Here is a 260,667-nt window from a genome sequence, read left to right on the forward strand (position 1 = left end):
AAAAAAAAATAGCTAAAATCATAAGATCTCACTGATTCATCTTTCTGTGTCATTTCTTGGCTTCAACTCTCACTTTGGGAAAAATATGCTTTTGACTTAAATTGAACACAGTTATTTAAAGAGTATTGGTTGGAAGGAACTTCTGGAAGTCATTTCATTCAACCTGCTTGCTAAAGCAGGCTCAGCCAGTGCAGGACAATGTCCATGCCCAGAAACATGCCTAACTGGGCTTTGAATTTCTCTAAGGATGAAGACCAGCAACCCCTCTGAGCAACCTGTTCCAAATTCTATCATTCTTAGAGATGAAAAGGAAGGAAGGAAGGAAGGAAGGAAGGAAGGAAGGAAGGAAGGAAGGAAGGAAGGAAGGAAGGAAGGAAGGAAGGAAGGAAGGAAGGAAGGAAGGAAGGAAGGAAGGAAGGAAGGAAGGAAGGAAGGAAGGAAGGAAGGAAGGAAGGAAGGAAGGAAGGAAGGAAGGAAGGAAGGAAGGAAGGGAAAGAGAGAAAGAGAGAGAGAAAGAAAGAGAGAAAGAGAGAAAGAGAGAAAGAGAGAAAGAGAGAAAGAGAGAAAGAGAGAAAGAGAGAAGGAGTGTGGTGTGGTCATCCAAAGAAGTTTTTGGCTGGCCCTGTCTAAGCCTTGGGGCTATATGTTGTATATGCAGCAGAATGTGTATAAGATGCACAGAGTGTGCACTGGATGTCTGCAGGAAAAATGAATTTAACACCATCAATGCTCATGGCCAGCTTAAGCATAAAAAGAGTGTAAAATGTAAGTGCTGGATGAGGAGGAAAGTTTTTCTGTGGGGAGACTGAGTTTCAAGTGGTTTTGAGTTTCAAGTGGTTTTCTGTGGCTGTCTGTGAATAACCACGTGCCCCTAGAGGACAAGTGGCAAGGAGCCAGGAGTGGAGAACTGTGCCAGTGGTGTGTCACCACGAGGACCACCTACATGCGCTTGGTGCCAAGTGCTGTTTGGCAAACAGGATGGATGCCATGTGTAAATAAATGAGTTACATAAAACACAGAAAGTTCATGCACCAAAAATTGATGGTTAGAATTCTGGTGATGCTGAATGCCAGCTGCCTCACAACCAATGGGGCTGCAGTGTTTGTTGTCTCTGGTAGGACTCAGTCATGCTTTGTGGGGCACCTGTAACCTCATTTAAACCACCCTGACCCCAAGAACACAATGAAGAGCACAGCTGGACAAGTTTAGATGAAGACACTTTGTGCTTCATGGCCACTTGCTCTGTTACAGAGACTCTTCTGGTGCCCTTCTGACCACAAGGCTCATGGGTGAGTCTGCGGCACCCAAGCATCTGAGCAACCATGCGCCTCGATGAGAACAAAAATCGCAGCTGTTGGGCCATTAGCAATAGGGTTGCTGCCATCTGTTGGTTAAAATCACATGGGGAACAGGAAGAGTTCTTAAGGGATGATGCCATCTAAGGTGCAGATCTAATGAAAAAAGCTACTTTGAAATGCAAGTCTGATGTGATCATGTTTTGCAAATGAAGAGGGGGTCACAACATGATAAGCCTGCATTATTACATTGCATTGTTGCTATCCTGCATACCAGCTTAAGCTGTTTGCTGGAGTGCTAGATAAAGTTCTATGCTTTCAGAAAATGTGAATTTAAAGCTCTAGAATAATGTTTGTAAATCTTTGAATGTAACTGTTAGATAAAAAGTGCCAATGTACTTCAGAGATTGCTTTACTGCACAGAAAACAAGGACATGCTTACAGAAAACATGTAAATGAGATGTGGCATAGTATCTAGACCTCAAAAAACCTATTGCAGACTATGTCTGTGGGTGTTCCCACCTACAGACTTCTTCACTCTGTAGCCATTGCTTCTTTAAATGTGATGCTTTAACATAACACTTTTCAGCACACATCTCCGAATCCATATTTATCTGTTTTTAAATATACATTTTCCCCCATAGGAGATGGTCTCGTGGTGTGCTGACCTGATCTGAGCTCTGCAGAATGATACCCCTGGGGACCTCTCTGTGGCCTCCAAGAACCTCACCAGCCATTCACCCGGGCTCTTGCCAGCCACCTTTAGGGTACCAAAGCTCTGGCTGTGGGTCTACAAATATTTCCCTTTCTGCAGGCCATCTCCATCAGTTTGTGGTGCTAAATCCTCCCGCATGTGCCATCAGGACTGTCAGTGTTGCCACTGCTCAAACTTGTACAAGATTTGGAGCAGCCTAACAGCTGTTCCACAGGTCACTTTAAAGGCCATAAGTAGCAGTGTTTCTTCCTCCCTGCCCTGTAAGCCTAGATGAGCTCAGCATTCCTGTTTACTACCTGAAGCTCTGCCCTATTTTCTGTCTGAGAGTCACAGCTACAAATTAACTAAATCCTATAGACTGAGCAGTCCCGAGAGTAATCTCTTCCTTCAGCTTCCTCCACAGGTTGTTTAAGCAAAAATACACACACCAAACATTTTGAGAGAGTGAAAGGCTTCCATAGTAAGTAAAATAGAACCTTACATCACCTGTGTCCAAAATGATTTAGGTATTAAGTGTTAAACATTAAAGAACCACAGCATTAAACATCTGAGATGTACATTAATGCACTCTTGTCCACTCCGTGTTCATGTTCCTTCACCCTGTGCTCTGCCAAATTCCATTTTTGGAGCACAGTTTCATGCAGCCTGACCGATTGCTTACCCTCAGTAAAATGTCTTACAAGGTTCAGAAATAGCTTCTGAGCATACTGAAAAGGTGTGGGAAGTACCTTGGGATGTTTCTGGGCCCTCTCACTGGAGGTGCACACGGGCAGAAAAGCACTAAAATTTGCAATTAAAAACATGTCTTAGGTAGGGTTTCTGAAGTCTGGATTTGGTCAAGAGACTGGGGCACTGAGGTTTCCCAATTTCTTTCCATATGGGCTGTATGGAAAATGATTTCCCCAAACCTCTCCACATGGCTCCCATTGACATAGGTTGAAGAAATTCAGACCCATATGTAACCTGACAGTCATTGCTCCTCACAGTACTCCAATCCCACTGCAGCTGAGGGTCAAATTCCTTCTGCAATACAGCCGTGTTGCCTGGTTATTGCAGAAGTCCTTCCACTGTGGCTGCACATTTTGCAAATTTAGGAAATGCTTTTCAGTTTTGGTGGGATCTTTGCAGAATGGGTGAAAACCAGGTGGAGAAGAGCTAGTTACCACCAGCAGTCTTTAGCTCCAGATGAATTCTTGTTCTCCTCAGTAGGAAATACTGAAGAAAGGCTCACGTGCTGGAAGCCTGCCTGTGGCTTTCACCAAAGATTTAACAGAAAATTAGTTGGCTAGATTAAACACTGGCTTACTCATTCTTGTAAATCACAGCTCGTCATACTTAATTCTTATTTTACTTTTTGTGCAATAATTATAGGTTGGGGATGTGTTCTTATAATAAGCTAAGTAGATGCGTTCTTACAAGACTTACTGCACAATTGTTGATGAATATAGACTAGAGACATACACGACAGATATGACGACAGTGATATGCAAAAGAGGAGATATTTGACCCTGTCCATTCTCTACTGCCCCACTGCTTCATTTCTGGGCCATGCCTTCATTCAGGCATTTTTGCACTTGGTCCAGTGTGTATTGGGATTTGTAGGTGGAGCATCCCTGTGTGTTTCATTTAGCATATGCTGTGGACCTGCTTCCCATAAGAGTGTCTTATCTTCTTTTTCCTCCTGTCCTCTTTCCTTCACAACTTTCTTGTTTAAACAAATTGTATAGGTTCACTACCCTGCTGTGTGAAGAGGCCCTTTTATCTACCTTAACCCAATCTGCTATTACTTCCATCACTCTCTACCTAGTTCTAATATGTGGGATATGATGAATAACAGTTCTGCATTCACCTCATCCACTGCCTTTATGATTTTGCAAATGTTGGTCATAACCTTCTCTCCACTTCTCATCTTCAAAGCATTTTTAGCTTTTCCTTACCTTAAAATGTTTTACCATTTTAGTTGTCCCTTTCTGCCCTTTCTCCAACTCCATCACATCCTGAAGAGAGCGTGGCTTAGCAATGAATTCCATGTAGATTATACAGTGAAAATCCCTAATTTCAGACCCAGTAGCCCTGTGTGAGGTGTGCTCCAGTGTCTCAGTCCCACAGTTTGCCTCATCAGAGAAGAGGTTGTCTGCTCTCACCATGCTGCTCCAACAATGTCTGACTGCACGGACCCCAGGCAGAAAGTTCTAACTAACCATGTGAAAAATATGACAAACATAGGTCAGTATTATCCCTATAATTTCCATTTACATACAGAGGGAAATTGACCCACAGGGACAATTAATGATAAAAAGAGTATTTCGACTTTTTTATTAGGGTAGCATGAACGTGCCATTTCAAGAGGAAAAACAAGTACAAGGGAGATGACTGTGGTGTCTGGGTGCTCTCTGAGCAATGCTATGCCAGGATTGGGTTGAGGAAGTGGGGAAAAAAAGAAAAAAAGAAAAAAAAGAAAAAGAAAAAAAAAAAAAGGAGTTTGGGACAGAAGGTTCTTCTGCTAAAGGCAGTAGTTTTCTGGGGCTTTTCACAAGGTAATAGCAAAAAATAAAACACAACACATCAAGGAAATAAAAACACCCCTTGAAGCTGTAAGAGCACTTGGTGGTTACTGAAGGTTTTTCTGAGAAGTGCAATGACTAACACATTTTCTCAAACAATCCTATCCCCTGTTTAGCAGCTGGCCACCTACTGCTGCCCTGCTGTGGCTGTTGGGGAGCAGACGGCTCACCACTGCTCTCTGGCAAAAGAGAAAGGTGAAGATACCTCCAGAAAAACATAGCATTGAATGGGAGTTTTGAAAAGTCCTTGGGGGATCTCTTCAGCCCTTCCACTTTTGGTGGTGTTCATGCAGAATTGCTGCTTGTGGGTTTGTTACATTCCCATGGCTCCTGTTGCAAGGTCTGGACCCAGTGGGGAAAAGAAGAATGTGGTTCTGAGAGAATAAATTCCTACAGATTGCTGTTGTTTGCAGTTCATGTTAATATTGCAGCTCCCCTGAGCCTCCCATACCCTCTCTCTAATAAATCTCCCTTCATCTGATGCAAGATGATGTGCTCATCTCTTCCCTGTGCTGAGAATCCCTGTTCTTTCATAAATCTAACCTGATATGTACTCACCCGTCCTTGACTTTAAGTGGTTGGGCAGCTGCTTTTGTGCATACAAAGGGTAGATGCATTAAAAATGCTCAAGGCATACCTGATAGGAGTAGATCCCGTGAGAGCTCAGTGCTGCAATACCTTTCTCTGCTTTTTTTAATCTTCCTCTCCTTACAAGAACCTCCTGAGGATATTTCAAGACATTATCCAACAGTTCCTCTGCACAGTTCCAGGCTGTTGCCAGGAGCCACTGCTGTTCCCTCACAGTGCTCCTTCAGTGGGACAATGTGGCTGCCTCTGCCACACCTCCAGCAAAGCTCAGCATTCATGTGGAGATCAGGTTTAATGCAGGATGGCCCCACCATTTCATAGTGGGTTTCTGCCTTGTGCTCACCCTCTGTAACGGTGTTGGTGTGCTTCTGTATGCGAACCAACCTCAGTATATATCACTACAGACACTGATGTACACCTGTACACACAGAGCAGATGTATTCCTGATGGAAGACAGTCCTGATAATTACATGAATAAAATATTATGGATAATGGAAATAAAATCAATGCACCCAGGCAGGAAGTAAGCAAGTCACCAGTATGAAATGCATGTTATACTGCTGACAGGTGTTTTAATATATCTTGTGAATAAGGGATTTATTTATAAGAAAAAAAGCTCAGACAAAGCCTCAGAGTCTAATTATTTATCCAGCTTTGTAATTATTAGTTATAAATCTCTAAAATGGCTGAGAAAGTGGGGAGATGCCAAGTCTGGCTGTGTGTAATGCTATTGCTGGAAGCGGCGTTATTCCTGACAATATATTATGACCAAAGACACAGGAGAATTTCCATTTTCTGGGAGCACTGCCTTTTTGCAGCAAGAAATGTGCTTTCAGTGACGGCTTTAATATCAAGTTACAGGCTCCGGCCACACAGGGGAGGAGGAATAGAGGTAGCTGAACTTTTCTGGATTAAATGTCTATTATATGGTTGCCAGGGACAACAGGGGACGGAGTTTAATGACCCAGGTGGTCCCTTCATATTCTGCACTCATATCCTCCACTATCAAAATGGTTCCTCGGGGATCTGCCTGATCAAATACCAACAGCACTAAATCCTGAGACCTGTTGGAAAAGCATTGGCCTAAGTGATATAAGATGTGCTGAGGCAGAAAAGAAGTGTGTAAGGCAGCCAGTCACAGCTTATCCTGTCTCAGCCCCAAGGCTGGTGTATTTGAGGCAGCCACTGTACCTGGTGAAGCAGTAACACCCATAGTGTAACCAGTAGGATCTCCTGGTATAGTGATCAATTCCCATTTCAGTTTTAACTGCACTGAAGGTGAATACCAAGAACAAGTGGCATACCCTTGCATGGTTTTTTACAGGTCTGTTCCATAACTGGACACTTACAGTAGGAGTATGTTAAGTGTACCTCCCACAAATGTCTACTGGTACTTATAATGACAGCCCAAGAACTGGACCACCAATGAACTTTAGTGCCCTTGTTAGTATTAAAAATAATAAAAATAAAAATGGTACAGTAATCAAGCATAGAAAAAAGCCAGCTAACATTTGCCATCTGGGTTAGAAAGGCCCAGACAGCAATGATAAACAATGCTGCCATGATGGAAACAAAACTTAGACAGAATCTTGAGCACTTGACACTTGCCAAAGATGCTGAGCAGTGGAGATGGGACCTCTGGATGGGGAAGTTCATGAGCACCTGTGTGGGATCCACTTTCTGTGGTGTGGAGGATGCAGCAATGAGAGGACAATGCTGGGATATGGTGACCTCTGTTTACAGCCTGAATTTTGAGGTGTATGCGTGGTAGCTTGTAAAGGGAGCAAGCAAGCCCAGCCCAGCTACAGTGTAGAGGGACTGCAGATATTTCATGCATTTTCAGTGTGAAATTTCCCATACAATACTGACAAAACTTATTTGTAGTCACTTGCGAATCATTTGACAAAAGAACAGATTTGCACAGAATTACTCTACCAGTTTGAACTCCCAACAATGTAGCTTACCAGACACCATCCACGTGTACTGCCTGCCTCAGTACAGGTTAGTGGCTGACCTGCTGGAAAGGAGCTCTGAAGAGTAAGATGGATGTTCTAATGGACAGCAGGTTAGCCATGAACCAGCAGTGTGCCCCTATAGCCAAGAAGGCCAATGGTATAAATAGGTGTTAAAAATAGCATGGTCAGCAGATCGAGGAAGGTCTCCTCTGCCGTGGTGAGACCACATCTAGAGTACTGTGTCCAGTTTTGGGCTTCCCAGTTCAAGCAAGATGGGGAATTCCTAGAAAGAGTCTAGTCGAGGGCTACAAAGATGATGAGGGACCTGGAGCATGTCCCTTATGAGGAAAAGCTGAGAGATCTGGGGAGGAGAAGGCTGAGAGGGGATCTTATCAATGCTTATAAATATCTAAGTGGCAGGAAACAAGTGGATAGGGCCAGGCTCCTTTTGGTGGTGTCCAGTGACACGACAATGGACACAAACTGGAACACAGAAAATTCCATCCAAACATGAGAAGGAACTTTTTTACTGTAAGGGTGTCAGAGCACTGGAACAGGCTGCCCAGAGAGGTGGTGGAGTCTCCTTCCCTGAGATGTTCAAAACTCACCTGGATGCTTTCCTGCTCAACCTACAGTAGAAATCTGCTTTAGCAGGGCGCTGGACTGAGTGATCTCCAGAGGTCCCTTCCAATCCCTGAAACTCTGTGATCTGTGATTCTGCAAGAAGCCCAACACAATTCCCAAACACAGGAGAAGATACACTGCAATTCATTGTGCAACAGCACTGGTCCCTGTCAGACTCTCCCTGAGGGTTGCTGCAACCCACAGAAATAGGCAGTCTTCTGCCAATTTGAGGGAGGGTCCAAACCTGGTTCCCCAGTCCAAGGGAGACATGGAGTTATTGGAGAGCCCAGTGAAGGGCCACCAAGATGGTGAAGGGCCTGGAGCATCTATTCTGTGAGGACAGGCTGAGAAAGCTGGGACTGCTCAGCATGGAGGAGGCTCAGGGGATCTCAGCATCAATAAATACCCTATGGAAGGGGGCAGAGAGGTCAGAATCAGGCTCTGCTCAGTGGTATCCAGTACAGGTCTCACAGCCTCCTCTGGCATACCCCAGGGCCACTGACGCATTGTGTAGTGACAGTGGGTAAAGACTGCCCACAGCTGTGTGGGTGAGCATCTTCATGTCCTGCCTTTTGCCCAGTGCCTGGTAAATGCCAGGAATGCAGCCTAGGCGAGTTCATGCTGTTTGCAATTAGGACACTGGCTGGCTGGCAGGTTGCTTGCTAGACCACACATGTCTTAGGGAAACCAGGAACTGCTGATTGGGGTTTCGGAGGCAAGCGGCAGTCTGGCCCGCAAGAGGAACCCCCAAAACCCCAAAGGATAGGGCAGTCTCTTGTAAAGAGGTTTTACAGGGAAATACTGGCACTGAGTACCCTAGGGTACAATTGTGGTAAGGCCAGGAAAGGCCAGGTTCAGGAAAGTCCCATAGGGAAGTGGGAGCTCCTGTGGGACAAGCACTTTGGTGGCACCTCATGAGAAGAAGAGGTGAAGATAAGGGTTTGGCGGACGTGTGAAATACTGATCTTACTTAGGGTGTTTCCCCACCACTGGGAGCCCTTTCTGCTAACAAGGCATCACTGTTTATCTACCTTCCTGCTTTTCACTTCTCCCTTTCAATGAAACACTGTTTTCAAGGCAGTGTGACGTGGTGGGGACAGGAAAAGCTCAGCTATTTGCCAAGGATCTGATGTTTCATTAGCAACCTCTGCAAACTGGAACTCAGACTTTGCCATTGCCAGCTAAGCCCCATCAGAAGGGCTACATCCTGCTACCATGGAAAAAAAAAAATTAATAATCACAAAGTTGAGACCCTGCTTGGGAAATAAAAGTACTTTTCTGCAATACAGCAGTCCAGGAGCCATTAAACTGTCAGTGGGTGGGGTAAGCAATGATTCACAGGGTTCTGGTGCCTGTAGCGTGCCCAGACAGTTTCCTGCTGCTATTTTCCACTTGTTAGCCTTGTCGCTTGTATGCCTTGTGTAGGCTTGGTGCTGTCAGAGGTCTCATACAGCAGCAGGAAAAGGTTGGCAGAAACCAGGCACAAACTTATTTTCTGTGATGGATGGGATGCTATGTGAATGCTATGGACTAGGTGAGGTGCGAGAAGTGGGATGTGGTGACTTCTCAAGTGAGTTAGGGAGAGGAAACCTCACACATGCAGGAGTGTCTGAAGGCAAAAAAAAATGTAAGATGGCATTTACAGTGGATGAGTATTCTGTAGGGTCCCTAGCTCCCCAGTCGGTGTGACATCTTGGTTGTACCACCATAGCTGTGAAAGACTGGGGAGCTGAGCAGGATTAAAAATAACCCAATAAAGGGTAAAATAAGTAAAAAGGTGGTTTTCAGCTAGATCAGCTCCTATGTTTTTTCATCAGGCCGATCCACCAGCAGGCATACTTACTGGCTATTTACTCACAAATAACTCACAAGTTAGTTATTTCTCCTCTAAAGGGAAAAAGCAGCTTCTTGTGCAGGGAGCTTGTCTCCTGGTGTCCTGCATCTCACTAGTGATTCTTGGGACAGAAACCTTCAAAAGATCAGCGAAGCTCCCCAAGTTCCCCCAATGAATGTCATAGCTTCCCTCTTGCAGGTGTCAGAGTGCTACCTGCAGGGCCTCTGCCATGCTCTGCAGGATCTGCAGCTTCTCCATGGGAGTGCTCATCCCATTCACTCTGGCTGAAGTGACTTGACCCTCAGAAATGTGTTCAGAAATTTGGCACAGACACAGACTAAATGGGTAATTTTGGGGAAGTTGAGAATTTGCTAAATGTTGGAAATTCTTCTGGGTGGCATGTAGAGATTTCTTCTCCTACCTGGATTTTATCTGCTTCTCTGTATTCAACACTGAACACTTTGTGACAGATAGGATGGGTCATGCTTCAGGATCGGACTCTGATGTGGCAGAATAATAAAAAATTGCTTTCAGTAGTAGAAAGGCATCTGTTGAGAGCTGTGAGTGCTATTACATCACTGTCAGGCTCCAAGAAGCAGCTCATCTGGCATCAGAAGCGACCTGCATGTCAAAAGGACCAAGTTTCCACTAGAGGGTTGTAGTGCTGTATGGAAGATGTGCTGCTGTGGTAAGAATAGTGTGTGCGCTCTGGAGCTTTGTCAGCAGCTGAAATGCATCCTGCCACAGCCCAGCTTCCAGCAATCTCCATATCTCTGATGTACACAGCCTGCAAGCTGGAAGAGGGCTGGTGCCCAAGTGACCCGCATCCCTGCCTTCCTGAAAACCTAGCAGTCATATGAATCAGCAGCTAACATATATTTATATATAGATACAGTAAGAAAACACTGTGCTTGTGTATATAGACACATACACAGTCCATTTATGTGTTTATCTGGGATATAGATGGTCAGGCAGTGTGGTTGTGGCATTCCATCACAAGAAGCTGGGGAAAGTTAGAGGAACAGCACAGTTAGCAGGATGAGAAAGCAATAGATGTTTGCACAGAGCCCTGGCTTCATCTCTGGTCCAGTACCAAGCACAGGTGCAGGCCCTGGCAGCTTGCAGGCTAGCCCTGAACAGGAGCCATCACGAGGCTCTGCCACCAACCTTGCCTCCATGTCCAGTGCAACTCAACAGGTCCTTTCAGGTTCATGTGTATACGATCCTAGTATGCGTCTGCATGTCTTTTACAGCAGCATATGTATTTGTGCACAAGGATCTATGCTTGCAGCTTTCTGATGTGCAAAGTGGTGGTGACTGCGCTGCCCAGATCAGGGTAGTTTTGCATGCAGAAAACAAAAACTGGTGTTGTGTAACATAGCGAGGAAAGCCTAAATAACACTTGTGTTGCCTTTTCTTTTTCATAGACAGAGTAAAAAGGCAAATGTAACCACAAGCCATCCCTGCAGCCTGGAAAACAGAGTGTGACATTCATGGAAGATTTACATAGTGATCAGTTCATGCACCACCTGTTTGTCTGTCTGTGACTATCATCATTTCCACTTATAGGCAGATGGAAAATGGATTTTGCCTACATTTTCATTTCTTTTGTTATCAGAAAAGCTTTGAGGAAGTAAATTGGTGAAATTCTTGCAAAATACTCATAAATTAGTACAGCAGAAAATGGGCTAGACTCAGTTCCTTCTGAAGATGGCCAGGCCTGAGTGATCTCACCTACATACAGGCGTATAGACCAGCCTTTGAGTCATCAGAGAAGCCTGAGAGTGCTGGGATGAACCCCAAAGAGTCATTCAATCATTCTCTGCCCTTCAGTGCAGGTGAAGAGAATCAGAATTGCTTCCCATGCTGGCAGGAGCTGGCAGACAAAGCTCAAGTGGGCTCCTTGCTGCAGAGGACAAAAAGGAGAGCAGGGGATCTTCACACATCTGGTGATGTGCAGAGCAGGCACACAGTGTTGGGAGAGCTGCCTCCAACAGGTGACCATCTTCAGAGCCAAAAAGGCCAACTGTACACAGAGATGCTCCATGCCCAGCACTGTTAGCCATCTGTGTGGCTGTGTGCTCTGTGCTGTGTAGTCTCAACTCCAGCACTGGGCGCCGTTTGGGTGCCACAGTACAAAATGGACATAAAGTTATTAGAGAGTGTCCAAAGGAGGGCTACAAAGATGGAGAAGGCTCTGGAGGGCAAGGTGTGTGAGGAGCAGCCGGGGCCCCTGGTGTGCTCAGCCCAGAGCAGAGGAGCTGAGGGGAGGCCTGATGGCGGCTGCAGCTCCTCACAGGGAGCGGAGGGCAGCGCTGAGCTCTGCTCTGTGTGACAGCGACAGGCCCGAGGGAACGGCATGGAGCTGCGGCAGGGGAGGGCAGCTGGGGGTGAGGGAAAGGGTCTGCACCACAGGGCGGTGGGCATGGAACAGCCTGCACAGGGCTGTGGGCACGGCCATGAGTGCCAGAGCTCAGGGAGCATTTGGATAGTGCTCTCAGACATTGGGATTGGATTTGGGTGGTGCTGTGTGGAGACGGGTTGGACTCAATGATCCTTGTGGGTCCCTTCCACCTTGGGTTGTTCTGTGATTCTGTGACTCTGCGATTCTATGACCAAGCCTCAGAGCTCAAGGACACCAGACTGGCTGAAAAGCAGGGCCTTTGTGGTGCTGGTGGAGGCCCTGAGAGCATCTCCTCCTCTAGACTGTGTAACAGCTGTGGCATGTGAACGTTTGCTGCTCCCAGAGTGTGGATAGATTCTGTCACTCCAGGACGTGAGAAGCTGCCCCTCTCTTCCTGAGGAGCTGCCATCACTTGGTGGCCCCACGGTGGCCAGGAGGGATAGTGGGCCACCACCAAGGACTAGTGGTTGTGAGAGAGAAAAGGCAGCAGAGAAACGTGTCATGGAGCCACAGCACTGGGGCTCTTTTGACTGCAATTCTGCAAAGCCTCTGCTCATGTAGCTGTGACACCATCCTTCCAAAAGGCGTCATGGCATGCAGCTTTACCCATCCTGCATGTGGTAATCGGATAGGTTTAAGAGCTTAAGCACTCTTATGGTAGCAATGCTTACAAAGGTTGCGCTGGGCTGTCTGCCCATCACAGCTTTCTTCTCTCATCAGGCTGCTCTTTGGTATGAACGTGCTGGGGCGTGTTGTTAGTGATGAAGGCTGCTAATTGAGCTTGCTAATAGGGAGAGAGCTGTTAAAAACATGTCCCTCAGAGCAGCTCCCACAGGTGGTGGGGCTGTGCTACTCACCTGCATCACATCAACGGTGTACAAAGAAGATGGGAGCAAATGGATTTCATCCTTTGAGGCTATTTTATTAAGCAAAGCAAAACAAAACCAATCTTGCTGTCAATTTACCAGATCCTCATTGATGTAAGGCCCCTTTCCACAGCTCTGGGAGGATAGCCAGGCTGAGGTATGGATGAGATCAGTGCTGGGAGCATTACACACATGAATATTGATCAAGGAAAACCAGACAGGGGCCAGCCTGCTGTCCTGCTCTCAATCACCAACAAATGCAAGGGAAAGGGTGGGAGAAGAGGCTACCCTGTTCATTTGCATAGGCAGATGGGTGAAAGCCTGCTTCAGGACGTGGTTGTGGCTGCACATCCTTCAGGAATGAAGCTCAGAGGGTCCTGGCTTTCATCATGAGCATTAAGGAAAATAGTTACAATGAAAGCATAAAATGTCCCTTACAGTCTGCAACTGGCTTTCAAAATGCAGTTTAATGAAAAAACTCTGATGAATTAACTGGAAGTTGTTACCGTTCCTTGAGCATGCTGAGTGCTCACAATAAATCTTTTTCCTGAAGGAAAAAGCAAGGTTAAATCAAGCTACAAAGCCCACTGAGCATTAGATTTACAGCAATTTGAAAGGGTTGTAGGTTTATTTCTTAAACAGCTGAATTATAGCTGCTTCTGGATATTGATATGTGAAGCAGGCTGACCCCTGGGCACTGTGAGGAGCTAGGGAATGAGAAGCAGTGGTGAGATGGCACTGGTTATTGTCTTTATGTGAATTTCGAAGTCACTTCCAAAGAAGTAGATGAGATAGTAGTTGAGTATACCAGCCACAGACATGAGGAACAGGAACAAAATGATACGCTTCCCAAACAAGTACCCGGGTGTGCTGGGGAGACAGGAAGAGAGGAAAGCAGTTTGTTATCGGGACCACTTTACCTAAGGAGCCCTCAGCCTCCAGGCTCTGGCTGAGATCAGCAGGTGCATTCTCCAGGGGTTGTCACAGAGGAGGGAATTCCTGCTCTTCTGCTTGGCCCGCTGCAAGCTTGTAGATGTCATTGGAAATTTTCTGAACAGTTTGGGCTTGGATATCTCTTCACCTCAGTACAGGGCTTTTCTCACCAAAGTGACTATTCAGAGTGACATGTACGTCTTTACAGCCACCAGCAACTGTAGGATAGTTTTGCTCCTCACATGAATAATTAGCTTTATTAATATCAGAGGAGGATGTTGTGCAAATACTAGCACAAACACACACATGCATGTGTTGATGCAGGTAGTGAGGGATGGGAGCATCTCCTGTGAGGAGGGGCTGAGAGATCTGGGACTGTTCAGCCTGGAACAGAGGTGCCCAGTTTGAGGACCAGAGGTCATGGGCACAAACTGGCATACAGGAGGTTCCCTATAACACCAGGAGCACTTCTGTGTGGGTTATGGACCACTGGCACAGGCTGCCCAGAATCTGTGGAGTCTCCTCCTTGGAGATCCTCCAAAGCCACCTGGATGTTGCTCTGGGCACCCTGCTCTGGATGTCCCTGCTAGAGCAGGGGTCAGGCCAGGAGTCCTCCGGAGGTCCCATCCCACCCCAGCTGTTCTGTGGTTCTGAAACACCCCAGGTTTTATGAAAAGGTTCTGCAAAGCCTTACCTCTGGGTCCTCTCCCCCAAGTAGCCCACAAAGTACTTCTGCCTCACAAACAAGTACATCAGGCCAGCAAAGGCGGCAGGTGCTGCACAAAGGGTAGAAGAACACATTACAAACATCAGCTTGGGTCCCTCACATGTATTGTACCCACTCTCCCTTTTCCAAGGACTTTTTGAGTGTATTTCTTCCCTCAGTCATGCAAAACATGCACCTGGTCCCACTGAAACTCAGAAAGGAGTGTACCAGATTTCCCCACACCTCTTCATCTGGTGATGAAACTTCCTTTTCAGAAAGAAGAGTACACAAGCCCTAGGAAAGCAGCAGTTATGCTCCTGACCTATCTTTATCCAATTGTATTGCCAGAATCCATTGAGAGGAACGCATAAATGCTCAGTGTATGTCATCAGCTATAGGTGGGTGACAATACCACTTTCACATGCCTGCCTTCCCTAGCCCCATAGAATCAGAATCATTTGAGTTGGGACAGGAACATCTAAAGCTAGATCAGGTTGCTCAGAGCCTGGTCCAGCCTGACCTTGAATGTCTCCATTCAGTGAAATCTTGCCCATGACTCCTTTAGGGGAATCGTCTGAAGTACTAAAGTGCTCTCCATCCCTCAGTTAAAGTCATGAAGGGGAGTGAAAACAAGTGTTACCTTGACTGCAGAGAAGCCCAGCGCACCAAAGCACGGCGAGAAACGTAGGGTACGTGTGCCCACAGTTTTGGCTAGGAAGGAATTTATGAGAGAGAAATCAGAATACAAGGAATATTGAAAGAAAATTAGTTTCTTTCATCCATGAGCAACTGTGGGGTGGATTTGGCCTGTGCAGGCTCCACAGCAGCCACATGCAGCCACAGGGATGCTGCGTGGGCAGCAGCCAGGGAAGCAACTCCTCATGTGCCTGTGCCCCAACATGATTGCTGCCTCGCCCAGGATTTGCCTACCTGCTGCCTCATGCAGAGAATGGGCTCTTTGTTCTGCCCGCTCAGGGAAAGAAACCACAAGCGAGCCCAGCAGCTGGGAAGTGCATTTGCTTCCTCTAGCATGTATAACAGAGCTGCACGCTTTGTCGGCTTAGGAAATCCTTGTGCTTAAGTCATATTAATCAAGCGATGAGCATTGAGAGCTGTGTGAAGCCAACAAAAGGAGAACTGCACAGCAAAAAGGAGTGTCTGAAAAGGTTAACCTGTCTCCTTACACATGCACAGGAATCATTTCTGACTCCCTCCTTCAGCCTGGAATGCACTTCCAGAGGGAGATGTGCTCTTGCAGAGGTCACACACCTGTGAAGGGCAGCATTTTGCTGTTCTCTGCCTTTTTGAGCGTATTGCCAGTACTTCACGGGTAATAAAAAATATTTTATGTTCTTTTCTCTTCTGGGTTGGAATTAATTTTCCCCTCTGCTCCCTCTGAAGGAATGTTGAAGGCAAGATGCAGTGAATGTGGTGGGGAAGCAGAGAGCCAGGACTTGTTCAGAGCTCTGTCACTACCTCTCAAGTCAGTGTTGCTTCCCCCTGGAGCTGCAGTGCATATGGGACAATGGCTGTGCCCATGTCACACTTCCAGTTTTAGGTGTGATTTGGAGAGTTGGATCCCAGATAGAGGACATAGAGAACATCAGGTCTGCACGTCCTGTGCTCAGCAGCAAATGCACTGGAGAACTACAGGTCTAACCTCTGCCACAGCGCACACAGCAATGGGATTGCAGAGGAAAGCCCTGGATCCCAACTTTGGACCCCTTAGGAGTTTGGATTAAGCTGTAAGGAACAGGGTGGTGAGCCCAGGCTTGCCCCACTGGCTCTTCCTACTCACTTGGCAGTGTAGACACGTTCAAAGGCAGAGGAGCCTGGCCGCTGGATTCCTTTGCCATTGCAGTGTTTACTCTCATGCTCCAATTTGCTAGCAAAAAAAGCTGTAAAAAACAAACAAAAAGCAACACAAGCTGTTTGATCTGAAATGTAATCTAGAATATTTCAGAAGTGCAAGCGTCCTTGTGTATGCATGGGCAGCAGCAGAATATGCAGATGTGTGGAGATGCAGGGTCGCCAGCATGCTCACTCTGTCAACATGGTGTAACGCAACCCTCCATGCAAGGGCATGACATGGTGTCACCCTGACATCCCCACACATCTGCATGTTGCTGTCAGCATCTCTCACCTCTTAGCATGGTTAAATCTCCCCCCTGCTGCAGACGTACAACCCAGTGCTGCGTATTTGTTCTCCAGGGGGAAAAACCTGCTGGTGAGATCTGCCAGAACTCATCCTCACTCTCTGACAGAGTGGGGAGAAAAGAGAATTTCTGCTCTTTCAGTGATACCCTTTTGCCAAAACAAGGACATTCAACAGGTTGTATTCATTTCCCAGAAAGACTCATTGCAAACCTAGTACTTATGACTGATGCTGTGTATCTATGGTTTGTTTCCTACTTTTAAGCAGTGGTATCATGTCAGGATGTTAGCTGCTGCAAAAACACAGCACCGCAAGATAATTATCGTATGCTTGACAAACACTTCTTGTCTAATTACACTAAAACAGAGACCATCAATCGTATGTCTAAATGCATCTGGCAGAGTTCTGACAGCCGACAAACTACAGGCATTGTATCATCATGCGCCCAATCTCAGTGCACCCAAATCATCCTATGGTTTGGAATATTAGTCCAAAGAAAACACATCAGGAGAAAAAAAAAAAAAGAAAAAAAAAAAAAGAGAGAGAAAAGAAAAAAAAAAAACACACAAAAACCCCATACATTATTCTAGCAATATGATAACTTGATAAACTGCCAGGCTTCATCCCTGGAATCTGAAGGCCCATAGCTGCCACCATCCAGCAGCTCAGCCACCAAGAGCTCCCAGTGTCCTCACCCATGTGCTGACCCAACCTTTGGGTTGTTAACGGAGGACCAGGTTGGCCAGCATGATGTTTTTGTCCAGTATAAAGCTCCTGTGATGGTAAACCGCTTCCTGTAGACCTTGGACTGGATGAGCTTACTGGGATACATAGCACATCCTTTCCTTTTAGCGTGCACATGAGATCCCTAAAAGATGGCACAGCCTTTGGAGAAAGACAATGGTAAGCTTTAAACATCTCCCTCTTGGGCAAAAATTTCTCCTCAGAAAGAGTGGAGAGGCACTGGCACAAGCTGCCCAGGAGGTGGTAGAGTTACAATCCCTGCAGGTGTTCAAGAACCATGTGGATGTGGCAGTGAGGAGCATGGTGGGGATGGGCTGAGAGTTGGACTAGATGATCTTATGGGTCTTCTCCACCCTTGATGATTCTAATGATTCTCTCTGCTATTGTAGGTTCTGCTACTTCCCAGGCGCAGGTGAGCTGCAGCAGAGAGTTCCATGATGCCAGAGCCATTGGGTTAAACCCAGCTGTGTCCAACATGGTGCTGGCCACAGGACCTTGGAGGAGCAGATGGTGACACTCCTGGCATATAGCCTCCAGGGTCATGGCTGGGTAGGCCCCAGGGGTTTCTGGATCTCCTGGGCAAGGACCTGGCCAAGAAAATCCAGGCATGAGCCATGGAAGCACTCATCATCTCTGCCATGACCTGTTGGATCCTTGGTCAAAGGGCTGGGTATTAGGGCAAAGTCAAAGATGGGTTTATCACGAACACCTGCATCATGGGTGAGAGCAGGCTTTGTTTCATCTTGTTTTGGGGACACTGAGCAGCGTTGGGGAGATAGGTGTTTTACTTACCTTACAATGAGTTACAAAGACAAACAGAGGAAAAGCACCTGCAGATGTCAGGCTACCAGCATGAGAAGAGCCTTCTCAAAGGGCAGCCCAGAAGGTACGTCCCCTTGAGCTGAAGCTCTGTGAAAGAGCAGAGCAGAGCTGGCAGGTCCCATCCAGTGGTGGCCCCTGCCATAGGTTTGGGCAGGCAGCACAGCAGTGTTGAGCTCCCATTAGGCTGACGCTGGGGAAAGGAGAGACTACTGTGTTAAGTAGCTTGCAACACTGCGGTTATATTTCTCTCTTTTCCTCCAAGCCTTGAGTCAAGGATGTGGTTTCACAACCTGGTGCAGATGGGTGAACTGAACAGGGAGTGAAAAGGAGGGGAGAGGGCCAAGAGTGGGCTCAGCTGCACCTGGGATCAATGCCCCATGGCTCCAAGGTTTCTTCAGCTGCTGTGACCTTGATCCATTGTGGTCTGGCACTCAGGAGTATGCAGCAAGGGCCTTGGGGAAATGATCCAAATGGAGATAATGCACTTTTGGTTTCAGGTCTATTTTCAGTGGGCCATTCCCATGAACTGGCTCCAGGTGTGGCCATGTAAGGGGGGAAATCTTGTTGTTTCTCAAGTCCACACAAACTGAACAGCATGCTGATACTCCAGCTGAGTGTGTGCTGGCAGTAATGTAGGGCTGCCCCTTCCATCCGCTTCACGTCATTTCCTCTGTCCTGATCTGCTCAGTTTGCCCTGAAGGCTGCTTGGTTGCAACACTGCAGTGATGCAAGAATAACACCAAAGCTCTGTGTGTGACTCAGCAGTGCCTGGTTGCTCAGTCACTCTGCAGGATGTGGAGATTCCCAGTACAAGTGAGATGATGTCAAATGGACAGGCAGCAATGCAGCTTGCATGCAGCTTTGGAATAGCAGTATTCACCAGAACTGCTTTATAATCTTACATCAGGTGCAGACAAACATACAAACCCAAATTTACATCATTACTAGCTCCAAGTACTTAAAGACAGTCAGCAGATGCCTCACTGAGCCATAGAAGGAGTTTAGTACTACTGTTATCCTTTGACAAGCATTTCTACTGCTCTAATTACTGTATACGTGACATACAATATGCATAATGTACAGTATGTGTGTCATGGAGATCTTTCCAGACAGAAAGCTTGGGAGAAAGAAATCAAGTGCTACAAGCTTTGAAATCATAGCTCAGGGCTGTGTGCCACCCTTATTCGTCACACAGAGCCCTCTGCAACATGGCTGGCCCACAGCAGTAGGGTCTGTGATTTCACAGAGAGATTTCCATGAAAGCAAAGCGCATGTCAGGCTGGAAGGCAAGTGCTTGAGTTTCAGAGTGTATTGGGTTTACATGGCTAGGTTTGGTAGCAGAGGGGCTGCAAGATGAGGCCCTGGGATGGAGCTGCAACCTGTGGAGAGCAGCCAGCAGTGGAACAGGTCCTGAAAGGTGGACCCCATGGCATGGAGCCATGTTGAAGCTGTGGTCGGAGAGCTGCAGCCTGTGGGAAGCCCACATGGAATTAAATTGGGAAGGATGGCATCCATAGGAGACATCCCATATGGAGTGGGGGCAGAAAGTGACCATGAAAGAGCAGCAGGTACAGGCATTATGGACTGACCACAGCCTCATTCCCTGTGCTAGTCAGGGGAGAAGGTAGAGGAGGGTAGAAGGAGGAAGATGTTTGTGCTCTGATCCCAGCACACCTTATGCTGCTTTACTACATGCTGTGCATTTCCCATTACAGAGGACTACGCTGAATAGCGCAGGATTTCACCCATCTTCACACTTTGCTGCTCTGTAGCTGAGCCCCCACCACTTCCCCTCCCTGCAGCACAACCCATTTCCAGGCATGAACAACGAGGTCTGCACTCACTGGGATTTCAAGCATTTCTGTCAGTCACTCACCAAGCTTCTTGAGCCTGGGTAACCACAGTGCATCCGGAGCAAAACCCACTCCCTTGTCTGGATGATGAGCAACATTTTCTGCTAGAATGGTTAAGTATGGTTGAAGAAGGTTGATCAAGTTAAAAACAGATTTGGGCAGAAGAGAAGATTGCAGTTTTATTTTAAAAGTTCCAAGGAACAGTATTGAGGATAGGAGTCTGAATAAGAGCAAGAAATGAAACTTCCCCATTGCAGAAAATGCTCAGCATTCTTGGGGCTGCAGATAATGCAAACTAGTCACGCTAGAGGACCTGGACAGCTAGGTGATCCCACATCACCGAAACACACTTCTTGGTGGTAGTGCCATTTTGCTGCCTTCACCTGCAGAGCTCCAGGCCCTTGCTGCTGCTCTGCAGCCCACAGGGATTCAGCCAAAGAGCAGCACTGGGGCTTTAGCCATGGTCCCCATTATCGGATCTAAGTGCACATTGTCCCCAGCAGCTCCAACACATCACCCCTTTCATTAGCTGGCATACATATGACTGGCTCACAGCAGGGCTGAGAAGCCATAGAAACACCAGCATGTCAGGCAGTGTGCTGAGAGCATTGCTGAAGCCAAATGCCTGCCTGGGATGCCTGCACATGCACACACTCACAGCCAGAGGTTATCTAACAAACACCGGACTGTTCTCCCCTCCCATGTACACGGATTTCTGCCTTACCGTTCTGGATGACGCTGATCAAGGTGACAATGGCGAGCAGGACGACGCTCCCCAGGGTCTCCTGATCCATTTTGTGAGCGGGCAGTGGGCAGATAGTGCAGCCGCGGCGGCAGCTCAGCCCTGTGAGTGCAGAAGGAGGAAGTGAGGGTCTGAGTTATCTCAGATCGTGAAACACTTCCTACAGCCCTGTGGGAGCACAGCAGCACCCCATGCTTGGGTGCCTGCCAGTACAGTACAGCTGCAGCATACAGCGTTCCTCATTGCATCCTCTTAGTTACAGGTGAAGCCCAGAGAAATATGAGACAACACTTCCCTCTGGAATATGGTGGCAGCTGCCAACACTCAGCTTTACAAGCTCAGCCTTTCAAATTGCAGTTTCCCTAATCTGAGCCCAATACAGATGAAAAGAGTTATTGTGGCATCTCCTACCCCAGCTTTGATCCCAGGGAAGAGGTGACAGGGGAGCACAAGATGCAGGAGGCTCATGGTGTCTTCTGTAAGACAGTGAGGCTCAGGCTGCCCAGAAAAGCTGTGGGTGCCCCATCCCTGAAGGTGCTCAAAGCCAGGCTGCATGGAACGCCGTGCAGTCTGAGCTGGTGGGAGCTGTCCCTGCCCACAGTGTAAGGTTGGAATAGAATGGGCTTTAAGGTCCCTTCCAACCATTCTATGATCTATGAGACTATGATTCTATCAGACAGCTGGAAAGCATCCTCATCAAAGCGTGCATGTCCTTCCAGGAAAAACACATCTGCTCCTTTTTGAGATGGGAAATTTACCTACAGCTGTGGCTTTACCCAACCTCACTATCATGCAAATTGTTATCACCTGAAGTAATTGATAAGGAGATCTATCAGGTAACTTGGGTACCAGCAAATGTACAGAAGCATGTCAGTGATCAGGAGGTGATGACTGTGGCCTGTGAGCAGTCAGAGGCTGTTTTCTGATGGAAAGCACAGCACAGACACTGCTGTGTGAGCAGCAACATCTGGCATAATTTGGGGCTGTGATTTTTTCTGAGAGTTAACTCTTGGTAAGTTTGTGCTCAAGGATGGCATTTAACATGAAGTTTGACATTACCATAATGCAAAAAATAAAATAAAATAGCAGGAGCCACTGGCTTTCCAACCTATGCAGCCCAGGCCTACGGCAGTTGGCTGCTGATGCCTTCTCTTTCCTCCCATCCCCCTCCCCCCAGCCCATTTCTCCCTCAATTTCATTGCTTTTCTTTGCCATTCTGCTCTCCCCAGGCCCCATCCAGCCCTGTCTGCCCCTGGCACCACTTAGCACTTGGGAGCTTCCTCCTGCAGCTCTGTGCTGACCAACACGCAATCCTCATTTCCCCTTCTCACTGTGCTTTGGTATTCCCTTCCTTCTCCTTCCCCCAACAAAAAGAAATCTCATTACATCAGCTCCAGGACTTCCTAAGCTGATTTCTTCATGCAAGAAGGAAAAGGCTGTGCTAGTGAGAATGTTTTTGGTATGACTGTCTGACAATGAGAGTTGCAGGAAGTTGCCTGCACTCATTGCAGCCCCCAACCCCAGGCAGGGGTGATGCTGTTTTTCCCCCACTGCTTCTGGATCCCCTCTGCTTGCTGCATCACTGCTGGAAACCCTCATCTTGCTGTGTGAGGAACATAAACCTGACATGCAGAGCCACAGAGCCTATGGAAACATGCAAAGCCAGCAAGTTTCTCCCATTGTGCTATGAGACCTTCAGCACATTAATCTCCTTCTCTGAAAATCTTCTGTAGAAATGCTCTCAGACGGAACAGGAAAGGACTGTGAGTGCAGACCTATAAATATCTTGTGGGATGTGCTTCTCCACTTTTGATATCTGTTCAGCTCTATGGCACAAAGGCTCCAGTGGAAGTGTCCAAACTAAATTCAACATGGGAAGTCCTATATACGAGTGTCACAGGACACAGGTTTTTTGATTGCTTAACTTATTTGAAGTGTAGACTCGTATAGACCCTCCATAGAATCATTACAGTTGGAAAAGGCCTCTAAGATCATCAAGTCCAACTGTCAGCCTATCACCACCATGCCCAGTAGCCACGTCCCTCAATGCCACATTTACACAGCTCTTGAACACCTCCAGGGATGGTGCCATCACCACCTCCCTGGACAGCTGTGCCAATACCTCACCACCCTTTCTGAGAGGAAATTTTTCAGGTCCAGCCTTGGTGCAACTTGAGGCTGTTCCCTCTCATCCCATAGCTGTTTCCTGAGAGAAGAGGCCCACCCCCACCTCGCCGCACCCTCTTTTCAGGCAGTTACACAGAGCAATAAGGTCTTCCCTGAAGCCTAATGGCTTTGGCAGGCTTCTTAAACACGTGAGAATGAATTTTGGCTCCTGTTCCTCGAGTCTCTTGTCCCAATTAGCCTTTTCATAGTAGAACTATAGGACGTTTGGATGCTTCAGCCATGCACTCAGTGATTGGCACATGCTAACTTTTGTCTTCCTCTCTCTTGGAGTACACTCATTGGTCTTTGCTGGGTCTTATGACCCGGAGAGGCTACCAGACTTCCACCTGCAGCTCCCTGCCCCTAGGCACAGCTGTAGGCTGTATTTTCTTCTGCTTGTCTGCTGTTTCCCTCTCTGTGTGTAGAAGGTTACAGAAACAATGGAGATTAAAAAAAAAAGAGAGACGGAGAGAGAGAGAGAATGAATATTCCTAAATTCTTCAGATTAAAAAAGCAAACCGGTATCTTTAGATTAAAAAAAAACAACAACAACAAAACATGAAACGTTTAGTTTATCAGCCACCCAGGAATATGGACGCCACAGTAATCAGGAGGACCTCGTCGAGCGGAACTTTCAGCGAGTCTCTGTGGCGCAATCGGTTAGCGCGTTCGGCTGTTAACCGAAAGGTTGGTGGTTCGAGCCCACCCAGGGACGGTGCCGCTATTTTATGTTTCTGCGCTTCTTTTCTTCCTTATACCAACCAGCTGCTGCCTGCAATTTGTGGCGTGGAAGCTCCCTGCGTTCGCCCCTCTAGATTTTGAAGAGTTGATGGGGCCGAAAGGATAAAGAAGAAAAGGCCACCGCTCGGTGGAGCTACACTGAAGCTGAGCTCCCGGAAAGTGTTGAACACGGGAAGTTTCCGTAGTGTAGTGGTTATCACGTTCGCCTAACACGCGAAAGGTCCCCGGTTCGAAACCGGGCGGAAACACCACTGTTTTCTTCCCCGCCCCTCTGGTTTTGCAAACGCTAATTTTCCCATTCTATAAAACCGCTGCTGCGAAAGCAAGTGCGGCGTGGTTTGCTGCTACAAGTTGGTTCACTCGGCACAAAATAATCTTTCCCCTCTCTACGTGAAAGGACAGACTACAGGAGCCTCCATTGAAACAGCTTCAGGGAAGGTGGGACAGCTTTGTAAAGGGTGCGAGGTTCCACCTCACTACCACTGCTTGCACCCAATATACCGTAGTTGCAAGGGGTGTTTGCTGGTCTGAGCCTGAGGACGGATCAAGGTTGAGTTGAAACTGAGCTACAGGCAGTCGGCAAGAACGTTTATGGCAGCATAAAGCATTTAGAACTCTCTTCTTCCCACCGTCCGAAGGAGGAGGGGGAAAGGGGTGGATTCCCACTAAAGCAGTTTCAAATGCTATCTCTGAAAACCCAACTTGTCACAGCTTTCTGCATTGCTTGCAGATCCTGCTCTGCTACAACAGAGCCAGCCCACATGTTGGTATTGCAGGGCCGTGCTGAATCACGTAATCACGTTAGCCTTTCCCCATGTCTTACATCTATACTTAGACTGTGTAAGCTCCTCTGCTCCCAGCTGGATCCTGGGGGATGTTGCAGCAGAGCACATGCTCAGGAGCTGTGCACAGGAGGCAAGTGCTCCAACTTCAAGGGCAGATTCACTGATGTAAACCAGCTCTGCAAAAGAAAGAGACAAAGCACAAGCGCTCTCCATCGACACGCTGTTGGGGGGAATAATTGTTTAAGCCAAAAAGCAATGCTGGATGAAGAATTAATGACAATAGCCAATTAAAAACATCAAGACCAAAATCAGGTTTGTAACCAACCTTCCAGTTCAGTGTCTACAGCAGTGGTCCCACAGGTATTCTGCCTGGTTGGGTGGGGGGAGGAGGGCAGAGGCTAAAAATCTGACAGAAAACTAAGACTTCATGATTTTTATTAATGATGCAAAGCTGAATGTCCAGCCCGCATTTTAAATCTACACTCAAACAAGAAACAACCACTGAATTCCAAACTCTTTCTTTGGTCAAGGAGTTTTCTTTTAACTACAGATGAATTCTCACTTGCATGGAATCAGCTGCAGTAAAATATTTATGGAAATAAACCAACAAAGTGCACAGCAACATCTTTCACTTTCAGGAAAAAAAAAAGAAGAAAAAAAAAAGAGAGAAGCAAAAACTTGCACCAGTAACATAGTTCCATATTTCAATTTCAAGTGCTATTTATTTGCCCCTGGAGCTTTTACACGTGTGTATACCCACACTGTACCCCACACAGCTGCACACCAAGGACTCTATTCATCAGTTTGCAGATGCTGGCAGTGGTGACCATTTTCTTCTGCCTAGGCACACATGCACAGCAGATGTGCCCCATATCCTCTTCCCTTGCTATTAACCTCATCACACTCCTTACATCAGGGCCGTCTCATCTCCTTTCACAACCTCCACCTCCTATATCCCACTGAAGAGGGGTCTTTTCCTCGTGTAGGCCCATACGCTATGTATCATGCCAACCTCAAGAGAACAGTTTCACCCATCCCTGAGGCTGTTATGCAGTCAGCAGGGAGGGATTTCTCACATCACAGCTGCAAGGAGCTGCAGCCCAGTGCACTGCAGATGGTCTCTATGCTGGAAGCAGTTCCCCACTGCTTAGGGAAACCCCTGCAGCAAGCAATTAGTGGTAATGACACACTGCTCTTCTGTGGTTTGCACAACCACTGGTTGGAAAACTCCCCAGGAAAATCCTATTACCCCCTCAAGGCTTGTTGATTATTTACTGTTATGTCAAGCTCTAATTTTGGTCAACAATTTATTATTTTATTTTTATTTTTTAACAAAGTGAACAGACCAACAAACATTTCACCAGTAGAACAGTGGTACTTCACATTCAGAACCCACTGATTTTTTATTGCAATGTACCAGTTACAATATCTAAAACAAAGAGGAGCTCCACCTCTTTACAAAGACTCCAAGAATGAAACCAGTAATTGTCTGAAGTGCCAGTTCAATAAACACATATGTAATTACAACAGAAACAACTTGTCAAGGTGCATTCAGTGCCACTGACAGATTCTCAATCACTTACTGAACCTGGTTCAAGCTATCAAAGACCATTTACATCTGTAGCCATGCTTTGTAATGACAATTATGTTCAAAACACATCTATTTTAGAAGACAGAAGATTTGTGTTTTAAATTCAGGATCAAAAGGAAAAAATGTAGAGTACCTCCACAAGTGACTGAGACAAAGACTTGCTGATGAAATTCTCATTATCACAGGTACTAGAAAAACATACAGTTAATCCAATTCAGCATATAGAACCTCACCTCTCTCTCCGTGATTTTCAAAGACCCCCACCTAGCAAAATGACAGCCATACGCAGACCCAGAAGCACCACAATGTCAATGATCTTCTCTCTCTTCCTACTCAATGCTGTCTTGCCACGTTCTCCATAAGTTTTGTCCAATGGACTTTGCCTCTCCTTGCCATTTGCTTTATACAGATAGGGGTGTGCTGCCCTATGGACAACAGCAGTAAGTGCTAATTCACAGTTCCACTCTCAGAAATCTTTCTTTTATTAGTGAATTCACAGCAATGCATAAATAAAAGTTACATTTGGTATCCTTTCTTAGCACTGCAAACTCTGGCCCAGATCTTATTTAATCTACTTGAAGAAAATGATCTGGCTCTGAATAATGTTCAGCCAAATTATATTTTCAGTTGCCCAGGATGAAAACTCAGCAGGTTACCCAGGATGAAAACTCAACAGCCCTAAGTTCAAAGGGAAGTACTAACACTTTATATCAGTCCTTCTTTGGATCTAGGGAAGGGGAGCTTACAGAACAGTAATTCTCAAAAGTTCCAAACAAAGTATCACCATTGGAGTTGAGCTTTGCATACAATCTTTGTAGCAAAAGAGACAAAAATCCATTATTACAGAATGGTGGATTACTTTTCCCCTAAATACTGGACAAAGAGACCTCAGGAGTTGGGTGATCCTGAAAAACGGATCCGTGCTACCTGAAGTACTTCTCATGCCATTACAACATCTAGGATACTGAAGTCTGTTATTTTTCAAACCCAATAAAACATGGGTACATTTCCCATATTAAAAGCAGCAAAAATTAAGACTCATAGGAGCTATGTTTGAGTGCATCATTATATCTGCTAAAATAACGGTTCCTCAAAAAAACAAAATGCCTTAAAGCACTTTGTCTGCTACAATAAAATTTTTAAGAAAAACTGCAATGGAAACTGTTCAAGTACAGCCAGGGTGCAATTAAACTTGTTAGAAAATATAATTTAATAGTCGTTTGTTTCAAAATATACATAATGTTGGAAAAAAAACCCCAACCCTAATAAACCAAATATTCACCAAGTTTCGAACAGCGTCTCATCAAAATGAGGTACATCTATGTCACCTGCCATTGTGGTTGGTGCTGAAATGGAGAACAGGTCTTCAAGGATATCTTCCCTTGTGGGACTCTCAAAACCAATTTTTTTCACACTGGATTTGCTCATTATATGTTCATAATTACTGCCCTTTTCAGGACTGTAGTAACTGCGGTCCTCAGGTGTCATTGCTGCATGAGATACACTGGTCTTCTCAGCAGGCTCTGCTGGTGCAGCACTGCTGCTATTTACCATTTCCATATACATACATTCATCTTCGCTTTTTGGAACCTCTGAGGAAGCAACAGTTGAAGTAGGGGACAGTAATTCTGCCAGTATTTCATCATTACTATTATGGCTACTGCATCCCGAGTTCACACTGAATTCAGACGAATTATCTGCAGCATCAATGTGATACTGCAGTTCCCTTAAAAAGCTCTGCAGTAATTCACTATCATTATGAGATTCAGTCTGTGAAGGGGCATTTACATCCCTAGCAACAGGTTTTCCACATTTTGCCTGTTCCACTGCTAGCCTGTCCAGTGAAGCCAACTTCTTCTTTTTAGCATTAAGCTTTTTTAAAAGTTTCAGGCGAAGCTTTCTTGTTTTGTCACTATCTGACTCTTCTGCCTTCACAGAATTATAGCTAGGTGGATGGACCTGAGTTGTTTTACCAGAGCTACCCAGAGTACTGCCTGACTTATTCCAAGTTGGGCCTTCCATAGCACTATGATTTTGGGGAAGACAAGTACCTTGAGAAAATCCTTTGAACTTTGATAAATAATGAGCATTATTACTCCGAGGAAGCACTGACGTTAGGGGCTGAGATGTTTTGCGTTCACCTCTGCCTTGAAATCCACCAAAGTTACTTGCTCCTTTAACTGGCAACCATGTGTCATTTAACTTCTGCACTGAGGGAGTTTTGCAGCTTCTCTCATTCTTGGGCATCAAGGCACTTGAAGGCAGAAAAGAAGTATTCTTGCTTAACAGTTTTTTTACCCAGCTTCCTACAAATCCTCTTTTTTGGTCTTTGTCTGAAGGCTGTAAGGAGTTATTATCAGCAGAAGAACTTGTAACCTGAGAATGAACTGCAATTTTGCTCGCACCTTTCAGGTCAGGTGATTTTTCTACAATATTCTCTACTGGTGGCAATTTACAGTTTATCTGGTGTCCTGAACTTAAGCCACATTCTCCATTAAGTAAGTTACCTTTACCATCTGTGCTTTGAGCAAGTAACGAGTCAGATGGGTTGGGGTCGTGTTTTTTGGGTACAGGAGGAGTACTACTTGCTGGATTCAATTCTTGTAGAGACAAGCAAATGCTGGAATTTTCAGATAGCATGTTTTTGTCATTCATAGGTACATCAGTTCCAATGAGCTCCCCTGTATAGGGAGTGTTAAGTGAAAAAGCTGATTCTTGCTTTTCCCGTGAGCTCATTTCAACAACAAGGTTATTTTCCATCATCCTTCTGTTCAGCATTGATTTACCCTCTGAGTCAAGTGGAGTTTCTTCAAGAATCTGAGTTACAAGATCATCACGGGCAAGATTTTCTAAGCCACAATGTGCACTACTTTCACCCTCAGCGACCCGCTGCTGTTTCTCATCTGGAATTCTCACAGAATCTTCTTTGTGATCTTCTGCAAGTATATTGTCTACAGCATTATCAAAACCATGGTGCAACACTGTGGAATTTAACTGCACATTATTAATAGTAGAATCTTCAATATTTTTATTCTGATGCTGTGAATTCTGGTCTTCTTCTGGCAAACGGGGTGCTTTCTTTTCCCAGATGACAATATGAATCTCTGTCGGAGGAACTTCAAATCTTTTGTGTCTCCTGCAATACGGACCCTTTAAGTCATCACACTCAAGCCAAGTTCCTGAAAAATAAATAACAACCAGTGCAGCGACTAAGAGGCTTTTAAAATTGAAGTCTCTATCTTCTGACACTTGTCAAGCATTTTTATTAACCTGACAAGCAGCAATTAAATTTTCTTCTCCTTCATTCTTTATTATATCAGAGGAAAACTGGGAGGTTTCCACTGTAAAAAGATCACCCCAAGCAGAATTCACAGCAGTATTATTACAAGTCAGAGAAGGTCTTCTGAAAAACAAACCTAAGTTTTTTTTGTCTGAGCTAATAAGGCTGACATCTTGGCTGAAAATACCTGCACACATCTGAGCAAAGAGCACCTCTTAAATTAAGTTTCTCAGTAGAACTTTTCATTACTTAGATGGAAGGCATGGGGGTTTAAGAGAAACTGCTGCTCATTTTATGAATTTGCCTCGTCATCTGCAAATTGTTCATCAAGTATTTTACTGCTTGAAATTTTTTAAAATAGATATAGACCACATATACATGATGATCAGGATATTCTTTACTAGGTGCTTCCTTACCAGCTGCTTCCACTTTCTTTTTCTTCTTAAACTCAGGTAGTATGACTTATACAATTTTCATACTGTTAAAACAGTAAGTTTGGTAAGACTGCACTCCACTCCCTCTAGAGAAGCACAAAAATCAGAATACCATCTTTTTACCATCTGCAATTACAGAGTTCCACTCAGATGAAGCTCTGCTGCTGCCAATGCTACAACCATCATACCACTAGCAATGTTTCCATCATGCATGTGTGCCTCCCACCCCTCAGGTGCAGCTAAGTTCAGAAATGAATACAAACGCCATTAATGCTGTTTGTTCCACACGTCCCCCAATTTCCAGTCAAGAAAAGACCAACTGTTGGCTTCAAAATAACTGATGCTATTTGTCCAACAGCCATGCTTAGATTGTTTTTTTGTTTTGTTTTTTTTAATTATTAACTTTTACAAAGTTTTGAAAGGAAACTCTACCCAAGTAACTTCTGCCCATGAGGGCAGAACACTGCTGAAGAAGTCAGTTAAACCAAAACTAAACCTTCACTCCAAATAACAAAGTTCCTACAGTTTAGGATGCAGACAAAAATAATCCTTGTTACTGTCTATGGACTATCCAGTAGCCCATGAAACACTATTTGTTGTAGAACTCAAAGTACTGTTTGTACATAGACCTAATGTTTCTTACCATCAGGATTCAATGACCAGGTTATGAAGTGCTTCTTACGCATTTCATACTGAATAACAGATGTTATTTGGTAGATGTCTTCTTCAAGCTGAAATGAGTAACTCTTCAGGTTGTTATGCGGCAAGCCTTCTAGGAAATGGAACATTAATACTGAGGGTACTCTAATAAAGAGACAAAGAAACAGTTTGTTACAACAAAACAGTGACAAAAATTCCTTATGAAAAACTATGTGCAAGGCATTTCAAGAGTTCTGCCCTTACTATTCTGTTTCTACACGGGACTCTTACAATTGTACTGTACTCAAGAAAAAGACATCCCCAACTAGATGTTCCATTTTGTTAAAGACGAGGGGAGAAAAAAGAAGGAAAAACATGTACAGGATTTTGGGTGTGGGGAAAAGGTGAGAAAAGACAGAAGACAACTGCATCATAATCATAGTACAAAAAGACATTGTTCCCAAGGCAAACAAGTAAATAGGTGAAAATAGTTTTATTCACCCATACCAAAAGCTGCAGAAATGCTGAAATTGGCTATCAGTTTTGACATTTACTACTTAGTATAAAGTATGACCTAGCTCAAATGTATATGCTAGTCACTGTATTAAAAACTGTTCCTTCTATGCTTCATGTAAAAACCATCTGCAGTTTCAGCCTTTAAGAATTACCTAGTATCTAAAGAAGTACTTATCAGAATTTAAAGCTTTTCATCTGTAAACTCAAGACAACAGTTTGGTTTTGAAAGCGATGCTATGTTCAATACATGAAATCACAGAATTTTATCCATTTTATTTTCAAGTTCATACGTAAAACTTACTTTTCCAAAATCATCTGTCTTCTTTGAGATCTATCACTGCAGTTATTGCATGGAGCAACATGAACAGCATTAAGTGGATGCCAATCAGGGATTATATTTGTGAACGTTGTTAGTGTTTTCCTACATCTGGACACACACATACACGGAATAAGACAATTTGCTGATTAGAAAACAATAAATATTTGCAGCTTAGAAGGGGAAAAAGTTGCACGTTATGACAAAGCTAAATTCTACTCATATTCATGCCATTTGCATGTATTCCTCTGTGACTACACTATCCAAGACAGCACTGAATTCAGTTCTGCCACACGTTATCAGTCACCATTTGTTCTCAACAGCTCCGCAACCTTGAGCAGAGCACTATTTGTTCCTTCTCCTGTAGCATGTTATCTCTGCTTCCTTTTCAAGGAATGGTAGAGCTTCAACAAGGATCTGCATAATTCACTAGCTACTACAAAGTCTCAAGGAGAGAAGGAGGTGGTAACTATCTCACAGTGCACGTTACACAATGTCTTGTTTTAAAAAAAAAAAACAAACAACAAACCAACCAATAAAAAACCCAGTACACTCAGAACAAAGATTACAAAGAAGTTATAATGCATGAAAATACAATGTATGGGATATTAAATAATGTAGTTTCTTCCCTAGCCACAGAAAGGACTTCCTCTATATTCACTCTCACCTAGATTTTTTAACTTTTTAAAAAAACATAGTATGTAACTTGGACAAACCTTATTAAGCAGACCTACACATTTTACCTGGCTAACAGGTATAATTAATCTCTTCACCTGTGGATCAAGAAGCTTATTGTATGAAATTCAGATAGCGGAGAGAAACAGGCATTTTTCAAAGAAAATGAGCTGTCTCATAAAGGTGAGGTCCCTTTCCCTGGACTCTTAACAGCCTAACTGACCTGTGGCTACATGGATTACATCAACCCTCAAAAAATGACTTGCCTGTAATACTATTTTAAAACACATTAAAATCTCTGGTTCTTTTCAATCCAAATGAACATTACAGATATCCTTCAATAGTAAAAGCATGCTAGGCACATATTCTGAACAACAGCAACAACCTGTGTATTCTCAGCACAAGATCAGAGTGAGCATGCCCAGGCACTTGCTGTTGCCTATTATTTCTTTCTTAGTTAAGAGACAATGTGGTTTCCTAAGACACACTACACAGTAGTAAACTACTTGCAAATGCCAAACTGAAGAAGCAGTTCACATAAAACTTCACCCAGAAACTTAAGCTATACAAAACCTGGAGATGCAAAGAAAAGTCTTTTATTACGTGCAGATTCAAAGCTACAGTAGGACAGTTAAAGAGAAGGCACATTTATAAAAAATCTCACCTGTCCAGGTATTTGTAGCCACAGCACATGCATTCAAACTTCCATGAAAATGAATGCAAAAAGAGCTTCTCAGCTTGCTGATCCTGTTTCAAGAGGAGAGGGAGTGCGAACACTGGACTTTCCTCCTTACCTTCAAAGACAGGGAGAAAAAATAGCTGCTGAATTTGAAATCAGATTTCAGTACTTCAAAAGGGAAGATAAGCTCACTGCAACGATTGCAATTCAGGGCATCCCTCCAAAGCTCCCAGCAGAGGGATTGATCCGTGTTACTAGACTGTTCTCAGTGACAGTGTGAGGAATGCAGCATAGTTACAAAAACCCGCATACACTCTCAGAAACAGCAAGGGACAAAACAGCTAAAAACACAGTACATTGTGTGTATGTCACAAGCTATGACTTGCAGGGTGTCTTGCATGCATATAGACAGATGTATTTTTATGAACTGACACGCTAAAAGTCTTTCGATGTACAGTTTCCTGAAAATAAATACTGAGGTGCCACACTAATTACTTACCTAATTCACACCTAAGCTGTGGCTGAAGCTGTAAAAAAATCTGGTTTCTTATTTCATTGAGAAGCAATTCTGCTTTAGGAAGAACATCTGTAGAAAAAAAAATACACATGCTTTCATGTAGTTATGTGCAACACCTCCAACCCTTTCACACATATGTAACCCTAACATGAGCTCATTATTTGCAGGTATCCTTCACACTGATCTACAGTTGTCTAAAACTGTTAATGAAATAGTCACTGCTCAGTATTAATTCATCTGAAAATTACAGACTGGTTTATAGAACTTGAATGCTAACCCAAAATAACTTCATCTGACTTAAATTCTCACCAAGAATGTGTACCCATAGCTAGGGTTCTTTCCAACTTGGGATATTCTATGATTCTGTTCTAGACAGTAATAACACATAAGATTAATGTAGTCAAACATTACAAACCACAGAGATTCAGAGATTAAGAGTAGATTTTAAAATCTAAACATGAAGACAGAAAGCACAAAGATTTGCTTACACGTTTGTAATGACATCCATCATATAATTCATAATTAAAAAATTTAAATGCTAAGTACTAAATTACTAAGTCAGTATTTTCAACATTAAAAATCTATTTTTAAAATGGTAGATTTATCTTACTATGTATTTGCAACTTACAGTGTCTATACACATACATTAAGCACAAGAAAGAATACATCTGTTGCTACACAATTATGACCATAATTGACACCAATTAAAGGAAGGACTTAGAATGGCTGTGGGAACTACTTCTTTCTTTGAAAAATTATGTGTAAAAAAAGGTAAAGAAACATTTTCTTGCATCTCAATTGCTTCTGCTTGTTTCAAAACATAGTCATATGCAAAAAATACTGAAAAAGTAGATGGAAGAACAAAAATACTACAGCTGTTTTCCACAATAATACTCTTCATCTGCTCCCCCTTCCATTCCTGCCAAAATGAGCCAACTTATTTTGCAGCAGTTCCTGAAAATGGAATGTTTCAAACATCACCATATTCCACCAGCCGTTCTAAGGGAAACAAACTAGCACACCCACTTGAGGGCTCTTCCATACCAGAGTTCCTTTGCAAACACAGCAGTGGCACAACAGAAGGGAAAAATAACATCTTGGCTGTTGCAATTGTAGAGGGCTTCCAGGTAACATCTGAAACCCTCAAAATCAAACAGACCTTCTGGCAAATAGAGTATACAAACCACTAGAGAATTTCTTTGGATTTTTTTTGTGTGTGCCTTTGTAAAGTACTGTTTTCTCTGCCACGTGGTGGATTAAACCCTTTTTGATACACTCACTATTTTTTCCAGTAACGATACTATATCCTTTAACTTATCTAGTGCTGTTCTAGTACTATATTCTGTCATACTGAAATGTACACTTTTCCTGGAAGACCTATTGAAAAAGAAATTCATGAAGGGTACTGGCTAGCCAAAGGTCTGCAGTAATTCTCTGAAGGGTGATTGCTCAGAAGTTCAGGCTTATGACTCCATTGGGTCCATTCCAAAGGACTAGGAAAAATAAATCTTAGTTTAAGAGCCTTAAACTGAATCCACCATATGGAAAGTGATCAAAGGCCAAACTATCAGACTGCAGCGTCACATTCTTCTCTCACTCCCACTGTGCTACCTGAAAGTTTGCCCCAGCTGCTCTCCACTGTCCCTGTGCTTAGAGGCTACTACTCTCAAATCTATTAAGCTGTGTATTTGTGTACTTACTAAGTCCTTCCAGACAGTATAAACCTGGTTAGAACCTTTTGACTAATTTTGACTAAAACAGGTTACACCCACAGCAAAGCTAGCAGACCCCAGGGGAAGCATTTCTTCGATAAACAGAGCTGGAGCCAGAGAAGAACATATGTTCCCAGCCTGAATATTTTTGGTGTGATAAGGCAACTGTTCATTACACAGTGCCATACAAAACAATCCCGAAGGTTAAGATTAGAAAAATAATGCAATAATTAACCAACAGAGAGGAAAGAAACAAAGTACAGCTCAATCACATAATTCACAAGTTTTCTACTTCGGTTATGACAAAAATATATATATATCAAGAGATCCTTTGTATTTGATGTCTACTTTCAAAAGTGCACACATTTATCCCAAGAAAACAATTGCAAGGGTTAGTGGGAGTCTGTGAGATAAAGCACACAACCCTGCAAATTCATAGCAATGAGTTGTACCTGATTCGTTTGTGATCTTGAAATAGAAAAAGAGGCATTTTTTAAGTGCATTGTACTGAATTCCAAATCAGAACAGTCTGAATACGAAAAAACAGTAGCTGAATGTACTCACCTTTTACTTTACATCTTTTACAGGTATTCAGCAGAACAGTTGCTTGATTATACTTTGTCAAGAGCCTTTGAAGTAAACATTTTTCATGATCTTCTTCTACTAGAGTAAATTTTAATGCTTCTAAGTGTACCAATGCAGACAAAACACAATCTAACCAACAAAGATTATACTTGTTTCTCCACTGAAGACATAAACCTGTGTTACTTGTGGAACAGTTACCGTCTCTGAGCAAAACTTCAGATGTTGTTGAGCTGTGAGTAGAGTTCGGCAAGAGTTGTGTTCTGGAGCTGAAATTCTTAAGTGGAATTTCTTGATGACCATTGGTGTTGGAGGTTGTTTCAAAATCCACCTTCTGATTGATGGATTTCTCATTATTAGATTTTTCCTGGCCATTTTCTAACACGTCACATACACTTGGCTGAGGGATACATAAGCTTTCAGCACAGTTTTTGACAACAGGGTCTGTATCAGTACTGTGCTCAACATTTACCACATTATTAGTTCTTGCCAGTTTTGGATTTGATTCGATAGGAGAAAGGTCACTGGTATCACACAATTTCCTTTTCTTATCATTAGATGGAACATGAAGATTTTCTGAATCAGCAGAAATAATTATGCTGTTAAATGGTTTGTAACCAAGTGGGTAGATACACTACAGGAAAAAAGAAAAGTTACAATGAAAACTAGAATGTAATTTCAGGTGAACAAGAACTAAAATAACAACGAATGAGATCCTCAAATGGAATGTAGGACTTGCATAAAATGATACTTTATTGAAATGAATACATACATTCAACATACGCAAGAGAAATTGAGCATTTTTATCCAACCACTGTCTTACAGATAACTGTGAAGCGTATCTACAAGTAGTGACTTCCAGTCCCAGAAAGACACTCTAATTTTGCTAAGGAGAGTTCTCTCATTCTGTAAAATCCATTCCAGCAGGGTACATATTTGGATTACTAACTCTTGTCCGGGAGATGACTAGCATTAAAACCGGCAGGGCATCTTTCAGCTTAGCCTGATACATTAGACCATGCATTGGTAGGGTCATACACATATGCTCTTCTGCGACTGGGAATATACAGTCAAACACACTATTTCCCATTTCCAAACCAACTCCTTGATTATTTAAAACCGGGGTGAGGGATGGGGGACACAGCTTGAAGACATCTAGCCCTTATATTCTACTAATTTAAGGGCATCATTCTACATGACTTTGCTATACCCTCCCTCTCCACAAAGCAGAAGGGAGAGGCAGCAAACCACCACTCAGATATTAAGAAGCCCAGAAATCTAGTTAAAGCTAAACTTAAAATGGAAAAAATGTTGAAAGATACCATAACTATCATTCCAAACCTATCTGCATTACTTAAACAGGGGAAAATTGGAGACTCACAGCTTTATGAGTAAAACATCAATTAAATGCATTTGCCAATTTTGGCTTCATATTCTGGTTCATACAAAGATTTGTTCAGTATCACTTGTGTCCCCTTGTTATGTGAAACAAACTCTACCTTACTCCTTTTAATCTGTTCTTTTTACTCTTCAGAATAGCTAGTTGTGCCCAACCACCACACATAGAGGTTTGCTGTGTTTTTGTCTATATTACAAGCTAACACCATTCGGAATATAAAATCAAAGGCATCATATTTCAACAGTCTGCTCACTACCAATCAAATCTTGAACTTAAACATATTTAACTGTTACTGGCAAAGGTCTCTACACTAGCAAATAGAACTGTAATACCTGAGGGTTTTCACAAAGATAAATGGACTCTTGAAAATTGATGCGGTAAGTCCGTAAAACTTGAACCTGGCCCTTCTCTTTGCAGACTGGACAACAGTCAGGTGAAGTTTTTTCCACAGGAGCATGGCTCTAAAAAAAAGAAAAAAAATTGCATAAACTTACATTTGTTAATATAGTGTCCCAAGTTAAGACACATATACGCAGAGAGACAGAAAAGCAATGACTAGCTTCTAAGCATGTAACACCTAATTCAATATTAAAAAGTAAAGCAGACTAGGTTTTGTCCTTGTAAATAAGATATATAGTCATAGTGTAGAGCAAACTACACAAATTTATCTTTTGAGTTAAGCATTCAAATATTTAGTAAGGTAGCTTCGATAATACAACTATGCAACATTTCATTCTACTTATACTAAACCAAAGGACACATGCTCAGATCTTTGAAATATGAAGTAATATATATAGAAATACACAGTCATAAATACAGCACCAGTAAGAAGTTCAGACACAGATCTATTTAGAATCTTTCGCCATTGTTACAGATTTCCGTGGAAAATAATGTTGAGGTTTTTTTTCATTGTTTTTTTTTTTTTTGTAAAATAAGACCAATTAAAAATCTCTCAAAACAGAGAAAAAAATATGAACTTTGCACAGATGTAAAATAAGTTTCAACTGACTTTTCCCAAATACCCCACCATGTGGAGTGTCGATTTCCCTATACCAGTCCCTTGTCCAATCACGCGCAAACCATTTGCAGTCTTCTGGGTATCCATCCCTCTGAGCCACTGGCTAATTTATCTCACTTGTAACAATGTCATGACCACTAAGGATTTTTCAAAGACTCCTGAAAAATAAGAAGCGAATACAACAATTAAAGAAAAATTCAGTTAAATTTTTTTTGGGGGGGAGAAAAATACACCAACAATAACGCAGCCCATACTAACTTGCAGTAATGACATCAGAAGAGTGTTTTCTTGACTCAAAATACATATTTTCTAGCATGTTTAATGAACTCAAAACTTTAAATTAAGTCACATACTAGATCTAACAGCTTTAGGCCATGAATCTGTAAACTTATCCACTCTCTACATGCTCAAGATCTCACTTATTTGCCAAGTGTGCTATACTGGGTGGAGATGCCTTGCCCAAGCATCTCAACTTACTATATTCTAACTCAGACAAAATTGATTTCCTTTACAAAATGGCTACAATGAGATCTCACACAGTTATACAAAGCTGTGGAGGAATATTAATCAAAAAAGAAATAATTAAAAGCCCAAACACCACTTCAGCAGTTTTCAGAGAAGTACAATTGGTGCATAACAAACAAGAAGTTTAGCTTGTAAATGTAACTGCTTCCAACTCCAAAGGGCACCCTGCTGTTGCTGTCACTGTTTGGAAACTTCTCCCATTACTTTAACAATGTTATAGACTCACTAGCAAATACAAGCTCTTCTGCAGTATCACTGCTACAAAAATCTATTGCATATTTTACAACTGACATCACATATTCCATTTTGTATGATTTCTTGAATTCAGGGCCAATTTTTGCCTTTCTCACCTATCATACACACACACGTTTGTGGAGGAAGACTTCAGTACAAACAGAACACACATCAGCAAGCTGCTCCTTAAGCCTGCTTAAGACCATTCCCTCGCTGGCACTGATGCTAACAACCTGAATCAGCCATAGAAACAGGCTTAAAACTACAGGGACCCAATGCTGTTCCTGCTGACTTCAAAAGGAAGAATAACTACAATCAATATTTCTCTCCTTAAGATTCAGGAGGAAGATAGAGAAATTGAACAGCGAAGTCATCAAGGTTACTACCTTCCTTTGAGCCATGATTTCTTCTTCATTATTTCTACTGACCAACACTCTCTCTGACAGCACGATGCCCCTTCAGCTCCGATCCACACTACAGAACTAACTCAGATTACAATACCTTTTGAAAAAAGACAGTCTTGGATAGCTGTAAATACCAGTTTGATTCCAAATCACTGCTAATAGTGGCCAAGGAGAGACTCTACAGAACTAGACAGGATGCTATAGGTCAACACTATTAATAACAACAACAAAGTGCAGCCTGTAAAATGTAGCAACTCATTTCAAATCAATCCCCTATGACCACTTGAAGGGGTCAAAATGAGAAGACAGCGTGTCCTACTGACACTTGCAATGCATTCAGCAGCATGCAGAGATGGTATATCATAATTTACAAAATCACAGGGTACAGTAAAAGGTGAGGACAGAAGCATCAATCCACACATGACTTTAGAGAACACGGTTAGTTTTCAAGTAGGGCTTGAAGGTCTACAAACCACGGGGTGCCAGGCTCGCTCCAGGCAAACATTAATTGATTAGGCTTTAAGTACACAGGTTTAATGGACTACAAATGAAAGCCAAGCACTCCAATTCTTTTCTTACACAGCAGCAATAGCACTATCTCAGTCTCCCAATTCTCTATTACCATATATTTAGTCCAGATGGGAATTTGATTTCTTTATACAACAAATGACTTGTGTCAAACATACTAAAATAAATACTAACTGTACATTCCATACCGTCACTAATGAGAAAACATATCTAGCTTGTTCAGAGGACTTTTATTCAAATGCTTTGCCTGAAGCAGTCTCAGGTCTCTAGACTAAATGAAATACGTAGATCACATGCCTGGAACTCCAGGCAGTTTCTCACCATGTAAGTACAAATCATCTTCATACACTCAAAAAGGTGAGTAACACTAACCTAAAGGTAATTCCTTGTTAAGCATGCCTTGATTTTATAAACAGTATTTGTTTCTTTGCAAGTCACAGATTATTTTGCCATCCCTCTCAAAAAGAATGCATGCTTTTTTTTCCCCCTGGTTATTCTCTCTTTATGCTCCCTGTTACTTCTGCTCTCTTTTTTTAAAGGAGAGGTACTGCTCTGAGATGTACAATGCCTTCCCAGGTATAATCACCCAGCAGTAGTACTATGTCACCAGAGCCCATGCCATTGATTGCACTGATGAACAGAATAAAGACTAACAAAACTGTTAATTGAGCTTTTATTCTAGACACATGCAGAAAAAAAGAGAACATTGGCCTGCTGGTCCTAGGCATGAAGACCAGTACCAAGCAGCCTGTCTGTACGTCAGCATTTGTAATATTACAACAAGCTACCAGCAGCCTTTGTACAACTGTACAAAACTGGGCCACAGATCAGCAGCTGCCATGGAAAACAGCTACTTACAGACCACAGTGTCACAGACTGAAACAACCCAAGCAATGGGTAATATCTGTGTTAAGATATGAACTTGGTTTCAAGCCTACTGGGTTGTTTTAAAACTTTTACACTACTTCTTTTATCCTGGGTACTTCAGAAATTTTATGCAAACTGTGCTGCAGTGGTGCAGTTATCAGGCAATGTTATGGCTCCTTGGACAGCTAAGTTGATCTCATGGCTCAGTGTTGTCTATAGGGACATCACTACATCTCTCTTTTCTCAGCTCTTCCCCTCCATCATGTTCTCTGTCAGCTCACCCTATGACCCACGCACTGAGCGCAAAACAGCTGGAAACCCAGGAATACACAGGAGGTTTTCCTGCTGTTCTAGTGTGTCAGATTGGTCTATAAGATATGGTGAGCTGTGAAGGTGACAGGGCAGAAGGAAGAGAACATGGAAAAGGCAGGTCAGGAATTTCTACAGCAAAAGGAACCTTGAAAGTAGGAGCGATACCTGGGGAAACAGTACAACAAAACCAAAAATCAGTTACAAACTGCATGTGACAGAACAGTGATTATATCACAGAGAAAATTTCAGTGCTTAAAGGTTAAAAGGACACTTAAAATGAAGCTCCTGTAAGCCACCACCTTCTCTCCTGCATCAAGAAGGTACTGAAGAAAGAGGAGGAAAATAAACTGAGGTCCAAGGGAAAAAGTCATGCACACTGCCTGTGGCATTAGTTAGATGTGTTTGTTATTACACAAGTCAGCTTTCTTTACCTGAGATGGCAACTATAAATATTCACATCACAGCGTTAGAAAAAAACTGTAACAAAGCACAGTGCAGTAAGCACAGCACCAACAGGACACGTTGGCATCACACAGGTTGCACGTGGGGACATCACTTTCCTGCAGAAAAGCCTAATGCAGGCTGAAGGAAGATAAAAACTGATCATAGAGTAATAGAATGGCCTGGGTTGAAAAGGACCACAATGATCATCTAGTTCCAACCCCCTGCTATGTGCAGGGTCGCCAACCAGCAGACCAGGCTGCCCAGAGCCACATCCAGCCTGGCCTTGAATGCCTCCAGGGATGGGGCATCCACAGCCTCCTTCCAGTGCGTCACCACCCTCTGTGTGAAAAACTTCCTCCTAATATCTGACCTAAACCTCCCCTGTCTCAGTTTAAAGCCATTCCCCCTTGTCCTATCACTATCACCCTCATAAACAGATGTTCCCCCACCTGTTTATACACTCCTTTCAAAACATCTGACGACACCACAAAACAACTCAGCCTGCACTGTGACGGCTGCGCTGCTCTAGAAGTTTCTCCCGCAGCCAGATTTCTCCTAGTGAATGCTTTCACGGGGTGCACAAGAGGGACCGAGCGTGCCACTGACTCATCACTGAGCCCTCCTAGGGGAAGAAGGAGGCGATTCAGGTGCAAACGCGGCCTAAGGGGACACGGATGTTTGGGGCTGCCCGAGGCAGGAGCTCGGGGCGGGGCTGGGAGCGGGCACAGCCTCTCCTCAGCACCCGGGGGTGCTCGGCCGCCTCGGGGAGGCCTGGCCCGACCGCCCTGGCGTCATTCCGCATCGAGAGCGATCCACGCGCTACGGGAGGGCTGTGGGAGAGAGAATATATGCCGTTAATCATCACGTCAACGTGGGAAACCTGCGCCGGGGGAACGCGCTTCAGCGCGCGCCCACACGCACACGTGCACGCACTGCCGTCTCGCCGCGTAGGCGTCCCGCCCAGCCCCGCCATCAGCCAGCGCCACCCAAACAAAGACGCGCGCAGCTACTGACATGAAATACTCAGTCGGCATTTAGGAACGCGCGAGGCCGCCGTCCCGCCGCTAGCTCGGCGCACGGAGGCGGTACGCGGCCCGCCGCACACCGCTACTCACCGACCGCCTCCAGCGCCGCCGCCGTCCGCGCGCGCCGCGCGCCGCTTCCGGCCGCCATGCCGCTCCCGGCAGCCAACGGGCGGGCGAGCGCTGCGCGGCAGCGGCGGCGCGAGCGGCGGAGGTACTCTCCTCCCCGCTTCCCTTCTTCCCCTTCCTCCCCGCTCGCGGTGGGCGGGGCCGGCAGGGAGGGCGCCGCCGCCTCGCAGCGCTTCCCCGCGGGCGGATAGGCGGGGCCCGGCGCGGAGCGTTGGTGGAAGGGCGCCCGGGGCGGCGGTAGCGGGGTTCGGGGGCGGCGTTCGGCTGTGCCGCGTTTGCTCCCGCTGCGGCGTTCCGGGCCGCGCTCCGAGCGGCTCGCTTCCCGCTTCCCGCTTCTCTTGGGCAGCGCTGAGCTCCTGTCGGGGCGGCCTTCGGAGGGGTCGGTCTGTGGCTGCTGGGGCCGCGTCTCGCGGAGCAGCCTCGGGATGAAGCGGCGCTGGGTGGGCGCGGCTCGGCTCCGTGCTGTCCCTTGTTGGGCAGCGGGCCGTGCTGGGAGGCCGTGGCGGTTTTGTTTGCGGCTCCCACCAAACATAAGCTGTTGCTTCATGTGTGTGCTGCCCAGCATCGTCTGGTGAAAGCCCTTGGCTTGTGTGTGCGCTTCGGAAGGATTGAGGTGATTTTTTTTTTTTTTTTCCCCCCCACTTCTTAATCTGGGCTGACTTTGAAAAAGCTCCAGCGTGGGTTCTGCTTCTGTGAGCAATGAGAAATCACGGCTTGATGCTGCTGGGGCTTTAAAGGCAGCCGATGCCTCCCTTGTCCTGGGGGCTGTGGTTGTTTGTGCTTGGTGGTCGCTTTTTTGTTGTTGTTGTTGTTCGTTTGGTTTTGTTCCCCCGGTGAGCCTAATTCCTGATAAATTAACTTCTACCTCGGGTATTCTGTGTGTGCTGTGAGGTGCCACAGAGTAATTTCCCGGTGTTCACTTCTGTTCCTCCCAGACATCCAAGTCAAATCAAGGCAAGCTTGGGCCGAGGAAAGCATCCAAAGCTGAGTTTTTGTGTATAAGGAGGGAATTTCCCACATGTGTGGGGAAGAGTTTATGTGTTGGCAGAGAAAAGAAATGGAGGTTTTCAGTTCACAATTCAATAGAACTTTGTTCAGCCTGAACAAAGCAGCGCTAAAGTAATAGTTATCGTGTGATGCAAACTCCAGAATCACCAGGAATTGGTTTGGATGTTCCAGATGTGGACTGGTCACGACTGGGATCTGGTCGGACTCGCTGTTTATTCAAATATTGTTTCCATGTTGTGTCAGTCTGTCTAAATTTGGTTTAGTTTTAATGAGCTAACAATGAACGATGGGCACGTGGCTTATGTCTGGTTTTATTCATTTCCATCTTCACCTTCTTAAACTGGCTCTAGTTAACATGAGAAGAGTAGAAGTTTCAAATACAGTTTGGAGTGCTGTTTAGGGCTGGATATGCCTTGCGATTTCAAAAGAGTGGATGGAATAATTATCTGGAAGTTAACTCTGAACTTTGGGGAAATAATACTCTGTGTGTATAGATAGCAGATTGTGCTCAGGCTGAGAACATGTGCTGTTCATGTGTGTCTTCTAAAAATATTTTTGCATGCAAATTACATACCCGTTGGCTGCATGCTTCTAACCAGATTGTCACTGCAAGGCTGGTTCTTGAGAAACTGGATGCAGAGTGGGAGACACCAACTGAAAACTTCTGCTTGAAAGGTTTTGTTTTTCAGGGTTTGCTTGTACTGCTCTCTTCTTTTACCAAAACCATATGAAATTAAAATTTAAACACACAAAATGCCTTTTTGAGAATGTAAGACTGATACAGTAATTAACTGACTGCATGTATACCTCTTTTTTCCCTGTTTAATGCTTAAATACATGATTAATATTAATATTAATATAATAGGTGTGTGTGTGTGTGTGTGTGTGTGTGTGTGTATGTATGTATATATATATATATATATATATATATATATATATATATATATATATACACATCTAGGATGAGTTTACAGTCCTGATGATTGCAATTTTGAGAGTGAATTTTGAGTTGTGTATAAAAAGTCAAGATTACTGCAGTTGTAAACCTTCTTGCATTTCATGACTAACTTCAAGTCCACAAGTTAGATTCTTGCATTGCTGCTAGCATTACTGATGTTGATATGTACACACAGCATGCCCAGGCTGTTACATTCTGGTATTGTAACTGGAGAAAGGGAGATCTTTGTTATGAAGTCAGTAGCCAAAGCATGAGGCTGAGTTCATCCAGTCACCTGCTGACCTGTTTAAATCCTTTTCTCTGCGGTGGAAACCTCTTCTAAAATATTCTTAGGACTTTTTTTTCCCCCTCTGACCTTTTGAAAATAAATTCTATGTTGTTTCCCTACTACAGTGTGTGACCTAGACAAAGAGGAGAAATTTATTTGCTGCTCACAGTTAAAGGTGTTTTTTTTTTTAATTAATTTTTCCCCACCCCAGCTCTTACTTTGTCATCCTTAACAGGAGCATCTTTACACTATAGCAGAAAGAGAAACTATCAAACTATCGAAATAATCGAACACCTTAAGCACATTGTCTTAGTTTTCATTGTGCTCTTTGAGTTACTTTATCTCCTTGTGCTATGTCTTGTACGTTTCAGACTCTAACACAATATGGAGCAATAATCAAAACTTAGTAGCTTCGGGATTTCCAGAACTGGATTGCTTTCAGGAGTATATCCCTGATGCAATGTAGCTTCAATATCATGAAACCAGTGATGTTTTCCAGTTGTGATTGTTGTCCATTGGATGCTACCTGTAGTTTGGCTGTATGCCAGCATCACAGAATCATAGAATCACCAAGATTGGAAAAGACCTACAAGATCATCCAGTCCAACCATCCACCTATTACTAATAGTTGTCACCAAACCATGTCCCTCAACACAACATCTAAACATTCCCTGAATACCTCCAGGGTCGGTGACTCCACCACCTCCCTGGGCAGCCCATTCCAGTGCCTGACCACTCTTTCAGAAAAGTAGCATTTCCTAACATCCAGCCTGAATCTCCCCTGGTGCAACTTGAGGCCATCCCCTCCAGTCGTATCACTGGTTATGTGAGAAAAGAGGCCAACACCCAGCTCACTACAACCTCCCTTCAGGAAGTTTCAGAGAGCAGTAAGGTCTCCCTTCAGCCTCCCCTTTCCAGACTGAACAATCCCAGCTCCCTCAGCTTCTTCCCATCAGACTTGTGCTCCAGTCCCCTCACAGCTCCACTGCCCTTCTCTGGACACACTCCAGGGCCTCGATGCCTTTCTTGCAGTGAGGGGCCCAAACTGAATGCAGTGCACAATGGGGTTGTATTGCTACTCTTAGTGCAGGTCAGCATCGTGTAGAACAAATATTTTAACGGGAATGTAAGGAATTGACTTGAACCCAGTGTGAGGTAATATAACAGCAGTCCAAATGAAGTTGGGTTTTGGTAAGCACAAAGATCTTGGTTAACTTGTTTATACAACAGTGAGGACTTCAAAAATGGTGTGGAAGTTTGGGGTTGTATTCGTTAAATAATGTTCAAAATAATAATAAATAATAATAATAAAAAAGTTTAGACAAGCAAAGTGTTTTGAAATATACTTTTTTCAATTTAGGTAATATTTGACATCCAAACAAGATGTGTTGGTTTCTAGTCTCATACTGTTGTGTGTGTGTGTGTAACTGATGTTTCACCTAAAGGAGGTTTTATTTGGATCTCCCTTTTCCCTGAGTTCAGGTTTTGTACTGGTTTTTCTGTTCTTCTGCGCAAAAGTCTGAGATTTCTGAGGTGTAATTTCTTTTCTCTTAGTTGTGAGTGTATTTCTAAATGATTGACTCTTGTCAGAATCCCAAGACATTGTATCAGGAAGGTGATTCATGAGTTTAGAAAGCGGTTCTTTTCAGCAGTAATATCTGAAGGCAGTGTTTTACTGAAGGCAAATGGGGATGATGCTGGTTTCTATTGCTTCTCTTTTCTCTGTATTGGTAAAAGGGAAATCAACTCCAAACTATATTTGAGCAAGCACACAGGGTTGGAAGTAACATACCACTCTTTTTAAAAGTACCCAATTCTTTCATTCTGTTTTCAGAGTTAGTTTGAGAGTCTCTCGTTTTAATTTCTTGAAAATATGCAGTAATCAAATGTATTGAAAAGTTAAGCCCTTGTGACGCTTGGAAAGTTTCTGAATATCCTGCCGGCTGAACTTGGTTCAGATAGTAGCAGTATGATGAATATTACTTGTCCATTTGAGACTTTTCCCAGGAGTACTCATAGACACTTGTGCTAAAATCTGGGTAGATTTTGGCAATCATTATCTTGTGGTCGTCTCATTTAAACTTGAATATTTTTTTTGCTCTCTACGCAGGATGCTTTTTGAAATTTTTTGTAAAGATGCCGTAGTGTTACAGCTACTGACATTATGCATGAGCAAAGGATCAACTTTCCAGCAAGTGCTTTACAAATGCACAGAAAGCTTATTCTCAAGAAATTAAAAACAGTTTTCCCATCTAATCTTCCTTGAATTGCCAACAACTCTATGCTTTCCCAATTTCTTATAGAACTGCGTGAGTCTTGGAAGTCGTATTTTAAACTTGCTGGGGCTAATTCTGTGTGAGCTCACACCTGGCTGTAAGCAAAGCCTTTCCTAAGCTTGAATTGTCCCCTCGTTTTTGGATTGTAGGTTTTCCTGAGGTTTAAATTTAAAAATCAAGCATTAGGCTTAGTGTTAATGCATATTTAGAAATGGTTGATGAATCTGAATTCCTTTAGGTGGGGTTAATCAAACTGAAAACAATCTGTCCTTATGAAATGCTGGATAGAGTTCTTACATATCTGTTTTATTTTCTGGTGGTGCTTAAAGGCTGCATCACAGTTGAGTTTTGTTATGCTGGTTGCTGTAATACATGTGGTTCTTCACCCTCAAAACCCAAACATTTTAAGCCTGAAGACCGTCATCCTTCTCAAATAAATAGATAAATTCCCAAACTGGTTGTGGAGTGTTTTTTTCTTAGTAGCTCTTGGCTCCTTTGCTGCTTGCATGTGGGACAGAGACAAGGGAGAAAGAAGGAGAAAAAGAAATCTGTTATTTTCAATACTTTTTTTCCTCCCTGTGGTGCCTGAAACATCAGTAGTTCAACTTCTAGCTGTAACCAGATGTTAGTACTACCTTTTTGCTGGCATGTATTCATCACCCCTCTCATTGTCATGCATTGCAACTTGCTGGCCTAATTGCGTCTAATTTCATATCATAGAATCATTAGTGCTGGAAAGGACCCTTAAAAGTCATCTAGTCCAACTCCCCTGCAGCAAAGAGGGACACCACAGCTAGATCAGGTTGCCCTGGACCTGGTCCAGCCTGGCCTTGGAAGTGTCCAGGGATGGGGCATCCACCACAGTTGTTCCAGTGCCTCAGTACTCTTGCTCTAAAAGAATTTTCCTTGTATCTAACCTAACTGTATCTTCTTCAAGCTTGAAACCATTTCCCCTTCTTTCATCACAATAGACCCTGCTAAAGAGTCTGTCCCCTTCTTTCTTACAGCCCCCCTTTACTGAAAGGCCACTCTCAGGTCTCCCTGCTCCCAGCCTTCTCTTCCCCATTCTGAACAGCCCCAGCTCTCTCAGTCTGTCCTCACAGGGAGGTGTTCCATCCCTTGGATCATTTTTGTGGCCCTTCTGTGCTTGCTTGATACCTATTTCTTGCTGTTCAGTGACTGGGGCCCCTTGTGTGTGCAGTCAGTGCTGGAGCTTCTTTCCTGCATCAGAACTCCTAAGCCAGGTCGGTGCTCAGTCTGATTTGTGTTCTGCACAAAAGTTGCTGGATTTTACTTGATGCTACAGGTGCTTTATAGTTTTGCAGTAGCTTCCTACCTGCATTTTTTTTAAGCATCTCCCTTTCCTAGTTGTGTGGTTAATGCAGTGGTACACTGGCAGGAAACTTCTATGGCAAGGTGTGAATTTAACTTTTTTTTTTTTTTTTTTTGCAGGTATGTAAGAGTAAACTAGGTTTTCTGGAGTACCTTCTACTTTAAGAATCAGTAGATCAAGTCAGATGGTTGCAACATTACGTGCAGCAGTGGTTATGTTATTAACAGCTGATTTGAGAAGGCATATGAGTAATGCCTTGACGAGTTTAAGTTCCATTTTAGAACAATTTAAAAGATCATCAGTGGATTTCTTAAAACACTGGTGTTCAAAAATGCTTTTCAGTTAGGCACAAGAATAAGGTTATCAAAGTTGCTACAGTCTGCAGCCAGTCTTTCTCTTTTCTGCATCTTGCTGCTCTTGTGGTTGTTAACACTTAAAGAACATGCTTATGGCTTTCAGTAGCCTCTGAAATTACTCTGCAATCCTAATAAATGAACTAAAGAAAGAACTTTAGTTCTCTTTCCATTATTTACTTAATTTTAATTACGCTGTATTAATATCTGAAGTTATTTATTACATGCTAATATAAATACTTAAAATATTAGTATATGAAGGTTTTTTTCCTGTTTAATTAGCTTGGCAGAGTTCATGCATCACTGTGCAGTGTAAATAAACTGTTACTGTATTTCATGTTTCAGAACAGAGAGGCATTACTGGATTAATATAAATTTCCTTTGTAATTGTGTTGTTGGGTAACTGTGCTTTATAACATATTTCAACTTTTTACATTTAAATTGTCTCTGTGTTGTTGTTTGTTTTGTTGTTGTTCTTGTTTGTGTTTTTTTTTTACTAGTACTATTATGCCATATTAAATCATATCTTCTTGCATGAAAAAAGGTGTAAAATGGAATACAAATCCAAAATGGAGATCCTTATCAGAGTAAAAATAGAGGAAGGAAGTAAAACCATGGTACTAAAGCAGAGGTTCCCAAACTTATTGTACTGGAGTTTGGTCATTGGTATGGATGGAGGGGGGACTGCTGATGCCAGTGGAGTTAATTGTTCTATCCTATGTTCCTCAATCTGTGACACATTCCTGAAGGCAGAACTCAGCTCTGTGCTTCCTACCTCACTTACTAGTTTATCCCCCCTGCTTCACTCCATCCTGTTCTTGTAGACTACCATCTGCTTGTGTATGGCAAGCCCAGTTCCAAAATTGCTCTCAAAGCAGTGTCTGCTTACAGAATGTTGACTGTTGAAGTGTGATGATGTTCACAGGCCTAGCTAGGGAGGTATTGTGATACACCATAGCTAGAAACAAAGTGTGGCAAATAGCTGGTCTTACAAATCCTTCTTCAGATAAGTAGTGCCCTCAAAGGCCGTTGAATGCATTTCATTAAGGATTACATGTGATTAGTGGTCTGTAAGGTCAGGTGTACGACCTGTCATTAATGAGTATTCATATATTAATGCTGCTTTGAGCAGGAAGTTCAACTAGATTGCCTCTGAGGTCAGTTGCAATGATTATCACAGTTGTATTGTGCAAATAGATATTTAATTTATAAAGCGACAATTAAATAAGCTAAGCCCTATCCAGATGTTGCAATTAACTTTATTTATTCTGTTATACTGTAGTACAGAGATAAAACTTGGGTCAAATTTGTAAGATTTAAAACAGTAAAAAAAAAAAAAAAAAAAAAGCCTTTTTGTGTATTTCATTGAATTCCTTGTATGTAGTTCTATATTTTTAGCATATAATTGTTTTGGTTGTGATTCTGGAACTAGTTACAGTATAGTGCCAGCAAATGCAATGCTTTTATTTGCAGCTGAGCTGTGTCAATGGGCTCAAGTTGACTCTGGCTATTTCAGGTACTTCTGGCACTGAGGCTTTTGTACAAAGACATCAGTGCAGATCAGCAGTCTGAGAAAAAAGATTTGAGGCCCCAAAAACTTCCAAAGCAAGGACACTGCACGAGAGAAGGAATTCTTATGTTCAAAAACTATTGAACAAACAACGCTCAGTGACGTTGTACTGTGTACATTCTGAGTGTACATAGATGTTGCCACAGCTGGTTGACTTGAATAAATAATGTGCTGAATGAGTTTCAAGATGGATGCTTTTTCATTATTTAAGAAATTGTGTTTTGACTGACAGCAGTGTGATTCTTCTCATTAAGATGTATGCCGAACTCATACAGATTCCCTTCCTGCGTTTGGATAAAATGTATACCTACTGATACTTCTTTCACTTTCCCCATTTAGTATTGCAAATTAATTATTTTAATCATAGGATCAAGGCTGGAAAAGATCACTAAGATCATCCAGTCCAGCTCTTGACCCATCGCTGTTGACCGTATCCACCAAACCTTATCCCTGAGTGCCACATCTACCCTTTATCAAAAAAGTTGGTGATAAGTGAGGAAGTCTCAAAATGACTCACTGCAAAAAGCCAAATCACTTTCTCATTCATGTGACTGGAAATATTTTTGTACAATATTTGACCCTTCCAAATATATTAAATATCCACATGTGATTGTTGTTCTGTCTTACTGCAGTGTATTTCAGGGAAGTACTTGGTAGCTTCTATGTTTTTATTAAAAAAGAGTCTAAGATATCAGCTGATGTAAGTAGAGTATTAAGGACTAGATAGATCTCCTATAGGTCTATAGTTCCTATAGAAAGCAATTAAAAGAAATAAAAGGTTCTATGAAGGAGCTGAGTGAATTCTTTACGTTACTCTTTGCCACAAAGAATGTTGTGAACGTTCCATTCTTTTCAGACAATGTAGATGGGACATTATCTGATCATTGAATTAGAGAATGAAAAAATTGAATGCTCAAATTCTCAAGACCCCTCGGTCACAAGGACTACATGCAGTTCCTCCTGTGGTTCTAGAGAATGAAGTGGCTGAGCTGCTAAGAATGCCTCTGCTTAGGAAGTGATGCTGTGCCAGAAGACTGGGAGCTGTCAGTTGGTGTATGTGCTGCACTTCTAAACTGACGTATCTGGAATTTGCAGACCAAGGATTCATATTTTAATGCCAAGCTAACTGATGTAAATACTGAGGTACTTGAATACAGTCAAGCACAGATCTAATAGAGCCTAGTTTCCTACATAGCTATATGCCTTAGAGGTACCAGCTGCTGCTGGGATGTTTATAAGCTGTTTCTATTATGTCTGTACTAGTGTTTTAATAATGTGGCTACGTGCTGCAGCCTTCAGTCGGTTTGTGCAGTTTGTGGCTCTGTCGTTTCTATTCACCTGTCCAGCGCTTGGAATTCTGACATCTCTGAACACATGCAAAACTGTAAGTGCTTTTTGCTGCTCTTTCACAAAACTGAAATTAGGTAGTGGAGTTAAAAGTTATGAAGGGCCAAGCAGAACCTAGGTAGGCACATTATACAACATTTGTCTCATCTGTCTTCACCTGTCTGAACGGATAAGCAGCAAGGTCATCTGTTCAGTACTTCTAACCAAAATAGGGGTTCATCAAGTTATGCCTTAAGACTCTACAGCAGAAGTGTTTACTTTTGTCTTTAAATAAGCATCCAAAGTAAAATTCTATATACATTTGGTAAAGTTAGAGAAAGTTGTGAGGAACTGGAGGGCAGTCTTCTAAAGAAAGATGCATTAGCATAATAATGGTAAATGTCATTCAGTACTTGCAATTACAAAATAACTCTTAGTGGAAGGAATAACTGAACTACTTAAAGAGATTTCTAAATTACAAGTAAATGTTACAAAAATACATTTCAGCTCCCAGGTGAAAATATCCTTAGAAGCGTCTGCTGTGAAAGAAGCAGCTTAAAAATTTATTTTAGTGATGCTCCATAATAGCTTTTAATGAAAGCTCCTTACTTATTCATCTCTGCTGAAATGAACTGTCCATCTGGTTTCATTGCAAAAGCCATTGATGCTTGCTTTACCAATCGGTATGTTTACATATCCTCTGGGTGCTTTTAAATGCTGTTGATAAATAACAAGTTCTTGACAAATAAAGTCTTTGCAGCTTACATAATTAAAATAATACTGCTGTATTTCTTGCTTTTGGTTTTATTTTCTTCGGGTTAAATCTAAATGCTCAATAATGGCAATACATTCATTCTGCCATTTGGAGGAGCCTGCGCCACAGAATAATGATCTGAAGAGAGCTAATGTATTTGCAAGGAAGAGTCCTCATTTGTGCAATAGTGTTGATGCAGCTAAGAGGTGCCTTGCCAAGTTCAGGTAAGTGTTTTCTTCTTGCTATTTTAAAATGTAGGTATGCTGCCATTTCATTTAAATTAGCATACGTGCATTGCCATGTCAGAGCCTGTCAGCCTTCGTGTTGGTCATTTGGCACATGAGGTATCCTGAAATGAAAAAGCATGAGCTGTAGCATGCATGCCTACGAGATGTGTAGAGGGAAGTTTTTGTCTTGAAAATTAGTCTGGGATAATTCCTGATCTCTGGAGTAGTTTGTGAGGATGGAGATTATGGTGATCATAATGACACAGTTCCCTTTTGCTGTGAGTTCTCTTTCAGAGTGGGGCTTCTTTATATTCGGGATTAATTATTTTCCAGAGCCACGGACGGCTGTGGTTATGGATGTAAGTGTTAATAATTAGTTAAAATGGATCCTTAAATTTTGACATGGTAACATTGGTTCAGGATTTAATTTTATATTGTGGGTGTTTTCTGTTTGTTTGTTTTTTCTAGGCGTCCAATTATTTTAATAACATAATAATGACTTCACAGTAGAAGCTGCTTTACAGCCGTACTCTGTATGGGAAATGTTGGCAGCATAGCTCCAGTAGAAAGTGCTAGCAGTAGAATAATAAAATAATCATAAATAAATATTTAAGTACATACTTATGTTTATTTTTTTGTGTTCTTACTGCAAGCTGCAGAGGTTTAAGCTGGCTATAGGCTTGGTCTTCCAACCATTAGTCAAACAAGAGAGAATTTGCAAAGAAAATCGAACCATGCTTATCAGTAAGGCATAGTACAGTTTGTCAGGCTTGGTGGTGGTGCATGCAAATCTGGACCATTTTCATGACACTTGTCTGCTTTGATGCTAAATTACTGGATCCCTTGCATAGATAAGAATGTTTCTTTATATATATATATATATATATCTAAGTATATATGATATATACACACACATTATCTGAGAGCACCAAAATACCATTTGTCTTGCTAAAAGTCTAATACTATATAGTCTATACTTATAGTATATAAGTATATATACTTATAGTCTATACTTATATATATATATTTTTTTTATTTAGTACTGTCAGATATTTTGGGCCCAGAAACAGAAACTTCTGTTCTGCATGTTTTTACGCACATATTTAACTGTACTTATCGGTGTCATCCTGGGACAGTGCTTCTTCCTCAGAACTTCAGTGACATAAAAAAGGGCAGTGCTTTTAATGTAAGCCTTTGCTTTAGTCTCCTGAAACTTACAGTGCGAAGCTACTGTTTTAAATAACTGGAATAGATCATTAAACCCCAGAATCTAGTTAAGAAATGCATTTGAACTCTTAGTAAGGTACTCTAGATATGGTCAGCACCAGTGAAAATTAGATTGTTTCAGTAAAGTTCTAAGAAGTTGAAATGCATTTCAATTGAATCATCACAAGAGAAAAAAAAATCATTTTGGAGACTATTCTTAAAATTTATGATTTTGCTCTCTGCTATGAATGAAATGAGCTATGCATCATTTTCAAAATACTTTTTTATACAAATGCCACAGAATTATAAAAACTGGGGAAATTATGCATCTGTCTTTTAACTTTCATTTTTGCAAAGAACAGTATTCTTAAGCTTATTAGGTTTTTGTATAGGTGAGAATAGATGCTGGCCGTGCACGAAGCTAAACTGTTATTGAACATAGTGCTGCAGAAAGCAAAGTGGGACAAAAGTGAAGCCTAAACCAAGATCAGTGTTATTCGGTAATAATGCTTATGATGTCTGAAATGCAGATATTGAGATAAATAAGTATATTTTTCCCCTGAATCATTGAATGGAACTATTATTCTTAGCACAGCCTGCCATGCTTGGACGGAACCGTTTTTTCTTCGAAGAATAAACAGAATGCTGCATCTAAAGAGTAAGAAGGTAAGGCACTTGAGATTGTTATTTCAAGAAGCAGCTAAAAGTGATTTCAATGACATGTAATGAATGCAAATATACAAAAATACTTGACTTTTTATGCATTGTGAAGTCTTAAATGATTTATGTCAGTTCCTGCCTGCTGGTTGTTGTTTTTTTTCCTTTTTATTACATGGGTGGAATTTCTGAAAGTATTCAGCTCTGCTTTCTAAATGTGTTTTCGCTGAAATCAGTGAGCTGACCTGAGTGGGAATAAAAGGTGGTTTATCTTTAGTGAGACAAAGTTAAGTCATCACTAAGTAATTTTGAAATCCCATCCTTGAAATGCTGGGGCTTTGACATTCAGTGGGATGAGAATCTCACAACAGACTGACTACTGTGGACTCCCAGGCTACAGCTCAGGTAAATAACTTCATTGGAGGAGGATCTGGAAGGTTTTTTCTTTTCTAAATTATGATCATTAGGAAGCAAAGGGTGCAACTTAAACTGTAAAAGATTTTCCTCTTACATCTAAAATAGATTTGCCTATGCCTGTGAGAGGTCTATTAGTTCTAGTTGGAGCATTAAACAATTATCTCGTGATTCAGAAGTACTGTTTCTAAAGAGATCTTCTTTACCACCATAGGACATGAATCTGTAGTTCCACTCACAGTGATTTTATCTTGTTTTCCAACATCTAGCCAAGAGTAAGATTCTAGTTCTGCTACTGCAATTTCCATTTTGCAAAGACAGAGGTGTCTTGGTAATCACAGAATCACAGAATGGCCAGGGTTGGAAGGGACCTCAAGGATCACAAATCTCCAACCCCCCTGCCACACGCAGGGCCACCAACCATCCCACCTAATGCTAGACCAGGCTGCCCAGGGCCCCATCCAATCTGGCCTTGAACACCTCCAGGGACGGGGCATCCACAACCTCTCTGGGCAGCCTGTTCCAGTACCTCACCACTCTCTCTGTAAAGAATTTCCCCCTGACATCCAACCTAAATCTCCCTTCCCTCAGCTTAAAACCCTTTCCCCTTGTCCTGCTGTCACTCACCTTTTCAAAGAGTTGATTCCCCTCCTGTTTGTAGGCTCCCTTTAGGTACTGAAAGGCTGCAATGAGGTCACCCCGCAGCCGCCTTTTCTCCAGGCTGAACAAGCCCAGCTCCTTCAGCCTGTCCTCATAGGGGAGGTGCTCCAGTCCCCTGATCATCTTTGTGGCCCTCCTCTGGACCCTCTCCAACAGCTCCCTGTCTTTCTTGTACTGGGGGCTCCAGACCTGGACGCAGTACTCCAGATGGGGCCTCACAAGAGCAGAGTAGAGGGGAACAATCACCTCTCTGTCCCTGCTGGCCACCCCTCTTCTGATGGAGCCCAGGATCCCATTTGCCTTACGAGCTGCAAGGGCACACTGCTGGCTCATGTTAAGTTTTTCGTCTACCAAGACCCCCAGGTCCTTCTCCACAGGGCTGCTCTCAAGGACCTCTCCTTCCAGTCTGTAGGGATGCCTGGGATTCCTCCGGCCCAAGTGCAAAACTCTGCACTTTGCAGTGTTGAACCTCATCAGGTTCACCCGGGCCCACCTTTCTAGCCTCTCGAGGTCCCTCTGAATGGCATCCCGTCCTTCAACTGTGTCAACCACACCACTCAGCTTGGTGTCGTCAGCAAACTTGCTGAGGGTGCACTCAATTCCGTCGTCAATGTCATTGATAAAGATGTTAAAGAGCACCGGTCCCAAGACAGATCCCTGGGGGACGCCGCTCGTTACCAGCCTCCACCTGGACATAGAGCCATTGATGATCACCCTCTGTCTGCGGCCTTTCAACCAATTTCTTATCCATCGAGTGGTCCACCCATCAAATCCACATCCCTCCAGTTTGGAGAGAAGGATGTGGTGGGGGACCATGTCAAAGGCCTTGCTCAAGTCCAGGTAAATGACATCGGTTGCCTTTCCCTTGTCCATAGATGATGTTACTCCATCATAAAAGGCCACCAGATTGGTCAAGCATGACCTTCCTCTGGTGAAGCCGTGCTGGCTGTCACGGATCACACGCCCTTTCCTCATTTGATCAAGCATGTCATCCAGGATGATCTGTTCCATGATCTTCCCAGGCAGAATGCATGCATAATTTAGAAATAACAGCTTCTCTATTGAAATAAGTGTTAGGGGATCTGTTCAGATCATAGAATTAACTTGATTTGTTTCCTGCTCCTGCTGGTCTGCACTTTCTCCAGGTAGCTCAGTTGTTTGAGTTCCAGCAGCCCAATGTAGTTTGTAACCAGAGCTGTAAAGTCACCTGGAATTGGTACTACTTTACTCTTATTTTGACTCTTGTGAAGTATTGTAGTGATGCAGGTGCTGCTACTGCATTAGTGGAGGTGGGGAACTTGGGAAGAAACTGAGTGTGCCATGGAAATGTGAACTGTCATCTCCTGTAATCAGTTCTACCTTATCATATGGGGTCTTCTGTCACTCTCTGTTTTGGTTGAGATGGGGAGGGGCTGGGCAGAGGAGAAATTGAAAATGATTCTGTAATTGGTATGAAAAAAAAGCTAGAAATGTTCTTTCTGGAGAAAACATTTTATTTAAACGTGTTTTTTTAAGTCATTAGATCATTTAAATCATTAATGCTTTGAGGATTTGTTTATTCAAGATTTACTCCATTTCAGTTACAGACTTACTTCCTTGCTTTCTTCAAAAACAGAAGGATGCTTTTAAAGATAAGGATTTTGAAATGAAGAATAAAAAAGGAGAATGTTTTCAGAAAGAGTTTATAACGGACCAGATAAATACATGTGTTATCTTTTAAAAATATTTAACTCAAGTGAAGCTCCCGTATGGCAAGCCTCAAGACCAAGGTAAGAGAGTTTCTCTGAGAAAGGGGAGAGGAAGCTAATTGTTTTCCAAAGAGAAATGGGACAAAGATATTCTATAGTACTTATACATCAGTATGTTTGGCACAGAAGTCATATATATGCACACAATGCACACAAGTCATATATATGGCTCTGATACTATGCTTCTAACTTAGTGTGCTAATGATAGAGAAGTCACTGGCTGTGAGATCTGATTTTAAGCCCTGAGGTGAGTTACTCAGTGACAACAGTACTAGATATCACACAACACACTGTGAAGATTTGTGTTCCCAGCATTATGGCATTGTTTTAAGAAGAGAAAGGTGTCCTGATCATCAACATCCAGCTTAAATACTTCCCTCTTGAATATTGTAACTCCCCTCTCATTTATGTTGTCATATTGAACTGGGTGGTTAAGTTTTCAGAGGAGACTTCTTCCTTATCTGAAGTCTTACTATGGCAGTTTCAGGGTCTTCAAAGGAGGACATATCTCATTTCTGGTGTGCTTGCCAAGAAGAGTTTATGAAGACTGCATGGTGTCTTGAAAAATGAACTTTGTTATCTTGCTATGGAATGGGTAATTGTATAAGGTAGGCAGTACTGGTTCCTGATTGCTTGGTTTAACAATACCTTAAGGCTCTATGGAGTTAGTCTGAAGTACCACGCTTCCTGCAAAAATAGTAGAGGTTGAAGCACAGCAGAGGGAAAGTGAGGAGTATACTGTAGGCCAGGAAGAGGATACATTTTCTTGGGTTACAGACCAAGTTATGGAATGCCATCTTCCAAGATAGAAACACTGTACTTGGCATCAAATGAGGACTTTGATCATTCCTCCAAGGAGGGATAGTCCGAGATATGAATTTTATTCTGTGCAGCACTTTAAGTACAGCAGAGACCTGGCACTGAGACTCCAAATGCCTTGAAAGGTCTTGTGCTTCAGATGTAGACAGTCTTAAATTCATGGACAATGTATTTCAGTTTATAGATGGATGAAGTGCCCTGTGCTTTGGTTTGTCAATGGCCATGGTTGGAAACATCTTTCTGCTATGTTCTACCAGTTATTTTCAAGACTGTTGCTGGAATTTATTTACTGTCTAGTCTGTCGGTGAAGATATTCACAATTCTTTAAGCTGTGTCTGCCTTGACACATACCTATTTGGTCCTAAACATCAAATGAAGTTGTTCACTCCAGAGTCTGATCTGTTTCTGCTACTGCTTTCTCTTTCATCCTGGTTTTAGAGAAACTGACTTTCATGTTAATTTGCTGTGGACTAACTTCTTATTGGGCCATTTAATTCTGGAGCTGTTGGTCATATATATTATTACCTAACAACCTCGTTACCAACAAACGCCAATTAATAGTAGTATCTTACAGCCACAGGGGCATAAAGTAGGGCCAGAAGCAACGTGAACTGAATTTTCTAGTCATATTTTATTAGAATATCTATCTGTAATATTAAATATAGTAGATATTGAAGATTAATCTCACCTAAATAATAACGAAAAAGGAGCTCTGATGATTGGAGAGAGAAACTTGGCTGAGGGATTTTGGGGAAAAAAGCTTTGGCATCTATAGGAAGAAAAAAATCTATATTCCTCATTTTTTTCCAGAAGTCCACTGGAAATTTTTACACATAGTTTAAAGAAATGTTTAGATATCCAAATGTAAGTGATTTAAAAGCAGTAACTTACTATTACACTCTTCAAGATGCTTTATGTAAGTAAATATTTTAATACAGTTACTCTGATTCAAAACTTCATTGCATTGGAAAATTGCAATCCCTGTGTACAGTAGACTACTGGTAGGTCTTTGAAGTGCTCTCTTAACTATTTGTATTGAGCTAATTGTATAAACAAGTCTTGTTTGTTTAACAAGATTTTCTGGAGGAGTAATGTACTTCTCTTGTGTTTAAGATAAGTTGCTACAATTGCAAGAAGTTTAATTTTATTTTCAACTTCTTTGCTCTTGCTGAGGTTGATCAACTAGCAAACAAAAGGTTTTAAGAACTTCTGTTTGCAACAGTTTTATTTGTAAGATTAGAACAAGTTTACATGATTAAAATTCAAAATTTGATGATTATTTTTTTGTATCTGATATACCTATCAGCTACTTTCCATGTGCTAGTTGGGATATGCTTCATACAGTTCTCACTGTGAACTAAGCACACACAGCTCACCTTTGATAAGCAGAGGCTATACTGTAGGTATTTCTCTTTATCAAAAGATTTCTGGGTGTTGGAGGTTTCTCTTTGGGTAAGAGGGAGATAGGGAGACAAAAACATGCCTTCATGCTTTATACAGTTTTCCTAGTTTATGGAAACATTAGGTAATTTTTTTTACTTGGACACTGTAACTTAAGCTTGAATAAATCACGGAATTTCTATCCTGCATATCTGCATTTATCTTGAGTCTGTTTTGAAAGTTATTGTAATACAAATCATAAATAAGCAAGAAAATGTTTTATCAGGTGATTCTGGTCTTTTAACTCAGTCAGCTGGGAGATCCAATCCTTAGAGTCCTAAGGGTAACCTGCATGTAAAACTAATAAATAAGGAAGACCATTCTATTTGCTCCTTTTAAGGAATACTTGTGGAAGTAACAAAACTTTGTTTCTTTAGAAACAAAAGGGCTGTTTGTGGGTTGGTTTTTGTTTGTTGTTTTTTTTTTTTTCATAGCATAGCCTGCATTTGCAGATGTTTAAAATAACCAAATAAATTAGATAGTGATGGAAACAATATTGTGTGACAGAACTAAAGGGATTTTGTTGAATAACTACTGATCAGTGACAGCCTATTACTGTCAGAGATAACAGTGGTCATTTCCACTGTTGTGGTCTGGCTGAGGAGGAGTGATTGCTTTATATGTATTTTACAAAGAAGAGTGCATGCTTAGTCAGGATCCAGTGTTTGTCCCAAAATTCAACAACATTGCAGCATTTTTATTTCCAAAAAAAGTTAGTTAAATGTGATAAAGTATTACAAAAAGAATAGTGGCACCTTAGTGGCACACAGAACTTGACAGAATCTGGCAGAAATTCAAAGTGTGGTTTGTCTCTAGTAATTCCATTAACATTTCAAAGGTTGATAATGTTCAGGGAATTACACAGCAGGGATTATTTTTTATGTTAAGAATTAGTACTCTAAAGCTTTGCCTGCACTGGGAATATTGCAGCTATCTTGCAATAGGCGAATGTACTCTATTCAAGATACTAAGTTCTCTATCAGATATTTTGCTACTTTATCTATATTGGCATAATTAAAATAGCAATCTTCTCTCCGCCTAGTGTGAATAGAGCTGTATCAGTGTAAAACTATATATTGGTTGCTTATTTCCAAATAGAAGGGAACAACTTAGGAGGGCTGGCCCAATTTCAGAAAATGTTTTTAATTATATTGCAGTTGCTATGCCTCTATGAACTACACAAGTGAGACCTTATACCAGAAGAAAATGACTTCATTCTAGTTCCTTTGCTCTTATCCACAGGGCTCCATAAGAGGTTGCATCCTTTAGTTTTGAATATTCAGTTTGTCTTTGTGGCAAACTTGCGTGTTAAACACATGTGCTTATATTCTAGAAAGCATAGATGATGAGTGGTTTGATAATAACAGTGCGTCTTCATCTCTGAAACAACCCTGCTAGTCTATTCAATTTATACTGGAACAAGTACAGTTTAATGTGAGTGGTTAGAATTTTCCATCTGGCTGTGTGTACCAGAGCCTACAGATCATCTACCCCTCTGAATCCTAGCTTTGCTCTGTTGTTTGGTATGGAACAGAATGTTTTATGTATCCTGACCAAACTTTCACTGCTGTTTTATAGATCAGTGTCTTGTCTTGCTTTTCTGATGTGCAAAATGAAGCTTGTCCAATATGTGTTACCCCAGAAAGAATTAAGATAATTGAAGTCAGAATATCTAAACTTGGATCACTTGCAAGCAAGGATGATCTGCATGCACATGTTCTGTAAAGATAATGGATAACAGATCCAGATGATTCCTGATTTAAAGCTACGGATGAGGAGTAATCCTGATTCCCATATTAAAAGGAGGGGAATTTCATAATGGGGAGAAGACTGAGAATGTGTGGAACCTTTCTGCTCTGGGACTGGAAGTACTGAAGAATGGACATGAGTCAGAGACAGGGACAGAAAGAGCAGAAAGCCTGAGGGACCTTTGACCATTCAGAGAACATTCACCAGGTTTAACTAGCTGTTCTCTGTCCGATGCTCACTGACTGTTCCACTCTTTCTGCCTCTTTACTTCTACTTCAATCCTGTTTACACTGTGTGCTTTTTTTTTCCCCCAATGTGCCCTTCTTAGTGCTTTTTAAAGTTTTTTGTTTGGCTGACTTTTTTTTTGCTTGTTTGTTTGTTTGTTTTAATGGAGGACTTTTAACTGTCCTGTGTTCATGCTCTCTCTCACAAATCAGAATTTCAGTTTTCATAAGTTTTCAAGTATGATGAATGTTCCTTTGTCCTGCTTTTTGTAAGGAATCACTTGAAGGCAAATGAGTACCCTTAACAAGATGAGATGATGTGTATGAGATTTAATGGGATAAGGGAAGCTTTGCTCCTACAGATTTTCTGTAGGTGAACTAGAGATTTAAAAGAGATGTTGAACATCTATACATCCTTCTATTCAGAAAAAAATTTCTATAACTTTATTTTGTTAGAGTCTGACTACTATGTATGATGAACATTTCAGAATGGATATTATGTTGACTATGTTTGCATTGTACATGCAGTTGTTGGCAATTTTGTTTGCTTGTTTTCCCTATTCCACAGCTCTTAAATTTGCTTTCTAGAAACCATTTTGGTAGGTGTAGGTTGCTTGTCTGAAATCTGTTCTGAAGCTTCAGTGCAAAGCAACTACAGCACTAATGATGGATGTGAATGGACATCTTAAGGATAACTGGATATGGCATCTTCAGAAACAGTGGCATTTTGGTAAGAATCTGCATATAAATTTTGAAATAATACATGATGGTTTTCTGCAAAATGTCTTTATATCAGTCTGAAAAATTGTCCAGTCGCTTAATGGAAGTGTTTCTTCTACAGTGTGATAAATTGGAGGATTGCTCTATATTGTGCAGCACTTTAAAGTCTGAAAATGTACACAATTTTACTAAGCAGAGACTTCTTGCAACAGTAAGTTTTTTAGATGACCGAGGGTTTTTTAAAGTATTAATTAGTGACTATTTATGGTTCTCTGCTTCTGAGCCTATTTCTCTGAGTATTTACAACTGGATATTTTTGAACTGTTACTAAACAAACAACACAAATACTTTTTATTATACACAGACTAAATGTTATAGTTGACCTCCAGTGGCATGTTTTACCACCACATGTGCAACTGTTCTAACAGGCAGTGGAAGAAACAACCCAATTTTGTGGAAGATATGCAACACTTATGATTTATTATTTTTTTTACACATTAATCATAGCTGGAGGCTTTTAATCCTTGTGTAGATTAAAGAAAAGTATAACAGTAGCATGTTAAATTACTGTACTGACACTACTTTGCTGGAAGCTTCATACAATTTAAATAATGTACACAACTAAAAAGCTTAAGTAGGAAAACACCAACGGAAATTTTACTGTAACCAGAGTCCAGTATCATAAATGTGTTTCCTTTTACTTTGGTTTTTAAAATAGCTCAGACCAGTAACTCCTCAAGCAAAAATTCTTATTTGCACTGAAACCAGTTATGCTCTTAGTTGTGTTTATACTGATTCTTGAAATTCACAAAGAATCTGTGCCTATTTTTCTTCCTGCTCTTTGAATCCCACTGGTGGTTGTTGCTGTAATGGAACTGTTCTGATGACAGCTAGCAGTTCTTAAGATGGCTCTTAAAGACATTTTGAGGTCCTGGCTATGTATACATTGTGCTATGCAGAAACCGAACTTAATTTAGATAAACTAGTTCCAGAGCTGAGGTGACTTTTAGCACTGTGCTGCTTGTCAGTGAAACTACAGTTTTACAGACCTCAGGAACTCTTAATTTTAACATTCCATTCTGAAAACTACGATGGTTCCTGGGTTGGTTCATAAGAAGATTGGCTATTAATTGAATGGACATTGTAAATGCCTGAGAGTGGTAACAGCATTTAGTTTGCTGTGTGTCTGTCGGGGCCATTAGTCTCCAGCTCAAGTGCATTGTACTAACAAGGGTACCTCATAGGGGCACCTGAGGAGAAGTGCAAAACTGAAGTGTGCATTGGTAGGGTAGGAGCACCCGCCTGGTTGATGGAATCTAGTTGCACCGTGCTCATTTTCACTGCATTACCTAAAAGATACCAAGGGCAGCATTCTTTTAAACAGAGTATGTTCACTTAGATATAGCGAGAGAAGTATGGAGAATACTGGTAGCCTGGGTTCCTGGGAGGTGTGTGGACAGAGAGATGATTCTCCAGAAGTCTCACAGAAGTGCGTATGTTAAAACCACTTTAATCTCTTCAGAAAATGTTTCAATGTGAGCTATATTCTCATTTGAAATTAATTTTGTGTAAGAGTGACTAACAGTAATATCTGTCTATGTAGTATCCCTTTCTACAGCACTCAGCTTCTCATTTTTACTTTCTAGGTGGGTAGAAGAGATAATCCAGCCTGCCAGGTGCTATGCACTCGTTGCAGTGCCAAAATACAAAACACACACCGACAGCTTTAATGTAAGGGGCATACCAGGTTCCTTCCTCCCTGCGCTGAATAAACGTGTGTGCTAGGTGGATGAATATAAGCTTAGTTATCTGCTTAGATCTATTTACAGGTAGTTTTTAAAACTGCTGTGATTCGCTGGGCTATTGCAGTAATTTGGGATGAAGAAGTTAGGCTGCTCACCAGTTTGTTTTGCCAGGCTGATCATCCACTGCATAGAGGTTCATTTCATGGCAAGTGTTTGGTTATTTGTTTGGGCTGATTGTATTTAAACCAGATTCTAGAGGGGAAAAGAAAAAAAATAAGGGGGGTGCTCCCTTCTCCATTTTAAAACTCCTCAGATTCTGAAGGATGAAATCAATCAAGAAAGACCTCCTTTGCAGTTTCCATGTCTGAGGTATCTTATCTGTAGTTGCAGTAGCTGTAAAATTGAAGGTTGGGATGTTACCTGTCTCATTCTGCTGATCTTTTCTAAGGTGACTGTACTGAGTGGTGGTATTGCTTCAAATCAGTTACAAGTGATTGACTTGTAAAAGAGCTGATTGGTGTTTAGTGCTTAATTTTTCCGTTCCTAAATCATTTTAGTGATAATAACTTCATTTGTGACACTCCACTTCCACTAGTAGGTGAAAGCTTGAGGGGGAAAATGTTATAGTTCTTTCACAATTCATTAGTTTGTGGATATTTCTGTTAGGTTGTTTCCACACAGAATGACTCATAGCTAAATGAACACAGCAGCCTAAAGGCGTGCCCTCACTGCTGCGGCCCACAGTGAAACTTGATGCCATTATATATAAAAAGAGGATGCTCATATGCGTTTGAATCCTTGAGAAATTACATGCACATTGGACATATGTACTATCAAACACTTCTTCAACATAGTTTATTTCAGAAACTTGTGCTTTACCCTGATTGCTCTTTTTCACACAATTAATTTACCAAGTTGTTGGCAACATCTTGGCAACATCTGTCTTGCGAGTGTAAGTTAGAGCTGAGAAACTGTGTCTTTGTTTTGTAAAGCAGTACGTTTTCAGTGTATTCATTTCTGAACTGTTTGATAAGAGATTATGGAAGTACTTGCATTGCCACATTGTTCTGTAATGATTTAGACAGATTCAGAAGTGTTTCTGTCAAGTTGATAGCATGAAAACACAAGTTATAGTGAACCAGTTGGCCTCTGGTTATCCTAGTTCTCCTTGCATCGTGAATTGCTTACCAATTCAATCTTTCCTTGTTTAACAAAGATGTCAGAAAAGAAGCAGCCTTACCTACTGACATGTCATACATCATCATTTGTGTTACAGAAGTTTTGTATTGGAGCTCTGCACTGCCCTGGGGTTCCTGTCCTCCATCCCTTACACCTCTCTTACCTGCATTCTGGTTACCTCGATTGCAAAAGGCAGACATTGAGAGTATTAAATAAAATGTACTTTTTTTTTTTTGTTTTGAATCTTTAGGTGCTGCTGGTAGTGATGGTGTGCTGCTGTGTGTGTGTGTATGTGTGTGTTGGTTGTTGTTTCTCCGGCTGTTAAACAGCAGTGTTAACTAAAAGCTGCCATAGTTTGTGTACTGAAAATACATACAGAGCTCCACATTTGTTCTCTGGGTGGCAGATCTATGGATTTGATAATACTGAGACAGATTATAGAGTAAATACATTGTGAGTGAGGTACCTTTAATTTATTGGTCCTATTCAACTAGGCTTGCTATGTGCCAAAGCAAACAAATATATTTATATTAAGGAATTGTCTTGCCATAAGATTTTCACTTCTCACAGCTGTACACCATGTCAGCTTTTCTGTGGATGTCTATATTTGTTGTTAGGAGATGAATGTGCTTACCTAACTCTGATTCTGCTGACACAGATCTGATCTCCATCCCTCGTCTGGTTTGTGGTGCAAGGCTGTAATGTGTTAATGAAAACTACACGCAGCTATCAACAAAAGCTGCCACAACTTCCATGGGATATACTAGAAGACAATGAAAGCAGCAATGTCAATCCTATTTCAAATTCCAGCATCCCGGGCCAAGTCGTTCTGGGTCGCTTCAGGATGTCTCACTAGGAGAGTATAGGAGGAATAAAGCTGCAACAGAACTCTGCTGTTTGATCTTCCAGTAGCATTGAAGCATAGGCAGGGGAGTGAGTATAACATGAAAATACATCAGAAATTGCCACTTGGGCAGTTCAGGAGAGGACAGCGTTGTTGCCACCGTATCAGGCCCCATTCACCTTTCAATAAACATAAGTAGCAGCAGGATGCCAGAAATGGGCATACTGTTGTGTTCCATCCACATATGTAAGTATGAACACAGGCTGCTCTGCCTGTGGTGCTTTCAGTTTATGGATCTCTAGTTTGTTGAGATCCTTCCTCCTTTGTAGCAGAGGTCCTGGAGCCTTGCTGCAGCCTGGGCCCTTTTAGCCTTTCCACCTGTCTCAGAGCTGTTTTTTCCTCCTGTACTGCCTGCTAAAGATGCAGAGCTCTGAGATTATGTTGAGGGGCTGTGATGTGAGACTGTCTGTGTGGGCTGTGTAGAAGTGCAGACAGGTTCATGTCAGGTGCTGAATGTTCTGACCTTCTCCTTTCTGTGCTGAACCATTAAGCCCTTTTATCCCGGACAGCACTTCCACCCAAGGCTGTACGCTGCGCTGCCATTCACCCAGCATACAAAGGCATGTTCAGGAGGCCTCAGGTTCCTCTCACTCACCTCAATACCAGAGGCAATATTGATTTGGGCCAGCCAGCAGTGCCATCAACAGAACAGCACCACATTGCTTAGGGGTAGAGGAAAGGAGCACGTAGCCTGTTCTGGCCATCAACCTGTTGGATCAAGAGCTGCCTGTGGGTTTGTGCTGTGCTTGTGCTTAGGATGCCCTCGTGTTACCACAGCAGGTTAGATCTTCCCTTGAAGCGTATGGTACCAGGTGTTCTTGTTTAAGAATATGCTTTGACTGATGGTAAAATAACTCCTGCTTGATGCCTCCATGCTACATGCACTGCAAGGTGGGCGCTCTGTGCAGTGTATTCTGATGGAATCCTCTTAGTTCAATATTTAAAACAAGATGTTAAGAATAAAAGAGTTCTGGTCATTAAATTGGGATTAATGTGAAGCAGGAGCTGATTGATAACCTGACACTTGGCTTCTGTAGCACCTGTCTCAAAGCAATGGCTCCTTACACTGTACATTAATCATGAAGGAGAAATTCAGAAATGCCTTATTCCATCCAAAAATTTTTATTATGCAGTAAATAGCTTTCATAATATTGGAATGAGCAAATATGTGTTTAACAAAAATGCCTTCATATCCAAGTGAGGTTAGTTTATGTCTCTTTTCCAGTGAGTTTATTTTGTCGTAATTGTCTTCCTTCCCTTTAAAGGGGAAAATGGGCATGGAACAGCTTTGCAGGTAAATATTCATAGAGTATATTTTGAAATATTCAGTACATATTTCTAAGCTTCATCTAGAAAAGCAAAATATCCCTTTTATTTTAAAAAGAGGCTGCAAATTGCCAATGAGGTGTATCATTGAAGTGATCTCAGGCAAAAGCTGTTAATCTGGCAACCGTTGGTTTCCAAACAGAGCAAACTGAGGGGGTTAAGTGTTATGTTTTGATTTCCTGCTGTTCAGTGGTCTGCTTTCGGAACGCAGATGAAATGTATGTTCCTTTTGGATTCACAAATTGTATACTGTTTTTCTGCAACCTGTTGCCATTTCTTTTATGCCCGGCAGCTTACCTGTCAATGTGGACAGTAAGGTCATCTCGAACCCACAGCTTCACTACACAAAGTCTGTTTAGCTGTTCAGTTTCTGTCATCCACGTATCGACTTCATTTTCTCTCCAAAAAAGAGTTCCCAGGCTGTCTTTCTGGTTCTCTTTTCTGTCTAGGTCATTGTCTTCTTAAGTCTTCATTTGTTCCCTTTATTGCACCGTGGATTGCTTCAGCCATTTATTATTGCCCTATTTACCTGACCCAGCCACTTATTAAACCATGAAGTCTTATCCCTGCTTTGGCATTGCTGGAAGTCCCTTCTTCGTATTCCCCTGCATTTTCCACCCCTGGCCACTTTTTTGATATTTCATCCCTTCGCCTTCCCAGACAGTGTGGAAGAAGTCTCACAGAGCTATTAATAACATTCAGTGCCAAACTATAGGAAAGCTTTGATATTGTGAATAAGAAGTTAGTAATGGAATAAACTTGTTATTCTTTTTTTTTTAATTGTTTTTTTTTTTTAACTCAGGACTTGTCACATTGCTGTAAGCCATAATACAGTTTCCCATTTCTCAGTAACTATATCCCATTTTGTCAGTGGATGTTAATGCCAAATACGTTTTGTCCAGATTTCTTAATGTAGTAACTTGTTTAGTGTGACTCTTGTTGATTAGGACGTTTCATTTATATTAATAACTTTCAATCTCCTTGATAATTAACATTGATAAATTACAGATGTGATGTGATTCTGGCCAGCTTTGAATTTTCCATACCTCGAAAGCTTCTTGGTATTTTTCTTGTATAGTAAGATAGCAAGCATAGCAGCATCTGATAGGACCTGTCTGGAGGTTCTGTTACTTGATGATGTCTGTGCATAACACTCTTGAGTTTAAACTTCCCAGTTTGTCTTTGGGTGTTGCCAGTGCTTACCAGTGTTCATCTTTGCACTCATTCCACTTTTCATGTATCCTTTTGGAGAGGGCAAGACACGTAGTGCATGTGTATTCTTCTGTTAAGGTCACAGGATTGATTGCTATAATCCCATTACACCTTTTCTACTCATTTTTTTCCATTGTTTAAGCAGCCTCTTTTATTATTTTTATTTTGATTGAGTAGAAATTTTCACTGACGTGCTGAAGTGGTGCCCTAATTCCTTCCTGAGGTCAAGGCATCTGGTGTTCTTTCACACTGCAACTTAACTGATCTAATGAACAACATCCACTAAAAAGTGGCAGTCTTAGTTCCTCCCTTGCACCTGGTGCTAACTACTATCCCAGTGATCCAGTTCATGGATCTATGCTGTTGAAAAAGCAATCTCATTAAAAAAAAAAAGGGTTGATTTTTCTACTGGTTTTGCTTCCTGGACAGGCTTATCAGTGATGGCTGCTGGTTGTTGCAGGGAAAACAGAGGAGCACATAGCAAAGGAAGGAGGAGACAGAAGTATGGGATGTGCCCTTTGTGCAGTGTTCTGCATCAGATCACTTCAACGAGGAGAAAATTATGCAGAGATTTGTAACGGAAGTGTTAAGTTTGATGTGAATGCAGTGTGGATGGAATGTGTGTCTAAGTGTAAAGGAAAACCAAAATAAAGGTTAATCAAATGGTGTAGACTGATAATGAAGGGCATGGTTTCCAGGACACCGTTCTCAGCAGTATCTGTGTGCCACAGCAAAGATCATTTGTCAGCAGAAGACCGTGTGTTCCTAACATCAGGAGGATGGCAACAAGGCTGTAGTGTAACTCGTGTGCTGTTCTTTTTCTGGATAGGAGGAGGGACTGCAGAAGTGCATTTCAGACCTATCTTCCAAATGAGGAAAACAGACAGTGGGCAGCAACCTGGCCTAAGATGCTGAGGCAAAAACTATCCTGTCATAGTTGATGATTCCTAAAGGAGCTGCTCACAAATCTAGCTCGTTACTGCTAACAGAGAACAATTCCTGAGTGTGGTAAAGCCTCTCAGTAGCTGACGGCCCTTCTTTTCAACACAAGTTATCCTGGCCACACCGTTTGAGTGCACATCATAAGAGACTGTGAGTGAACTCAACTTGGGGATGTTGTAGGTAACTGCTGCCTTTCTCTACCTAGTTTGTTGAGTTTTATATTGCTAAGTTTCCTTCACTTGCATTGTTAATTTGAAGCCCCATAAAAACAGATTTTCTCTTGCTTTTATTTTTTTCTGTTTTAGTATATGTTTGCTATCTATCATCGTTCCAATTTGACTTGGCATTTTTGTGGCCCTTTAGTTCATTTTAGTTTGTTTTCCTTTATTCTGAGTAGCCTAAATAGCTGCAACTTAATTACAATACTACTCACATGTGCCACTTTCTAGATGATTGTTGCCATAACAGAAGAACAAAACCATTATTTTGAGACACTTTGAAGTTAACTCTTTGCCATTGTTAAAAATGATTATAATGAAGATGAACATAATCCAGTATTTTACCTTGTTTCTTCTCTTCTCTTACTGTCTGTGTCTGAGGAGTGTTTTTGTTTTCTTGCTCACTTGCTTAGGGAGAATACTTCTTTTCTTCCAAAGAAGGATGGTTATCTGGATGAATAGATCCAGAGCAAGAACTAGATCATCAGCAGTATTAATTATTCCATTCAAGTTATTTTGTACATGACGCCTGGTCTGAATTTTGCTAGTTGTTTGTACTTGAATTAGATTTCCAAATTTGTCTGGAAGACTCCTATTTTGCTCTAATAACTTATTGAAGCGCATTGTTTCTTCATAACGTTTTTATTTTTTCCCAGTGCTAACCATGTTTTTTAGAGAATGAGAGCATATAAAATATATCTAGGGGTTTTGCTTCCTTATTTTGGTCTGTAAGACCTTCTTTCTGTAACTGAAATCTCATTTTTAATAGGGCGTATTTAAAGTCCAGTAAGTTTAAGAGGGAAAAGCACGTACTGTGGGACATGAACTATTTGCATATGCAAAGGGTCTCCTTACATTTCTTAACTTTGAGACCTACATTTTAACATTCTCTCATCAATTGTTTCAGAAGATTGCTTACAACATCTGTGTCTCACATGACAAGAGTTTCCATGCTCTGTTCCAGCGACCCCTTTTTCTTTGCCAAAAGTTCTGCACACATCCTGCATCCATATTTACCTTCCCATCTTTTTCAATCTCCTGTATTTCATTCTCTTTTCTCTTTCACTGTTTTGAATTGTACTGGGGATTTGCCCATCATTCAGTAGGGAGAAAACCAACCGGTGCCAGCTGTGAACACATTCCAGCTCTTTGTGGTAGCATTAAGGAATTTAGAAAATCACCAAGTTGATGCATGACTGTGCATTTTCTACATGGCTTGTATGCTTACCTATATGATAAGCAGTACCTGATCGTATAACTAATACAATACTGTGTAGTATTATAAGATTGCTTTTGTATTATTGTGAAATAAATGAATGTTAATTGGGCATGGAAGTTCCAACTTGTGTTGAAAAGAATATCTACATTCCTAAAAGTTTGCAGTCTAAACATTATACACTCAAAAGTAGGATATACACAAACGAGAAAGGAACTATTAGAAATTGAGGGCATCCTCTTTGTGTATGTAAATCAAGAGGCTGTTCTCCACAGGCTTTTTCCAGTTTATTTAAACTGGAGGACAGTTTGGAACACATGAGGCATTCCTTCATCAAAATTGATTTCAACAGGTGTCTTTCCATTTACTGTACAGGAAGATCTGTCTCCTACATCTGATAGTTGTCTAGATACTTAAAACTAGGTGGGATGTATATGCCTTCATGCAGTTTCTTGCCAAACACTGCTCATAGGCAGTAGTGTGACTGCTCGTTTGGAGGCAGAGGGGAAGGTAATTCATAGGCAACTTAGTAAATTTCAGAGAGGGCAGTGAAGAAAAGCTATCAAGTACATTTTCAGATATTTAAGGGGGTTTCCCTAGGGTGTAAGGTGTAAAATGGAAAAAAAGCATAAAAGGTTTGTTTGAAAAATAACGTGGGTGATAGAGGAGCTGGAACCTAGATTCATGATACTGGCTGGCAGGTGGGAGATATGAAGGAAAGAGGTACAAGAAACTTCTCCAAATCTGTTTTTTTTTTTTTTTTTTCCAGTGAAAATGTGATGGTTTTGGAAAGTGTTTTAGACAAACACAGCATAAGCAATTTAAACAGTGTAATCTAATGATCTTTTCAGCTTTATGCTTTATGAAAATTGGCCTGGCTTCAAATACAAACATTCCACAGCAGACTTCCTGATGATGATTAAGGAACAATAGGTGCAGTAGTGATAAGCCAGGAAGGGCCTTGAAAATGAAGACAAATAACAGAAAAGCTGAGGAGAGCTGTGGAGGCTCTGACATGTTCTCCAAGTGATTGACTCGGAAAAGGGACTTTGCAGCAGTAATTCTGTGTGAATACAAGTGAGATCAGGCTGCATTTCTCAAAAGCACAGAGAGAGATTGCCAAATCAGGATGGTGTGGTGATGATGATAACCTGATTGAATACACTAGATGATTAGAAGAATTAAGAGAAGTATTGTCCTGTAAAGAAAAGTAAAGTCCTGTAAATGTCACAGTGAAAGTAAATTATGAATATGACTCTTGGGATGTGGAGTAAATTTTGGGCCCGAGATGATGCTAACGTTGTACGTCTGAGCAATGGTCGGGGTGATGTAGTAGTTCTGCACCTGCATATATGTCACTAGCAATTAAGCCATTCATATGAAAACCTGAAAGAGCTATCATCTGATATAATTGTATTTTTAATTGATTGGGGTCTTTCACTCATCTGATTGCTTCCCAAATAGTGTAGCTCAGAATGTAGTCCACCTGCCAGGAAAAAGGGGGCTTGAGTTGTGTAGTTTATTTGAAATGTCACGGTGGGATGAACAGCATAAGATGGTATGTCATGCATTTGCAGTGGAGGCACTGATCTTTTTAATTTGGCTGATTGTAATAATGGGCACTATATACAGAAGTTTCTTTAAATTTGAGTTATTAAGTGAAGTCTTCTAATAACTTTACTCTGTAGTACTTCAGTAGTAGTTCAGTAAGGCTTCAACAATTCATTGATTCCGTTCCTTTTTCTGGTCGTGCCTGCAAAAATTCTCCTCAGCAGGAGGAAGCTGTCAGTTTGCTTCAGGCCTTTGTAGCAAGGTCCTATACCAACTGCAATGATCCTTTTCCTTCCCCTTCAACGTTTCCTAAACTCAAAGATAAATGGTACAGCAAAGAGAGGGCAAGGGAATTAACATCTGCACTTGGCTGATTTTCAGCTGTAGTCTTATGAGTATGGAAGCATATGGATGTGAATTAGAATTGTTTCTGATCTTGTCTCGAAAAAGAGATGACTTTTCTTTTTCTTGTTCATTCAAGAATAGATACATTTCAGATTGCTAGCTTTGAAACTATAAATTGATAACGCATTTTTGCAAGAGCAAGAAGAAATAGTGTCTTAAGTGTACAGCTGTCAGGTGTCCAGATGGAAGTATTAAAATATGTAGTACGCTGTAGGAAGTTAAATTGAAAAATTGCTTTACTCAGAAATGTGACCCTTTGCAAAGGAATTTTATATTAATAGCCCTTCAGTAATTTTGGGTTACTCAGAGAGGGAGCAGTGCTGGGCAGGTAAGGCTGTTGCATGCAAATTCCTGAGCAAGTGCACTTCTTGTTCTTTCAGAAATCACTGGCAAACAGCACAGTCAGTGCGTGCTGCCTGGTGCCAGCTGTGGGATGCAGAAGCTGTGTGGGGAGAGACAGGGCTGGAGGTCAGGCTTCCTTCTGCTAAACCCTGTGTTCGCTTATCACCATGTGCTTATTGAGGGACAGCCAGATAGATACCAGCCTTGAGATAAAATAACCATAATCTGACACTATTCTAAATGTGGCATTATAGGTTCTTTATAACATGCAGGCTTGTGACAGGTATATGGCATAAAAGTATCAATTCAACATTAAAATGGAAATATATCTATCCTGAGCTAACACAGTGAGTACAAAAACATTGCATTCCCCACAGATTCCAGAAATCACCTCTCTTGTGTGTGTATCAATTTCCTCTTATAGAAGCAGTCCAGGTAATGTCGGTGCTGGATGTCAGCAAAATGGGTGTCATAATGTTGACATGCTTAGTGAATGTATTTTTGTTTAGATTTTTTTTCTTATAGAAATAATGAATCCTTATCTCTCCATCAGTGATACAGACAAATCAGCTTCTCTTTCAGTTAATTTCAGATGTCTGTATCTCCATATATCTCGGAATTTTTTTTTTACTTAGTAATTTACTTCGTAGAAAGGATCTGTTGTCTTAAACTTATTAAGAGATGTAGGAGTAATCAGGAGTAGCTGATTCTCCTGAAATGTTTTATTTGGACGGAAGATACGTTTATGTTGAATTTGCCTGGTTACATGCTGATCTCAGAAGGCATAACTGTAATACTAAAGGAAAGAATAGTACTATACTCCTGGACAACCTTAACGTCAGTCTGGCTATCAGTTAGAGTTGGTAACAATAGAGGTGCAGTTATATTGATGGTCTTTGATGAGTTTGCAGATCAGACTGAAGACCATTTCACGTTCTGGAGGTGACAGATACATATAGGAAGGTCCCAGGTAGTGAGAATGCATGAACCCCCTTCCCCTTTCCCTGTATGCTGGATGATGAGCACTGTTGCTGAATGTAGGACAACATGGTATATCAGAGTGTAGTCCATGGTTCTGTGCTGGTGGTCCATCCTAAACTGATACTTCTGTGGTGTTCACTGTTGCTGTTACTCATTCCCATTACACGTTTCTATGTGAGAAAAAATTACAAGTAGGTATTTTTCTGAAATAGTACCTTTTCTCACTGGCAATTGTATATTATACTAGGTGTATGCTACCGTGGGCTATTATTAGTGTGTTAGGGAGCACAAAAAGTGACTTCATCTAACTCACTGCCAAGCTAGAACTTCTCACAGCCTTCAGATGGGCACAAAAGTGAGTGTTTTTATAGCACTAATATTACTTTCTGTCAGTTTTACAGTGTTTTAAAATATGGTAAGATTACCTCATTTTAGTTTTTGCCACCGCATTACTAAGAAGCTAAAAATCCACACGCTTAGAAATGAGGTGTTGGTGATTAATAGAAAAATATCCCCTTTATTGATTGTACAGCACTGTCATTTATTTAAAATAATAAAATAAATTCTATATAAATAAAAATATCAGCAGCACTCAGGAGGTGAGCACAAGCACTGCAGGTACTCACGTTTGCCTGAAGGGGAATTTCCTGCCATCGGGTAATGCTGTATAAACCTCCTGGTGTACGTTCTGCAGATGAATGCAGCATACTGTGGCAAAAATGTGCATTTTATATTACTTTCCTGGGACTAGTTTGGTGTCTCTTTGACTGTAGCTGTGGGCTATGACACCTGGTTCATCTTTTTTCTCTTTGTGTATTTAGGCCCTAATTCTGCCTCTGGTCAGATGGACCTTGAGAGCCATGGGGCCTGGTTGAGTTAATGCAACATGAGTGCCTGGAAGTTTCTACTCTGAAGAACTGACTTTAGGCCTGAATGTAAATTTGTATTTCATTTCCACGTCTACTTGCTTCTAATTCATGATAACTGTCCTTTAAGGTGGTATTGTTTTTGAGTCTTAGGCACATCTCCTTTAGTAGCATCTGTATTCAGTGTTCTCTGGATATTGTCAGACAGCTAAAATATTTCTGTTGTGTCATGTACCAAAAACTCCGGATTGATGTGATTAGTGTTGCATTTTTACATGTCATGTCTGCCTACTTAGAATGGAGGAGATGATCACCTGTTTGCAGTAGTTGTGGTGTTTCTTTTACATTGAATTCTGAAGTTAACTACTGGGACTCTATTCGGGGCAATTTAAAGATGTTGGTAGATTTGTTTTTTGTTCTTTGGAGACAAAATACGTTTATTTTATTTTGCAGTGTGCTATTTTCTTAGTAGCCTACTATTACTAAAAGCTTTCAATATGATGATAACTCTGTGATGCAGACCAATAAAATAAGCAGGAAAAGGCAGTAACTTTTACTAGCCCTCCTGTTGCTTTTCTATTTCTGTGGATGCAGTTACATGTCGTACTCTACAGCCGAGAGTGAAGACTTACTTATTTTTGTGAACTGGATAATGTCTTTTAACTACATGGGTTGCTGTTCCTGTCCTATTCCATATGACTCTTACAGTTTCATTGTGTACTAAGGTTAGATAGCCCCAGTGTGAACTGGAAAGGACTGCAAATAGAGTTGGAGGGGAAAAATGGATATGCTCTGTCTCTACCCATGTTAGTATTTATATCGTACAGACTTTTAAATGCAAACATGTATCAGTGTAGGAAAATTAGTGGATGAAAATATCCAACACTTTCTCTGTATACAGAGAATCAGGAATACCTCCTTTTTTTTTTTTTTTTTTTGTAGGCATGTTAAAATTATATCTAAGAACTGTGAAGTATTTAACAACATTTTGTATATTCCCAGAACAATAGAGAAGCACTGCTGTTTTGCTTTATAAAGGAGAAAACAACCGTTCAATCAGCAGTAAAGTCAGGGTTATCAGTTGAGTCCTCCTGCCCTTTAACCTCATGCCTCCAGCTCCATTTCTTTCACAAAAGCCAAAGTTGCCATTCTAATCAATTTCTTTCTATTTCTGCATACAAGGCCGAAGGTGTTTCAGTTTGGGCTCCCAGAAAATGAGGAACACGGTGTTGGTGGCCGTCTGCCAAGGTGTTTGGTCTGACTTGCTCCTTCTTTGCAGAAGCCTATGGCAGAGAGAACTGAATGTTCCTGTGTGGCATTCAACTGCCTTAACCACACGCCCGCTGCTCTCTTCCTGCAGTTGTCCGTCTTCTTCTCTGCACAACTTGTAGAGCAAACACATATAGGAACCTATAAATAATCTAATTTGATGCACAACCCTGATTCATTTCCTGAGCAGCGTGTGTCCTGCGCACACGGGGCAGCCGCGGTCCTGTGGAAAACTTGAACAGAACGGATGAGGCCAAATATTAAAGCTGTTAAGTATTTAAACTTTGCGATGAAATGCTATTTCAAATTACAGCTATAATAAGCTGTCTTAGAATATTTTTAAAAAGGAAGGAGAGAAAAAAAAAAAAAGAATGCTTTTATTTATAGTTGTAACTGTTTCCCTGTCTAGCATTTGAACATGAATATTCAGCTTGGTGAAATACAGAGCATCAACCAGGAGGAGGCTGGTCTGCTACGGAGGAAGGGAAGTAAGCTGCAGGTCGTAAACCTGTTTGCCCTTGAGTCTTAGGGACTGTCTGTGGAGAGTTTACCTTTGCTTTTGTTTGCTCTTCAGCATTCCTAGCCCAAGAAATGAGCTCTTTAAGGGTCTTCGTGGTGTGATATACACTGGGGGTGTTTGGTGTGTTGCTGTAATCTGCTAATAGCATCAATTTAAAAAAAAAAAAAAGTGGAAATCAAAGGTGTGTTCTGCTATCCATGTTTTTTGACAGAAAATGAGAGAAGGCACTGCTCAGGTCTCCCAGCTTTCTCCCTGATGAGTTTTGGGGTAATCCATGTGATACTTGATCTCAGAAATATGTGGAAAATAACTTCAGAAAAAGTATTGCTCTCAGCTTTCCCCTTTCTTCCCAGTCAAACAGCAGTGGCCTCCTGTGTTTGTGAACTACTGCAGGTGGTGTGTATGCCTTACTGGCAGAGAAACGGTATCAGGAAACACAGGTTAATCTCTTTATTTTTTAGGCTGCAATTGATAAGGGTGATAAGGTTGATTTTGTGTGTGTTTTTTTTTCTTGGAGGGTAGGAGGAGGGTTGTCAGTATGTTTATTTGGGTTGGTTGGTTGGTTTACTTTGCTCCGGAGAAGTTTTCTGGGCCATGAGCTAGGTTTGAATTTCAGTTGATATTCTACCTTATCCTTACAGATTTGATGACTGGGCTGGTGATTTTCTGTGAGGAAAATGAAACAACCTCATGCTTTGCTTTTGGATATTTTTCTCTGGGTTATGTGGATTTTGCCCACAGGCATAGCAGCAAATTCAAATGTCCCATAAACAGCACTGTAGTTGATAGTGAGATACACAGGTAGGAAAATTTTGGCCAAAGCATTCATTGAAGTTCATTAAAATCAGAGCACTTGCAAAATTACCTCAATTGCACTGGCATTTTGTTGTAAAGAAAAAATGGAACCCTTGCTTTTAACACCTCTTTTTAATGAATCGATTTTTCTCTTTGTTGTAAAGAAGTTGTGGGGACAATCAGTTGGCAAGGCAGAACACCGTAAGCTGGTATCTCAGCCCAACGCTTTGTGTTTTGAAACCATGCCCTGAAAATGTTGCCTGTCCTATTGGGTGATGTTGTGATTGATTTCATTACGCTATTTCATCTCATGTGCTGATTGTAAGCTTTTGGCAGGGGTTGTTTTCCTTTTCTAGATTTCATTTTTCTTCTTTCTTTCTTTTCTCTCTTTTTTTTTTAAGCACCCAGTGTGAGGGAGCCCTGATCCATGACTTGGCTACCAGGTACTGGGATAATACAAGTGGTAATCATGCCTGCTGCTAAACATTTTCTACCTTATTTCCATTTGCATTTGTTTGCCTTCAGCTTCCAGTCATTGATTCTTGTTATGCTTTTCTCTGATAGATTAAAGAGCTCTTTAGTACTCACTATTTTCTCTCCAGGAAGGTGCTTTTACACTGTAATCAGATTACTTCTCAAACTATTTTTTTTTTTTTAAAGCTAAAGATTTGTATGGTGTTCATTATATTTTTTTTCCACATCCCTGGGTTATTTTTTTGTGTCTCTTTTCTATTCCTTCTCTAATTTCTCTATTAAAAAAGAGACATAGAATTGTATTTTACTAGTCACATACACAGAAGTAGTTACTTCACTAATTACTCGTATGTTGGTATGATGAGAAATCTATGTTTTTTCAAGGTCAAGTAAAATAAACATCTATTTAATGACTTCAGTACATTTGGGTGTATAATTATTGAATAGAAGAGGATGGATTGTTTTATTAAAAATGGAAATGCTTCAGAAGGTCTGTGATTCAGAAGAAGAGAGTGCAGGAGAGGCTTCAAAAGTATTTGGGCTGAGGTTTTTAAGGAGATAGAGAGAAGTAATAACATCTTGAAAAAGGATACTAGCTCAAAACTTTAAGTACTATGGATAACATGATATGTATTTTCTCTTGTCAAAATTTTGTAGGATCGAATGCAAACCTTTTGTGAGTAACAGACTGTCTGGGCTACTGGAAATAGATGAATGGATGTGAGTACATGCATCCCTTACACCCATTTAGTTCTGTCAATAATCAGTTGCTTATATTCGGAAACTCTAGAACAGTTACATGATCTAAATGTTATGCTGTGATAGAAGAAATAAGATAGCATCAAGGATTTTGTTATAAAAGCAATCACCATTATGCCATAGAAGACTTCAAACAATTAAAATCCTCAGCTTCAAGGAAGTGCTTGAGAGCTCTACTGCTGCTCTTCATTTTGATTTTTATTCATACTTCAGTAAAATGGTGAGGTAAATTTGTCTTAAAGGAGTCTAATCCTCATACCTGTGTGGTCGAAGCATCTTGACCTACCTGATGACTTTTACACATATCAGCATCTGGGAGAATCCACACTCCCAGATCCACCTTATCCTTCATGGAAACCATCAGATTTGCATGGAGTTGAACCAGAGACTGTTTAAATGGTGCCCTAGATCAGTTTAATGCAAGTTTGTCCAACAGTATTTAAACTTTGCAATGAGATGCTATTTCAAATTACTGCTATAATAAGCTGAGTTATTAAATTTTTAAAATTTGTGTCTGACACAAATTTGAGGTCACCGTGTTGACTTTCTCTTGCAACTGTCTTGCTTTTTGACTTCTAGAAGAGTATGCTCTTTGTTTATGGCAGCATTCCTTCAGTGAAATTTGAGGCATATTTAATAAAGGGTTTAATTTGTCTCAAGAAAACTAAAATTCACGGAAACGTACATAATGAAAATAATAATAATAATAATAATGTAAAAGACTTAAAAGCGTCTGAAACTCCTGAAGAGGGAGTTAAGATGACTAGGAGTAGAAAGACAAATGGTCTCGGAAAGTAGTGTCTAAATAGATGCTACAATTTTATGTTCACCAAAAGGTCAATGCTAAGGTTTTGGTAGCACAAGACAATTTGGAGTAGAAGTTGTCCCCTGCTGAGCCCTGATGCTGTGTGGAGCTTGGAGAGGTCTTTGGGCTGGATGCAGCCCAGTCACTGCAACGCAGCCCAGGTTGGTGGATGGTCATACCTCCTTAGAGACTTTGTACCAAAGGACCTATCATCTGAGTAGGCAAGTCTGTGTGGTACTGGTTTCATTCTGTACATTTTGTCACATTTAAATAGCCCTTTCTGTATCAAGACAATTGCAACTTAAGAAAAGTTGGGGGAAGAAAAAAGGTTCAGGAAGTGTTATTCCCAAAGTGGAGCCTACAGTTAGCTCTTCTGATAGTCCTAGTAGTTGTATCCAGAGAAAGGTGCTACTCGGTGATTGTTTGTACAGTAAAGATTTTAGTAATCTGTCACTGCTTGCATATATTCACTCAGTAAATGCTAAAATGAGTAGTGCTGCAGAGTTGTAATACAGCATATAGTAGAGCATGCCATAGGTGTTTGATCACTCTGAATTCTAGAGTGCCAGGAAAACCGTAACCAAACACCAGGGTTTTCTCTCTGTAAGGACTGCTTTTGATATTTTGTAGTACTTGTAATCTCTCTTGAGCACCATGCCTCATTAGGAAGGTAGCAAGTTGCTGAAGATGTGGAAAGTTCTCTGTACAAATGAGAAACAGTTCATTTTCTAGCATTGTGTTGTCGAGGAAGAGATGGATACTTCTCGGTGACAATCATATATATTTGGCTGTATTCAGCCAAAGGGCAAGACTGTCCTGCCAAACCATGCAGGTTCCTTTTTTCAAAGCTGTAAGCTAATATTTGTTTCTCCTAGCAGTTCCTGTAACCTCTTGTATGCAGTGTGTTTCTATACATCACTGTGGATCCTGTATGTTCTGCATCTCCTATTTCTCTGCACATCAGCATCCCATAAATTCACATCATTTTCCTGCCTTGTGCAGATAATACTGCTAGGATTTCTGATATCAGGGACTGTACTGGTGTTAAGGTGCCTGCTACGTGTTCAGAAATAGATGGTTTAGCCTGTGTTGTAGATAATGGATTGAATTCTGTGTAAAGGACCAGAGTACAGGTCAGAGTTACATTTGCTTGTTGTGCATTTTCAAAAAATATACACAAGAGATAATAGTACCTCTGTCCCAGTACCTGGTTCAAGGAATCTCTCCAAGTTAACGTGTAGCATTGAGGGCATCTGAAGGATTCCCAGATGCAAAGGTATATATCTTTGAGTGTTTTGGACTGGATGATACAGGAAGGAAAGTGGTTTCCACTATTTTTCATTACCTTAGGCCTAGTTGAAGTCTACCTTTTTCTGGTGTAGAAGCATAGTGGCAGTGGCAGCATCAGAGGCTTCTGTGCCTCTTGACAGGACTGAGGGTGACTGAGTACTAAATACCTTTACAGGAGACTGTCTGTAATGGTGGACAGCAGCATCTTAGGATCAACAGAAGCAAACACTGCAGCTGATAACTTTTACCTTGTCTGTGGACTTGAGTGGCCTGGAGATTTTGGAAGGAATCGAGTGTTGGATATAATGGTTCCAGAAAGTGGAAGACAGAAGTGGATGTTGCGTTGCATGTTGTGCTCTCAGAAAAGCAAACATCTTAGCAGGTCAGCGATTTCAGAAATAGTGCAGTCCTGGAAGAACATTTATTCAACCCCTTTTGCTGCAGGAGCTGAACACAGTTCCCCACCTATCTGAAACTGCATTGCAAGCTTCATAGAAGCACTTAAAGAAGTTGCACGCTTATACATAAGGAATAAGATGCTAAAGGACTCGCATAATTTCCGTTACTGTCACTGTGAAATGATTGCTATATAGATGTGTATATGTACAGTTTACATATCAGAAGAAAAGTCTATAACTAAAGCATCTTCATCCGTTTTACCCACTTTGTGAGCTGAACAGTGTGGGCATAAACCTGTGCTATGAAATATATTTTCTTGAATACTTTGTATCTATTAATTCTTCAAAAAGCTCACAAAACTTAAATGTTATCCATTCTATGGATGAGAACACCGTGTAAGTACCAATCCTGATTTAAGATCGGCTATAGAAATGATGGCATTGTCTGCAGGGCTCACATGTCAACAAAAATCAGCTATTTCACAAATGATGCCTGCTAAGGAAATCACTGCAGCGGTACCAGTCCCATCCCTGCTCCCTGGCTGCTTCTCCCAGACCATTTTCCTTTAGTCTTCTGAGCTTACCTTCTTTGGCTGCTACTTTTTTCAGTTACTGCTTACTCACACATCTAGAATAGCCAACTACTCATCCATAGAGAAAGGACGCATGGCCTTCTGAAACCCTGTTCTCTAGATAATGCTCATTAATAAAATAGAGCTGGCAACATATGCAGATTACTTTGTGCGATCTGAACAAATCCAGCCAGAAAGGTAAAGCAAAGCACATTCCGTGCATTACTGCTACTTACAGACGTGCTACGTCTCATTTCTTTGAATGGAAATCTCTTCCAGAAGTAATGCTAAGGGAATGAAGGAAAAAAAAACACTGGTTATAAGTCTGCGTTTAATAGACAACAGAGAGTTACGTTTGTATGGGTTGTGTAGGAGTTGGCACTGCAGCCTCAGGAAGAGGGTAAATATGGGTAGTTCTTTTTTCTGAGTGTATTGTGAACAACCTGCTCTCCTGTATGACTGGACGTGCTCTAAAATGACAGTCTAAATCCCCAGCAGCTCTATCATAAGTACGTGTGGCCGAGTGCGCTGCCTTTGCAGAGTCTTTGTTCTCATTTTGAGCTGATAATGTAGCATTTTAGTCAAAAAAGGCTTTCAGATCTCATTAAAAATAGCCTAGTTGTGGCTGTAGGTTTGACTAACGTATTAGTTGTTGTCATGCCACTGTAAATGTAATATACTCTTAATTTTGACCTGAAGAAACTAAGATCTCTTTGCTCAGTAGGAAGGACAGAGGCAAAATCTGGAGGTCCGTTGATGTCACTGAATCTCTTTATTGTCAAAGCAAGCTATGAAACCATTTGCCTTCCAGCCAGCAGTGTTCCTCACAGAATGCAAAAGCTATTGAAGAAGTTGGTAACATAGCACCTCATGAGAAGTGTGCTGCCCCATCCTGCAGCGTTCCTTTGTCTCATGGAGTTGATGCAAGATCCTTTTCTCACCTCTGTCAGCAACCACAGAGTGCAAATGGGCCGAGTCTTTCTCAGGCCTGGCCTGTTACATAGTTTGACTTCCTTGAAAATTCTGTTAGGAAGAGTCTCCTCAGCGTGTTTCACAAAGTCAGTGGGGAGCTGGGAAGGAAGCAGATACCCGCTCTGCACCTGTCTCTTGATTACTGTCAACCAGATGTCTCTGTGGTCTCTATTCCCTTCCTTGGGATTCTCTGTCATTGCTTGACTTTGCTAGAAATCTTAAGTTATGATCTGCACGGATGTTTTGAAGTGGGAGCGTATCTTTAAGTAAATAAAAGCTTGTTTTCATTTTCATTTAATAAGAACTTTTCTGTTATTACTTAGAAACACGCTGTTTTGAAGAACGGTTCTGTCTTTGGAGAAGCCTTTCTCTTTATTCTCTCTCTCTGCACTCTAAAGAAAATGGAAAACAAAAGGACATTTTGAAAAACAGTGAAGAAAATATATAGCTGATGTTTCCATCCAAGTTCAGCCTGCCTTGCATGGAAAAGCAGTTGAACCAGTAGGCTCCTTGCAAATATTTCTGCTAGTTGTCCAGTAACTAGCTACAAGGGATATTGTGAAGAAACAAAGTAGTTGAAAATTGACATATAGTAGAAAACATGGTCTTCTTTCCTTGCAATACAGCATCCAATCTGTGTGGCTTTTCCTAAAGCATACCCCAGTTTGCAAAACATCAGAATTACTAAACAAGGATTTTGAAACTTCCTGTGAAACTACTTACTTTTTTCCCAAAGCGATTGTGTTGTGATGTTAGAACGTGAAGGCCTCTTGGTGTGAAGTCTGAGGTGGCTCATGTTAGCCAAGTGATCTCAGTGGCTGCACTGGAATGTAATTTAGAGCAGCTTTTGATTTTAGAAGAGTTTGCAGAAGAAGGCATATTTATAAAGTATTGGAAGAGATGTGGCACAGCATGAACAAGAGAAGAAATGTACTGCTTCTGTTTAAAAAAAAAAAGGCAGGATTCTGCAACTGATGAGTAAATTCTTTTTACTTCTGTAGTCAAGGGCAGCAGAAGAAGTCCACTGGAATGTGGAAACATGCACAGGCCTTCAGATATGAATAGCTGAGACGAAGAGAAACCTTTACTGGAACACGTCACGTCATCAGAATCCCCTCATTGCTCACCTTTTCAAAAACTGTTGGTTCTAGACAACAGTTGAGAATAAATGCTTCTAATTCCTCCCCTGCAGGTCATGTTTGCACAGAAGAAACCTTAAAGAAGTTCAGGATGTGCAAAGTTAGCAGCAACTGCACAGTAGGCCAAATAAATTCTTATGCTTTTTTACAGTTTTTCTTTGCACCATATTCTGTGTAAAGACAAGTTTTAAACTTCAAGACAGAAACGAGCCAAAAAAGAAATCAACCTTCTTAGAGACAAAAACATGAGTGTTCCTTACTCTTGATATATTTCATGTTATTTCAGATATCAGGACTGCTATCTTCATGTATCTATCAGCATTTACTTGCAAACGAGTCTTTGAATTAAGGTAATTGTTTGGAAGGATCTTTGACTTCCATAAAGCACCACCCCTCCTTGACAAACAGTTGATAATTGCGATAGAATATTTGGAACTTGTTTGCCTTCATACAAGCAGTGCCTTAAAAGAAGCATCAGCTACAGAAGGAAAGAAGCTGGGATGCAGTAATCATAACCAAGTAGCAGCATGTGGCTCAGGCACAGAAGTTAGCGGACTCTGGATGAACAGAACAGAAGTTAGTGGACTCTGGAGTAACTAAGGAAATAAGGTGAAAAATAATTAAAATGTTCCATCAGAAGACATGTAAATGTGTGTGCAATCTGTGGAGCCTGTTCCTCAACCGTGAATGGCCCACTTGCTTAGGAAGACTGTGAGGAGAGATCTGAGTTCTTGGGTGGAAGAATTATCAGAGGAAAAGTGTGAGAAGTTGGGATAACACTTAGAAGAAGCCCTAGTATATATTTCTTGAACAATAAAGTTGCCCTGTTACATCTTCAAATGCTTACTGGGAGATGGCTTACATCGTATGAGGCCAAACAGCTTTAGCTTACTGCATTTTATGATGTGTTGCCACCCACCTAAACAAGAACCTATTTTAGCCTTTATAGAACCTGTATTTTGCTTCCATGGGACTTAAAAGTCCCAATTTTTATTTCATATCATCTAATATAATGCAGAGGTCAGAGTGACACTGAAACCAGTAACTGGTGCGTAGCAGTCTGGGTCGATGCTTAAAGTGTTGCTATACTCCATCCCATCTGGTAACTGCTTACAAAGCAGCATCTGCCGCCTCAGTTAAGGGATCTGCTCATTTTAGGTGTTTGTTGTTTGCTACAGAGTCCCATAGACATTTATAAATGCCATTTATAAATGCCACTGCAAGAAGAGCGAGCACTAAGGTTTGTCCTGGGATCATCAAACTGCAAGTCTGTAGGAAAACCAGTCAGCCTCCCACAGCCTCTTAGTGTGTGACTTAATTCTTTGAGATCACAGTGCCAGGTGAGCTTTTGGGTAAAGTGTAACAGGATTCTTCTACTGATACAACTACATTCAGGTTGGATATTAGGAAAAAAAAATTATCAGAAAGAGGGGTAAGGCACTGGAATGGGCTGCCCAGGGGGGTGGTGGAGTCACCATCCCTGGGAGATACAGCACTGAGGGATGGGGTAAGTGGGCAGTATTGATGATGGACAGTTGGACTAAATGATCTTTCCAACCTTACTGATTCTGTGATTCTATGGAAATGATTCAGTGCACCTAGCAGATGCAAACAAGTAGAGAATTGAGCCATCCCAGTGTGAAAGTGTCTGCAGTGAGCTGATAGCAGCACAGCTGGCATCTTTTTAATCGCATTTGTATCTAAAGAAAGAGGAAGCAGAGCATGCTAGTTTATTGACTTCAGACCTGGCTGCACTGGTAAGCAGTACAATTATGACTTGAAGATGTGGGTTTGGGGCTTTTTAAAAATTTCTCAGTATTTGTACACTTTCCATTTGTAGAAGCCTAATGTTAGTAGGCTGTGATTCTCACTAAGAATTAAGCAGTGTGTGCTAAATGAAAACTTGCACTGCGTTATTTCTCTTGGATTTGAGGAGTTGGTTTTGTTGGGAACTTCAGGTACTTCCTGAGGATTCTTTCACTCTGCCTCATTCCTGCCAGCAAGTGCCATCAGCCATGGTCTGATCAAGGAAGAGATAATGGCTTTATTAATTTAGAGGTTAATATAGTTTAATGCTTAAACCTTGTTACTGGTCATGCTGATGCGCAGCAGTTACACAGAATCACAGAATGGCCAGGGTTGGAAGGGACCTCAAGGATCACAAATCTCCAACCCCCCTGCCACACGCAGGGCCACCAACCATCCCACCTAATGCTAGACCAGGCTGCCCAGGGCCCCATCCAGTCTGGCCTTGAACACCTCCAGGGACGGGGCATCCAGTTAATTGAGTGTTTTCTTAAGGCCTTCCATTCGTCGAGTTTCAGAAGGGATTGGGGTCTGGGACGCAGGGCTCGGTAGTACTTTCACATTTAGAATGCTAAAGCACCTCACAGGAGGTGCGGATCCTCCAGCGGCGTTACCGCTGCAAGGAGTGACGAGGTAAGAACCGGGTTTTGGATATAGCTCATCTCGTTTTGTTACCGCGGTGAGGGCTGGTACAAAACGCCTCTGTGGAAAGGTGAGCGGTTTGCGTTTGTCCCGTCACCGCTCTCGCCGCGGGGCGTTCGCAGCTGCAGGTGCTGCGGCAGCGCTCCCCACACTCGGCGTCCCGGCGGGCACGAAGTGCCGGGCAGCGAGGGGCCGGCGGCTGCTCCGCGAGCTCGGGCCCCGCTGGCCGCGGCCCGGGACGCCGGCGTGGAGCATGAGGGGGGAGCCGCTCGGACAGCCCACCCGGCCGCTTTCCGCCCACGGGCTGTGACGGCGTGCCGGCGCCTTCAGCTCCTCCTCCTCGCGGCCCCCGGCGTGAGGTGCCCCGCCCCGAGAGCGGCGACCCCGCCGCAGGAGCCGGACCCCGCGCCCGGCTCCCGGCACGGCCGCGCGAGCCCCGCGGCGGGGCGGGGGCCGGAACCCCGCGGCACCCCGCAGCCGCGCCTCGGCGTCCGCCTGCGGGAAGCGGGGCCGCGGAGGGGGCGGCGGCGCCGCGGAGGAGACGCGCGAACGCCCGCGGCGCCGCGTCCCCTCCCGTCCCGCTCCGCGCTCCCCCGGGGGCCGCGCGCGGGGGCTCCCCGGAGCGGCCGGAGGGCGGCCCCGGGAGCGCGGGGCCCGCGGCGGTGGCGTAGCGGACGGGCGGCGGGCCGCGCCGCTCGCGGTCGGCGGTGCTGCGCCGAGCAGCCGCCTCAGAACTCTGCATCCCGCCGCCGCCCGGCTCCCTCCACTCACTTTTATATTTGCGCGCCCTTTCAATCCTCAGTGACGTGTCCCGCGCCGCGCCCAATCGGCGCGGCTCTCTGGTCAGGACAATGGAAGGGCCCGGGCCAATCGGCGCGGCGGCTGGCTTGGCGGCAGCCAATGGGGACGGGGCTGTGTTGAGAGTAATGTTACCAGCGCCGAGAGTGTGAGGAGGCTGCGTATCGATCCCGCTCTCACAGCCATTGCGGTGCATTGGGCTACACAGGGACCCAGGCAGCGCTGGGGCCGGGGCGAGCGGCCGGGCGGGCGTCTCTGGGGCTGGGGGCCGAGCGAGGGGCTGCGTGCCGACTCTGACGCGGGTGAGTAGGCGCCGGGGGCCGCCGGGCCGGCCGGGCGCGCTCGCAGCCGGGCACGCAGCCGGCGCTGCCCGCCTCGCCTCGCCGCCGCCGCCGCCTGGCCGAGGGGCCGCGGGGCAGCGGCGGCCGGGAGCCGGCACACAAAGGCGAGGGGCTGCGCCCGGGGGTCCGTTCCCGGCGGGCGACCCTCGGCCGGGGCGGGGGCCGGAGCGCGGGCGGCGGGGACGCGGGGAGCGGGGCGGGCGGGCGGGCGGGGAGAACGGGCGGGCGGGGGGCGCGGGGCCGGAACGCCGCCGAGGTGAGGGCGGGCGGGCGGGCGGGGGGCGCGGGCTGCGCCGTGCCGAGCCGAGCCGCGCCGTGCCCGCCGTAAGCGGCTTAGGGCGCCGCGCCGGAGCCATCGCCGAGGCGGGCGGGCGGGCGCCGTGCGGGCCGGGCCGCGCCGTGCGGTGCCGCGCTGTGCCGCGCCGTCGGACGGGGCCGGGCCGCGGGGCCGGGAGCCGCTCGCCCCGGAGCCGCCTGGCTGTAACATGGCTGACGGCAGCCGCGAGCGAGAAAACAAGGCGAGCGGCGGCGGAGCAGCGAGGAGCTCGGGCGGGCGGGGGCGCAGTTCGGGGGAACTTTTTTTCGCGGCCGCCGCCGCTCGCACCGCCGCTCGCACCGCGGCCCGGGGGGCTTTAAACTCGGCCGGCTGGCGGCGGGGGTCCTCCGCGGGGCTCTGCCCGCTCCGCCGGGGCTCGGGCGGGCGCTGGAAGCGAGCCGGCCTCTCCCCCCCTCCCCCCAACCCCCCCCCCCCGCACCCACCCGCCTCCCGCCCCCCCTCCCGCCCGCCTTCCCCCGGCTGCAATGGCTGAGCGTGTGCGCCAGGGTACGGGCGCGCTCACACAAAGGGAAGGAAGGGAGGAAGGAGCCATGTTCTGTGCGCGCGGCGGCGGAGCGGCCATTCCGCGCCTCCCTCTCGTCCTCTTCCCTCTCGCCCGGCCCGGCCGCCCCTCGGCGGAGTCCCGCGGCCTCGGCGCCGCGCGGAGGGCCCGGGCGCAGGGCGCGCGTGTCGGGGCCGCGGGGGGCCGCGCGGCGCCGCGCCGCACAAAATGGAAGCGGCCGCGCGGCGCTGACCTCCTCCGCCCGCAGCCCGCGCCATCGCGGCCGCTCCGCACCGCCGCGGCGCAGCGCCTCGCCCCGCGCCCGGGGCCGAGGGCGGCGGGTCGCTCCGTCCCCGGGGGCCGCCCGCAGCGTTTCGCCCCGAGCCGCGCTAAACTTTCCCGGCGCCGCCGTGCCGGCGGGGCTCGCCTTTTTTTTGCGCGCCCGCTCCCGGCCGCGCTCCCGGGTCGCCCCTCGGCCCCCGCCGGGACGCGGCCAAAATGGCGGGAAGGCGCCTTTTAAACGCGGCGCCCGGCCGCGCTGCCTGGCGGCAGGAAGCGCTCCGGTCCCGGAGCCGCCGCTGGGCCGCGGCCCTCTTGTTTACTGAGGGAAACTTCAGACCGGACGCGTTCGGTCACGGAGCGGCGAGCTGCTTCTGTCTGTCCGCCAAACCGATAGGAAGCGCCGCCGCTGCGGCGATGCGGGCGGCCCGCGGTGGGGTGGGCTTTGTTTTCTGTTCGTTTTTTCTTTTTTTTTTTTTTTTTTCCTCTGCGCTGATTCCTGCCTGTGAGCTCTCCGCAGGCCGCGCTGGAGAAGCGCTCCCCGTGCCCGGGGTTTCTCGTGCCCTCAGGCCCTGCTGCCGAGCCGGGCACGAAGAAGCTCCCACTGCTCACTCACTCACTCACGTCCCTGCCTTGGTGACAGCCGTGCTTCATGCCCGTGTTTCTGGGCGCATGCATGGAGCAGCTTCTTGCGGTGCGCTTACAGGACAGCAGTAACATACAGCACGCAGCAATAACGGGTCTCTTGTAAACGAGCCCCCAGGATGACGTGTGTGTCTCATAAATAAGCCCCAAATGTCCGCAGGGCAGAGCGGTGGGAAGGCTCTGTGAAGAAAGAAAGTAGTAACCCAAAGGAGAGGATACTCTCATACTTTTCCCCCTTAAGAATAAGGTGTTCCTCTGAGGCCAGTGGATGGTACCCTATCAGTGCGGTCCCTGTTGCCCTGATGCTAACAATTACTGCAGGCTGCTTGCAAGGGGTGTTTTTGCTTGTCAGAGACTGGAACTGCACGTTGTGTGATTGGCTGTATCTGCCAAGTTACCTCAGACAGCGCTGGTCAAAACCCTCAGTAGATACTCCTGAAGAGAAACTTCTTCCCCTTGTATGATTTCGGAGCGCTGCTCTAACAAGTCTTGTTCAGTACAGTTGTTCTTCATGGCTTACTTCCTGCCTTGGCTTGTAGAAAGGAAAAATTTTAAAGGTGTCTTTCTTGCCTTGCTGCAGAAAATCCTCAAAAATGGGCAAAGGCGATCCTAAGAAGCCGAGAGGTAAAATGTCTTCATACGCCTTCTTTGTGCAAACCTGCCGGGAGGAGCACAAGAAGAAACATCCAGATGCTTCAGTGAACTTCTCAGAGTTCTCAAAAAAATGCTCAGAACGATGGAAGGTAGGAGAAATGCCTTAAAAACAAAGCATTAAGTGGCTGCCCTGCGTGAATTGTTACTCAAAGTTGTCAATTGTTTGTGTAAAAGTTCAGTTTTTAGATATGTAGGAAATACACTTGTGAGGCAAATAACTCTCCATTGTTCCTGCCTTACCTTTAGCTCCCCCAGCTGAAATTTTGGAGCGGACCTGGATGCGCTCTCAAATCTTAGCGTTGTTTTAATTGCCTTACAGACTATGTCTTCTAAGGAGAAAGGGAAGTTTGAAGATATGGCAAAGGCTGACAAGCTTCGTTACGAAAAAGAAATGAAAAACTATGTACCACCTAAGGGGGAAACAAAAAAGAAGTTCAAGGATCCAAATGCACCGAAGAGGCCTCCGTAAGTGGTTTTCTGGTTAGGCTGTGTTGTTCAGGGCTGTCACACTATAAAATGATCATTTCATCCAAGTTTGCGAGTTTCAGAAGTGCAGGATGACTTGGTTTTCCTGGCCAGTGGTGTTAAGATAGGCTGAAAATTTAATAACGATTATTAGGCTTTTGTTTTCAGGTTGGTCCACTTCAAGTTGGAATAATGTCAGCCTCTAAAAGCAGATGCAAAAATGTACAACGCGCAGTTCTGACTGATGTTTCCAACTTGTTTAAAAAGGGATCATTCTGATGTAAAACAGTGGTCAAATGCTTGTAGCCATTCTCACCACCTGTTGGATTGAGCAGGAATTTTAGTTGGCAGTCCACTTAAACCTAGAGCCTTGTGCACAAAACAAGCTAGAGGGATGATCATGCACAAAACCAGCTTGGAGAATTAAAATTTTAGCCAGAACATAGGCTGCTGAGTTCAGATTCACCTGGTACTTGACACCAGTACTTGTAGGAATACACATCTTGTGTGTGTGTCTCAGTTTCTGGCTAATTAATGCTGAAAGGTGCGGAGAAGTCTTTATTGGGGCTGATGCTGTCATCCTGAAATCCTAATTCTCACAACAAATTATTGCTGCTTGCTTGCTCTCCTGTTACCATTCAGTCATTCTCTTAAGGACTTACTCTGCATATGGTATATAAAATTGGCTCCTATGGGGGTCCTGCCAAAAATGAGACCAGATGTGCAGCGTTACTTGGAGACAAGTATGTCTTGAGTTTTCAAGGTAGTTTGTTTAGTTCTAATATCTTCCACTGTAATCAGTCTTTGCTTTGCGTTTAGGTGATGTTCCAAAGTAAATAAGGTCAAAAAACTTTTTGTTACAATAGGTTAAAGTCTAAAATTAAAATACTTTTTTTTTTTTCTGTGTGTGCCTATAGTTCGGCTTTTTTCTTGTTTTGCTCTGAGTTTCGTCCAAAAATCAAAGGAGAACATCCTGGTCTGTCCATTGGGGACGTGGCAAAGAAACTGGGAGAGATGTGGAACAACACCGCAGCAGATGATAAACAGCCTTATGAAAAGAAGGCTGCTAAGCTGAAGGAGAAGTATGAGAAGGTAATGGCATTTATGGAGGTGGTTTGGGGAGGACAAACCTCAATGCAGACACTTTTCCATTCTTGTGTACCCTAATATTTGATGTTGCACATTATCATGTACTAATGACAAATGTCATACTTTTAGAACAGCGTCACTCAAAGGGGCATATAGGACATGATTATCACACGGAATTGGAGTCCTCTGTGTTGAATGTTTTTCATTCATCTGTAACTCAGGGCCATCGATGATGGTTTAATAGATACCATCATGTCTGTATTGTTATTAAAACAATAGGTCACAGCAGCATCTGAGTTAAGATGGTAGTATTAAGTAACATCAGTAAAGAATAAAATGTTTTTTCTTGTGTTAGAGGGGTTATGTATCCCTGACTACTAAAACGATTGAAATACATAGATGCTATTTTTGGTTTATTATTGGGGTGATGTCAGAACACTTGTAAGATACTAGCACTGGATGCGCTTTTTCCTCTACCTACTTTGCATCCACCTCTTTTCTAGTAATTAACAGAGTTAAGAATATATACAAAGCAGTATATCATACAATTTATTGAATTATTCAAGCTAAACCCCATCATCATAATGGGAGCAGCAGTGGCACGTCGCAGGCGCAGAGTAGTGCTCTGTATGTTCTTTGTGAGGCAGATTCCCATCCTAAGGTGAGGAAACCAAGTGGGGAGGGGGTGTGGTGCCAGCATCTGTGCTGATGCTTTGTAGTGGGTCAGCACTCGGCGATAGCTGTCGTATGTCACATAGAGAGTCACAGAGTCACCAAGGTCTCTGCCTGTGTGTGTGCCAAGGCCTCAGGCTGGGCACATCTCCTGCTGGCCAACAAAACCGCTTCAGGATTGTAGCATGGTAGTGAACAAGGTGTCCTCTGTGAGAGCTCATCAGTCACGTGCTGGAGAGGGGTTGGAGGTGTAGAAGGCTTCCTGTGTTGTCCTTCTGATGCAGCTTCAAGCTCTCAGCACGCTGAGTGTTTTTTACATCCAGTGCTGACAGTGCCTAAGGAACTTTATACGTGGCACAATCATCAATCTTTAGTCCTAGATGCCTTTATTTCTGTGGTATTGTCTTCATTTCTTACATTTACAAATGGGTTTTTAAGGTGCACGAATCTCAGTACCTCACTGATTGCCTTTTGCTTCGTGGATATCATCTCTTCTACAGACTTAATGCTAACTTTTAAGGGAGTGTGAGATTAGTGGTGTAACATGGGCAGGGTGGGGAATGTTGGAAGATTTGGACTGTCTGCACAAAGCCGCTCACGTTTCCCTCTGGCTGATGCATTTGAGAGTCCTGTAAATCAGTTCTGTTGTGTTTCTTAGGATTTTGGATTAAAGCTGGGGAGTCTAACTGCTTTTCTGTCTTGGTCTTCCATGTACAGTTTTGACTTCCTATAACAGGAACTGAATTTTGTGCTTTATAAACCGCTGGAATAAATTTATTGCATGCAGAAGGTGGCACTGTCTACCCTTTAATCAAAGTTCCTATACCTTTTATTTTGTAAACTTCAGTCAAGCAGAATTCTGTGTGATTGCTCTTTGCTGAGGCATAACGTTGCAAATAATATGCCGTGTCATCTTAGTGTGTTTTGGGTGGCTAATTATAATTTTGTGCCTCAGGTAAGTACTTTTGTGTGCTTTTCTTTAGCTGACATAGAAGACAGGGTTGGGAAGGGACCTTAAGAGGTCTCCCTACTTCATTTCCTTACGGGGAAATGGGTTCAGCTGTGCCTCTCTCCTCCGAGGCAGCAGCTCTTCCGACCCCTTATTAAAAGCCTGTCAGAGAAGATTCCTCAGCAGCCATTAGCAGTGAGTGGCAGCATGTGAGTACTGTTTCTGTGTTAGAGGTTTCCATTCCCTCATTTTTCTGCTGTTGGGCCTCAGTTCACCTTGTTGTAACTGAAGCCACAGCTCTTGGTCCTGCCCAGTGCAGACGCCCGGGTAGCTCCGGTTTCATGAATGTCATTTGGAAGTTGCTCAGAGCTCTTGAGTGGTTAAACTTTAAGAGATTATTCCTGCTTTTCTCCTCCAAGGATATTGCTGCGTACCGGGCCAAAGGGAAGGTTGATGCAGGCAAAAAAGTAGTTGCCAAGGCTGAGAAGAGCAAGAAGAAGAAGGAAGAGGAGGAAGATGAGGACGAAGACGAAGAGGATGAAGAGGATGAAGAAGAGGAAGAAGAGGAGGAGGAAGATGATGATGATGATGAATAAGTCTCTTTTAGAGCAATTTCTTTCTTGTCTATAAAGCATTTAACCCCCCTGTACACAACTCACTCCTTTTAAAGAAAAAAAAAAATGAAATGTAAGGCTGTGTAAGATTTGTTTTTAAACTGTACAGTGTCTCTTTTTTTGTATAGTTAACACACTACCGAATGTGTCTTTAGATAGCCCTGTCCTTAGTGGTATTTCAATGGCCACTAACCTTGCCTGGTACAGTGTGGGGGTTGTAAATTGGCATGGGAGTTTTAAAGCAGGTTCTTGTTGGTGCACAGCACAAATTAGTTCTATTCGGGGATGTAGTTCATTTCTCATCTTCAGTTGTCTCTGATGCATCATAAAAATAATTGTCGTTCTGTTAATTGAATACCACTCTGTAATTGCAAAAAGGAAAAAGAAAGTTGCAGCTGTTTTGTTGACATTCTGAATGCTTCTAAGTAAATACAATTTTTTTTTTTATTAGTATTGTTGTCCTTTTAATAGGTGCCCTGGAAAATCATACTTTTTCTTTTCTCTCTCTCTCTTTTTTTTTTTTTTTTTTTTTTTTTTTGAGGGGAACTCATCTTTTGCTTTATTGAATGCCCGTTTGGGATCACGTGAATATTACAGTTTTCATCTTTCATATATCCAGCTGATAAACACAGCTTTGATCTACATACCCTGCATATTCATGATAGGGTAAGAAAAGAAATCTATAGGCGTGTGATGAAAGAATATTCTTCCGTAACTGGAAACAAAAGAAACCAATCTCATCAAAGCGATACTCGTTCAGAAGTTTGTGAAGTGTAATATTCTGTTGCATGAATTTACCAGTCTTGGAGAGTTGAGAAGTATAGAGTTCAATTTAACAGAAATGAAATACTTCTGGGGGGAGGGAGCGGATGTTACGTTTTGTCCTGGAAGGACCCATAGGAAGAGTGTGTATGTCCAGCCGGGGTGGAGACATTTACAGGTGTGACCCCGTTACCATGTAACGGAGGTCGGATGTGTAAATCTCTGAGCACTCGTGAGAGGTGAACGTACCTACAGTGTGTAAAGTGAAAAGCATGAAATGACCATATTATTTTTTGGTGACGGGTCTGGCGATGGCCGCGGGCTTTATACCATGAAACTCTCCTGGTAGCAAACGGCCCACGAGAAATGATTTTTCTTTCTAAGATTTCTATAAATGGTACCATTATTATTTGTTAAATCTATGTAAATTCATATTTGTATTCTTGAAATTCTAGTTTTAGCCCTTTAAACAAAGTTGTATATTGTCTCAAATTGAAAATGAGATAAGATGTATTTTTCCTGTTAGGTTTTATACCGCACTCTCGATGTCTGCCCATTTTTAAGTTAAATATAGCTGTATGGAAAAGTACATTTTATTAAATTTTGCATTAAAAAGTGAAATGTTTATGGTATACCAACACCGTCTAATTTGGTCAAATGCAGTTCTCATCCAAAAACCAAAGCCTAAGGGTTGATGGGGTTTTTTTCTTGCATATTTAGTAAAACTTCAAGTGCTGGCAACTGTAACTATTCTCACATATACCTGCTTACCAGTTTGGGGGACAATTTGGCAATTCTGTGGTTACAAAACTATGGTTCTCTTTAAGTGCCAGTGTTTAAAAGGAGCAAAAAAAGAAAAAAAGAAAAAAAAAAAGAAAAAAAAAAGCATTCTTGTAATTTTACACGCTTTTGTGATGGAGTATTGTTTTGTTATACGATTTTGACTTTCAGATTCTTATTTCAATTTGCATTTATGTATAACTTCAGGAGAAATATTGAACATCTGAATCCTGGATGATACTAATAAACTAATAATTGCAGAGGTTTTAATACTTAGTTAAGTGGCTCACTTAATATCCCAAGGGATTTTATTTCTTTGCGTTGGTATTTTCAGATACGTTTATGTCCCAGCTTTCTGTTTCAAACAGAAGGAAGATGCTCTTCAGAAGACTGTGATGCAGAACACCTAGGACAGATGAGCATGGTTTTCTTTTTAATTGGGTACTGCCCTTCTACATGAGCTGATGACATAAAGTTTCAGTGCTGAAGGGCTTTGCGTTTCTCTGGATCGAAGGTGGAAAGTAGATGGCATTCACTGGAACAGGTTGCCCAAGGAGGCTGTGGATGCCCCATCCCTGGAGGCATTCAAGGCCAGGCTGGATGTGGCTCTGGGCAGCCTGGTCTGCTGGTTGCTGACCCTGCATACGGCAAGGGAGTTGAAACTAGATGATCATCGTGGTCCTTTTCAACCCAGGTCATTCTATGATTCTTGTTCTTGGAACAAGTATACATAAGGGGGTCCCTTAGTCTTGTGCCTCGGTTTGCAGTGCTGGACGTTGACAAAAGTTACGTAGAGGAGCCTTAAAAGATGAGTGGCAGTGCTTACCTCACAGCCAGGTGTAGTGCTTGCCTTCATGTCAGGGCTTAGCAGCCAACAACAGGAGGTGTTCCCAGTGCTGCTTTATGAGGAGGAGAACCACCAGCAACCTGCAGGGGCTGAAGGTGGCAGAGAGGGGTGTGATAGTCTTGAGAGAGGCCGAGGTTTTCTCATGAGTGGTTGGTAGGTGCTTGTAAGTCCTTTGAGCTTGCACATGTGAGATTGGATGTTGGTTGTGTCTCCTGGAAAGCTCTACTGAAATAATGGAGCCGTTACATCTAGGGGAAAATCCCATCATTAGGAGGAGGAATTGTCTTAAAATACAGGTTGCTGAGAGCTATCACTGGAGGGCACCTCACTGTTCTTTGCATACGGTGCCCCGTGAGCTCCAACGCGGCAGCATCCTGGTAGTAGAAGCTCAGCCTGATGGTTGGCAATAGTAGGTCAAACTCGACTACTACAAGATTACTTGACCTGAGGTCACTTCATGCTGGCAGTTTCACCCAAATCTGCCTCCAGGTGATCTCCAATGTTGGTGCCTGCGGAGGGATAACGAGTGCTGTTTGCAGCCATTTAAGCAGCGGTTCTCTATGAGGGCACCGGACAGCACTGTCAAAACAAAAAGCATTTTTGAAAAGCTTTAACCTGCAAAGAAACATGCATTGTAAAGGGCAAAAAAAATCCTGTTCCAAACAAGAAATGGGATTGGTTTAGTAAGAACTGGAATATTGATAAGGGGTAGTTCTGAGCTGCAGTCACGAGAGGAGATGCGATCGTAGGCGCTGGCTTTACAGCAGTTACAGTTTTAGACTCGATGTAGGGAAAGTGCTCATCCCTTCTGCAGTGCTGCCAGAGGTCCCAACAGGTCTAGGGAAAACTTGAGCTGGCGAAACAAAATGCCTCTGGGAAGACGGACCACTGGAAGCCTGAACTAAGAGGCAGCGAGTGGCCAAAGGGATTTCTGCAGCGTCGCTGGGGTGATGCTGGCACTGCTGGCTGAGGCTCTGTACGGCGGCTGTCAGCCACGTGCCACACCTGTGCTGCTGGGTGAGGAACAGCTGCTTGGGGCTGCGAGCAGGGATTGAGGAGAGTCGCTGGTCAGACTGCAGCAGCAGCGTGGGGTTCTTCGTATGGCTGATGAGCAAAGCTGAGCAAAACTTCCTTCGTCTTCACTGCCCTGAGGGTTAAACCTGCGAGTTCACTCCTGCCTGCCTTCCCAGCTATGCCCAGAGGAAGATTAAGGGCATAAAGCTGCTGTACTGCGTTGGACTGTAATACGTCATTCAATACCAAATCTGTAACGGAGACATGGCAAAATACAAAGGTGGTATTTAATACAAGAGGTGATTAATTTTCACCGTTTCCAGGGTCTGCCCACAGCAGCCGACCAGCTAAAGGCGTTGAGGTCATAAATGCACTCATCATTTATTGATGGTGGTACCATTCCAAGTTCACCCAAACGCCATTCCTTGGCTATACCCTTTAGCTTGCCATCACGTTGTACTTTAGTAAAGGCCACGCAGCGCATCATTTTGCCTCTGCTTTAAAAGAAAAGTGTGTGGCATTTTGCTTTGGTAGGCTGGGATGGGCATGGCCTTGGCCTCTGAAAGATGGGAAGGGGCGTTTTACAAACGAGTCCAATACAATGCCCGAATGTGGGCATTCATTAATAAACTTCGTGCCCTACAACTGAAACAACACTTTGAGGCAGTATTTTTCATGCAGACTTACTCTATAATGATTTCCCTTTAGATGAACAGCATTGCTTGTTCCACTACAATATAGCTCAGTTTGAGTAAAGCCCGTGCAAAGCCTATCTCCAGGAGGTTTGAATAGTTTTGTAACGCTGTCTCCTATGTTGTGCACATCACGACCTCCTGGCTTTCCTTTGCCAGCACCTCAAACAGAAAATCAAAGGTGGATTTCGGTCCCAGTGGATTTGCTATTATGAATGAAGGTCAGATTGTTCTTATGGCTGCTTTGTGCTGCTGAAAAATACAGCGCAGGTTGTTTTGAGAGCACCTAATTCTGAAATCCATCTTGCTGAAGTGATTGCTGGTAGAGGTGACCTCCGAGAGAGACAAGTCTTCCCTTTTGCAGCTTTACAATGAAATGAAAGCCGTCAGCTGTACGTGAGCTTGGTCTGCCTGGTGGTTACCCCAGAAGATGGAGCCTTGCTTTTGGAGGTGCATCAAATTGTGCAGTGAGACAGCGGAGCAAGGAGATGGCAAGAAAAGGAAACGGGCACTTTTAGTTACACCTTGAAAATTTCTGCTTGCAGCTTTAAAATATATTTGACTTAAATGAGCAACTTTTGGCACAGAGGAAATTCATCCTAATGATTCCAGCAGCCTTTCATCTGTAAGGTGGCAAAAGCTCAAAGAACACGTTTCTGACCTCCCAAAAGTTCTTCAAGAAAAACAGGAAAGACCAAACTCTACAGCTTGAATGTCTGGAAAGGACCCAGCTCCCTGTGTGCCTTACGGCAGCGAGAGGTCACGGCTCCAGCGCTGCTTGGAAGACGCCTTCCAGAAAGTCACGCTTATGAAGTGGACACCGAGGACTGGCGCTGCGATGCTTGGTGAGTGTGTTTGCTATGGAGAGTAAAAATAACACCTAAGAAATGTGTAGGTACACATTACACCCGCCCTGTTGTTCTTGAAATCGAAGCGTTAGAAGGAAACGGGACAGATGCCAACCTGTGCTCCTGGAGAACGGGGCTGGGAGAGGTGAGGGCATCGCCCTGCCGACCCTGGGAGGAGGGCAGCAGAACTCTGCTTCTTTCATGTTGCCTGCAAACTGCTGGGTGCCACAATGGAGCGAGCTTCTGCTTGTGCCCATTCAAGGTGTTTTTCCCCTGGTCATAGCATCGGGCAGCAAGAACCAAAAATGCAAGGGGTGCAGCACGGTGCTGGGCTGCAGATAAGGATCACTGGCTCAGTAAAAAGCAAAAATCGCAGCTCTTTTTTCAGAAAGAAAATGAAATCTAAGATGTATGTGGTGATGATTCCTAGGAGAGATAACTTGTAAAATGTGGGTTAGCAAATGATTGAAAAATGGTGACTCATGTTTTATGATCAAACCTGACTGTAGCAGTGTTTATGTGCATTTCAGTTTCCTGACACGTTTGTAGCAATACCTTTTCATGAGGATGAGCCCACATACAGGCATTATGTTTGAAAAACCAATACAGTAAATGCAGGTGAGGATTCATCAAAGTCTGAGCTCTTTAGAATGGAAGCTTTAAGCACAGATTTGGTGGAAGGGTTTGGTTTTGCTCTATAAACTGCTGATGGCAAAGGGCTGGTGGCTGTCTGCCCCCAAGGTGGGCAAGCAGGGCTGCAGTGTGTGCGCTGTGCAGCCCTCTGGTGAGTTGGACACTGCCTCCAGTTCTGTGCCATCCATGAATTCATGAGGGTGCCCTCTGTCCCGTCATCCAGATCGTTAAAGATGTGAAACAGACTGGACCCAGTAATGACCCTGGGACACTCTGCTTATTGCTGGCCTCCAGCCAGACTGCACCTCTCACCACTACCCTCTGGGCCCAGCCATTCAACTCATTTTTGATCCACCTCACTTTCTGCTCATCCACCCATGCTTCTACAGCTTCTCCATGAGGATCTTACTGGAGGTGGTGTCAAAGACCATACTGAAATCCAGGAAGACAATATTCACTTTTCCTCCCCATCCAGAAGGCCGATGATTTCATTATAGAAGCTTATCAGGTTGGTCAGGCACAACTTCCTCTTGGTGAATCTCCACTGGCTATTCCTGATGTTTTTCTTCTCCTTCATGCCTGGAAATGGTTTCCAGGATGAGCTGCTCCATCACCACCCCAGGGACTGAGGTGAGACTGACCAGCCAGCCACTCTCCATTCTCAAGTCCTCCTTCTTGCCCTTTTTGAAGACAGGAGTGACACTTGCTTTCCTCCAGCCTTCAGGCACATCTCCCAGTTGCCATGGTTGACCAAAGATAATAGAGAACGGCCTCACAATCATTTATGTGTGCGTTTGGTCGGGGCCCATGGACTGGAAGATGTCCATGGAGAAGGTGATCCTTGAATGCTAACCAGCTTTCTTGGGCCTCTCTTCCTTGCAGGGCCTTACCCCACAGGACTACCAAGCTGATACTTGGAGAGGCCACGGTCTGCTCTCCACAAGTTTGGGGCTGTGAGCTGGCATTTATCGCTCCTCCTTGCTCTCAGGATCCCAACCTCCTCCATTTTGTGGTCACAACAGCCAAGATTGCCTCCATCCTCCACATCCCCAATGAGCCCCTTGTTGCCGGTGGCCACAAGGTCCTCTCCTTGTTGGTTCCTTTGTCACTTGGAGGAGGAAGCTCTAAAAATACCCCAGGAACCTCCTGGTTTGCTTATGTCCCATGTGGATTGGTGGCACTGGTCGGCCACCCTCACCCTTGTTCCTTTATCCCCTGCTCCTACTTGTGTGCTGCTGTTTTTCCATCTGAATCATTTATCATGGTCTTGGAGCACAACAGAGCTGTGATTTGCACTGAAGCCGCCAGCCTGCAGGAAACAGAAGGGCTCTAAGAAAAGGGAGGCTCCGGTTACAACTTCCCTCTTATTTACTGCTCCTGGCAGCACAGAAGCAGAACTGCCATGAATGAGATGGAGCCTTAACCACGTGCATCCCTCAGACACAAACACAGAGACTGCGAATCCTGCAGTACCGCTCCATCTCTGCTTATGAATCCTCCCCGAGATGCCTTGGCTTTAAAGAGCACATGCAGCTTTCCTCCTAAAGCCAGCCAGCTGCACTGGTTTTGTCTCCTGTTCCTATTGCACCCACAACATCTCTGGGCCTGTGCCAGTGCCTCACTGCTCTCTGAGTAAAAACCTTATCTAACCTAAAGATCTTCCCCTCTTTTAGTTTAAAGCTATTCCCCCATGTCCTATCACTATCAGACTGTGTAAAAGCCACTCCTCCTCCTGCTTGTAAGGTCCCCTCAAGTCCTGGGAGGCCACCTGTTGGTGTACAGGCGTTTGGAGGACTTTGGTCAAGCAAAACGTGGGGCAACACTGTGTAAGCAGGGATGCATAACGTTGTTCCTGTTGCCTCAGATGTACTTTTTTATAAAGAAAAGTTGTTCTGTGGGTGTGGGTAGTCCTGTTTTTGGGGTGCTGGTCCCACACGTGGTGTGCAGCTGATGCCCCTACATGACAGTGGAGAGTCTCAAGATCCAGTGTGGCCACCCCAGGCCGTGGGGCTGTGGGGCTGAGGCTCTGCTGGCCCAGCACAGCCCATCTGTCCGCCTGTCTTTCACTTTCTCTTTTTGCAGTGCTGGGTGGGGCTGCGGTTACCTTGGTCGATTATTTACAGTTCAAATGGGAATCACAAACAAAAGGACGTGTTTAATAAGAAGAATGTTTTCAGCGCTGTTTCTAAACCCATGACCACTCTGCATTGTTGGTGGGTGATATCTTTTTTAATGCACTTCCCGCATGTTTTGTTTTTCAGGAGGCAGAGAGGCACACACAAACACAGCTCACATCCTTGGACGCAGCACACGCACAGTGTGCTCACAGCTCAGCAGTGAGTGGTGCTACTGGGGTTCGAGTAACGAAATGGGGAGAGAACCCCTCCTTCCTCATTCCTCCCACTGCAGCAGCTGCTGGAGATGCCCAGGACAGGGGCTGTGCAGGCTGGAGTTGCTCTGTGCACACTGCAGAATGTGAAAGCAAAGTGATGTGGGTAAGGAGGGGGCACAGGGGGCACATGAGCTGCTGCACAGATCTGTGCTCAAAGCATGATGAAAATCACATGGTTTCCTATTTCATTGCTCTAACTGAGCTTCCAGATTTACCGTATTGCTTCTCTGGCAGCAGCGTTCATGTGTGCCAAACTGCAAAGAGGTGACTGTGCTGTGAAGTTAATGTGAGCTGTTCTCAGCACCTGGACCTTGGACCCTGCATCCTCACCATCTCCATTGTCCCCATTATCTCTATCATCCCAGCATCCCTCATTCTTATCACCCCCACGATGCCGTGATACCCATTGTTCCCATCATCCCCATCATCTCCCTTGTGCCCATCATTCCCATCATCCCCATCATCCCTATTAAATCCACCACTCCTAGCATTCTTATCACGGCCATGATCCCATGATACTCCTCATTCCCATCATCCCTGTCACCTCCATTCTCCCCAACATTTTCATCATCCCCATCATCTCCATTGTCCCCACTGTCCCCATCATGCCTTGTCCCCACTGTCCCCATCATCCTCATCATTTTCCATCATTCCCCATCATTCCCACTGTCTCCATTTTTCTCAAGTCCCCGTGGATGGCATCCATTCTGAAACATTAAAAATACTTCCTTCTGAAATACTGAAAAAAGATGTGGTGGATTCTTTCGTTTTACTTTTTTTTTTTCTTTGCTTTTTTGTTTCTTCCCTGATTTTCCATCTCAGAACATCATTAGCAGAAATGTAAGGAATCTTTAGAAGGGCTCCCAGAGTCTGTAGGGCTTTGCTTGGTTTTGGACTGTGTTGTTACTGCTCCAGGAAATCACCTGAAGGTTAATGCAATTGCCATAATACAATAGATGTAAGAAAATAGATTATATCTTGATTTAAAGTCTGGGCTTCCAAACGGTGCAGCTCCCATTGGAAAACACCCAGGTTTTTGGAGCTGTTTCCAAAACACTTTTTAAGGAAAGCAGAGAAATGAATTAACGGCCAGAGCCGTGGGGTCCCCCTGCAGCCTGTCTGCAGAGACCACTCTACAGCACACCGCACAGGCGGGGTGCCAGCTGGGAGGAGGAAGGTGAGAGGGGCTCTTTGTGACCTCCTCACCGCTCCTGGTGCCCATGCGGGATGCTGAGTGTGTTTCCTGGGATGTGGCGACTGACGTGCGATGGTTCCTGGGATTCTGGGTGTTTGATCCGAGGAAATCACCAGTGAGCCAGGAAATGTCAAGATTACATCACAGGCAGAAATTTTTTAAAGCCCTGAAAGAGAGCTTGTTAAAGCCCATTTCTGCGCAGCACAATCCCAGCTGCTTTCACTTTTGCGTTGCACTTCAGCTTTACTGCAACGGGCAAGCGGAGCCTCTCCCAAACACCGCTCTGCTTTCTTCTCCCCCAACACACGGAGCTTTCGCCAAGCCCAGCTCCTGGTCCCCTCCCCTCCGAGATGGGGCCATGGGGCCATGGCCATGGCCAGTAGCACACAGAGCAGGACGGAGGGACACAGTTCCTGTGCCACCAGGGATCTGGGGGTCCTTGGTGGTGCCTGCCCCGGCCCCTGGAGAGGGACCTGGAGGAGGTGCCAAAACTCACAGCGAAATCTCACCTCGTTGTCTCCTCTTTAAATCCCTAATTTTGCAATGCTGTTAAGGGGCATCCAGCGGAGTATGTGACCCACACGTGTTTTAATTTCTTTTATGGGCTCTGGTTTGCTCTGTGCTGGATGTGTTTTTATAAAATGAAGATTTATTGGAACCTGGATTTCATGGCTTTAAGGTTCAATTGAGAACAGATTGCGAGTTTTTCCTTTTGGAAGAGGTTGGGGATGTTTGGAAAAGCCCCAAATAACCACGTCCACCCATGGCACTCATGAAAGCCCAGGCCAAAGCTGACACCTTTTCACTTAACTTAAGCTATAATGTCAAAGCAAAAAATTTACCACCATCTCCTGTTATGCCTTCCATATGTGATGCTCTACTGCATATAGAGGCGTGGTGTAGGAGCTTGGCTGCCCTCATGCCAGTATCTAACGGGAGGCTACCAGTATATAAAGGCAGGCTATAAGGAAGAAAGGGACAGACTCTTCAGCTGGTCTGTTGTGATAGGACAAGGGGAAATGGTTTCAAACAAAAAGAGGGGAGATTTAGATTGGGTATAAAGAAAAAGATTTTACAGTCAGGGTGGTGAGGCACTGGCACAGGTTGCCCAGAGAGGTGGTAGATGCCCCATCCCTGGAGATACTCAAGGTCAGGTTGGACAGGGCTCTGAGTACCTGGTGGAGCTGTAGGTGTAGGTGTTCAGTGCAAGGAGTTGGACTAGGTGACATTTAGTGGTACCTCCAAACTCAAACAACTATACGGTTCTATGAAATGACGATCTGTGCCATAACAGAGCCTGGACTCACTGCCGTGCCCAAGAAAGGATGAGTCAGCAAGAAATCCAAGTACACATTATGAATAGTGCTGCAAATTCCCTTTCAGATGTGCACTTGCATTCCTGGCTTTTCTAGTAAAGACACAAAGATGCCACAGCTTTCTATAGCAGCCATGCACCCAGCATAGTTTAATACACACTTATAATCATAGAATTGTTTGAGTTGGAAGGGACCTTTAAAGGCCAACTAGTCCAAATCCCCTGCAATGAACAGGGACACCTACAGCTCCATCAGGTGCTCAGAGTTCTGTCCAAACTGATCAGTGTCTCCAGAGATGGGGCATCCACAAGCTCTCTGGGCAACCTGTGCCAGCGCCTCACTAAATGGAAGCTTATTACTGCAGGAGTATCCATGGAGCACACCATGTGTTTATACAGCATTAAGCACAACCCAAAGTATGGGCAATAAACACAGCCCTGTTAAGAGCAACATTCATTCAGAACAAACTCCAGCTCCCGGCACAGGGCAGCCCCGTTCTCTTCTGTTCACTCTGCGGCAGCCGGAGCCAAGGCACAGCCCTGTGCTGGCAGTGTCAGTGCTGGGCATTGCGTCCCACACTGCCCCGGGCACGGCGGTAGGACGCAAGCAGCACCGAGGAGCAGAGCCCGCCCGGCTCTCTGGTTACCACGAGGTGAGTAAACAAACACGTTTATCACAAGGCAGCGGGGCGGTCCGCCAACTTTGGTTAAAATTAAACAACAACAATATCATTAAGGCATGAGAAAAGTCCTCCACGAGAACGCTCATCCACACAAGCACCAGAAATACATCTTGTCACAGCGCCGGGCCCCCACATCTGTTCTGCCACCAGAGGATTCTCCACGAACAGCCGCTTTAATGGGAGCAAGCAGCCTGCTTGCAGACACGAGCTCCAAAAATACATCTCCTTTCCTCCCCTCGCAGTCCCGTGCTTGGCAGGGAACCAGACATAAGGTTCAGCTCCCAGTTCAAAAAGCCCTTCTGTAGGAATCGGCTGTGAGTTTGATTTAATAAAAACCTGCCCGGCTTCCTCCGGGGGGGCTAATGGGATGCAGAGCCCCGCACCTCGCGGGCTCCATCGAGGCACCGCGCTGCTGGACCCCATGGGTGCTCCCAAGGCCAAGACGGGGCGCTTTCCGCCATAGCGGGGTGCTGAATCGGAGCTGTTGCCCCAAGCTTCCCCTGGGCACTGAGGAGGAAGAGGAGGGTTTCTCAGTGTGCAGCACAGCTGTCAGCCCCGGAACGCCGGTCTCTGATTGAATGTAGCACAATCGCAGTGCAGTTCACAGCTAAATTATATATTGAGTGTTGGAAATCTTGACATCTTGTAAATGATATTCCATTGACGAGCATCTATCCACTCACTCGTCAGCTGCACCAGCCTCAGGAGGACATCCTATCCTAATCAAATTCAATCTCCATGTGAGTGCAGAGATGGGATCTACCCTTGGAAGGTCCTTCCACAGCTACAGGGCTGCGTCAGTGCCCTACAACACAAAACCTGGGGCTGAGCCACTGTGAATCCAGCGCTTCCATCACCTGTTCCAAGGGAGCAGCAAAAAGCAGGGAAGGGAGCACAGGCAGCATGGGAGACAGATGCAGCCCAAGTAGTAAACATCGAAATGAGTCCTTCTGAAATTCGTAAATTTCCTGGATCCATTTCCCTCCTTTCCCAGCGTTTTGCTGAGCACTGCGGGATTCAAGCCATTATTATTTTAAGCAGTTTTTTGGCTTTTCTGGCTGCAAAAATAGTCATCACTTGTAAATTTAAGGCATTGCTGTCTTATCTGGTGTGCAGCCAAAGGGGATGGAAACAATAGAAAAAGTGTGAACTTTCTCCTTCATCTCAGTGAACATTAACTTCAAAGCCTGGCTGTAAAGTCTCAGATGTAATGACTATTTGTCCAAAGGAGAAACACATCAGCTTGATCAATGAATTAAAGTTATAAAACACAGAGGTTACATTTGCTCGGCACTTGTGAAAAAACACATGGCTGTGCTTGGGTGTGGGGCAAACTGTTACCGAGTTATTGGGGAGCGGTTGGTGCTGCTGGGCTTTCTGTCCCCATGGTCCCTCTGTCCTTGGGAGCAGGATCGAGCTCACTTTGTTACTGAGGTTTCTCTGCAGCACTGCTAAGCTCTAGCAGCCGAATGCCATGGGAACTGGGCAGCAGCACTGGCACAGCTATGCAAGGATGCTCAGGGATATCAAATAAACATGTTAAGATCCCTAGATCCCTCCTTTTTCTCACATTTTCTATTTTTTCCAAAAAGTCCATGAAAATCTCCTGGGCACCTTGCTCTGGGTGTCCCTGCTGGGGCACGGCTGGGCCAGGTAACCTGCAGAGGACAAGAGTACAAATCTCTTTTTGCTTCCATAACTTCACATCAGGAACCTGAAGGGAAGAACATTTATTATTTGAGTTTTATCAAATATTTTTTCAAAGATGACCACTACACGACCCCTTCCGGAAAATACCAGTTCTCCTTTCCTTGTTGTAGCTGGCATGAAGAACCCAGACCCATCCCATCCCCAAGCAATGGCTGTATGGGCCTTGTCTGGGAGGTTTGCCCGTAGGAGCATGGCCCGGCTGGCTCTGTGCTGGCAGTCTCCCTAAAGGAAGCAAGCAGATTCCTGCCATGAGCATCAGCTTCTCCCTCCTGGGCAACAGGACTGGCTGGGCAAGTGGAGCACGCTGCAGCTCTGCCTGGGGAAGGAGAGGAGGAAGTGCCGGAGCATGAAAGGAGGGTTTGTCTGAAAGCTCCCTAACATCTTCTGCCAACAGCTTGTTTGTATCAGCTCTGGGAGAACATGACCAGGAGAGCTGTGTTGTTCTTGTATAGGAGCTGGGTTCAGCTGGAGCAAACTTCACCTGTCCCTGCTGTGCTTGGCCTCCAGCAGGTGACTTACCAAGAGGCCTCCTCCACGCCATCCCTTCATCCCATCAGTGTCCCCAGGGAACAAGTGGTGGGGCTGGCCATAAGGGGCTGGAGAGGGCACCCTCCTCCTTGTCCTCAGTCCTCAGGGGACCCGGGGATGTCACCGTACCTGGGCTTGTATGTGTATTCAATCTACTCTTTGCACAGGGGTCAGTGACAACTGTCCCCTTTCAGTGCTCCAAGTCCCACTTTTCATCTCCAGTGGGTCAAGTCCTGGGCTTTGGAGCAAGCTAGGAGCAGTGACATGTCGTGTTACACAGTCAAAAAGTGATGGTCACTCTCTGGTTCAGTATGAGGCCTCACCTCAAGTACTGTGTTCCATTTTTGGCACTGCAGTACAGAAAGGACATGGAGGTGCTGGAGCAGGTCCAAAGAAGGACAACAAGGCTGGTGAAGGGCTTGGAGAATATGGCCTATGAGGAGAGACTGAAGGAACTGGGGCTGTTGAATCTGGGGAAAAGGAGGCTGAGGGGAGACCTTATTGCTCTCTTCCAATATCTGGAAGGTGCTTACAGTGAGAGCGGGGCTGGTCTCTTCTCACTGGTGACAGGATGAGAGGAAATGGCCTCAAGTTGTGCCAGGGGAGGTTTAGGTTGGATATCAGGAAACACTTCTTTACAGAAAGGCTTGTTAAGCACTGGAATAGGCTGCCCAGGGAGGTGGTTGAGTCACCATCCCCGGATGTGTTTAAAAACCTTTCCAACGTGGTGCTCAGGGACATGATTTAGCGGAGGGTTGTTACTTAGGGTGGTATGGTTAGGTTGTGGTTGGACTTGATGATCTTTAAGGTCTTTTCCAACCTGAGCAATTCTATGACTCTATGATTCTATTTGTAAACAGAGGCCTGACAGACGCTTTGGGTGGGAGGCATGAGATTTATCGGGAAAAAGGAAGAGGAAAGCAAGAACCTTGAAGGCTTATGATCTGGCTGTGCAGCTGCAGTGACAGAGTGAACTCAAGATCAAAGGGAACGCACTGTTGCTCTCCAACACCTCGCCTAGACCAAGGATTAGACCCAATATTAGTTATCAGGCAGTATAAAAAGCACAAACATGCCCTTTGCTCCTTGGAAGATACGGAACCCAGAAGGATGCCAGATTTGATTTAGGAAAGCACATTTGCATGTGTTGGTTTCTTCAGCCCTGCACTGTTCCTCAGAACCCTCTGCTGCTCTGAGTGGAGACAGAGCAGGGCTGCAGACTACTGCTGCTGCAGGAGTGTAATTGCAATTGCTGCTTGGTGCTTCTGCTAATCTGTGAGACCTGCAGCAAGCACTCAAAGTGCAAACTGGGAGTGTTTTGGGGCAGAGATGCACTGCATAAAACAACCCCACAGGTCTGGAACAAACCTGCATGGAACCTTTTGGTGCTTCCATTTCACTGAAAGAAAGGAGGCCAGGCTGAAGCCCAGGCTTCTCACTAGGATTTCTGCTGCTTGGACAGAATCTCCAATACCTGGTTTTGCAGCAGGGTGTGCCCTGTGTGCTGAAGTCCCAGTGTGGTTCAGCTCTCAGCCCAGTCTCTGGCCAGAAGTGTATACCATCATTCTACAAAACCCATTAGCTCACCTTGTGTGTCCAAAGGGGTTTTTGGCTTCTGGGGCCGCAATGGGAAGGTGGCAGCAGTGAAGACCCATGTCATCCTCTGCAACAACCATGCTTCAGCACAGGCTCCCTCTAAAAGCCATGTACTGCAGAACAGATGGTACATCTGTTTCTATTTCCAGTATGATCTCACTAATCACTTTTTAAGAATCTAGCATTCAGAGCTAATCAACATGAGCTGAATTGCAGTAAATGTTCCTACAACAATGGAAAACCCTTTGCAACTGCCTTTTCCTAGGTTATCCCGTTGGGAAGCAGAGTTTATCCTCTGCCTGAATTTGGCCAGAAGCCCCATGATCCCTGCAAAGCCAGGGCCTCTCCCTGAAGAGCTTCTGCCTCATCTAGGTACTTGTCTGTTTGACAAAGTGGAGCTGACTTTCCAGTTCAGTAGTCAAACCAACGGCTAAACACTCACTTTATGGGTCAACCCCAATCCTCACAGCGATGGAGGGGAGAATCCCCAAGGAGACCTTGCCATGAGCACAAGGCTTATGAAAAAAAGCCATTGTCCTCTATAATCCGTGATGTACAGCATAAGCTCAAAGCTCAAAGTTCAAAACCCTCCTGTTTGTGATACAGAAAAAGATTTTTAAAGACGACTCCTGGAAGCAGTATCATGCCCAGCATGCCAGGCAGCCCAGAGACACATCAGATAGCTGAACTCCTCAGGTGACTCAAGGGTCCTTGCCCTTGATGTCCCCATTGTAATGGATGTGCCTGGGCTGTCCTCTGGAGACGGACAAGTGCAGGAGCATTGCTCTAAGCATAGCTACTCCCAGGACAGCTTTCAAGGGCCCATGGGCAAGCTCTGCCTCCCTGCCAAATGGTGCACTGGCTGTCCATCTGTCCACCAGCTCTCCTCAATGCTTACATGCTTCAGCCCAGGGCATGCAGCACCCTGACCTTGTTACACTGCGGAAACCCAACACTGATGAGTTACGGCATTACTGTCATTATTTCAGGCATTAGGACCTAAGAAAAAGAAAGAAAGAAACAAACAAAAAAAACCCCCAGATCCTAAAAAAATCTGTATTTTTCCTAGGTCCACAAGCTCAATCCATAGGACCAAGCAAGACTTGAGATGTAACACATGGCAGAGAAATCCTTGCTCTGGCTGAAGTGTTCTCAATTCCTTTCCCAACATGACTTGTCATTGATGTTTCTATGCCCTTGCTCTCAGTACACAGCTCTTTATGATTCCATTAGGTTATTACATTCACTGTCTGTCTGATTTTAAACACCTTCTCAGGGACAGGTACCAACGCAGCAACGCTAACTTTTATTTTCAGGACACGGCAATGGGTCTCAATGGGGGCTTTGCCTGAAAACTGCCACATGTCCTGAGACATTTCTTTGTCCCATTTTTTTGCTGCCTCCATCAGCATCCATCGCTGGGGTCACACAAAGCACAGCGGAGCTGTTACAAGCCTTAAAATGGCAACCTCAGCATTTGTAGAGTAACCACTGACTGCAGGGGGTGGTAGGCGTGCATTTGCAGCTGTGTTCCTTTTAAAGCTGATTTATTTTAACGAGAATTTCACGGCACGCAGCTGGCAGCAGCCGATAGACACGGCAGTTTCCAGTTTCTCTGCTTTGGAGAAGTCTGAGGTACTCAGGGACTTCTTTGTCCTCATCTTTCCAATAAGGCCAGGAATCTGGAATCTCAGAGTCCTGGGAAAGTCTGGAATACGACTTACCCTTGTTGGTGGGACCTGACGGGAGGTACCCACGAGTGTAGAGAGGGAGCTGGCCAATGATGAAGTATAGACTAGATATGTAAACAGGGAGGTGGATGGAAAACTGGCAGAACTGCCAGGCTCGAAGGACTGTGACCAACTGCGTGAAGTTCTGGTGGATGCCAGACACTGACAAAAGTGCTACGGAGTCAGTACTGGATCCAGTACGTTTAACATCACTAATTTCCTGGAAGATAGGACAGAGCATACCCTCAGTAAGTTTGCAAAGGATACAAAACAGGGAAGGGCAGTCTGCAGAGCAGGACCTGGGGCTCCTGGTGGACACCAAGCCAACAATGTACACTTGTGTAGAAGACAAGTGGCTTCCTGGTCTGCATTAGGAAGAGCATCACCAGCAGATGAAGGGAGGTGATTCTTCCCATCGACTCAGCACTAGTGAAAAACATCTGGGGTGCTGTGTCCAGGTTTGGGCTCCCCAAAACAAGAGGGGCTTTGATAGACTGAAGTGAGCTCCTTCAAGAGTCTTGATTAAGGGATTGAATCAGCTGACTCAAGAGGCTGAGAGTGCTGGAATTACTGACCCTGGAGAAGGCTCAGGATCTTATCACAGTGTCTAAATCAATGTGTTTAATTACTTGATACTGAGATTCAGAAAAGAAGACTCTTCTAGGTAGTGCCCAGCTCAGGACAAGAGACAATGGACACCAACTGAATAACTCTTTTACTATGAGGGTGGTTGAGCGCTGGAAGAAGTTCTCCACGGAAGTTGTGGAGTTCCCATCCTTGGAGTCACCAGACCTGACTGTGTGATCCAACACATTCTGCTCTGGGTGTCTTTGCTTGAGCTTGGGTTAGATGCTTTCCAGAGATGCCTTCCATTTTCAACCACTCTGTGAAACATGTTTAATTCTCCAGCATACATCACAGTTACTTTAAAGTATTTCAACTTTCTTACCTCACTACAAGAAATTTGGCTTTAAAGCCCAATAGCACAGTGAATCTTTGTCAAACTTGTGGGGCCAGCGTTCCAAAAGAGCTTTAACAATCCAGCAAACTAAGGTACAAAATGCACCACGTGACTCAGGTGTTCCTACTGCAACAAGCATGCAATCAAAACTTCTCAAACATAGCCATGTGTTGTCAGGACAGCGTGGAGCCAAGTTGGTGTGATTCAAGTTTTAGAAGAGACGTTATAAAATGTCAGGAGTTACCCAGTGCCACCCAGCGTTGGCAGCTAGAAAAAGAAAGGATAAATATGGTTACAAATGGGTGTAGCCCAGTGGAACAGGAAAACAGAAAAATCCCAGTTCTTCCTTTCTGTATCAGGGGTCAGTGATGGCACAGAAGATGTGCAGCACTGAGGTCTGGGAGGCAGCTGTTCCTCAGTAGAGATGTGCCTTAGTTGTCTTGTTAAAAAAAAATCTTTCACCTTTTACAATCACTTTTCAAAGCACGTAATCAGTTTGAGAGAGATGTAGATGGCCCCTTTTGTAACAAGGCTCATGCCTGTAACATCAGAGAAAGTTGTGCTGATTATTCTGGTTAGATGTTCAGGAATTTAGACTAGAAAAAAATACGTAGGAGGTGTCTCCTTCCTGAGATAAGTATAGTTAAAACATTACCTCTTCTCCTCCTTTATCTCAGATGCTGCACTTGACCTGCCTTTTCCTTGAAGCCTTTTGAATTTCACGAGATCTCATGTACATCAGACAAGGAAACAGTCTCCAAGTCATGGTCTTTTGATAACTGTACTTAGATTTTGTCCTTCAGAAGACTATATGAAACTCAGTCAGCACCATTGTCCCATTTAACAGAGAAGGAAACTGAGGCACAGGCCCCAATCTCCTCAGCACAGCAGAGAGCTGGGCTGTGTCGGGGGGGGGATGGAGAGAAGCTGGATCTCACAGCCCAAGTGAGAAATAGGAGAAGGAGAACATGAGGCAGTGAGATGCCTCAAACCCACCAGGGTTTGGGCAGTGAGGGGATTCCAGGGTCATGATTTCATCTGTGTTGTCCATGGCAGAGAAACCCTCCTTCAGTCACTTCTAGTACTTCAGACTTACTTCCTCTGCCCTGAAGCACTCTAATTTCCCACAGAAAAGAAGACAACAGCAATTTGAGCAGTTCTCTGCCAATTCTTTATTTTACCCCCTAGAAGACAGAAGGCCAAGGAAAGAGAGCAATGGGAGTACAACCCAGATTAACACATCACAAACAGTAAAATGAATGGTGGTTGCCCTCCAAAACACATCATTGCACTGTGTGTCTGGAGGGGTCCTCACATTTTTCTTTTCTTCTCCACCTATACACCTCTGCAGCAGATTCTTGCTGCCTGCTGCCAACAGGCCTCCTTCCTACCTTACCTTCTCCTCAGCTCCTGGAGATGGGCCAGGTGGTGTGGCTGCAGCTCACGTGCTGAAAAATCCTGTCCTGGAGCCAACATGCTTTTTCTTTTCTTGACAGTCCTTCAAGTTCCTCGAGAACTTGGGAGCTGAGTGGCCCTGAGTGCCCGTAGGAAGACCCCAGGGTCATTAATAACATCTGCACGCTTCACTGGGGCCATGCACCGCCTAGGTGCTCTCCACAGCTACAAGATGCTCAATCCACCTCACACTTACAGCTTATAGCTTGAAGCCCAAGGCAGAAAATCAGTAATTCCTATGATTACTGCCCAACCTGGGCCTCAGGAATTCCTCAAAAAGAGAATTTTCCATAACAGGGGCCACAGGACAAAGCACAGAAGGAGCTGAGTGGAGAAAGGAGACTGGACGAATATAACATTCATGGAAAAATAAACCAACAGTGCGTATCCCCCTAATTGAGAAGGTTTATAATGTAAGTTTGCAATGAGCCAGTTCTACTCCAGGGGGTTTTACACTCTCAACAACCAGGATGAAATAAGAGGAGTGGGAAGGAAGCAAACCTGTGATTCTCTGCATTACGCAGCATAACTCTGCTTTGTTTACAGGTTGGAGACTTTTTTAAATCTATAAATAAACTGGGGATATTAATGATACCATTAATCTTCGCTGGCCACCATCCCAGCTATCTTCAATGCTGAGGTTACCTTGCATCCCTCAGCAAACAACAGTCTCTAGGGGAGGGCTGGATGCTGTGTACCCGGCCCCGGGCCACTGCTTTCAGCAGGACACTGCTGCGCCCTGGCTGTGCACCAGGACGTGTTCCCAGTGCTGGCCCTCCTGGCCACGGGCCTGGAGGAAGCAAAGAAAATACTCATCAGGGAATAAATGACAGGAGAATGCATGATCTCCTTGCCTCCTGCTAGGAAATGCCCTGATGGAGACCCCTGCTCCTCTTGGAGGTCTGGCAGCCTGCTCCCCTGCCTCTACCTTTCCAAGGGGAGAAAAGTGAGTACATATTGCACTTCTTCCACTCTCGTACAAAGCTGGTCTGAAATAGCTCAATATAGAGGGACTGCAACACATCCTTGCCTTGTCAGGTATGGTGGGACACAGGAAAAGCTCCATCTTTAGCAGCATGGAGCTGCACCAGAGGAGGGTCAGTCTTGGTTTTAGGAAAAGGTTCTTTACCGGAGGGTGGTGGGTAGAGGAAGAGGCTCCTCAGGACAGTGGGCATGGCCTTAGCTGCTGGATTTTGAGGAGTGTTTGGACAACAGTTGCAAACATAGAATTTGAATTTTGTGCCTCCCTTGTGGAGCCAGGAGTTAAGCTGATGGTCCTTGTGGGCCCCTTTCAATTCAGGATATTCTGTGATTCTATGATTCTTCTTCTCACTGAGGTGTTCAATATGGGATCTGTTGAGGACAGCAACCCCAGGACCACGTCTGCCAGATACGGTGCTCATGATGCACCAGGGGCTGGTTTGGCTGCAAATGCTAGTCTGGCAGTAGTTGCCATGCTCCCTGGATTCACCTCACGACTGTACTATGCTTTTGGTTATTATTTCTGCTACAATATGCCAGAAATATGAATTCTTAGAAGAGTAAACAAGGATTTCTCTCCTTTTAGAAACAAAGTTCACACTTAGTGGAAATAGGTCCCTTTGAAAACCAAGCCTGCAGAGTTTTCCTTTGAACTCCCTGCTTGGATACCCAAGATGGTCAGACACAGCCACATGTGGCTAGAGAAACAAATGTTCCTGTACCACCAGATAATGATGCTGGCCAACCTTCTATTTTCTGTAACCTGCCAAGAAGTTGCAACACTCTTTCAGCAGTAGCACAGAGTAGTCATTCACACTCTGGTCCCAAGTGATGTTTGGCTATGGAAGTTATGAGAATTTTCTCTCCTGAAGCATTCAGCATTGTGACACAGTTTCCTTACCTTCTCAGAAAGCACACAGAGTTTTCTCTGTGCTGTTTACTTTGTGCTGTTTACTGTTATTTCCCAATTCCTTAATACCCACTGTTGTCTAGATGCCACTTCCTATAAAGTATCCACAAAGGACTATTAAGAGAAGTTTGGATGCTTTTCCTTACCTTACTAATGACATTTCTGGGCCTGTGTCAGCAATTTCTCCGTGGAGATCTACCCCTCCTGACCCGACTTGCAACTCACAAGTAAAGCATCCTGCTCTCCCTCAGGAACTGCAATGAAATTCATTTAACTGTTGGGTTTTACTGTGCTTCCTTGATGATACACAATGGACAATCAGAAAGCACTGTTAATGCCACAGCTTCCAAGCTATCTAACCTCTTTTGGGGTTCCTAAAGACAGGGAAAATCATATATAAAGGACAACGGCATTTCATCAGATGAGTTTGCTCTCCATATAGAAGATGGCTGCATTTAGAGAGTTAGCCATCTACACTTTATTGGGATAAACTGGAGTAACATCAACCTCAGAAAGGGAGTGGGGAAAAAAGCCCCTCAAAATCCCAGTTTTTCTCCTCATATTATTCTGTGCCTGGTGAAACAGTGTGTCTGGTGAGAAACCAGCTGGCATCAGACACACAGAGGTCCTCCAGACAGACTCAGCTGAACATTCACCTTGACGAAGTAATCAACTTGTCAAGCACAGGAAGTCCTCGCAGCCAGACCGATGATGGAGGATAACCAATACTCCATCTGCAGCAGCAAGCAGTCAAGGATTTGAAATATTACAAGGCAGGAGACCTGAAATGTTAGAGAAAAAAGAGTATGTAGACAAGGGGATAGATTAGCAACATGTATGGGCCAGAAAAATGAAAAAGAAAAGCCAGAAATGTTTCATACTGGCCTCAAATGAATAGCAGCCTCATATGAAGCGGTTAAGGCTTGTTGCATATGGTGAAAACACAGGCTAAGCCAAGCAAACAATCTCAGTCTAGTGGCACAGAAGAAATAATCTCTCTAAAGCAAGAAAAAGCATCTGTTTCTTCATCTGAGATATTGAAATGTCCATGTCCAGTGTGAGCAGTGCTGAGTGCTCTGTGGGCAAGTGACACCATCTCCCAGCTCCTGAGGGGAACAGGCAGCCACTGCCCTGGTGTGTGATGCCTGCAGGCAGCCTGACTGAGCTCCAGCACAGGGGTTTGATGCTCCTGCTCCTGCAGATCCCACTGCTACAAAGCAGGGCCACTGGCAGTGGTAGTGTCAGGAGAGTTTCCCACACTCTCTTGAAGCAGCACCTCAACAGAGACACTTGATTGCATAAAAAAGGCTCTTAAAGCCAGCTAAAATAATTCCTGCCTGTTGACCCACGGCTTAGAAAAAAACACCAAATAAACACAAATCCTAAGTGGGAGAGTTCTCTGCTTAGCATACAGATAACGTGATCCAGGGGTAGGAAGGTGCAGCTACAGCAGGGACAGGTGGTGCTGCCAAAGATTATCCCAAATGGTAGCCATTTCTTTCCACATTTCCAAAAGGAGAGAGAGAAGGGACAAATGGAGCTGAATCCCACACCATGCAACCCACTGCCTTCATCTACTGCCTGGAGTGCCAGTGGCTGAAGATCCACACCCTGCTTGGAGAAGACACTTGGGAGACTGAGATGTACGTACATTGGACATAGAAATGTGAAACTCACTTGTTAGTGTTGATAATTAACTATTGTTTGTCTAGGAGAGTGTGCTAGAACTGTTTATTTGGAAGGCTGCTCCCAAGGCAGCAGGAGCCCATGGCTGCATTGTGTAGGTCACACCAGATGCACAGATGAAGAAGTTCCTTCTTTGGTCCTAAGTGCTGCTGAACAGACAATGGGATTCAAGAAAACTGGAAATGACCACTGCTACATAAACCCAGCATTTCAGCATACTCTGACGGAACAGAGCCTCCTACCTGCAAGCTGTAGCTAGTTTGGGTTTCTCACCTGTCCTGGAGGAGATATTGGCCAGTCGTGAGATTCATTCTCTAGTCAGGTCTCTGTAGTAGTATGATTGTTTCTTCTGTAACCACTCAATGGGAACCAGTGCTTTCTCTTCTGTATTTAGCTTTTTTTCTTTGTTGGATGCAAACACTCTGACATTCACCTTAATGGTGTTTCTTTTCAGTTGCTTCATGTTTCCTTTTGTCAAGCTCTTCTAGCAATATTAACTGCAACTAATGAATTAACTCACAGCTGAACCTTGCCAGTCTTTTAAACCCAGTGCTGCTTTAGATCTTGATTGCTGGTTTAATTTTTAACCCTCCTAGAATTGCTGCGTTCAAGCCATCCCAATGCACACCAGGGTCTGGAGCTGGTTCCTGGTTACACAGCGTAACAGCTGTGGGAAGTACACATGAATCAGGCACGCTGGGGGACTCTGCTTCTCATGCAAGTTATCCACAGGAAATAGTTCACAGCAAAAGTTCATCAGAATCCTGGAAAACAAAGAGTCTTAATAGTTTAGGTATCTGAAAAACGATGCAAATGATGAGCATACATTTCACTAGCATTGTACACAAGCAATATTTGGCAAATGTTTTTCCAGATCTTCTTTTCTGTTTCTCATTTCTGAGCACATCCTTAGAAACAAACAGGAGTCCAGAGTTTTAGGTTAGGATCCTTGTTTGATCCTACACCAAACTGGACAGATTTGCAGACCTGCCCTCTCAAGTCCCATGACTACTTACGGGGTCTGCAGGTGTCCACCTGCTGTGAAAGCCAGGTTATTTGTATTTTGGCAACTCACAGGTGGTTCAAGCACCCAATTTTCATCAGTTTGACTTTCAGTTCTAAAATTCTGGCCTAGAGGTAGGTAGAAAACTGGAATTTGTTGCCCAGAGCCTGGAAACACACTGGCCATTTGGGTGTCATTTCAGGCTGAAATGAAGGCTCCTCACTTGTCAGAAGGCTTAAAACAAAACAGGAAGTTATTAATATCAGAGGCTGAGCTGAGTGGAGAGCCAAACAATATGAAGCAGAACGTGTCTCCCCATTTTCCTGTTTATCTCTTGCTATTTTAGAACACAGGGGAGATGAAGAGTCACAGTTTCTTCATTACAACGCAGTGCTACAAGGCAGTGAATTCTGTCCGTCATCACAGTACAGATACACCATCTCCTACAGTCCCTAAAGTTTTTGCCATGCTTTGAAACAGATATGCAACTAATTTTGAAATGATGGAGTGGAACACAACAAAATGATGCAGTGCAGCAGCATGCAGGACTCCAGAGAAAGTGAGCAGTAGTGAAACTACGGGGGGGGTGATAGCCTGCCTGGATATAATTATTTTAGGAAAACATTGAAACTAACGAACTTTCTCCTGAGGAAGAGCCATTAGATTTTTAATTAACACAGGCATTAGGATTACAGTTGCTTGCTATGGCTGAATGATGGTTTATCAAAAAAAGACAAAATTGCTCGCAGAGGGAGGAAAGAAAAGATACCATACGTACTGGGTGACCACTTATAGGATAGAAATGAGCAAAACTTGCAGGCCTTACAGCCAAGCCTCACACACTAGCACTGCAGGTGACACTTCCTAGTGCAGCTTGGCTTTTCTTAAAAAGCACGCTGGTGGTAGAAAGGCATCAGCTTCCTCCGAAAGTTTTCCACTCTTGGGGGGAGACTGGGTGTGAAGGTTCATGCACTCGGCCTCTTCTCTTTTGCAGCATTTTTCCCTTATTCAGAGGTTGGGGGCTTATGCTTTTCCCCCCCTTACCTTTTGCTAAGCCACTCACAGCTGTCTGAGGCAAATTCCTAGAGCCAGACTATCACCATAGAGCCTTCCTCCTCTCTAACTTATACCAGAGCACTACTTGTGGAGAAAACCTTTACATGTTAGAAACAATTTCTCAGAAAGAGTGATGAGGCAGTGGCACAAGCTTCCCCCAGAAGGGCATATTTTCTCTTACATGTACCACGTAGAGCTGTTGAACAAAGTGAAGGCTCAGCACACGATTGCAGGGCTCCAGGCAGTCGTGCTCATTGCTGCAGCCGTTGCTGGATTCTTCCATCATCCCAATCTTCATCCCTACAATGGACGGAAGCACGGCTGACCCAAATAGAGACAACGGTGGCACAGGATGACAAAATGACCATCTCACCATCTGGAAGATACAACTTTGTGTCACAGCAGCACAGCTGGTGAGGAGTGCAGTGATGGGTGGCTCCTGACTGAGCTTGTGATGGAGCAGCAGGAGGAGGAGGGCAAATGTAGGAAGAGTGGTTCCAGATGAAGTGGAATTAGGCAAGGCTAATGAGTAGTTACTAGGAAAGGAAAATTAACGGTAGAAAAACAGTTATTAATTGTTTTCATGTTTTAAACAAGAAATATGAGAGGCGGGTAAATGAAGACAAGGGAAGTCAAAGTGTCCTATAGAGTATATAGAGTCCCTGTGAGCAAGAAATCAGGAAAGGGTGGCAGGAGACCTGTGTGGATGAGCAAGGAGCTCATGCACAAACTCAAAGGGAAAAAGAAGGTCCATGAAATGTGGAAAAAGGGTCTGACCACTCGGGAAGAATATAGAAATGTTGTCAGGGCCTGCAGGGATGCGACGAGGAAGGCTAAAGCCCACCTGGAATTGAATCTAGCAAAGGTGGTAAAGGATAATAAAAAAGGTTTTTTTAAGTATGTTAACAGTAAAAGGAAGACTAGGGAGAATGTAGGTCCCCTACTAAGTGAGGGGGGTGTTCTGGTAACGGGGGATGTTGAGAAGGCGGAGATACTGAACGCCTTCTTTGCTTCTGTCTTCAGTGAAAAAGCTCCCCCTCGGGAATCCCAGGCCCTGGTGGTTAGTGAGAAGGTCTGGGGAATGGAAGACTTCCCTTTAGTCAGGGAAGAGGCGGTCCGAGAGCGCCTAGGCAACACCAATGTTCATAAATCCATGGGACCCGATGGGGTGCATCCACGGGTGCTGAGGGAGCTGGCAGAGGTGATTGCTGAACCGCTCTCTATCATCTTTGAGAGGTCTTGGAGAATGGGGGAGGTGCCTGAAGACTGGAGGATAGCCAATGTCACTCCGGTCTTCAAAAAGGGCAAGAAGGAAGATCCAGGTAATTACAGGCCAGTCAGCCTCACCTCTGTCCCTGGAAAGGTGATGGAACAGATTGTGCTGGATGCCATCTCCAGACAACTGGAAGAAAAGGAGGTTATCAGGAGTAGTCAGCACGGGTTCACCAGGGGGAGGTCGTGCTTGACCAACCTGGTAGCCTTCTATGATGTTGTCACTGGCTGGGTGGATGGGGGGAGAGCAGTGGATGTAGTCTACCTTGATTTCAGCAAGGCATTTGACACTGTCTCCCACGACATCCTTATAACGAAGCTGAGGAAGTGCGGGATAGATGAGTGGACAGTGAGGTGGGTTGAGAACTGGCTGACTGGCAGAGCACAGAGGGTTGTCATTGGCGGTGCAGAGTCTGGTTGGAGAGCTGTAACCAGCGGTGTTCCCCAGGGGTCGGTGCTGGGACCGGTCCTGTTCAACATCTTCATCAATGACCTTGATGAGGGGGTAGTGGCCACCCTCAGCAAGTTTGCTGATGATACGAAGTTGGGAGGATTGGCTGACACGCCCGAAGGCTGTGCTGCCATTCAGCGAGACCTGGACAGGCTGGAGAGCTGGGCAGTAAGGAACCAGATGAAGTTTAACAAAAGCAAGTGTAGAGTCTTGCACCTAGGGAGGAATAATTCCATGCACCGGTACAGGTTGGGGGATGACCTGCTGGAGAGGAGCTCTGCAGAGAGGGACCTGGGTGTCCTGGTGGACGACAGGTTGGCCATGAGCCAGCAGTGTGCCCTTGTGGCCAAAAAGGCCAATGGCATTCTGGGGTGCATTAAAAGGAGCGTGGCCAGCAGGTCGAGGGAGGTGATCCTCCCCCTCTACTCTGCCCTGGTAAGGCCTCATCTGGAGTACTGTGTCCAGTTCTGGGCTCCCCAGTACAAAAAAGACAGGGATCTCTTGGAAAGAGTCCAGCGGAGAGCCACAAAGATGGTGAAGGGCCTGGAGCATCTCCCCTATGAGGAAAGGCTAAGTGAGCTGGGTCTGTTTAGCCTTGAGAAGAGAAGACTGAGAGGGGACCTGATCCAGGTCTATAAATATCTAAGGTGTGGGGGGCAAAGTGGCAAGGCCAGACTCTTTTCAGCAGTGTGCGGAGACAGGACAAGGGGAAATGGCCAGAAGCTGGAGCATAGGAAGTTCCGCACCAATGTGCGCAAGAACTTCTTTACAGTGAGGGTGACGGAGCACTGGAACAGGCTGCCCAGGGGGGTTGTGGAGTCTCCTTCTCTGGAGATATTCAAGACCCGCCTGGACGCCTACCTGTGCGACCTGGTGTAGGGATCCTGCTTTGGCAGGGGGGTTGGACTCGATGATCTCTGGAGGTCCCTTCCAACCCCTACGATTCTGTGATTCTGTGATTCTGTGATTCTGTGATATTAGAGAGCTTTAAGGCAGCACATTAGCTCTCCATACAGCTCTGAACAAACATCACTGCGCATTTAAAAGGCAGCTACTGTAAGTGCTCTGAAGGATTCTCTTTGCTGTCCAAAGTACACTGTCAAAAGATACCTCAGAGCGGATCCACTCAGGACCTTATATGGCTTTCCCCAGTGCCATATCTGAATGCTTCCCAGCCTCTTATGTATTAATCTTGTGTGCCCTAGGGTACAGAAGAATGCTTTTCTTAGAGAATAAGGGAAAAAGGCTGAGAGCCTACCAAGGGATTCACTGGCAAAGAAGAAAGCTGGCTGCAGCTTGTCTAACACCTGAATGTCCTGACACACCCTCTTCTCCCCAGAAATGTGGGAAAAGAAGAAATAAAAGCAAAGCCATAAAACAGTGGTTAAAGTCATTTGCGAGCCCTCACTGCAACCTCCCAGGCAGTGATCACTGCAGATCCTAGCTGGTTTTGCTGCTACCACACTACCGTTCCCCTCTCGGGGTTTCTGCTGCATCCCAACACGTGCTGGGAGCTGCCTGGGGCAGAACCTTCCCCATTCATTTGCATGTGGCACTCAGTATACTGGGGTCTGAGAGTCACGTTATTTCATGCCACTCATGCCTGCCTTGTGGCTGACACAAGTGAAATATGCATGAGAGAGTGCCATCTGTGCACACCAGGCAGCTTTTACCTTCTCTACTTGCTCTGGGATTTCTGACTTTTAGGGAGATTATTTAGGGTGCAGACAATAGCTCTTGGGGATGATGAGGATCTGGCCAGTGAGTCAAACCGAGCCTAGAAGCCCTACATGTGGCAGAGGAATTTATAGGAATGAGACCTGGCAGATGAATTGTTTATGAAAACTCTGACATCTCTGCTGCTGCTGTGAAGGATTTATGCAGTAGAGATGTGTGTATTCCTGCGCCACTACTGCCTATTCCGATGTATTTCCTCTCTCACTGCCTGTCAAGGCTTTTCTTGGAATATATTGATGTACACGATTCCTGAAGAGTCTTGGGAAAGAATCTAGTGGGTAAAGATTTGCTTCAAAGCAGATCTTCAAACATCTGTTTGTACTTATTGCACAAATATTTAGTGCACTGCAGGACAGAGCTGCCTGTAGCTTCAGGCAAACACAAATGCTAAGGGGTATTAAATGCTCTTCAGTATAAACAAGATAGCCTGGAATAGCTCACTGGCTAGGTGTTAAAGGGGGGGGGGAAGGCCACGCTGTGTACTTAAAGCCCAGTTCTCTTCCCAGTTTATTCCCACGTGGCATGTTTTATTTCCACTCTCCTGCCAGGTGAATGAGGAGGTTACGTGGCTGGCTGAAATCCCTGTATCACCTCCTGGAAGGATCTGCAGTTCTGGTGCACAGCGGGGACAGAAACACAGCAGCAATGCTGTAAGGACATGGCATCAGCACTCATCTTGATGGGCACAAAGCACCACGAACAACATCTCAGTATCTCTAATTCACAGTCTTCTATATGGTCTAACCCCACCTCCTTGGAGATTTCAACTAAAACACAATTTGGAGCAGTTCTGCCCTGGATGTATGTTATCTCCTGCCAACTGCTGCAGGGACAGTCATCAGTGCCAGCAGAGCAGTAATAAACAGCTGGGCTGGTCGCCTTCAGTCACCTCGGCGTGATTTGCTAGAGCTCATTTGTCATAGCCCTAAATCACAGCACAAATGCTGGAAAACAGCCTAAAATGGATACACACAGATCTCAAAACCTGCAAATTCTCTGAAAACATGCAGCATAGGCCAAAAAGCAGTGCCTTCCCTAGGACAGCTGATGTTGGTTCTCTGATTCAAAAAGCATCAACAGATACATTGACACCAGTCTCTGGAGATACAGAAACATCCCTGCCAATGACAAGGTACTTACTGCACAGGTAGAAGTTTCTAATGCAGATCGGATTCAGTTCTGCCTTTTTGGAGTTGAAGAGGGCTTTTCTATCATGCTGTGCTAATGCAACTGAGCCAACAGGGATTAGAGCTATGCCCTTTTCTGCCTGTTGAGACACAGTGAAAGAAAGCAGCCACCTTAAATCAAAGGGTCCAGATTCAGGGAGGCGCTCGAGCTAGAAATCAGAAGGCAGTTTACAGATACTTTGATAAGTTGAGCTTTTATCATTCCACAGGCCTCAGAGATCAGTTGGTGAGAGCTGAGTGAGTTTCCTCATATGGTATTTGAAGGCAAAGTCAATCCACATTTGCTTCCCAACAGGCAAGCCCAGACAGCTACAGTGAGTTATAAAAAGGGGAGATTAAGTACAAGTTTTGCAGAGCTACTCTCTGAAGAGATACAATCGGTTCTACCATTTGTGCTTAGGAGCTAGGAGTCTGAATCAGATGCAGGCAGCTTTGAAGCACCAGTTTTGTCAAGAATATCCCTTACTTTGTCCTATCTTGAAAACTTGAATTGTTTAGCTATTAAAAGAGATTAATGTAATCTCTATGTCTATGAAATTGGATTTTGAAACTGCTTGCTCACTGTACTACCGTGAGTGCTGCAAATAAAGCCTCTGCTCCTGCTCGTGTTGCTACAAACTATGGGTCACACCTTGTACTGGCCAAGAGCATGCTAGCCTCACACAAGGATAAAATGACAATATGAGAGGCCACAGAGCCAGGCTGGAGTTTGGGAGATCATTATGGACATTAGGAAGGCATCTCCCAGAGAGAGGAACACCCCACCCTGGGACTTTCAAGATTTGGCCAGACAATGCCAAGGCTGACCTGACCTAGAGCCATGATGCTGTGCTGAGAGGAGCCTCAACAAGCTTGCGACCTTCAGAGGTTCCTTCCACCAACTGTGTTTGGTGCTTTTCCTAGTTCAAAGGAGCTGAATGCTGTTCAGCTATGTGGATCTGTATCCTTGTATGCTACCGAAGGAGCTGAAATCCCCGCAACACCTTTTAGAAGACACTTCAGAAAAAAATGTTTTCTGCTTTGGAAACCTTTTTGCTCCAGCATTCAGCCTCGCTTTACTACGGAAAGCTCTGGAAAAAAAACCCTCAACTTTGCTGGCAGTACCAGATCTCAGGGCATTTCCACATCTTGCATGACGCCATGGTGGCCACAGCTGGGCTCTGGGAAGACAAACTTAGATAAACAGCAAAGTGGTACCAGTGGAATGAAGAACAGCACTGAGTCAAAGCAATAGGCTTCTGACACACATGCACTGCTACACTGCCCAGTGGCACAAACATTCTCCAGCATCTCCTCTCTAGGAAGGAATGTGCTATTAGAGGTGGGGATCATCACCTATCCCATTCAGGGCTGCCTGCAAGATACACCATGGGATCCCCAGAATATCATTTTTGGGCTGTATGCTAAGGAGGACATTGAGACACGGGTGAGAAGCATGAGGAAGATTCTGCTGGCCCTACAACAGCTTGGGGAAATTGGGGAGCTCATAAAAGCTGCCTTTGAAATCTGAGAAACCAAAGGTGAGGTAGAGTCTAGTGAATCAGGGGTAGCAAAGTAAGGCAAGGCAAAGCAGCCCTACTGAATGCTGCATTCCTTGCCTCCTGTTCTTCCACTACTTTTTTTTTTTTCTTGGCACACTCTTTTACCTAAGGAGGGTAATTTAAAATGGGTATCATTATCCATGCATAGGGGGGAAAAATCAAGCAAGGTTTTCCTCTGCTGGTTTAATAAGCTGACGGCTGCCAAGAAACTAACAGTAAATGTTAAGAAATCTGAGCCCCTCCTGCACATTGCTTCCCTTCCTGCTGCCAGAAGCAGCATGTTGTGCTCTCCTCCAACAACCTGGGAAACACGGCTCACAGTCCTGTGAACACGATCTCGCCACAAGTGTTGACAGTCCAGTGGCTTCACTCAGAGGTAAATGGTAGAAGAGATATCTCAGGGCGGGAGGCAATTGCAGCAGCATCAGAGATTTCTACTTATCGGCAGCTCACTCATACTGTGCCTCATTGCAGCAGCTTCTGTTCACTTGAGGTTCCTGGCTGTAATGACTTTATTACCACTTCCACCACACACTACCCATGCACACCACTCCATAGGCACTTCAGCTTTCTGCTGACAGAGGGACGGTGATGCATCCTCTTGCTGTCTGAAGCAATTGCTCTTTTCAGCACTTGGGTATCCTTAGCCAGGGATCAGCAACTGCACGCTCCAAACTTTGTTGTGTCTGCTAGCCCCATGCATCCTCTGGATGGTCTCTGCCAAGTTCCCTCTCTTGGGAGAAGGAAACCTATTTGCAGAGTAAACCCATTGTGGCAGCACTGACTTCTGACAACACATCCCTGCCCCTATAGTGCTGCCCCTGAAGGGTAGGGAGAAAAAATGAAGACACATGGATTTTAAATGGCTGTTCTTTCCTTTGTGCAGCAGCTGGAAATCTACATTTTTTCCTGACTTTCCCACAAGTGCTTGAGAAGCACTCTGACAGGAAGAAGTTTGTTGTTAATGACCCATTACTCCGAGACGGTGGAGGAGTTGGTGCTTTTTGATACATGGAGAAGGGCAGTAGAAGGCAAATAAGCGGGTGCTTGTTTTGATGCATCTGGTAGAGACTGCAGAAATGGCTACATGACTGACAATATGGAGGCCCCTACACCCCAGAGCACCACAGGCATAGTCAGAGCCACCACCAGCATTAAATTATCCAACATTGATGGAAGGGACAAAAAATATTCAATGTTACTACTATTTTCAGACAGGAAAAAAAATCACACTTTCTTTTTCTTTTAGACTTAGTTTTAGATACTTTATACACAACTTGTTTTGTCTGGTTGGATGCATCTTGGGTTACTTCCATCTGTCCAGTTTTAAGCGCTTGCCCACTAATTGCTGTTTCCTTGATGAAGAGCTTGGCTTTTGGTTTCTGAATTTCATATTGAATTGAGAGCACTCGTATACTGTCCCAGTACTGCTTTCAGTATGTGTTCAGGGCTCTGAGATGCTTCCAAGGCCAGACTCTACCCTCAAAGTGAATAACAGCACAGTCATGCTGCCTTAGGGCTTCCCAAGGGCTTCCCAGAAGCCTGGATGCCTGTGTTAGTCATCACCCCAAACCTGGCCCATATAGACAGCAGCCCCACAGCCTCTGCTCCCTGTCCCAGGAGAGTTCTCTGTAGCAGCAGTGCTGTGGTGGCTGTCTGTGATGGTCCTACTAACACAGAATGAAGAGAAAAAAGGGATGGCAAAATCAGCATCACGGAGAAAGATGCAGAGAAGCCACAGTACCTACATGTCCTGTGTTTTCAGCTGGCAAGGTGACTGAGGGCTGATGGGAGCTGCTACATGTACTGGGCATACTTTAAGAACCCACTGCTGGGAACTAAGATTTTACGTGTACATGAAGCTTTACACTGTCTTACTGGTATCTGAACATCTGCTGCTGCTTATAAGGCAACTCAATCCTGAGCCTACTTACAGCGAAGACCTTGGGTATTGTTTTTTTTTAAAGTAGTGGATAGGTCAAAATGCAAATACTATTAGAAAAAGTTCAAGTGAGCATGTAAATGTTACATTTGTCTCTACCTGCTTCTGGTGCCACATTCCTGCCCATATCTACCTGTTGTTTCTTATAGTCAGAACTCCTCGGAGCACACATGTTTTGTTCAGAGTCCAGGGCAGCAGTCTTAGTTATGAGTGTTGACTCCTCGGCAGTAAAATGATAATACTATTAATACTATAATATATAATACTATTTCACTAACCTAGTTAGTAGAATCCCTTTGACAAGATACCTGGTTGTATTACTAATAAAAGCCATCTGTATTTCTACAGAACTATCAGTTAACACTGCTCTCTCTTTCACTAGTGTAGCATAGCTAGAATATAACATCAGATTTTTATTGATAAGATTTCTACTGAGAGAAGTTAAACTGTATTTGCCATCAGCCACATGATGTTAGATACATTAACTGAAAGCTTAGCAGCCACCAGCCAACAACATAGTGTAACACCATAAAATATGGAAATGTTCTTCCCTCCAGCTCAGTAGGGCTGCCATTTAGATATTTCTGAAATTTAATTAACGTAAACGTCATTATTCCTAACACAGACCATCCTGCAGTGAACACATTTTCAAGTGCTCAGAGCAAAGCAGAAAGGAGTAAAGGAATCCTGAAGAGTTACAAATCATTCCCATATTAGGTACTGTTTCCATAAAGAGCTGGGTTCCCAGTTTATCCATTATCATTATGCCTATTTATTGCATATTAAGCATGAGGGATGCGTGTCTAGACTAAAACCCCATTTTTATAGGTGCTACATGAGAAAATCATGAGGCAGTCCCTGCAGTGACTCTGTCAGTGGTGCTCAATGCCAGACCAGAGGCACAAACCAGCACAAAGAAGGTTCCCTCTGAACACCAGAAGCATTGCTGTGCTGTGCAGGTGATGGAGCACTGGCACAGGCTGCCCAAAGGCTGTGGAGTCTCCTCCTTGGAGATCTTCCAAAGCTGCCTGGATGTAGCTCTGGGCACCCTGCTCTGGGTGTTCCAGCTGGATCAGAGGTTGGACGAGATGACCTCCAGAGGTCCCTTTCCACCTCAGCCACCCTATGATTCTATGAATTTGTTTTCCAATCAGTGTTTTGAGCTAAAAAGCCATGAAGGACTTCAAGATATCTCTACTGCAAAGCCTGAGTAAGGTGAACTGCAAAGCCTAAGCTACTCCTGATCAACATCACCAGCTTGTCAAGGCCTGGTTCAACAAGCTTTGACCTTTCTGCTGCCATGTAATCTGGTGTTAACACAAATATACTGCCCAGCCTACTCTTGTTAGCACCTCTGCAGGCCGTGGTGCAGCAGCATGTGGTGACACCGGTTTTGTGACTGTCAGCCTGGAAACTGCTGCTGTGGGATACAGTGTGGGTACATGTGCAAGTCTTTATGCCACTCCATCTGCTGGAGGGTCTTAGTTGGCTCTTATTCCATCAAGGTGCTCTGAGGAACCTTTTAAAGGAGCTCACAGAGTGCAGATGGGAAAAGTAAGAGGGCAAGGCAGGTGAGACAGCGAGCAGAGGTGAGATCAGACACTGGAATCTGAAGGCATAAAGCAACATTATTAATGAAGAGGCTTGTGTTTGACAGTCCTGGTTACAAGAAACCTCACTGCAAACAGTGCATATAAAACATGGCATTGTGAGATCTTTGTATACAAATACAGTTAAGAGAAGAAAATTATATAAGGAAAACTTTGCCATATTTCTGAATATACACTCTTCGAAAAATAATGTTGACAGAGCCAGAATAGGCCTGATATATCCAACTCTCATGCGAACGTCCTCATTCTTATGGTTTAATAATCATAATGAACTATAAGGGGAAGGTAAATAGTCTTCATTCCACACATCTGAGGATAATAATAATACGGAAGAGATTTCAAACATTGGTAATGACTTGTAGAACTGCACATTGCTTAAAACATCGAACGCAAGCCAAGAAATACCCCTCAAGGCTGCAATCAAAAACTGTTTTTGGCTCTACACTGTGAACAGAAATTTTATTTGATCAACAGAGCTATTGCAACAGCCTCACTGCTTAGCCTCTAGAAGCTTGTCTCTGAAGCAGCAGCCCTCACTGTATGGCAAAGCTTGGGGCTAGTGAAACTGCAGCTCCTGCTAATAGCTTTGGGATGGTCATGACAATGACTGAGGAACATCTCAGGTTCTTCTCCTTTTGCTAGTTCAGGAGTCTGTGCAACTTTTCATGAGGAAATAGGAGAGATCTGAGGATGGAAAGAACGTTCTTTTAGAGAACAGGTGTTGCTTTGGGAGAATGAAATCCACTGGACTGAATTTTGCAAAGTGGTTCAGAGTTCTGCCCTCAGTAGCTGTACAAATATAGAGGAAGTCCCTGGTCCAGGGACCTTGCAGGCTAAAAAGAAAACAGGTGCCTATGGGCTCCCCCTCCCACTCTCAGAGAAGAAAAAAATTCCTGCCTGAGAACACTGGCAGGAAGAGGAGAGAAAACTTGAAATTATTTTTTAACACACGCTCTCAGAAAATGACACACCTTCTCACAACATTTTAGATTTGTTTGTTTTTTTTTGGTTTTTTTTTTGTTAGTGTTGAAATGTGAAAGGTAGAAAACACTTACATTGAGAAAACCGATGGCTTATTATTCATACTCATATCTGCCATCAGAGACGTGTTTCCTGCTGGCATCTCTACTGAAAAGGAAGAGTTTAGAGAAGACAGATAGTTGTTAAGCACAGAGAATCATTTTCAGCAGGGAACAAGAAGCTGTACTGATTCAAGAAAATGAAGGAATGTTACTGACTACCCCTCAATACAACATACCCTACCTGGATAAATTATTTAGTGACATACAGGAGATTAGTATTTCCAGGATGATGGCTTGGTGATCTGGCAAACTGGACTTTCTCCAAACACGGGAATAAAATTTAAAAAATTAGCAGGCTCCTGTTCAGCAAAAAGAAACTAATGGAGCAGGAAAGCTGTGATCTGTCACAGACACGAGAGCTCAGATGTAAAACAGATCCTTAGGAGAAGATTTTCAGGCAAATATGCCATAGGAGAGAGTCCAGAGCCCAAAGAATCACAGTCCTCACAGAGGCCATGAGCAAAGGATGGACCAAAACACAACAAAACACTCTAAGCAATCCAGAAATAGTTTGTGTGATACATACAGAGAAGGCATCCCAAGTCCTCCGTAAGCACAGAAATAAGAAGCCTGAAATATGCTGGTTCTAAGAGTTCAAACTACCATTAAAAGTCATGTGGCTTCTTAAAGCATCAGCTCTGATTTTCATCAATAGTTTGCATTCTTATTAAATGAAGCTGGTGGGCATTTGCTTTCTGCAGGGTTGCTTTGGATAAGCACAGGCACATTCCCAGCACTGGAGAGATAAAGATCACAATATCTGTACAACCGTTACACCCTTACTGCTGAAAAAACCAACAGACTGTCTCCATAGTGTGGTGGTGTGTTGCATGTACAAGCACCAAGCAGAAAGCAGAGGCCACCCCAGGCTGCTAGGATCAACTGTATGAGCAGTTAAACCCCTTAAAAAGGATTGGCATCTACTCCGTGAACAAAAAGTTCATTTGTAATTAAAATCAAATCCCAGGAAGGGTGTGTGTTGCATCTCTTCGAAGCACGTGTGGATTTGGAGCACAATGGGGGAGATCAGCAGTGTTCACACTGCCTTTTATCTTCTGCCCTAATAACCCTCACAGGTGGTGATCGATGCCTGCCATGTTTCCTATGCTTCCTTGTCCATGTGCTGAGGACAAACAGTGCAGCACTGCTTCCATTCATGCTGCTGTGCAACCATGAGGATGTGGCTGGGCTCCAGGACTGTAAATACCTCACAGAGATCAGGTGCTGGCCTGGTCCCAGGCCAACTGTAATAGCACAGGATCACGAAGGGATCTCAAAGGCTTTTCCCTTCTCTTGAAAAAAGGGCACTCAATCAAGAAGGAGTTCTCCCATTTTTTCACTGGAACTACTGAGATCTGAGAAGCAGACAGGTCATAGAAAGACACCACAAGTAGAATCACAGAATATTCCAATTTGGAAGGGACCCATAAGGACCATCGAGTCCAGCTCCTGGCTCCAAATAGGACCACCCAAAAATCATATAGATTTGATAGAGTTGTCCAAACGCTTCTTGAATTCTGGCAAGTTTGGTGCCATGATCACTGCCCTGGGGAAGCAGGACCACAGTTGTTTCTTGTCTTTGAGTTTAAGATTGCCTTGCTGCAACCTGCCTTCTTACAAAATTCTGCGTACCCCTTCCCCCCTGGGAGCTCCTGGCTGCCAACCATGTTCAGACTCAGAGTGCTGGGTGGGACGGAGATTCTGATGGGATGGCTCCCAGTTACAGCTAATATCTGCCTGTTGAGGAGAGCTGGGAACCAGCACTGTCAAACAGCCCCATCCAGTCCGTGCAACATGACTAAACAGATCTGCACAGGCAGATCTCTGCAGACTGAGCGGAAACCAAACACACACAGTGCACAGTGCTGGCAAGAAGTCTTTTTTTTTTTTTTTCCCCTAATGAAACTCATCCTTCCCTTTTTATTTACTTCCAGTGGGAGGAAAGACTGGAAAAAAACCTACTGTCTCATCATTGAGGTGTCGCACAGCATTCCACAGTGCAGCTATGAGGAATTCCGCCCTCCTTCCTAAAAATGAGTACAGCTGGCGCTTTGCAAAAGGATGACGAGGAGGAGTCATCCTTGCAGGGAGAGGCAGAAATCCGCAGGGCAGCCTGGAGCAGGCAGAAGCTCTGCCTCTTGTGTGAGAGGAGAGAGAATTGCTCCGACAAGTTGCATGGGCTCCTACAGCAGTTATGAATCTGAGTCTATAAAAGAACCAAGTTATCAACAACATAATCACATGCCCAGATCACATGGCAACAAGGGCAGTACACAGTAGCTAGTGTTGATTTTTGTTTGTTTGTTTATTTTTGATACAAAATGGGAATGAGAAGTGAAACTTGGGTGGAGCTTTCTGCTATTCGCTGTGAGGGAAAATAACGTCTTTGCAGCACCTCCTGCCTTTGCTCTTGTTGACCCCTTTGAGCATAGAGCTCTCTGGCTTCACCAGGGCTGTCCAGGCTGCTTTTTTTTCCCAGCACCTCACAGCCCAGGTAGCTATGGTGTTTCTCACCAGGTCTCCCCTCCTGAGCTGGGTTAAAGCAGGAGTGCTGCTCACTGCCTGATACAGGTGTGAGTGGCAGCAGCAGTGCTCAGCACAGCTGACTGGCCACCAGCAGGAACAAGCTGGGCTGTGCTGGGGGAAAAAAAAAAAAAAATATCAGAGTGGGAGGCGTTGAGATTCCAGCCTGGGGAGAGGATGCTGGAAGAAAGTCAGAGTGGAGAAGGCCCTGAGTCACACCAAGGCACCACGCCTGCGCTGCGGCCTTCTCAGCCTCGCTGCAGCTGGGGCCAGCACTGGCCTCTCTCAGGCAGTGATAGGAAAGAAGGTTGCCTCCTGTGTCCTTCAGCTTATGGTGATTTAGACCTCCCTGGAGAGCAAGGCCTTGCTGGCAGACCAGCTTCAAAACAGATCTTTAGCTGCCTGGTTGGATTTTACACCATAGCTGGTTATTTTTTTCAGACACACCATGTACTTTCAAATCATCCCATCTTGAAGTGTCTCAAAGTGAAACAGCGTGTTTTAACTCACAGAAAACTTTTTGAGCACTGTTCCATCTCCACCTCTTCATGCTCTATGGTGGCATAGACCCCAAAGACTCAAACCAGCAAAGGAACCAGTTTGTTGTACTGATGGTTTCCAAAGGAAAACTCTGTAATTTCTTTTCCTGCTTCTCTCCTATGATATCTATAGATCTGCAAGTCTTATGCTGGGGACTCATTTTCTACAATCCTATTCACAGCAGCCACAGATTACTGCAGTGAGAAAAAATAACAGCAGGTCAGCAAGCTGCCTGCCTGCCTCTTTCCTTGCAGGGATCACAGCAAACCAGCCTTCCACTGGCAGAAAGCTTTGCTGTGTTATAGCAGCAGGGAGGGCCTCACGGAGACGCAGGTTCTCCTGGCAAAGCTCAGCTTTACTGATGAACTGTGCATGCACACGTGGAAACACTGCTGTAGTGAAACACCATACGCATGCCTACTCAAAGCTGGAAGGGCTGCTTGGGCCCAGGACCCTGCCTCCTCCTACCCTAAGCCACAGGACTCTGAGTTACAGGACACGCTCAGCTCAGCTGTTTCCTTTTAACTACTCCAGTATGATTAAAGTAGCACAGACCCAAATGTGGCTACAGTGATACTACTATAAAAAAACACAGGAAAGAAAACTAGTTTAACAGAGCATAGCACCTTTGTGCTAGTACTGAATGTGCACACTGCTACTTGAACCAGTACCAGCTTCTTTGAAAAGTACAAATTATCTGTGTAACTGAAAGTCCTGTATGAGCACTGTGGGGAGGTGAAACCTGTGAGCTGTGGCAGGAAGAGTTTGCATCCTGCAAAGTATCCTTCTGGTTTACAGGAACTAGAAATGTAAAGGAGGATATTTGGCTTTCTTTAAAAAATAGCCTGCTCTAAAGAATGCCTTTTTCAACCACAAGAGGATACAAGATGGAAGGGATACGGTCACTAATAACCCACCTGGAAATACTTTGTATGGAAAAGCTGTTCAGCAAGTTTGGGGATTACGCCAAAGAATTATCAGACAAGCCTTGCTTGATTTGGGTTTGTGGGCAGCTTTTTACAGCCCAGCAGGATTTCCCAAAGCTGAGGTGCTTTTAAGCTGCCCTTGTATGTGCCTGGCCCTTATTGCAGTCCTGGCTGCTGGCCAAAGGGACTCTGTTTGTGAGAGAGTGAACAAGTGAGGATCATTATGACTTGGAAGACGCTCAGTTCTTGCTCACTGAGGACTCTGGAGATGCAGAATGGGACAGAAAATTAATCAAAATTCACCAGTAGGGTGATGGCACGGTCCTGAAAATTTCAGCTATTTTGGACATGGTTTGCAGACTGTGGAACAACTTGCATACAGAAGTAAGCAAACTTTGGATGCAGGAGGATAGAAGGCTTCCGGCAAGATCTGTGTGTATCTCCAGCTCTCAGGCAGTCACACATCAGCAGATCTTTACCCTGACATGGAGTGGGTTCCAGTAGCTGCTTAACAGCTGTGACTCCACTCCTAATCCTTCCTGGTCACAAGTTACCATATGGGCTGGGGAGCAGGAGCAGCGTGTTAAAGCACCAGAGTTTTCAGAGGTCTACAGCAGAACCTCTGCTGTCCTCTCTTCAAGAGGAGGGAAAGCAGTGCAGTGAAAAGGTAAAGAAAGAAAAGAACTACTGTAGTTTTTCAAGTTTGAAAGGACGACTATAAAAACCATCCAACCTCCTGCAGACCAAGACAATTGAACTCTGACATCCATGAGGCTCCCTGGCAGCACTTCCAAATGAAAAATTATGGATTTTTGAGCAATCTTGGTTTTGGGGGGGAAGGGGAGCAGGGGAAAGAAAGCAAGAAAAAAAAAAATTAAGTTCCATGGAAAGCTGCCATTCTTCATTGAATCAAAAATAGAACTTCTTGGAAGTTTACCAAGCAGGCATTTTTGTGTGGAAAACACTAACTCTTCAGATTGGGCACTGTCCCAAGGAAAAATACACACCAGTTTTGGACAGGGATAGAGTTAGGAGTCTAGATGCAATAGAGAGACTCATTCACTCTAAAATACTTGCCAAAGAGTCCTGCTATGGCAGGACATGAGACACTTGCAGCGCCTGCTGTTTTTCTGTAGCACATTATAGGTCTGTCTATAAGCCTCTGACTATGCATCCACAAGGCTTACGGGAAGCATTAGTGAGTCCTGGAGCACAGCTTGCCTGTTACAGTCAGTGGAAATCCAGTCACTACAGTTACTGGGGTCCCATGAGCATTTATTTGAGCTTGACACTTATATTTGAACAGATGACTTATGCCCTGTGCCACACTGAAGTGATGAAGGCTGAAGGGAAGGATGTCAGTGTGATTTTTCAGAGCAGGTAACAGGAATGTTTTGTTTAGTCAAAGTGTCATGTTTAGAATGAGGCAAGGCACAGAAAGAGTAAGAAACAAGCAAAGAAACTGGCTGTTCCCTGGGCCGTGATGGAATTTGCTAAAATGATTTTGGTTTGCTAAAATGATACTTAGGCAGTGTGTTCCACACTTGTTATTTCTTCTTGCCATGAGTCTTTGGGCAACGGACTAGGACAGGAAACAGGACAACAGATTTTATCTCAAGAGGCTTCCTCCACCCATTGAAAACTCCCAGACCTACCCTTGCTCTATATTTGATCTTTTCACTGTAAGGAAATTTTTCTTGTAGTTCTCTTTGAACTCTCCCACTTTCTGCAATGCTTGTCTTAACAGTAACAGAGTACCCACCTTCTCCATCTGCTTGGCTGCATACACTTGCCCATGCAGTTCCTCTCCCCCATGTTTCACCTTTTGCTGAATACAATGCTGTTTTCAGTGAGTCAAAACCTAAGAAGCATTGAGACCACCTAACTTTCACCTAGAGAAGGCAGGTGATTAAATTTCTCTTTGCTTCTGCACCGTGAACAAATCCTTCTTCCTGATGGGTTTGTATTCCCACAAACCACACATCTTTGCCGTTGGAGCCACACAACATGCATATTCCCAGCTAGTACAGTCTTTCACCTGGGCCTGCACTGAGAATATCTGATTGTTTCTCTTTTATTTGAAGGGAGAATCTTGTGTTAGTATTCTTGCCTGGGGCACAGCACAGCTCTTGAACAGGACTAGTATTTCTGGTTTCTTCACAGTACTGGCTTTATCAGCCAGAAGAAAGCTGAAGTCTTGAGTTTTTTCCAAAGAGGGTCACAATAGGCTTCGCTGGAGCCTCACACCAGTCTGAGTGCCTGAGACTGCACCACAATCAAGGTTAGTTGTGCAAGCAGCCTCTTGCTCATAAACAAAACAGCTCCATCTCCTCTTCCTTCTGCACTTTCATGCTCCAGTTGCTCAGAAGGATGGCAGAAATTGCATAGGACTTGACAGAGCAAGAGCTACATGTATATATGTCTCTGTATGTATGTAGGTATATATGTATCTGTGTATTAAAGATAGACTAAATGGAGTTGTTTTGTTGTTGTTTTGTTTTTGAGTTGTATAAATCTAGGACTTTTGCTGCTAACTTCCACAGTATAAAGGGGCACAGTAGAGCTAACCTCCCATTGTATTGTCCCTAACAGAGCAAGAGAACCAGTCTCAGGCATACCTGTATCAGCTCAAGGCTGTATTCCCTGGAGGAAGTCAAATGAAAGACTATGTGGCTATCTGACAGCCTGTCACTTGCACAGAGATGCTCAAGAAAGACTAACCCTGAAAAAGCTAGTGAGAAGAAAGAAACTGGTAATGTACTGAGAAAGGCCCTGAGAAGAGGAAGAAGAGGTAGACAGAAGAGTCAAGCCTGTTCCTCTGTCCACCTGTTGAAGTTTTCAAGCTCACAAAGGCAGATGATGTTCTTGATCATCATGCAACACAGAAGAAGCTGAATGCAGGGAAAAGGGTAGAAGGGTCCCAAGGAGCTGTACAGATCTCTGGCTGCAAGGATCTGGCATCAAGGTGTGAGCAGACAGATTAGGATAACAACTGAGCAGAAAAATTACACTAAATATTTTTTATCAACTGAGAAAGCATTGGAAGGTGGTGATTGACCCTTAGGAAAACGGTGACAGCACAGAAAGCAGCTGTGATAAGGGAGTGGAGACGCTATTAATGTGTTCTGTCATGGGCTGGCATGTGCTCCCTCACATTCAGATGGCTAAAGCTTAGGGAGCTGATTCGCTCTTCTTTTCATAGGATGGCAACTTGTGTTGATGCAAGCAGTCTCAATATTGTCATAAAAGCACAGCAGCTTTGAGAAAAATAGGAAGAAACTTTGTGAAACAGTCTATGAAGTTCTGAAGTTCTCTCCCAACTCTCATTAGATGCCTGTTCTCTTACTATAAGATTTCCATTCCAAACTACATATCCTTCCCAACCCTCTTCCCCAGCATTATCATCCTTTTCCCCTTCCTCCTGCCCACTCCGCAGCTCCTTCTGCCCTCCTCAGGTTGTGGCAAGTAAGTGAGGGGCAGATCATCTTTAGGAGAAGGGTGTATAGGTAGTGGGCACAGATGAGCTGCTTACACCAGAAATATCTGGTTTTGTTTTTTGGGGGGCACAAACAAAATAGGAAGTCTGCTATTGACCAAGGTGTAGTCACACTTGTGGAAGCCACTGCAGCTCCTCAATGCTCATGACAGCCATGCACAGAGGACCTTGAGAATGAGGAGGCTGTAAAAAAAAGATCTGGATATGGCTAGCTTTTCTCTGAAATGCCTGACATCCACAAGTTTGTTCATTTTAAGTACAACAGCGTGGGAGAGAAGTGCACAGGGAGAAATCATACTCCCGCTGCTGGCGATCTGAGGACAGCAGCAAGGGAATGCTCCTGCTAGGGATCTTACCTTGCGGCAACCAGTTGTGCTCTGACTCCTTCCTGGGAAGGACAGAACTTGCAAGGCACCAAACACAGCAGTCAAATCCAGGACTGTGGATGTAACTCACCAAGTGTAAGGGCAACACAACTGTGACTGGATTAGCAGAGATTGTGCAGTTATTTGGGGTGAGAAGCGATGTGGCTGCCTGTCCACCAGCCCTGCACTAGCATGGGATCTGTGCAAGGAGATCTCACAGTGCTGCAGGGCATAGAGGACTAAGCAACATGATCTAGATATAAAGCACCGCAGGACAGCAGGGTGATGGTCAGACACATGCCCACACAACCCCCAAGGCCCACAGACTCTTTACTCAATGGATTTACTGTAGCTCAAAGAAAGATTATTTATTAAGATCATCTATTTTTTTCTTTTTTTCTTTTCTTTTTTTTTTTTGAAGGAAAAAGTGGCCCTCATCAGAAATGTAAGGCAAACAAACACTGTACAGTAAAGCTGCTGTGTCAGGAAGTACAGAACAAACCCACATCTCATCAGAACTAACCCGCTTTTAGCTTTGCATCCAAAAATATTAGTCCACTTATTGCCCATTAAAAATTCCCTTTGTCTCTTCTCAGTTGCGGTGCAATGCTTGAGATGTTAAAGCTGGCACTGTCAGCCTTTAAAGTAATGTTAGAGATTTATTTACTCATTAACTTTCAAATGCAGGACACTTTCAAAACCTTTTCCTAAGGGCATCCCTGTGTTCTGTTTCAGAGAGTTACTGCTGTTTTCCCACCTACCCTTAAGGGCTGTTTACGATAGCATCTCTCCCTTTTAATCCTCTTTTCCTTTCATGTCTAACAAACAGCGTTAAACAGAACACAGAGGGAAAAGACAGATCTCACACATTACAATCAGCTATATTTATCTGAAGAAAAGAAATGCTTTGCAATTAGAGATCTCATTTTGAAATTAATGCTCAAGAAGCTTTTTCCTATGCATTTTTCAGATAAAACCAAGCCCTAGGTTTGTATGGATAGAAGCTCAGATGAAGGGTTGTTAGAACTCAATCCTGTGAATTGATGCACACTGTACAGTGACTGGGCTTCCACAGAAATGATTTCTCTTAGGAGAGCCTACACAGAGGGCGGTACACGCAGATGTGGGCAGTACTGACATGTTGAACTGTGACAGAAAACTGTATGTTTCAAAAGTGGCCATTGTCTCTGGTGTTTTTTCACAGGATGCCTTGATTTCTTCAGCTCCTTTTTCCCTACATCTGAGCACATTCAGACTGTGAATATATTGATCTTTGCAGCCTTTCTGTGGGGCAATGTGGGACTTCACTTTACACAGAACTGAGAGGGAGAGACCAAAGCTATCATTTTATGAACACTTCTTTCAGCATCGGTGCCAACATAAGCAGCTTCTGATTTTCCCTTCCCCTATCCCAGCAGTCACTCACTCCTCAGCTGTGCCATTTCAGAGTTGTGTGTGAAACAAATTGCAGACCACATCCAGGTTAAAAATAGCTGGAAAAGACAGAGAGGGAAAGAAATGATTTCCAGAACCTGGACTGACATCCTAAAGGTACATCCAAGGCCAATATGACAGAACATTTTAGCTCAGATTCAGTGTGCCCATCCAGCTCCATTAGTAATATTACCTGTTTTCCCCTAGGGCAGAAAGGTAGAAGTTGCACTGACTTCCTTGCTAAATTTTGTGGTTGGCTGGGCAAGGGACAGAGACCTTAGTTAGAGAAACGCGGCCAGCAGCTGACTAGTTGGTGCAGGCAGGCAGGCAGGGTGACCATGCACATGTTAGCTGGTCAGCCAGCACCTACAGATCAGAGTGCTGCTCAGCAAAGAAACACAATGCACAGAGGGAGGGGAGAGCTGGGCTTCTTGTTTATGGGAGGAGTGGGGAGGAAGGGTCATAGACCCGTGGGAAACCAAGGGTTATTAGCTCCACTGCTCACATTTTGTTTCAAAAAAAAAAAAAGCAAAATTCTACAAGTAAGAGCTCTTCTGCCACTGAGCCTGTAAATCAAACGAATAGTTTCTCCTCCAATTTGTGAGGAAGCTGCAAGCTCAGCCTCGAATTCCTGTTCAGACTCCAGCAACCACTTCTGCTTTTAGCACTCTGAACACAAATGAAAACCACAGATACTGATTTCTTTCCCATACTCAAACGTCACTTGAAGCCCTTGTTTCTCCTGAATAACTCTCTAAAGCACTTGCTCTATCTCTGTTCCTACCTACCTTCTTTTTAATCCACAACAGCTTGCCAAGAGCTCTGCTCTGTCCTCTTTGTTCATGTTCTTCCTTCCTTCGTTCTGGCTGATCCACAGCCTCAAGCTTTGGTGCAGATTGGAACACAAGTGCAAAGTACCTGGTGGGCCATTCCACTGAGAGCTGCCAAGGGACTGCTTGCTTTAGGAACTGCCTTTGCTGAGCACGGACTGTGCACTGATTGTGTGGACGAACCCAGAATGAGCACTTAGCAGAGTGACACTGTGGCAGTCTTGCTGCAGTGTTAGCAGGTGTTTTGAGCATCTCATAGCCGAAAAAGGAGTACTGTGGTGCAGATGAAAACAAGCTCTTCTTGTCTGTCTCTTTTCAGCAGGAGACCTTTTGCTGGGCAGAAGAGGGGACAGGCTGGGATGGGAGCCACATGGTGGGACAGGAGCCAGGAATCACCCAATGAAATGTGGCTGTAGAGGAAGGCAGAAGCAGAAGAGTCCTTATGTCTGGTTGCTCACATGTTCTTCCCAGTAGTCCTCATGAATGAAGCTTTTGCCATTGACTCTGGCACTCTGAAGTACCAGTAGTAGAGATTATCATCACCATAGTAGGTCTTGGACTTCTGCAAATGGGAAACCAGGGGTTTGGGGCTGGTGAGGATTTTCCTGATGTTGCGGGAAATCCCCGGGTGGCAATAATCTAGCATAATGGGCTCTGTGCCATCCCCTCTGCAGACACCCAGGAATGTTACTGGGAGCTGCACTCAGTGTAATCTGTTTGCAGGTATGGAACAGGGTATGATGGGAAAGATCTGAGATGACTCCCAGAGGATCTATCTGCCTTAATTCATGGCCACTGCACATCCATGGGTCCGCTCCCGCTCATGCACTGGGGAAGTTGCTGGGGGTCAGCTCAGCTCCTGCAAGAGGAGGGTCTGCACAGGGCTTTCGAGCACTGATGGCACTTCCTGAACTAGTTTATTCATGGATTTGTTTTTCTCAAATAGAAGAGTATGTAAAGCCATTATGTAAAGGCACTGCAGTGCAACTGTAAACCAGGCACAGCGGAGTAGGAGGTGCTGGGGAACCCCTACCAACATGGAGCAGGCACATGCAGGGTGAAGCAGTCCTTATATTGCTGAGATGTTAGGATCTGGTGTTATCCTCTGGCAACTACTGAATCTGGGGAAGTGGTGGCAAGGAAACATGATCAGAAAGCTGGCATAAACATTGTAACTGGTGCATCAAAGATCTCTCCTCCACTTTTATCAGCACCGTTTTATTCTACGTGTGTGTAAACAACAAAATCATTACTAATAAAACTTGCCTTAAGCAACAAGACACATGCTAACAATAAAGCACTAAGAGACATATTTTCAGAAGTGTGTGTGCAGAAATGCCTATTGTACAATGTACAAGCAGCATGTGGTCTGGATGTGGCAAGCAGCAAAGGGAGAGAAAAAGGGGAACAGATGGAACCTGTATATGAGTGACAAGATTGAACGTAAGCTCAGATCAAGTTTTGCAGTATGCAGAGGCTGAGCTTGAAAAGCCTTAAATAATAACCACATTTTAAGGAGGACTGTATCAATGAGGCACATGGATACGTGTGGTGAATTGTAAAACTGCAGAGGACACAGCAGTGGAGACAATGATATATACAGAACACATGAGAGGTTCAGTCTGACATGCTGGCCATGCGTACAATCAAAGGTGTGCGCATTTCAGAAACATCAGCCTCCCTGAAACCTCAGTGACTTAGCAATAAAACATCAGGAAACGATAAATCAGGGTCAGAAAGGTCTGAGAATTCCACACAGCTGAAATAAAGATTGAGCAAGAGGAATTAACATCAAGAAACGAGATTCAGATGTTTAAAGCTGATTGTCTGAACCAAGTTAATATAATGTACCATGTTTCACTTCAAAACGTTTGGATCATGCAGCTGGGGAGCCCTTCCCACGGTTGTGAAATGGAGCAGCCCACTCTATCTGAGAGTGTCTGGATATGAGCAGGGTATAAACAATGAATTGGGATTAGAGCCTTTACTATTCCAGTCTAGTTTTCCTATTTCCCTGGGCCACTAGCACAGAAAGCAAGCCCAGCAGTGAGGCTGCACAAAGCTTCCATCTTCACATATTCTGGAATTGCGCACTCCATGTATCTCCCTTTGAACTGAAAACGCTGGCTCTCTTCTTCATGACTCTGAACCATTTTGATGATCAGCATTCCTTGCTCTCTTATTTTCAACATATTCAGGCAAACATCTATTCAGCTATCTAGTCTCTCCAAGAGAAATTATCCTCTTTCCTTCCCTTTTACCATTTCTAGTGCTGAAGTTCAGCTCTCTAGAAAATTATATTTACAAACCTGAAGCAGTACAGACAATCACATTTTCATTCCTTTTTGCACATGCACAAAAGAAGCCTTTACCTGTAATTACCTGTGTGAGGTTTGCACAGTTTCAATGCTAAACTTTTGATTCTAGCAAATCTCAGATGGTTTATATGAACTTACAGTACACACGCACTGCATAAGCTCCTTCAGCTGAGCGAAGTAATCTAAGAGGCTGAAAGTGGCTGCCCGAAAACCGCACCTCCTCGTGGGGAATGAGGATCCCATTGTTAAAGAGGGTTTTGCAGCCTGGCAATTCATTTGGTTCCTAGCTCTGTTGAATTACACTGCTAGTGGGAGTGGCTCTTCCCTGGGATGAGATAACACACTCAGCAATCCTTGGATGTGAAACTAATTAACTGGAGACAAGTGTTGATGCTGTAACAATACTCCTCCATGCACTATCTATTCATGGTAACCACTTTTTGATTGGGGTGAGGTTGTACAGAAAAAAAAACAGACAATGCTGATATTAAGCTCTCAGATCCCCGATCTTCCCCCTCCCCTCCCCCTCTATTCACATGTGTTTTCATGGCAGCTGTACATGGGTAATGCTGTTATGGGATAAAAATCTCTCTGGCACATCTCTGGTGAAGCTTAAGACAAATTTGACACTGTGATTTATGTCGTAAACAAAACAGACCAGGGTGTGTTCTCTCACCCTTCAGCAAGTGGCAGAGCCCTTATATAAGCAAGCTCCCCTCCCACGGCCACCCCCGGAACAAAAAGAGCTGGCTTTATCCAAGCCTGGAGGAACAGCGTCTCAGGAGGGCTCAGAGGCAATGGCCAAGCTGTGCTGGGAAACATGAGGGCAGCAAAGCAGTGTGGCTGCACTGCTGGGACCTGGCTTGATCCCATCTGCTTTACAGGGTACGTACAGCCAGGACAATCTCTCTGCTGTTTCACAGTTTCTCCAGCACTTCCTAATTTCAGAAGGCTCTGTTTAATGTTCAGGGTCCCTGATCATTCCAAGCTGAAGCACACAGCCTGTGCTATGGGAAGTTGGTTGGGTTCTGCTCCATTGCTGATTGCTGAGAATTTCCATCCAAAGCTCCTTCCTATTTCCTTTCTAGACATGCACAGCGTAATACTCAGAGAGACTGCACAAATTTACCAAAAGGGTGACAAGAGAAGACATCTTGCCATCTGGGTCAGGCGCTCCCTGCTGTTTTGTCAGGTGCCTGTACCCACAGTGCGGAGGTCCCAAAGGACACTGACGGTTTCCTGAGCTGTGTGCCCAGAGCCCCTATTCCTCTAGGAACTCCTCCTGCTATAGTCAAGCAGCAGCACTTAGTGGCTGGGGTTGTGTACATCCCATGTCCCTGGCATGGGATGAGACCTCCAGGAGGGATTCCATGGATGGATATGAACACAGCCCCGCTAAAAACAGAAGTGGGGTCTGCTCCCACTTCACACATGTGCCACATAGGAAGGCAGGACTTGCTTCACAGAGCTCATACCTCCCAACAAGCTTCAGCCTTAAGATCTCCAGTCCATATGGCACTCAACTGCACTTGGAGACCTCCCAGTCATACAGCACTCAACCATATCTAGGGAGCTCCAATCCATCCAGCACCCAATCAAATACCTGTGGACCTCCCAGCCATATGCACCCAACGGTACCTGGCAGTGCTGCTGAAGCCTGTAGCACTATATTGCCTCACTGCAGTGATGCACAGGAGCTGTCATCATCCCTGGTACCTTTTCTTGTCCTGTTCCATCAGCATGGAGAGTACATGGTGCCAGCCACATTGCAGCTGCACAGAAGATGCAGCACTTAAAGCAAATGAGGGATTTTAACCTCCTCTGCTTTCCCCTTGCAAATCATATTTCACTTGCCACTAAAATGACCAAAACTATCTATCCAGTGATGTCACCCATCAGCTATAAAGAAACTCAAAACAGGCAAATTCCATGTGGAAATCACCCAAGCAAATAAGCTCATCTTAATGCTTAAAAGAATATCCCAGATCGGGTTCCTCTCTTCCAGGCCATGATTCACTCCCCATTTAGTCCTGGCTATCCACATCATGGGAGCTTTGGGATAAGAACTATATTATTCTTTGCTCTGATGCAGGAAGGCTCTGATGTGCTTCGGAATGTCTCAGGGCTGTTGCAACTAAAATTCTTGCTAATTTCACAGAGGAGGCATTTTCATTTGTTGCCTTTTTACAGATGGCTTTAGCAGTCCCAGACCACCAGAGTCACAACACAAAGAAATCAATGAACTCCTCGGCATGTGCTTTCCTTGCCTGAATTTGCATCAAGCTTGTTTACAGTCTGTGGGCCAGGAGAAAAGGGTCATTTATAATATGTACCCAGGCATTGCTTGCCTGCATTTTAGGAGTCAGCAACTCTGATAAATTCTCGACGCAGCTTGCAAGCACAGCTAAGGCTCTATCTTCTGCCTACTGCAGGAAGCTAGTTACTGTATCAAAGATCAGAGTTGTTCATAACAACACAGGAAGGTTACATATACAAGCACAAAGGAACAAGGATGCAAGGTTTTGCTGCTGTGCACTACTGGTCTCTAAATTTGACCATAAACTGCTTGAATCAATTCAAAACACTTGCTGCAGCACCACCCAGATTACTCATAGACTAATTCTCCTGTTGCAGAGACAAGACACTCCATTATCAAGATGTTTGTTTGATATGACTTTGAAAAGACAAGTTTATCTAAAATTGCATTAGAGCCTTATTTAGAGAATGTAATGACCTTAAGTGGCTGTGCTTTAAAAAGGCTAACAAAATAGAACATAATCTCAAATGGGCACACTTTGCAGGGAAGTAATTTCCCTCTGTTACACACACAGCATCTGTGGAACAGGCAAATGTTTATCCGGAACTGAAGCTCATCAAATCAGTTAATTATTTCATGGAAATGAACGAAGAGAAGGCTACATATTATTTATATATTTCCAAAAAATCACAAATGCAGACAGGACCTTTTCAGAAGACATTCCTGCAATCGAGTGCTGTTGGGATAAAAACCAGCAAGGAATTACTGCTAAGAAACCTTTAGTCAGCTCTGGCAGATATGATGTAAACCTAAGTGTTGCAGGAGTCACATGCTGCAGGACTGACACAGAAGAAAAGATCAGTGGAGGAATGCAGCCAAGTGTGTCTCCACTCTCCTCTCACTCCTCCCCTCCATTAAATGATAGGAAATCTGAGAAAAGACAAATAAGTCAGGTTTTAAAACTGTTTCAGCGCCTCTCATGGGCTCTTTGCACACAGACAACATTCACACTTGGGGCTTATTTCCTTTAATTTCTGCTCTTTCTGCATCCCTGTTCTGTTCTGGTTTACAGTCTCCAGCTCCCTGTACAAACAGGATCTTTCCTCAACAGTGTGCAGCCACATCATCTTCCTTCCTTTGTATACAGGCTGATACTGTGACACCACACTGCTTCCTAAGCACCTCGTTTCTCAATGCTAGCAAAAACAGGAACCAAAAGCAAAGCAGCAATAAAACACTAAATCCTTACCACAGCTTCAAGTTGAACCCTTTAAAAGTTTCTGATTCAAGATGACTTTTCAGCCAACTGATTTTTCTAGCTCAGTGTGCTGTGTACCACGCCACACAATCAGCCCAGATGCAGCACTGAGACATTTTGCCAGATGCAAATGCTCCTGTAAGGTCTGTGCCACTGACCCACACTTTTTTCCCTTCTTTCAAGTGTGGTGAAAAGTGAAGCCAGCTGAGCAAAGTGCATGTGGCGTCTCTGTTAACCTTTTCTCTCCTCTCCTGCAAAGCCTGCTGTTTGATTTTTTGCTCCGAGGAGATTAGATAGCACGTCTTCAGGGAGAATAGAAAACCACAGAGCACGGTGCACATTGCACAAATGCTCTTGTTATTCTGAGGCCTGAAAAAACAAGGAAGGAAGCTTGAGGCTGGTGGTTTGGCAGGTGTGAGGCCTTTTTTACACAGACATCTGTTTTAAGTGGTAGCTCTGGGCTGGGGGATGAGCACAATGCCCGTCATCCCCTCACTGTGGAGCGGCACAAAGGTTTGAGGCTTCAGAAGAAGCAATGTCTCTGTGCCTGCTGCTTCCTTACACTGTGACTTGGGATGCTGCTCTGCTGTATTTGTGGAGTAGGGCTGCAAAAGGAGAGAATTTCTGTTGCAAACCGACAACTGGCTAATGCAGCTGTTCCTCTGATGCATTAGGCAGAGGTTTCTGCTGCTGCACTGGCATTCACAAAATGGATGAGGGTGAGTACAAAATGGGTGAAGAATACATACGCTAAGCTCAACGTAAAGATTTGATGAAAACAGTTTGGATGCTACCACGTATACCACATCAAAATTCACTTTTCTAATCCCACAAGATTATTTCTAGTGGTTTTGGGTAACACTGCTGGTAATCCCTTCACAGCTTTGAATGAACTGCCTCCTTTGGCAGGATGCTAAGACAGGCTCTGCTGCATCTTGCCCTGAGTTTGGAGGAATTCGTTAGTGTCTGGCAGTTATTACCTATTTTAAAATGTATCTGTGATCTCTATGTTATAAACGATCTGCAAAAGAACTGCAGCTTTCAGGGCAGGATCCTGCTCTGCTACAAGGCATGCAGGGAGGAAAACGGGACTTGCACAACATCCTCTCCGGTGGGGATTCTCTGGGGCAACTGTGCCTTGAGCCACATTGTTATTTTAAATGACAATAAGCTCTTTCTCCAGCAGCTGACTGTCGACTTTAATGAACGTTTAGCAACTTAATTACCTCTAAAACCGTTAGAGGTCTGTTAAAGATTGCTGGAGTTGATCTGTGCACTCCAAAGTGACTGGGGAAGGGCAGATGTGAAGGAACACAAGTATACACCCTGAAACACATGTATACAGCTGCCACGCGAATCGCAGAAGCCTCATTTCCAAAAGAAATCAAGACGAAGTCATTTCAAGGTGAGGGACTGTGGTTAATCCGTCATTAATACGCTCATTAATACGTCACCAAACTCATCTCTATGTCTGCACACAGCTGCAGCCGAGGGGATGAGCAGAACACATCAGCAGTATGTCCTGAGGTTCTGCTGGGATGAGCAAAATACCTGAGAAATAAAGGGTGTGGTAGTATTTTGCAGTTCTTGGAAGAATTTGGAGGTTTCTAAAGTGCATGGAAGATAACTTCCTGACCCATCTCAAACACCATGTTCACTTCCGGGCCCCTCACTACAAGAAGGACATGAAGGCCCTGGAGTGTGTCCAGAGTGGGGCAACAAAGCTGGGAGGGCTGGAGCAGCTTAGGGAGCTGGAACTGTTCAGTCTGGAGAAGAGGAGGCTCAGGGGTGACCTTATTGCTCTTTACAACTGCTTGAATGGAGGTCGTGGTGCCCGTGGGGGGTTGACCTCTTCTCCCATGTAACAGCAACAGAATGAGAGGGAACAGTCTCAAGTTGCACCAGGGGAGATTCAGGTTGATGTTAGGAAATACTTCTTCACAGAGAGGCCAGGTGCTGGAATGGGCTGCCCAGGGAGGTGGTGGAGTCACCATTCCGGGAGGTGTTCAAGAAACATTTAGATGTTGTACTGAGGGAACACATCACCTGCAAGGAGCACTGTTACACAGGTCAGAGAAATCTAACAAACTCAGGGAGTTTGACTGCAAAATAACATTTTACGTTCTAAAGATTAAAAAAAGAAAGACAGATGATGAATCCTAACATTTCAGGTTTGGTATATTAGTTTTCTTTCCTTTTTTTGTTTGTTATGTTTTCTTTTCTTTTCTATTTGTAAAATAACAGCAATGAGAACCTTCCCAGTTCACACTGTGGCCCTAAATAGTACCACTAACATATGGTTGCAGTCAGACAACACCTTCAGTAGGAAATGGCACCTTGTTACTTCCCAGATTATCTAGTCCCTATGGGGTAAATATCTCCAACATCAGGAATGTTTAGCATCAACATTCCTATTAAAGTAAATGGGATTTGAGTGAGGGTAAATCCAAGTGTGCAGTACTGGGATGTTATACCTATAAATCTTCTGTGTCTTGTGCTATCTACTTTATTTGCTGACAAAAGACAAGCATTTGCTGCCAGCATAGGGTTCAGTAAGCACAAAAGGAGGGTGTGTGTTCAGCACTGCTTCCTGTAATGCTGACTGCAGCTATAGCAAGGAAGCATGAAGCAGGAAGAATTACAGGGCATTCCTCAGCTCCTCAGCAGCGCTGCAGCTGTGTGAGGGGAAGGAATCCAGCTTTCCGCTGCAAAGTGTGCTCTTCACCTCTGAACCGCAGTTACATGGCAGTGAAGTTCCCTTTTACAACAGCAGCACAGCTCTGTGGGCCTCTTCAAGGTTACTGCTCTCGTGTTAAGGAATTTGTCTGAAAATTCTGTTTCTTTTGCTTGTGTCCATCTGGGAGTGGTGGACAAGCACCCCAGTTTACTGAGCAGCAAAGGCTTGGACAGGCCCTCTCCTTTGGATTACTACCTAAAAACAAAGGGCTTAAATAACTTGTCTGAATTTGAAAAGAAACATACATATATATATATAACCTGGTGTAACCTGAATGTGCAGGACACATAAAGCAGCACTTTGTCACTATGCTAAACAACATGTGGCTAGGCCTGGTAGGGGGAAGAAAAGGGAAAAGAATTAACTCAATGTGCACTGTGATCTCACCTCCAATGTGTATTTAACACGATATCCAATGAGCTGAAACTTTGGTTTGGAGAGCCCCCTTGAACTAGGAATAGAGCAAGACTGGTAGGAAAGAGGTTTATTAACCAAACCGTCTCAAAGGGAAAACAAGGTTTTGGAGACACGAGTTCTTCCAGTCTGAAATAAGCTTTGAAAAAGGGCTGCGAGGAGATCAGTGGTCTGGTAAGCCTGGTCAGCTGGTCTAATAAGAGTTCTTATATCCACATACAAATTATACCTTGCTTATAGCTTGACATCATTACTACTGCAAACTACTGAAATGATATCCAAAACGGGGTATCATTGTTTTAAAGGCACCGTGTAAAGTTAACTTGCGTTCTTCCTTTCTCCAGTGCAAACCCCAGTGTGGCTATCTCCTTTTGTTCTTGTATGAGCTACTGATGCCAGCTGCTCTGGAGAACAAGGCCCTAGCTCTGCCCCGAGGCACTTATTCCCTTGGGATAACACTGGGTCACCCTGAGTGCACAAGTGGTCTGAGTCTGCTCCTTTCTGCTCCGGAATGATTTCATGTATCTCCAAGGTATCAACATTCACTGCAGAACTATTCGGCTCCAGCACAGATGATTCTGGTTCTTGATTCCAGCAGCTCGGGGACTACAGGAATGTGCAGTTTCACAACTGGCCTAAGCTGATCCACTGCTGATCTCCTGCCAAAAGGCAGTTCTCCCAGCCACATGCCCTTGCTCTCTCTGTGCTGACACTTGTGCTCCTTTGGCTGGGCAGACTGCGGCACCGGGGGCTGATTGGTCTCAGAGCAATCCTCCCTCCTTCCTCTCCCTTTGGTAGAGTTAATCTTTGTGTGGTTCAGCTTGCTGGCTGGGCTGTGCACCTGATAAGGGCTTTCAAGGTATCTTGCAGACCTTCCCAAAAGCTGTGGGGGGTTAGAGCAGGCAGCTGCCTTGGGATGGGATGCATGCATTCCTCCATTCCTTTGAACATACAGAAAAGGGGTTTAACAGCCATGTGTTACATAATGGTGCCATACATCTGATATACATGTAACTGAGGGGTTTTCCTATGGTATGTAGGCCTAAGGTGTTAACTGATTTATCATCCAGCTATGCACCCATAGTCTTTCACACCAGCTCAATGCTGGTGCACTAGATTTAACACCTGCAACATCACAGTTATAAAATCATAGAATATCCCAAGTTGGAAGGGACCCATAAGGATCATCGAGTCCAACCCCTGTCTCCACACAGCACCACCCCAAATCCAATCCCAATGTCTGAGAGCACTATCCAAATGCTCCCTGAGCTCCAGCACTCATGGCCGTGCCCACAGCCCTGTGCAGGCTGTTCCATGCCCACCGCCCTGTGGTGCAGACCCTTTCCCTCACCCCCAGCTGCCCTCCCCTGCCGCAGCTCCATGCCGTTCCCTCGGGCCCTGTCGCTGTCACACAGAGCAGAGCTCAGCGCTGCCCTCCGCTCCCTGTGAGGAGCTGCAGCCGCCATCAGGCCTCCCCTCAGCTCCTCTGCTCTGGGCTGAGCACACCATGGGCCTCAGCTGCTCCTCACACACCTTGCCCTCTACACCCTGCACCAGCAGCTGACAGTCTGGCTGTATTGGTTGCTGCAATGTGTGCAACTCTCTCTTAAGGGAACAAAATGATATAGGAATACCTGGGCAAACACCGGCAACTGGCTGAACAGGACCCCTCAGCATTCCCAGAGGAGAGCTTGTTCCTCCCCTGCTGTGTCAAGTCTGTGTAGGCACTGCAGGATGAAGCTGTACAGTAACACACCTTCTACCAGGGTAAACCCACAGCAGCCTCTCCAGTAACACTCTGAAGCCACGATGGATTAGAGACAAGATAATAATGAGAAAGAAAATCAGGGTCGCGGGAGGGCTTACAATCAATTCTGTAAGAGAGACAGGTCACTACCTAACTTTCTCATTATGCATTTCCACGAAATCCACCTTGAAATCTTTGTTCAGGTTACTCAGCGAAGTTGGCCTCAGTTGTCTCAGCTAACTCATTTGGTTCCCATTTCTCCATGCCACCACTCAAATTCAGTACATCAGAACATCTGGACAAACCCAGAAAAGTGACATTCTTACTGTATATATTCAAAATAGCCTGTGCTCTGACAATCACTGTGCATACACATTGCACTTAGCCACCCATCTCCTCTCAGTTCAGGCTCCTGGTTCTGGGTCCCACTCTGCTGCTCTTTCATTCAATCATTTTGGGGCTCTCAGAGTTTAAAGCTATCCTACTGTCATTATATTTTGTCTGAATTCCAAAAATATTCACATACTTCTCTTTCTCTAGTAAAGTTACAGCAATGAGTAAAGATCCCGCTAAGGAAGATGTTTGGGCTATAGAGAAATGCTGCCAACTACTGTAACAGGAAAACATTACAGCTCCCTTTTGCCCAAAAATAACATTTTCTTACTGTGGGTAAATAGCTATTACAGTTCTTCTGGGAGCAATAATCACAGCCCTCTTCTTCTCCAAACAGAATATGCAGGGAGGAGCTGATTTCCCAAAAGCATGTCCTGGTTGCATCTGCCACTTGGACACAAGCATGGGGAGCAGCCAGTGAGGAGCACAGCAGAGAAGAGATCCAAGAGGGATGTTTCAGGGGATGTCATTCCTGTAACGGAACCACATGACAGGAACTAAAACAGCAGTTCTCCACCGCACTGACACTCAAAGCACTTTGTCTGAGCTCCTTTCTGCCTGGGAAAGGATCTTATCTTGGTTTCTTCTCTCTCTACTCCACAACCTGGAACCTGTAATTCTAAAAGCTGAGTCTGCTTGTGTGGACAGCTGCTGAGAGACAGACAGTATCCTGGTGTTCAAGAGATCTGGGTTGTGTCATGCAGTATCACCTCATTTCATTGTCTTGATGCAAGTCACTCACCTTACCTCTTCCATTTCCCTATTTTGGTTAATTTCACATCTTGCTCAGGAATGTCACAGGGTCCTGGTATTGCTGTGTTTTCAAAACACGTAGTGAACAATGGCTTAATTGGAGACAGGGCTCCCAGGAACAAAATAAAGTAACATTAAAATGAGGAGAATAATGCCATTTACCAAACTTTGTTACACCATGAAGAAGAAAGAAATAGTTACCATAATCAAAACTTAGTCCTCCAGCTACTATTTGGTATCAATCTGTGTGAATTTTGCTATCAAGACTTTCTTCCTTCCTAAAATAGGTTTCAGAGCACAGTAATTTCAAGTTCCATTGGTATCAATATCTCTTGAGAATGTACTGGCCTCACTCGGCTTTATTTTTCTTCCTGCCCCACTGTTCATCAGCTAAAGGATGGCGGTGATAACACCTAAGAAACAATGCATCTAGTGCTTAGAGCAAAAAATGGGGACAAGAGAAAGAAGTCCCAGCCACTGACAAGATACAGATCACTCCCTGCCCCTTTTGTTTTTTTCATTTTTCCTATTTGTAATGAAAGTAATGCTGGTATCTCTTACTGCAGAGTCAGAATTACCACTTCAGTTTGTAAAATGCTTTGAGATGATGAAAGCACATCTCAGCAAAAGTACAAAGCACTACTGGCATTTCTGAAGTGCCCTAATGAAACACTTTCTGACCTGACACTTTGCACAGTTGGTCCCCAGTCAGGTCTACCAAAATACAAGCCCTGTTTTGGCTGAACTATATATCACATATATAGCATAAAAATCAGCAACTAAAAAAACAATCCCCCCCCCCCCCCCAAAAAAAAAACAAACAGAAAACCCAAACCACCACCACCGCTGACAAGAAAACAGTTTCAGAAGAGTCTGCTTGGTTTTAAATCACTGCATATCTCAAATTTAGGTTAATCTGAGAACACCAAATACATGGCCTCAAGCAGAATTGATGGAAGATTCTCAGTCCTTTCTACAGCTGTGCTTAATGCTTAGTGCAGTGCAGCCCGGATCCTTAATACCAGGAAGCTGGCTAAAGTCTGATCTGCTGCTGTAAAAACTACTCGTTGATCATGACAACAGCATGATTTAGCAGATTACATAACTGACAAGCTAGTCACATCTCAGTAGGCATAAAAACATTTCTTTTCTTGTCACCCAGCAATATGACAACTGATTGTACCTGTTTCTCTCAAGTCTTGCTGCAATCTGTTATTTCTCTGCCAGTGCTCTTTCAGCAAGAGCTGGTGTACTGCAGAAGGGCAGGCAGCTCTGGATTCCTTGTGTGAAGCTCTGATTCTTGGGCTGCAGATGGCTGTTGCAAGCAATAAAACTCCTTTAAGGTATGCCCAGCTCCCTTCATAGTTTATGCTGAGCATTTCCACATAACACGGAGCCTGATATCCACCACACTGTTTCTCCTCCATATTACTTTTGGAGAGGAACAGGATTTTAAACATAAAGCAGGTTACCTGGTGCAGTTAGGAGTGAGCGTATTTGAGCAGCTCCTCAGCACTGTCCCCTCTTTGGAATCATGGGGAGCTGTGCAGTGTGTGCTGCCCCTCACCATTGACACAGCAGTGGCCAGGAAGCACTTCCACACAGGTTCTGGCCATAGGCTCTGACTCTCTCTCTCCTGCAGATGTGACTGCATTTACTTCTGGAAATATAGGAACCCAGTATAGGAAATGTGCATCAGATTCCTATCAAACATTGCTGAAGCAGGAAATGCCTTAAATACATATCAGGCCTTGCACAGAATACCAGAACCACAGCCTTCTGCAACATGCTGTGATACGCATGTCCTCTGATCATCCAGAACTGCTCCACGTTGTCTGTGCACATTACAGCTCAGCCTCCCAGGGGAATGCTGTGTTTGCAGTAACATTTGCACACCAGCCAGCAGTTTGCTTTCTGCTCTGTGAATGGTGTATCTAGAAACTGGCTGCTACGCTGGTATGCTTCACAGCAGATAATGCCATCCTTTTTCCTGCTGTTTATTGTTTACCAGAGGTGCCTAATTTCTGACAAACAAAAGAGATGGATTCTGGGCAATTTAGCAATAACCAAGAGCAGGATGAGAAGGTGGCTTTGCAATATGTACAGCATTGTGTGTATGGCTCAACAAAAGCCTGGAATACAAGGCATCTTGCAGCAAGTCTTGGAGTTGCTGAAGCAGGGCCCACTGCCGCTACCACTGTGACTTTAATGATAACAGCAACAAACTTCATCTGCCCTGCAAATCACAACCATAGTGTAGAAACCTCTCAGCTAGTGGTGCAACCATTGAGTGGGAAACCTATGACATAAAACACGTGAAAGGGAAGCCTTCTGCTGTGGGAAGGAATTGAGTGTATTCAGCACAGAATGGGTATGGCTCATGGGACTATTTAAAAATCAAGGACTGCTTTTGTCTGCTGGCTTGTTCTGTCAAAGTCAACACAACAGAGACATCAAAACTGTATGCAGATGAAGTTTACTTAGGTACAGAGGAGCAGAGCATGCCCTCCCACATTGATCAGTCATCCGGCTCCGAACCTCGGTGCAGAGATTTCTTTTGTTAACAGACTTGCTTCTGAAACACAAAATCATGAGTGGAGCTGTATGGCTGAGGTAGGATGGTCAGGGTAAAGCAAAGGAGTGGCAAAGGGGAGAGGATAGGACAATAAGGTAAACATCATGCACTTCCTAGGCACTTGTTCATGTTGGGACACAAGCTAAACCATTTCAGTTATTTTGTAGTCCTAGATACAGACTTAAATACAAGGTGCATGAAGGGACAAACCCAAACACAACAGAGAAAGCTCAAATATATAGTCTGCACTGGAGTAATGCTCATTGTGTGGGTAGAGTTCATTGAACAAATGGAGATGTTTAAACTGTAGGCGTCCATTTGTGAGTTAATCACCTTAGGACTCCATTTTAAGTCACAGATAAATTGGCACTTTTAGCATACATTAGAAATTCACACTCAGTTGAGCTAAATTGTGCCTTGTAAGCTCCTGCCGCTCTTTGCTGACAATAAAGGCAGGCAGGCAAGACCAGCCCACAGGTAGATGTCTGTATGACAGACATCAAATGTTGGGTGAGCTAAATGATGTTCCACATGTCTTTGTTCTGACACAGGGATGCTACACACCACTGAGCTGCTGGAGTAGGGCTACGCAGGGTTCCTGGAATGTAACAGCAAAGCCCAGGGAGCCAGATCCAGAGGAGGAACAGAGATGCAGTGACAGACACAGCAAAATCCCTTGGGAACGTGGCCACTGAAGCAACCATGACTTCATTAGACTTGCTCAAGATGCCCTCTAGCCTAGACCTTTCACCTCATTTAATGGTTTCTTGGCCTCAATCACTCATAATTCTGAAATGAAAAAAAATAAAAAATCTTCTGACTCCTGTTTTCAAACCAGGGCTGTTTGATTTGGAACACTGCATTGAAGTTTGTGCTACAGATTGATTTCAGGTTTATTATATTTTCCCCTTTGAAACATGCTACAGTTAAAAAAAAAAATCTGTACACTTTGTCGTTTTTCATGTAGCCCCCTCCCCTTTTTTTTTTTTCAATCTTAGCAAATGCTCAGTCTTTTCCACTTCAATAGCTTGAAATTCTCCCCTGGGAACCCTAAGCTCTTTAAATATTTTTAGGTTGCCAGATTTCTTATGTTCTCTCTCCAGGAAGCCAATTTTGTTTCTAAGCTCTCGAGAGTATCCCAGCTCCATCTTTTGCGTATTCACTGCATCACAATAAAATGCTGCCTAATTGCTGCCTCAGCTGAGTCCCAAAGGTGCTGGGGTTTGTCTCTAGGCTACAGTTGTGGACAATAAACTCTTCTTGGGCTGGAGTTAAGCCTTTTTATTATTTAAATCTGAGTCATGTAAAATTAGTTTACTAGCAAGTAACCCACAAAGATTTGGTAGGGAAGAAACTCCCACATATTGTTTTCCAACACAAGAAGAGAATGATCAGATATAAAGATCCACAAGCAGCTCATAGTATAAGACGTAATAGAAAGACCAACATTTAATTCAGCCAGAAAGACTAGAAAATGTTTCTGTGAGACTTGCAGTTTGGAGTTCTTTAGCTTCAAATTGAAACTGCTGGTATGAAAAACTCCTTTTTATTTTCCTCTACGTTATCAATAACCTGAAATAACTAAGAAAGAGGGAAAGACAGCTGTAGATAACAAATACCAGATGAGCAAGAACTTTCTGCTCTCCATCTAGCACAACAGACAGATTATTCACTGAGCATTTAGATAGAAAATTATCAAGAATATACTAGGACTGGGTGGCCACACCTTCAGTAAGCTTGAGAAAACTCCTACAGTATGGAACAAGTGGACAATATAGGGAGAGAGAATGACCCTCTTTTTCTTACCAGGACCATATTCAGCCATCCTCAACAGCAAAAAGAGGACAGCTGTACACTACATACACAGTTATTTTCTCCCTTTGTGTTCCTTTTTTAATCTGTATTTTAAATTGCTTATTTCTCTTGTAGCATACAGCTTTTGATGATAGTGCATACTTCATGAACATTTTAGTGGAAAGACTGCTCAACAATTCTTTGAGACTATTTTCTCAAGACAGGACTTGTTTATAGCTGCACGTGGTGCCACAGAGCCAAATGTACCATCTTAACTAGGCACATACAAAGCTGGATGACATCTCTCAATTTGCTCAAAAACGTTAGACTGTCTTTTAATCAGAAAAGGTCAAATGATAGCAGGACCTGACACAGGCTTTGCAGAGGTCTTGGCAGTACACCTGTAACCTGGGACACTCGCCAGTGAGGACAGCACGCATCCACGTCAGTGCAAGCTGACTCAAACAGCTCTCATATGGCTCATTTCGTCAGCACAGTGTGTGCATAAAAGGCAGATGGATTCATCTGCAGTAACTGCAAGGAGACTGTTAACAAGTACACTCACTGTGCAACGACCCCTCCTGTTGCTGGGGTCTCTCATTCCTCATTTAGATTTGTCTTGATCACTTCTTGAGAACATAACTGCAGACAAGATGTGGGCTGCAGAACCTTCATTACTAATAGTGACGCACAAGGCAGGATGTGCAGGTCTGAAGTTGATTTTGGCAGGCAGCAGTTAGAAAAGCTAGCACACGATTTCAGCCTTATTCGGATCAATGGGAATTTTGCCACTGATGTCAGTGGGACGAACACTTTGCTCCACACCTGACTGTAATCCGAGAGCATGCATCCTGCAAAGCCTGGAGCCTCACTGAAAATGGGACCCCACAGAATTCACTGTCTGAAACGAAACTACACAGATTCTTTGTGCCTCCTTCTAGTTATCTGTAAAACAACGATGATAAATTTGAGTGCTAAACAATACAAGGTGTGTAGGAAGACATAATATCTTTTATTAGGCCAACTGATACAGCTGGAGGAGAACAGGCAAGCTTTCAGGCTTGTCTGAAATGCTTTGAGATGCTCCGATGAAAGGTGTTAGAACTGTGCAAGGGATCATTAAATTATGTTCTTCCTCTCTCTGGAAATCATTTAGAGATATTTCAAAGGAAAAATGCTGTAGAGAAATAACTGACTTCTATTGCAAGTGCTGTCTGGAGCTAAATATCTTCCTTCCTCCCTCTTTATGAACTAATCTATAGAAAAAATATGTTTTAAATTAACATGTTAAGAATCATTTTGTGGCATAATGCATAGTCCTGTGAAATGTTCTGTATTAAAGGTAACTTTCAAGATCCCTAAGCAGTACACGCAAACAAAACAACTGGATTTTTCTTTATGGCTTTGGTGAAATTGTGGAAGCGTCACTGTAAGTAAACTGGAAAGTGTAGAAACTCAGTGAAAACAGAAAGTAAAAAAAGAAAGATATGAGACAAAAGCTACATTATGCTTGTAAACACTGACTAATGAGTCCCTAGATTTTCACTGTTGAGTGTAGCCATCATGCCTTTGGAAGCTGTGAACAGGCAGGAGTCCATGAAAGGGTAACAATCAATCAAATATTTAATCCCCACCTCCCTCTGATTTATCAGAAAGGACAGAATGAACTGGGATTACTCCATCTAAATTAGTGCTGAGTGACAGACTAACAACACAACAGTATTGCAGTCGTAAGTGTACCAGGAAATATCAGTGCTCTTATGGAGTCACTGGATGACCTAGATTACTGGGGGCCATACAGATGTTGGTCTGGTTCACTTTCTAAATTCAAGTAATATGGAACAAAGAGGAAGCTCCAGGAATCTAATGTCACCTTGTCTTACAACCTCCATCACAGTGCGGTGGACAGGAACAATGAGAGTCCAGGGTCAGGTGCAATCGGTTGCAATGCTAAGGGAAAGGCGAGACGGAGAACAACCTCCACTCTCCACTCATCCAACCTCCAGATTTTCACTTCCCTTACACTTTATCTGAGAGATTTAACTGTACATAAATCCTACTAGCATTACAACAGTACTTTATTTCAGTGTCAAGACACTAATGGTCAAGAATAGAGAAAATTAGGAGGGAATTGGGAATAATAATCTCCAAATATGCAAAATCATGGCAAAGAATAATGATATAGACATTCTTTGTGTCCATTAGGACAAGCAACTGAGTTAAATTGCAGCAAAGGTGATTTACATTAAGCATTAGACAACTGCCCAGAATTTAGCTGTAAACTGCCCAGAGAAACAGTTAAACTTTCATCAGTGGGATGTGTAAAAGAAGACCTAAATATTATCAAATATTTATGTTTGTCTGCTGAAGCAGAGAATACAGGTGGAGATTTGTTTGAGAAAGGTTACAATGTATGAACAAGTTTTCCTGTATGCGTTCCATTTTCCTCCAGAAGATGCTATTGAAGATTTTTTGCTTGTGTGAAGTTCTGAGAGTCATCTAGAACTCTAGAAATGTTTGTACAAGTCTGGAGGGGCCATCTATCTTCTGAAGTGGCTGTTCCCCTCCACTGACCACAGCTGCAATCAGAGGTAACTGACTGGCTCAGAGTGGACACCTTACTGAATCTATAAAGTCAGAATAGACAACTCCCACCCTTAATAACAACATTGTGTCCTTTTAAATGTATTCCTAGATACAACAGTCCAATCTCCATTATTCACTTCAGCTATAATTACTTGTTTTGCACATATGAGGTGGGACCTGTAACACCTAATCATGATGGTATTTATTGTCCTGCATTAGTAATTTTATCACATTACAATTGGATACCATATGGTATCATGAAGAATATAAGCATCCCACACAATGTATGAAAAGCTTCCATACTACAATTAATTTAATCTACTCCACTTTTCCACTACCTCCCTACTGAGACTATCATTGAATTATATGGTATCTCAGTAAGGAGAATTTTATTTTTAGATCTAAGAGCCAGTCAAAGCTCTGCTGAGTTGCAGGTAGAGCTACTAACCAGGAATGTAAGTGGTTTTATTTCAGCAGTATGTACGAAATGCTAAGATGCTTGCAATATATGGTATTAACCACTTCTGTTTTCAAGGTCTATTTACAGCTACTGTATGTACTGAGTTAACCTGTATGAAACTGTGTGCTTATGTCCTATTCACTCCATCATAGAACTAAACTAGGCACTTAAAACATCTACACTGTATCTACAACACGGCCAAGAGAAGGTGAGCATCCTCGCTGCTGAACTGTCAACTTTCTCCTTTGTGATCTGTTTGGATACAGGTCTTGCCTTTAAGATAAGGCATGAATCTTGGGTAGTTCATTTGCAGGACTACTCCTAGGTGACAATAAAGCCTAGAATGTCATACCGGGTATCCTTGGATCCCTGCTGTTGTGCAACAGTGTCCCAGTGGGTTCAAAACCCCCCCTCCAAACGCCCTCACTTGTACCACAGGGCATGTAATACTACATTTCAAGTTATAACACCACCACTCTAGCAGGATGCTGTACAGCCCTCACATATCACGCTCTAAGCTGAAAAATACATTAAAATAACAACTCTGCTGCAGGACCAGGCAGATACCACAAAGTACACAGATAAGATCCAGTGTACAGGAGGCCCTGGGCAGCCTGGTCTAGCATTAAATGAGGAGGTTGGTGGCCCTGCATGTGGCAGGGGGGTTGGAGATTCATGATCCTTGAGGTCCCTTCTAACCCTGGCCATTCTGTGATTCTGTACAGGGCTATGTGGCACAGGCAGAGCAGTCAGCAGCAGTACTCTGCAGCTGGGGCTGAGCCAGTGATTCTTTATGAATGTTTTCATTCTTACTTTCATGGAGAAGGACTGTGAGGTGAGACTATAGCCAGAAAAAGCAATTAGCCAGGTCAAGTTACAGAAGGTCATGGATAAATATATAACTAAACAATCTCTTCACAGGTTATTAAGAAATCTATCCTGATGGCTACAGGACTTTAAAAAGCAGCACCCAAGATGCCATGTAAAAATTATTAACTATTAAAACTTATTAACAAATTTCTCACCTCACTGGGTTTGTGGCCAGCATTCCTAACTGTTTTAAGAGGACGCTTTTAAAACATGATAGTAATACAGTAACAACATGAAATGTCTTAACTGCTAGAGACAACAGAAGTGTCTGAGCAATGGTCACTGGAGGCACTGAATCCCTCAGAAGTGGAGTGATTTTTAATGATCAGAAAATGACGTTTTAGTCTGTCATGCTTGCAGCCAACTGTGAGTGGTTTTAGAGGTCAGTACATTCCCTGCAGTCTGTGGTGCTATGTATGGGGAACAGCCGTGCTGTCCGTGGGTGGGATTCAGCTGGCCCAGCACAGCTATTTCATAACTGACGTAGGCAGTTCACCTCCCTTCATAGCCAAGGGAGAGAAACTGGACTTCATAGGACTGCTTCATTTTTTTCCTATAGCATGTATCTAACAGAGGTTGACTGAAGCACTACTCAAAAGGCCAGGCTTTCCAATGGTTTTGAAAATAATCTAAGGCAATTACTCATGCACAGAAGTAAATTGCCTTTAGTGTGTTTGATGAAAGGTGGGGAACTTCTTCAGCTACCCCAACTTGGTTGCAGTTGCTCTATGTTAGTGGCTACACCATGCTCTCATGCATGCTCACATGCTCTCTTCATACAGTAGCACACCTCTTCCTGGTACGTTTCTAAATCCTACATGCTATTTTGTTAGTAAACTACAGCCATTTTTACACAAGTAACAGATATATAAGGTTAGATTATACGTTTCTTACAGTGATGCAAACCATCAAAACGCCTGTAGGATATTTGTGAAACACTACTGATATAAAAATAATGTACGTGAACAGAATGATGCTTTGATAAAGGACTTGGTCTCCTGAACTTAAACCCCAAAGCTGAATACATTTGTTCCTGGGGTTACGCTCAGCAGACAGGTCCTCAAGTTCAAAAATTCATTTCTGACTCTTGCTAAAGCTCATCACTTCCTCAGGTATGCAAGTTAAATCGTTTACAAAGTCAAACAATAAACCAGATCAGAGGTGTGGTCTGTGTTAAAAGCAACATCTTCTTTCTCAGAATGTCTTTCACCAACCTAGCTGCCAGTGCCACCGCATAAACAGCTGTGCTGGCACAAGTGACAGTGATAAGCAAGTGTTGAGGGGTGGAGATTAGTTCACTCAGTTTTGTTGCCAAGGAAAAGACGCAAAGAATAGCATAGAACAGCTCTCAAAGCTGAAGAGGCTCCTCCAGATGATAATTCAGAGCCGAAGCTTCACTAACATAGTCTGAATTGCTCTCTGGAGGAGCCTCTCTCACTCCTCCAACTATGCAAGGCATCTGGGGAGACAAGCCTCCTAAATTAGGCATCTAAGTTGTGTGTTTAAATGCATACAGTGAATATTCCCTCCAAGAATGTGAATGGGATGCTATAATAATTTAAAATAAGTTTAACCAAAGCTATGATAACAATGCCTGTTCTTTTATGAGATGCAGTTGTGTCTCTGACCCTCTACTGACCCTCTACTGACACAATTGTTTCTCATTTATTAAATAAATGAACAGTTAACAAATGCACATCTTGCAAGTACAGCCCAAATTTTACAGTTAAAAAAAGATTCCCATTTTTTTTCCCTCAAAATATGAAGCAGATTAAGTTGTTCACATGGAAACCACAGTATATTCCTTACAGTAATCATACTAGAAGACCAGAATGGGGAAACATGACTATTGAAATGATGACTAGCATATCTTATTTATTTTTTTTGTTCTCCTTAAGCACTTTTTAAAAATTCATTAGTAATTTTGGCTAAATTTTCATTACTAATTATATTTTGCCATTTACTACATTGCTCCTATTCTCTCAGAACTGCTTACTTATTGCTAAATGGAAGTAAGAAGTTCTCAATGAATGACAAAAGTCGTTTTGTCAATACAAATGCATGGCCATTGGTTTGCTTACCTTCTGCACTCCTGACTTGCAGATTCCTGATACTTGCGTAAATACCAGAGCACAATTTGTTTCTCAAATGTTCCAAATATAACCACCATCACTGCCATTGATCACACTATTATTCAAAGGGATGTTCAAGACAACCCTGAAAAGGATTACTGATACTTTGAAGAACACTCTTTATATGTAGCTACCTTCTGTTCTGGATGAATGTGTTTACAGGAGTGGATTGTTAAAGCCAATTCATCTTCTAATATCTCACACTGCAGAGCTGGAACTAAAATACCTAATAAATCGAATACGCTGGACAAGCCATTAATATGTATTAGACTGTGCTTTGTTTATTCCACTGGTTAGGACACCTTAGCAGTGTGTAAAAAGCTGCCCAACTGCTCCCGAATTTGAAACTGCCACTAATAAGTTAGAGAAGTATCTACAGGGGAAGGAGAATAATATATACCAGCACGACCTAAATTTACAGCCGTGTCTGAGTTAGCAGGCTCAACTGAGATAACTGTTTGGTTCAAACCACTGGAGGCTAGTATCCTATGGCTTTGTAATTGTTTCCCCTCAGCACTCATACTTCAACAAAACAGCTGCCTATGGGTCGTGCATAAAACCACGGCTGTGCACGGAGGTGGGTGCTGCAAGCAGCAGTATGCATGGAGCAGTCGGTCACTGAAAGCATTCTGACTGGGCAGCTTGTTGCCAAGTGAAATATTTAACATCTAATTTCTGCCTACCTTGTGCTCAGCAGAAGCACCAACTGAGCCCATTCCTTCTACCACACCACTTACTAAAAACTAATAGAATCTCAGTTATCATTAAGGCATCAACCCTTCTGTCAAATGTAGATTAAATTATACAAAAAGTTTCAGAATTACTGCAGAAGGACAGACTCCAGAACTGTCATATCTTTAGCACCACAGCCTAAAATCCACAATTCAACATGGAAGAGTTATACTAACAAACATTTTTTGCTTAATTGTGTACCACAGACGACTTCTTAGTTGTCAGCCATAGCACACAGATGAAATTTGTGAAACTGCCACCTTATACCATCTGGTGAGGCACCACAGGGCTGGGATGATGTGAATAAACTTCTTCTTTTCCTATCCCAGTTTTTAGGTAACAATCGGTGACACACAGCTTCATGGGCCTGGTTCCACTTTCTCTTAGGTTTCCATTGAAGTCTTCCTCTCTGACTACTGCCAGCTACTTTCTTACTCCTTCTCCAAATGCTATAGCATATAGCATATAGGTGCAAAATCCTTTTGCTTATCAAATATACCAAGAAACAGAATGTCCTAGTTTCTGATAATTCTCCTAATTCCTGTCGAAAAACTAAAAGCAGAATCACCATTTTTTCCAACTTACTGTGGACTTGCTACAACACAGTTGAAAGATCTACCTTTTTTCTACCCATATTTTCTATTCTTCTGACATTGGCCTAATTTATATACACAAGTCAGAAAGAAGATGTTTACATTTGAACAGTTAAGTACAGTAACCAGTGGCCATGCCTACCCTCATTTTCTGGCAGAATGGAAATCTCAACTGCTTTCCCTTGAACTGCTTTTTATTAACAATCCATGGCATTTGAGATGTACCTTGTGTGAAAGATGTTGACTACATCCTTCTGTGTTGTTACTCCATCACAAATTCTGGAGGTTCAGGCTCTGATGGAGTTTCCTAGAAAAGAAATGAGTAGATGTGTCAACATGATAAATTTCATCCAATAAAAATATCTAGGCAGGAGAAGAATTACTATGTGTGCATAGAAATTAACAGTGTGTATCTACTGATGCCTTTACTGAGTTGTGCATAACTTCCCCTGGAAGGTTAATAGCCATGAATATGTAACATCCTCCTTCTTTTCTCAATTGCCTCCCTATTGTTTTTTACCTTCTATTATTACAGCATTTCTCAGTGTAACCTATAAGACCTTTGGTAAAGAGTTATGTCTACATGTGAGCATTAAGCATTATTACAAAGGCATAATAATTCCAGTAGTCAAGTTAAATATAATTGCAAGGGGAAGAGAAGACAAAAGCAAACGGCAGTTCACAATTCATAGGTATCTCCCTTCACATGCTTTCAATCTTTTCCTGCAGAACTTTGTGTGTGTGTGGGAGAAGGTTACAAATGAAGAAACTCTGTGCTAAAAGCCTGCACCAACCACCTAAGTTAGACATGGTCTATGGAATTAACGTAACGATAACCAAATCAATTTAGAAACCAGTTTTGTTAATCTGACACAGACCCTAACTGTGAATAGCTTTAAACTTATCTGACAGTGTCTGCAATTATTCTACCTTAAGAGACACTTCTGAACCAAATCAAATGTTCACAGCAAAAGAGCTCCATTAATTTATATCAGTTTCTGACCGAACTGACTAGAATAAATCAGAGAAAGAGGGCATGCAATCAGGTCAGCTGGCAGATTTGCAGATTGCTGCAAAGGGGCATGATAAGTCTCTGGGGTTCAGCTGTGAGTAATGCCCTTCTCCACCATCACAGCTGGAGCCTGTCTAACCACAGCCACTGACACCCAGCAGCATCATCTCTTATCCCAAGCTGCTACGTATATAGCCTTTATCAAGAAAATAAAAAGATATAAGAGCTGAGGATACACCAGCTGTAGAAGAAGTTTCAGTGAAGCATCACCCTCACACAGAAACTTGCTTCACTCTCCTCGCCTGAGATCACCGTTAGACAGCAAGTTGGTAAAATGAAATACGTGCACGAATCCCAGTTGTTTTAATATGATGTCCAACAAATTAGCTCAAACTGTAGATAAAGATCAATTTAATGGCATATTTTATATTAAAATGTATTACAAACATTTGCTCTTTCCATTCCTGGGACTGTTGTGGAGACAATAATCTTCAGTCAAGAGGCAGAACAGACGGTCAGGGAAGTAATAATCCTTAGGTTATCCCAGCCAGGTAAGCTGGAGTTTGATCACAGCAGCAGTAAAAGCTATAAAAAAAATCACACTCATGGCTATCATTCTTTTATGTTATTAGCAAATTTATGAATTCCTGATGGCTGTTAGTCCTTCTTCTTTTTAACATTTCTCATATCAAAGACGATGCAGACATACTGTGAGAAAGAGTAAGAGGCTGGACTAAGTGCCCTTCCAAGCCCCTTTCAGCCTGGACTGTCCTATAATCCTTACATACAGCTAATGTGCATGGCTAGGTTTTGAAGTTGTTCTCTTCCCGCTGCCACTTCACAGATCTTGGCAAAATGTGCAGACACTTCCCAAAGCAGACCTTCCCTCTGAGAGGTCCAACAAGAGTGACAAGGAATCGTTACTGTGTTCAGTAACTACTCTTCTAAGGAAGGCCAATGGGAGCAAGGATATCCTATGCCACTAGGAAGCAGAACAACTTGCCTCAAATACTACTGAAAACACTGAAGGAAAAACACACACACAGAGGTTATGACTAACTAACCAACCTTCTCTCTGTCACAGTTTCCCAGATGAGAGATATGAGCCTCAGACAAAGCAGTTTAATGTGCTGTCTAATGTGATAAGAGGCACAATAAGTCTTGTGAGAATGGATTATGGTGGCACAGGGCTGCGTAATGTCTGCTTTCCCTGACAAGCATTGAGGTATCCAATGTCCGCACAGCAGCAATGCACAGCAGGAATTGATGTCCTGGACAGGAAAGTTTGAAGAAAACTGGAAAAAAGGGCAAGCCAGAGCTGCAGCTGTTATGAATTCATCAGAGTTTTGGCTCCAGTTCTAAAATACTCAAAAAGGCCTAAGAATCTCCACATGATTTTCAGGGAAGCAAGATATGTACATCTATGAGTGACACATTCACACATGCTGCATTAAGTGGTGCTCTCAGCACCTAGTTTCAATCCCTGCTCTTTCACTTGCATCAGTTAGCATTTCTGAGAACCTTACTGTGAGATACAACCTCATGCTGCTACCTTAAGATCACAATTTACATTTTCCAGACAAATCACGTTGCCATCGGGAGCTATCACCAGGCTGTCATTAGCAGGATGCTCTCAGCACTGTCACACAGGAGCTGTGGCAGCAGGGAGTGACTGCAGCAGTGCAGCTCAGCTCTTCTGCGGTCTCAGTGGGCTCCTCCTGCCTCCACCTCCATCCTCCTGGTGCTCACTGCAGCTCTGTCGGGTCACCTCGTTCAGGAGTAGGCCCAGCTGAAAGCCAGCTGTTTTTTGAAGAGGCATAACTGGCTTTCAGCTGGGTTGGACCCCAGGCACGCCTCACCAGATGGCAACATCAGGGTTATCGCTTTGTAAATAAACAGGAAAGCCCAGCCAGGATCAGAAAGGAAGGAAAGGACCGCCCATCTGGTGGCAATATACACAGGCTGGCCCGCACTGTGAAACTACATCCTCAGAGATGTGTGTGCCTCTGTTCCTGCGCAGGAGACCAGGCTGCTCACAGGACCCGTGTGACGCACACAACATTCACCCTCAGCAGACGATGCCCCGCAAGGCCATCCGCCGTCACCAAGCGCTGCCCAAGGAACGGCCAACTCCCCGCATCTACTACACAGAGGCGACGAAACCCCCTAGCAAAGGCCACATCCAGCCTCCTCCTGCGTGCCTATCCGGGCAGCAGCGGATTTTCTTTCTCCCCGCTGCACCGCCAGCCGACACGGAAGCAGAGCGGCTCCGCATTCCGAGCTCAGCGCGATCCCTGGAGGCACGCAGGACGCGCCCGCCGCCCCCCGCAGGCGCAGAGGGCTTTTCCTTTGTTTGCAGCCGGCCGGAAAGCCGCGCCCCTTCCCGCTGCGAGCCCGCGGGCTGTTAGCGGCACATCCCGGCCGCCGAACTCACACCGCCGAGCCCGGCCCAGCCCCGGGCCGTCCCTCACGGGCAGGGAGCGAACCGCCCGCCCTGCGGGGAGGCCGCGCCCGGGGGCGGGCTCAGAACGAGGCCCCGCCCCGCCCCGCCGCCATGGCAACCGCCCGTCGCCGCCACGCGCGCGCGCCCCTCTCTCCTTCCCCTCGTCCCCCTTCACCCATCGCTCGACCCCCCCCCCGACCCCACGCCCCCCTTCCTCGCTCTGCTCGAGCGCAGAAAGGATCGCGTCCCCCTCCCCGCTCCGCCGGCGCCGGGAACACGCACCCCGCTCCTCCCAGGTAATGGCGGGGCGGCTCCCTCAGGGCGCGGAGGAGCCGCGGGGCGCTGCGGCCTGACAACGTCCGCCCCGACGGCGCTGCCCGTGCCGCTGCGCCGGGGGCGGCCGTGGGCTGAGGGTGGGGGCGGCCTGCCGCGGGGCATGCTGGGAAGCGTAGTCCCGCGGCGCCCGGCGCCGAGCGGAGAAGCGGCGGGTGGAGACTACAACCCCCGGCGCGCTCCTCTGCTGTGCCGCGGGAGGATCGGCGCTTTGCCCTCGCGCAGGGGAGCGCTGTGAGGAGGGGTGGGCGGCGACCGGTGCGGGCGGGGCGAGGCGGTTGGGACCGGCTCCCTCGGTTCCGACGGGACGGAGGGGCCGCAGAGGCGGGGATGGGGCCGGGCGACGGGAGGGGGAGAGCGGAGCCGCCGGCGGGAGGGAGCGTGGCCCACCCGGCTGGAGGGGGGCAGGAGGGCGCCGAGGGCGGGGGGCTGGTCACGGTGTCCGTGCGTTTGGCTCCTGTGCCTCCCCGTGTCCTCTGGGGATGGCTTCAGTGCTCTCCTTTACCTCCTGTTCCTCAGCAGGCGTGGGGACCTACAGTTCCTGTTCAAGATGATGTGTGAAATACAAATATTCATTGTTGATATGCTGTAGGGATTTCTTTATTTATTTTTTTCCCCTGGCAAAGCATCCCTGCAGTTGTTTTCCTGCATATGTTAATGCTGAATGCCTGTTCCTAATACGTGGCTCTCAGAGAGGGGTTTCTATCCAGTGGATGCTTGTAGTTGAGGGTTTGATTTATCGTAGAAGCGTTTGAGTTGGAAGGGACCTTTAAATGTCACCTCATCCAAGTCCCCTTCAATAGGGACACCTACAGCTCCATCAGGTGCTCAGAGCCCCATCCAGCCTGACCTCGAGTGTCTCTGGGGATGGGGCATCCACCACCCCTCTGGGCAACCTGTGCCAGTGCCTCAACTCTCTTTTTATAGAAATCTGGAAAACTTTATTCTTATATTCAGACTAATTTCTCTTTTTTTAGATTGAAACCAGTTCCCCTTGTTCTATTGCAGCAGACCCTTATAATGAGCCTGTCCTTTCTTACAGCCCCCCTTTTGATACAGAAGGGCTGCTCTCAGGTCTCCCCACAGCTTTCTCCAGCCTCTCTCAGCCTGTCCTCATAAGGAACTTATTTATTTGTTTATTTTCACTGACATCAGATGCAGCCTGGGCAGGCTGGGGCTCCCCAGCAGCCCTGGATGCTCCCCAGGCACTCCCATGGAGTTTCTGCTCACAGGTCCAGACTCCTCAGCGGTCACGGAGGAGTGGGTCCTGCCCGCAGCTAATGACAGTCTCAGGGTGGAGAAGTAAACTGAAGGAAGAGAAATAAAACCATATATGTGGTTTTCTATGTAAATAATTGCAGAAAAAAATATTATTTGGGGGACAAGCTGAGAAATCTGACAAGACTTGATGTCTGCAACTCTAACAGCAGTATGTATACACATTCTAAAGAATATTGACTGTTCTTCCAGAGACTTTAAGAAAACAAAACTCTAAGCTGAAACATTCATAGTCCTAAAGAGCAAATTCTTTGGAATTCAAAGGGGAATTTGAAAGAAGGGAAAGCATCCAGCCTAAATTCTGACCTTATGAGTCAGGGTTATAAACACATGTGTGAGTCCATTAAACCTGCAATTATTCATGGAAAGCTTATCTGGCTTGCAGATCGGCTTCATTAGGAATGTAGCAACACCAGAACTGAATCTCTGTGTAGCTGGCTTTGCTCTGACAGTGCTTGTGAGTCGCAGTGGTGTGGAAGCATGGCTGTGCTGTATCCAGGGCCAGGTGCAGGAACAGTTTCACTTTACTGACTCAGAGACTGACCTAATGAACACTTTGAACTCAAGCTGGTTCTACACAGACCCATCCCGGGAGTCTTTGGTGGCATGTTTCCTCCACCAGAAGAGTTTATGTGGAGAATTTGATGGGAGGGAGACAGAAAGGTTACTGATCTGGACTGAGTTCCATTTCCCTGAGCTCTCGACAAGCCCTGCAGAGGCCCTGAAGCATCTGAGCTCTGCATCCTGCTGAAGAAGGGATCCACCACCTCTAGGCTGGTATCATGTGGGCAATTAAAGCTGCTCTGGGTTTGGTGTGGCACTAATGCTAGAAGTGCAGGAGACTGTGATGTAGAGGAAAGATGCTGGAGCCAACTTGAGTCCAGCAGACAGCAAAGAAGATGCTAATACTATCACAACCTAAAGCACATGTGCTTGGAATTACGCTCCCTCAAGTGTCCCGTAGCATTTGTATTCACTGTTCTCATTTCAGTTATCTAGGCTAGTTGATGAGCACCTCATTACCTGAAGTAGTGCAGATGTGACTGTGTGGACGAGCCTGAAGTTGGCACATTAGGTACTCTGGAGAAGAATGCAGATTGCAGTCAGTTGTAGGAACAGCACAGCAATTTCTGGCACTTCTCTTTCTAGGTAGTTCGGAGGCTTTGCAAAAGGTCATTGTGCTCTGCAGGATGCTCACTGTTCAGAGCAATAGCATTAATGCACTGACCAGCTGCTTAGGGGATTCTTGTGTATTTGTGATTCCTATTAACCTGAGGTGAATGTCTTCTCTTCATTTGAAGATTTTTTTTCTTTCCACTTGCATTTTAAGTTAGCTTTTGGAAGAATCCACACCAGTTGTTTGAGGCCTTTGTGCATGTCTCATCTTACCAGTTCCATGCACGTTTTCCCATTATCTCTGCATCTAATGTTTCAAAAGGGGGTTTCAGTGCAAAGAAGCCTAATGCCACTTAAGAGAAAGTAGATAACCAAACTGCTGAAACTGAGCCACGTGCTTACTTATTCACGTGTATTTTAGCAGAAGTAGTGATGCAGTGAGATAACGATTGTTAGTGCCCATCCAAGTTTGTGGAGGTGCTGCAGCAAGTCGAAGGAAAGCCAGGTTACTGGGGAAAGAGATTTTGCTGTGGAACTTTGTGAGCCCTTTTGTTTATTTGGTGGTGCCTCTCTGACAGTGATGACTCAAAATGCTTTTGTTACACTAGTGTAATGCCTGACAATTTTCTGTGGCACTGGTGATCGCTTCTCAAAGGGACAATTAATTACTGGAAATGGAAACCATTTGTTCTGTACTCACATCCATCATGAAAATGATAATTAATGAAACTGGCAATATTTTTTTCATAATGATTGTGTATTTGAATAACATTCTTAAAAAAATGAGTTGAAATATATCATGCCCAGAAAGAAATGCAGTCTGACTGCTTCAGTCAGAAATACATTTCTGCAGCCTTCTGATGGGGATTGCAGATGATGCAGTAATAAATGTTTCTTTCCTCCCTGATGACATTGCAGGTAGTGTTTCAGTTCATGCTTCTACTGTTGTCATGTCATATATGTCTCTATTTTGACAAATTTTAACCTTGAAGGGAAAAATAAAAAAAGCAGGATCCAACAAAAACCAACAAAATTGGTTTGTTTTAGGTGAAAACATAATTGAGGGAGAAGAGGATGTCTGAAACTAGTCAAAGCTGACTTTAGGAACAGTATGGCCAAAAATGGAGAAGGACAAGTTTAGATTAATCATGAGGAAGAGCTTTGAAGCAGCAAGAAAAGAGGAATAACTGGCAGTTCATTGCTTAGACTCTGGAAATAGAAATAAGTGCAAGTGAAAAGCAGATAAATTGCTGAGACCACCTACATCACAGAATCATAGAATGGCCTGGATTGAAAAGGACCTCAAAGATCATCTAGTTCCAACCCCCTTCTATGTGCAGGGTCACCAACCAGCAGACCAGGCTGCCCAGAGCCACATCCAGCCTGGCCTTGAATGCCTCCAGGGATGGGGCATCCACAGCCTCCTTGGGCAACCTGTTGCAGTGTGTCACCACCCTCTGTGTGAAAAATTTCTTCCTAATATCTAACCTAAACCTCTCCTGTCTCAGTTTGAAACCATTCCCCCTTGTCCTATCACTATCCACCCATGTAAACAGCCATTCCCCCTCCTCTTTATATGCTCCCTTCAAGTACTGGAAGGCCACAATGAGGTTTCCCCGGAGCCTTCTCTTCTCCAACCTAAACAAGCCCAGTTCTCTCAACCTTTCCTTATAAGAGAGGTGCTCCAGCCCTCTGATCATCTTAGTGCCCTCCTCTGGACCTGCTCTAAGAGCTCCATGTCCTTCCTGTACTGGGAGCCCCAGGCCTGGACGCAGTACTGCAGATGGGGCCTCACAAGAGCTGAGTTAGAAGAGGACAATCACCTCCCTCTCCCTGCTGGCCACCCCCTTTTTAGTGCAGCCCAGAACACAGTTGGCCTTCCATGCTGCAAGCACACACTGCTGGCTCGTGTCCAGCTTCTTGTCTACCAGGACCCCCAAGTCCTTTTCCGCAGGGCTGCTCTCAAGAAGATCTTACTCCAGTTTGTATAAATACCTGGGATTGCCCCAACCCATGTGCAGCACCCTGCACTAGGCCTTATTGAACCTCATTGGGTTTTCATAGGCCCACTTCTCCAGGTCCCTGTGGATGGCTTCCCTTCCCTCCAATGTATCGACTGCACTGCTCAGCTTGGTATCATCAGCAAACTTGCTGAGGATGCACTCGCATTTGTCTGTGTCATTGATAAAGATGTTGAAGAGCACCGGTCCCAAGACTGACCCTTGAGGAACACCGCTTGTGACCGGCCTCCACCCTGACACAGAACCATTGATCACAACCCTTTGGCTGCATCCAGCCAGCCAATTCCTAATCCATCGAACAGTCCATCCTTCAAATCCTCACCTCTCCAATTTAGAGAGAAGGATGTGGTGAGGGACCACATCAAAGGCCTTGGAGAAGTCCAGGTAGATGACATCCACTGCCCTTTCCCCATGCATCGAAGCTGTCACTCCATCATAGAAGGCCATCAGATTGGTCAGGCACGATCTGCCCTTGGTGAAGCCATGCTGGCTGTCTCAAATCACTCCTTTGTCTCGTATGTGCCTTAACACAGCTTCTAGGAGGATCTGCTCCATGATCTTCCCAGGCACAGAGGTGAGGCTCACCAGCCTGTAGTTCCCCAGGTTTTCCTTTCTCCCTTTCTTAAAAATTGGAGTAACGTTTCCCTTTTTGTGGTCGCTGGGGATTTCACCAGACATCCATGATTTTTCAAATATGATTTTGTTTTGTGTGAAAAATGTTCTGAAACTGTGTACTGACTGGGGCCCATCGTGAAGCTGTTGTGGGAGGTGCGTAATTGTGCACAGGATTTCAGGAGGGTTCTGCCAAAATTGTGTTTGGTTTTGGGCTACGAGAAAGACATCGAGGCCCTGGAGTGTCCAGAGAAGGGCAGTGAAGCTGTGAGGAGTCTGGAGCACAAATTTGATGGGAAGTGGCTGAGGGAGCTGGGATTATTCAGTATGGGGAAGAGGAGGGTCAGGGGAGACCTCTCTACATCTGCCTGAAGGGAGGGTGTGGTGAGGTGCGGGTTGGCCTCTGCTCCCATGTAACAGCAATAGGACAGGAGGGAATGGCCTGAAGTTGCACCAGGTTGGAGGTTCAGATTGGATATTAAGAAAAATTCAGAAAGAGTGGTGAGGCAGTGGCACAGCTGTCCAGGGAAGTGGTGGAGTCACCGTCACTGCAGGTGTTCAAGAAATGTGGAGATGTGGCACTGAGGGATGTGGTCAGTGGGCATGGTGTGATGAGTTGACAGTTGGACTTGGTGATCTTAGTGGTCATTTCCAACCTTATGATTCTATGAAAAGCATGGCTCTGTCTTCTGATATTAATCAGGTCTCTCACATTGCTTTTCTGGCTGCACAGCATCGCGCTGTGTATTTGTTCTGCAGATAATGAGAACCAGAATTAGTTACTGGTCTTCATCTGTGGATGCCCAGGCCTTGCCAGATGTTCTGCTGCCCAGTCAGCAGAACTGCACAGCTGCTATGACGTGAGACCATCTGTCCAGAAATCTCAGGGAGCTGTGGAAAATTTTTGGTCTGCTCGGGTCAGCTTCTGGTCAGAAAAAGATGCAAATTGAGGTTAAAACATAGAATCAGAATTTGTGTATTATAGCCCTATCTGTGGGGAAGCTAACAGTGATTTGAAGAGAAGTCTGACTAGCAGGCAGTAAGCAAGGCTCAGTGTGACTACTGAGACTGTAAGAATAAAGAAAAAATGAATAACTGCACAATTTAATGTATGTCATCTTGTTCTGTGCAGGAGTCAAACGCCTGTGGAGAAAATGGGACGCAGTTGTGTAATTGATTGTCTCAAAACACATTGGCATGAACAAAAAACAGAAAGATTGCAGAGATGCTTTTTGTGTTGGCATTTGCAAATTTGAGTGTGTAGTAACAAGCAAGAGGAAAAAATCCTGCTGCAGACCCTGCCTGAAGTGAGGGCAGTGATTGCTCCTGGCAGCGCCCAGTGAATATGGACGCGGGGATGGCCCTGCATGCATGCTTCAGCTGGAGATGGTGTTCTGAAGGAGCAGTGCCTGCACCCCCCTCCTGCCCACTGTTCTCACTGGTATATCTCTGAGTGTGTAATGTTTTAATACTTAAAAAAAAAAAAAAAAAAAAAAGGCCATCTTTTGGATCTTGCTCAATTGTGCGTTGCTTTGGTTGTGGGAGAAAAATTCTTTCCTGACCCCAGCTAGGGATCAGCTCAGCTTATGCTCCGAAGAATGGAGATTAATATCCCCTGTGACCTTTTAGCCATGCTGCTGCAGAGTTTTTAACAAGTGGGCTTAAGACCCTGTGTGTGGCAGCTCTACTGATGGAATGTCTGTAATGTCTCTTCTTGTCAATGATCCGTGAACTGAGGAATCTCAGAGCGTACCTTGATGTACAGTGGAGCTGTTATGGTCTGGTGCAGGAGAGAACCATACAATGCTAGGATGGGAAGCTGGTGTCACAAGAAACATGTAAGTTGCCTTAAATGTACTTGACAACAGCTGTCCCTTGCTACACATTTACTTAAAGTACGCAGCTGTGGCACAGCAAGAAAAACAAATATTTAAAAACGACACAAAATTAATTATGCACTTTCTATTTCTGGTTTCTTTGATGTATACAATGTATTAACTCCATAATTTTATGCAGAACAGATAATAAAAAAATATGTACAGAATATGGAAAAACCCTCCACTTAGTTCTAGCTGCCTCTTCTCACTGGTGTGTAGCTGTCCAGAAAACAATCCAGGAAAGAAGGCCTTCCCCAGAAGACCTGATTTTCTTTTTTTCCTGAATTGTGGGCATGTTCTATCCTGCTTTCAAGTTTGGCTGTTCTGAATGAAAGTACCATAGCTAGTACGTGTAAAAGGACTGCAACTTATTAAAACAATTTTTTCCCATCAGTATGAACTAGTCAGTCTTTTTGCAGTAGGGCCTCAGGGCATTGCCTGGTCATAAGGGGGAGCTCTTTCTTAGGACTGAGGTCAACAGCTGACGTTTCCAACACATCTCCCATAAGTGGATGATGTTACAGTCACCTCCTCATGTCAGTATGACCTGATTTGGTGTCCAGAATAGGTGATAAGTAAAATTGAAATGCAGGAGATTCTGCTAGTCAGACTAGCTCCGGAGGCATCAATAGGCATTTCCCTATTGAAAGGATACTGTAGGAGCGTGTGAACGTGCAGTGACTTCCCTGTGTGCTCCAAGTTACATAGAATCATTAAGGTTGGAAAAGACCACTAAGATGACTAAGTCCAGCCATCAGCCCATCCTCACCATGCCCACTAACAGTGTCCCTCTGTGCCATATCCATAGTTCTTGAACACCTCCGCAAAGTTTCAGTGCCTGTAGGCATGTAGAAGCTCCACAACGTGATGCATCAGCCATCAAGCTCTTGCTTGTCCTTCTGTGTCACCAGCGTCACGCTGGGAGCCTCCAAATTCATGGAGGAAATGGGAGATTATTGTATGGTTTCCCATCGCATTTTTAAGTCATGTAAATTTTTCCACCTCCTTTCCAATTATTACAGTCAGAGTTCTAGAGCTAGAACTCTCCATCCTGTCCTCCCTCAGCTCCAGGAGAGATCAAATTATAGGATACAGGTTGCCACATCCACCTACATTCCGCATCTGCCTCAAGGTTTCCAGCAGCCTGAGACAAGAGGCAGGGAGTGGGGACAAGCAAGCCTTGGTGCCACCACCATCCTCAGGGCAGTGGGAGAGCAACAGATTCTGGGACATTCACCAGTAAAGAGGCCATGTGACTGTGGGCTTAGTGACAAAAGCAAGAGAAGTGGGCCTGGTGTGTGGGTCCAGGCTGGCCTCTTCTCCATGCACTGATGTTTGTCTGCCTTGTGTAGCTATTAACCTTAAGATTATTTTTGATTTCCTGAGATGTCCATCTGGATGAATGTTGGGAACTTCATGTTCTGAGTCAAGGCAAGGGAATTGAGGCTACTTTTGTATGGCAGAGACTTGGATGCTGGGTTATGGGGGATTTGGATAAATTCGATGGGCAGGCACTGCTTGGATCTTGAGCCTTAAATACAGACCTTTCTGATCAGTGCCTCATGCTTTCAAGTCTGTGGTTTAATATTGCTTTCTCAAACATTTACTGGGAGAAGTTGTATATGGGTTTGCCTTCACCATGTGCCATGATTTGTTGCTTATATATGAAAAAGTTAGTAAAAAAGTATTAATCCTAAATTGTTTGAGGGACTAGGGGAAGGCTGTACTTTGGTAAGTGTCATTTTAAGAAGTCTTAAATGTGGATTGCTAACTCTGCTGTAAATCCCAAAGGGACATGTTAGATTTAATGAAAAAGTGCAAGTCAGCATCTGGATGCTGATGTACTTCACAAGAATATTTAAACAGAAAGAGGCTCTCAACTTTGCCTATAGTGGAGCTGTCGTTCAGCAGCATTGCAATCTCATTAGGGTGAGGGCTCTCAGAAGTGCTAAGTGCAGACTTCCACGGTGCTGGTTGAAGCATTTAGGCACGTATGTAATCCAACAGCATAAAAAGCAATTTAGTGCCTTGTGTGATTTGTGATTCACAGGTTGATGGCTGCTAATATATTGTGGTGATCTACAAATTAAGGTTTGGCTGGTTAGATCCTTGAAGTTCAGGGTAGGCAGGGCATTTAATTTACTTGCATTAATTTAATGGGATTGGGACCAAAGGCAATGAAGAAGTTGTATAGACCTCTGTTTGTTTTTAATCACTATAAATGAGTTGTGATTTATGATCTCAAACCTTAGGCTTGATGCTTCAAGAGCTAAATGCTTGGTAAAGAAAAAAAAAGACACAGTTCAGCTTTGAGAGAAGTAAGAAAGCTGGAGTTTCACAGACTGAATTATTCTAGCATGTAAAATTAGTTTTGCTGATGATTATATTCTCTTCTAGGTTTCTGAGTGAAGATGAATTTGGCAGAGATCTGCGACAATGCCAAAAAGGGAAGAGACTATGCACTCATTGGAAATTATGACTCTTCTATGGTGTATTACCAGGGTGTCATCCAGCAAATCCAGAGACATTGCCAGTCGATCAGAGATCCAGCAATTAAGGGCAAATGGCAACAGGTATGGTGAAATAAGGTTGCCTGTATTCTGTTACTTGGTATTTGAAAAATATTTGATACTTCCTCAAGCTTTTATAGTGTAGAGGATGTGTATTTCAGCTAAGTTTATAATGTTGCCTACACGATGTTTAGTTGACATTTATAGGGAATTATTTCTTACGGTGATTTGAAAGGAATCTTTATATAAATGTTTAACAATTTTTGCCTTGTTTTCACTCACGATGTTTGGCTAACCATTGGTCTGTTCATGTGTGATTGTTTACTCTGGAAAGATTGTTTTGCTGAGGACTTCCCTTTGCTATTTTAATCTCTTGTCCATCTAATATTCAGCAAATTAAGGTGTGAGTGAATGGGTTAATGTCAGTAGAATGGCTGTCTGAGTAGCAGGTAGATATGCACACGACAACATGCAAATTGTATGCTCTTGGTTTGGATCATGTATCACATATGTGTGTGTATGTATACATATACACACATATTTCACTGTAGAAAATGTGCTCTATCTAAAAAAAATAAGATACCAACTCAGAAAATAAAAATGTAAAAGTGTATTCCAGAAAAATAATCATATTGTATAAAATATGAATATGTATATATGTATAAATATACATATGTATAAATATGAAAGAACATAACTCTTATGAAGGATATAATTTTGCAGTAGCTGAAGAGATGATTTCAAGGATTGTTTTTCTAAATATCAGTGTTTAACTAATGCTCTTTAAAAACAAAAGCAGATTTTTTTCTTTATTGCAGAAGGTGCTTTGGTCATGATTTTGTGCTTGAAATGTCTGCTTCTTGCAGTATTTTGTGTACTATTAGGTAAAACTGTTAGCAATCAAATGATAATCAAATCATAATACTATTCATAAGTCTTTATTGTGAAATTAATTATTAAAGTCTGTACACTGGCTAAGATCTTGATGGCAAAGGATGTGTGTGCACAAACAGCAGTGATAGTGCCTAGCTTTCCTGGTGCTGAAAGAAGCTGAACATTGTATAGGAGATGCTGACACTTGTGTTTGTATTCAAGCTCCTCCCCACCCCAGGCCACACTGAGTGGTATTTGTGCCCTAATCTTGTTCTTATTTCCTGCCAAATTTGTAGCGGATGTGCAGGTAAAAAACATGAGATTTTCCTTGTTCTGCAGCTGCATTTCTGCATCACCTTCACTTCTAGTACTTTGTGTTTCCCCTGATGACATTAAATCTTCCATTAAACTTTTAACAGCTTTTGGCTTATGAAGATTACTTCAAGTCTCACAATCTTATGACATTGTGTGTTATTTCAACTGCTGCCTGTGCACCATGGAATGTATGTTGTACATTGGATACAAGTCCGAGTATAAACGGACCTTTAATGCTGTTTCTAGGATTCTTCTCTAGGAAAGGCAGTAGGCACCTTACCAGTGAATCTGAAGTTGGCATCTTCTCAGAAATTACCTCTTTTAAGTAAAATCAGAATTGCCCTAACAGTGTCTGTACAGAATTTAAAAAGCACTATCCCCAGAAAGAACATCAGCAGGTGGAGTACTGTCTGTCATGCTGTGTGCTCATACTAATTCTGAAACTTCTCATTACAGTGGTGGTAGATAAGCTTTGTCAGAATCTAGCTTTGCCATTACATGTGGCAATCTCTGCTCAGGGACAAACACCTAAAAGTAAGAAGTGTGGAAAGAAACCTTCATACTCAGACTGTCTTCATTATTTATAGGACTACCTGTAGGCTTGGGAGCAAATGATAACCCTAGAATCCACAGTTTTTTCACAGCTGCACTTCCCTCACTGGGACTCAGAAAAATTGACCTGCTTTCTAACTCGCTCTTCATAAATAATTGTGCTTTCTCATTCTTTGAGACTGAATAAGAGGGAATCTGATGACCTGGATGTTAGCACTGCTTTCCAGCTCCAACAGCAACTACCTCCAAACTGCCAGTCCCATGCAGTTGCTGTCTGACAGACTGCTTCTCATGAAAAGTGTAAGCTCAGAAGTTACATCACCAAGAAACTTGTGTTGATGCTGTACACATAAATTTAGCAAAATTCGGGTCTAACCCACTTGGTAGCAGCAAAGTGCAGAATCAAAATCAAAATATTCCCTTGCCCTCCAAGCAAAGCAATCCTTGGGTCGTGGATAAGGGAATGAGTGCAGGTAATTTTTACCTAAAATTGTCTCTCATCTGGAATATGGAACAAACTTGTTCTTTAGTTACTTCACTTTCTTCATCTTCTGATGAAAGTGAGGACAATAATGCCACTGGCACTTTCTGGATGTGGAGTTTGGCAATCTCTAGTTGGGCAGATCTGTACCTGTTGGGAATGGTCCATGACATTAATATACATGGAGGTAAATGCTCAAAGGAGAAGAAAGGATTATTACTTGAATCAGTTCTTTAGGATCTGCTGTCTGTACGCATGTTCACAATCCATCTTGATCCTTGAATCTCCCGAAGGAGTCCTAGGAAATGGACACTGAGGGAAACTGGCAACATCAAACTTGCCCTTTTTTCTGTCCAGTTGTGGACAGTGCATGGTTTTTTTCTGAGGCAGTGAGCTTGGTTTCAGGTGCTGCGTACTCATTTCCTCCTAAAGATGGAATGTCCCTAAGAGTAACATACCTCCAAGAATGGTTAAGCTGTGCCATGGTCAGTTAGCTTGCCACTTGTATGGACCATTATTCCCCCCATACGGTCACTTCTCTGTAGGGGATTTTCCATTGGGTGAATCTGCTTTGTGGCTCTGTGTACTAACAGGATTTTGCCAGCAGTTTATTGAGAGATGTGGAGCAGAGATGAACCAGAACTAGGTGAGATTTTGGGTCAGACTCCCAAAGACTCTTAATCTACCTTTCTTTGCTGAGGTGTTAGGATTTTCAAATTTCTATAGGCTGGTCTAGTCAGAGCAATGCTCAGTGCTGCAATCCAAGTATTTAGTAGGTTGTATTTCACACAGCACATGTAGACAGCTTCAGCTTTCGTTGCCAGGAGTTCTTGTGCTTGGTGCTGAGAGGATAATTATGAGGAGAAGGAACATGAACACATATCATCAGCTCCACTGGGAACAGCTTAGGGGTGCAGGTTCACTTGAAGCAATACTGCTTCTAGGGTGTCAAAACCAGTGCTGACTGGGGATTGCTATTAATCTGGAACAACATGCACAACTTCAAAACAACAGAAGATGCATTCTGGAGGTCAGTGCAGGGTCTGCCAAAGTAGCAGTGTGACAATATGAGAATTCCCCTAGCCTTTCATGGGGTTCATTTTCTGGTTGCTTGCTTGGCATGGTGATATTGAGCATCACCTGCTGTTGAGACCCTTATTTGTTTTAAATCTGGAGGGTTTGCAGCTTGTTCTTGGGTAGCTCAGAGTAGCCCCAGTCAAAACTAGAAGCAATTCATCTCTATACTTCACAACTATAAACGGTAGACTTTCTCTCATGACTGCTACTGTGAACTTTACTATTTCTGACATTCCCCTTGTTTACTCCAATAGAGTTTCTTGGCTCTTGTAGTCTTTTTACTAGACAGCTGGCTTGTAGGAAGGAGCTGCTTCAGTGACAGTTCAGCAGCTGCAGAGTGACAGCTGAGCGTGCCCCCAGGAGATAGCACCGTCTTTTGTCAAGGCCAGAGGCTGTCGAGCAAAACCTGCTGCATGTTATGACCGTGTGCTGCGCATTGCACGGTATCAGAGCACAGGAGCTGGAGCTGAGGCGGAAATTGGATGATTTTCAGGGTGCTGTTAGAGGCCAGCAAGGCACCCTTTCCAATCAATCCCCCTGGTGCAGGTGATTAGGTGCTCTGTGCTCTTAAAATAAAGGTCAATTCTTATTTATAATTTTAAACGCCTGTCAGTCAGTCTGTGCCTCTGTTGTTTCTGCCTCATGCCTGTCTTATTAACACTACGTAAATTGCTTCACGAGTAATTAAGGAATATTCTGCATGAAGATCTGTCAATACTGTGCTTTGACTTCATGGGATCACACAGGGCATCCATTTTGGATATGACTAAAGGAATTGTTATTTTCAGTTTTTTAAGTGGAGCTCGTTGAACAACTAGTGCTAATTACAGGCAGTAATTTCAGGTTTGGAAAATGATTTCATAGAAACTATTAGTTTTGTTCCAGCATTATGCAATTAAAAAACAACCCTATGTGTTATATGCATTTACCAAAGTACAAAATATTCGTGTTATGGGAGGTTTAGGCTGTAGCGTAACAAGCAAGAGCTGGTCTCAAAGGTACTGCAGTTGCAAGACTGTGGAACATGGAGGAGCTCTGAAACTCTTTGGAACTACCACAAGGAGAAAGTGAACTCAGCTCCTGGTCGTTGTGTTTTAAACCCATGTGTTAGGATGTTCTTGCTGCCGAGTGCCCAGCAGGGCCAAGCTCTTTTCACCTGGCCTTCTCTCAGCAGCATCAGCTTCTCTCCCTCCTCTGCACCCTGCTGTTCTTTGTCCTGGTATTCATCTGATCACAAGCTAGTGAGCCAGTGCAGTTTGCTAACTCAGCAAAGCTCCTTTATTTATATATTTAGTTATGACCCTCCTAGGGTTGTTTTCTGCCAGAATTGAGTCCAGAATAGCTGTAGTGAGTGTGGTTATGTAGAAGTGAGGAGGGTGAGATCTTTCTTTTTGGCAGTGAGAGCTGTTAAGTCAGCCCATGCTTAAACATGAATAACGTAAAAGGATTTTTGGGGAGTTCTCTGTAACCTGAATTGGAGCCACCTGGGAGCCCTTACCCCTGAGGGAAGGGGAAAAGAGACTGGGTGAGCCCAGACTAGTGATTTCTCTGCTTGCAGCTTTCATGGGCTGCTGCAGTCACACTCATCCCTCAGAGGCTCTGCTCGGTCACCTCCGTAATTATGGCATAGCCCCTCTTAGTTTGTCTGGCTTATTTGTTTGCCAGCTGCAAGAAACACTTTCTGCACCTGTTTCATCTGACTCAAACTCTTCAAAGCCTCTAGGAATTTGTCGAATGTTTTTCCTTTGTAGTTGTCTTGTTTAAGTACATTGAGGGCTTTTGGTTGGTTCATTTGCCAGGCATCAAGACACTGATAAGGGCTGTGTGTTCCAGAGTTTGCTCAGGTCTTGCTAACAAATGGGCAGCAGCTGTTAGTTTGTTTTCAGCTTCCAAGGCACCAAAAGCTCACTTTCTCTGCATTTTCAGATCCTCCTTCCTGCTCCAGGGAGCTGAATGACAGTTCTCCAGTCCTTGGTGAGGGGCTGGACATAGTTTTCATAGTCCTGAGGGGGTGAAAATGAGTGTGAGGGAGAAATGGGGTGAGCAGATATGAGCCAAGTGTGCTTCTGCACATATGCTGGTAGGACACAGCAGCCTGCGCTTGCCTACCATGGTTCCTTTCTGAGCACACAGGAGAGATTATAGGTTGCTAGCTGCATCTTTTCATCAGTAAGTGCCATTAGGAAGAACATTGGTAAGGTATGGTGCTACTTAACATTAATTTCCTTTACAAGAGTGGAGGTTGGTCCTGCAGGATGGAAAGCATCATTGAACAGCAGGCAGAAGACTGGTAAAATGCCATGCAAGTGCACTTAGTGAATCCAAGTACATCTTAAGCTAATGTACCACAAGCTCATGTTTTTGAGCAAGAATGTAGAGTGCCTTTTTGGCTGCCGATGTGTACTAAGGACTGGTGACCTTAACACACAAAACTTGAGCTTGCAGCAAGCTATATTACTTAAAACTTGTGAAGTTTCTTCACAGATTTATTTTTCCCAGACTTAATGGAAAAAAATAATGAACAAATATTCATTACATAATTTTGAAATTACTGCAGAAATGCTAATGCTGGCAATGGAAACATTAAGTATAAAATTCAACTGTGTAATTCTGCAATCAGTTTCTTCCTGAGACATAATTTCCTCTCATTCTTTCCTCACCTGCTTTGCTTATCATTTGAACTTATGCTCCAGGGTGTTAAAGTTCCCCCTTTTTTTTCCTAATCTTCGTAATCCATCAAAGAATTGTTTTCTCTTTTGACTGTACAGTAATACTGTGCCCAACAAGAAATCACTTCTATAATATTTTATTTTACAGATTTGGCCAGTTTTCTAACTAGAACCCTGGAGACTGTACTCTCAGTCCATTCTTTTATGCCAGAATGGAAGCAAATGTTAAAGATCTGCAAGTGGGGCCCTTATGCTCTGAAACTATGTCTTAAGTGTGCACACATGTCAACAAACACACGTAAACTTTGGCAACTGCATATGTTCTGTGGTGTCAATCCCTGCATTAGCAGTTGTGTCTCCAGGTCTCCTCAGGCACTCACAAGCAGGAGGATAAACCCAACTGATTCAATTGTTGATGCTGCTGTTAAGACTCTTGTCAGCCTGATGTGTCTGGCGTTTGGAATGGAAACCCTGGAGTCTGAGATTTTGAGATTTATGTTTTAAAAATGTAACCATTTTTAAATGGTGTCTGTGTTTCTGAAGGTTCGGCAAGAATTAGTCGAAGAGTATGAACAAGTTAAGAGCATTGTTGACACTTTAGAAAGTTTTAAAATGGACAGACCTGCAGAAATCCCTGTGTCCAATCAAGATGAGCCTTTTAGAGATCCTGCTGTTTGGCCCCCTCCAGTTCCAGCTGAACACAGGTAATGAGTGGCTCAGGCAGACTGGTGGAATTAAACCAGGCTGCCTAATTTCATGTTCTTTTAAAAATGTATTTGTAACATGAAAATTGCATTTCATTTTCTAATAAAGCATAAATATAATTTATTGGGGAAAAATAAATAAATTATAGTCAGATTTATTGCTGAAACTCTAAAAAAAAAAGTCAGTTCTTTATTTTGGTAGGAGGGATCTTGGAGATAAATGTGCTTTTGGTGGCAGTTGTTTTCATCATGTGCAGAAAGGACATTTTTCCATTCAATTTAGTTAAGCTGTTGAACTTATTGGTGGCTGAAGGATCGATAACAAACTGAAGGATCTGGAAGGATGTGGTGGTTAGAAACTGCTCCATACCTACAGCTAATATAACCTTTATTGAATCAACTGGTTAGTTTATTGCTTACCATGGTCTGCTCTGTGTGTTCTTTCTTCTGTAACCACTCCAAAAGTAACTTCAGTTAACTAACAGTTTTCTTAAAATAAATTGCATGTGCATTTTTTGAAATTCCTATTTTTCTCTAATAAAACTTGACACAGGTGGTTGGAAAAAATGATCTAATTTAAATGTGGTTGGCAACTTTGCCCACAGCAGGAGGTTGGAGCTCAATGATCTTTAAGGTCCCTTCCAACCCAAGCCATGCTACAATTCAAAATACAAGAATCAAATTTTTCATGCCAGTGTGTTTCTATCATTTTAATAACAAATAATGTTGATGTTTGTGTGCTCTTATATCCAAAGGAAGAAAGTAAAGTGAGAGATCTGGGTTAGCAGAAAGAAGTGCCAAGTTGTGTAAATTCATGTGCTTTATGATTATCAGATAAATTGATCTTTACATTTAAAAAAAAAAAAACACCACAAGAATATGAAAATAAAATAATATTAAAATTGATTGCTTTGGTGAGTGATATAAATGATTATCAGAGTTTTTGTGGTAATGCTGTGAGAAATACAAGATACGTTCCTTCTTGTATCGTTTGTAGAGCTCAGAGCCTAACAGTTGATCCACATCTTTGAGCTGTAATTTAAATCTTGTGCATAAAAATAAGGACAATTAGCCACTCTCCTGTGCTGTTAAGTTTGAAGAAATTGTTTGAAAGCAAAACCCAGGAGGGCATATAAGTATGTGCTGCTGTTAAATCGTATTCCAGGGAAGTGTTTTTTTGCAGACCATGCAGGAGATGAAGTAGGGATCACTAATTAAAGTTGGGTGACATTTCTGGCCACAGATTTCAGTTCTGTGTTCCAAAACCAATCCCTAGAGCAAAATGTCTGTGACACCTTGTCTTAAAAATAAATTCCACCTCCTCCTGCCGCTGCTCTGTTCCCTTTGACATCGTGGGTGATGCACAGAGTAGAGGTGCTTGCAATTTGGCTTTGTTTACATTTACTTTTGAGGCAATTTTTATGTTTTGACATTTTTACACAGGGGAATGAAGATGGCGGTAGGAGGATTGTTTTAACATTCTGCCTCTCTGTTTTGGGGCCTGTCAAAGCTATTAGTCAGCTTTTGTTTTGCTGGGGATGTCTTCTGGCTGGGTAGAACTTATGCATAGGAGTGTAGCCTGAATATATTCTCCTTATTCAAAGTCAGAGGAAACTACAATTACAAGACTTAGTAAGCTGTATCCTCTCTCGTTATATGCATGCTCATTTCTAAGATTGGTAATATATTGGTAAGATTGGTAAGGTTGGTATAATAGTACTGACTGCTATCTTTCTTTCCACTACTGAAACCTCTCTTTTGTATATTTTTTTTCTTTCTTCGTGTGTCAGACAGAAGCAGAAATAGGTTTCTGGGTTTGCAGATATCAACACATAGGATAGGAGCTTGTCAGCTTTTAATAGAATAATAGAATCATTCCTTTTGAATGTTGCTCTTTTTGCTGGTTTTAGCATTTTTTTGTTGTGCTTGCCTACTATCTAGGGCACCACCTCAGATCAAGCGTCCCAACCGAGGAGCAAAGCCCACGAGGAAGGAATCCCCAGGCCTGCAGCCCCGTGGGCCCATGGGCAGAGCACAGCCGGCAGCGAGGAGCGACAAATCTGCAGGCAGCCGTGACAGGGAGCCAAGGGCCAGAGGGAGGGATGACAAGGTGAGGAGTGCGGCTGAGCCTGGAACCATTCTTAGCTTCAGTTAGCAAATAATGAAAAACTCTGACTGATGTGGCTGTGTAAAAACCCTTCTCTGCCTCCTGCCCCCTCCCCCACCTCCCAACCCTTCTTTTTTCTTTAAAGAGATTCAATTCAGGTTTGTAAAGTGCAAAAGTGAGACCAGTGCCCTTCTCTAGGCTTTACAAATAGGATTCCACGCTGCTGTTGCTACTGTCCTGCCATAGTAAGATGTGCATGGAGGTCTAGGAGAGTTCTGTAAGTGCTGTGTTACGCAGGTGTGTGCCAACTTCTTTGAAATCATAGATTTGAATGTAATGTGAGGGAGACATAGCAATTTTAATCTTATTTCATTTATGAAAACGCTTTGGTTTTTATTATTATGTTTAGGAAGGTACTTCTTGGAAAGGGTTTTTTGTTTTGGAGAAGAAAATAAGAAGAATAAAAAACAATAATGAAATGAATTGGAATAAGTTATGGATTCTTTCTTTTGAAGATCCATGCCAAAGAATCAGTGTTGAAGTGAAAGAGGCAGTGATTCACTGTCAAGGAAGGGCTGTGTGTCTGAAAAAAACTGCCTGTGTGTGCAAGTCACTGTTTGAGACACTTGCATTTTAAATGTAATTGCGGAGTCAGTGCTGGGAACCCAAAGAATCTGTGGTATGAATGATACAAGTCCACAGTGTGCTGAGAGGGCTTTGTCCTGACAAAGACGCAAGCATCTCGTTCTGTGCAGCATGCAGTTTTGTAAGGATCTTAGTAAACAAAGAAGACAATATTTTGTCCAATTTTATTCCAGATGACTTTGGTCAGCACCCTCGTGGATTTTCTGTTATAAGCTGCATCTACACAGTGCAGAAAGAACTCGGAAGGTGCACCCTTTCCGCCATAAATAACTCTTTTGATACAAAAGAAAAGTGTTAGGATAGACCAGCCCTTATTATCAGTAGCACATAAGGCCAGGCATATCTTTAGCAGTGCCACTAAGTGATGCACTGATCAAGTTTAGTCATTTTAGAAATCTCTCAATTCTGAATCTGTACAATCTAAAATAAAAAGTCTGTGACTTGCAACCTAATAAACAGCTTGTAAGGATCTGTGAGATGATTTACAGTTGTGCCACAGACACGTGGTTTGTGACAGATTCCCCAGATGTGTTGGTGCAAGGTAGCTTTCAGAGCCTTAACTGTGATGAGGGTGGGCTTTGCAGTGATGAGCATTACTGGACTTTACTGTGAGGAGCTCACAACAGCATGACTTGTACAACAGTGTCGGGGAATAACATGATTAGTTACAACACCTGCTGTCAGACAGAGAGTCATGAAGGTCTTCCTTTTAATACGGTGCATTTTAAACACTACCCTCATCTGAATAAATTGGTCACTAGGTGGCAGAAGGAAAATAGCTACCAATGCCTGCTCTTCAAGAAACGTGTCCTCTTCTTTTTGTGTTTTTCTAACTAGTTGGTAGTTATATTAACTTCTTTGTCTGGGGTACATATGCAAAAATCACACCAGGTTACACTTGTCATGTGCTTTTCAATGATTTCTGTAAAGAACCCATGATTTTCCTATGAAGATAGTTTTGAATGAAAGAGGAAATGACCATGTGTGGGAAGTGAAACAAGTTAATGCAACTTTCCGTATTTTCTACAGAGGCGTAGAAAATAGGTTTAACTTCCCTTTCAGTTTTATCCTTTCTTATTTTGCATGTGTTGATAATTTTCAGTTTCTGAAGTAAACCTCTGTATGTCAAAGATGTTCAGTAACTCTTCATGGTCGGTTAAAAACAACGGAGCAAAACTGAAGCTTCAAACTAAGTCATCAGATATCAGTTTTCTCACAGTAATTAAGCTCTTTAGTTTTCAGGCTTGGCTAGGGCTAAGAACATACGATGAACTTGGGTGACAGACCCATTTCCTGAGATGTGGGCTGCAGTGTAATAGGTTGTACTTTTTCCTGGCTGTAACATTACCATGTAATATGCATATTTATTTGTAATATTTTTTCAACATAAAATATAAATACTGGGGCTATATTTAGGAGTATTTTGCTTTGCTGTGTTTATGAAGCCTTTCTATCACTGTTCCTCCTTCCCAGGCCATATCATCTTTTCATTCTGACTGTAATCACCCTGGTATAAGGATTTTTAACCCAACTCTGCCTGTAAAATGCTATTTTGTAATGCTCCATAAAGTAATTTTGAGCTGAAGCCCATCTTAGTGGTTTTTATCCACTAAACCCTTATATTTACACATTTCTTTTTCAAAAATGCTACTTTAAAGTGCTTTTTCTTCTGAGTTCCAAGGGAAATTGTTTGGTTGGTTCTCAAGGTACCTTCTGCTGAATAATTTCCAGGAGTTCTAGCTTCTCTTTAGTAGCTCAGTTTAAAGAGGCAGCATGACTGTTACCTGGTATGTCTTTGAGAAATCTCATAATGCTATACTGTACATTTTTTAGAATTAGTCTTTAGATAATTTTTGAACCTCAGTGGATGCAGATGGTTGATACTATGAAGGATATGAAATAGAAAAGGGCTGTGCTGCCATATCTGTGAAGAGAATACTGAAATTGATCAAGATATGATTGTTAAAAATTTTTTTTCTCTATGATGCTGATAGGCAATATCAGAAGCAGAGGCAAGGCAGGTTATAGGAAAGTGAATGTGAGATGAAGTAGTTTCTTTTAGGTGGAAGTACAGGCATCCATGCATTATGGCTGGAAGGCAGCATCATCTTCATCACTGTACTGTGCAAGAACTGGGGTGAGATGGCAGCACTGGGAGCAGAGATTTCCAGTAAAAATTACTGGCTCTGATATTTTCTCAGTGAAATGGCAAATTGTATTGACCATGTCTGTATTTAGAGGTGAAAAGGAAAAGTGATCCAGGCAACTGGAGTTTTTAAATTTTATCTAAACGGCATGCAAAGTTTTAAAACAAATATAGAGCAGAGGAAAAGTAGAAGACTTTGGAGTAACCAGAATAGGGGAATAGTAGAATAGAGATACACCGTTTCTTAAGCATAGGTGTTGCCTTCAGTAGCACTAACACTTAGAGAAAGAAATTAATCTACCTGGATGCCACATGGGAAGTAATTAGTTAATCTAGAGGGACCTAGAAGACCTAGAAGAGGTGTAGAAGAAGAGTAGTAGAAAAATTAAGCAGAAAGAGGAATTTAGACAAGTGGTACTGAAAGATAAAGTAACAGTCAACTGGCAAGTTATTTATGGATTTCTTCAAGGCCAGAGACTTACTCTTGTTTTAGATTGAAATTAATGACTGGGCCACAAAAAAGAGACAAGTGCCGATTAAACTTGCTGGTAACACTGAGTTGGGAAGAACCAACAGAGGATGATGAAGGTGTTGTCGAGGAAGGGTTGGATGACTGTGCTGGAGCCATGGGAAATGGGATGATGTTCAGTGATGCAAAGCAGCAGGCAGTGCACTTGGAGATGGCAATGATATTTTCTGCTAGAAGATGGGAGCTCAGCAGTTGTGGGAGAGCTTTAATGTATCTGCAGAAATGATCATAGAATCATACAAACATTGAGGTTGGAAAAGGCCTCTAAGACCATCCAGTCCAACCGTCCACCTGTCACCAATATTTCCCACTATTTCCCATTAGTTCAACATTTAAATGTTTCTTGAACACCTCCAGGGATGGTGACTCCACCACCTCCCTTGCAGTGTTCAGCACTTGACCACTCTCTTGGAGAAGCAGTATTTCCTAACATCCAACCTGAATCTCCCCTGGTGCAACTTGAGGCTGTTCCCTCTCATTCTGTTGCTGTTACATGGGAGCAGAGGCCAATGCCCATCTCACCACACCCTCCTTTCAGGCAGTTGTACGGAGCAGTAAGGCCTTCTTTTCTTCAGACTGAACAATCCCAGCTCCCTCAGCCGCTTCCCCATCAGTGCTCCAGGCCCCTCACAGCTTCCTTGCACTTCTTTGGGCACACTCCAGGACTTGATGTCATTCTCATAGTGAGGGGCCTGCGGTGGTACCAGTTGAAGTGAGAGCTACCAAAGCCATTAGGGGTGCTCATGGTGGCAGTGGCTGGAGCATTTTGTGTGCATTCAACAGCCAAGCTCCAGGAAAATGTGTTCATATGAGAAGAGAGGAGAGCAGAAGGGCTGCCAAAGTGAAGAGGGTATTCCACTGTGTTCCCAGAGGATGCTGGTTTGATATGGAAAATGAGGCAGTGCACAGGCATGCTTTCTGCCCATCAGGCTGGCAGACACATGGAAGAGATGACTGCTGAAACCAATGCAAAAACCTACTACAAGAACAGAAATAGGTTCATTTTGGAAAGGAGAATTTTATTGCAGTAGATCAGTCTGACGCTCCTTCAAGATGCATTTCTACGTGTGTTTGAGTCAGAACTTGGCAGAGGAGGAGGCTGGGTGATACAATGGCCTAGGGGAGTGGGTGGGATCAATCTCTTGGATACCTGTGCACCTCTGCATATACACCCCCCCCCCCCAACCTTACTAAGAAGTCATCACAGCAGCTTTAGCTAAATCTGTTTTAGGAAAGAGATGAGGATCTGATTGGAAACATTATATTTTATGACTCCAAGAACATGTAACTCAATCCTGCCTGCATCCAGGTGACACATTTTTCTTTCTTTCTGCTCTCTACTCACCTACTGACTGCAGAATGCATATTGGACCAATTTAGGACTGACATTAATAATTTTATTGCATGCGAAGACTGTAAATATTTTAAATTTTGGTTCAATTCCAGAACTGAAAAACCTGAAAAACTGAATTCCATCAAAATGACGATCAGCACAGTGCTGAGAGCATGCCTCCCTTTTCTCATACCGCTGGCAAGACAGGCACAGGAAGCAGGGAAGATGACCATCCCTGGGTCATGCAGCTTTTCTTTGGAGCTGGGCTCAGGCCTTATGGTGGCACTGCAGTGAGCTGATGGCTGGGCATAGGACCCTTCCTTTTTTCCCTTATTTTGCCTTTTTCTGCTTTAGTTTTTTTTCTCCTTTTTCTCCTTTTCTCTCCCCTCCTCCCCCATGCCTTTTTCTCCTTTTCTCTCTTCCTCCTTTTTCTCCATAACTTTTTTTCCTTTTCTTCCCTCTTTTTCTCCTTTTTTTCCTACCTCTTTTCCCTTTTTTCATTCTTTTTTCTCCTATTTTCCTACCTTCTTCTCCTTACCTCTCCTTTTCTCCTTTTCTTTATTCCCCTCTTTTTCTCCTTTACCCTTTTTTCTCCTTTTTCCATTTCTTTTCATTTTCCTTTTCTTTCCTCCCTTTTTTTTCCCCTTCTTTCAGCTGCCACATGGAAGGCTCACCACTGCCTGCACCACTTCACACATTTGCTGTTCTGTTCAGTTTGTCCCACACAGCAAACATTCTGCAGGCAGTGACCCTGCCTTGGCCGTGGCTTTGAGCTGCTGCTTCAGCCTCCTCCCCCCGTGCCGTAGCTGAGCGACCTCCCTCCTCTTGCGCTTTGCATCCTGCCTTGCTTTGCTACACCCTGCAAACGCCAAACAGATGACAGGTTTTGAGAGGCTCAAGAAAAGTCTTCCGCTAGGAAAATCAGTTCACTGCAGAGGAATATGAGAGAAATGTGTAACAAATACCTTTCGTTTTATTGTGTTGGTTTTTTTTTCCTTCTTTTTTACAGTTACATTTGGATTCCATTTTCTGTCTTCTAAAGCCTTCCAAACTATACAGGGCTTTCTCTCTCTGTTTCCTTTTTTTACACCACGCCATTACATTTTTGACATCAGCTTTTTGTTCTGAACACAATTCTCAGCTTAATTTCCATTGCAAAAGCCCTGATCTGGGAGCACCAAACAACACTGACTCCACTTGTAAGTGAGAAATAAAACCAGAGGGGAGACAAACGGCTCCCTCATGGGCGAGTGGTGGGCACGCTGCAGCCGCTGCCTTCCCCTTTCTGCAGTAGGTTCGTTGTGTGTCTCCATCTGCCTCTCAGCCTCTCATAAGGTTGCCTTTGTGCAGCCAGCTGAGATCCTTTAGCTTGCTGCTGAGGCTGAGTGAGGAGTTCGAAAGCAGCTCCCCGCTCAGCCCCCTGCCTTACAGCTGCTTTCCCAGCATGGCTGAGCACTGCCACTTAGCCAGGAGGGGAAGCGGTTTCTGTCTGAAGCCCAAGAGGAGGAGTGGGCCTCTAATGCATCAAAGGGAAAACAGTGCTTTGCCCCACAAGCTCAATGGCATTGTGGAGGCATTAACCGGAGACCTGTGGCCGTTGGGGGCAGTGGCAGGGCTGAGCTTGGCTGTTGAATGAATCTCAGCATGGTGCAGAAATTGCTGGAGTTCAAAGAGGTCCGGGTGACTTGGGAGCTTCCTTAGGGCTCTCAGTGCGGTCCTTAAATAAACATGACCTTTTAAAAGCATTTAAGTCTTAATGGAGCTGGCTTCAATGAGAGAAGGGAAGTGGATAGGTTGCAGCTGAGGAAAGGAGAAATGCTGGGCAAGAAGGCCTTAATTAAACAATGGGGGAGAGTCTTCTTGGTTCTCCTCCATTGAAGATTGCGCGTGTCACAGCTTTGTCATGACAGTGTGCCAGTGGTTTAGCTCTGGCAGGTAATGTGGCAGATGGAGCATCTTCAAAACTGACTTTGGGTGGTCTGGTCTTCCACTGGAGCTGGACTCAGTGATCCTGATGAGTCCCTTCCAAGTCGAGATCTTTCATGACTTTTGTGTGCTGCAGCCAAAGCCCCAACGCCGGCTGCATTGTTAGCCTGCTTCTGCATTCCTGTGTTTGGTGTCAGTTACCTAAAGAGTGGTTTAGCTTTGTTAAGAGAATCTGGTTTGCTAATAAATAAAACAAAAAAAGCAACTTAACAGCCCACCCGCTGTGATGTTTAATGAAGTCTGGTGGGCTCTTATTACTGTGAGCAGCATCCATGAAGAAAGCATTGTGCTGTTGTGGTGGAAACAACCACAGGTGTTTGGGGATGCGTCTTGGAGTGCAGGGTATGAAAGTATTGGGTTTGCTGGCCATCATGGTGCTGTGATGGCTGTATTAAAGCTTTGTACCTTGCGGCTTGAGCAGAAGCAAAGCAGACAATATTGCTCTATATGTTACTAGTAAAGAATATGTGCAAAGAAAAATGTTCTTATGTACCTCTGTGACTTTCACTTTTAGGGAAAGAAAACACCCCAGGAAGGTGTTGCTGATGATGTTCCAAGATTTGATGGAGGAGTGGGTTATGACAAAGACTTGGTCGAAGCTCTTGAAAGGGACATTGTGTCGAGGAATCCAAGCATTCATTGGTATGAGGATTTTCTCTATTGAAGTGTTTTTGCTAGTGTGGAAAAGGGGAGGAATTATTATTCTCCTAAATCTTAAGATAGGGAGACATCAAAATTTTCTGCAAATGAGCAATGCAAGGTCTTTTGGCTTTAACAGTTTATTAATTTGATTACACTTAGGCTTTTGTGCTAACTGGTATTTTTTGCAGTACATCCATTGCAAGTACTGCCATAATAGAAGTGCACTCTTGAGAACTCTGAAGATATCTCTTTGGTGTTCACGCTGTCCAAACCAATTTTTAATTAAGCAGCTGAGAGTAACTTGAGCTGAAATTCATTTTTTCCCTACCTTTCACAAATGGATTTAGTTTTAGGTCACAGGATTGTAGGAGTACTCTCATGAGGCAAATACACGCTAAAAGAGATGGTACTGAGGGAAAAACTTTATTTGTTCTTCTGTAAAAGCAGGAGAAATACTGTCATACAGGAATCTCATAAAAGTTTCTTTCTCTTGTACAGGGATGACATAGCAGATTTGGAAGAAGCCAAAAAATTATTAAGAGAAGCTGTTGTTCTTCCGATGTGGATGCCTGATTTTTTCAAAGGGATCAGAAGACCTTGGAAGGTAGGGATTTATTTGGTGCTTTAGTAAATGGCAAGCTGTAGTTATGTATGCCTGCTGCTGTAGAGTGTGTGGATGCCTGCAGTGGATACCTCAAATGCCAAACAGGAAAGTTCAAGAATTTGTTCATGAAATCCTCTCATAATGATTCATGTAAAATGCACTGAAATAAACAGCTGGAAGTGTATGCAGGTTTCACACTTTATAATTCTTTTGTGTTTACTCAGTCATTGCTTCTCAATGTTAATAGATCAGCCTGTGCATGGGAGCAAGCATGTAGTGCTTATTGAGAGAAGCAGAAATGCCTAATGGAAAGCTTGATTTGTTACGATGGCTGCTTTTCAACCAAGGAAAGCAATTGTTGGACTGGTTTTATTTCTGTATGTGCCAGCTCTCTCTTATGCTGACTGCACGCTGCAGGCTGCATCATGCAAGGAATCCAGGAAAGAGAGAAGGCTGGTCTGATGATTTAGCTTTACAGCTGTGCTTGCAGCTAGACTGAGTTACCTGTGGAGCGGTGGGAATTGAAAGTGGGAGCGTGAGCTGCTGGAACAGTAAGCTGTTGTAACATGGGGCTGAGCTGGGCTTGGTGACGGACTGGTGACAACCATGGCCTGGGCCTTGCTCAGAGCTGAAAAGGAATCAGAGGATGTTGTTGTACACAGAGAATAAAATTATCCTGCTTTAGTTGTGGGATGGAATGACACTTGTTGTTTTAATAATGGCTGGTCACAGCATAGTGACCATCTGATTATGGGGAAACATTCAGTGATAAACTGGGACAAGAGACTCTGCTGCAAACTGTCTGTCATTCTGAGTCTCCAAAGATATGACGTGTAGAGAATGCGATGTACGTGGCTGGTTGCTGTAGATTAGTACAGTAGTTCAACATACTTCAGACCCTGTGTTACTCGTGCTTGCCCTGTCTTTTCCTGTTTGGCCCGTAAGATTTCTCTGATTTACACTTAGGACTGGCTTTCAAAGCTGTCCTTCTTCAGCCTGAGCTACTCTTGAATCCTCATTGTGCTGTCCATTTACAAAATAAAGTCATGCAGCATTTGAGTAGAAAACTTGTCATTTTTGGGGCTTGTGTCTACAGACAGTAAAGAGAGGAAGCTGAAAGGGTGGGAGTCAACAGCAGGAACCTTGGGATTGCTGCGTGACAGACTGAACATCTCTGTGAACCAGAGGCTTTAGTGAGTTGCAAGGAGGTGGTCCAAACCTGGATTTAGCAGAACCTGTGGGCTGGAGCTTTATGGCTGTTGGTGTTTAGCGTGATTGTGGTTAAGCACCAGGCTTGAGGTTGACCTTGAGGTTAACCAAGGTATCAGCTTGGACAAAGCTTAGATATCACAGGTCACAAATACAGGGTGAGATTTTAGTATCTGTTAAATAACTGAATCTCTTTTCTTTCCTCTCGGTGTAGAGGACTGTGATCCATACCCTCATTATAGGCTATAGTAGCCCCATCTGTCCAGTCTTCAAAAACTTTTAAGGGGGTAAAGAGCTGCTATGCTGCTTTTTCATGTCTTAACACGGCTAGAGGATGTAGTGGCCATCTGTCTTTAAGACAGGTATCTCAGCAGGCTGCAGGCAGCATGAAGAGTGCTGCTGATCCTGTCTCCAAATACTGTGGCAGTAGATAGGGAAACAGCAGCCTGGTTGTCAGAATTAGAGTCTCCTTCTCATTGCATGAGATTATCTTTTCCTGCTGACCAGTATTGCTTCTGGAAACTAGGTGGTTGCAGACGTGGAAAAAACGATACGATTATTTCCTTCCTTCAGTCTGAAATGCAAATTGATTTCTGACAAGTCCATGAAGGGTCTTCATTGTTAGCCTTCTCCCTGGTGACTCGTGAAGCTGTAATTCTCCTGAATTTATTTCTCATGCAGAACAGCATGCATTTTCCTTACTGTTGACCTCTGACTGTGCTACGGGGATGAGAAGTTTTGAAGAGAAGGCTGTTTCTCGCAGTAATCAGTGTAGCAGCAGGCATTTGTTGAGCCTAGGCATTCAGGACAATAACTCAGGGAAAAGGCAGCCAGATCTGTTTTTGGATGTTCAGACTCTCCTGAGGATAATTCCCAAGACAGTCCTTGCTGTTTGCCCCTGCATTCAGAGGACAGTGCCTGGTGTGAAGGAGCCAGCTGCCTTCCCGATTCAACACAGGTGCTGTGTGGTTGCAGCTGGGTCTCTGAGTGTCCACAGGCTTGCTCGCTCTTTTTCTCTGAACTGCTTTGTGCCAAGAAGGCCTGGTTGCTTGCTGTGCTTCCCACTGCTCTGCTAGTGATTGTTACAACAGCAAGAAGTAACCCTGCAGTGATTTCATCAAAACACTTACTCCCTGCAGTGTGTTTCAGCTTCTTATTGGAATACTTTGGATTAACAGAGCCTTAGAGGAGGAATAAAGAAGTCTTTGTGTTTGTCAAGGATTTTAACTAGTGAGTAAGTGGCAGCCTCCTAGTTGCAGAGAGAAAGAGCGACTTGATCCCGTGTTTCTCTTTGCAGCCCTGCACACCTCATTGTGCTGAGTATTCAAGGTGTGGCTTTTTTTTCCTTCTTCTTCCTTTTTTTTTTGTTGCCTTTTTTTTTTTTTTTTTTAACTGACATTTCTTTTCTCTTTGTCCCCAGAGAGCTTGGTGTTCCCCTGACTTTGCATCTGGTGTGGCTGCATGGCACCTTTGTCATGTCCGTATATAATGCCCCCAGTATCCTGTGCTAGGTAATGCTCACTGTCATAGTTATGCAGAAGGTGCAAAGCGATGGGCTTTTGAATGAAGCAGTGAGCAATATGTGTAGCTGAAGCTGAAATTTGATCTTCCAGAATAATGGGAGACCAAGGTGGCATCCAGAAAACTACCATTAGCCCTTGTGTCACCAGCTCCGACAGTAAACACAGTTTGTCAGGAACAGGGGTTAAGTGTGATTGGATATGGATGATACTTTAAAATATAAAAATAAGCACATTTGAAACTTAGAGAGAACAGTAAGTCATCTCTGCCCTACCTATCACTGGCCAAGTAATTTTCACCCAGGCACTCCAGGCTCACACTTGCATTATTATAATATTATTGGTATGACTGTGCAGCAACTGAAATCATAGTATATGTCTGAATGTTCATGGGGAGAAAAAAAGAGTCAGTTTGCTTTTCATGCTTGTTGCCCTGGAGTTAAGGAAACCTTGAGCAGCCTGAAGAGTGACATTGGACCGTTAGCTGTATGGAGGAAGTATGAACATTTATAACTTAATTTACCAATGAATGTATGTTGAAGCTTGCATTAGCTAAGTGTTAAATGGCAATAAAGGTATTAAGAGTTAATGGGAAATGGAATACAGAGAGGCTATTGCTTCTGAATAGTACATTTTTGAATAATTGCGTTCTCGGTTGATTTGTTTTTATAGATCTCTTCCATGTCATTCTGTGTGCTTTTTGAAGTAAATTTTTGTGAGGAACAGATGAAATCTAATTTGCTATGTGGCTTGCATTTAACAGATAGTCTATTGCTATGGTATTTTATGTAAGATATTAATTGCAAAGCACATTATGATATGCAATTCTAATTCTGGCTAATTTGATTACCCTTGCAACCCGGTACAACTTAATTTTAGGAAACTCTTGTTAGCATATGGTAAGACTTTGTAGATGGGGAAAAAAAGCTTGAACACTACATTTTTTCACGGTGCCATGCTCAGAATCATAGTGCCCTGTTCTAGTGCTGAGGGGGTGGTACAGAGTGTTGCTGCAATGGTCAGAATATTCATAAACATAAGTGTTTAAAAATATGATTGTGAACTAGCCCTCCTTGGAGTCAGCAGTCACCTCATGATGGAAGGAATTGCTTATTTTCAGAAACCTGTGTTGTTTCTGTTGTGTCTCACTTAAAAAATGTCTTTTCTTTGAGTCATGGTGATTAACCAGTCTTGGTGCTTCAGTCTTAATGGTCTTAATGTGGGTCCTGAGTGCACTGTGTATGTAGCTAAAAACCTGCTTGTGTAGTGATGAGTAAGTAAATTGTGGAATCACTGAATGGTTTGACTTAGAAGGGACCTTAAAGCTCATCCAATTCCAGCCCTCTGCTGTGAGCAGAGGCACCTCCCAATAGACCAGGTTGCCCAAAGCCCCATCCAGCCTGGTAGTGAACACAGTCATTCACAATTTCTCTGAGCAGTCTGTTCCAATGCCTCACCACCCTTTGAACAAAGATTTTCCTCCTAATAGTTAATCTAAATCTCCCTTCTTTCAGTTTAAAACCATTATCCCTTGTCCTATCACTATGCTCCCTGATAAAGAGTCTCTCCCCTGCTTTCCTGTAGGCCCCCATCCAGTACTGGAAGGCCACTATAAAGTGTTCCCGGAACCTTCTCTTCTCCAGACTGAACAAGCCCAGCTTCCTCAGCCTTTTTGTATAGGAGAGGTGCTCCAGCTCTCTGATCATCTTTGTGGTCACTTCTGGACTTGGTGCAACAAGCCCATGTCCTTCTTGTGCTGGAGACTCAGGAGCTGAACACAGTATTGCAGGTGGGGCTTCATGAGGGTGGTGTAGAGGGGAACAGTCACCTCCCTCAACCTGCTGGCCACCTCTCTTTTAATTTGGCCCAGGATGAAGTTAGCTTTCTGGGCTGCAAGCGCATATTCAGTTTTTTGTTAACCAGGACCCCCAAGTCCTTCTCCTCATGACTGTTCTCGATCCACTCCTTGCCCAGTCTGTACATATACCTGAGATTGCCCTGACCCAGGTGCATTGCCTTCACTTGACCTTGTTGAACTGCATGATGTTCACATGGGGCCACTTCTCAAGCATGTCCGGGTCCTTTGAATGGCATCCCTTCCTTCTGTTGTTTCAAATGCTCCACAGAATGCCCTGAGCTGGAGAAGTGTGTGCTCCTTACCCTCTTACAGACAGAGCACAGATAGAAAGGCAATCTAATGATGTGTTTGCCCAGCTGGGACTTGATCGTAGCTCAGTTGTCCAGGTGACATTTTTTTTAATAATCATTGAAGTTCATATTAAATGGAGTTGAGCAGCAGTCCACATAAGCCAAAAACTGTCCAGCAGTGTGGTGAGAATGGCTTTTCATCCAGGAGGTGGTAAGAAGTAGTACTTTGGCCACAGAAATGCTAGGATGGAGAGATTAAGCAGTAGGACAAACCCTTGTGTCCAGTGAATGTTCTTGTGCAGACTGAATTGTAAAAATCAGCCAGATTCATATGTGTACATGGTTAGGATTTTTTGACAAAATGTTTTTCTGTATGAAAATGCTCTACTGATGAAAACAAAAAGTATTTTGGTTTCGGTGGAGCTTTCTTCATGAAGGAGTCTTCTTCCAAAAAGATGAATTCATTCTCTTCATCCGTCTGTACAGCCACTTGTAAGTTGGGAAAGAGCCAAATTCAAGAACAGGCCCTGCTTGATTCAGAGCAAGTCTGTAAATCTGTCACCTGCTTCACAGGTGATAGCTGCAGCAATTGCCTTTTGTGATTTTGACTTCAGTGGGGCAGTAAGGAGAATAAGTCACAGAATGCTTCCATGCTGTTCTCATAATGCAGCATTTTTTGTTTTCCACTGATGATGATCATGATATTAAGCAATCAAAATACTGGTTTTACTGGTTTTGGTTTATTTGGAGATGCAGTATAGAGGACTGTTGCGCAAAATTTACTTGTTGTTCATGACCTTTGTTTTCACCTTTCAGGGCGTGCTGATGGTTGGTCCTCCTGGTACTGGCAAAACAATGCTAGCAAAAGCTGTTGCTACAGAATGTGGAACAACGTTCTTCAATGTGTCTTCCTCTACACTGACATCTAAATACAGGGGTGAATCTGAAAAGCTTGTCCGCCTGTTGTTTGAAATGGTATGTCCTCAATGGTGTGATCTGGGGATCAGTGAGGTGTGAAGGGGCCTCCTTCTCTGTTCCCTGCCCCTCCAGTAGCATGCTGAAAGTATTGAGTTTACTACTCTCATCCAGATAGAGAAGAGACAACGTGTGTATTCATCATTTTCTGAAATGTCACTGAGGATTAGGAGGGAAATGGCTCATCACTCATGTTGAGGATAGCGTTTTCCTGGCTAAAGGCAGAGTGGTGATCTTGACAGAAATTATAGGAAGTTATTTGAAATTGGAAAGAACTGAGAACTATTATTCTAGGAGCAATACGTATTCTAGTTCTGTTTCTGTTCTGAGTGATGGACAAGCTTCTCAGTGTTTTTGAGTGCAGTCCATCATGTGGGCTGTGTGAAGGACATACCTGTATGGACCTATACTGAAAGGGTCATTCCTGCCTTCAGGATCTACTTCAGGCACACTCTCAGTTGAAACCTCTGTCTTTTGAGATAGGCAGTTCTATTCTATCCCATCTGCCTTGCCCTCACCAGCATAAAACCTCAATATTAAAAACTGCCTTTTTGTCATTGTGTTCCTTTTCCTCTTTGCAAGACCTCTGACTTGAGGAATACAATTTAAAATGTATAAACTTAAGCATGTGTCATACAGATTGTGAATCAAGGTCTTGAATTACTTTCTTGTGACAAGCAGGGAAGGTAATATATGTAGTAACCAAACTGGGTCATGGTATGATGAGGGCTTGTGCTTGCTGCTACAGTCTTAATGATGATGTTTTCATTTGAATAAAGGCAAGGTTTTACGCTCCAACAACAATCTTCATTGATGAAATTGATTCAATCTGCAGCCGCAGAGGCACATCTGATGAGCATGAGGCGAGTCGCAGAGTCAAGTCAGAGCTGCTTGTGCAAATGGACGGTAAAGATTACTGATTTAGATCCATGCTTGGGGCTGGGATGCTGTTTTCTTAGAGATGAGAATGTAAAAAACTTGAACAATCTGGAAAGCCCGGTTTTATGGATGGGGGAGAAGTAAGGCAAAATTTGAGAGGAATGCATTCTCTGAGAATTTGAAGGTGGATAACTGGAAAAGGTGCTCTGCTTTATTTTTTCTAAAATGACCGTTTTAGAAAATTGAGAACTCATTTTGAAGAGATGCTTTACTATAGGAGAAGGAGGAGAAGCAGATAATGGAGATTTGTGAAGTTTAATACAGATCTTTTTTTTTTTTTTTTTTTTAAGCAATTTAAACAAATTTCTTCTCTTTCATAGTCTCCTGCTCAGGGACCCCATCATCAGATCTGGTTTTGCTGTTAGCTGTGGTGACAGCTAATATTACCCTCTTAGGAGTATATTCTGTACCTGTTTTGCACATGTGCACGCAGTGAGGACCACCACCCAAGGAATGTTCTGTGGTGTAGTGCTTTGATAACCACCTCTATATAACAGCTGCTATTGAACCACTCTTGGTTTATAATGTCCTCAAATGTTCATTGTGGTAAACCCCATGTAGGCAACTTATTCTCTCCAAGTGAACATTTCATTACAGTCCTTGTTCGGAAGGTCAGGGAGTGATTATTGCTTCTTCTATGGCCATGTTTGACAGAGATGGTATTTTTGCTGTCACTAACAGTGCTGCACTTGCACATGACTGTGTTGGTAGTACAGTCAAAGAAAGCCCTTCCTTGTCTCACAGAAGAATGAACTGTTCCTCGTTATGTGGCAATGATGGTCCTGCTACATCAGCCATGTGAAGTCTGGAAGGCGGCACTGGAAGTGCACGGAACAGCTGCTGAGCTTTGTCTGAGCTTTTGTAACATTTGCACAATTTCTTAGCAAGCATCTTGATCAATAAGAGCAGCGGAGTGAAATTTCTCTAAATTGTTGTGCTTACAGGGGTAGGTGGTGCTTTGGAGAATGATGACCCTTCCAAGATGGTTATGGTATTAGCTGCTACAAATTTTCCTTGGGATATTGATGAAGCTCTCCGACGGAGACTGGAAAAAAGGATTTATATACCTTTGCCCACAGGTATGTTTGGTACAAGCATTTTACTTTAAAATGTCCCAAAGCTGCTGTAGGATTACTCCAAGACTGTAAGATTTGGGAGGAGTTTTTGTTTTTGTGATGAGCAGTGAAATTCAGGAGTTAATCATTTGGTGGATTGCTTTATTCTTAAGAGAGTGAGAGAAAGAAAAAAAAAAAATACTTGCTTGGGGGCTTAAAAACAGAGAGCTGCTGCATTTCATTGCAAACCAATTGATGGGTTCTTACACTGAAAGAGAGTTAGTTTTAATGAGTCTGGAATTATTTTAAATGTTTAACAGCCAATCCTTGAGTGATCATCAAAGACAGCCTTGGACACGTTAAGAAATACTGCAAATGCACTCGTGCCCTTGCGGACGAATGCAAGGAAGTGGATCCATGAATTTTCACTTACAGGCTTAGTTCATTGTAAATCACTGCTTGCCCGCTGTTATGACTAGGCTGCGAGTTGCTCAGAATGCAGCAGGCTGATTGCTTTCCTGCCCCAAGACGTCTCAGCTTGTATTGTCTTTCCCAGCTGTCATTCACCTGTCCTATTAATTTTGAGATTCCTATCGCTTGAAGTTTGCATAGCTTTGTTTCTTCTTGGTACAGTGGATGTTTCATCTCCCTGCATGAGCACTCAAGATAACAAGATGCGTGTTCGTGCTGACAGCAATTGTGATTGAGTTTAGCAGGTATAAGGACACTTAATAGTTGTACAGCTTGTCTGCGCAGCTCACAGCTCCTGACAGGATGCCTGTCTTTATGACCAATTAGTTAAAAATCCTATCAGCTCTTGCTCTTGTTTCTAATTAAACAAGATTGTTTTTTTGACATAGTAGATTACACCCTGGACAACATGCGAGATGTGCTCCTGTTTTATTTCCAGTCTTATGTTCCTTTGCATTTATTCCGTATATAAGAGAAGTTGAGCTGTTCTGTGCGAGTCTCAGTGATGTTTTTATTAACTGTGCTGTGCCATTTGATGTGGTCAGGCAATTTAATGAACAAAATGGTATGTCATATGTACACCTCTATGCTGGGGCATTTGGTGCACGCATACATTCTACCCTTTTTCTATTTTTGAAATACTGCAAGAGCTTGCTTATCCCAGTAGAAAAATGAGAAGAATATTCTCTGATACAGGAGGCTCTCTGCAGGTATGCTGTGTACACTGTGCTCTGTAAATAATAAATCCCCACCTGATAGCTGGTCCCAGTGGTGCGTGATTGATACTCGTCTATATTCTTGACAGTTCTGCAGAGCACTCCAAACTAGCAGCCTTAGACAAGCTTTCTGTTTTTTTTTTTTCCCCTCCTTTTTTAAAGGAAGGCCATCAGTGAATAAAACATGTGCAATGTTTCCTTTTGGCTTCTGGCTTTTCGTAGTGCTGCTCCCTCTGCCAAGGTTGTCCTCTGTTCTGAGTCATAACAATTACTGTCTGTGGAAATAAGGGACTGTGCTGGTTGGTGATTCTGTACAGCAAGAGCCAGGAAAGCATTTACCCTTCACTTTGCCACCATTAGGCAGAGCAACACTGAGGCCTAAGCTGTCAAGCCTGGAGTGTTTAGCGTATGGGCTGAAAGGCACATATGGATGTGCTCTCCACAAGAAAAATGGTTAATTGGCTGCATCGATACTCACTTACGCAGCTGGTTATCACTGTATGTTTGCTACACTTAGGTCTGAAAGTGGAATGCCAGGACATTGGTATTATACATACATTAATACATTTACTGTATTAATGTATCTGTTTTCTATCAGGCTTCAGCAGCTTTCTTGGGTCCTAACTGGGTAAAGTGCTTAATGCTTATTTAAAGTTCAGCCTATTGTTAGGGGCTTTGTGTTGTCTAAAGCTCTCTTAATAGAATCCTCATTGTGTTTCTAATTAAACTGTGTGAATAATACACAATCAAACACTTGAGCAAAGTGAATCTGAAGGGATATGAGAAGAAGCAGATATTTGTGCGATTGTGCTTTAGTGCCTTTGGGTAGCATGTCACCAAATGCTTTGTCACCTGAGACATAACAGGCATTTCTAATGATGTACAGCTTTGGAAAATGTCTTTTGAATGCACTAGTTTAATATACAGATTGAAACCTTATCCTTTACTGTATTTGATTCCACACTTTACTGTGATTCGTTGTCCCATTCTTTTTCTTGTATCAAACCCTTTTCTTTGTATTCTTCACTGAAAAATCTAAATTGTTCGTGTTTTGTTTATAATGTTTGCAAGGTTTCAAATGCACCTTTTTACATTGTAGCAAAAGGCAGAGCAGAACTACTTAAGATTAATCTTCGGGAAGTAGAGCTCGATCCTGACATCAGCCTTGAAGAAATTGCTGAGAAGATTGAAGGCTATTCTGGTGCTGACATCACTAATGTCTGCAGGTATCTCCTTTCCCTTAATTTGCAAATGAGACCACGTGTCAAGTCATCATTTGCATTATGTGATTAAAAAAAAAGCAATACCCACAGCAGCTGAAACAAGCTAACTGTGAATATTTGGGGGGCCCAAATCTGTTTCCTGGAACCATGCATTACTGGAGCAGTCTAAACACCGTACTGTTTTGCATGAGATGTCATAAAATTTGCTTAGATCTTAAGTAAAAGTTATCTGAGCAAATCTCCTTGTGTGTTACCCTTGTCTGCATTAACCAAATGTTTATTAACCTAGTGCAAAATAGGTTTGGATTCTTTTTTCTAAATCCCATGAGATCAACAGCTAGAATTTCGTAGTTCTGTGATAGAAAAGAACATCTCCTAGACTGCTTCTTTAGGGCTTCGACACATTTTATGTTTGGATAACCACCAGTGCAGCAGTGTCTTAAATTCTCCCTGGATGTTATACATGTGAGCATGTTACAGCTAATGTATAGCATTAGTATTGAATTCATTTCCATCACATTCCCACAACTTGTTTCAATTTTTGAAAAATGAGGCTTTTCTGGAGGAGGATGGGTATTTGAAAAACTTATCAGTAGGAACTCTGCATCCCTTATAGAGATAGGATCCCTGCCAAGTGGAACTGATCCTTTAAGAACATGGCTTGGGAATATATTTTCTTGCTGCTTTGCTGAAATTGTGAAGCAGCACCACGGTTTTCAAAACTTTGGTATGTATTCACACAGTGCAGTAGTTAAACTACCTGCTCTCCCTGAGGCCTGTGTTATCCCCCACTGGGAAAAAAACTCGGGGAAGGAGAAAATGTAATTTCAAACTGCGTGTGGGCTGTGGTGTGGAAATGAGCAGTGCTCTCTGTGGCAGTGGGCCATGCTGACGGCTCCAGAGCTGGGGAGGAGTGGTGGAACAGGTAGAGCATAGGGAGCCACAGGTACCGATGGCCTCAGCCCCAGGGCCACGTGGTGTCAGTGTTTGAGTGCTGCATGTGGGAGGATGTTGAAATTGTAATGGCATGGGAAGAGATCTGCAACATCCAGAGCACTTTTGGAAGAGAAAAAGAAAAATCCTTCAGTGCAGTTCTTCTCCCGCCCTGCCCTTTCCTGTGCTGAAGAAGTCGAATTTCATCTCTATGAATCATTATAAAATGCTTTCAGTTTTATAGTTTTAATTATCTCTGTTCATTTGCCATATGCTTAAATGAGTTTTGGTGCCAGTGCATTCTTTATATTGAATTAATGTTGGGATCTGGGAATGCGAATGCTAACAAAGATGTGAACCGCATCTTCTCTGGTAAATAAATGCTCTCTGAAGTGTTCCTGCCAGTGGTTTCTAGCAAGAGAATACAATCAAAATTCATAGGCTTACGGCACTTGCTGCTAGCAATTAGCTCCCATGCATTGTCCTGTATTTCCAGGGATGCCTCTTTAATGGCAATGAGACGGCGTATTAACGGCTTAACTCCAGAAGAGATTCGGGCACTTTCTAAAGAGGAGCTTCAGATGCCAGTTACCAAGGGGGACTTTGAGTTGGCTCTGAAGAAAATCTCCAAATCTGTTTCTGCTGCAGACCTGGAGAAGTACGAGAAATGGATGGCGGAGTTTGGATCTGCTTAATCTCACCGACAGCTTTCCATTGTGAGAGTTTATGGCTTTTGTTGTTTTCACTTGCAATGTGAGTTAGAAAATTTTTCAAAGGTTTAATAAAAGGTCTGCTGTTCTCCCTGTCCCACCTCCACCCCTTCCTGGTGACAAGATCTTTTAAACTCTGTTTGCCGTTAAAGGGAGTGATATGGTTAAAATTAAAAAAAAACCCACAAAAGTCTGAAATAGTAAAAGCAGACAAATGGAAAGGAAATAAATATACTTCTGAGAATAACCACCTTATTTTCCCAATGAAGAGCAGTGCTGTTTACCTCCTTGTACTCATCTCTCATGGCTAGAATCAGTAAATCAGCTGGGGAATGTGACTCCAGAGGAGCTAACAAGGGCTCGCTTACCCCCTGCTCCAAGTGCTGTGTTCTGTTGGGCTGCTGACTGCCTCCCCCAAACGTGGCATTGAAGTGTTTCCTGGTGCTGTTTTCTGCTTGGATGTCCAGAACAAAGCCTGAGGATTAATTGGCATTTACACAGAGGAAGTGAGGATCAGTTTTCCATCAAGATGCATGCTCAGCTCTCCTCTCTTGTACACGCATTTGGCTTTGATGTCACTTCAGATTGGAATGATGTTACCTGTGACTTCTCCTAGTGGAAATGAGAAGGAGAGGAAAGGACCTTGATTGCTTTCATTCCATGATGAATATGGTTTGTACCACTTTGACCATTAGGCACTTTGAAGTTTGACCAGTAGGCACTTTGACTTTATATTGTGCATTTATGTAGAATCTTGAACTTTGCTTTCTAAATGTTATTTAAATAACAATAGTGAAGACACTACTATGTCCTTAAAATGCATGGCTGTGGAATTCCAGGTCTTCTAGTTAGGCCTGAGCCTTTTCCAAGCTTTACTAAGTAATAGTATTTGCACTTGTTTATGTTGCAGAACTATTTTTGTTACACTTCTTAAATGAAGGTTTCTTAAAATGTGTAAATGCAATTAATTTAGGGAAAAGTAATCTGTACAATCTCATTTATGTTCTTATGTTTTTCTTCCTGTCCCAAGCACAAGTGCAGGGATGAGAAGGGTTAGGTTATAAACTCTAGCATGATAAATCCCCTCTCTGGAATGTAACTGTGATGCTGACAGTACGGGCTTTTCACAGCGTCAGACTGTGTGTCTGACTCATGTGGGTTTCCTAATGAAGGAATGGGAAGGATAGGTAAAATTTACAGAGGAATATGCAAGCTCTGAAATTCTTGGTGATTTTGTAAGCATGACTCAAAGTGTCTTGGTTGATCCGAGCTGTCCTGCAGTTGGGTGAGTTCTGCACCCTCTGGCTCTCTGCTGAGACTCGTGGTGACATAGCCAGGTGTCGTAGGCTGGAGTAAGAAATTGATCTTGATCAGAAATGAAGCCAAGTATTCAGAATCACCCAACGCATCTTGGATGGGAGTATATGTTTTTGCTGGTGCTTGCCAAATAATGTTTGTAATCCAGCACGTTGGTCTTTTGGGCCATGACATGTGAACCACTAACGTAAATGTTTCTTGAGCAAGTCTGCTGTTTGGGAGCAAGGACAGTCAGGATATGTGATTGACAATTCTGCTGTATCCTTCTGATTATGTGAGCAACTTGTGTGGTTGTGGTATCTTCTCTGCTTTGTCTGTCAGCAGTCCTTTTTCTTTCTCTCTCTGTAAAGTCCACAGCTTGGATGGATCATGCCATTTTAAAGGGCTCCACTAATTTGCATGAAGAAATACCACAGAGATTCTGTAAATCCTGCATTTGACACAAGACAGCTGGGGCTGTAGAGGCCTGTTTTCATGTGGCCTTTCAGAAATGTGCTTTCTGGTGCCCCCAGACTGGTTGAAAAACAACTGCTGTCCCAATCTTTCCAAGGACAGAGTATCTCCACTCGCTTTGTTACGATCTTGACCAGGGAGATTAGAACAGGATGAACATCAACTTTTCCCTTTTCACCTACAGAGAGAATAAAAGCTCCAGTTACTTTTTGCCTGCCCAGTTTGCACCAACTGCACAGTATAGCCTTTGCTCTTCACAATATCTGCAACTGTTAGAAAGAAGCAATTCTGTCTGCCCTGGAAGATGAGCAAGCGCAAAGCTGCATTTGACTCTATCATTTTTGGCTAAATTACTACCAGGTCCAGTCTGTTCCTCCCAGGGAATAGCTGGACCTTTATAGAAAGAAAGCTTTGAAAGCGTTGCCACAGTGTGTCATTTCTTCCTTATGAAAGCTGTAGGCTGAAGCTATTATTCTTTTTTCCTTTTTTTTTTTTTCTTTTTTCTTTTTGTTTTACTGCAGTAGAAATGAGGAAAGCTGTAAGAATCTTCTGCGGCCAGTGCCAGATTAGCACTTCAGGGTTTCTCCCTAGTGAGACAAGTACTGCCCAAGGAGCTTACTCTACACAGGCAAGATCTAGAAGGAAATAGACATGAATGCCAATAACTCACACCATTCATCTGCCCGAGAGCAGTGCTGGATTCAGCAGTTGCTACTTAGGAAGATGTAAGTACCAGTTTTCTCAGTTTCATGTTGCAAGCAGCAGGGCCCTTGCTGCCATTGAAAGCACAATGTTTAGCAGAAATGTCATTCCTTCCCTCAAGGTGTTGAACTAACCTCTTACACGGTAAGCAGAATTCACTACACTGGACATTCCTTCTAGTGGGAATTATTTGGGTGCTGCAGTTTTTCTCTAAAAATCATCATTTGTACCTTAAAAGTGCTTTTTCTGCACAGGTCCAATCATTCTTTTCTACTGCAGAATAGCAAAGTGAATGTTTCCAGGCCATAGATACTTTTCTGTGCAATGGCTGAGTGTTACAGCAGGCTCCTGTAGATCAGGCAGCTCACAAGACAAAGACCACCCCTTTCATGCCGAAACTCTTCAGTGTAGGTGTGTAGCCCTAATGCCAGCCCTTTCATCTCCACCCAGTCTCACCATTGCACTCAGCAAGGTGGGCTTGAAGGTTAAATCATTGCCTCTGGAAAAGAGCCATCAATGGGATGTAGCAAGAAGCAATTAAAGCAGGAAGGTCAGGCTAACAGTGGGAGGAATGCAAGTCCAACTCATGTCCCTTTGGGGGAAAGCCTCATTTAAGGGTGCTTGATTCATTAGAGAACAATGTAGTAGCATCTCACAGCCTGCTGCAACTATTTGTTTGGTCTGTGATAGAGCTGCGTACACGCCCGTGTGTGTGTATATGCACACAAGTTTGTACCTATGTGACATAAAATTGAGTTCTAAAGCTGTGTTTACATGTCTCTTTCTAAATGTCTGTGAAAGCCCTATTGGGTGGCACTGCTAATTTTTGTACAATAAGCAATTTGATTGTATGAAATAATAAATGTACATATAGAGTCTGTCTGTCTCTGGGCCTGTGATTGCTTTTCTGTAGCTGCTTCCAAAGGCTGCTGTACAAAGCAGATTTTTTCAGCATGTCACAGTGGTGTTGGATTCACCAAAGTCTTGGGCGGAGAGCAGTTAAAGCAGAGCCTGGCTTTTTTTGGATAACACTGTCAGCAATGCTTTCCCTCTTAAATTGGCCTTTCATTGCCACAGGCTATAAAATGGTGAATGTTCCAGTGCCCAGCACTGGGGGAGAGGAAAGTGGAGGCTCCAGCACATGTTCGGTGTTAGCACCTGATTCAGACCTCACAGCACTGGGCAGGCTTTTTATTGCTTGCCCCTGGGCTGAACGTATAATCAGACTCTAGAGAAGCTGTATCTTCAGCTGCTTGCTCAACAGAAGACTTTCAAAAGCAAAACTTCTATTAGGAAAGAGTTTTCAAAGTTGGAAAGAGACCCCACATCTCTTGGGGCCGAGTTGATTATTTGAATTTTCTCACTAACTTCCTTCTGGAAGTATGTGTAGTTTCCAGTGTTTCATAATGCCTCCGACATGAAAGAGAGAGCAAGGGAAATTGCTGATCAAGGGATTTCAGGAGAGGTCACATCTTTGCATAGAAAGTTCAGCTCACCCCAGTTTAAAAGAGACCGCACAATAGGAAAGGTGCTCCAACTTGTTTTGATCATGGAAAAGATTAAAAGACTTGTGTGATGTGAAGAAATCCTCCATCGAGCGAGCAAAGACCGAGCTGTACAATCCGGACACGAGGAGGTAAAAGCAGCAGAAGAACCAGAGAAATAACTTTTGTCTGTTCTAGGAATAGGCTCTCCTGGATCAGCTGATGGGCAGAGATTTTTTTCTGAGCATGATGAAAATGCAGGTGGCACGGTGGTGCCACTGAGGAAGGAGGGATCCTGGGGATGCAAAATCAACTCACTGGTGTCACTGGTACCACTGGTGTGCCCGACAGGCACAGGCAGGAGCAGGAGCAGTCTCAATAGCCCTCTGATGGAACAAATGGGCTGTATGAAACCACCCAGGTTGGTGACAGCAAAGGTTGATTGAACAAAGACCTGATGCTCTCCAGGTAATTGTAACTACCGGCCAGTAGTCAGAAATAAGTATCAGGAGCTTGCTTTCCCCACGGCTGGGAGGAAGGATGGTCTTATCTGATTTGCACAGCCCATGTTGGACCACCTGCTGGGGGAAGCTGATGGCAGAGGGACACTTCGGAAGGCAGGGCATGTGGGTTTTTTCCCCTCCCGTGTTGTTCCATGAAAGCATAGCATGAAAGGCTGGCCATGGCTGCAGATGCTGTGATCACCTGCATTTCAGAGCTTAACTTCCATCTGAACCTTAGCTAGCAGAGCTGCAGCAGCAAGTGATGTCCTCTTGTCTGCACAGCACAGATCTGTGTGGTGCTCTCCACATTCCAAGCCTGCCTGGTCTCACAGACCAGGGGTGAGCTGTCCATCTGACCTACTGGCTGCATACACAGTTGTTCAGAGCAACCTGAGTGCAATACAGAGCTGACTTCTGGCCAGCTGAAGCATCGTGTTCCTTATATGTATTGGACAGCTCCAGGGAATTTCCTGTTCTTCTTTAAAAGGCCCCTCCTAGCATTGAGAGCATGTGGAATGAGATGTCTTGGCAAAGCCAATTGCCCAAATGCAAGAACGTTTTCCTCAACAGTGAAGAAACTGCCATTAGAAAAGCTTTGGTTCTGTTGTGAAGAGATTAAGTTCCCATCCCTGCTGCAAGGGCAGGGCTAGGGCTGTATCATGATCAAGCTCCATTTTCTGGCTTTTGTGGTTTTATGTCTTTGTTGTAGTAGGAACATTTCTCTTCCAAGTTAGGGAGAAGCCATTTTCTGAGAGTTAGAGGGTTTTGTTCAGTGTTTGGCTTAGGGCTTTGGGGATCCCGTGGTCTGACTGGCACATGAAGGTGTTGAGACCATTCCCAGCACTGCTGTGTTTGGAGACTATTTTCATCCAAATGCATCCCGCTTGTCTGTCTTGTCCAGTAACTAGTAGAGCTTTGTGCAAGATCTCTTAAAATAGAATATTAGTTTAACAAGGAGACAAATTCCTAGTAGCAGATTACAGCTGTGTTGCTCCCATTTGCGAGCAGCCCCTTGCATAAGTTGTTCAATGGATGTAAAAGAAACTGTCTTGGAAATAAGAGCTTCTTTAACTTGACTTTGCAGAATGAGAAAGGTAGGAAGATACACCAGAGTATCTGAGATGTTAGCAGCTGAAATTTCTTCTTGTGGCTTTCCTCTCTGTCTAGCAGTTGCATTGCCGGGTTGCGCTTTCTGGTTCCAATTTGCATGGAAATAATTACCATTGTTTATCTGAGAGACGGCATTTTGCAGATGAATTGGTTCCACAGAGCCCTCTTCTGCCCTGGCAGTGGGTGTTCTCACACAGTGCTGTGTGACATCTAATTGAACGGGCTGATGGCGTGAGATCCTCCTTGTGAAGTAAAGGTCATTGGAATGGTGAAGGTGAGAGGAAACGCGCTGAATACCAATCGGACTGACGGTATCAGAAACCATAGCAACTCTGCACAGGGTTTATAAATATAAGCGAAAAGAAAAAGGGAATAACCTTAAGGAGGTGCTGACAGCACTGCAGTATGCATGTTGATGAAAGTGGTGGTCTCTGCATCCTTGCCAGTGAGGAGAACGTCTGTGAGAGGATGGGAGCGGCTCAGAGAACAAAGGGAGCCAGATTCAGGTGCTGCTGATGGGTTTCATCGCCTGCCTTCCTGCCTAAAAACGTGCCAGTTCCCAGGGCAGTTTTGTTATGGCCACTGCAAGATCTGCCTTTCGTCTCCTGGAATTTGAAATCCTAATAGCTTGCTTCCCGTCCTTGAGCTTTGGGGTAAGCTGGGGCTGCAGTGTTCCTCCAAGGCTAGAAGAGCAAGTGGATGTCAGTGGCGATGCGTTCCTGGAGGGCGCAGGGCTCTGTTGCACTGGGTACTGCTCCATGCACGAGGAGAGATGCTGTGATTCCTACAGGGCACTGCAGGGGTGAATGGTAGGGGAAGGTAGAGGTGAAGTGATTTACCTGGGCTCCTTGGGTCAGTAGAAGAGACACCCCTGCGACTCCCGGTCCTGGTCCTACAGGGTGCAGTAGTGCTTTTCAGTGCTTTTGATCTGCAGCCCCCTAGCATTTTCCCTACTGAGGCTGAAGATCCCTGAGCTGTGAATTGAATCCTGTAAGTCTGATTTTCTTCAGTACCTTCTGTAGGCACCTTACAAACAGCCTGCGGTGCTCCCGGGGGCGGCAGCTGATAGCTTCAAAGGCACTGGCCCATGTCATCCTAAGCTTGTCTGAATTTCTTATTGAAGGGAGTGTATAATAGATGCAGTTGATTTTATTTTCTTGTTAGTTTGCTCAGAAAGATGAAGCTCAGTGAATGCAAGGTGCTTCTGGGGAGCTTATTTACAGGGTGTTTTTTTCTGTGCAAATTAGCATTTTGCCAGCTATGGCATGCCCGTTTAAAATAAATATTTGCTTCCCTTTAATTTATGCTTGTGTAGAAAGATCCCTGAGTATGCATATCTATTCCTCTGTCATACCTAATTAGACATTTCTGCTGCAGTGCTGGGGGACCAGGAGGAGCCATGCAGGATCAGTGAGCAGTGCTGCCGGGTCAGCTTCCCTCTCTGGATCCTGGAAAGTTTGGTTTGAGCTGGGAAGTGTGCCCAAGCAAAGCATATGGCAACACAATGGTGTCAACAAGGGGGGAGAGGAGGGGAGGGGATGGGAGAGGAAAGAAGAAGGGAGGAGAGAGGAGAGGAAAGGAGAGGAGAGGAGAGGAGAGGAGAGGAGAGGAGAGGAGAGGAGAGGAGAGGAGAGGAGAGGAGAGGAGAGGAGAGGAGAGGAGAGGAGAGGAGAGGAGAGGAGAGGAGAGGAGAGGAGAGGAGAGGAGAGGAGAGGAGAGGAGAGGAGAGGAGAGGAGAGGAGAGGAGAGGAGAGGAGAGGAGAGGAGAGGAGAGGAAACAGCTCTGGGTGTGCTGCGTGCCCACGTTCACCAACAAGTGGATGGTGGGGACAGGAGAAGCAATCCCACAGGCTCCCACTTAGGGAGAAGAGCAGGAAACCTGCTTTAAAATGAATGAGTAAGAAGCTCAGCAGTTTTGAGGCGGAGTGGAGCCCACTGCCACCAGCAACCTGGAGCTCTCCTCCAGCTCTGTGGCACAGCCAGATGTTTTGTTTTCACAGGCGGTTGGGAAACTTGCTGCCAGTTTCCAGTCTAAACATACCCACATTTGATTTGTATCTGTCTGGTCTTCTGCTAATACCATCCTGTGGCAGATAGTTCTTTTTCCCTCGTACACACACAAATATATTTATAGAGTCATCACGTAAAGCAAACACCCTGTGCTTTGTTAGCAAAGCTCCTTCCATCTCTTTTTATAAGACAGATCCTCTTCAGCAGCCTTTCCTTCCACCTGCACCTGCTTGGATTTTTTGACGCAGATCAGATTCACAGTTCGTATGGCTTTGGTGGTTAAACCGTTGTTTCTCACAGCTAGTGCATGGTGAAAGCAGTCCCTGGGTCTGGGCCATGGAAGGGTTCATGTCACCCACAGAGCATGGTATAAGGCTGCCCTGTGCTTTACCAGAGCAAGGTGTCTGTGGTGTGAAAAGCCACGATCTCTGTTAACCCTGGAGCAAAGTGTCCTGCAGCAAATCCTCTGGCACCCATCCCTTAATGCATGACAATTTCAGCCTTTTGGCTTTCTGCCTTGCTCTGTTCAGCAAGTCCAAGCTGGAAATTAAAGCTGGCTGCCAGCGGGGACACCCGAGCTGCTGAGTGAGCTGCTGGGAGGGAAATCAAGCCGTGTGGTTAGGGACAGATTCTTCTCTTAAGTCTCATTACTTTCATTTTTCCAGACCCTCTCCTCCAGCTCACTGTGAAACCTCAAACAGCGGAGCTGTGGAATGCAGCCTGGGTTGAGGACAGGGACCTGGGGTCAGCCAGCTGCTGTGCAGTGCTGTGCCACCTCCTTGCCACTGGGACACAGGCTGGGGAGGGGATAATGGGCAGCTGGAAGCACGGGCAGGTGGAACATTCTCTTTATCCGTGGAGTCTCCTCCTGGAGCAGATGTCCATCCCAGGCTGCCTGCTTAAACCTGTCCCCTTCTGCAGAGGGGGACACCGCACACCCCACTCTCCTCAAAGCATAGCAGTCCCATTGCAGGGGAATTGCTGAGAAAATGTGTGTTCCCATGGCACAGCATCTCTTCAGAGACCTGCACACTGTGCTCTTCAAAATCGTTTTTACCTCCAGACAAATTCATTTCTTCCTCGAGAATGAGCTTAGCGCACTAGGAAACAAATGCTTCAATATCTCCTCTGGCCTCTCAGGACTCATTATGAATTTATGTTTAAGCCTTGTTTTTTATTTAAGCCTCAGAGTTTTCCGTGTAATTTTTCCGTACAGAGAGGAACACACAGCTTTTGGGGTTGCGGGACGGAGCGCTCAGCCAGCACAGTCCCTCGGAGGGAGTTTATAAGCCATGTATGCAGAGCTTATAAACCTTTGCTGTAGGGTTCCTTGGGATGTAGTGCTTGCAGCAGACCTGTAAATATTGAGATTTCTTAAACCGCACAGAGGCTGCGGAGCACGAGAGCTCAGCTGGAAAGGACTCAAAGCCGTGCTGAGCTCTGAATTCTTGAAGGCCACTTGACTCTCTGAGCTAATAGAGTCCTCCCGACTGTGCCCATCTGCACAAACACATCCTTAAGAAACCAAGAAATCATCAGAGAAAGAAAAGTGTTCTGAATGTTTTTGAGATTCTTAAACACTTGAGGAAGTTTTAAGGGTTAGAAGCAGCTTAGTCGTTGCTGTACATGCCCAGCAGCCCTTCAGACAGCACTCGGTGCAGCTCTGGCCATGTGAGGCTGGATGCAATTACAGAGCTCAGGGCTGGAGCTCAAAGCTGCGTCCCCACAGAAGTCAGTGTGCAAAGTGCTGACTGCAAATATCCTCCCTGATAACCCCAGGATGAATGCAGGGGTTATATCCTTCTCTGTGTCCACTGGGGGTAAAGCAGTGGAAAATGGACTTAAATTTAATATATGGGACATTTGTTTTAAACAGCAAGGGGAAGAATTGCAAGTATCCCAGCATCAGAAATTGCCCTGAAATTGTTCATCATAATGGTGTGGAAAATGTTAAATTTCATGAGTGCAATGACATTGTCCTCATCAGAGAGGATGAGCCTTTCTAGCTATGGCCATACTGACCAGAGCATTGCTGCAGGTTCTGGACGTGGCCCTGGGCACCCTGCTCTGGTGTCTTTGCTGGAGCAGGGGTTGGGCCAGGGGGCATTCAGAGGTCCCTTCCCACTCACCCATCTTGTGATTCAGGGATGCCAAAATGTCTGCATTCATCCTCTAGCTCCCTGGCCCTTTAGATGTTCACATGGGAGCAGCTCCACAGCGTCTATCCTCCTACCCACTTATGCTGAGAGCCCTGGTTCTCCCTCCCCATATCCCTCTCCAAACTCATATCCCTTCCCAAGCTGTATTTGAGCAAACTCACCTTGATTTCCCTCCAGGAACCCCTGCCCCTGTCCTGAAGTGCAGAATTAGAATTAGATGAAAAATCCAAACTTGTCTTGAACCATCACTCACTTTGCAATTTTGCTCTGACAGCGAACGTCCCTATGGTTAAAAAGTGTGTCTGGTTTCTAATTCAGCTCAGTGTTCTCCAGTGCCCATCACTGCCTGGCTGTGTGCCTCTCGTGGTCTCAATTTTTGTCCCCCTTACCACCCGGGGTTTTCTCTCCATGCATGTACTTACACACATCATCAAATCACCTCTCGGGTTTCTTTCTGACAAGTTACAGAGGCTGACCTCCAGAAGTCTCTCCCTGTAAGTAGTTTTCCTCAGCTCTCAAACCATTTTTTATGGCTCTTTTCTTCATTCACTCCATTTTATTTTTTTTTTATGTTCTCTTTAAAATATGGGTACCTCAGCAGGATGCAGTATTCTGGTGTCAGCCTGACCAAGGACAGACACAGAGATAAAATCACCTGCTATTCCACTTCACAGACCCGTTGCTTATACACAGAAGGACCAAATTAGCTCTTTCTGCTACAGCAGCCAGGAAAATAGGTCTCACGTTTAAGAACCAAAAAGCTAGATAGCTGTATTAAAAAAAGAAAAATGAAGCCAACATAAAAGCAGAATTATAAACCAGGGTGGCATTAATAGCACAGTGTGATACTAGCCTGAACACATTAGTTGAAATAAAATGCTGAGAAAATGCTTTCTTCCACTTCAGAGCCTATTAGAAGCCTGTGCTGTGGCTGTGTTGGTCAGGCTGTGTTTCTGGGAACCTGGACACCAAGGACACTGTCAGTCCTCCACTTACTGTATGTGCTTCTCATGGAACCTGTGTGGAGGAGCGTCCTTCCTTCTGGAGGGAGATGAAAGCCATGGAGATGAACACTCTCATATAGAGAGAAATGCTGGGGGCTGATGCGCTGGGCACACCAGTTGGAGGGTCACCAAGGTGGCTGGAGTGCATGAAGTACCAGGAGATGGTGAGAGAGTTACTCTTGCTTAAGCGTAGGAAGAGAAGGTGAAGGAGTGGCCTGACTTTGCCTGCAATGACCCAATATGAGATAATAGGGAAGAATGAAGCCAGATCCTTCCTGGAGATGCATGGTGAACATATGACAGCACAAGCTACCCAAAGAGGTGAGGGTGTCTGTGCCCTTGGATGTGTTCAAACTCATCATGGCCTTGATAGGTTTGCTGTAACAGAGCCTGATTTGAGCTGGGATGACCTTTCATCCTTGTTAATACTTAGGTCACTGGCAGGAAAAAGAAGACCAACACGCATTGTTAGACAGGGTGATTGGGATATGCTGAAATGAGGCATGTGGTGAGAGTCATCTCACTCAGCTCAGCTCCCAGGAACAGGGCGTTCTGGTCTCCTTGTTATCCGTGGAAGGAGAGATATCCCCATGGGATGATGTAGCTCAACCCAAGATATGTGTCTGAGGTTGGTGAGTTGGTGGTGTTGATGATGGCACATGGTATTTTCTGTCTTTATGGGCTAGGGAGAGGTACTCTAAGCAGGAGATATAGAGGGGAAACCAGCTTCGGCTTGACCATTTTGATGTTTGATAGTAGGTGTATCTTAAGAAGCTCCGTGGCTCTTTGTCCTTGGGAAGAGACTAAATCCCCATGATCCTCATGAGCATCAGGCCCAGCATTGTGCCTGTACCTCACCTTTGTGGGATCAGGAACCAGAGTTCTAGATGGCTAAATCTAATGAGAAAAAGTGTCTCATTCCCAATACAGTATGCCACCATCCTGCACTTCTGCTCTGAGTCCTTTTTCCTTACCAGGTAGCTGAAGAGTTGCTCTCTCTACTAAGAAAAGCAACTTAGCCTTCCTTTGGCAAAAGAGCTGTCCCTCAGCCTGTTTTGTGCTGGCCAGGCTACCAAAAACATCCACACTTTTTGTTTTTTCCCCGTTCTTCTTTCTTTCCCCCATTCCAGGCACCTCCCCAGTATTCTGACATCTCCCCAGAATTGTATTCATTGTGGAAATCTCAAACTACATTTTGGGGGATCCCTACAAGTGTACAGTCAAACTACTGCACAGCAGTGTGCTGTTCCCAGGAAGGCTGGGTTTCACCCAGTGCTCCCAGTAGAGCAGTGGTGCTGGGAGCCCTGACACCCAATGAGCTTTTTGTTCATTGTAAAATGTTGTTAATGGAAAAGCAGACTTGAGCTTGTTCACAAGATATGTGAAATCAAATGCATAATACAGATACTGTTCCATTCTTGCAAAGCAAAGGTCTTCCTGTTTCTTAAATATCTGATTATGTATTTTCTGCCCCAGCATAATGTCATGGAGATAAAAGCTTTCATTTCTTCTCATTGCTTCTTCAGTATTTCACATCTTTGTAAAAACGAAGATGTTTTTTTGTTAGGTCATATGGATTGAAAGAGCATCCTCTACTGATGAGACAGCTTGAAGGATCACAAATGCTAGTTCATCTAGTTCATCTGCTAGTCCGTCCTCCCAGGTTCTCCTGTCCCTTCACTTGCTCCACCCGAACATCTTCAGGATAGCAGTTCAGCCCTATGGCTTCTGCTTCTGACCCATCTCCCAGCTGAGATGCAGGCCTGCGGAGCTGCATGTCTCGTGCTCCAGGCAGCGAGCTGCCAGCCAGGCCCAGCACCAGCATCTCGGTGGGTCTGGCAGGTCCTGAGGTCTCAGGTCAGATGGGAACTGCTCTGGAGGCAGCATCTCAAAAGTGGTGCCTAATGGAAGCTCTAATGGCAGCTTAATGGCAGCTCTTCCTGCTGCCATAGAAACTGCACAGACTTGACAACAAGTTGTTACTTTTCTCGTCTCCAATAGCTCAGCATCTGAAGTGACTTGACCTATGAGGACATTTGCATTAAGTATCACTTGATAGCTGGAAAAATTAGATTGAAGGAAGAAAAAAAACCTAAGAGGAAACTTCTGAACCTTGTGTGAAAGCCATAGGGGGGCTCCTGGGAGCCATGGGAGGCATTTCTATGGGGTAAGAGCAAGGGAGCAGAGAGGCCAAGGAGAGATTGTTAGCCAAAAGGAGGTCACGAGGGATGCCTCCTTTTTTATTTTCTTCTTTTTTCTTTTTTAATGATTTTTGCCTATTAGCAAAATTAGCAAGGAAAGCCTTTCTGCTATTTATGAAACTAAAAGACCTACAAAGGAGAGCAGAGCTCTCAGGCACAAATATTACAATTTCACAGAAACACAGGTGGCAGAGATGTCTGCTTGTAGGCTCCTGACTTCGCAGGCAGGGAAAGCAGATATGTTGCAATTTAATTCCTGAAGGCACAATTTTGCAGAATAAGCCAGTATGACATTAAAATGTTGCCCTATCTATGCCATTCAGAGAAGCTTTTTACTTCTGACATCTCCCAGAGTGCATCTGCGACTCAGTGCATCACAGGCACTAATTTTTGAGAATTTTTACAAATATGCCCCCCATTTTAACTCCTTTTGATAAACCTATTTCAAGAATTAAGAGCAGATTGTGAAAAACTAACAGTACCAAGTAAAAGCACCCCTTGAAACCCAGAAAACCACGGCAACATTGGAGTTTCATCACGCAACACATGTCAATCACAAGCAAGTGTCAAATGGGACTGGTGTCCCAACCATTTCCTTCTCCCATCAAACAGCTGCCTGGGGTGATGGTCATTCAGTGTTTTGCATCCTGGGGATTGTCTGATGCTTCCAGAAAATCTTGTGAACTTGTACGAGCAGCAATGCAGTCTTGGCACAAAAGTTGTTCGATTGTCTTGGGACAGGTGTTGTTCATTTGACTTGGGATGGCTGTTGTTTGGTTGACTTGAGATGGCTGTTGTTTGGCAGCTGCTGCTCATGTGTATTTGTCTTTTTTTTCTAACCTGCTCACCTTTTGTTGTCTCAGAGGCAGCCCACAGATATGTTGTGACCAGGTGTCCATCATGCTTGGACGAAGCCCAGAGATTTGGCTGTCATGGTTGCAGGTACAAACTTAATGGCTGCAATGTGCTGCTGCACTTTTGGCTTTCACAGTGAGGTCACTGGCTGTGCTGGAGCAACATCCAGCCTTCACTGAAGATCTTGCAGAATGCTGTAATATCTTAACTTCCCCTGGGAGCAATCATAAAACAATAAGTTGTCATTTTGTATTCTTAATGTGGTAGTAAATTAGATGAGGAGTTCAGCATTTAATTGTGAAGCTCAAAAAGCCCCATATTACCCATGAGCCCTGGCATTTTCCTGATGATATCCTACAACCCCACAGTGTACAGTCGCCGGTCAGAGTTCATCTTCTCCCTTATACATCCTCTCACGACAGTGAAGGTGCATCTGGTGGGCAGCATCCCAGCATGGCTACAATCTGAGCACCAGTGTTGATAATGCCAATGCTCCATGCATCCCCATTTGCCTCTTTTGCATGAAGCATCACAGCCATACAGAAGCTGGAGCTTGCCCCTTCATTTCTTGGCTGTCCTTGACAACCCTGACAGCTAGGATGGATTTTCTGAGTGAGCAAGAAACCTCTGTTTGGACTAATAATAAAGTTTGGTCTAAAATCTTTTTTTGTGCTCCATTTATTCAATGTCTTCTTTCATGAAAAGTTAGGAGCGTGGTGCATGTTTTCCAAATAACAACAGCATTTTTATAAAGAGCAAACAGATAATTCTTATCCTGTCTTCAGCATGGGTCAGCCTTCCTTGCAAAATAACCTCTGATGTGAAGATAATGAGATGGGCTATTGTGGCATAGAGTGGAGAGACAGAAGAAGGAGGTTGGACATGAAAGTTGGTGGTGAGCTCAAAGGGGCCAGGAGGGGAGCTGTGGGCAAAGGTTTCCCAGACATGGCTTTCAGCACGGAGCTGATCACCACCACCAGGCAGCGGACTGTGCTGTGCTCCACCTGTCTCATCCTGACACCAGGAGCTCAGGATGTGTGCACAATGTCCAACACTGCTACTGATGCCCCAGGTGGGCCTTCAGCCCAGGCACCCAGTGCTCTTCCATCTCCCCAAGGGGCTTTCCAACATCTGAGGGTAAAACTCCTTGTTCATCTGTCCATGCTTCCAGAGGATGCTTGATGAGCACTTTCACAGTTGTCCTGTTTCTGTCTGGGCTTGGAACTCAAGGTGGGATCTCTTGGCAGAGGCTCCAGTGCAGCAACCCAGGACCTTGCAGTTGCACAAAGCCAAAATGCTCTTCTAGATTAATTCTTCATACAAATTCACACAAATATGCAATGCTGGACCTCACATTTTGACACAGGACATTGTGGCTATATCTGTGATGGAAACATACCCAGGGCCATCCGTTGGCTCTGCAGCAGCTGGATCAGGGTGGCTTGGTACCAGAACAGTGTGGCTGCACTCCAGCTACCTACTGGTTATAGTTCATAGGATCATAGTATCACTGAGGTTGGAAAAGACCTTCAAAATCATCCAGTCCAACTGTTCACCATCACTATTTCCCCACAAAATCATGTCCCTTAGTACAACATCTAAATGTTTCTTGAACACCTCCAGGGGCAGTACCACATCCCTGAGGAGCTCATTCCAGCACCTGACCACTCTCTCAGAGAGGAAATTTTTCCTAATATCCAACTTTAATCTCCCCTGGTGCACCTTAAGGCCATTCCCTCTAGTAATATTGCTGTTACCAAGGAGAAGAGGCCTACTCCCACCAGACAGTTGTACAGAGCGATCAGGTCTCCCCCGAGCATCTTCTTCCCCAGACTGAACAACTCCGGTGCCTTCAGCTGTTCCCCACAAGATTTGTGCTCCAGACCCATCCAGTTTCATTGCCCTTCACTGATCATGCTCCAGTGCCTCAATGTCTTACTTGTAGTGAGGGACGCAGAACTGAACACAGCACTCAAGGTGTGGCCTCATAAGTGCTGACTATAGGGGGACAATAATCTCCTTTCTTCTGCTGGCTGTGCTATTTCTTATACAAGCTACACTCATTACTTCACAACACTGCTTCAAATCCAATCCCAATATTAGAGAGCATTGTCCAAATGCTCCCTGAGCTCTGACACTTCAGGCCGTGCCCACAGCCCTGTGCAGGCTGTTCCATGCCCACCGCCCTGTGGTGCAGACCCTTTCCCTCACCCCCAGCTGCCCTCCCCTGCCGCAGCTCCATGCCGTTCCCTCAGGTTCTAATTTCTCATCAAAGGTTTGGCCAACAGTTTGAAGGGATATTGCGATTATTGATCCAGCATGTGTGCATCTTTTGTGAAATATTCTGTCAGAAGGCCATGACAAATGTGAAAACGTGTTTGCAGGAGCCATGTGAAGTTGCTGGGTTTACTTTGGCACCACAGATGCTGAGAGGAACTGCTGGAAGGAGCAGGGCTCTGCCCACACCCCAGGTAGGGAGCTCTGCTTTGCCTTCAAACCGAACAGAATCAGGCCTTGCTGCTGCAGCTGCAGGCTGCAGGCACAGAGGAAGAGCAGCCTGGGATGGAGGAAAGGAACAGAAGGGCACTGCAAGGGAGAGGTGGTGGTGCCCACAGACGTGGCCGTTGCTCCACCCCACCTCCCCAGCACACCTTGCTCTCCCGATTGAGTGCTGCCCCCTGCGAGGTGCTCCCCAGCGGTGGGCTGTGCCTCACAGTTATTTATAAGCCGAGCAGACAGGCAGAAAAGATGCTCAGGCAAAAAACCCTCAGCGTGCATGACAAAGCCGAGGAGCTGCTGCCTTCCACACGCCGCCAATTGCACAGTCAAGTAAATAGCCCCGGGGCGCTAGTGACTCCGCCGCATTTTCGTGTCTGAAAAACGGTTCTATTTATTGAACATTCATTTTACACTTGAGAGCTAAAAACTTCCTCTTCCCACCTTCTGTCGGAGGCGCGCGCACCTCCGGCGTGTAACTGAGAGCGAGCTGTGTCTCGAGGGAGAGCAGCTTAATGACTCATGGAAAGTCGCTCTGCACGCAGCCTGTGGGCTGTGATGTTCATGCGGATGTGATGTTTCATGGGGGAAACGGCTCCGTGTTTTATGGGTAGAGCCCGGAGAGAGGTGTGAGGGTCTCTGACCTGGGGCTACGTGGAAATTGCACGAGCAGAGAAGCTTGATGTTGGCCTCCGGGGTGGAAGTCAGGTGGACGGGGTGCTGCTGTGATGTGCAAGTGATGTAGTGCTGGCACGGGCAGCCCAGAGGCTGTGGAGACCTTCCAAAGCCACCTGGCTGTGGCCTTTGGCACCCTGCTCTGGGTGTCCCTCCTGGAACAGGGCTGGGCCAGAGAGCCTCCGGAGCTCCCTGCCCGTTCAGCCCCCATGAATGGCACACAGTGCTGTGAGCCAGCTGGGGACTGAGGTGCGCTGGAGGCTTCTCCAGCTTTGCAAGCACTGCAGACTTAGGCACAGGTTGTGGTCTGTGTTTGCCATCAGCCAAACCCTGCTGGGAAGCATCACAGCTGCAGCTGAAGAGTGGTGAAAGGCAGGAGTTGGGGCAGAGAGACCTGAGGAGAGTGGAGAAGGAAGACACCTGCTGCAGAAGAGGGTTCCCATACCATGCGCCCACCTTAGCCCCAGGGAAGGTGATGTGGTTAGTGCTGAAGTCAGCAGGAGCTGAGTCTATTTCATAGAATCATAGAATGGCCTGGGTTGAAAAGGACCTCAATGATCATCTAGTTTCAACCCCCCTGCTATGTGCAGGGTTGCCAACAACCAGACCAGGCTGCCCAGAGCCACATCCAGCCTGGCCTTGAATGCCTCCAGGGATGGATTCAGCACTTCTCCAGGCAGCCTGTGCCCGTGCCTCACCGCCCTTACGTGAAAGACTTCTTCCTTGTATCCAATCTCAATTTCCCCTCTTTGCATTTGAAATCATTTCCCCTTGCCCTGTCACAAAAGACCGTGCTGAAGAGTCTGTCCCCTTCTTTCTTATGGCCTCCCTTTAGATCTCAGCGCATATAGCTGATTTTTAGCCTGAGCAGCACAGACTTTCTCCATGCAATCTTCAGCACATCACCTCCTGCCTCACCTTCGCGAGCAGTGCAGACAGCATCCATGTAACCCACATTTCGTGTTAGGCAGGGCGGAGCTGCCCTCTGCTGTCTCTGCTCTGCACAGCTGCCTGTTTGTTTGTTACTCAGATTAAAGCCCAGCCTGGGCACGCTGATCCGCTTCCGACAGGGCTGTTTGGAGCCCAAACCCTCTCCTCTAATCATGAAGGCACACGGAGATGGCACTTCACTGCCCGGTGCCTCCCCAGCTCAGCCACAGCCGGAGAAAATCCAATTGGAGCTGTGATGCATGGAGGGGTGATGCACCTGGCCTGGCTTTCCCAGTGCTTCAGTGCCCCTGCATGCTGCTGGTGCTTCAGGGTTTGCTGGTGGCTGTATGCTGGCCTTCAGGCCTTCTTCCTAGCAGGGAGAGCTGGTTGAGAGCTGGTTTGTTGGGATATGAAGCTCTTGGATAAGTCCCCTGACTAGAATTATTTTGAAAAGGATGCATACAGATCGCTGTGCGCAATGCCAGGCGATGGCTGCAAAGGGACAGCTCTGGAAACGTGGTTTTCATTTACCCCCAAAGGATGCCCACATTGGGAAGGCACTGGATGGAGAAAAAGCCCATGCTGTGGGTGTGTGATGGGTGTGCAGGGCTTCCTGGGTGAGATGTTCCACTACAAAATCCTATGGTCCACCATGGTGTGTGGTGATCCCTCTGTGTGTGTAACTTCCACCAGAACTCGGCTCCCTTCTATTTTCTCTCCGCAGTGGCTCCCAGCAGGCTCAGCTCCCACGGAGGCAATGTCACCCACCCTACCTCGCTTCTCTATTGTCTCTGCTGATGCCTGGAATTTGGTGCTGTTGCGGGATGCTGCTCCCCATCCTCTTGCTGGGTGTGGGTTGGGCAAAGTTACACCTTTCCACTTCTCATCTCCCAGGCAGCATCCCTGCACCTGGAGCCACCTGTAGGGCATCAATAGTAAAATCCAGAGGGAACCCTGGGGATGCTACTGGGGAAGTATAAGAGCTTTATTTCCATTGCTCATCTTGGGACAAAACCAATTACTTAAACCCAAACCCATTATGCTCACTAAAATCACATGATTGATGGTCTTTTGGTTGGACAGATGCAACCTTCATGAATCTTTAGGGACGTGGTTTAGTGGGCACGGTAGTGATGGGGTGACGGTTGGTCTGGAGGGCTGTAGAGCTTTTTTTCAACCTTAATGGTTCTATGGTTCTATCAACATCTTGGTGTCATTTCTGGGAATGAGAAAAGTGCTGTGTTGTTGAGGCACTGAATTTTATCCACTGAAGTGAATAAAAATAACACTTCCGGGGCACCTTGGAATGCATATATTAAAAGCAGGTGCTGCTTTCAGGAAATTGCAGATGAAATGGTTCAACTTTAAATGTGTCAAACATAACTAGCAATGCAGTAGAGTTTTAATTAAAAGTGCCTGGAAGTAGTTAATTATTTTAACAATTTGAGCAGAAGATAGAAATGAGGTTCCCGTCCTTTATAAATCACTGCTTCTCTGTTAGCAGGATGCTATTCAGGGATGGCCTCTATTTCAGAGAACACAGGTATTAGCTCAGGTCTAGGCTGGCAAGAAACCACGGAAAGAGGATCATTTCAGCCACAGTCAGCCAGCAGAGCCCAGGTGGTGCTCCTGCTCCCAGGTTGACACCAGGGCATCCCAGTCTGCCCCCAGTGCTGTGAGGTGCTGCAGTGGCAGGTCCTGCTCTCACCCCAGCACAAGCACTCTGCATCCCTTCTGCCCTGGCTCTGATGCAGGACATCCCTTGGGGGGGGGGGGGCGGGGAGGAGGGAAATCAGATCCTGAGGTCTGGTCGGAGGGATTGGATACCAGCATTTTTCTTACCAGCATTTTTCTCTGTGGAGAGCAGATCTTTGGGGCAGAATCCTTTCCAGAAGAAAGACGTATTGCCATCTCCTGCCTAATGGACTTCCAGCAGCTGTAGCCCTGCTGTAGTCTCTGGGATGGGTGGCTGGTGACAGGGGCAAGGTAGGAGGCTACACAGTGCCTTGGCATGGACATGGAATCATAGAATGCCTTAGGCTGGAAGGGACCTTAAAGGTCATCCAGCCCCAAGCCCTGCTGTGGGCTGGCTGCCCTCCACCAGCTCAGGTCACCAGGGCCAGTCCAGCCTGGCCTTGAGTACCTCCAGGGATTGGATATCCACAGCTCTCTGGGCAGCTGTGCCAGGCTCACCCTCAGTGCTACTATTTATGTGTCTGTAATCGCATTCTCATTTGTAGGAGTGGATATCTGCAGGCATTTCCTCCCCGCCCTCCATGGGGAGGCACTGACACACATAGCATGAAGTTCTGACCACACCATTTTTCTCTCTCCGCTACAGTCTCTCAAATCCTCACTCTTTTGGCTCTTTGCTCATGCTAGCAGTGATGTGTAATGCTGCAGATCCCACTATGTGCATAATTACCAACACGGGCGCCTGTGCCAGCCTAGCAAATTAGAGGACAGGCAGCACATGGCAACCTCTAATTGCAGCAGCAGCCTGGGTGCTGGATGCAGGTACTGCTGCTGGAGAGCACAGCCCTGGGGGAGCAGGAGGAGATGTCCTGTCCATGACCAGGGCTTGCTCCATGGTGGCTTTCTTTTTATTTTCTCATGTTTGTGTTAGTTTGGCTGGGTGAGCATGTGCTCAAGATCCATTCTACAACACAGACAGAACAGGATCTCTGCCAGCACACCTGGGAATGACAGCAGGAGCATCCCAGCAGGAGCATCCCTGCCTAGGGGTTGCTCTGGGGGGACGTGTATCCCTGCTGCCCACCCACAGGTACCAGGAACCCCCACGGAAGGCAGGGGCAGCCCCTGGGGTGTTCTGCTCCAGAGTGTGTTGAAAAAATCTGTCTGCGGACAAACTCGGCACATCCTGCTGTGTCAGGGTGATTTTCTCAGTCATTCAGCCCGCATTTCTCCTTTCTTAATTTCATTCTTAATGTTCTTTGCCTAAGCCCCAGGGGCAGTAAATAGCAGGCAGGTTAGCAGGAATAGCTGAGCAGCTGTAATGAGATTTGTGCTCAGGACGGCTTGCCGCCCTGCTCACTGCATCGTGCTGCTGCTGGCTGAGTCAGCATCCCCAGGGACGTGCTGCTGGCTCAGGTCTTCCCCCTGGATTTATTTTTAGTTCTTCCCAATCGGGACCAATTAGCTCCATACGCCTCTCCCTCTGTTTCTGCATTTCACCTGGGGCGGGCTGTAGGATGTTCAGGTCCTTCTGTCCCTCAGTTACAGACAGTCCTCATGGTGACGCAATTTTCTGTGGTTTTCTGAGTGCAGGAGGATGGGTGGTAATGTGTTCGTTTTGGCATCTGCTTCTCAAAGACACAGAAGTGCTCTTGGACATCTTGCTGCTCCTTTTTGCTGGAAGAGAGGCTCCAACTTCTTCTTCCCCAGGCTTTATCAGATTCCTTTATGAAGACTGTAGTTACCACTTCCAATCATTTAATCTTCACTTTCTTCCTGCCCCACTCTTTGCCCCCCAAAAGCCTTTTACTGGACCCCAAAGCATACAAAACACACCTGTGGTGCCATGCTCTGAGAAAGTGCTGCTCTGGCAGGGAATGACACAGCCCTCTTGTTATTCAGGAACTTTGAAACAGGAAAACCACAGACAGCGGCACAGTGAGGCCCCAAGCCCAGGCCAGCTCTGACAAATCCACCTATGGGAACAGATTGAGATGGGGATGGGCACAGGAGTGGGATGGGGATGGCAATGGCAGTGAGGATGAGGATGGGATGGGGATGAGGATGGACATAGGAATGATGAGGAATCATAGAGCAGAATCATAGAATCATTAAGGTTGGAAAAGGCCTCCAATGTCATATAGTCCAATTATCATCCCATCCCCACCATGCACACTAACCACGTCCCTTAATGCAACATCCACAGAGTTCTTGAACACCTCCAAGGATGGTGACTCCAGCACATCCCTGGGCAGCCTGTGCCACTGCCTCACTCTTTCAGAGGGAATTTTTTTTTAATATCTAACCTGAATCTCCCCTGGATCAACTTAAGGCCATTATGTCTCATTCTATTGCTGTTACCTGGGAGAAGAGGCCAACCCCCACGTCACCACAGCCTCCCTTCAGAGCAATAAGGTCTCCCCTGAGCCTCCTCTTCTCCAGACTGAACAATCCCAGCTCCCTCAGCTGCTCCCCATCAGACTTGTGCTCCAGATCCCTCACAGCTTCCTTGCCCTTCTCTGGACATGATTCAGGGCTTCAGTGTCTTTCTTGTGGTGAGAAGTCCAAAAATGAACACAGCACTCAAGCTGTAGCTTCATCAGAGCAGAGTACAGGGCAATAATCACCTCCCTGCTCCTGCTGGCTGCAGTATTTCTGATGCAAGCCAGGATGCCATTGGCCTCCTTGGCCACCTGGCTCACTGCTGGCTCATGTCCGGATCCCTCTGTAGCACCTTTCTACCTTCAGGAAGATTGACACTTCCTCACAGCTTGGGATCATTTGCAGACTTACTGTGATGGAGTTGGGATATGTTTGGAGATGGGAGTGGGTGTGTGGATGGGGATGAGAGTAGTGGTAGGATATGGATGGGAAGAGGGAGAGGATAGTCCCTATGACACCAACCCAACCACAGTGAGGTTTCTATTCGCAAAGCTATGGTGTGGCTGAATTCTCATGGTGGTGTTGTGGGGAGGTTTGCTCTATAAACGACCATGAATAATAATGGGTGCAATAATATCGTCAGGCAGAAATCCACTTCTCCTCCGGCTCTTCTTGGCCTCCTGTTGACCTACTAAATAAAGGGAACCTTTCATCACCTGAACTGCAGGCATGCTGATGGAGAGCAGGATGGTTTGTTTAAAGAGAATTGTGGAGGAGAAATCTTCACGCGTTATGAAATGTTGTTTATTCAACATATTCCCTGCTGTTACAGAAGTTGGCAGTGTGCTTCAGCACAGCTTAGCTTTGAATTTGTTTCTTTTCTTTTTTTTTTTACTAGAGCTCTGAGATTTGTTTTAAGATGTTGGAAGATTTTTTGGGCTGTGATGTGTAGCAACACGTGAAGGAGTCCTTCTGGGGTCTCTGTTGACTGGGAGTGTGGGGGCCAAACTCCAATGGATGTGGTCCCTTACAGGTCTATGCCTTTGTCCCAGTGTTTCCAGCCTCTTCCCATTATGTTTATCACCTCTGAAAACAACCACAGCATTTGAATCAGTCTGTTTGCAAGGTAATTGATGTTATCAGATGCGTGTGTGTCAGAAGGAATTTGTCCTAGAGCAATTAGGTCGGTTGTTTGTCTTCCATGAGATCTCCGCGATTTATATAAATTGCAGTAAATATAGGCTTGGCCTCCTATTAGTCAGGCTGTGACTGGTCCAACTGGGCTGATAAAGAGCTCTAGGGTTTAATGACTCTGCACATTTTCTTGTAGGCGAGTTCCTCTTTCTGCTGCCTGTGAGCGTGTGGTGATGGTCACGCGTGGTCCTCATGAAGTCCTGTGCAGTGCTGCTGGTCTCAGACACTCTGGAGTCCTGAGTTCTTGGGCAGGTTTGTCCTCCATGGCAGGTTGCAACCATGCATTGTGAAGGCCTCCTGGGCTGGCCAAAGTTGTCCCTTCCTGCCATGGGGAGACCCAGCTCACAGCTGCTCAAAGGGCTCTGGTTCCGCCATCTCTGTGGTTACAAGAAATGGGAACCAACCAAAAAATGAAGCAGTACTAGAGAGTCCTGCCATCCTAGGGCTGTGAGACAGCTCATGAGCATGCCACGTTCATTGCTTTGCAAAGCAACCTCCACCCAGCAACAATAATGACACTTCCTGTCTTAACGATTTCCTTCCTTCGTGTCCTCCCTCGTGCCCCCAGCCTGCAGTGCCCCACATCACCCACCTATGATGACCATGGACATGCTGCAGCAGTGCCCACGGATGGGTGTGCACTGCTGCCTGAGCTGGGGCACTGACCTACATGTGTCACCTTGGCTTCCCCAGGAAAATACTATGGCTTAAGCATATGTGACTGTCACCACAGTGAGATGTCACAGAATAGCCAACGTGTGTCAATAACTCCGCAGGTTGAGCTGCTTTGTCTGAAACTCGTGAGGTCCATTAGCCAGAATGAAGAATTATTGTGTCCAAGAAGATACAACTTGGCCACGGCCAAGATGTAAATGCCTTATTGAATATTTCTGTTGGTGGTGCCCGTGTATCTTCATCCTAAAATGCCTAAGAGTTGAGAGATTGCATAAATAAACAGCACAGGAAATACTCATTCCTCCTGAAACACAACTGTGAAACAACAAACAGCAGATGACTGCAGAGAAGAAAGAAAGGGGGACCTAAAGCGGTGACTCCCAGGGCTTGTTCTGGGCTTGTTCAGAGGTGATGCTCTGATTTCCATTTCCTGATCTCATGCACTACTCCCAGGTGTAGTCCCAAGCCCTGTGCTGGGTATGTTGAGGCCAGCTGGGGACAGGACAGCAAATCTCAGCATTTCTTGCTGTGAGTGCCAAATGTGGGTATTTACTATCTGATGTTTAATCAAATAGAAACATGCATAAATGTAATTATAGTAATAATGATAATAAAAAAACCCAACAAACCTAAGTGACAGAGCAAAAGAGGACACCAAATTAGTCTGAAATTAGTCAGACTGTCAAAAATGAGAAAAATGCTAGATGTCAGTGGAGCCCGAATTCCCACCCACTCTGTGCCGACACGTTTTGACAGTCTTTAATTGTGCCGTGACACACCAGCTCATCTGTGGGGTTGGGGTGGGGATGTCCTGGAGGAGGCAGATGGCAGGAGAGGAGGCTTCAGCATTGTGTCCCCAGTCAGCTTGGGGCTGTGTCTGAGACCTTCATCGCCTTGCTTGCCCGCTTTCTGGGCTGTGTGTCCCCCAGGTGATCCTTGCTCAGGCTTTACAATGGTTAATTTCTTCCCAGGTGTTTCTCCAATGCTGTCATTGTGGGAACTGAGCAATCTGCAGACATTAAGGAAGCCATCTTCCCTGTCCCTTGCAAGCCACTCCTCTCAGTGCTATAATGGGGATTTTGGACACCAAGAAGAGGATCATGGCTACTGCTCAGTTTGGGACACACAGAGCATGACTTTTTTGGTGTGAGGAGCATGTGTCATTGCAGCTGTGTGTCTGAGAAATGGGGAGGCCAAGTCACCTTTAGGTTGATGGGCTGGTGGCATCACTTAGAAACGTCACAACTTCAGCAGGGCTGGAGCTGATTCTTTGGGGTATCGACTCCTTTCGGTCACTCTTCCCCTTCCAGCCCCATTCAACCCCCTCCTTCCCTTTCTGACTGCATCAAGCAGACAGGAGCTTTAGCCATATGCAGCCCAGGGACATTTCCTGAGCACTACTTGTCCTGTCATGGATGGGAGCATGGTCCCAGCAGAACTCCAGTGTATGACCATGTCATTACTGTTTCTAATGCCCAGATTAGACAAAAGCTGCACAAGCAACTTTACCTGTGAGCCAGTGCAGTACTGCTAAGTGATATATGTGACAGTACTGCTAAGTGATATATGTGATTGCCTGCAGAGAGAGACTATGGCACATACCGTGATAGCAGAAACATGTTCTAAAAGATGAAAGTAGTGCTTTAAAATGCTGATGTATCAGGTTTTTGGGGGACTTCAATTGCTTTTTATTTTCTGTCTGCTTTGACCCATCTAAATCTAGCTTCTCCTCAGGTTTTAAACTGCAGATAGGCACCACTTACAGGGAGACCCAACCCTTCAAAGTGTTCTTCAAAATCATGATTGCTATAGGGAAAAGACTGTTTGTGATCCTCATTGCCTGAGCAAAGATACTAACCTTCATCAGGCTTTACAAAGCAGGGAGAAACACTGCAGCATCTGCCTTGTCACCAGCTCTTTCATGGTGGTGATTTCATGGTACACCTCAGCAAACCATTAATTTAGCAGGACTATTATAGGCTGGGTAATGATAGCTTACTGCCTGTTGATGGGGGTCCTTCTGCATGACAACTTTCTTGCAGAGGTGTGATGGCCACAGGCAGGCTGTGGAGATGTAGCTTTTCCAAAGCTGATGGATAACTCCTGCTGAAAGCCAGCAGGCCTAACCAACCAGAGCTTTAGACCAGCCTGATAGTGGGCACCTGGATGGATCCCTGCTACAATCCCAGATGGAGATGGGCACTGTGGGGCAGGCCATGTGCTGCCCTTCTGCTGCCAATACCATCAGCTTGTGCTGTGCAGCTAGAAGACACCCCACTGCCTGGTGTGGGGTGTTTCTTGGCCAACACACTCAACACACACACTGAGAATCTTATCAAGATGATGAAGACATGTGAATCCACCTGGTTTAAAAACCAGGATATTTGCCTACCCTTGGGTCAGCCCAGGACAACCACTGTCTTCTGGTAGGGTCTTCCACTGGTTCTGCAGCCATGGATGAAGGGGATGTTTGGGGATTTATGCTTCCCCTAGCAGCAAACCTACCCCTGGGGCATCCTAGGAGACACACCCCTCTCCTTTCCTTCTCCATGCTTTATTGATTCCAAGCTTACGCAGGGAGCGATTTCTGATATTCCTTCAATACATTTTTGTCCTTAGAAAGTGAGTGGCACCCTTAGCGACTTTTTCAGTTTAACTAATTTAACCATAACTGCCTCCAGCAAGGCAGTCTTTCCTTTTGACCTGTCAACATTCAAGGGTTCAACAGCACATTAATCCAACATGAGGGGTCCTCACACAGACTGAAGTTCTGTGGCCTCCTCAGGTCATGATATTCAGTGTAAGCTTACTCCATTGTCTGCAATCTGTTTGAAGCATCAGAGGATCCTTTTGCTGGGTCAGTTGCTATGTGTGGGTGCAACTCTACCTGTGCAACAGAGGCGGTTTTGTCTGTCCACCCACATCCAGCATGAATGTCACCATGGTCTTTGCGAGGCTACAAGGCAGGATGTGACAGCTGTGTGGTGATGGTGGGAAATGATCCAAGGCTCTGCCAGTCATGACAGCAGCAAAGTAAACAAAATAAGGATCAAAACGAGAAATGAAATATGGAGGGATTTTCCTGCCTCGAGCAGAGGCTGAAAGAGGAAGCAGCCGTGGCTGATGCTGGTGTCACCGCTTTCAGCTGTGGGCTGTCCTGCTGGCCAAATGTCCTGCAAACCCTGAAGGGGTTCTTCTTCTGAAATTACAAGCTTACAAGTAGCTTTTGCTGCTGTGACTGGCAGATATGTACCCATATCTCCCCATGTACACCCCAGCAGTGCCTGGCCAGGACCCAGCTCCTCTTTCTCAGCGTTTACCAGCAAAGCAGTGTGGTTGAGCTTTCATCTGCACCCAGGACACTTATGGAAAGCTGACAGGGGATATTGCGGGGTGAGAAGAGGTGTTCTGGGGTCTCTTCATGCACAGCATATTGCAGCTGCTCCCGGGTGTTTTCTTCTCTTTCCCTGTTCCTGAACCTGAGCCATCATCCCTGTGCTCTGCAGCCCTGTCCTGCTCCCCCAGAGCTGCCGCCCTGGTAGGACACGTTTTTCAGAAACATGTGCTCTTCATAATGAAGCACGCAGCGAGATAAACAGGAAACCCTGCCACGGGACACCTCTGGCTCATCATCATGCTTTGTCCAGCCATTGCCCCAAATCGGGGGAGCAGAAAAGTTGGGGGATATTGTTGGGGGGCCATGCAGAGGGCTGGCACTTGTACATCCCAAATGCGCATGCTAGCACAAGTTAGATGCCTGGCAAGTTCAAAAGACAAAGTTTGGCTTGCCAGACTGTTCCCTCTATTCACAGCCTAGTAATAGATGCTAATCTGAGTTGTGTCTACTGTTAGTGGATGGGTTCCAGAATGGTAGGAGATGTGATGATAAAAGAGCCTACATTTTAATAACTAATTAAACAGGCTATCTCAGCCAGGGACCGCTGCTGTGCAACTGAGTACAAAACCCAACAGAAATAGTGGCAGCTTTTGCCCAAAGCCTTAGCAGTGCATGAACCATAGAGCAAAAAACTCTGCCCCTTGGAAGAAGGTCAGGAAAGGCTGACAGCCCTCTTCCAAATCCAGTCTAAACTGGGAAATTAAAAATGCTGAGTTTGACTCCTTTTTGTGATGTTGCAGTTTACTAAAGCACATCATTCCTCTCTGCAGGCACAGCAGTAAGTCCTTCAGCTGCAAGCGCTCAGAGTGGACCTGACTTTACCTTCCTCTCTGTGCCTTCCTCTGCTCTCAGCTTGGTTATCTGACCTTGAAGCTTTTGCAGCCTGTTGGCACTTGTGGGCCATACTTACTCCTGGGAAGAGGCAGAGATAAAACAGGCAGAGATACCCTCCCCGGGCTGGGTATTTATTTAGAGGAACCCACTGTGTGTGCTGTGCTTGTCTCCATGAGGAACTGGTAATGTTCAATTACCAGTTGAATTTTCCTTACGTGCTGGTAGTTTATTGAGCTCTGGTGTATGCATGCATTAAATAATTGAGCTGCTGTGCCCTGAAGCTGGTCTCACATCGACTTCAGGCTGTGGAACCTCTAACCTTCCTGCTGATTCATGGTCACAAGCAGGAGCCTGGAGCCGGACCCTTGGCCCACTGAGAGGTGCCCTTGGATCCTCAGCACATGCTTGGAAGGAGACCTCATCCCTTTTGTGCATTGCTAAGCCACCTGGCTGAGCAAACAGCCCTTGGAAAAGAAAAAATGCCTCTGAATGCCACCAGCACCCTCCCTGCTGGCCCCAGCAGCACCATGCTGTGGGGACCAGGACAGCTGAGCTGGGAGAGAGCTTTGTGCTGGGAGGGAGCGGTGTGTGAGGATGAGTCATTGGGCTCCTCCTCTCTCCTCAGGTTTTATAATGAAGTGGTGAGAAAGGCATGTAACACCCAGCTAAAAGCACAGCTCTGCAGTTAACTAACACAGACTGCAGGCTCGCTATGCTACACGCTTGTTTCTCCCTGCCGTTTTCCTGTGTGCCATGATCACTCATTGTATAAGTCAAGACAAGTGGGTAATAAATAAAAACATTGCGTTGGCTCCCTGAGCGCATTCTGTGAAAGACAGGTGTGGGAAGGAGAAAGGTGGGCAATTTCACTCCTCGTTACCTGCCTAATGATCAGTAACATCTCCTAAGATGCTGAGGCAGCGCTCACACAAAGCGAGTGGGTGGGCTGAGAGAGTTTTCCCAATGCATTGAGGTTTTGAAGAGTTGCCTATCAGCTGGATTCAGTGCCCTCCTAGAATTGTAGGATCATAGATAGAACCATCGAGGTTGGAAAAGACCTCCAAGATCATCCAGTCCAACTGTCTGCCTACCACCGATGTTTCCCCACTAAACCATGTCCCTCAGTACAACGTTTCTTGAACACCTCCAGGGGTGGTGACTCCACCACCTCCCTGGGCAGCCTGTTCCAGTGCCTCACCACCCTTTCAGAGAAGAAATTTTTCTTAATATCCAACCTGAACTTCCCCTGGCACAACTTGGGGCCATTCCCCCTCATCCTGACACCAGTTATGTGGGAGATGAGGTTGATCCTCACCACACCACAACCTCCTTTCTGGAGGTAACACATGGAGTGAGCACATGCACATCCCTGTGCCAGGCTCCTGGGCCAGGCTGCTGGGGTTGTCACCTCACCCTGGGGGTGCTGGTGACACACAGAGAGCTCACAGGGCAGGATATGTATAGATACACATATAGGGACGTATCCCACATGGTGTGTGGATCCCACACAGGTTTCTCCCTGCTACATCACTTTGGAGAGATGTGGGCTGTGTTTCCTTGGTGCTGGCTTTGTTCTTTGTTTGGCAGAGGTAAAAAATAGTAAAAGGGAAAGAAAGGAGCATGTGGGAACTGTCTGACTGGCTGAGCATCCCCCTCGCACAGAGGCTGGGGTGAGCCCCGTGGGTCTGCCTGCACCATCCCACACTCCCTGCTGCCCCTGTGGGACCATTCCTACAGCTCCACATCTTTCCTGTGCTGGGAGCTGCACACCTGGACACTCTACTCCAAGTGGGGCCTCACAAGGCCAGAGTAGAGAGGGACAATCACCATCCATGGTGCCCTCCTGCCCCAAGAGCCCTGTAATTGCTCTCAGAATGACCCATCCACATTTGTGATTGTGCTCTGGCCAGCCAGGTGATCTCATTGCTGTTTTTGTGTTTCGGAGGCAGCATCCTCACATGGATGTGTGCTGCAGTACACGATGTGGATATGGCTCATCACCACAATAGCTCTCTTCCTTCCTTATCTCTTGTCACTGCTGCTGGATGCATCAGGAGAGTGACTCCCTTCCTGCCATGAAAAAGTGCCATACTTGAAGGATTACTCTCAGCAGCTAACAGATTCATCCTACTAGATCTAGCCCTTCAGGGCTGGCAGAGGCTGGCAGCTGATCTGTGGGACAGTCACAACAGATATCAATGGAACATATATCTGTGAGACAAATAGAAACTGGAATCAGTGGCACAGGCTGCCTGGGCAGGTGGTAGAGTCACTGTCCTTGAAGGTGTTCAAGAAACACGTGGATGTGGCATGGTGGGGATGGGTTGAGGTTGGACTTGATGATCTCAGTGGTCTTTTCCAACCTAAATGATTCTGTGATTCTAAATGGCCAGCAGGGTGAGGGAATGATCCTGCCCCTGTGCTCTGGGCTGTGAGGCCTCACCTGGAGTACTGCATCCAGATGTGGAGTCCTCAGTACAGAAGAGACATGGAGCTGTTGGAGTGCATCCAGAGGAGGCCCACAAAAATGAGCCAAGGGATGGAACAGCTCTCCTATGAGGACAGGCTGAGAGAGCTGGGGCTGTTCAGCCTGGAGAAAAGAAGGCTCTGGGGAGACCTGAGAGTGGCCTTTCAGTATCTGAATTGAGGCTGTAAGAAAGAAGGGGACAGTCTCTTTAGCAGGGTCTATTGTGATAGGACAAGGGGAAATGGTTTCAAACTAAAAGAGAGGAGATTTAGGTTAGGTATAAGAAAAAAGTTTTTTACAATAAGGGCAGTGAGGCACTGGCACAAGTTGACCAGAGAGGTGGTGGATGCCCCATCCCTTGGGGCACTCGAGGTCAAGCTGGATGGGGCTCTGAGCAACCAACATCATGCAGATGTATGTGTCTCTGTTCACTGCAGGGGCTTGAACTAGGTGATCTTAAGAGGTCTCTTCCAACTCAAAGGATTCTATGATTCTATGTTTCTATAATTTTTGGTGTTCCCTGAAGAGAGGTGGAACAAGGCTCTTTACCACCCCAAAGAGCTGACCACTCTCAGGCCTTGTTCAAAGCCCATAGGGAGCTGCATGGAGACATTCTGACTGTGTGGAGATGGGAAAATCCTTGCTGGTGGGATGGAGAGGATCCCCTAGGTTTGCATGAGCACAATCGAGTTCTGAGATATCCTCCAGCAAACTAGAAGTGCCACAGACCTGTGGAACAAGGAGCTCACGTAGAGGAAACTCAACCTGATGCTGAGAACGGGCTTTTAAAGAACTGCTGGAGCCCAGCTGCCAACCTTTCCATGTGTGCACAGGTGTGTAATGACAAGTGTGCTATAAAAAAAAAAATCAAAAGAGGGGTTTATTTCATTTCTAGGACAGAAACAGACATTATGGCCACCCTGCCACTGCAGGCTTCTTGGTGCCATCTCTCTGCTCCCATACAGCAAAGCAAAGCTCCTGTGTGATATGAGTGCAGCAAAGCTCCTGTGTGATATGAGTGCAGCAAAGAAGGCAGTGTGACCCTGGAAATCATGACAAAAAACAAAGGAAAATGTTGTGTTAGGTTTAAAACAAACAATGCTCAGCAGGCCTTGTTATTCTCAGGCAAAACAAGCAGCAAACTCATTGGACTGAGTAATTTCAGAGCAATGGTCAAGGCTGCTGTTTTATTTATGATTGCATTCAGAATTTAAACAGAAATAACATATATTTTTTTTTTACTTTTGTAGTAATTTCTTTACCTGAATAATACAACTGTAGAGTCCCAGAAAACTTTAATCCAGGAATGACTTCAGAGCCAGGTCAGGCTGCCCAGCCCTTCGTTTTGAGGTTCTCCGGAGAACAGTCACAGAGTTAGGAGGGGAATAGCCATTTCTGATAGAGCTGCTTCAATATTTGTCTTCTCAGGAAGCTTAAGACCTATATTTGCTTAGAATAAGATGAAGAGGATGACTTGAGAATTGAGAAAGAAGGAAAGGGACACAATCTATTAAAGGTACTCAGCCTCAGCACAGATAAGGACAAACATTCACTGGAGGTGACGTGACATCAGTTCCCATCCACACTGAGGATCTCCTAAGACTGAAGTGGATAAGCACGTCCAGCCCTCTGGAGGGGCAGTGCTGGACCCCCTGCTTTTTGCCTCAAAGTCCACATTGCTGCCTCCCCATCACAGGAGGTGGTGCAGCTCCTGCCTGGCGCTGGCAAGGTGCTGTAGGCAACAATCTCCTTACTCCCTTGTTTGGGAGCACAGCACCTTTGAGGTCCTCCTCTTACTCCGCTCAATTCCCACTGGCACTGCTCTGGCCAGGAACCCTTAATTCCCACCCCGTGCTCTCAAGATAGCCGGACACATCTTGTCACAGCTCCTAGGTTTTGGTGGGTGCTGATAAGAGGGCTGTGGATGTGCTGGTGTCACTGCTGCACTGCATACGGTTGCCATGGAAATCTAGGACACACGAATCTGACTTCAACAACGGAAAGCTGCCGTTTTTTCCTCCCTTTCTTTCCTTTTGCATTAAATAAGGCAAACTGCAGAGCCAGACCTGCTATCCCAGGAGCTGGGCTAAAAATCTGAGGCTGTCATGGTGGTGGTTTCGGATGCAGAAGTGAGAGCAAAGCCTGCTGTCACTGTGCTCTAACTCTCCAGCCTCAAAATGCATGAGCTTGTAACAGCAGAAATACTTCACAGAATCACAGAATCATTAAGGCTGGAAAAGATGACTAAGATCACAAGTCTGACCCTCCTCCCATCACCATGCCCACTAACAGTGTCCCTCAGTGCCACATCCACACAGTTCTTGAAAACTGCTTTCAGATACTTTCACAACAAATACTGTTTGCACTATAGCTTGCCATGACATAATCTTTAAGTATATACATTTGACACTTCCTGTAGACCATGGCAAAAAGCCATATCAGGCTCTAACCATCTTCAATAACATGAACATCTTGCCCTTGGTGTATGCCACTACTGTTTGCTCAACGGGGATGCTGGAATTACTCTTGTGACAGTTAGGTTCGTGTTATGCCTGCTCATTCTGTTTTGATAGAGTGAGATCAGGGAAGAGATCACTTTGCAGCAAGGAAATAGCTTCTAAAACATTCTACCAAAGACCATACAGCACCTGCCCAGAGTTGGCATGGTGTCCTCCCAGATAGGGCCATGACCCAATAGGGCTGTGCCTGGCTGTGATATGAAACACTGAGAGCAAAACCCTTGAGAAGAGGAAGCCCTTTGCCACACTGCCTGGCTTTTCTCAACTTTGCCCCATCCCACAGTGTGGTGCAAAGCTGGGAGCAGCTCTGCTCACCTTAGCAAGTCTTCATTCATGTGAGTCCTGCCATGAATGCCAAAGGAAGTGAGTGCATGCCTGGCAGCATGAGAACAGGTTGCACAACCCTGACCTAAATATAAACCGGATACAGCAGATCGTCTCCACCACACATAATGGTGATAGCTTCGAGGCCCAGCCAGCTCACATTAATGTCACTGGGGCTGGGTGTAGCATTCTTGCAAGCTGCTGTGGTGCTTGTGGGCACCTGGCTTGGCAGGGTACCCGATGGTGTTGGGGTGAGCCAGGAGGCAAAGCACCATTGGAGGGAGGAAATTTGGGTAACTGCGTCCCAGGGAGCCAGGCTTCCAGAGCATGCAATCGAGCTCTAATTAAATGGCTCATCAACAGGTAATCAGGCAGTCCAGTTCATTTGCTAAGAGTCACAGCTGACACTTTCCTATACCTCTGCCTTGTTTTTCAGCACCTTACCAAATTTAAGGCTAAGGTAGGGAGTAACAATCAGTCCTTCCTGAACACCAAAACTTGGCTTCCAAATCCAGCCTCACTATGTTTGGAAATGACTTTGGATTGGAGGGTTCAAGCAAAGATGCTCTGGCCCTCCTTTTTCTGGCTCTCCTCTAGGAGAACACATTACTGGCCAGAAAAGACCCTGGATAACCCAGCCAGAATCCAGCACACTCAGGTTATTTCTGCAGTATACTGAAATATCTGCTTGAGCTTTCTTCTGTGGCTGTGAATGGGCATGAAACTGCAGCAGCGGCAGACAGATCTCACTCTGTGAGATGCCTCCAGGGAACTGCTCTCATCTGCTGCTGCTGACCACAGGAGATGCTCCACACCATGTGAGACACAAGCAGCTGGCCAGGCTCCTAAAAAACACAAACTATAAACCACACATCACCTTAAGACAAATCCGTGTTTGGCAATCTACGCAGAGCTTTGGTGCAGTCATGATTCAGGCTGGATGGGGCTCTGATCACCTGATGTAGCTGTAGGTGTCCCCTCTCACTGCAGGGAGGTTGGACAAGCTGGCCCTTCAAGGCACCCTCCAACTCAAATAAATGAATGCTAACATGGACTGTATGGGTGTGTGTGCACAGACCTGAACCTGAGTGCATCCAGATGATAATGAGCACTTTTTTGGGTGGATAGAGGTTAATCGTAAATATTATTAGAAAAATGCAGTTTTCCTTGGAAAAATAACTTTGAATAGAGCTTTAATTACCACGCATCACAGCCCTTTCTTAAACCGCAAATATTGAATTTCAGTGTGAGTGGTGTTTTTAGGTGACTAATGGGATATCGAAAAACTCGCTTTGTGATTTTAAGGGTTGCGTGAGAGAAGCTGCAAACAAAGAGCCTGCAGAAAAGCGTTTGCAGTCCTCCAGCACTGGCTGTGCAGAGAGATTAAAGGGAATCCGAACCGGAGTTCCTTTATAAACCAGTCTCACCAGATTAAAGCTCGCATCCAACATTTTATGGGCAGCCCGCTTCAAGTTTCGAGTCACACGCCTGGCCATTTTTAACAGTACTGCTTTTGCCGTCAGAGAAACTTCATTCTCCCAGCCCATAAAAACCCTCTCGTAAAGATAAAAGCTGGAGCCAGAGCTGCTTGGGGCACAGGCACCGCTCCGACTCTCCCCAGCAGGAATTTTCCCAGGCATTCCCATAGGGAATATATTGAGGGGTGCTCACCTTTCCCAGGGGGTGCACGGAGCTTTCCCATGTGTCCCCATGTTCTCAGGGCATCTTCTACAGCCCTGCAGGCTCACGGCTTGTCCCTGATGGGCTTCGGTGGAGATTTCCAAAGGGGTGAGAAAGCTGGGAGATGAAGTAACCAGCTTTTTACACTGCTTTCACCTAAGTCATTTTGTGGAGGTACATCGTATTGCCATGGTTTTGCTTCAGACGCTTCTGGGACACGGCAAAGGCTGTGCTCTGAGACAAAGAATTGGGAGGAAAAAAAAAAAAAAAGAGAAGATAAAAAGAAAGAAAACCAACCAATTTTGCAGTAAACTGGATACAAGTCTGAGGTCTGAGGCACGACATAAAAGCTGGGACATTCAAAGGGACCCTGCGGGAAGCAGACCAAAGGCTGACACTGAATTTAATTTGCTGTACGCTGAAGGAACCAGCTTTGGAAAAATGCCCATATGTATTCACTGTCCTCAGAGAGACATTTTATCAGGTTTAGCTCCAGAGCAGCTAGGGAGGCTTTGTGCTGGATGGATGGAGAGCTTCCCCAGCGACAGGAGTCCCTCTGCCCCAAATTTCCCCATGAGCTGCACAAGTGGTAGAGCATCCTAAAGACTCCATCCTACCTTAGTCCAGTAAAACTATGCAATGCCTTCATTTCTGCTGGGATAAACATCAAAAAATGAAGATTTCTTCCTTTTTTTTTTTCCCCTTTTGATGTACATCATTTTACAGAAAGAAGCAAAACCACCCAGACATTGCCTGTTTTCTAAAGCCTTGAAAGGGATGTGTGTTTTGGAAGGGGTGGCCACTGCAGGGCCACACAATTCCTTCTGCGCCAAGAGGGGAAGGAGCGCTACAGCTTATCTTTTAATTGAGATATTACTTTCCCTTGGGAGATAAAGTAGGAATTTTCTCAGTGTACACAGAGAAAAGGAAATATTTTCAGAAATGAAATTTAAAAAGCAACAAACAAACAACAAATTGCAGATGAAATCTATGTAGGAACAGGAAATTAATTTTCTGTTAATAATCCCCGAGGTTAACAAACTCATAAGAGCCATGAGCCGAGCTCGGCTCTGACATCTGTCCTCCAGAGCACATTTCATTTTATTTTATTTTCAAATTGAATGGATTTCTCTTTTTCTGTTCTTTGTGGGTGATGTGTTGGGTCGTAAAGAGGCACTGAGCTAAAACGAGTTGGAATTGAAAAAGAACTGAGGGAAGAGTGGAGCTTTCCTGGTTGGAGGATATTTCTTTTTAATGTGAGAAGAGGCAAACCAAATAGGAGGAGTTCCCTCCAAAAGAACCCACCCCAAACCTAACTCAAATCCTGACTTCAAAGCCTGGCTCCTTATCTAAGCAGCAAGATTTGTCATCACAAGCATGGTCACAGAGAATAATAACAGTAAAACCCTATTTAGTGCTTTTAATAAAAAGCTGTCAATCCGATTCTTTTTTTCTCTCGAATTCCAGTGTTTGAAGGTTTTGCTAATGGCTGAAGCACTGCAGTCATGCAGTCAGAGCAGTACTGCCATTATTTTTTTTTTTTTTCTGTTTTTTTCTCTCGTAGATGTGAAGGGAGAAAGCCTGAGATCTCCAGCCCTGAAGCTGGTGAAAAGGGTGTAACTGCTGTATCACAGCACGGAACGCTGAGTACATTATTCTTTCCAATGGCAGGATTTGAAGTCAACTTTGTAGGAGAAAGGAGATGGGTGAGTGCTGGTGGTTGGCCATACTGCTGGTACCTGAAATTCCCTGCAAAGCAGAATGACACGGATTTTTTGTAGGGGACTGTACAGCCTTGGGATGAGATTTTGCCTCTGCACTTACAGCTGTGTGCTGTTTTGGGTTTACCCACTGAAGATGGTGCCTCTCCTGAGCTGTGCTGGTGATACCACTATACACAGAGCTGGGGCTTCTGAGCCACCCCTCAAGATCCTTCCTCTCTTTGCAGTGCTTGGGATTGAAGCTCTGATTTCTAGCCCAATGCAATTTCATTCTAAATTTGCCTGCAGATTTATCCAGCTCCTCCAAGTGCCAGCTATTTGCAGAGAAGCAACTAAGTCCTTCGTTTGAGTAGCTCTGGGGCCTATGATTAGATCATCAGCACTCCCTCCAGTTGCAAACGATGCATGACGAGCACAGCCTTACAATGTCAATATGCTCGGTACGCTTCTCAGACCCACTGAGCAAATGCTCAGGGAACATGTTGCAGATAGGCTTGCTTGCCAGGGGCTGTTTCTTCTTTTCTTTGCTGTGTGAGTGCACGGCTCTGTTTAAATAGGAAAACACATTAAGAGGCACTTCATCTCCAAGGGCTCCTGTCTAAAGCTCCTGCATTCTTGGCAGGGGTGTTCAATATATGATAAGTGCAACATGCTCGTGAGATCCTCTGATCCAGATGCTGGCAGGGCAACAGTGCCATTCTGGTGCCTTAATTCTACTGAATTAAGGCCAGGCCAAGCACATTCAGTCTTTTCCTTGTTAGGTTTCTTATTTGCTGTCCAATAGTCCATATGCTTTCCATGGTATCACAGAATATCCTGAGTTGGAAGGGACCCATATGAATCATCAAGTCCAACACTTGGCTCCACATTGGGACCACCGAAAATTCAAACTCTATGTCTGAGAGAGCTACTTAATGCTCCTTGAACTTCAGCAGCTCAGGGTCACGACCTCTGCTCTGTGGGACCTATTCCAGGGCCCATCTTACTGCACTGGCTGCAAATGAACATGTGATGGCTTGCAGAGGAGACACCAGCCACTTGAAGAGCCAATGGTGCACAAAGAGGATCCCAATTGAAACCACTCTGTTTTCAGATGCTCAGGTTGATAGTGGTCAATGTGCCTAGACTATGAGGAAGACCTCAGCACTATTTGCACATCCACTGCCCTTATAGCATGTTGAGTTGACTAAAGACACACAGACCCTCATCCCAAATAAATTTACAGTGTAAATTCAGATTTGCTCTCTTCCACTCAGTAGTGTAAATTGAAAATACTGCAAGAACTTGCCCAATTGTGAAAATCTATAGATGCAGCTATTCCAGGATTATTATATCAAAAACTCACCTGGCACAAAGTAAAACACTCCCAAGATCTTACACCATGAAAGGTAGAGAAGCAGAAGCAGGGATTGGACTGAGTCTGAAAGAGTACCCTCTAAATTTAGATACTGTGGACAAGACATAGGTCTTATCTGTTAAAAACAAGTAAAAGAACAAGAGAAAAACCCACAGCCATCAATTCTTTCTAACTTTCCTCTTCTGTCCTCTCAGGAACCTATTTCTGGGACAATTCTCTCTAACAATCACATTTTCCATCTCCAGGAGATGCTTTTCCATTCAGCCCAAGACACTTCTCACCTGCAATCACGTATTTTTCTCTTGCTAATCAAAAGAAATCCCTGAAGTACAAAAAGGAGGTTATTTTGACTCTTCAGTAGATAGTGTAGGTGAAGTGCGTTTCTATTAGAGGTGCTCTCCTTCACACCATGCCCTGTGCCAACAACTGCTTCTCTTTGTCCCTTAGCTCCAGTGACCTCGTCCCTCAGCCCAAGGCTCACCTTGTTCTCTGTGTCATCAGTGATATGTCAGCCTGAGAGGTTCACCAGAAACCTAAGTTGTGCCTCAACACTTTCTCCAAATGAAAATAACATAAAAAGCAACTTGAACTACAGTGGGTGGAGAAAAGGACACTACATCTGGAGAGAAGCATTTCCACATTTATTCCAAAATAAACAGAATGTCTGAACAAAGGTGACCCTGGAGTAGATCTGGAATAACTTGCTGGGTGCATTTCCATGAGGGGACAAATCAGGCCAGCAAAATCTATCTTCACATATTTTTAGAAGTGCAGAGAATGAATTTGGAAATGGGGAAGGATCTATTTTCTTGTCCTAGAGAGAGAAATGTTTCAGGGTTAGTGGATCTGGTTGTCAGTATCTCACCTGAAAGACTACACAAAGAACCATTTGCCAATAATAATGATTGAGTTATGGGATTATGATTCTCTGTGCATTAGAAAACCAAGCAAGTAGGACTAATGGGGAGTTTAGGAGAGGTTCGTGGAGGGAGGAGTTTCAGGGGAAGTTTAGGTTAGATATTAGGAGGAAGTTTTTCACCCAGAGGGTGGTGACGCACTGGAACAGGTTGCCCAAGGAGGCTGTGGATGCCCCATCCCTGGAGGCATTCAAGGCCAGGCTGGATGTGGCTCTGGGCAGCCTGGTCTGGTGGTTGGTGACCCTGCACATAGCAGGGGGTTTGAAACTCGATGATCATTGTGGTCCTTTTCAACCCAGGCCATTCTATGATTCTATGATAATGCTGTACAGTATGTCTCCGTATGCCTGCTTAAGTGCTACACAAACACTGTTAGCTAGAAAAGCAAAGTGCCCCACAAAGAATACTAGTACTGGATGGAACAGTCAACCAAGGAAACAGAGACTGTCATGAGGAGAAACTTGCAGTTTGTATTGTACCCAAAGAAAAGCCAATTTGAGCTGTCACTGCTGTAGAGAGGCAGAAATGTTATTTAAGGTAAATGCTGGCACTAGAAAAAAAGATTTATAACTTCTCTGCATGCACTCAGGCTGCAGAGTGAAGATTTCTTCCCATCAAAGTGTGATGTCCTTGAAGTCCTTGAGCCTCTCAGGGTGGAGGCTGGAAACCTCTCAGTGGTCTTTTGGTAGTGACACTGCTAATTCCCTGGTTCACAGGAGCAAAGATTGTATGTCTGTGTCAGCTCAGCTGTATCCATCTCCTCTGACAGCTTTGATTCCTGGAGGAATCTGAATATCCCCTGTGGAGAGTTGGCTGGAGCCCACCAGGCTCTGCTGTGAAGAATGGACCCTCAAGTTCTGAATGTCAGCCCCAGCCCCTGGGGGCAACCGGTGTCTCTCTGATGTTCAATTGGGCTGGGTGACACCTCTACAGGCTGCCAGCAGGAAGGCTTCTTCCATGTAGTTAGCATTCGGTCCAATGCTTGTTTTTCCCATCTAAACTCAAATAATGCAGTGTTCACTCAAATAACGCAATGTGTCATTCAGCCCCAGAGTGATGGGGGCAGGACCAGTCGCAGTCAGGATCTTGGGTGAGGATGGAACAGGTGTTAGAAAAGTGAAGTAAAAGTCATTATTTGCATCCACAGTGATAATGCTGTACCACCAGATATATTTATAAATGGAGTAAAATACTGCGTTTTCTTTTAAATGAACTCAGAGCTGCTCAGGAAGGAGGAGAGATGAGGGCAGCAAATAAGCAGGGAGGGCTGACAGTGATCAAAAGGGAGCAGGAGTCCTTTCAGCCATCCATCCAAACGTACAGCATGAAGGGTGATAGAGAAGAGCTCCGCTGATGAAAACCTGAGGGATCAAATCAGTGAGGACTAATTCTGAACTCTGAGCAGACCACAAAGGAGCACGAGGAGGACGGGGTGATGGGCACTGCCCAAGGTCACAGTGCAGGTTAGGGAGAACCTGGGGAGATCAACTCAGCTGCCCCTGGCACTGTGTGTTCCTGCCACCCGCATCAGGCAGGGCTGCTCCAGGCTTTGCCATGCTGTGTGCCTTTTTGCCTCATTACTGCAGACTTCAGTTCTGACTGCTAGCAAAGCCACGGCTCCTCCAGCCCCAGGCAGACCCCTGTCCTCTCACTTCTCCTTTACCCAGCTGCGCACAGCCCCAGGCAAGCAGTCAAGAGTGGTGAGTTCTCCTTTGCAGCTTCCTCAGCTGCCTTTTGCAAGGCATTAAATGCTTTATACCCACCCCCACATTCCTATTTTCTATCGTGTGACTCTGTGCTGTATGTCATCCCATCAAAATTAAGGTGTCACTGCTCTCCAGCCCTATACCTGGCTCACACAGCTCGTGCCCACGTGCCATGATGCTCATGCTTCTCAAGTGAGCACCACTTCCAGAGAGAGGATGAATGAAGGAGCCAGGGTTTTTCCATCACCCCCCATGGCCATACAGTCACTCTGTAGCACTCTCCAGCATTTTCTGTCTTGCCAGAGAACAGGCACCTCGATGGCAGATTTTCTGTATGTGTTTTACCAGCTGAAATTTCTTTCAAAACCATTTGCTCTGAATAACAGCTGCAATATTTACTGTACCAGAGTGTGCCTCACCTGCCAGATATGACTCCATGCATTGCATCATCTTTGGCAAGATTCTGTGTGTGAGGTGTGTTGCAAACTGCATAGGGTCACAATTTCCCAATTCAGGAAGATGAAGAAACGGGCAGCCATATTGCAGCCCCATCTGGGACTCTGCCTCCCTGTGTGAGTTTGAATGAGCCATGGATCTGTGGATGAAGCTGAAGTGTATGTTGACAGTGGCTGACTCTGGTCGCAGCCCATCAGATGGGCATGCAGTGGAGTGCCTGCTGCCTTCAAGGTCTGGAGGAAGAATACCCATTGAGTGGCCTGAGCTCATGCTGCCCATATTCCCCTCCCAGCAGGTCTGAGCTGACAGCATCCTCCCCCAGCATTGCCCCTTCCACCCTAAAACCAGTCCTACAGTATGTCCATTCATGCCTGTAAGTACTCAGCTTTCCCAATGATGATCAGGATGACCTATGCCATAGTTGAGTGCACTGCAACTCCCATCCCTGCAGCAACAGTCCCTCAGCCTAGCACCTGGCCAGCGCGGCACCTCGTCATCAAATAATACAAAATAATTAAAAATAAAGTGAAGTGAAATGAAGCAGAATGAAATAGGTAAAAATGGGACGGAATGGAATTGGATGGGATAGCCGCGGGGACGCGGCGGGCTGTCGCCAGCAGGTGGCACCGCCACTCGTCTCCACCGCAGAGCCCCGCCGGAACCAGTCCCAGCAAACTGCTTTTTTTTAATTATTATTATTTTCTTTTTTATTGTTAGCAGCATATTTTTATTTAATTAATTATTTTTCCTAAAAGGTGAGCCCAGGCTTGCGAAGCGCCCGATGGGGAAGCTTATAAAACGTGATGCTCTCTAGAATGTCTGTTCACGCAAAACTAAGCGAGGAGTGCCGCCCCATTTACACCTGGGAAATACAGGGCTGTGAGCCGTCCGCCCTGCCTTCCCCCTAACCTGAGGAGCTGAGGGTGCTCGGAGCCCCGCAGCGACTGCTGAGCCCCACCGAGACGCACCAGGGAGGTGACGAGGACCAGGCGGCCGCTGCAGCCCAGCTGCTGCACGCTGCGGGGGGCGCCGTGGGAACGGGGGCTGTGCCTCCATAAGGCTGTGTGAGTCAGCAAAATAAGGCTGACCGAGCACTTCCCTGGGCATCGACCGAGCATCGGTGACTTTGCGTTTATTAGGCGGAGCTACTGACGTGCCTAAAGCGAGCAGCCTTAAGGTACCCCATTACTCATTCCAAATGCAGCATCCCTCCTAAGCTCAGGTGATGAAGAGGATTTCAGCTTGTTCTTTCTCACAGCGAGGCAGGATTTGCTTGGCAGAAATGTAAGCCAGTGCCCCCCATCACCTCCACTTGCATGCTTCTTTTAGCACATCAAAGGGTCAAGTATGTTATGTTTCATGCGTAGCATTAATGATTAACTGTTGTCTGTAGAGGAACTAGTTTTTCTCTTGGCTTTAAAACTTGAAAGATGAAATGGAAAACCAGCCTTGAGTTGGCTCCAGCGGGTGTTTATGACTACTGTATTGATGGTACAGGAGATTAGCAGGCATCTGGAATCTCAGGCATTTTTTTTTTTTTTAAAGCTGATTTGTTCCTGGTAGGTTTGAAAATGGTTAGAAAATTGCGAGGGAAGGAGCAGGTTTGTGGTCAGGCACATCTCTTCCTGCTCCGGTTGCCAGATCAGTGTGACCTTGTTCAGGTCACCAGCAGGGGAAAGGAAGAAGGCATCACTCCCATTTCAAGGCATTTGCAAGCCCCTGTCCAGCTCCCAGCAATAGCAAACCACTGGCACCGGCCACGCTCATCCCCTGAGCACTGGGGCTGGGCCCCACAGAAACCACAGGTGGCTGTGTAGGTTGACCTACAGCCAGCACAGGGTGAATCATCCCACCTGCTTGGGAGGAGATGAGCTGCTTGTTGGGGAACCTGCTAGGAAGGCTTCTAGGAGAGAAAGGCTCTTGGTTTGTCTTTGCTGTCCAGTCTTGAGGTTCCTGAAGATGGCAGGGGTGAGGCCTACCCTCAGCTTCAGGAACCTGTCCCTGTGTGTCCTATCCAACTTGAGATATTCTATGCTTCTTGACCTGGATTTCTGTGATTCTTGAACCGTATCCTTCTGTCTTATGCCTTTATATTTCAAGATACTCACAGAATGTGAATGCCCCAGCCCTGCTCTGGGCAAGGCTCTGCCCCTGCCTAGGACATCAAAGGAACTGCAGGAGGAACCAGGCCAAGAGGTCCCACTGGCCCATGGCTCAGCTTTCTGTGAAAAGTATGCCCCGATGATAAAGAAAAATAAAACCAGCTCAGACCATTATTCCATTAAACACAGCCTCTGGTCACTGGGGGAGAAGCGGAAGCACAAAGTCAAATTCACAGATCTGTTGCACACAGAGACTGTATTGAGGGACATGTTAAAAATATCTGGGTGACTGTAAGCCTGAAACCATTTTGTGTCTAAAACTGGTTTCCATTTCCTTTTCCTTTATTTTGTTTTTGTTCCACTTGTTATAAAGAGGCCTTTCCACAACCCTCTACCGTGGTACTTTACACTCAGCTCTTCTGAGCTGCTTATAAAAAATGCTTCTGATGGTACAAGACATGGATATTTTTCAACGTGTCTCTTGAATCGAGGGCGTTTTTGTCCATCCTGGGCTGATGGATCACTGGGAAGAGTGTGCTGACATGGAATGTCCCCACTCCAACTCAGCACGGGATTTGCTTTGTGTCTCCCTGGCAAGTGAGGGAGGCTGGGCTCCTGCTACTCCCAACAGGCTGGGGGTTGATTTCAGGCACAGGTGATATGCTTGGATCTATTTGGGAATGGGCACATGCTGAATAGCTGAAATGTAGTGAGTGTGGCAGTGTAGTATAATCTATAGTGAATGCAAAGAGAGCATTGCAAAACAAACAGATGGTATACAGGCCATTTGCCTGGGAGCTACAAGTATTTGAAATCATCATCTTATCAGTTCAACCTGTCCCTCCAAGTTGACAGTTGTATTTTAGCAATGTGCGTTCCTCGAAATGAATATAATAATCAGAAAGCTCTTACCAAGTTTTCCTAATTAGCTTCTGGATGTGATTTCTCACTGCAAAACTTTGAGAAACCGTGTGCAGAGCACAGGTAGATCTTCTCCAGCATGATGATGGCCCTTTGTGCGGCATGACAGCTAACTCCCTAATTAATCTTCGAAATGTCAGAGCTGCTGGAAGTAATTGGGCCTGACAGTTCAAGGGCTAATTAACTTCAAACCCTGCATTTTCTCTCACTTCCTCCACCATTCTAGGTCAATTATTTACTTTCTTTCTACATGATTTTTAATGTTCGGGGTTGTATCCATGCCTGCTTTGCCGGGCATTTAAGGCCAGGACCAAGGGCATTGTGCTGTGTGTTGCACTGTGTGAGTTCTCCTGGGGCATTCTGATTCTGTGGGGCTGCAGGCAGAGAAGGAGCACCAGAAGGCAGCAACAGTACCCTGGGAACAGGGGCTGCTCCAAGCTGGGAAGCCTATAGGGCAGAGCCAACATCAGTAATCACCACCGCCATCCCAGTGAAGCAGCAGGGAGCTGCTCCGTGTCTCCTGCTCCAGCTCTCCTGGGGCTGCCATCCCATTTGTCTTCCCCTCTCTGCAGGCTGGAGTGACCCTCGGCAGACAGAAGATGAAAGGCTTTTGCAGCAGAGGATCCAAACCCCATCCCCTGCTGCCTGTCCCTGTGCTGAGTGACCTTGTGGCTATTACTAGAAATGCATGAGAAGCCTTTTCTCTGGCTGACGGGCTCAGCAGCCGGTCGTGCAGCAGTATAGAACAGGTCTTTGTGAGAGCAGTGTGCACATGGGTTCCTCAGCTGCCCGCTGCATCTCGTTGCTTTCTGCATGGCCAATCTGCAAGGGCAAAAGGCAAGGAGCTGTGTGGGAGGCATACCTATAGGCATGGGCTGCCCTCAGGATCTTCCCTCTGGCTATTGCCTCCAGGCCTGGCTCATACCTTAGCAGGGGATCATCCACTCCAGAAAGAGCTGGGAAAGCTGTCTGTGATTTCTTTGCTGCTTTCATCTCCTCATTTCCTCCCACCCAGGACTTTCTTCCAGCCCTCTCCAGGCAGTGGCTAATCTCTGTGCTGCAGCCATGCTGAGGTGTCACAGGAGTGCGAGACCTCACGGTGACTGACAACAACCATTAAGCATGGATCCTCCAGTGCCAAGGCTCATTTCATTAACTGCATCACACAGGCTCAGGCTGCCTTCTCAGAAGGAAAGAAATCACCATATGTTCACACAGGGTTCTGTAGTATCTTCTTTTACAATCACTGTCATTTAGGAGCAAAACAAAACAAAGGCTGTGTGATGATAGCAACTTTATATTTCACATATAATGTTGTTGGTTTGTCTTTAAGAGTTCTGTCAAATAAAAGCATTTTTAATCTTATCCAAGAGTTTTCTTTGAATAAATGTTACCCAAGTTACTGCAGATTGTCTAAACCACTGAAATAGAGGTGAAATGCCAACAGAGAGGAGACTTCTGACAAGTTACTGTCTTACAGTAAAGGATAGAGAGAGTGAGAAGCAAATATAATGAACTAGAGAGCAAATGGCAGCGTGAATCCACTCCATATAGACACTGCAATATCTCCTCTGTAGTTACGGCTTTCTTTGTTCCCACTCTCCTAGGAAAGCCGTACGAAAGCACTATTAATTTCAGTTTTTCCTGGTCATCTTGTCCTATCCTGTTTTGAATGATACTGTGTTGACAACAGCTCAGCATGACTGAGAGCAGGTCTGCTGTGAATTAAACTCTTCATTTGGGTAAAAAAGTCAGGGGTTCATCAGACACAGGACTCCAGTGTCAGAAGCAATGCGTCTTTTGTTCAGACTGGAAAGCTTCCGAAAAGGGGAAGGAAATCACCTCCACGAGCTTCCCTTCCTCAGCATCACAAGCAGGGCACGTGGTGACAGCAGGATTCAGTGATGCCAAAGGAGAGGAATGGCTTTGAAAAAAGAACGTGGAGTTTCTCACCTGCAACTGTGTGGCTGAAGCACATGTTTGCCTGAGCTGCAATCTGAGCGTCTTCTACCTGGATCTTGCTTCACATTAAAGCAGCCCCATGTTGGGTATCCTCATGCTGCACCTCGGCACATCTGTGCTTTTCTGTCTCACGGCTGTACCCTTTGCTTCTGTGCACAAGCTGTGCGTACGTAAAGGTAAGTAAGAGGTGAGCAAAGATTGCTACTCCATGGTGTTGGTTTGGCGACACAAAAAGTCAATCATTTTCCTTAGCTGGGACCAACACAAGGAGTCCTTCCTATGGGCTTCCAGCAACAGATTGCCTCCCCCAGGCATTTTGTGAGCCCTAAGGATCATTTTCTCCCTGACCTTGCATGAAATATCAGCCCCATGAAGCAAGCATTAACCTTAGGGTTTAGTCCAGTTCCTCTGAAAGTTGTTTCTCCCCTCTCTGATGCTGATGTGTTGGGAGGAACTGCATGGAAGATGGGAGTGTCTGGAATGCTGGCTGCAAATTTGGAGCCTGGCACAACTTTAAATCTACCTGAAGACAGGTAACAGCAGTCTGAACTGGTGATAGTCAGCTAATTCATCCCTTACCCTCCATCAGATCCATGACACAAGTTACACTCACCGAGCAGGGTTAGAAGGCTTCCACTGGGCCTACAGCCTGGATGAGATCAGTAACAGGCCATGATGGATGGCTCTGGAAATACATGCTCCCACTGCTGCTGCCTTCTATTCTTCATGCCTGGAAGGGTGTGTGGGAATGGCTGTGGACTTTCTGCCACTCTCTCCAGAGAGATGGATGCTCGCACTTCTAGCAAAGTGCTCAGCTTTTTCCCAGTGCTAACACAGATTTGTCCTTTCTCTGCTCCTTGGACAAGGACAAGCCTGCAGGTAATCAGAGGCTTTCTCCCATCTGAGCCAGAAGGCATCTGGGGACAGTGCTAGCAGCCGAAATCAAGCTGGGCAAGTGGCTGCTCTGCATGTGAAATGTGGGATTTGCTCCTCATCTGGATCTCACATCAAAATTAAACAACTGTATTTTCTGCTTTGTGTATGTATGTTTAGATTGTTAAAATGCATGAGCATTTTCTGGCTTCAAAGTGAGAAGCAGTAAACGCACGAGTACCAGAAATAACACTGAGTGTTACTGCCGGAATATTGCAGAATATTTTAGCTCTTATAAGGAGACATTGCCAGCTTTTGCTATGCGAGGTACACAAGCTACCTGAGGCTGTGCTCCTTTGTCTTTCCATTGCATTCACTATGTACAGATGCGACCGTTATATTCCTAGTGCAGAAATAAAAGGGTAGTGCAGGCGTTCCCAGTGATTATCACCACAAAGGTTGGGCACAGCTCTCTTGTTGAGACATCACTACGTTCCAGCAAGAATCATTTTGCTGCTGTTGTTTTTGTTGTTCAAAGAGCAGCATAGTGTATGTCGTGTTAAAGTAACGGAGGTTATTTTATTCAGGTGCACTGGCCAAAATCACTTGGGCGTGCTGCTGTTCTCAGCTCTAGGTTTCTCAGTGCTGGAATGGATATTTTTCTTTATTCACCTTTCATCAGAGCAGTTCTGTGGTACTACATCCCAGCTGAGAGACCATCTTTTGTTAAAACCATCTGTCATGACATGAAGTATTTGTTTCATTCCTTGAAAAGGAACAGCAGATTTTGTCCAAAGATTTAAAATTGAAAGTTGGGTTCCTTGAACCTGAATTTAGCTTTTCGGGAGTTAGGCATCTAATCTAAGCCAGTCATGTTGGCTGCTTGTCTGGACAGAGGAGAGATAGGTTGTCAAAGCAGGGGTCATCCCTCCAGTCATCAGTGGCAGCATGGATGGGATGACTGGTCCCCTGTTCTCGCTTCTCTTTCTCCATAGTCATAAAATCATAGAATTATAAGGGTTGGAAAAAACCTCTAAGATCTTCCAGTTCCGCTGTCCATTTACCACCCGTATTGCCTACAAGATCCATTGGAGTTGTTTGATCTGAGATGTGCTCTTATTTTGGAAAAGATTTGCACTGTGTCCTCAGAAGACAGATTTGGTTCCTATTTAGAGCAGGGGGGTTGTCACAGGGCCAGAAGCAGGAGGATAAGAGAATAGAGCTCTTGAAGTCTTCTCTCCCATTTACAAGCCTATCCAATACTTCATTTGGTAGACTAACAAAGGAAGCTATCCCCGCAGAGCTGGAAGCAAGCCTCATTATGCCATGTCTTTAAAATTGCCAACAAGTCTCTACAGGACCTAATTTAACACATTCATTTGCTCACAAAAGTGCTTGAAGAACAACAAACCTGTCCTGTACAAGGACAAAGAAACTCTCCATTAACGTTCTTCGTCAAGCTGAACCAATCATAAAAGTAACTGTGTACCTCTGTGCTTTATTTTGCACAATGTATATTTGACTCTGTACAAAGAGTGAGAGCAGCTATAAAACATCCCTGGGGCTTCAGCAGGTTTTGGACTCTAACTAAAAAACCCCAAATGCTCTCCTTTCTCTAGGAGACTCCACCAAACATGCCAATTACTTCTACAACAACTCAAAATGTCCAAAGTGCCACACACCACACAATAGCACTCACAGGCAGGGGATTTCAGGAAAAAGACATAACTTGTTTTACTCATGCAGAAACACCTATGCTCTCATAAATGCTTTCTATATTTTTATATAAATGTGTGTGTAGGAATATATATATATATGTACACAAGACTGTATGCAGGACACCAGCCCAATGCCACAGCACACACAGTATGGGTTTTCCCTGAAGAGGATGGGATTCCCTGGGGTGCTGAGTAGGCTCAGCAAAGGCCACGAAAGTGCTTGATCTTATTGGAATTCATTAGATTCATGTGGGCCCAATTTTCAAACTTGGGCAGGTCTCTTTCGGTGGCCTTCCTTCCCTCTGTTGTATCAGCTGCACAACTCAGCTTGGCATCAGCAGACTTGCTGAGACTACACTCAATTCCACTGTCTTCATCATTGATAAACGTATTGAAGAACACCATATTGCTGGATTATAGATAGAAGAGGGAAAGAAAAGGTTTGAGAATGGAGACTAGTAATGAAGAGATGCATGCTCTTCCAGAAGTTTAATGTAAAAGTGTTTTGTACAGGATCAAACATGCCCTGCCCAAACTATTCAGCTATTTGTTTGTAAGCCTAGAAAACATCACAACAAATATTTTTAAACTGATTGGAAGATATTTTTGAACTGGGAAAACTGCTGTCATCAAAGCACCAACCTTTATCTCTTGTGAACTCAACTTTTTCATTTTTTTCTAATAATTTCCAAGTCTTTATAAATTACGACTCTACCAGTATTTTAAATGCATATTTATATTTGCTAGCATGACAATCCATTTTAGGAAAACATCTGTCTTTAGATTAGAGGATTGACCAGAAAGCTTATATGCAGAAGTCAGCATGTTCATAGAGTGGTGCTATGATGCATCAGCCAGTTGCTCATTAAAAAAGTGGGAATGGTATTACAGTCAGTGAAAACAAACTAATGCTAATGATGCACACCAGCAACAACAACAATAACAAAAGCTTTGCAAAAGAACTTAAAAGCACATTTTTCAAATGGTTTCTGTCCTCAAACCAGTGCAGTGCCCAGGGCTGCCTACTTCTTCTGCTTGATACTCCTGGTAGAGTTTATTTCAGGCTGTTTATTTAAGAGTCTAGTTCCAGAAAAAGGAGAAATGAATACAGAAAAGAAAAAGTATTCCTCTTTGCATTTAAGATTTGAAATTCTGCAAATTATGGCCAATGGTTAAAAAATACAGAAAAGGTGAGTGTTGTTCTCATGCATCCTTGTTCAGAGTTATGAGGGCTCAGAGAGCTGTTGAGCCTCACCAGTCAGGGAGGTGACACATTGGTGCCAGGAGGGCTGTGACAAGCACATGATGCTGAACTCTGCTCTGAATGGTTATCTTAACACGCTGTACCTGTGTTAGCAGTGGAGCATAAGAACAAAACCAAAAGCAGAGGCAAGAAGGGGCAGGGTGGTGTTTGTCAGTGGGTGTGTATGGAAAGTACTGCGTTAGTGCCTGAGTTCACGGATCACTTGGCTGCAGGTTCCTCTTTATTGCTCTTCTCCAAGCAAGCTGCAAGCTACTCTAACTTGTGCTCTCACATTTCCACACTCCCACTGTTTTCTCATGTCTTTTTTAACTTGACTCATACTTGCTACATTCTACTCTCGGATGTGATTAAGAGTCACCAGATGGTAGTGCTGGAGATGGCTTTGCTGATCTTATTTAAGCTGACTTATTCAAGACCAGTTCCTTCCTGAAGAAATGTTTATGGCCAATTGTGATACATTTCCAGTCTCAGCTGTGGAGAGGATGACGGGTAAAATCTATTTTGTCTAAATGAGATTTCATCCAAAACCAATGCGTAGATTCTGCCTATCAGCTATAATCTATGCGAGCGAGCAATACATGGTGCCAGGAGCCTTGCATGTCCACAATCAATCTATGGAAAAATTTGCCTGTAATATTAAATTTGTTAGGAACTTAGAAAGAATTGTAAAGGTCTGATACTCCTGGGAGCTGGAAAAGTCAAAGCAGTGTGAGAGCTCTGCTGAATTGCTGACCTCGTGCAGAAATGTGCTCCTTCTAAGAACATAGATTGCCTGTGAAAGTGAGAATGGAAATGCATTTTTTGTTTCATTGGGCTATATACAATAATCAGGAATAGAACAATTTAATCTGATGACAGTTTTCATTCCATTTCTTTCTGAGAAGGAAATAGTGAATGGCTTTTTGTTTTACAGTGCTTGCCTTGTTCCTCCACTCTAATGCAAGGCTTTCTCCTGTGTTTTCAACTGCCACTTAGACACTTTTTAAAGCACAGGAAAATTAGTTTTTCATACAAAAGGGAAGAGGTGTTTCATAAATAAGGAAAAGCAGGAGCTCAATTTTACTGCAGTCATTTTTCACAGAAAGGGCAGGAGAAGTGAACAAGATTTCTGTTTGGTGGCACGCTCCGTGCTCTTGAAAATCCTCTGTAATATTCTGTGCAATCTGTCTCAGTTTAAGTCCTTACCTTTTGCTGCATCTGCAAGGAATTTGCAACATTGTGCTAGAAAAGTGTAGCCACATTAAATGCCATATTAATGTTACGATGATGGGAAGATCCATACATGTTTCTCCAGGCTTTCACTTTCTGTTCTTGTTCTCTTTGATCAACCTTGTAACAACCAATTCCTTCACAGTGCCCTCAGTGTCCTAAATGGAATCCTTCTGGAATAATGAAAGCTTTGATGCAGCACTGAGCTGTCCAGAGGGCACTACCCGTGCTGTTTAGGAGCAGCCAGGCCGACGCTCCAGGAACTGATGCATCAGACCCCAGTGCTTGCCCTGTGAGCATGGAGCAGTCTCATTCAGTGGAGCAGCCTGGCAATTGCTTTCTCGTAGTGCTCTCCCAGAAGAGCTTTAAGGTGTTTTAAGTGATGCCATGCCTGTAACCCTTCCAAAGTTACTTCATCAATCACCAGTTTGAAAACCAAGTTAATTAAGTGACAATAGCGAGTTTTGTTCTGCAAGGGAAACAATGGAAGAACATTTTCTTGCCTTGGGGTGATTATATTTAAGCCTTGATCCTGCCAAAGTTTTGCGCTTACTCAACCCATGTTTGCACATGGTTGGTGCTAGGCACTTCATGCAGCCTGCACCTACTGACTTCAGCCCTACTTTTGTGCTGAAGGTCCTGCATGAGTGTTTGCAGCATCTCTGGCTTTGGAGCTCAGTGCTTTGGAGCAGGAGCATTGCCAAAGTCTGATGGTTGGTGCCCAGCAGCACAAAATCATAATTCATGGATCAACTAAGCAGTGTGTGGAGCTGAAAACACTGCATGGTGGGAAGAAGTGGAAGAGAGAAGAGTCAGATTCATCTTGGTTCATTCCATCTGGCTGAAAATTAAACATCTCTAAAATAATTTTCAATAGTCAGTGGAGGGAACTTAAGCACCCCACCCAAGTTGTCAGGGTGGTGGATGTACCTTGTTTCACTGATGACTGAGGGAGGCTAGACAAGTAGCTCACATAAAATACCCAGTATTTGTAAAGGGCTGCATTTACGTGAATTAATCCCATTTATTTTGTGTCTGATAAAGAAAATCTGAAAATGCAGTTTAAGTATTTGCATGTGGACAAATATTTCCACTGTTACTTCTCAATAACTTCTGCCTGTAGCTAGCATTTCAGATACTCATCTCCTGTCAACATTAGATGTAACAGTTATCAGTGGTGACTGGGGTCAGATGAATTCTCCTTTCCTTTACCTTCCAGCTACAGTCATTTTAATAAATTAATAAAGCTAAAATTAGTAAAAAGTAATGAAGCAGATGACTTTAACAGAAACAGGTGACTACCCGAAAGTATAACCAACTCAAATGTTGGAAAACTTGTTTGCTCAGTCTTTGGATTCTGCTGCTCTCTTGCAAGTCTCTTGCTGACAGTAAACCAATTAGGCAACTTTTAGTGCTGGCTATTTTGGGAGCATTCACCTATACTACACAAACACCTACTGCTGTACACGTAGGCCCAGGGACTGAAAAGAGAAAGAGAGGCTGGAATGAAAACAAGCCCTCTTGGGCTTTTATGGTCATGATGAAAGAAAGTGAAAACAGAGAAAAAAATCAATCCCAACACTGGCAGCATTCAGGACCCAGACGACTGTGACCTTGTAAGTAATATGGAATTTGTGCTCCTATTAATTTGCCCAGTGCCTCTCTCACTTTATTGTAAAGTGAATAATTCAGGTTACGTCAATTAAGTTAAACTCATATAAAACTAGTGAAAGATCCCAAAGTAGCCAAAAGTCTCTCTACTAAAAAACAAAATCTCCTATATGCAAGACTCCATTCCCCAGAGCTGTTTTTCCTGTGTTTTCCCCTCTAAATCTGAAAGAATGGGGACCATTCAGCAAAACAAAAAGTGGTTATTCAGTGTTTCATATACTGACAACATTCATCCTCAGGAAGTCTTTGTTGATTGTGCCTCCTATGTATAATAATAAAGCAAAAGAAGCACAAAACAGTGGTGTTTCCATATCCTATAGCTGACATAAGACCCTTGTCCCATTATGTTTCCACTGTGCTATGTTGCTCATGGAAAGTCTCCCCAACAGCAGTGACCAGTTACCAAAGGTCAGACAATCTCTTTAGCCAATTGAGAATAGTTCTTCAAGACACTGGCTCATTCAGATGCTGTTTCTGGTGTACTAGTGAGTGTTAGGAAATAAGTCAGATTAAATGCTATATTGTGTTAGAATAATGTATGTAAACAAGAATTAGGTTCTCCTCACAAATTCTGAGCTGGGTTTTGTTTCAGCTAAACAGGCTGGAACAATCAGATTGGAGTGCAATTTATTTAAGTGATACAGTTAATGTTCAGATATTTGATACTTGTGTGGGCATATAGAGTCTGTATAAATATATGTTTGTGTGTGTGTATATCCACATGTATGAACTTAACAGACTTAGATAAAGGCTGTATGAAGATCTTAAAATTAAAAACAACAACAACCAGAAGAGTTCTAAAGTAATGTAGATAACAGAAATCATATGTGCAAGAATGATTTCTTACTTCAGTTTCATATTTTTGGTACTAATGTAAGAAATAAGCTGCTGGAGTCAGCAGGAAGCAGGAACAACAGCCGTGTGCTTCATGTTTCAGCGAGCCAGGTTCTGTGCTGCTAAAGGGCTGCGTTCTCTGCAGGACTGAAGGGAGGGCTGGGAGCCTGGTAGCACCAGCACGCAACCCAAGCACAGCTGCATGGCTTGACACTTTAACAAAGCCGTTCTCCTTCTGCATCCTTGGTTGGACCAAGCATGATTTATGGTGTTCTTTCACTGCAATCTCTCCAGTGTTTCTACATACTTGTGTGCATTTCTTGTACTTTTCTTAGTCATTTTCCAGAAAAATTCTTTTGCAAAGTTTGTTTTTGCAAGAGCCATTCCCCATAATCTCAAATTCTTGCTCCTTTCTCTGAAGAACTGTCATCTAATTTGAAATGGCACTTTCAGAGATGCTTCGCCCTCTCCTCCTTGTCTGGCAGATTTTAATAGTTTTTGCCCCCACTGCTCTTCTGATTATTTGCACAAGAGTCTTTCACTCCCACATATTTGATTTCCTGATACGAATTACTATTTCCTTGTTATGTTCTGTAAATCCTTTGACAAATTCAAATTTCTAGTTCAAAGCATGAGTGTTATTTCAATGTTTCACTTAGTTTGCTTTTGCCAGTGGGAAGCAGATCTAGGATGCTTCTCTGCTATCATTCCTTCTTCATGTGACCAGGTGACCCACCTGGTGAGTGAAGAAAAGGCTTTGGATGTAGTCTTCCTGGACTTCAGCAGATCCTTTGATTCTGTCACCTACAGTATTCTTCAAGAGAAGCTAGGAGTCTGTAGCTTGGAACAGGTACACTCTTTGCTGAGTAAAGAACTGGCTGGAGAGCTGAGCCCAGAGAGTGGTGGTGAATGGAGTTAAATCCAGCTGGTGTCCAGTCATGTGTGGTGTTCCCAAGGGGTCGGTACTGGGGCCTGCCCTGTTTAATATCTTCACTGATAATCTGGGCAAGGGGATCGAGTGTACTTTCAGTAATTTTGCAGATGACACCAAGTTGAGAGGAAGCGTTGATCTGCGTGAGTGTGGGAGGGCACTACAGAGGGATCTGGACAGGCTGGATAGCTGAGTTGAGACCAGTTATATGATCTTTAACCAGACTAAGTGTTGGATCCTCCTCTTTGGTCACTACAACCCCGTGCATCACTTGAGGTTTGGGGCAGGGGCTGGAAAGCTGTGTGAAGGAAAAGAATCTGGGGGTGTCGGTTGATGCTTGGCTCACCATGAACCAGCAGTGTGACTAGGTGGCCAAGAAGGCCAACGGCATTCTGGCTTGTATCAAAGATAGTGTAGCGCTGTAACCGGCAGCACCAGGGAAGCTATCATCCCTCTGTACTCTGCAGCTTGAGTGCTATGTTCAGTTTTGGGCCCCTCACTACAAGAAAGACATTGAGGCCCTGGAGCGTGTCCAGAGAAGGGCAACAAAGCTGTGAGGGGTCTGAAGAATAAGTCTTATGGGGAGCAGCTGAAGGAACTGTGATTGTTCAGTCTGGAGAAGAGGAGGCTCAGGGGAGACCTTACTGTTCTCTTCAACTGCCTGAAATGAGGTTGTGGTGAGGCAGAGGTCAGCCTCTTCTCCCAGGCAGCTGTGATAGGACAAGAGGGAATGGCTTCAAGATGTGCCAGGGGAGGTTCAGGTTGAAGATTAAGAAAAATTTCTTCTTTGAAAGAGTAAGGTACTGAAACAGGCTGCCCAGGGAGGTGGTGGAATCTGTCCCTAGAGCTGTTCAAGCAATGTGGAGATGTTGCACTGAAGGACATGGTTGGTGGGCATGGTGGTGATGGGTTGACAATTGGATTAGATGATTTTAGAGATATTTTCCAACCTTAATGATTCTATGATCCTTATTTGTGATAAAATAAGGAACTCTTGCTGTGGTTTAACCCAGCAGTCAGTGCAGCACCACACAGCTGTTCTCTCACTCCCCCCTCCCCCCGTCACAGTGGAATGAAAATGGAGAAGAGAGTAGGAAAAAAAGTTAAAATTTGTGCATTGAGATAAAGACGTTTTAACATACAGAAAATGAAGGGAAAACAATAATAATAATGATTAAAAAAATGC

General features: G+C 44.5%; 5 protein-coding genes, 2 long non-coding RNA genes and 2 other non-coding genes across 24 annotated transcripts; 5 read left to right on the forward strand and 4 right to left on the reverse strand.

Annotated features, from left to right (window-relative positions):
* Nucleotides 1-12,880: 12,880 nt before the first annotated feature.
* On the reverse strand, nt 12,881-24,811 carry ALOX5AP (arachidonate 5-lipoxygenase activating protein). Its single transcript, XM_031615866.2, has 6 exons — nt 24,209-24,811; nt 20,783-20,902; nt 16,283-16,382; nt 15,125-15,195; nt 14,473-14,554; nt 12,881-13,715 (listed from the first exon to the last, which is right to left on the reverse strand). The coding sequence occupies exons 2-6, from the start codon at nt 20,850-20,852 to the stop codon at nt 13,553-13,555; spliced, it is 486 nt and encodes a 161-aa protein (XP_031471726.1). The 5' UTR covers nt 20,853-20,902; nt 24,209-24,811; the 3' UTR covers nt 12,881-13,552.
* Nucleotides 23,608-23,681, forward strand: TRNAN-GUU (transfer RNA asparagine (anticodon GUU)). Its single transcript has one exon. It is a non-coding gene; the product is annotated as a tRNA-Asn (tRNA).
* On the forward strand, nt 23,883-23,955 carry TRNAV-AAC (transfer RNA valine (anticodon AAC)). The gene has a single exon. It is a non-coding gene; the product is annotated as a tRNA-Val (tRNA).
* A 1,400-nt stretch (nt 24,812-26,211) lies between the features above and the next one.
* On the reverse strand, nt 26,212-42,406 carry USPL1 (ubiquitin specific peptidase like 1). Of its 2 annotated transcripts, none has more exons than XM_031615865.2 (9): nt 42,280-42,406; nt 37,842-38,008; nt 37,165-37,293; nt 35,416-36,067; nt 33,122-33,208; nt 32,608-32,737; nt 31,254-31,379; nt 30,441-30,601; nt 26,212-29,262 (listed from the first exon to the last, which is right to left on the reverse strand). In XM_031615865.2, exons 2-9 carry the CDS (start codon nt 37,935-37,937, stop codon nt 27,362-27,364), a joined length of 3,282 nt encoding a protein of 1,093 aa, XP_031471725.2. In that variant the 5' UTR covers nt 37,938-38,008; nt 42,280-42,406; the 3' UTR covers nt 26,212-27,361. The 2 variants fall into 2 exon arrangements, with proteins under 2 accessions (XP_031471725.2, XP_089989562.1); XM_090133436.1 differs by having other exon boundaries at nt 42,179-42,333.
* Nucleotides 42,407-44,292: 1,886 nt separating this feature from the next.
* Nucleotides 44,293-86,438, forward strand: LOC116244186 (uncharacterized). 7 transcript variants are annotated; one of them, XR_016463084.1, is made up of 8 exons: nt 44,293-52,385; nt 53,987-54,260; nt 56,906-57,094; nt 57,555-62,035; nt 77,898-77,939; nt 78,628-78,690; nt 79,566-79,695; nt 81,000-86,438. XR_016463084.1 is itself a non-coding variant. In XM_090133481.1 (8 exons), the coding sequence occupies exons 5-8, from the start codon at nt 62,007-62,009 to the stop codon at nt 81,295-81,297; spliced, it is 432 nt and encodes a 143-aa protein (XP_089989607.1). In that variant the 5' UTR covers nt 44,293-52,385; nt 53,987-54,094; nt 54,185-54,260; nt 56,906-57,094; nt 57,555-62,006; the 3' UTR covers nt 81,298-86,438. The 7 variants fall into 7 exon arrangements, 1 of the variants encoding a protein (XP_089989607.1); XR_016463081.1 differs by having other exon boundaries at nt 57,555-57,681; nt 60,911-62,035; nt 79,566-86,438; XR_016463087.1 differs by having other exon boundaries at nt 57,555-57,681; nt 61,894-62,035; nt 79,566-86,438.
* Nucleotides 86,439-87,265: 827 nt separating this feature from the next.
* Nucleotides 87,266-95,077, forward strand: HMGB1 (high mobility group box 1). Its single transcript, XM_031615689.2, has 5 exons — nt 87,266-87,453; nt 89,815-89,977; nt 90,208-90,353; nt 91,271-91,445; nt 93,483-95,077. The coding sequence occupies exons 2-5, from the start codon at nt 89,828-89,830 to the stop codon at nt 93,657-93,659; spliced, it is 648 nt and encodes a 215-aa protein (XP_031471549.1). The 5' UTR covers nt 87,266-87,453; nt 89,815-89,827; the 3' UTR covers nt 93,660-95,077.
* Nucleotides 95,078-112,257: 17,180 nt separating this feature from the next.
* On the reverse strand, nt 112,258-166,880 carry LOC116244236 (uncharacterized). The gene is made up of 4 exons (XR_004170142.2): nt 166,747-166,880; nt 163,235-163,316; nt 116,669-117,159; nt 112,258-115,491 (listed from the first exon to the last, which is right to left on the reverse strand). It is a non-coding gene; the product is annotated as an uncharacterized LOC116244236 (long non-coding RNA).
* Nucleotides 166,611-243,562, forward strand: KATNAL1 (katanin catalytic subunit A1 like 1). 9 transcript variants are annotated; one of them, XR_004170141.2, is made up of 14 exons: nt 166,611-166,760; nt 176,099-176,274; nt 182,722-182,882; nt 184,824-184,992; nt 192,143-192,270; nt 192,769-192,874; nt 198,568-198,726; nt 199,506-199,632; nt 200,610-200,744; nt 203,007-203,133; nt 204,560-204,779; nt 207,065-207,268; nt 241,404-241,545; nt 243,365-243,562. XR_004170141.2 is itself a non-coding variant. In XM_031615811.2 (12 exons), exons 2-11 carry the CDS (start codon nt 176,113-176,115, stop codon nt 204,756-204,758), a joined length of 1,473 nt encoding a protein of 490 aa, XP_031471671.1. In that variant the 5' UTR covers nt 166,611-166,760; nt 176,099-176,112; the 3' UTR covers nt 204,759-204,779; nt 207,065-208,145. The 9 variants fall into 9 exon arrangements, 8 of the variants coding, with proteins under 8 accessions (XP_031471671.1, XP_089989662.1, XP_089989646.1 ...); XM_031615811.2 differs by lacking the exons at nt 241,404-241,545; nt 243,365-243,562 and having other exon boundaries at nt 207,065-208,145; XM_090133536.1 differs by lacking the exons at nt 241,404-241,545; nt 243,365-243,562 and having other exon boundaries at nt 207,068-208,145.
* Nucleotides 236,201-237,334, reverse strand: LOC149920253 (uncharacterized). Its single transcript, XR_016470845.1, has 3 exons — nt 237,165-237,334; nt 236,579-236,765; nt 236,201-236,359 (listed from the first exon to the last, which is right to left on the reverse strand). It is a non-coding gene; the product is annotated as an uncharacterized LOC149920253 (long non-coding RNA).
* Nucleotides 243,563-260,667: the final 17,105 nt, after the last annotated feature.

Source organism: Phasianus colchicus, chromosome 1, assembly GCF_987193195.1.
Source record: "Phasianus colchicus chromosome 1, bPhaCol1.hap1.1, whole genome shotgun sequence".
In the NCBI taxonomy this organism is placed as follows: Eukaryota; Metazoa; Chordata; class Aves; order Galliformes; family Phasianidae; genus Phasianus; species Phasianus colchicus.

What these genes read in the sequence shown, in the direction of transcription:
- KATNAL1 (XM_031615811.2), top strand. Translation starts at nt 176,113, where the DNA reads ATGAATTTGGCAGAGATCTGCGACAATGCCAAAAAGGGAAGAGACTAT. An exon ending in AGGAATCCAAGCATTCATTG is followed by an intron (nt 192,271 to 192,768) that starts GTATGAGGATTT and finishes TCTCTTGTACAG; the next exon opens with GGATGACATAGCAGATTTGG. An exon ending in GGATCAGAAGACCTTGGAAG is followed by an intron (nt 192,875 to 198,567) that starts GTAGGGATTTAT and finishes TTCACCTTTCAG; the next exon opens with GGCGTGCTGATGGTTGGTCC.
- ALOX5AP (XM_031615866.2), bottom strand. Translation starts at nt 20,852, where the DNA reads ATGGATCAGGAGACCCTGGGGAGCGTCGTCCTGCTCGCCATTGTCACC. An exon ending in GAACGTGTCTACACTGCCAA is followed by an intron (nt 15,196 to 16,282) that starts GTGAGTAGGAAG and finishes ATTCCTTCCTAG; the next exon opens with CCAAAACTGTGGGCACACGT. An exon ending in TGGGCTTCTCTGCAGTCAAG is followed by an intron (nt 14,555 to 15,124) that starts GTAACACTTGTT and finishes CCCTTTGTGCAG; the next exon opens with CACCTGCCGCCTTTGCTGGC.
- USPL1 (XM_031615865.2), bottom strand. Translation starts at nt 37,937, where the DNA reads ATGGATACCCAGAAGACTGCAAATGGTTTGCGCGTGATTGGACAAGGG. An exon ending in TGGTGGGGTATTTGGGAAAA is followed by an intron (nt 37,294 to 37,841) that starts GTCAGTTGAAAC and finishes TCTTTTTTTTAG; the next exon opens with AGCCATGCTCCTGTGGAAAA. An exon ending in GGCTACAAATACCTGGACAG is followed by an intron (nt 31,380 to 32,607) that starts GTGAGATTTTTT and finishes GTGTGTGTCCAG; the next exon opens with ATGTAGGAAAACACTAACAA.
- LOC116244186 (XM_090133481.1), top strand. Translation starts at nt 62,007, where the DNA reads ATGGCATCTTCAGAAACAGTGGCATTTTG. An exon ending in ATCCATGACTTGGCTACCAG is followed by an intron (nt 77,940 to 78,627) that starts GTACTGGGATAA and finishes AAAATTTTGTAG; the next exon opens with GATCGAATGCAAACCTTTTG. An exon ending in CTGGAAATAGATGAATGGAT is followed by an intron (nt 78,691 to 80,999) that starts GTGAGTACATGC and finishes ATACCTTTACAG; the next exon opens with GAGACTGTCTGTAATGGTGG.
- HMGB1 (XM_031615689.2), top strand. Translation starts at nt 89,828, where the DNA reads ATGGGCAAAGGCGATCCTAAGAAGCCGAGAGGTAAAATGTCTTCATAC. An exon ending in AATGCTCAGAACGATGGAAG is followed by an intron (nt 89,978 to 90,207) that starts GTAGGAGAAATG and finishes ATTGCCTTACAG; the next exon opens with ACTATGTCTTCTAAGGAGAA. An exon ending in TGAAGGAGAAGTATGAGAAG is followed by an intron (nt 91,446 to 93,482) that starts GTAATGGCATTT and finishes TTCTCCTCCAAG; the next exon opens with GATATTGCTGCGTACCGGGC.